At 43.3% G+C, this 288,358-nt stretch overlaps 2 protein-coding genes across 2 annotated transcripts in view; one reads left to right on the forward strand and one right to left on the reverse strand.

Moving 5' to 3' along the window:
• Positions 1 to 43,154, reverse strand: part of LOC133562843 (transmembrane protein 117-like) — a 156,829-nt gene extending 113,675 nt beyond the window's left edge. Inside the window, 2 exon segments of the mRNA XM_061916650.1 lie at positions 40,087 to 40,219; positions 43,109 to 43,154. Of these exon segments, the coding sequence (XP_061772634.1) occupies positions 40,087 to 40,219; positions 43,109 to 43,154 (179 nt within the window).
• A 59,597-nt stretch (positions 43,155 to 102,751) lies between these two features.
• On the forward strand, positions 102,752 to 227,040 carry LOC133562844 (P2X purinoceptor 3-like). Its single transcript, XM_061916651.1, has 12 exons — positions 102,752 to 102,873; positions 123,248 to 123,383; positions 123,457 to 123,528; positions 141,204 to 141,273; positions 141,382 to 141,475; positions 159,792 to 159,869; positions 166,222 to 166,363; positions 190,833 to 190,969; positions 193,002 to 193,095; positions 202,306 to 202,371; positions 221,759 to 221,836; positions 226,915 to 227,040. The coding sequence occupies exons 1-12, from the start codon at positions 102,752 to 102,754 to the stop codon at positions 227,038 to 227,040; spliced, it is 1,215 nt and encodes a 404-aa protein (XP_061772635.1).
• The last annotated feature ends 61,318 nt before the right edge of the window (positions 227,041 to 288,358 follow it).

Consider the following 288,358-nt stretch of genomic DNA (forward strand, 5'->3'; position numbering starts at 1 on the left):
TTGAATGACAATAGAAAGGCAGTCTAAGTCTAAGTATTATAGATACCCCCAAACAATGTACTCTCTAATTTTCCATCTGATTGGCAAGTGTGTAATTTGTTGTGAGTTTATGAACTGTGTTGGTTTTGTTCTCTGCACAAGGTGAAATTCAAACAAGGTCCTGTAAGAACGTGGACTTTGGTGCAACTTGCTGCGTGGCTTTCCCAACATGCTGCGAGTGTTGTTACCGGAATGCAAATGAACTGGACCGGACATGGCTCGAAGGTAAATACATGATTTAATTATACTTAAAGAAAAAACAAACAAAAGGCGAGAACAAGGCGGAGAACAAACTTGGCTAAGAAAAGAAAAACTAGCACAAAGGCAGAACTATGAACATGAAAAAAAACACTCACGGTGACGAGAACTATGGCATGGAACAAACGAACACAAGAGATCCAACATGGGCAAAGCAAGAGATGAATGATGTCATTAAAGTAATGTCGCCAGGTCGACTACCTGGCAACTACAGGCTTAAATATAGTGACATGATTAACAACAGGTGCGTGAGTTCAAATAAATGAGGCAGGTGAAACTAATGGTTGTCACGGAAACTAAAACAAACCAGGGTGCGCAAAAACAGGAACTGATGGAGTCAAAAACAAAACAGAACATAACTAAACAGAATCCAGACCACAGAACATGACTGGTTCATTTTGTGCACTTGTAAAAAGAAAAACATATAAATTTGTCTTGAATTTGAATTTTTCTTAAATAAAACACTTTATTTTTTACTAAAGAAGGGTTCGAGGAATGTGCATGTGTAACTGGTGGGGTTTGGTACCTCCAACAAGGTTAAGAACCACTGAATTAGATGAACTATCTGTGGCTGTGAAGTGAACACTTGTAAGGTTGTAAATACTGTATAGAGTAGGCTAACCCATGTGGTTCCTGTGGATGTAAACACAAGTTATAATTACTGTAGTGACTAAATAACATAGTGACTGAAACACACAAAGTCATGTGTAAATAAGGTCAATAACTAGATGAACAATCTGTGGTTGTGAAGTGAACACTACTAAGGTTGTAAATAATGTATAGAGTAGGCTAACCCATGTGGTTCCTGTGGATGTGAACACAAGTTGTAATTACTGTGGTGACGAATGAACATAGTGACTGAAACAGACAAAGCCATGTGTAAATAATGTCAATAACTAGGCTGTGAAATAACCACTAGTACGGTTGTAAATACTGTATACTGTAGAGTAGGCTAACCCTTGTGGTTCCTGTGGATGTGAACATAGTTGTAATTACTGTAGTGACTAATGACCATAGTGAATGAAACAAACTCTCAAACAACTTTAAACACTAAAACATATTTTTTAAAAATGTTAATGCAATTCTTTTGCACATTTTTGCATAGTCAAGCTTCGGGGGTGTTGATCCCCTTGTCCCCCGCACCAGGGCACCGCCGTGGACCCCCGGCTTATTTTCAGTCGTTTTCATTAAGTTCAAATCACATGTCTGAGTAGTAATCATATCTTTGACGAGCAGGCGTCAAAGATATGGTAGTTATGGTTTACTCCCGTCTGACTATGTCGTGTACACGCCTCCTCTGTCGCAGAACGCAGCAGCGGCATGATATATCGAGGGAGGAAACGTGTCACCTCTCTGCCTCTAATAATGCCACGTATTCCCAGACGCCTGAGTAAATCACCGCCGAGCGAGCGCCTTCCGCCATCGGTGTGCGCGTTAATATGTAATGAGTCATTTCGTGAGATAACGACCGAATGCGTTGGAGTGCCAGAGACAGACGGAGATGTGTTTAGTGCGTGATGTATGTATGAGTGTGTGTGTGTGTGTGTGTGTGTGTGTGTGTGTGTGTGTGTGTGTGTGTGTGTGTGTGTGTGTGTGTGTGTGTGTGTGTGTGTGTGGGAGACAAGACACTTAGCAAGACCAAGCTGGATGAATTAATCTAATATTAGACGTTTACTTCAATTAGCAGCTCCGCGATTTTATGTAACAATAAATACCAAAGTTTGACTCCAGTAAATCTTACTGACTTCACATTTTTTCACACGGTTCCTTTAATGTGCTTGTGGAGAGACGGAGCCAACGAGCCGACAGCGGGGTAGGACAAACGGCGGTCCTACTCAAGATGGCGGCGGAGCAGAGAGGAGCGACGCTGCAGCAATCAGAGTCAGGTGCGTAAAGCACACACCTGATCTCAGTCCCTGCATCTTCTCCTGCGGTTTAAAAGGGGAGAAGGAGGAGCGATGGTGGCAGAAGACGGAGGAGAAACTGCAACAACGAAAGACGACGAGAGTGACCAGACGAAAGATGAGCCCGAGAGGAAGACGCAGCCACCGGCCACCGAAAGGCGAGCCGAGACGAGCAGCAAAGGAGGGCGCACTAGAAATTGCCGCGACCGACTGGGACACAACAAGGTTTATTGAAACAATAAACGAGTGTCAAACCTGCTATCATGCGTCTTGCAGCATCTGGGTTTGCTGACGCTTTTCTTCTGCCAGTTTGGTGTATTTTGCGACGAGCACCCAGATGACCCCGACTTAAACGAGTTGAAAAACTTATTTGGGTGTTACCATTTAGTGGTCAATTGTACGGAATATGTACTGAACTGTGCAATCTACCAATAAAAGTATCAATCAATCAATCAACTCGTCTTCCTCCGCCTGCGATGGTCCTCCTCCGTTGGGCACCACTGTGACATGTCTCCAGCCGTCATCGTGTGGGTTGCATGTACCATCAATACAAGACGCATCATAGCAGGTTTGACACTCGTTTATTGTTTCAATAAACCTTGTTGTGTCCCAGTCGGTCGCGCAAATTTCAAGCGCGCCCTCCTTTGCTGCTCGCCTTTCGGTGGTCGGTGACTGCGTCTTCCTCGCGGGCTCATCTCTCATCTGGTCGCTCTCGTCGTCTGTTGCAGTTTGTCCTCCGTCTTCTGCCACGATCGCTCCTCCTTCTCCCTTTTTAAACTGCAAGAGAAGATGCAGGGATTGAGAGCAGGTGTGTGGTTTACGCACCTGACTCTGATTGCTGCAGCGTCGCTCCAAGCGCGTCCCGCCTCTCTGCTCCGCCGCACACTCTGCCCCCTTGTCGCCATCTTGAGTAGGACCGCCGTTTGTCCTACCCCGCTCCGTCTCTCCACAGTGCTCTTCAGAAACCCCACCTTTAACTTCAGGGTAAGTGGAACAACTAGAAAATCAATCAGTACATTTGAGCAAGACTGGTTGAAAAACATGCAAAATGTCTTTGCAACGGTTCAAGAATGACCAATTGTGCAATGATTATACAAGTCAAAGGGCCTGTTCTACTTAGGCTCCCTGGAGCATTTATAAAAAGAGATTGAACATGGAAAAAGATGGGGGGAAAATATATTTTTTTGTGTTAGTATGGTTTTGGTTTGAGGACAAACATGACACAAACCTTCCCAATTGTTAGAAAGCCCTCTGTTTAATAAGTTTGTTTGTATGCTTCACTGAATTGATTGATACCATTGATACCATTCATTGATACCGTGAATTGATTAACGTGGACCCCGACTTAAACAAGTTGAAAATCTTATTCGGGTGTTATCATTTAGTGGTCAATTGTACAGAATATGTACTGAACTGTGCAATCTACTAATAAAAGTATCAATCAATCAATCAATGATGAGAGTACTTGGGGAACATCATTTTGTCCTACTCATTTTGGTGGTTCTTGAACTCACCACAGTGTGCACTACGACGCAACAGTTTGTTTACATGTAAAATCTTCCTCTCCTTCTTTGTCTTATTTTGTCCACCAAACATTTTATGCTGAGCTCGAATGCACAAAGGTGCGCTTTGCAAGCTAATCAATGCTAACATGCTATTTAGGCTAGCTGTATGTACATATTGCATCATTATGACTCATTTGTAGGTATATTTGAGCGCAATTAATATTTACTTTCTTCTTCTTTGTAAATTATTTAATTTTGCATGTCTCATCCATCCATCCATCCATCATCTTCCGCTTATCCGAGGTCGGGTCGCGGGGGCAGCAGCCTAAGCAGGGAAACCCAGACTTCCCTCTCCCCAGCCACGTCGTCTAGCTCTTCCCGGGGGATCCCGAGGCGTTCCCAGGCCAGCCGGGAGACATTGTCTTCCCAACGTGTCCTGCGTCTTCCCGTGGCCTCCTACCGGTTGGACGTGCCCTAAACACTTCCCTAGGGAGGAGTTCGGGTGGCATCCTGACCAGATGCCCGAACCACCTCATCTGGCTCCTCTCTATGTGAAGGAGCAGCGGCGTTACTTTGAGTTCCTCCCGGATGGCAGAACTTCTCACCCTATCTCTAAGGGAGAGCCCCACCACACGGCGGAGGAAACTCATTTCGGCCGCTTGTACCCGTGATCTTATCCTTTCGGCCATGACCCAAAGCTCATGACCATAGGTGAAGATGGGAATGCAGATCGACCGGTAAATTGAGAGCTTTGCCTTCCGGCTCAGCCCCCTCTTCACCACAACGGATTGGTACAACGTCCGCATTACTGAAGACGCAGCACCGATCCACCTGTCGATCTCACAATCCATTCTTCCCTCACTCGTGAACAAGACTCCTAGGTACTTGAACTCCTCCACTTGGGGCAGGGTCTCCTCCCCAACCCGGAGATGCCATTCCACCCTTTTCCGGGCGAGAACCATGGACTCGGACTTGGAGGTGCTGATTCTCATTCCGGTCGCTTCACACTCGGCTGCGAACCGATCCAGCGAGAGCTGAAGATTCCTGTCAGATGAAGCCATCAGGACCACATCATCTGCAAAAAGCAGAGACCTAATCCTGCGGCTACCAAACCGGAACCCCTCAACGCCTTGACTGCGCTTAGAAATTCTGTCCATAAAAGTTATGAACAGAATCGGTGACAAAGGACAGCCTTGGCGGAGTCCAACCCTCACTGGAAATGTGTTCGACTTACTGCCGGCAATGCGGACCAAGCTCTGGCACTGATCGTACAGGGAACGGACCGCCACAATAAGACAGTCCGATACCCCATACTATCTGAGCACTCACCACAGGACTTCCCGAGGGACAGGGTCGAATGCCTTCTCCAAGTCCACAAAGCACATGTAGACTGGTTGGGCAAACTCCCATGCACCCTCAAGAACCCTGGCGAGAGTATAGAGCTGGTCCATAGTTCCACGCCCAGGATGAAAACCACACTGTTCCTCCTGAATCCGAGGTTCGACTATCCGGCGTAGCCTCCTCTCCAGTACACCTGAATAAACCTTACCGGGAAGGCTGAGGAGTGTGATCCCACGATAGTTGGAACACACCCTCCGGTCCCCCTTCTTAAAGAGAGGAACCACCACCCCGGTCTGCCAATCCAGAGGTACCGCCCCCGATGTCCACGCGATGCTGCAAAGTCTTGTCAACCAAGACAGCCCCACAGCATCCAGAGCCTTAAGGAACTCCGGGCGGATCTCGTCCACCCCTGGGGCCTTGCCACCGAGGAGCTTTTTAACTACCTCAGCGACCTCAGCCGCAGAAATAGGAGAGTCCACCACAGATTCCCCAGGCACTGCTTCCTCATAGGAAGACGTGTTGGTGGGATTGAGGAGGTCTTCGAAGTATTCCTTCCACCTATCCACAACACCCGCAGTCGAGGTCAGCAGAACACCATCCGCACCATACACGGTGTTGATAGCACACTGCTTCCCCTTCCTGAGGCGGCGGACGGTGGTCTAGAATCGCTTCGAAGCCGTCCGGAAGTCATTTTCCATGGCTTCCCCGAACTCCTCCCATGTCCGAGTTTTTGCCTCCGTGACCGCTGAAGCTGCACACCGCTTGGCCTGTCGGTACCTGTCCACTGCTTCCGGAGTCCTATGAGCCAAAAGGACCGGATAGGACTCCTTCTTCAGCTTGACGGCATCCCTCACCGCTGGTGTCCACCAAGGGGTTTTAACATGACACATAATCTGTATGTAATATTGGCTGCATTTCTTATAGTTGTTTGTGTGCCATGTTGTTCCAGACCACAGCAAACATTACCTATTTTACCTAAAATTGTAATAAATGTATTAAAATTTAATAAATTAGGACACACAAATCTACACTAGAGATGTCTGATAATGGCTTTTTTTGCCGATATCCTATATTCCGATGTTGTCCAACTCTTAATTAGCGATTCCGAAATCCACTAATACCGATATATACAGTCGTAGAATTAACACATTTGTATGCCTAATTTTGTTGTGACAGACAAGGTTTTCCAAAATAAATCAATTTAAGTTACGGAAAAAAATGCCAACATGGCACTGCCATCTTTATTATTGAAGTCAAAAAGTGCATTATTTTTTTTAACATTCCTCAAAACAGCTGCTTGGAATTTGGGACATGCTCTCCCGAAAAGAGCATGAGGTAGTTGAGGTGGACGGGGTTAATGTGTCGAGGGGTAGCGGGGGGGGGGTTATATCTCTATAACCTAAAAACAACAGCGCTGGAAGGAATACAAACCCCGTTTCCATAAGAGTTGGGAAATTGTGTTAGATGTAAATATAAACTGATTACAATGATTTTTAAATCCTTTTCAACCCATATTCAGTTGAATATGCTACAAAGACAACATATTTGATGTTCAAACTGATAAACATTTTTATTTTTGCAAATAATAATTAACTTAGAATTTGATGCCAGCATCACGTGACAAAGAAGTTGGGAAAGGTGGCAATAAATACTGATAAAGTTGAGAAATGCTCATCAAACACTTATTTGGAACATTCCACATAATTGGGAATAGGTGGGTGCCATGATTGGGTATAAAAACTGCTTCCCGAAAAATGCTCAGTCTTTCACAAGAAAGGATGGGGCGAGGTACACCCCTTTGTCCACAACTGCATGAGCAAATAGTCAAACAGTTTAAGAACAACGTTTCTCAAAGTGCAATTGCAAGAAATTTAGGGATTTCAACATCTACGGTCCATAATATCATCAAAAGATTCAGAGAATCTGGAGAAATTCCTCCACATAAGCGGCATGGCCGGAAACCAACATTGAATGACCGTGACCTTCGATCCCTCAGACGGCACTGTATTAAAAACCGACATAATTCTCTAAAGGATATCACCACATGGGCTCAGGAACACTTCAGAAAACCACTGTTTCTAAATACAGTTCGTCGCTACATCTGTAAGTGCAAGTTAAAGCTCTACTATGCAAAGCGAAAGCCATTTAAAGCCATTGATCAACAACATCCAGAAACGCCGCCGGCTTCTCTGGGCCCGAGATCATCTAAGATGGACTGATGCAAAGTGGAAAAGTGTTCTGTGGTCTGGCGAGTCCACATTTCAAATTGTTTTTGGAAATATTCGACATTGTGTTATTCGCACCAAAGGGGAAGAGAACCATCCAGACTGTTATCGACGCAAAGTTCAAAAGCCAGCATCCGTGCCAAGCCACATTCAGCAAGTGTTACAACAGCGTGGCTTCGTAAAAAAAAGAGTGCGGGTAATTTCCTGGCCCGCCTGCAGTCCAGACCTGTCTCCCGTCGAAAATGTGTGGCGCATTATGAAGCGTAAAATACGACAGCGGAGACCCTGTACTGTTGAACGACTGAAGCTCTACATAAAACAAGAATGGGAAAGAATTCCACTTTCAAAGCAAAACAATTACTTTCCTCAGTTCCCAAACGTTTATTGAGTGCTGTTAAAAGAAAAGGTGATGTAACACAGTGGTGAACATGCCCTTTCCCAACTACTTTGGCACGTGTTGCAGCCATGAAATTCTAAGTTAATTATTATTTGAAATAAAAATACAGTTTATGAGTTTAAATATCAAATATCTTGTCATTGTAGTGTATTTAACTGAATATGGGTTGAAAAGGATTTATAAATCATTGTATTTCGTTTATATTTACATCTAACACAATTTCCCAACTCATATGGAAACAGGGTTTTTTCTGACATGAAGAGGATATGAATACTTTTAGATATTTAGGGCAAATAAATAAAAAAAGTATTTTATCTTTAATTATGATCATGATTTCTGGTTATGTTAGGCCAGCAGACAAGGCACACCACTGCGATAAAACAGTAATGGAACTGTCCGAAGTCCGAAACAATAAAGTCACTTGCATAGTCCCGACAACTTCCTTCTGACATTGTGGCTTTTACAACCGCTTTGTGTCTCATTAAAGACATTAGTTCTGTGATCATGAGATTAAGATCGGAGCTTTATTTGGAGGAGCCGACATGTGACCGCAAACAACAGGCGACATGTCACATACGTCAACATGATATTTATTCAGCCCTTAAATCCATTTGTCTGTGCATTATCCCGGCTTAGCGCATGAACGGCCCACAAGGATCACGGTTAACAACGGCAAATACCATGATGGCTTCTAATCCTGTTGAGAACCTCCCACCCTCCACCTCCACATTTCCCTCCCCCGCTTTAAAGCATCCATCCAACCTTTTTCTTTTTCTTTCTTTTTTTTGTCCTGTCCAGCTACTCAGACAAATCATATAATTGATGTACAAACCCCGTTTCCATATGAGTTGGGAAATCATGTTAGATGTAAATATAAACGGAATACAATGATTTGCAAATCCTTTTCAACCCATATTCAGTTGAATGCACTACAAAGACAAAATAGTTGATGTTCAAACTCATAAACTTAATTTTAGTTTGCAAATAATAATTAACTTAGAATTTCATGGCTGCAACACGTGCCAAAGTAGTTGGGAAAGGGCATGTTCACCACTATGTTACATCACCTTTTCTTTTAACAACACTCAATAAACGTTTGGGAACTGAAGAAACTAATTGTTGAAGCTTTGAAAGTGAAATTCTTTCCCATTCTTGTTTTATGTAGCGCTTCAGTCCTTTAACAGTCCGGGGTCTGCGCTGTCGTATTTTACGCTTCATAATGCGCCACACATTGTTGATTGGGAGACAGGTCTGGACTGTAGGCGGGCCAGGAAAGTACCCGCACTGTTTTTTTACGAAGCCACGCTGTTGTAGCACTTGTCTTGCTGAAATAAGCAGGGGCGTCCATGATAATGTTGCTTGGATGACAACATATGTTGCCCCAAAACCTGTATGGACCTTTCAGCATTAATGGTGCCTTCACAGATGTGTAAGTTACCCATGCCTTGGGCACTAATACACCCCCATACCATCACAGATGCTGGCTTTTGAACTTTGCGCCTTTAACAATCCGGATGGTTATTTTCCTCTTTGTTCTGGAGGACACCACGTCCTCTGTTTCCAATTATAATTTGAAATGTGGACTCGTCAGACCACCTTTCCACTTTGCATCAGTCCATCTTACGTGAGCTCGGGCCCAGCCAAGCCGGCGGCGTTTCAGGATATTGTTGATAAATGGGTTTGGCTTTGCATAGTAGAGTTTTAACCTGCACTTACAGACGTAGCGACCAACTATAGTTACTGACAGTGGTTTTATGAAGTGTTCCTGAGCCCATGTGGTGATATCCTTTACATACTGATGTCGGTTTTGGATGCAGTACTGCCTGAGGGTTCAAAAGTCCGTAATATCATCGCTTACGTGCAGTGATTTTTTTCAGATTCTCTGAACTTTTTGATGGTTTTACAGACCATAGATGGTAAAATCCCTAAATTCCTTGCAATAGCTTGTTGAGAAATGTTGTTCTAAAATTGTTCGACAATTTGCTTACCAATTGGTGACCCTCGCCCCATCCTTGTTTGTGAATTACTTAGCATTTCATGGAAGTTGCTTTTATACCCAATCATGGCATCCAACTGTTCCCAATTAGCCTGCACACCTGCAGGATGTTCCAAATAAATGTTTGATGAGCATTCCTCAACTTTATCAGTATTTATTGACACCTTTCCCAACTTATTTGTTACGTGTTGCTGGCATCAAATTCTAAAGTTAATGATTATGTGCAACAACAAAAAATGTTGATCAGTTTGAACATAAAATATGTTGTCTTTGTAGCATATTCAACTGAATATGGGTTGAAAATTATTTGCAAATCATTGTATTCCGTTTATATTTACATCTAACACAATTTCCCAACTCATATGGAAACGGGGTTTGTAGATGCCCATATCGACTGTACAAATTCACTTTACAAAAGAGAAGTGTGGGATAATTCTGTTGTTGCCTTATTTGTATTTAACTTTATTAAATGTATTTATATTATAATTTGGTGCAGTCGGGCCAGAGAGGGAGGGGACAGAAAATTGTGGGGACAAGAGGGAGATAAAACAGACAGACAACAACAGCAAACACAACAATAACAACAACAACAATAGAACAACATCAGCAAAAATGATGGTAAAAGTGATAACAAAGAAGCAGTTAGTGAAACAAATAATAATACAGAAATGACAATACACTACAATTATTAAACTACAAATGGAGCAATACAAATACCGATAAAAATAACAATAATTACCTCTTTTGTCAACAGTATAATTGTTTCAAATGCAACAATACATATATGTAATGATAACTTGAAATACAAAGCAGATTAATGGAGGGGAAGGAAGAGAAGCTAACTATATTAACCTTGTAGATTGTTATAGTAACATTGGGTTAAGCTTAGTCAGTGTGCCATGTGTTACCCAGTTTCCCTCAGGGCAACAATGTTGCCCTGAGGGAAACTTAATTTATCACAGCATTTGGGAAGCCTGTAGTCGATTTTTATTATGTAAATGTTATATTTTCATCAACATGTGATAGCAGGGACCCTGCCATTCAAAACTAGGCTGCTACATTACTAATGATTAATGTAACTATAGCTGAAAAAATAGTACAATAGCAATAGGAGAGACTATGTCCCTGAACACCATGGAGTTCATGTAGGCTTTGTGATGTCATTATTATGCCACATGCTGACATGTACAACTCCATCCATCCGTCCATCTTCTACCGCTTATTCCCTTTGGGGTTGCGGCGGGCACTGGTGCCTATCTCAGCTACAATCGGGTAGAAAGCGGGGTACACCCCGGACAAGTCGCCACCTCATCGCAGGGCCAACACAGATAGACAGACAACAGTCACACTCACATTCACACTCTAGGGCCAATTTAGTTTTGCCAATCAACTTAGCTGAAAAAATAGTACAATAGCAATAGGAGAGACTATGTCCCTGAACACCATGGAGTTCATGTAGGCTTTGTGATGTCATTATTATGCCACATGCTGACATGTACAACTCCATCCATCCGTCCATCTTCTACCGCTTATTCCCTTTGGGGTTGTGGCGGGCGCTGGTGCCTATCTCAGCTACAATCGGGTAGAAAGCGGGGTACACCCCGGACAAGTCGCCACCTCATCGCAGGGCCAACACAGATAGACAGACAACATTCACACTCACATTCACACTCTAGGGCCAATTTAGTTTTGCCAATCAACTTATCCCCGAGCAGCTTGTTAAGACTTTATACTAGGCGGCGGCCCTTTGTTGTTAAGGCGGCCGCCTTAGCAACAAAGTGCTGTAGGAAACCCTGGTATGTGCATATGTATGTTTGTACAGTGAATGTATATGTACAGTATGTATATATGTATATATATATATATATATATATATATATATATATATATATATATATATATATATATATGTGTATTTGTATGTACAATATGTTTGACATCCAATCATTTTCTATACCTCTCATCCTGTCCAGGGTCATGCCAGGGGTTAGTCACATGCTCGTTTTTAGAGTGACAAGGAATCGATCCTATTCCAGCTGTGTGAAGGACGATGTAATCTCTGGCCAGGCTCATTTTGATCTCCAAGCGCTTGACTGTTTTTGCAGCTCCTCGATCCCAAAACAGCTGCCACCTTCCTTCCCGGCACAATCACACACTGTAGCCCAGCACCCCCTCCCTCTGAATTAGTCGTGATTAATGTGTGTGCCGTCTTAATTAAATAACACCGTCTAATTAGGGCCTGATTTTCGGCTGGTAATGACGTCGTAAAACGGGAGGAAAGGGAACGGGGCTGCCTAACGGAACGTTTGTAAGCCCATCACACTCCCCGGAGACGGTCACACTGGCCTGGTTTCACACACAAACGCAGTCCCTGCGCGGCCCAAACCAGCCGCCTCCTAATTTGACAGTCGCATTAAAATGCAAATAGCCTTTGCGTGGATTACAGCTCTGAGGGAGCCATCACGGGCATGCTTGTGCCTGGTGATATGACATGAGGCAGGTAACAGGTTGATTGCTTTTGACCCATAGGTGGCTGTTAATAATGTCGGGTAACACGTTGTTGACGCGCCGTACACAGCCTGGAGAACTGTCGGTCGGAGTAATCCATCTTATTTGACAAATCAGGAGTAAATACATAAAACGTCTTATTGTTGCTTTGCTACTCTCCTGAAAGGTGTCGTTTTAGCGCTCTTACTCTCGGATGGATCATAACCTGACAAGACAAAGTGGTTTGTCTCACAAACTCTTGAGAATGAACCGTCTGTTTGGAAAATGGCAAGGACTTCGGTCATCCATCCATCAATCTTCTTCCGCTTATCCAAGGTCGGGTCGCGGGGGCAGCGGCCTATGCAGGGAAGCCCAGCTTTCCCTCTCCCCAGCCACTTCGTCCAGCTCTTCCCGAGGAATCCCGAGGCGTTCCCAGGCCAGCCGGGAAACATAACCTTCCCAACGTGTCCTGGGTCTTCCCCGTGTCCTCCTACCGGTCGGAGGTGCCCGAAACACCTCCCTAGGAAGGCGTTCGGGTGGCATCATGACCAGATGCCCGAACCACCTCATCGGGCTCCTTTGATGTGGAGGAAGAGTGGCTTTACTTTGATCTCCTCCCGGATGACAGAGCTTCTCACCCTATCTCGAAGGGAGAGACCCGCCACCCGACGGCGGAAACTCATTTCGGCCGCTTATACCCGTGATCTTGTCCTTTCGGTCATAACCCAAAGCTCATGACCATAGGTGAGGATGAAAACGTAGATCGACCGGTAAATTGAGAACTTTGCCTTCCGGCTCAGCTCCTTCTTCACCACAACGGATCGATACAGAGTCCCCATTACTGAAGACGCAGCACCGATCCACTTGTCGATCTCTCCACTCTTCCCTCACTCTTGAACAAGACTCCTAGGTACTTCAACTCCTCCACTTGGGGCAGGATCTCCTCCCCAACCCGGAGATGGCACTCCACCCTTTTCCGGGCGAGAACCATGGACTCGGGACTTGGAGATGCTGATTCTCATCCCAGTCGCTTCACACTCGGCTACCAACCGATCCAGTGAGAGCTGAAGATCCTGGCCAGATGAAGCCATCAGGACCACATCATCTGCAAAAAGCAGAGACCTAATCCTGCAGCCACCAAACCAGATCACCTCAACGCCTTGACTGCGCCTAGAAATTCTGTCCATAAAAGTTATTAACAGAATCGGTGACAAAGGGCAGCCTTGACTTCGGTCATTTAGGAAAAAAATGAAAAAATTACTTTTGTATCTTTCAGTCCAGTTCTGATAAAACCGCTCTGACGGCAACACCCATCTTCAACTTTTAGCAGTGTTATTACTTGGTTACATGGCATCTTCTCACCCTTAGTTCACCATGGTAAGTAGCTCCAAATTTGACTTTGAAGATGCCACAGATGTTGCCTTTGTGCCATCATATCTTAGATTTTGACAGCCAGGAAAGATCGAGATGGATACTTACTAAAATTGGGAAGAAGATTTTTGTTCCTCGTCAGGATTTATATCACTGGCGGGTCGTACGTTTCCCACCTAGGCCTTCAGTGGTATCCGAATTCATCAATCAATCATCAGTCAACCAATGTTTATTTATATAGCCCTAAATCGCTACTGTCTCAAAGGGCTGCACAAGCCACAACGACATCCGTGGTTGGGCACCCACATAAGGGCAAGGAAAAACTCACAACCCAGTGGTAAGTCGATGAGAATGACTATGAAAAACCTTGGAAATGACCCCTAGAGGGTAGGGTTATTCAATGACTTCCTCTCAAAATACCATCACTTATGTCACCACATGACCATTCCTGGAGAAATATGATACAGAAACACATTTACGCACTACTGGGCACATAACCCAAATCAACAGTGTACAAAACGGGTTCTTGGCTGGCGCATTTAAAAATAATTTAAAACGCATCAGCAGTAAAACATCCTATGTGGTACTGTCCAAATCCATCCATCCATCCATTTTCTACGGCTTATCCCTTTCGGGGTCGCGAAGGTCGCCGGAGCCTGCTGCATTCAGGCAGAAGGCGGAGTACACCCTGGACAAGTCGCCACATCATCCCAGGGCCAAACTGTCAAAATAAAAATTGCAAAAAACATATCACAGTGAAAAAATGAGATATTTGAACTCACTATTCGACGCCGCATAAGCCAGTGGTACCCCTTGTCGTCGGCTGATTTGAGTGGAAATGGCGAGCATTACCCCATTTCATCCCCAGAACAGCGGGGCTAGCTTCCGGGGTTGGCCGACATTGTCTCTTAAGATGTAGTTTCTCTTTAAATATCCTTTTTGAAAATGTCTTTGCAAATACATATCTGCCACCTAATCAACGTTTTGTTCTCCTTCTCTGCTATCCCGGTCTGGCTACGGCGCAACACTTCCCGCTTCCTGCTAAATTGAAACTTGTGATTGGATACTCACTTTGAAATGACAAGTGACTATCCAATCACAGTCTCGTTAACATCATGCTACCCAGATAGGCTACTGTCAACAACTTGTGATCTGATTAGCTATCGCAACTGTCTCTCAACTCTTCACCCGTTAACGGTCCCGATGAGTATCTAATCAGAAGACGCGTAAATGTCACATTCAACGTGAGGTCAGCTTGAAGGCATTACTGACAACAACTCGTGATCTGATTGAATATCACAAATGTCTATCAACTGTATGTCCCGGATCGCTTACAGTGCACGGACATTGTTGATTCTGATGGCCTCCGGCAGATTTGGTACGACATGGTAACACAAACTACCGGAATTCTGATTGGATACAAACTAAAACTGAAAACAACAGCACTGTAATTTTAGATATTTTGGGAAAGTAAATAAAAAAATTATTCTATCTTTAATTATGATCATGACTTCTGGTTAAATTAGGCCAGCAGAGAAGGCCTTGCTGGCATACCAATGATTTATGTGTATATATATATATATATATATATATATATATGTACATGTATCTATATGTATATATATATATGTACATGTATCTATATGTATATACATGTGTATATATATGTAGATGTATATATATGTATATGTATCTATATGTATATACATGTGTATGTATATATATGTGTATATATATATATATATATATATATGTGTGTGTGTATATATATATATATATATATATATATATATATTAGGGCTTTGAATCTTTGGGTGTCCCACGATTCAATTCAATATCGATACATGGGGTCGCGATTCGATAATATATATTGATTTTTTCGATTCGATTCAACGCGATTCTCGATTCAAAAACGATATTTTTCCGATTCAAAACGATTCTGTATTCATTGAATACATAGGGTTTCAGCAGGATCTACCCCAGTCTGCTGACATGCTAGCAGAGTAGTAGATTTTTAAAAAAAAAACTTTTATTATTGTAAAGGACAATGTTTTATCAACTGACTGCAATAATGTAAATTTGTTCTAACTATTAAACGGCATAACGGAATTGCACAACATATTCGAATAGATTTCTTCCCACATTCCTAATATATATATATATATATATATATATATATATATATATATATATATTTACATACTAACACTGAATTAGAGGATGAAGTTGACACAAATATTCCACATTTGCAGGGTGTGTGTGTGTAAGGGAATGTCACAATCATGTTATTTTATTTTGTAGTTGTATTTGTAGCAGCACGGTGCCTCACAATACGAAGGTCCTGGGTTCAATCCCGGGCTGCGTGGAGTTTGCATGTACTCCCCGTGACTGCGTGGGTTCCCTCCGGGTACTCCGGCTTCCTCCCACTTCCAAAGACATGCACCTGGGGATAGGTTGATTGGCAACACTAAATTTGCCCTAGCGTGTGAATGTGAGTGTGAATGTTGTCTGTCTATCTGTGTTGGCCCTGTGATGAGGTGGCGACTTGTCCAGGGTGTACGCCGCCTTCCGCCCGAATGAAGCTGAGATAGGCTCCAGCACCCCCCGCGACCCTAAAGGGAATAAGCGGTAGAAATGGATGGATGGGTGGATGTTTACTTGTGTTGTGGGATCCACAATTGCTGGATTCTTTGTGGTAGGCAGAAGTGGATCACTGCTGTTCAGCTTTGATGCGCAATTTTATATGCGAACATTGTGAGAAATAAACTTTTATTTATCTTTTTTACAATCTTCCAGTCACTTCCCCCTTGCCTCGCTGCAGCCTATGTCTCCTCAGAGGTCGCAAATTGGTCCACTCAGTTTTATGTCTTGTGACTAAGAACGTGCCAGGAGACGAGATATTTGGAGGACAGAACATTGAAGCACTTTTTTTGTTGTTATAGATATCCGCAGTAGATCCTTATGTTTTGTTTTTAATACTAATTAGTACCATATTTTCCGGACTATAAGCCGCACCTGTATATAAGGCGCACCCGCAAAAACAAACAAACCCAAAAAAAAAAAACGCTTTACTTATATCAGCCGCACCGGGCTATAAGCCGCACACGTATATAAGACGCACCCGCAAAAAAAAAAAAAAAAAAAAAAAACGCCGTTCTTACATTAGCCATACCGGACTATAAGACGCACCCGCCCAAAAAACACACAAAAAAACACTTTCCTTAAATTAACCGCACCGGGCTATAAGCCGCACCCGTATATAAGACGCACCCGCAAAAAACAAACAAACAAACAAAAAAATACTTTACTTGTATTAGCCGCACCGGACTATAAGTCGCACCCGCATATAAGAAGCACCCGCAAAAAAAACCCAAAAAAACCAAACACGCTGTCTTTATATTAGCCGTACCGGACTATAAGATCAATCAATCAATCAATGTTTACTTATATAGCCCTAAATCACTAGTGTCTCAAAGGGCTGCACAAACCACCACGACATCCTCGGTAGGCCCACATAAGGGCAAGGAAAACTCACACCCAGTGGGACATCGGTGACAATAATGACCCAGTGGGACGTCGGTGACAATAATGACTATGAGAACCTTAGAGAGGAGGAAAGCAATGGATGTCGAGCGGGTCTAACATGATACTGTGAAAGTTCAATCCACAATGGATCCAACACAGTCGCAAGAGTCCAGTCCAAAGCGGATCCAACACAGCAGCGAGAGTTCCGTTCACAGCGGAGCCAGCAGGAAACCATCCCAAGCGGAGGCGGATCAGCAGCGCAGAGATGTCCCCAGCCGATACACAGGCAAGCAGTACATGGCCACCGGATCGGACCGGACCCCCTCCACAGGGTAGAGTGGGACATAGAAGAAAAAGAAAAGAAACAGCAGATCAACTGGTCTAAAAAGGGAGCCTATTTAAAGGCTAGAGTATACAAATGAGTTTTAAGGTGAGACTTAAATGCTTCTACTGAGGTGGCATCTCAAACTGTTACCGGGAGGGCATTCCAGAGTACTGGAGCCCGAACAGAAAACGCTCTATAGCCCGCAGACTTTTTTTGGGCTTTGGGAATCACTAACAAGCCGGAGTCCTTTGAACGCAGATTTCTTGCCGGGACATATGGTACAATACAATCGGCAAGATAGGATGGAGCTAGACCGTGTAGTATTTTATACGTAAGTAGTAAAACCTTAAAGTCACATCTTAAGTGCACAGGAAGCCAGTGCAGGTGAGCCAGTACAGGCGTAATGTGATCAAACTTTCTTGTTCTTGTCAAAAGTCTAGCAGCCGCATTTTGTACCAACTGTAATCTTTTAATGCTAGACATGGGGAGACCCGAAAATAATACGTTACAGTAGTCGAGGCGAGACGTAACAAACGCATGGATAATGATCTCAGCGTCTTTAGTGGACAGAATGGAGCGAATTTTAGCGATATTACGGAGATGAAAGAAGGCCGTTTTAGTAACGCTTTTAATGTGTGCCTCAAAGGAGAGAGTTGGGTCGAAGATAATACCCAGATTCTTTACCGTGTCGCCTTGTTTAATTGTTTGGTTGTCAAATGTTAGAGTTGTATTATTAAATAGAGTTCGGTGTCTAGCAGGACCGATAATCAGCATTTCTGTTTTTTTGGCGTTGAGTTGCAAAAAGTTAGCGGACATCCATTGTTTAATTTCATTAAGACACGCCTCCAGCTGACTACAATCCGGCGTGTTGGTCAGCTTTAGGGGCATGTAGAGTTGGGTGTCATCAGCATAACAGTGAAAGCTAACACCGTATTTGCGTATGATGTCACCTAGCGGCAGCATGTAGATGCTGAAGAGTGCAGGGCCAAGGACCGAACCCTGGGGAACTCCACACGTTACCTTAACGTAGTCCGAGGTCACATTGTTATGGGAGACACACTGCATCCTATCAGTAAGATAAGAGTTAAACCAAGACAGGGCTAAGTCTGACATACCAATTCGTGTTTTGATACGTTCTAATAAAATATTATGATCGACGGTATCGAAAGCAGCGCTAAGATCGAGGAGCAGCAACATAGATGACGCATCAGAATCCATCGTTAGCAATAGATCATTAGTCATTTTTGCGAGGGCTGTCTCCGTCGAGTGATTTGCCCTGAAACCGGATTGAAAGGTTTCACATAGATTGTTAGACGCTAAGTGTTCATTTAACTGCTCCGCAACAATTTTTTCAAGGATTTTTGAAATAAAGGGAAGGTGAGACACCGGTCGGTAGTTTACCATGAGGTCAGGATCGAGCTTAGGTCTTTTAAGAAGAGGATGAATAACTGCTTTTTTTAATGCTAGGGGAACAGTGCCCGAGGAGAGTGATAAGTTTATAATATTTAGCACTGATGGACCTAATAATCCAAAGAGCTCCTTGATCAGTTTCCCAGGAAGAGGGTCAAGTAAGCATGTTGTCTGTTTTATTCCATTTACACGTTGTAACAATTCCTCTAATGTTATTTCCTCAAAACGAGGGAAACTATTTTGGAGGGCAGTATCCGCCGTATATACCATCGTATCAGTGTTAATAGAACCCCGTTGTAGCTGGGACGCATTGTCTTTAATCTCCTTTCTAATGACTTCAATTTTCTTACTAAAGAATTGCATAAAGTCATCAGCTGAGTGGGTTGAGCTACTGGAAGGGGTCCCTTGTTGGGTTAGCGATGCTACCGTACTAAACAAAAATTTAGGATTGTTTTTATTACGGTGGATGAGATTTGAGTAATATTTAGCTTTAGCTAAGGTAAGCATGCGTTTATAAGTTATTAAACCATCACTCCATGCTTGATGGTGCACCTCAAGTTTAGTCGTGCGCCATTTGCGTTCCAGCTTTCTACATAATAATTTCTGAGCTCTAGTTTCTTCTGTAAACCACGGGGTGCGCTTTTTTGGAGCCTTTTTTAACTTTAGCGGTGCTATGTTATCAATGGTTTCGCGCAGGGTGTCGTTAAAGTTGTTAGTGAGGTTATCAATAGAGCCCACATACTTTGGGAATGGTGCCATTACCGAGGGCAGTAGGTCAGCAAGAGTTGTCGTTGTGGCCGTATTAATGTTGCGGCTGCTATAGCAGTTATTATTATCATTAGTTTGACGAACATGCGTCTCAACCTCGAATTTTATAAGGTAATGATCGGACAATACTTTCGTATACGGGAGTATCGTAACTTTGGAGACGGTGATACCCCTGACAAGCACTAGGTCTATCGTATTACCGTTGCGATGCGTGGGTTCATTTATTATTTGTGTGAGACCACAGCTATCAATTACAGTCTGGAGCGCTACGCACGGTGGGTCCGATGGGGTATTCATATGGATATTAAAGTCCCCCATTATGATTATATTATCGGCGTGTGTCACTAGATCAGCAACGAACTCTGAGAATTCATTGATAAAGTCCGAATAGGGCCCTGGGGGGCGGTAGATAACAGCCAGGTGTAGAGGCAGCGGTGTGACAGACTTCATAGTAAGCACCTCAAACGATTTATATTTATTATTTATGTTAGGACTAAGGTTAAAGTTTTCGTTGTATATTAGTGCGACCCCCCCACCCCTTTTAAGCGGACGGGCAATATGCGCATGTGTAAAGTTAGGAGGACATGCCTCATTTAGCGCAAAAAAGTCGTTTGGTTTAAGCCAGGTTTCGCTGAGACCGATGACGTTAAGATTGTTGTCTCTGATAATATCATTAACTAATAACGTTTTGGGAGACAATGATCTTATGTTTAAAAAACCTATATTATAGGTAGTGGGCTGTTTTAGGGAGTGTTTGATCAAATTATCCGTAGTAGCAATATTAATAATGTTGTGTTTACTATGCCCAGTGCATTTAGTATAGTTACGACCATATCTAGGAATTGATACGACAGGAATTTTCCGATTGTTTGTTTGTTGCTTTGATAAACTGCACGCATCATGGTTAGCCACCTCAGTAACGGGGATTTTCCGATTGTTTGTTTGTTGCTTTGATAAACTGCACGCATCATAGTTAGCCACCTCAGTAAAACACATGTCCAACTCTGAAACACTCAAAGCAGAAAAAACGTGTTCTAATTTAACTGACTCCTTACCCAGACCAGTAGTCTCGCATTTTCCATTTAAATCTGGCTGCAGGATGGAGGGAAGTGGTGTTCTGTGGGGATTAGCCTTCTGCTTTGTTTTTAGCCCCGCTCGACATCCGCGTTTCCGATCACACCGCTGGCGTCTGCTCCGTAGACGGCCCCCGCTGCTACTAGACTCCCCTGCTTCACAGGCCGCTGGATGTAGCCGCCGACGTATTCCCATGCTAGTTAGCATGTTTAGCACGCACGCGTCTATCAGTCCAAAACGGCCCGATATGTCCACATCCAGAAGTGTCTGGCGGTCGTACGTGATCACGGAGTGACCACAATGTGAGCCAGCCATAAAGTCTGTGGATGCACCGTTATATAAGACACACCCGCAAAAACCCCACCAAAAAACAAAAAACGCTGTCCACATATCAGCCGCACCAGGCTATAAGCCGCCCCCACATATAAGACGCACCCACAAAAAAAAAAAAAAAAAAAAAAGATTTACTTATATTAGCCGTACAGGACTATAAGCCGCACCCGCGAAAAAACAAATAAAAGAAAAAAACCAAAACCGCTTTTCTTATATTAGACGTACCGGGCTATAAGCCGCACCCGTATATAAGACGCACCTGCAAAAAACGCTCTCCTTATATTAGCCGTACCGGACAATAAGCCCCACCCGTTCATAAGATGCACCTGCAAAAAACAAACAAACAAACAAACAAAAAAAACGCTTTCCTTATATTAGCCGTACCGGACTATGAGCTGCACCTGTATATAAGACACACCTGCAAAAAATAAATTAAAAAAATAGTTTTCCTTATATGAGCCGTACTGGACTATGAGCCGCACCCGTATATAAGACGCACCCGCAAAAAACAAATAAACAAAAAAAAAAAAACACGCTTTCCTTATATTAGATGTACCGGACTATAATCCATACCCGTATATAAGACGCACCTGCAAAAAACGCTTTCCTTATATTAGTTGCACCGGACAATAAGCCGCACCTGTATATAAGACGCACCTGCAAAAAACAAACAAACAAAAGGAACACGCTTTCCCTATATTAGCCGCACCGGACTATAAGCCGCACCCGTATATAAGACGCACCCACAAAAAACAAAAAACGCTTTCCTTATATTAGTCGTACCGGACAATAAGCCGCACACCCGTATATAAGACACACCTGCAAAAAAAAAAAGAAGAAAAAAAATGCTTTCCTTATATGAGCCGCACCCGTATATAAGACGCACCCGCAAAAAACAAATAAACAAAAAAAAAAAAACACGCTTACCTTACATTAGACGTACCGGACCATAAGCCGCACCCGTATATAAGACGCACCCACCGAATAAAAATAAAATAAATGTTTCCACATATTAGCTGAACGTCCTTTTTGGGCGAAGTTGGGAGAGTGGCCCGTGCCAGCAATCTGAGGGTTACTGGTTCAATCCCCACCTTCTACCATCCTAATCACATCCGTTGTGTCCTTGAGCAAAACACTTCATCCTTGCTCCTGATGGGTCCGGGTTAGCGCCGTGCATGGCAGCTCCCGCCATCAGTGCGTGAATGTGTGTGTGAATGGGTGAATGTGGAAATAGAAAAGTTAGAAAAGAACCCATTCACCATTTATGTGGCCTGCTGAATTTTCGACAGAGCACACCTGTATCGACTGAAAACCACCTCTGCACCAACTGTCAGGGCCAGGCAAATTCAAGAATATTAACGAGGAAGAGCACAGGTGGCGTGCAGCCTGAGGTCACGCCAGCGTGTTCCCACGGTTACCTTGAGCGAGGCGCGAGACGTGGGCATTATGTGGATGCCAGCGCGACCCCCCCCCCCCCCCACACCCCCCCGGCCCCCTGCAGTGCGCCATCCTGGCTCTGCCAGTGATCCCCTGCCAAAAAAAAAAACAAGTCATCCTTTCCTTTCAAAGCCCTCACTGCAGCTTGTTCACGGCGTACAAATGCAGAGGAAACACCGTCTCCCGCAGCGGGGGCCGCCGGCAGCCACAAAAGGGATGTTGAACTTTTTCTTTGTGCTATGGCGGCTCAGGGAGTGGTTGGGGGAGGTGGGGGCGATGCAAATAAGGTTGGGCTGCAGATCAAAAGGACCTCCACTTCTGGTCGTCCTCCTCTCTCTGTTTCCGCCATCTTTTATTTTTCCGGTCCCTGCGCGGAATTTGTGCCACCGCGGGTGTGCGCTCATCTTCTGACGGGCAAGGCGTGAACGGAGCTCTTAGACGTCCGTGTGTAACGGAGAAGAGAATGCTAATGGTTCTTGGCAGGGCAATGGTCCCCAGCTGACATGCTGCTGGTGTGGAGAATAAAACACAGTTGCAGATGTCTTTACCACAGTACCCCCTGCTGGTGGAAGTAGAGCTTCACAACATTCCATAAGTGATGAGGGACAGTGGGTTGTGTTTGAACAGGACCGGCCCTAACCAATCTGTAGCCCTAACCCCGCTAGCACCAACACCCCCCCCCTCCCCCCTTTCTCCGTGCGCCGGTTGCGGTGGGCGGGGATGGGGGCGCGTGTATAATATAGCCAAGTGTCATGGATGCATTGGAATTCTGGGTAATTCTTATGTTGCGTTTATAATGTTCTCCAGAAATGTGTTTGGTGTGGGTTCACAGAGTGTGGCGCATATTACTACGAGTATTAAAGTTGTTTATATCACAGCCATCGGTGTAAAAGGTATGGCTGTTGACCAAGTATGCATTGCAATCTCGTATGAGAAAACAACTTGTCTTTAACACTCTTACTAATATGCGCCACACTCTGTGAACCCACACCAAACACATTTCTGAAGAACACTGGCTCTGTAACACCATTATCTTATTTATATTATAATGCCCTAATACCCTACTGTGCAATACTACCCTTCGTGTGCAATACGTCCGTCACTGATTGTTATTTATTACTTCGGTACTCCTGTCTTGCTCTGTATATTGTACAGTATTTGTATTTTTTACTTTATATTGTACAGAATTGCTTATTATTTTTATTGGATAGTAGTCTGTTTATTTCAATTGTTAGTTTTTCCTTTTTACCTCTTATGTCATTTATTTCACCCCATATTTGTTCCCACTACCGCACCTTAAATTGGAGTCTTTAATCTCGTTATATGCAAACATAATGACAATAAAGTTAATTCTATTCCATTCTATTCTATTCTATTCTATTCTATTCTATTCTATTCTAACATATAAACTCAACATAAGAATTACCCAGAATTCCAATGCATCCATGACTCTTGGCTATATTATACACCCCGCTAGCACCAACCCGTCAAGAGTGACATTTCCCCTGTCGTCATTTCCAAAATGGTGGGGGAGTTTTTATTTTTGCTTTTACTATGTGTAAACCAGGGGTCTTGTTACACAGCCATACAGATCAGACTGATGGTTGTGATATAAAACAACTTGTCTTTAACACTCTTACTAATATGCGCCACACTCTGTGAACCCACACCAAATACATTTCTGGAGAACATTGGCTCTGTAACACATTATAAACGCAACATAAGAATTACCCAGAATTCCAATGCATCCATGATCTTGGCTATATTATACACCCCACTAGCACCAACCCCCCATGGGCCAGTTGCGGTGGGCGGGGTTGGGGGCGCGTGTATAATATAGCCAAGAGTCATGGATGCATTGGAATTCTGGGTAATTCTTTCAGAATGAGAATTTTAAAGAAAAAATACAACCTTAAAAATTATTTTAGGATTTTTAAACACATATACCTTTTTACCTTTTAAATTCCTTCCTCTTATTTCCTGACAATTTAAATCAATGTTCAAGTATTTGTTTTTTTTGTAAAGAATAATAAATACATTTTAATTTAATTCTTCATTGTAACTCCTGTTTTTTCGACGAAAAATATTTGTAAACTTATTATGATTAAAAATTAAAAAAAAATATTCTGGCAAATCCAGAAAATCTGTAGAATCAAATTTAAATCTTATTTCAAAGTCTTTTGATTTTTTTTACATTTTTTGTTCTGGAAAATCTAGAAGAAATAATGATTTGTCTTTGTTAGAAATATAGCTTGGTCCAATTTGTTATATATTCTCACAAAGTGCAGATTGGATTTTAACCTATTTAAAACATGTCATAAGAATTCTAAAATTAATCTTAATCATGAAAAATTAATAATGATGTTCCATAAATTATTTTTTTAATTTTTTCAAAAAGATTCGAATTAGCCAGTTTTTTTTCTTCATTTTTTTCGGTTGAATTTTGAATTTTAAAGAGTCGAAATTGAAGATGAATTATGTTTCAAAATTTAATTTTCATTTTTTTCGTGTTTTCTCCTCTTTTAAACCGTTCAATTAAGTATTTTTTTCCATCATTTATTCTCTACAAAAATCCTTCCGTAAAAGGAAAAAAAATGTACGACGGAATTACAGATAGAAATACCCATTTATATATATATATATATTTATTAAAGGTAAATTGAGCAAGTTGGCTATTTCTGGCAATGTATTTAAGTGTGTATCAAACTGGTAGTCCTTTGAACCAAGAAGTAGCTCTTGGTTTCAAAAAGGTTGGTGACCCCTGTGCTAGAGAATGAAGAGAATTTAATAACGTCCGTAATAACATACATAGTGAAGGACGAATACTATTTGATTTCCTATCATGCAGCTCATTTTTCTTTGACACTTAAATTGTCTCCGACAATCTTGCACTTTCTGTTTTGGAAATGACATGAATGTTTGTGCAGTTGCTTAATAACTGTTTAACCTTCCTCTTGTGTTAGCTTTTTGTTACCATCTCTTATGTTAACGGGTCGGTTTTGACCCATGTCTTAAATCAGCTGTAAAATACATTAAAAACAATTATCTATCATCCAATTTGTTTCTCATCTCTTGGTTATCTCGTTAGGCTTCCTTATCCTTGAAAACATTGGTTTTAATATTTTTGGTTTGGGCCATTGGGCCTTTTTTTGTCGATTTCAATTTTAAAAAATGGTAAAACGAACCTCAAGAGAATCATAAAAATAAAAAAAAGGTTGTTGTGTTACCTACTATTACCAAGGGGTATTAGAACACATCTCTTAAATAAATGTGTTTTATTTATTTTTTAATTTTAAGAATTTTAACTATAGTAACATCTATGGTGTTACGGGTCAATTTCGACCCATATATATTTACTTCAAGAAAAAGGCTAAAAAGTATTTTTTTCAGCAACAGAAATCCAACATCAAACAAACAACAACCAACAACCAATCAAGCAAATGAAACCAAGAGAAATAGATTACTAGTTCCGAAACTAATAAAAAAACAAAATCAGAGTGGCAAAAAGTGACACTTTTAGTGTCCGTCTTTTGTTTGTTTTTGTACAGGATAACAAGGTAAAATGAGAATCCACTAAAGCTCACATGATTGGGAGAGGAGCTGGCTGTCAGTGTGTTCAGTTTTGGCTCTTATCATTGCTTTATCATCTTATTTTTATAACTGGGTCGAAACCGACCCTAACAACACCAAGGGCATAATTTCTACCACAGCATTTTATAATTTAGTGAAAAAAATTAAAATGTTTTATTTTGTTGACAAAGAGGTTCCTGACAAAGTCAAAAAGCTTTGATGCAAAAAAATAAATGTATGTGGTGTTTTTATGCATTTAAAAACTAAAACGGGTCGGTGCCGACCCTAACACAAGACGAAGGTTAATAAATACACTTTTGGTCAATTGACTTAGTTGTGATTTCCCTATCTGCATGAAAGTTTTAAAATGAGCATATATTAATGCAGTATGAAGAAGAATATTTTAATTTATACACATAAAATAATCATACTGCTGTGATTATATGCATCAAGTGTTCATTCAAGGCTAAGGCAAAATATCGTAATATATATCGTATATCGCGATATGGCCTAAAAATATCGAAATATTAAAAAAAGGCCATATCCCCCAGCCCTAATTTATATGCAAATACAGAAAGGTAAATTACACTCACAATATGTGATTTATTTTGTTAAAAGCAAATGGGACTAAAAAGTATTCAATAACAACTTTATCAAATACTTTTTGGACCCATTTATCATGTCATAATATCATTATGATAACGTTTTTATGAAAGCGAATAACTCCCTTTTTTTTCCCTTTTACTCAAATGTGCAACATAAATCAACAACGACTAGAGCTGCACATATGAATTTAATTTTTTTTAAACGTATGTATGCCTCACCTGGTGTTTAGTTCACCGCACGTCACTGCGATGAATGCACCTGCCCGTACAATTACTTGTATTACTCTGCTTATTATAATATAACTACCTAAACAAACCATACCCAGAGGTGGGTAGTAACGCGCTACATTTACTCCGTTACATCTACTTGAGTAACTTTTGGGATAAATTGTACTTCTACGAGTAGTTTTTATGCAACATACTTTTACTTTTACTTGAGTATATTTATAGAGAAGAAAAGCTACTTTTACTCCGCTCCATTTATTTACATTCAGCTCGCTATTCGCTACTTTTTTATCGATCTACTAATGTTTGTTTTGGTTTTTATTCAAAGTAGGATCTACGCATGCCTGCGTTTCACCAATCACATGCAGTCACTCGTGACGTTGGACCAATCAAACAGAGCCAGGCAGTCACTCGTAAAATCCCGACTTAAAAAAGTTGAAAAACTTATTCGGATGTTACCATTTAGTAGTCAATTGTACGGAATATGTACTATACTGTGTAATCTAATAATAAAAGTTTCAATCGATCAATCAAAAGTGTAAAGAAAAAAAGACACTTTTTATTTCAACCGGACATCCCGTCAAAAGCCTAAAGACTGATCGCACAGTTCCTGTCTTCACAATAAAAGTGCCGCACCATCGCGCCTGCGCTAACAAAATAAGAGTCTCCGAAAGCCAGCGCAAACAAGCTAGCTACGGAGTTTGCCGCCAATGTATTTCTTGTAAAGTGTATAAAAACGAATATGGAAGCTGGACAAATAAGATGCCAAAAAACAACAACTTTCATGTGGTATTAGACAGAAAAGAGGAACTTTTTTTCTCCTCCATTTGAAAATGTGGACGTCTGATTCCAATCAATGCAAGTCATTAGAATCAGGTAATACACCAACTTATATTTTTGTCTTCATGAAAGATAGGAATCTATATGTTAAACATGCATGTATATTCATTAAAACACCTTAACATGTCAACAAAAATGGCAATATAAGTAAATATAAATTATATACTGTATATATAAATGTATGTATATATATATATGTGATATGTGTGTGTGTATATATATGATATGTGTGTATGTATATGTATATATGAGGTAGATCACCTCGACTTGGTCATTTATCAAGTAAATGATTAACTTTAAAATCTTATTGGGGTGTTACCATTTAGTGGTCAATTGTACGGAATATGTACTGTACTGTGCAATCTACTAACACAAGTTTCAATCAATCAATCAATCATACAATCAATCAATCAATCAATCAATCAATGCCTACTGAGCCTATGGTGCTGTTAAGTTATTGTGGCTCAATATGCCTTATTTTTTTATTTTATTTTAATGTACTATTATTTAATATATATTATTGTTTTAGTTGCTTAAGAGATTTTCCTGGCTCTGAATTTGCTCATTGCTATTTTTGTGTTCTTGTGCATTATTTGTTGCTGTAATCAGGTTACTCATCAGTTACTCAGTACTTGAGTAGTTTTTTCACGACATACTTTTTACTTTTACTCAAGTAAATATTTTGGTGACTACTCCTTACTTTTACTTGAGTAATATATCTCTAAAGTAACAGTACTCTTACTTGAGTACAATTTCTGGCTACTCTACCCACCTCTGGCCATACCATACCAACTTTATTTATAAAGGCCTTTAAAAACAACCAGTTAAAAAACAAAGGGCCGTACTCCACAAAAAAATACAGGCAAAGGACAGACTAAAATACAACATTTAAAATAGAGGTAAAATACACACACCATGTATATACATACATATATATATATATATATATATATATATATATATATATATATATATATATATATATATATATATATATATATATATACATTATATATATATATATACATATATATATATATATATATATACACTTGTAAAAGTCAAAAGTATACATACAGCAATGTTAATATTTGCTTACATGTCCCCTTGCCAAGTTTCACTGACCACTCCTCTTGACAAAATTGGTGCAGTTCAGCTAAATTTGTTGGTTTTCTGACATGGACTTGTTTCTTCAGCATTGTCCACATGTTTTTAAGTCAGGACTTTGGGAATACCATTCTAAAACCTTAATTCTAGCCTGATTTAGCCATTCCTTTACCACTTTTGACATGTGTTTGGGGTCATTGTCCGGTTGGAACACAAAACTGCGCCCAAGACCCAACCTTCGGGCTGATGATTTTAGGTTGTCCTGAAGAATTTGGAGGTAATCCTGCTTTTTCATTGTCCCATTTACTCTCTGTAAAGCACCAGTTCCATTGGCATCGGAACAAGCACAGAGCATAATACTAAAACCACCATGCTTGAAGGTAGGTGTGGTGTTCCTGGGATTAAAAGCCTCACTTTTTCTCCTCCAAATATATTGTTGGGTATTGTGGCCAAACAGCTAAATTGTTGTCTAATTCGACAATTCATGGACAAAGATAAGACCTACTGGAGGAAAGTTCTGTGGTCAGTATTTATACTTTTGACCCAGCAGATTTGGTCACATTTTCAGTAGACCCATAATAAATGCGTAAAAGAACTAAACTTCATGAATGTTTTTTGTGACCAACAAGTATGACCAGGACTGTATATATATATATATATATATATATATATATATATATATATATATATATATATATATATATATATATATATATATACACGTACACATACGCTTTTTAGCGCCACCCTAGCGGCTCCCTGACCTCTTTCAGAAATGTGTGAAAATGAAAACGAATCTATTTTTTGTTTTAATATATTTTCTGTAGCAGGACAAATATGACACAAACCTTCCTAATCGTTAGAAATCCCACTGTTTATGTTACACATGCTTCACTGGTGAGAGTATTTGGCAAACACTGTTGTATCCTACTAATTTCAGCGATCCTTGAACTCATCGTAGTTTTACATGTACAACTTTCTCCGATGCTGCAGAAGAAAGATGTGTTTTATGCCCACTCCTTCTTTGTCTCATTTTGTCCACCAAACATTGTATGCTGTGTGTGAATGCACAAAGGTGAGCTTTGTCGATCTTAGTGATATGCTGGAGTGTTTATCTGGCATATTTGGTCAATCCATGACTGCAAGCTAATCGATGCTAACATGCTATTTAGGCTAGCTGTATGTACATATTGCATCATTATGCCTCATTTGTAGCTATATTTAAGCTCATTTAATTTAATTTGCTTATGTCCTCTGTGTATTTAACTTATACTGCATGTCTTATGACACATTATCTGTATGTAATATAGGCTGCGTTTCTGATAGTTGTTTGTGTGCCACTTTGTTCCAGACCACAGCAAACGTTACCAAGCTTGCAAGGGTTGGAATAAATCCATTAGAAGAAGACAGCATGCTGTTTCCTTTAACATGGACACACAAATCTATACCTTTGGCCATTCTCAGCCAATAATTTCCAGAAGTTATCTCATCCTGTGAGAATCCTTTACTAATGATAGAATAAAAATTAAAATACAATATTTCTGTCAACGAACATTTGCGTCAGCCTTTGCTAGTAGGCTAATATAGCTATTATAGACAATTTCATCATGTGTTGCCTTCATTACAACACTTATATAAGACTTTAATTTTTTTTTCAGCTCCAGCCATTTTTTTTTTTTTTTGTATTTTGGTCCAATATGGCTCTTTCAACATCTTGGGTTGGCGACCCCTGCTATACAGTATTGTAGTATGACATAGAAGATGTCTATCGTTCGATATAATTCCCCTATTGTTTATATCGTAATGTTAACATCTTGGCTGTGTCACGCCAAATTTCTTTCCCCCTACAAAATCTTCCCCCCGGAAGACATTTGGCGTGACAGCCCCTCTAATTCCTGAATGACCTCAATGAGGGTGGAAGGACCTTAAAGCAGCCCACACAGCTGCCTGTTTTAAAAGCATTATAATTGGCTGATTGTCATTGGTGAAAAATAACGGTGAGGAAAAAAACCTTTCAAGCTAATTTTGCAGCTATAACCCCTAAGAGTCATATAACTTGGTATTATCACGACCTCATTGGAGTCCTTCAGGCATTAGAGGGGCTGCCACGCCAAATGTCTTCCGGGCGGAAGGTTTTTGTAGGGGGGAAGAAATTTGGCGTGACAGATGCAGCTAATGTAATCTGAGAAACGCTAATGTTTTGCGGTAGCATTTTTATGTAATTTTAAAGAACTGAATGGCAAAACCTTGCAGAAGCATGGATGTCAACACTGTAGAGACATGTGGCACAATGGAAGCTAAATCAACAAAACCCTACGAGAAGTTAGTGACAGAAAAAAACAAAAACTCATTTTAAAGAAATCAGAAACCGACTGACGACAGTACTCTGCAAATGTATTGTATCACTTAGAGACACGGCATGAAGAACCGTACAGGAGGAATGTTAAAATGCGACACAATACCAACGTTAGCTCCGAACAACATAGTGATGAAAAGAAAAACACACTAAACAAGCCTGACCGGATTGTTGCTCAAAGACACCATTTATGACAAGCAGACACTGAGAAATTACTGAAGCCATCTCTAAATGTATGTGTGTAGACATGACACTAAATACCCATCCATCCATCCATCTTCTTCCACTTATCCGAGGTCGGGTCGCGGGGGCAGCAGCCTAAGCAGGAAAGCCCAAACTTCCCTGTCCCCAGCCACTTCGTTTAGCTCTTCCCGGGGGATCCCGAGGCGTTCCAAGGCCAGTCTTCCCAACGTGTCCCGCGTCTTCCCCGTGGCCTCCTACCGGTTGGACGTGCCCTAAACACCTCCCTCGGGAGGCGTTCGGGTGGCATCCTGACCAGATACCCAAGCCACCTCACCTGGCTCCTCTTGATGTGGAAGAGCAGCGGTTTTACTTTGAGTTCCTCCCGGATGACAGAGCTTCTCACCCTATCTCTAAGGGAGAGCCCCGCCACACGGCGGAGGAAACTCATTTCGGCCGCTTGTACCCGTGATCTTATCCTTTCGGTCATGACCCAAAGCTCATGACCATAGGTGAGGATGGAAACGTAGATCGACCGGTAAATTGAGAGCTTTGCCTTCCGGCCCAGCTCCTTCTTCACCACAACGGATCGGTACAACGTCCGCATTACTGAAGACGCCGCACCGATCCGCCTGTCGATCTCACGATCAACTCTTCCCCCACTCGTGAACAAGACTCCTAGGTACTTGAACTCCTCCACTTGGGGCAGGGTCTCATCCCCAACCCGGAGATGGCCCCCCACCCTTTTCCGAGAGAGAACCATGGACTCGGATTTGGAGGTGCTGATTCTCATTCCGGCCGCTTACTACCACCTCACCGTGGTAGAGGAGTTTGCGTGTCCCAATGATCCTAGGAGCTATGTTGTCCGGGGGCTTTAAGCCCCCTGGTAGGGTCTCCCAAGGCAAACTGGTCCTAGGTGAGGGACCAGACAAAGAGCAGCTCGAAGACCTCTATGAAAAGTAAAAACAAAAGACCCAGATTTCCCTTGCCCGGACGCGGGTCACCGGGGCCCCCCTCTGGAACCAGGCCCGGAGGTGGGGCACGATGGCGAGCGCCATGGGGCCAAGCCGGGCACAGCCCAAAGAGGCAACGTGGGTCCCCCCCTCCAATGGGCTCACCACCCATAGCAGGGGCCATAGAGGTCGGATGCAATGTGAGCTGGGCGGCAGCCGAAGGCAGGGCACTTGGCGGTCCGATCCTCGGTTACATAAGCTCAATGATGACACTAAATACCCAACCCAAAACTAATGCAATTGGCACATTGTGTAAATCGTAAATAAAAACAGAATACAATGATTTGCAAATGCTTTTCAACTTTAACGATCCGGATGGTTCTTTTCCTCCCGGAGGACACGACGTCCACAATTACCAAAAATAATTTGAAATGTGGACTTGTCAGACCATAGGGCACTTTTCCACTTTGAATCAGTCCATCTTAGATGAGCTCGGGCCCGGCGAAGCTGGCAGAGTTTCTGGGTGTTGTTGATAAATGGCTTTCGCTTTGCGTAGTAGAGTTTTAACTTGCACTTACAGATGTAGCGACCAACTGTAGTTACTAACAGTGGTTTTCTGAAGTAAAGTGAAGTGAATTATATTTATATAGCGCTTTTCTCTAGTGGCTCAAAGTGTTTTAAATAGTGAAACCCAATATCTAAGTTACATTTAAACCAGGGTGGGTGGCACTGGGAGCAGGTGGGTAAAGTGTCTTGCCCAAGGACACAACGGCAGTGACTAGGATGGTGGAAGCAGGGATCAAATCTGGAACCCTCAAGTTGCTGGCACACCCGCTCTATTAACCGAGCTATACCGCCTTAAGTGTTCCTGAGGCCAAGCGGTGATATCCTTTACACACTGATGTCAATTTTTGATGCAGCATTGTCTGAGGGATCGAAGGTCCGTAATATCATGGCTTACGTGCAGTGATTTCTCCAGATTCTCTGAACCTTTTGAGGATTATATGGACCGTATATGTTGAAATCCCTAAATTCCTTGCAATAGCTTGTTAAGAAATATTGTTCTTAAACTGTTGGACAATTTGCTCACGCAGTTTTCACAAAGTGGTGACCCTCGCCTTATCCTTGTTTGTGAATGACTGAGCATTTAATTGAAGCTGCTTTAATACCCAATCATGGCAACCGCATGTTCGCAATTAGTCTGTTCACCTGTGGTATGTTCCAAATAAGTCTTTGATGAGCATTCCTCAACTTTCTCAGTCTTTTGTGCCACGTGTGTCAGCTTTTTTGAAACATGTTGCAGGCATCAATTTCTAAACAAGCTAATATTTGCAAATAAATTACAGCGTTTTCCAGTTTTAACGTTAAATATCAGTCTATTCAATTGAATATAAGTTGAAAATGGTTTGCAAATCATTGTATTCTGTTTTTATTTACCATTTAAACCAGACCTGGGCTAATTAAGGCCGAGGCGTTGAGATTTTCAACCTGCTCCGCCGGACATTGCCAAATATTTTTTTTCGATCTTTAAGATGGAAAGTGTAGCTGCCATTATGATGTGCGGTGATGTTTTTCTAACGACCGTAAGTCTTGAACTATACAAAGTATTTCACTGATTGGAATCTGCACTTATGGATGATATACCACTTACTATGGTAATCTAATTAGTTACTATGGTCATCTAATTAGTTACTATGGTCCTCTAATTAGTTACTATGGTAATGTAAGTCACAGCAGCTCAGACGAGGCACCTAACAGTGTGGGTGGGGAGCGTTTCCACGGACGCGGAAGGAGATTTTCACAACAAAGTTCTAAAGCTTAGTGATGCATCTGATATATCAGATTGTAGGTGGGTGTATTTTGTACCTTTCGCGTTCCAATTTAACTGTTTGTTGCATTTTTGTTGCGTTTCACTTGATTGTAATGTATGTCGATCGAAAGGGGGGGTGTGACTTTCATATGTTGTCAATATTCAGTGTTTTATCGTTCATAGAAAAATGTAAAATTCCATTGTTTTGTAAGGCGGTCTGTCATGACGTTTTTTTAGCATTCAATCAGACATTATTGTGAGGTTTTGTATTAGTGTTCAAAAAAATAGATATACCCCAGACACATTTTTTTTCTCTAAATGTGGCCCCCGAGTCAAAATAATTGCCCAGGCCTGATTTACACAATGTGCAAACTTCACTGGTTTTAGGGGTTGTATTTGTATTGTTTGTTTGTCTTCTTTTTATGCATGAAATGTGTTTTAACAAAATATAAGGAAATAAAATACTATATTGTGATATACTGTATGTATATCGTTAGCGAAATATTAAATTACCTATATCAGTATGTGTATTTTTTTACACAATTCCACTGCACTACAACACTATTTGTCATGTTTTGTGGTCATGTTCTGTTTTGTTTTGGATTAATTGGGCACACTTGTTTGTTTTGTCACCATGCCAACCCGTCAGTTTTCCCCTGTTATGTGTTCACGACTCACGGACCTGATTTGTCTGGACTCACGCACCTGTCATCACTACATCTATTTAAGCCTGTAGTTGCCAGGCAGTCAGTCTGGCAACATCACCCTCTACCACTCTCTACGCACCCTTGCTCCATGCTGATGATCCATGCTCTTTCTCGGTCACCGTAAGTGTTTTTGTTTTTGTTGTCTATAGTTCTGCCATTGTGATAGTTTTGTTTTTTTAGCCAAGATTTTGTACCTCCACTGAGAGCGCCTTTTGTTTATACCCTTTGTTTTAGTAATATTTTTGAGTAAAGATTAAATATGGCATTACCTTCACATGGTGTCCGATCCAGTCAATTTGCACCACGGGAAAACAAACCCCACCATAGTCCAAGTCATGACACTATTATGCTGAGCCTGCTGACGTACTGCATAACAGCGTGGTACGCCAGCTGCACTGAAGCAGACAAACAGGCGATTCAGAGGATCATAAAGTCCGCACAAAAAATCATCGGCTGTCCCCTGCCCTCCCTGAAGGATTTACACAACTCCCGTTGCCTCAACAGAACAAAAAACATTACCAAGGACACGACACACCCTGGCTTCCACCTGTTCGACTTTCTACCACCAGGCAGGCGCTACAGGTGCATCAGAGCCAGAACAAACAGGCTCAGAGACAGCTTTTTTCCCCAAAGCTGTCACCATGTTGAACTCTAACTTATGATAATGATAATTCGCCCCTATACAATATCATGCCCTAACACAATACTACCCTTCGAGTGCAATACTGATTGTTATTTATTACTTCGGTACTCTTGTCTTGTTCTGTATAATGTACAGTGTTTTGTATTTCTATAGTGTGTTGTATATTGTAAAGGATTGCTTATTATTTTTATTGGATAGTAGTCTGTTTATTTCAATTGTTAGTTTTTTCCTTTATTACCTCTTGTGTTATTTATTTCACCCCATATTTGTTCCCACTACCGCACCTTAAGTTGGAGTCTTTAATCTCGTTATATGCAAATATAATGGCAATAAAGTTCATTCTATTCTATTCTATTAAAGGGGAACATTATCACCAGACCTATGTAAGCGTCAATATATACCTTGATGGTGCAGAAAAAAGACCATATACCGAACTCTAAATGGGTGAATTTTGGCGAATTAAACGCTTTTCTGTTTATTGCTCTGGAGGCGATGACGTCAGAATGTGACGTCGCCGAGGTAATACAGCCGCCATTTTCATTTTGAACACATTGTAAACATTGGGTCTCAGCTCTGTTATTTTCCGTTTTTTCGACTATTTTTTGGAACCCTGGAGACATCATGCCTCGTCGGTGTGTTGTCGGAGGGTGTAACAACACTAACAGGGAGGGATTCAAGTTGCACCACTGGCCCGAAGATGCCAAAGTATCTGCCGCCAGACCCCCATTGAATGTGCCAAACTGTCTCCACATTTAACCGGCGATGACAGATATGGCACAGAGATGTATGGATATGCATTTGCAACGATAAAGTCAACGAAATCACAAAGGTGAGTTTTGTTGATGTTGACTGCCAGCTAATCGATGCTAACATGCTATGCTAATCGATGCTAACATGCTATTTACCGGCGGTGCTAAAGCAGACATGGCACAGAGATGTATGGATAACCTGCATATGCATTTGCAACGATAAAGTAAACGAAATCACAAAGGTGAGTTTTGTTGATGTTGACTGCCAGCTAATCGATGCTAACATGCTACGCTAATCCCTGCTAACATGCTATTTACCGGCGGTGCTAAAGAAGACATGGCACAGAGATGTATGGATAACCTGCAGATGCATTTGCAACGATAAAGTCAACGAAATCACAAAGGTGAGTTTTGTTGATCTTGACTGCCAGCTAATCGATGCTAACATGCTACGCTAATCCCTGCTAACATGCTATTTACCGGCGGTGCTAAAGAAGACATGGCACAGAGATGTATGGATAACCTGCAGATGCATTTGCAACGATAAAGTCAACGAAATCACAAAGGTGAGTTTTGTTGATGTTGATTGCCAGCTAATCGATGCTAACATGCTACGCTAATCTATGCTAACATGCTATTTACCGGCGGTGCTAAAGCAGACATGGCACAAAGATGTATGGATAACCTGCAGATGCATTTGCAACTATATTACGTTTCCTTCCACCCACATTTAATGCAAAAAAAACACTTACCAATCGAAGGATTTAAGTTGCTCCAGTGTCACGAGATGCGAAAGTCCTGATCGTTTGGTCCGCACATTTTACCGGCGATGCTAACGCAGCTATTCGGCCATGCTATGGCTATGAATAGCGTCAATAGCTATTTGCTCAATAGCTTCAGTTTCTTCTTCAATACTTTCATACTCCAACCATCTGTTTCAATACATGCGTAATCTGTTGAATCGCTTAAACCGCTGAAATCCGAGTCTGAATCCGAGCTAATGTCGCTATATCTTGCTGTGTATGACGTCACAGGGAAATGGATAGTCGCATCGCAAATAGCGAAAATCAAGCACTTTAAAGCTTTTTTTAAGGATATTCCGAGACCGGTAAAATTTTGAAAAAAAATTGCAAAAATACAACAAGCAACTGGGAACTGATTTTTATTCTTTTTAACCCTTTTGAAATTGTGATAATGTTCCCCTTTAAGAATTTAGCCATCTTTGTTTCTGGTTGTAAATAAATCGGGTCACCCTCGGAGGAGGAAATTAAATGGTGGATGTCAGGGCTTTGGTGTGACCTTTGACATCCAAAACTCACTTCTCTGGTATTGTGAGCAAAAGTATTCTGTCCAACATGTGCTGCATACGTCACACAGGACGCTGGTGCAAATGTGCCAGCTTGTGAGGGGCTATCACAGGTGTAACAGATGCGTGGCAGTGGAAAAAGTCCGCTATGCCAGCACGGGGTGTGAGGTTTACCACCTATGACTCAATTGTCGTAGGTTGGAAATGTTGTGAAAGACACAGGAAAATAAATCCAATTCAATAAATAAATGCCAAATTTGCAGCATCTTAGAGAAAGAGTATTAATCATCTCTTGTGGAAAGCCACAACTCTTAAGTGTTTTTTTCCTGGAGCTCCTTCTCATAAATGAATGCTCTATAAGACAGCGTCTCAGCAGATCTGCCAGCCGGCTGCTTTCTTCTCTCGGCCAATCAGAGACAACAAACAAGATGGGTCGCAATGTCACCAGGGGCAACCAGGCCTGAGACAGATGGACTGATTATACAAAGTGATCCCCTCGGCAGTAGAAAATCTCGACCTTAGCTTCTACCTGATGATGCTCATTGTTAGCAAGTCCCTCTTGTACCTTGACCTCATCAGTTTACTTGAACAAATATCCTCTCCATGACCCTGTGCAAGGCTCGGCCCGATTCGATGGCCTTTTTTTTTCCCCGCCAGATGACGGGACATCTCGCAAATGCATAAATGGATTCCTATCAGCAGTTTGACATAAAGGTATATGGTCTATTGCGGAGGGTAATCTGAGGGTATTTAGATGGAAATGTGTTAAAGAAAAAATCAGGATCATGGAGGAAATGTGTGTGCACAAGTTAATATGTCAGCATCCACCTTCCTTTTCACAAACCCCATTTCCATATGAGTTGGGAAATTGTGTTAGATGTAAATATAAACGGAATACAACCTTTTCAACCCATATTCAGTTGAATATGCTACAAAGACAACATATTTGATGTTCAAACTGATAAACGTTTTATTTTTATTTTTTTGCAGCAATAAATGCTGATAAAGTTGAGGAATGCTCATCAAACACTTATTTGGAACATCCCACAGGTGTGCAGGCTAAATGGGAACAGGTGGGTGCCATGATTGGGTATAAAAACAGCTTCCTAAAAAAATGCTCAGTCTTTCAGAAGAAAGGATGGGGCGAGGTACACCCCTTTGTCCACAACTGCGTGAGCCAATAGTCAAACAGTTTAAGAACAATGTTTCTCAAAGTGCAATTGCAAGAAATTTGGGGATTTCCACATCTACGGTCCATTATATCATCGAAAGGTTCAGAGAATCTGGAGAAATCACTCCACGTAAGCGGCATGGCCGGAAACCAAAATTGAATGACCGTAACCTTCGATCCCTCAGACAGTACTGTATCAAAAACAGACATCAATCTCTAAAGGATATCACCACACGGAATAGCTCGGTTGGTAGAGCGGCCGTGTCAGCAACTTGAGGGTTGCAGGTTCGATCCCTGCTTCCGCCATCCTAGTCAATGCCGTTGTGTCCTTGGGCAAGACACTTTACCCACCTGCTCCCAGTGCCACCCACACTGGTTTAATTGTAACTTAGATATTGGGTTTCACTGTGTAAAGCGCTTCGAGTCACTTGAGGAAAAAGCGCTATATAAATATAATTCACTTCACTTCACATGGGCTCAGGAACACTTCAGAAAACCGCTGTCACTAAATACAGTTTGTCGCTACATCTGTAAGTGCAAGTTGAAGCTCTACAATGCAAAGCGAAAGACATTTATCAAACAACATCCAGAAACGCCGTCGGCTTCTCTGGGCCCGAGATCATCTTTCATGGACTGATGCAAAGTGGAAAAGTGTTCTGTGGTCTGACGAGTCCACATTTCAAATAGTTTGTGGAAATATTCGACATTGTGTCATTTGGATCAAAGGGGAAGCGAACCATCTAGACTGTTATCGACGTAAAGTTCAAAAGCCAGCATCTGTGATGGTATGGGGGTGTATTAGTGCCCAAGGCATGGGTAGCTTACACATCTGTGAAGGCACCATTAATTGTGAAAGGTACATACAGGTTTTGGAACGACATATGCTGCCATTTAAGTGCCGTTTCTTTAATGAATCTTATTTCAGCAAGGTACTTTCCTGGCCCGCCTGCAGTCCAGACCTGTCTCCCATCGACAATGTGTGGCGCATTATGAAGCGTAAAATACGACAGCGGAGACCCCGGACTGTTGAACGACTGAAGCTCTTCATAAAACAAGAATGGAAAAGAATTCCACTTTCAAAGCTTCAACAATTAGTTTCTTCAGTTCCCAAACGTTAATTGAGTGTTATTAAAATAAAAGGTGATGTAACACAGTGGTGAACATGCCCTTTCCCAACTACTTTGGCACGTGTTGCAGCCAAAAACATTTAATAAGTTTGAACATCAAATATCTTGTCTTTGTAGTGCATTCAACTGAATATGGGTTGAAAATGATTTGCAAATCATTGTATTCCGTTTATATTTACATCTAACACAATTTCCCAACTCATATGAAAACAGGGTTTGGATTTAAGAGCTTTGGATGATCAATCAGACCACTATCAGCCGAGACGTTTGGATCAATCAGAAAAGGGTGGAACGCTGGAAAAGATAGAGGTCTGAGAGAGTCAGAGAGAGAGACGGTCTTACTCCATGTTCCCAGCCATCAGCAGGATGAGGTTGTAGATGTTGGAGAAGATGCAGAGGGAAAGGATGGTGCTGAAGAACATGGTCATCCAGGAGCCGTGATCCTCGCGGAACATTTTCAGACGCAGGTATCGACCTGAAGGGACACACACACACACAAGAGCGCCAACAAGAGCCTGTCAAGCGGTGAACATGCGCCATCATGGAGATGAACTAAATAAATTAGCCGCTCGGATCAATAGCGCCACAGTCTGTGGGACATGTGCCCTTTGGGATCCGAATGAAGATTAAGGACCACTTTAAGGTGCTGCTTCCCCAACCCGGGAGTGATTGTCTTTCAACATTTGAGGTGTCATCATTAATCCCAGCGGGAAAAACATCCACCTCACACTTAATTCGAACCATACCAGTTCTGCTCGATTAGAGGAGGCATTCAAACACCCGTGAACTGTGGCGTTTGTATATTCATTTGTTTTGCCTTGTGCAGCTCCTGCGTAGAAGCACATTATGTATAAACACAGTATCTCTCTGGCAGAGCAGGAGATTGATTCAGATGTCAGGCCTTCTGAGCTGAATACGAATCACGCAGTACGAGGCGACAGGGGATGACGCTTGGCTTGTTGCTAGATTACACTCAATCATTTCCAGCTCCTGATTACATCTGTAATTACAGTTTTTCTAGTCAAAATGAGATGGGGGGGGGGAGGCAATAACTTGGAACGTATTACAGAGAAACAGCAGGTAAATGCGTATGAATAATTCAGTTTACTCAGTGGCTGTTAGCCATTGATCTAAACCGACTTAGCGGCAGTCCCAATGCACCCCCTCGCCCTACAAGTTAAAAAAAAAAGTTAAAAGTACCAATGATTGTCACACACACACTAAGTGTGGTGAAATTATTCTCTGCATTTGACCCATCACCCTTGATCACCCCCTGGGAGGTGAGGGGAGCAGTGGGCAGCGGCGCATAGATGGCAGCATATGTTGTTCCAAAACCTGTATGTACTTTTCAGCATTAATGGTGCCTTCACAGATGTGTAAGTTACCCATGCCCTGGGCACTAATGGCCCCCGAAACCATCACAGATACTGGCTTTTGAACTTTGAGTCGATAACAGTCTGGATGGTTTGCTTCCCCTATGGTCAAATATTTCCCAAAATAATTTGAAATGTGGACTCATCAGACCACAAAACACTTTTCCACTTTGCATCAGTCCATCTTAGAAGATTTCAGGCCCAGAGAAGCCGGCGGCGTTTCTGGATGTTGTTGATAAATGACTTTCGCTTTGCATAGTAGAGCTTTAACTTGCACTTACAGGTGTAGCGACAAACTGTATTTCGTGACAGTGGTTTTCTGAAGTGTTCCTGAGCCCATGTGGTGATATCCTTAGGGCCATTAACTTTACATAAGTTAGTAATCAGCATTATAAATGAGAGAGGCTCTACTAAAATCAGCTTTTTATGATTTTACATATGGTGTATACAAAACCCTTTTCTATTTGAGTTGGGAAATTGTGTTGGAGGTAAATAAAAACAGAATTCAATGATTTGCAAATAATTTTCAACCCATATTCAATTGAATGCACTACAAAGACCAGATATTTGATGTTCAAATAATAATTAACTAATTTCATGGCTGCAACACGTGCCAAAGTAGTTGGGAAAGAGCATGTTCACCACTGTGTTACATCACCTTTTCTTTTAACAACACTCAATAAACGTTTGGGAACCGAGGAAACTAATTGTTGAAGCTTTGAAAGTGGAATTCTATCCCATTCTCTTGTTTTATGTAGAGTTTCAGTCGTGCAACAGTCCGGGGTCTCCGCTGTCGTATTTTACACTTCATAATGCACTCTTTTTTTATGAAGCCACGCTGTTGTAACACGTGCTGAATGTGGCTTTGCATTGTCTTGTTGAAATAAGCAGGGGCGTCAATGAAAAAGACGGCACATAGATGGCAGCATATGTTGTTCCAAAACCTGTATGTACCTTTCAGCATTAATGGTGCCTTCACAGATGTGTAAGTTGCCCATGCCTTGGGCACTAATGGCCCCCGAAACCATCACAGATACTGGCTTTTGAACTTTGAGTCGATAACAGTCTGGATGGTTTGCTTCCCCTACGGTCGAATATTTCCAAAAATAATTTGAAATGTGGACTCATCAGACCACAGAACACTTTTCCACTTTGCATCAGTCCATCTTAGAAGATTTCAGGCCCAGAGAAGCCGGCGGCGTTTCTGGATGTTGTTGATAAATAGCTTTCGCTTTGCATAGTAGAGCTTTAACTTGCACTTACAGGTGTAGCGACGAACTGTATTTAGTGACAGTGGTTTTCTGAAGTGTTCCTGAGCCCATGTGGTGATATCCTTTAGAGATTGATGTCGCTTTTTGATACACTGCCGTCTGAAGAATCGAAGGTCACGGTCATTCAATGTTGGTTTCCGGCTATGTCGCTTACGTGGAGTGATTTCTCCAGACTCTCTGAACCTTTTGATGATATTATGGAGCGTAGATGTTGAAATCCCTAAATTTCTTGCAATTGCACTTTGAGAAACCTTGTTCTTAAACTCTTTGACTTTTTGCTCATGCAGTTGCGTACAAAGGGGTGAACCTCGCCCCATCCTTTCTTGTGAAAGACTGAGCATTTTTTGGGAAGCTGTTTTTATACCCAATCATGGCACCCACCTGTTCCCAACTAGCCTGCACACCTGTTGGATGTTCCAAATAAGTGTTTGATGAGCATCCCTCAATTAGTATTTATTGCCACCTTTCCCAACTTCTTTGTCACGTGTTGCTGGCATTAAATTCTAAAGTTAATGACTATTTGCAAAAAAAAAAAAAAAAATGTTTATCAGTTTGAACATCAAGTATGTTGTCATTGTAGCATATTCAACTGAATATGGGTTGAAAATGATTTGCAGATCATTTTATTTCGTTTATATTTACATCTAACAGAAATTCCCAACTCATATGGAAACGGGGTTTGTAAATACACATCTTTCAGACTCTCCACTACTTATTTACGCCAAACAAGGTCGTCTTTGTTGAGGGGCCGTGTTTTTCCACCCATTTAGGCATATATATATATATATATATATATATATATATATATATATGTATATACTATATTTTTGGGGGAGGGAGGTTGTCTTTAATTTACCAAAAGCAGGATTGCCCAACATTAGGCCTCGGCCATAAGTCTTCCTCTGTGGTACTTCAGGGCTCATCACGGTTACTTAATTGAATTCACTTGCACGGCTGAGCATAATTGCCTCCAGTACCAATGAGCCCTTGCATTGGCCGGGAGGTACGTGCACGGTGTACATCTGCAGATGTGACTTAAAAAAAAAGGAGCGCTCCAATAAGCCTGCGCCGTTTTAAGATGGCGAGCACCCCGATAAAGATGATTCATGGGTTCTGTCCAAGCCTCGGGGGTGGGGTTCAGTCCTGGCGAAGGCAGGGAGGACAAAAAGATATCTTTTTTTTCTTTCTTGGGTTTCATTAATTTTTATCACTGTTATAAGAATTGTATTTGGGGGTTAAAGTGGTTCTCAAACGGGGGTACGCGCACCCCTGGGGGTACTAGAAGGTATGCCAAGGGGTACGTGAGATTTTTTTAAATATTCTAATAATAGCAACAATTCAAAAATCCTTCATTAATACATTTATTGAATAATACTTCAACAAAATATGGATGCAAGTTCATAAACTGTGAAAAGAAATGCAACAATGCAATATTCAGTGTTGACAGCTAGATTTTTTGTGGACATGTTCCTTAAATATTGATGTTAAAGATGTATTTTTTTGTGAAGAAATGTTTAGAATGAAGTGGATGAATTCAGATGGATCTCTATTACAATCCCCAAAAAGGGGATGACAGTAGAAATCTTTATTTATAATTTAATCACTTGTTTATTTTTCAACAACTTTTTTAGTTATTTTTATATCTTTTTCCCGAATACTTCAAGAAAGACCACTACAAATTAGCAATATTTTGCACTGTTATACAATTTAATAAATCAGAAACTGATGACATAGTGCTGTATTTTACTTCTTTATCTCTTTTTTCAACCAAAAATGCTTTGCTCTGATTAGGGGGTACTTGAATTAAAAACATGTTCACTTAAAAAAGGTTGAGAACCACCTAATTTAAGTGAACATGTTTTTAATTCAAGTACCCCCTAATCAGAGCAAAGCATTTTTGATTGAAAAAAAAAGAGATAAAGAAGTAAAATAAACAAGTGATTAAATTATATATAAAGATTTCTACACATAGAAGAAATCATCAACTTAAAGTGCCCTCTTTGGGGATTGTGGTAGAGATCCATCTGGATTCATAAACTTCATTCTAAACTCTTTTTCAACAAAAAATAAAAATCTTTAACATCAATATTTATGGAACATGTCCACAAAAAATCTAGCTGTCAACACTGAATATTGCATTGTTGCATTTCTTTTCACAGTTTATGAACTTACATTCATATTTTGTTGAAGTATTATTCAATAAATATATTTATAAAGGATTTTTGAATTGTTACTATTTTTAGAATATTTTAAATAAAAATCTCATGTACCCCTTGGCATACCTTCAAGTACCCCCAGGGGTAGGCGTACCCTCATTTGAGAACCCCTGGATTAGGGGGTACTTTAATTAAAAAATGTTGACAGGGGGTACATCACTGAATAAAGGTTGAGAACCACTGTATTAGAGGACTAAAACAGAGAAATGTCTCCATCTAGTGGTGATTCAAAACCACGCACTATCTGATAGTGAGCCTAAACCTACTACTAATATCAAGTAAGGTTAGACACCCTGCTGGAAATCACACATATCCGATTTTTTTTTTTTATCAATTTCTAATTAGTTTTTAGATTTTAGATGATTGACTCACACTATGAATTAACTGAAGTTTCCTGCTGAGTCCCAAATTACAATAAGACTAATTCTAATTCCCATCTTATTCCAACATTTATTTAGTTTTTAAAGGGGAACATTATCACCAGACCTATGTAAGCGTCAATATATACCTTGATGTTGCAGAAAAAAGCCCGTATGTTTTTTTTAAACGATTTACGATCTCTAAAAGGATGAATTTGGTGATTCAAGTTGACTTACATGGAGTGTGCTAATCAGACATATCAATGGTCACGGCATGTTAATCGATGCTAACATGCTATTTAGGCCAGCTGTATGTACATATTGCATCCTTATGCCTCATTTGTAGCCATATTTGCATCCAGCCTTTCCCTCCACCCACATTTAATGCCAAACAAACACATACCAATCGATGGATTCAAGTTGCACCAGTGGTCAAAAGGTGCGAAAGTCCCTCGCACAGTTTACCGACGATAGCGATGCTACGACAGAGATGGCACAGAGATGGCAGGAATGTGTGGATATCCTGCGACACTCAATGCAGATGCATTTCCAACAATAAAGTCAACCAAATCACAAAGGTGAGTTTTGTTGATGTTATTGACTTATCAGACATATTTTCTTATGGCATGACTGCCAGTTAATTGTGAAGTGAAGTGAATTATATTTATATAGCGCTTTTCTCTAGTGACTCAAAGCGCTTTACATAGTGAAACCCAATATCTAAGTTACATTTAAACCAGTGTGGGTGGCACTGGGAGCAGGTGGGTAAAGTGTCTTGCCCAGGGACACAACGGCAGTGACTAGGATGGCGGAAGCGGGAATCGAACCTGCAACCCTCAAGTTGCTGGCACGGCCGCTCTACCAACCGAACTATGCCGCCCCATTGATGACATTAATTGATGACAACATGCTATTTAGGCTAGCTGTATGTACATATTGCATCATTATGCCTCATTTGTAGTTATATTTGCATCCAGCCTTTCCCTCTACCCACATTTAATGCCAAACAAATACATACCAATCGTTGGTTAGAAGGCGATCGCCGAATTCGTCCTTGCTTCCTCCCGTTCCGCTGTCTGTCGTGATATGGCTCAATAGTTTCAGTTTCTTCTTCAATTTCGTTGTCGCTATTTGCTTCCACGCTCCAACCATCCGTTTCAATACATGCATAATCGGTTGAATCGCTTACGGCGCTGAAATCCGAGTCTGAATCCGAGCTAATATCGCTATACTTTTCTGTGCCATCCGCCATGATTGTTTCTGTGTGGTCACGCTGTGACGTCACAGGATAATGGACGACTGGCTATAACGAAGGTTGAATCAGGCACTTTGAAGCTGTTTTTCGGGATATTGCGTGATGGGTAAAATTTTTAAAAAACTTCGAAAAATGAAATACGCTTCTGGGAACTGATTTTTATAGGTTTTTTTTCAACTTGTTTTGGTGCCCTTTCTCTGGGTATCTTAATTCCAATCTCTCGCAACAAAACAAAGCCGGCCTTGACAGCGTCTTAGCATGTAAACAGTGCTGCCCTCATCTCATTCATCATGCAATCTCTTTAGGATTCTCTTGGGGAGGTTTGCTTAATGCTGCGTCTTTTCATCGGCTCCCTGGACCTGAGCTGTTTAAAGGCCTACTGAAAGCCACTACTACCGACCACGCAGTCTGATAGTTTATATATCAATGATGAAATATTAACATTGCAACACATGCCAATACGGCCTTTTTAGTTTACTAAATTGCAATTATAAATTTCCCGTGGAGTTTCTTGATGAAAACGTCGCGAAATGATGACGTGTGCGCGTGACGTCACGGACTGTCCGGACATAGTAGCGCGGCACCATTTGCGGCTAAAAGTCGTCCCTTTTCATCGCGCAATTAAACAGTATTCTGGACATCTGTGTTGCTGAATCTTTTGCAGTTAGTTGAATTAATAACGGAGAAGTCAAAGTAGAAAGATGGAGTTGGTACACTTTAGCCTTTAGCCACACAAACACACGGTGATTCCTTGTTTAAAATTCCCGGAGGTGAAGCTTTACTATGGATCAGAGCGGTCAAGCGAACATGGTTCCCGACCACTTGTCAACCGGCAGGTTTCGGTGAAAAAATTGTGGTAAAAAGTCGCCTCTTACTGGAGATCAGCTAAGCTTGCGCCGTCCATGCAGCTGACGTCGACTTCCCTGAGACACTGGCGTCAAGACACCCGTGGATACACCCCTCCGACTATCAGGTACTATTTAATGTCACTAAAACACCAGCAACTCAAAAGAATGACAAGGGATTTCCCAGAATTATCCTAGTAAATGTGTCTAGAAACATCTGAATCCATCCCAATGGCATTGCCTTTTTTTTTTTCTTTTCTAGTTCTTCGCTATCAATATCATCATCCACGAATCTTTCATCCTCGCTCAAATTAATGGGGAAATTGTCGTTTTCTCGGTCCGAATAGCTCTTGCTGCTGGAGGCTCACATTATAAACAATGTGAGGACGTGAGGAGCCCTCACCCTTGTGACGTCATCGTCTGCTACTTCCGGTAAAGGCAAGACTTTTATCAGCCACAAAAGTTGCGAACTTTATCATCGATGTTCTCTACTAAATCCTTTCAGCAAAAATATAGAAATATCGCGAAATGATCAAGTATGACACATAGAATGGACCTGCTATCCCCGTTTAAATTAGAAAATCTCATTTCAGTAGGCCTTTAACGTGTAATATTGACGTATTTTGCTATTTCCTTTGACGACAACTACAGTTTTACGAACTTCATTATTTCTTGAAGTTGGTTTGTAAATCAAAAAGTTTGGATAGCAGAGCAAATTACTCAATGAGAAACAATGTAAAGATGAATAACGGGTACCAGTTTGGACAAAAGTCCCTATTTTAGTTAAAATATAACTTTTTGGGGGAATTTTGTGTATCGTTCACAATCACATCTTTCTCTTTTTTTTAATGATTCTAAAAATAAACACATGAAAGATGAAGCTAATGAGAGTCACCGTTGTAGCCTTCAAAGTCTCTAAAACTACTTAAAATTCTTCAACAACGTTTTATGCAAGTATATATATAATGTAGTAACAGACACCTTCATAACAATATGTAATATGTACAATATACACACTGCAACTGTATATATATATATATATATATATATATATATATATATGTGTGTGTGTGTGTGTGTGTGTGTGTTATAGCTCAACACACATATATATATATATATATATATATATATATATATGTATATGTGTTGAGCTTAAACACACACCTATATTTATATTAGGGCTGCGAATCTTTGGGTGTCCCACGATTCGGTTCAATATCGATTCTTGGGGTCGCGATTCTGTTATGTATCGATAGTTTTCGATTCAATGTGATTCTCGATTCAAAAACTATATTTTTCCAATTCAAAACAATTCTGTATTCATTCAATACGTAGGATTTCAGCAGGATCCACCCCAGTCTGCTGACATGCTAGCAGAGTAGTAGATTTAAAAAAAAAAAGCTTTTATAATTGGAAAGGACAATGTTTTATCAACTGATTGCAATAATTTAAATGTGTTTAAACTATTAAACGAACCAAAAATACGACTTATTTTATCTTTGTGAAAACATTGGACACAGTGTGTTGTCAAGCTTATGAGATGCGATGAAAGTGTTAGCTACTGTGACACCATTGTTCTTTTTTATTATTTTTATAAATGTGTAATGATAATGTCAATGAGGGATTTTTAATCACTGCTATGCTGAAATTATAACTAATATTGATACTGTTGTTGATAATATTCATTTTTGTTTCACTACTTTTGGTTTGTTCTGTGTCGTGTTTGTGTCTCCTCAATTGCTCTGTTTATTGCAGTTCTGAGTCTTGCAGGGTCAGGTTTGGTTTTGGAATTGGATTGCATTGTTATGGTATTGATGTGTATTGTTTTTTTGGATTGATTAAAAAAAATAAAAATGATTTTTTTTTAAATGAGAATGGATTCTGAATCGCACAACGTGAGAATCGCGATTCGTATTCAAATCGATTTTTTCCCACACCCGTAATATATATATATATCCATCCATTTTCTACCGCTTATTCCCCTTTGGGGTCGCGGGGGGCGCTAGAGTCCATCTCAGGTACAATTGGGTGGAAGGCGGTGTACACCCTGGACATATATATATATATATATATATATATATATATGTATATGTATATATATATATGTATATATATATATATATATATATATATATACTGTAGATAGATATAAATCGAGTTTTTAAACATTTGAATTTTTTTCAAGTTTTATGCTGTTTTCTTAAAAAAAAAAAAAATAAAATAAAAACATTTTTCATTAGCGGAAAAACACGAAATAGGCAATATTTCCAGAAGCGAGTTGCAAAGTGGAATAATTTGGATGAAGTACTTACAGCCTTTTACAGGTCAATAGTTACAGATTTTGATGCCTGATTTTTTAGAAAAACGGACACGCTCAAAAAAGTGTAATAAGTAAGTCCACCCATCTATTACCTGAATGTGTGTGTGAATGTGGAAACAGTGTCAAAGCGCTTTGAGTACATTGAAGGTAGGAAAGCGCTATACACCATTCACATACAGACCTAGCTGTAGTTGTTGTTGTAGTTGCCTCCCGTCTTTAATAGATTCATCAACACTGCCAGCCTGGCCTCTGATGACATGACTGCTTAGCGTTGCTTGCTTACAGTCTACAAGAAGCGACCCTCAGTCTGAAAATCTGCTGACAGCTGACAGAAATTGATGTGATGGTGTGCCAATATTACATTACAACACTAGTGTAACAGCAGGTCAAAAACACTGACAAACAATTGGCTGCCAACACGCACTATTACGTGATAAACTGTGTTTTTTCCCTTCATACTATTGTACATCTGTCAGTTGAATCACTATCCAACTTGAGGAAGCGAAGCATCGTCGATATCAGTTCATGTTGGTCTAGCTCCAGCCTATCTTGCCGATTGTATTGTACCATATGTCCCGGCAAGGAATCTGCGTTCAAAAGACTCCGGCTTATTAGTGATTCCTAGAGCCCAAAAAAAGTCTGCGGGCTATAGAGTGTTTTCCGTTCGGGCTCCAGTACTCTGGAATGCCCTCCCGGTAACAGTTCGAGATGCTACCTCAGTAGAAGCATTTAAGTCTCACCTTAAAACTCATCTGTATACTCTAGCCTTTTAATTAGACCAGTTGATCTGCCGCTTCTTTTCTTTTTTCTCCTATGTCCCCGCCTGCCTTGTGGAGGGGGTCGGGTCCGATGACAATGGATGAAGTATTGGCTGTCCAGAGTCGAGACCCAGGATGGACCGCTCGTCGGGACCCAGGATGGACCGCTCGCCTGTGTATCGGTTGGGGACATCTCTACGCTGCTGATCCGCCTCCTCTTGAGATGGTTTCCTGTGGACGGGACTCTCGCTGCTGTCTTGGATCCGCTTGAACTGAACTCTCGCGGCTGTGTTGGTTCCACTATGGATTGAACTTTCACAGTATCATGTTAGACCCGCTCGACATCCATTGCTTTCGGTCCCCTAGAGGGGGGGGGGGGGTTGCCCACATCTGAGGTCCTCTCCAAGGTTTCTCATAGTCAGCATTGTCACTGGCGTCCCACTGGATGTGAATTCTCCCTGCCCACTGGGTGTGAGTTTTCCTTGCCCTTTTGTGGGTTCTTCCGAGGATGTTGTAGTCGTAATGATTTGTGCAGTCCTTTGCGACATTTGTGATTTGGGGCTATATAAATAAACATTGATTGATTGATTGATTGACTGTGCGTGTGGTGCAGGTGGATTTCTATTTGTGTGCCCACACAAAGCCCTGCTCTTTGAGGATTTTGTTGCGTTAAAATGTCATTTGTGAAATGTTTGTACAAGTTTAAAATTATGCTTTATTTTGTTAACCTGTCAATGGGATCGTCCAGTGTATGTTAGCATTAAAGAGAAACTGCATTCTTTGGAATTTTGACGATTGTTCACAATCATTATGAGAGACAATAACAGGTTTGTTTTTTTTTATTAAAAAAAAAAAAAAACGCTTGAAAGATGTGGCTAATGGGTCACCGTTGTAGCCTTCAAAGCCTCTAAAACAATTTCAAAACCCTCCATTAACGTTTTATATACACACTGCAAGTGTAAACGTAATGTAGTAACAGACACCTTCATAACAATATGTAATATGTACAATATACACACTGCAAGTATATACTGTATATAATGTAGTAACAGACACCTCCAAAAAATATTTAATATGTTTTATATAGAACAGTGGTCCACAACCACCGGGCCGCAGAATAATTTTTTAACCATTTTTATAAAGAAAAAATACATAAATATATATATATATTTTTTTTTTATTAAATCAACATAAAAAACACAATAAACACTTACAATAGTGCACCAACCACAAAAACCTCCCTTTTACATGACAAAGAAAAAAATAAAAATAAAAAATGGACCGCCCCCCCCTCCCGGCCCGCAGGACAAATTATTAAGCGTTGACCGGTCCGCGGATACAAAAAGGTTGGGGGCCACTGATAAAGAAGACCTCTATGAAGAAAACAAATGAAGGACCCAGATTTCCCCCGCCCGGACGCGGGTCACCGGGGCACCCTTCTGGAGCCAGGCCCAGAGGTGGGACACGATTGCGAGTCATTTTGAGTGTGACCAATATGAGGCCAGTAAAACCAAATTTTTGTATTTGTGATTCTTTCCAAAATACCTGATTCTGCTAAAACTCACATATATTTAATATTACAGGCTTTTTTAGACCAATTTAATGTTTGGTTTTGGAGTTATGATTATAAATATTTCATATTTAGTATGACAGTTACACTGTTATATTGAATAAAAACATAACTTGTGTCTTTGCAAACCTTACAAAAGATCATTTTTCTAGTACAACTAACATAAATACATATCTCTAGGCATTATTAGCCATTTTGCATGTGTTGTTTAGAAGTTATGTTTGAATACATTTTTATTGCTTTTTTCTCCTTATCTCAGGATTCTAAGAACATTATTGTCATATTGAGTAAAAAACTACTTTTTGCATTCGCAAGATTTAAAAAAGCATATGTTTCGAGTAAAACTCCCAAAGATGCATTATTTCAGGCATTATTAGCCATTTTTCATGTGTGGTGTAGGAGTTATGTTTAAATAACTGTCATATTGAGTGTTACAGTATACAGTCATATTGAGTAAAACCTTAATTTTGTATTTGCAAAATATAGAAAAACAACTGTATCTAGTAAAACTAACATTTATTCAATATCACAGGCATTTTTAGACATTTTGCCCGTTTGGATTAGGAATTATGTTGGAATACATTTTTATTGCCTTTTTCGCATTATCTCAGGATTCTAAGAACATTATAATCATATTGAGTAAAAAACTACTTTTTGCATTTGCAAGATTTAAAAAAGCATATGCTTCGAGTAAAACTCCCAAAGATGCATTATTTCAGGCATTATTAGCCATTTTTCATGTGTGTTGTAGGAGTTATGTTTAAATAACTGTCATATTGAGTGTTACAGTATACAGTCATATTGAGATAAAACCTAAATTGTGTATTTGCAAAATATAGAAAAACAACTATACCTAGTAAAACTAACATTTATTCAATATCACAGGCATTTTTAGACATTTTGAACATTTGGATTAGGAATTATGTTGGAATACATTTTTATTGCTTTTTTCGCATTATCTCAGGATTCTAAGTACATTACTGTCAATTTGAGTAAAAAATTTAATTTTGTTTTTGCAAACCTTACCAAATTTTTCTTTTTCAGGAAAACTCTCAAAGATGCATTTCTTCAGTCATTATTAGACATTTTGCATGTGTATTTTTGGAGTTATGTTTCAAAAACTGTCATTTTGAGTGTGATCAATGTGAGGCCAGTAAAACCTAATTTTTGTATTTGTGATTCTTTCCAAAATACCTGATTCTGGTAAAACTCCCATAAATTTAATATTACAGGCTTTTTTAGACAAATTTCATGTTTGGTTTTGGACTTATGATTATAAATCTTTCATATTTAGTATGACAGTTACACTGTTATATTGAATACAAAAATAGCTGGTGTCTTTGCAAAGCTTACAAAAGATCATTTTTCTAGTACAACTAACAAAAATACATATCTCTAGGCATTATTAGCCATTTTTCATGTGCTGTTTAGAAGTTATGTTTGAATACATTTTTATTGCTTTTTTCGCATTATCTCAGGATTCTAAGAACATTATAGTCATATTGAGTAAAAAACTACTTTTTGCAATTGCAAGATTTAAAAAAGCATATGTTTCGAGTGAAACTCCCAAAGATGCATTATTTCAGGCATTATTAGCCATTTTTCATGTGTGGGGTAGGAGTTATGTTTAAATAACTGTCATATTGAGTGTTACAGTATACAGTCATATTGAGTAAAACCTCATTTTTGTATTTGCAAACCATAGAAAAACAACTGTATCTAGTAAAATTAACATGTATTCAATATCACAGGCATTTTTAGACATTTTGCATGTTTGGATTAGGAATTATGTTGGAATACATTTTTATTGCTTTTTTTGCATTATCTCAGGATTCTAAGTACATTACTGTCAAATTTAGTAAAAAAATACTTTCTGTTTTTGCAAACATTACCAAATGTTTTTTTTTCCCAGTAAAACTCTCAAAGATACATTTGTTAAGGCATTATTAGAAATTTTGCATTTGTAATTTTGGAGTTATGTTTCAAAAACTGTCATTTTGAGTGTGGCCAATATGAGGCCAGTAAAACCTAATTTTTGTATTTGTGATTCTTTCCAAAATACCTGATTCTGCTAAAACTCACATAAATGCAATATTACAGTCTTTTTTAGACAAATATCATGTTTGGTTTTGGAGTTATAAACCTTTCATATTTAGTATGACAGTTACACTGTTATCCATCCATCCATCCATTTTCTACCGCTTATTCCCTTTTTTGGGGCCCGGGGGGCTCTGGCGCCTATCTCAGCTACAATCGGGCGGAAGGCGGGGTACACCCTGGACAAGTCGCCACCTCATCACAGGGTCAACACAGATAGACAGACAACATTCACACTCATATTCACACACTAGGGCCAATTTTAGTGTTGCAAATCAACCTATCCCCAGGTGCATGTCTTTGGAAGTGGGAGGAAGCCGGAGTACCCGGAGGGAACCCACGCATTCACGGGGAGAACATGCAAACTCCATACAGAAAGATCCCGAGCCTGGACTTGAACCCAGGACTGAAGGACCTTCGTATTGTGAGGCAGACGCACTAACCCCTCTCCCACCGTGAAGCCCTACACTGTTATATTGAATAAAAAAACTAACTTGTGTCTTTGCAAACCTTACAAAAGATCATTTTTCTAGTACAACTAACAAAAATACATATCTCTAGCCATTATTAGCAATTTTTCATGTGCTGTTTAGAAATTATGTTTGAATACATTTTTATTGCTTTTTTCCCATTATCTCAGGATTCTAAGAACATTATTGTCATATTGAGTAAAAAACTAGTTTTTGCATTTGCAAGATTTAAAAAAGCATATGCTTCGAGTAAAGCTCCCAAAGATGCATTATTTCAGGCATTATTAGCCATTTTTCATGTGTGGTGTAGGAGTTATGTTTAAATAACTGTCCTATTGAGTGTTACAGTATACAGTCATATTGAGTAAAACCTAAATTTTGTATTTGCAAACCATAGAAAAACAACTGTATCTCATAAAACTAACATTTATTCAAAATCACAGGCATTTTTAGACATTTTGCACGTTTGGATTAGGAATTATGTTGGAATACGTTTTTATTGCTTTTTTCGCATTATCTCTGGATTGTAAGTACATTACTGTCAAATTTAGTAAAAAAAATACTTTCTGTATTTGCAAACCTTACCAAATGGAATAAGCGGTAGAAAATGGATGGATGGATGGATGCTGTTATACTCTAACTCAAAGTGTTATCATGTGCTCAATGTTTCCTTACCATTATTGCTAGGTGTTCGAGCCAAATACACTTTCTGTCCGTCAAATTGATGACGTCACTAAAGGGGTTGGCTCCAAGGCCAAGTGCCTGGCTATTTAGGGAGGAGTCAGGATCTTGCTCAGGTGTTGCTGAGTAGAGGCGCAACAGTTTTTGACTGTGCCAGTCTGGTATTTGTTTGCTCCCGAATATTTTCTGTTTTTGTACAAAGTGTGTTATATAAATGTGACTTTATGAAATTAAATATTTTTGTTAAACATGGACACAATTTTGGACATCAATTATTAGCCGGCTGCACACGTCTGAACTAGCTTCATTTATATTCGGCAACCAGTAGCAGTAATAGTATAGGACTTTACCACTACACAAGGTTCTCTATAACCATTGTTGGTATATTAATTATTCCTCTAGTATACATCCTCAAGTATACCTTTAAGTCATATATATATATATATATATATATATATATATATATATATATATATATATATATATATATATACATATATATATATATATATATATATATATATATACATATATATATATATATATATATATACATATATGTATATATATATAGGGCTTCACGGTAGAAGAGGGGTTAGTGCGTCTGCCTCACAATACGAAGGTCCTGCAGTCCTGGGTTCAATCCCAGGCTCGGGATCTTTCTGTGTGGAGTTTGCATGTTCTCCCCGTGAATGCGTGGGTTCCCTCCGGGTACTCCGGCTTCCTCCCACTTCCAAAGACATGCACCTGGGGATAGGTTGATGGGCAACACTAAATTGGCCCTAGTGTGTGAATGTGAGTGTGAATGTTGTCTGTCTATCTGTGTTGGCCCTGCGATGAGGTGGCGACTTGTCCAGGGTGTACCCCGCCTTTCGCCTTATTGTAGCTGAGATGGGCGCCAGCGTCCCCCGCGACCCCAAAAGGGAATAAGCAGTAGAAAAATGGATGGATGGATATATATATATATATATATATATATATATATATATATATATATATATATATATATATATGTGTGTGTGTTAGCCATTTGTGAAGTTTTGTGCTAGTGCGCTACGTTTGCTCGCATTCTGTGCATCTCCTGGGGGCTAAGCCCCCCCGCCCTTAAAAGATAGTGACGCCCCTGCTCCTCGCAAACCATACAAACGATAATTTTTCTAGTAAAATTCACAAAGATTCATTATTCCAGGCATTGTTAGACATTTTGCATGTTTGGTTTTGGAGTTATGTCTGAATACATTTTCATTGCATTTTATGCTTTATTTTAGGATTTTAAAGGCTTACTGAAATGAGATTTTCTTATTTAAACGGGGATAGCAGGTCCATTCAATGTGTCATACTTGATCATTTAGCGATATTGCCATATTTTTGCTGAAAGGATTTAGTAGAGAACATTGATGATAAAGTTCTCAACTTTTGGTCGCTGATAAAAAAGCCTTGCCTTTACCGGAAGTAGCAGACGATGTGCGTGTGACGTCACGGGTTGTAGGGCTCCTTACATCCTCACATTGTTTATAATGTGAGCCTCCAGCAGCAAGAGCTATTCGGACCGAGAAAGCGACAATTTCTCCCTTAATTTGAGCGAAGATGAAAGATTTGTGGATGAGGAAAGTTTGAGTGACGCACAAAAAAAAAAAAAAAAAAAAGGCGACGGCTCCGGGCGGCGGCAGTGTGAGCGTTTCAGATGTAATTAGACACATTAACTGGGATAATTCTGGAAGATCCCTTATCTGCTTATTGTTTCAATAGTGTTTTAGTGAGATTGTAAAGACATACCTCAAAGTCGGACGGCTGCGGTGAACACGCCAGTGTCTCTGGGAGAAGCCGAGGAGCCAAGCTCACAGCTGCCTTTTTTTGACAGCTGCTGCAGGAGGTCCCATAATCCACTGAAGTCTTCGGTAAGAGCTGACTTAATATCACAATTTTCCTTTCAAAAACCCGCTGGTTGAGGTAGAGAAAAATATTTGCTTGACCGCTCTGTGTTAAAGCTTCAAAACAAACAAAGAAACACCGGCTGTGTCTCGGTTGCCAAAGGCAGCTGCAAACCACCGCTTTCCACCAACAGCATTTTTATTTGACGTCTCCATTATTAATTGAACAAATTGCAAAAGATTCAGCAACACAGATGTCCAAATTACTGTGTAATTATGCGATGAAAAGATACGACTTTTAGCCGTGTGTGGTGCTGGGCTAATATGTCCGCTCCAACCCGAGACATCACAAATACACGTCATCATACGCGTCATCATTCCGCGACGTTTTCAAAAGAAACTCCGCGGGAATTGTAAAATGGTAATTTAGTAAACTAAAAAGGCCGTATTGGCATGTGTTGCAATGTTAATATTTCATCATTGATGTGTAAACTATCAGACTGCGTGGTCGCTAGTAGTGGCTTTCAGTAGGCCTTTAAAACCAAACATGCAAAATGGCTAATAATGCCTGGCTAAATGCAGAGATGTATTACTCAAGTAAAAGTAAGGAGTAGTCAGCCAAATATTTACTTGAGTAAAAGTAAAAAGCATGTTGTGAAAAGACTACTCAAGTACTGAGTAACTGATGAGTAACCTGTTCGTTTAATGATTACGGCAACAAATAATGCACAAAAACATAAAAATAGCAATGAGCAAATTCAGAGCCAGGGATATCTCTTAAGCAACTAAAACAATAATATATATTAAATAATAATACATTAAAATAAAAGAAATTAAGGCAAATTGAGCCAAAATTGAGCCGGTTCGGATCGGTTCGCAGCCGAGTGTGAAGCGACCAGAATGAGAATCAGCACCTCCAAGTCCGAGTCCATGGTTCTCGCCCGGAAAAGGGTGGAGTGCCATCTCCGGGTTGGGGAGGAGCCCCTGCCCCAAGTGGAGGAGTTCAAGTACCTAGGAGTCTTGTTCACGAGTGAGGGAAGAGTGGATCGTGAGATCGACAGGCGGATCGGTGCGGCGTCTTCAGTAATGCGGACTTTGTACCGATCCGTTGTGGTGAAGAAGGAGCTGAGCCGGAAGGCAAAGCTCTCAATTTACCGGTCGATCTACGTTCCCATCCTCACCTATGGTCATGAGCTTTGGGTCATGACCCGAAAGAATAAGATCACGGGTACAAGCGGCCGAAATGAGTTTCCTCCGCCGGGTGGCGGGTCTCTCCCTTAGAGATAGGGTGAGAAGCTCTGCCATCCGGGAGGAACTCAACGTAAAGCCGCTGCTCCTCCACATCGAGAGGAGCCGGATGAGGTGGTTCGGGCATCTGGTCAGGATGCCACCCGAACGCCTCCTTAGGGATGTGTTTAGGGCACGTCCAGCTGGTAGGAGGCCACGGGGAAGACCCAGGACACGTTGGGAAGACTATGTCTCCCGGCTGGCCTGGGAACGCCTCGGGATCCCCCGGGAAGAGCTAGACGAAGTGGCGGGGAGAGGGAAGTCTGGGTTTCCCTGCTTAGGCTGCTGCCCCCGCGACCCGACCTCGGATAAGCGGAAGATGATGGATGGATGGATGAGCCAAAATAACCTAACAGCACCACAGGCTCAGTAGGCATTGATTGATTGATTGATTGATTGATTGAAACTTGTATTAGTTGATTGCACAGTACAGTACATATTCCGTACAATTGATCACTAAATGGTAACACCCCAATAAGTTTGTCAACGTTAATCAATTACTTAATAAATGATCAAGTCGAGGTGATATACATGCACACACATATCATATATATATATATATATATATATATATATATATATATATATATATATATATATATATATATATATATATATATACATATATATATATACATATATATATATATATATATATATATATATATATATATATATATTAGGGGTGGGCAAGTTAATGTGTTAATTGCGAAAATATCACCTTCAGCGAAGCACACTGTTGATGCGAGCAAGCGGGGGAAGTATAGATAAAGGAGAGCAAGAGAAGCTAACAGATGCCATAGCGAAGTGGATAGTTACAGACTGTAGGTCCATTAGTGTTGTGGAAGACGCCGGCTTGAGAAACATTGTGCGTACGCAACAAGTGACATCACGTATGAGCCGCCATCAAGACGCACCATCGCACGAAGAATACACCAGTTGTATAAAAAGGAGAGGACTGTGAAAGTGACAACTTTACAACGTGCAGCTGTAGTTGCTCTCAGTGGGGACTACAATTAAGCATAATTACCTCGGAGTTACATCCATCCATCCATCATCTTCCGCTTATCTGAGGTCGGGTCGCGGGGGCAACAGCCTAAGCAGGGAAAGCCAGACTTCCCTCTCCCCAGCCACTTCGTCTAGCTCTTCCCAGGGGATCCCGAGGCGTTCCCAGGCCAGCCGGGAGACATAGTCTTCCCAACGTGTCCTGGGTCTTCCCCGTGGCCTCCTACCGGTTGGACGTGCCCTAAACACCTCCCTAGGGAGGCGTTCGGGTGGCATCCTGACCAGATGCCCGAACCACCTCATCTGGCTCCTCTCGATGTGAAGGAGCAGTGGCTTTACTTTGAGTTCCTCCCGGATGGCAGAGCTTCTCACCCTATCTCTAAGGGAGAGCCCCGCCACCCGGCGGAGGAAACTCATTTCGGCCGCTTGTACCCGTGATCTTATCCTTTCGGTCATGACCCAAAGCTCATGACCATAGGTGAGGATGGAAACGTAGATCGACCGGTAAATTGAGAGCTTTGCCTTCCGGCTCAGCTCCTTCTTCACCACAACGGATCGGTACAACTGAAGACGCCGCACCGATCCGCCTGTCGATCTCACGATCCACTCTTCCCTCCCTCGTGAACAAGACTCCAAGGTACTTGAACTCCTCCACTTGGGGCAGGGTCTCCTCCCCAACCCGGAGATGGCATTCCACCCTTTTCCGGGCGAGAGCCATGGACTCGGACTTGGAGGTGCTGATTCTCATCCCGGTCGCTTCACACTCGGCTGCGAACCGATCCAGCGAGAGCTGAAGATCCCGGTCAGATGAAACCATCAGGACCACATCATCTGCAAAAAGCAGAGACCTAATCCTGCGGTTACCAAACCGGAACCCCTCAACGCCTTGACTGCGCCTAGAAATTCTGTCCATAAAAGTTATGAACAGAATCGGTGGCGAAGGACAGCCTTGGCGGAGTCCAACCCTCACTGGAAATGTGTTTGACTTACCGCCGGCAATGCGGACCAAGCTCTGACACTGGTCATACAGGGAGCGGACCGCCACAATAACACAGTCCGATACCCCATACTCTCTGAGCACTCCCCACAGGACTTCCCGAGGGACACGGTCGAATGCCTTCTCCAAGTCCACAAAGCACATGTAGACTGGTTGGGCAAACTCCCATGCACCCTCAAGAACCCTGCCGAGAGTATGGAGCTGGTCCACAGTTCCACGACCAGGACGAAAACCACACTGTTCCTCCTGAATCCGAGGTTCGACAATCCGGCGTAGCCTCCTCGGAGTTACAGTGCATTATATTGATGAAAAGTGGATGCTGCATTCACATGCTCTGTCTACAGTTTGTATTATGAAAAGAGAGGAGAGGCATTATGCTGAAATATGCACGGGGCACGTCACTGAAGTTATACAGTGTTAAAAGTGTGTTTGCACAGAAAATGTTATGGCACTTTAACTCATAGGGCAGTACATTTAAAATTAATGGCCGTCAAGTTCTAAGAATGAACAAACTGCACCGAGTTCAGTGAGATTATCTGAAAGAAACACCATTATTAACATGGACTTTACATTCTAGTCCCCTGTAAAGGAAATCCCAGCAGTGAAATGTTTTGTGCGTCACCCTGTCTTTTCTTTCTCCCTGATAAAAGAAATTGTTTCTGCTGTTACCTCAGAAATTGCCTGTTCAGATGTTATGATTGTGGCTCAGAGATTTGTATGTAGATTATATTTATTTTCCATAACAAACAGGATAACTTAAATACCCTGACAGTGGCAATAAGCTTGAATGTTTCTATTTACATTTTTTGAGTTGATTTTCATAAAATATGCTATTTAACTGCTACTGTTTTTAACAAGTACTGATTTAAATTGTGTTTGCACAACAAATGTTTTGGCGCTTTTGTTCATGTGGGAGAATATTCCAATAAAGGTGCACTACACACTACTTTTGAATTCATTTTTGGGCTTTGCGTATACAATGCAGTTAATCATGAGTAATCGGAGAAATAGTGCGATCAACTTTTATTAAAATGTTTAATCGTTGCCCAGCCCTAATATATATATATATATAAACAGTATATAATTTATATTTATTTATTTTGCCGTTTTTGTTCACATGTTAAAGTTGTTTTAATGAATATACATGCCTGTTTAATTTATAGATTCCTTTCTTTCATGAAGACAAGAATATAAGTTGGTCTATTACATGATTCTGATGACTTGCATTGATTGGAATCAGACTGTAATGCTGATACCGTCCACGTTTCTTTTCTGTCCAATACCACATGAAAGTCGTTGGTTTTTGGGATCTTATTTGTCCAGCTTCCATATTCGTTTTTATACACTTTACAAGAAATACATTGGCGGCAAACTACGTAGCTTGCTAGCTTGTTTGCGCTGGCTTTCGGAGACCCTTATTTTGTTAGCGCAGGCGCGATGGAGCGGCACTTTTATTGTGAAGACAGGAACTGTGCGATCAGTCTTTAGGCTCTTGACAGGAAGTACGGTTGAAATAAAAAGGGTATTTTTTCCTTTACACTTTTGATTGATTCATTGAAACTTTTATTAGTAGATTGCACAGTACAGTACATATTCCGTACAATTGACCACTAAATGGTAACACCCGAATAAGTTTTTCAACTTGTTCCACGTGACACGGTCATGTGACCGCCTGGCTCTGTTTGATTGGTCCAACGTCACCAGTTATGGCATGTGATTGGTGAAACGCAGGCATGCGTAGATCCTACTTTGAAGGTCTCTTTCACAAACTAAAACAAACATTAACAGATCGATAACAATCAGTAGCGAGTAGCGAGCTGAATGTAGATAAATGGAGCGGAGTAAAAGTAGCGTTTCTTCTCTATAAATATACTCAAGTAAAAGTATGTTGCATAAAAACTACTCTTAAAAGTACAATTTATAAGTTACTCAAATAGATGTAACATAGTAAATGTAGCGTGTTACTACTCACCTCTGGAAAAGAAACTAGACAAGGTTTACTGCAACATCAAGCTGGGTTACAAAACTAAAGCAATAGCTCACCTAGGCCAGCCAGACCATTTGTCCTGGCTCCTTATCCCCTCCTATACCCCCATCAGGAAAAGTGCTCCTTTTTCATCAAAGTCAGTAAAACCTGTCCTGAAGTCTTCGAACAAGAGGACCCAAGTTAGCACGCCTCAGCGATCCTGAGTTATATCAAGCACTGCACAGACCCCATCACTGTAGAGAAGTCCATCCAAGATTATCCCAACACAAAGCCATGGATGACTGGAGAGGTGGAGCGTCTTCTCAGACAGAAGGACACCGCTTTAAGAGACGGGAAGCTGTACAACCTGAATCAAGGAATCAGGAGGTCTAAACTGGACTGTAAACAGAAGATTGAGGACATGACCAAATACAAACTCAGCCACCTCTCAGCCGAAACAGGCAAACTCTAGTTGATGGAAGAGAGGAACTCCTTCTATGCACGCTTTGAGGCGACACCATCAGCAGCAGCCGCACCATTAGTCTCAATATATCAATCAATCAATCGATGTTTATTTATTTAGCCCTAAATCACAAGTGCCTCAAAGGGCTGCACAAGCCACAACGACACCCTCGGTTCAGAGCCCACAAAAGGGCAAGGAAAAGCTCACAACCCAGTGGGACGTCAATGTGGATGACTATGAGAAACTTTGGAGAGGACCACAGATGCGGGTGACCCCTCACCCCTCCCTCTATCGGGGATCGGATGCAATGGACGTCGAGTGGGTCTATCATAATATTGTGAAAGTCCACTCTATAGTGGATCTAACATAATAGTGTGAAAGTCCAGTTCATAGTGGATCAAACATAATTGCGAGAGTCTAGTCCATGGTGGGGCCAGCCGGAGACCATCCCGAGCGGAGACGGGTCAGCAGCAGTCCCCAACCGATGCACAGGCGAGCGGTCCACCTGCGGGTCCCAACTCTGGACAGGCAGCACTTCATCCATGGCCACCAGACCTGTGCCCCTCCCTCTCTCCACAAGGGAGAGGGGGGCAGAGGAGAAAAGAAAAGAAACGGCAGATCAACTGGTCCAAAAAGGAGGTCTATTTAACGGCTAGAGTATACAAATGAGATTTACGATGGGACTTAAATGCCTCTACTGAGGTAGCATCTGTAACTGTTACCGGGAGGGCATTTCAAGTGTGACTCAAACAGAAATCTATGTTTTTCTAGATAGGATGATGGCGCCTTCCTGGTTAGGGTGAAGGCCGTCTCTCATCTGCAAGCCTGGTTTGCCCCAGAAAGAGGGCCAATTATCAATAAACGTTAGTCCCTGTTGTCTACAGAAGCTAGCCAGCCACTTGTTAAGCGAGACTAATCTGCTATATCTCTCATCATTGCGTCTCGCAGGCAGGAGGCCAGAGACAATTTGTCAATGCCTGGATATCTTTCTAGCCAGTTCACAAGTCCTGGCTATGTTTCTCTTTTTAATATCTGACTGTCTCATCCTAGTGTCATTGGAGCCAACGTGTACTATCCATCCATCCATCCATCCCATCCATTTTCTACCGAACTATGTTTACATAACTAGTGGTGCAATTAGCCTGTCGTACGTGTTTACTAGGCCTGTTGAAAGTTAGCTCCCTAAGATTACCTTCAATACCCTTAATAGTGGCTGGTGAGATCACCTACCTAGGTTCCATTCTAGAGGCTAATCTTTCCTGTGATAAAATGGCAACCAAGGTGATCAAAAAGGTCAACCAAAGAACGAGATTCCTCTACAGAATCTCCTCTCTGGTCAACAAAAGCACCTTGAGGATTCTAGCGGGAACTCTCATTCAACCCTTCTTCGATTACACTTGCACCTCCTGGTACCCCAGCACCTCCAAAACCCTCAAATCTAGACTCCAAACATCCCAGAATAAGCTAATCCGGTTACTTTTAGACCTCCACCCCAGATCACACCTCAATCCAACCCACTTCTCCAAAGTGGGCTGGCTCAGGGTGGAGGAAAGAGTAAAACAACTTGCACTGAGCCTAGTCTATAAAATCCGCTACACCTCCTTGATACCGAAGTACATGTCAAACTACTTCCTTAACGTAAATGACCGCCATAACCACAACACCAGGGGGAGCTCCACAAACCACGTTAAACCCAGATTTCGATCTAACAAAGGTCTTAACTCATTCTCTTTCTATGCCACATCAATGTGGAATGCACTCCCAACAGGTATAAAAGTAAGTGCATCTCTATATTCCTTCAAAACCGCTCTAAAACAACACCTCCAGGCAACTTCAACACTTTACTAATACCCTCCTCCATTCACATCCCATCTCCCCAGATTATAAACAACTCAAATGTACTTCTAATGTATATACTTGTTCTTATGCTATCTGAACTCCCTATGTTCTCTGCTGGCTGTACATATCCTACTGTAAGACCTACACTGTTTCAATGTCCACATTTCTCTGTTGATGCAATTGTTGATGACTGAAGTTCTGATATCAACCAAAGCTCCTCATCCCACCCCACGGATTGTAAATAATGTAAATAATTCAATGTACATACTATGATGGTTAACTTGTGTGATGACTGTATTATGTTGATAGTATATATTTTTACCATGAATTGATTAACGTGGACCCCGACTTAAACAAGTTGAAAAACTTATTCGGGTGTTACCATTTAGTGGTCAACTGTACGGAATATGTACTGTACTGTGCAATCTACTAATAAAAGTATCAATCAATCAATCAAATGGTTTGCTGAGCTCTATGTTTCGGGTGATGGAGTCCCCTGTGACTAAAGTGTGGTGCCTGGTAGACTGGGGTGTAGGACTACCTAAAGGGCTAAATGTGTTATGTGTCTCAACCGGTACACCGTTGCTTATTGGCCGTTTAGGGCTGCTATAAGCTGGGCTAGTTAGCTCGCTAAAGCTAACACTAGCAGATGTGTCCGCAACATCTAAAGTTACGAGATTACTCCGCTCTAACTGGTGGACACGGCCCTCTAGCAGAGCCAGCCTATCCATGAAGATGGTGCATGAAGCGCAGGGAGCCATACACATGGTGTTTTCTGTCACCGAGTGAAGTACCTGTTGTCTTCATGTAAGTGATCACGGTGTGCGGAAATAGATTCCTTCAGACAGGGGCCGCCTTCTCCCCGGTAGCTTTGTTAGCTTAGCAGCTAGCTAGCTGAGGGATGGGTGGTGAGACAGATATCGGGTGATTTGCAAGTTAAATAGGACTACTAAATATGTTTGGGAAGTAGTAAAGAAATCTGCAAAACAAATAATTAATCCCCTCGGAGATTAATAAAGTATTTCTCATCTCATCTCATCCCATCTCATTAAAAGCACACAGATAGAACAATACTTAGCTCTTTCGCAACAGCAAGCAGTCAGCGAGCTGTCACTCACAGCGAGTATTATTAGTCGCAGCCATGGCCACCGACCCACAGCAGCATATTCTTTAAGACCACGAAGTGAGACACACAATAAAGGCATTGAACCTGAGGAAAGCAGGGCCCTATGGAAGAGACTGATAGTGAGAGACCCATCCTACCTGAAAACCTGCACAATCATCCCGGTTCCAAAAAAGAAAAACATCAGCTGACTGAACTACAGTACTCAACCAAATCCCATGAAGCACTTCAAGAAGGCAGTCTTGCCCCACATCATCTCATTTCTCCCACCCGGATTTAGCCCTCGACCGGTTCGCTTACAGAGCTCCACGGAAGATGCCATCGCCACAGCTCTCCTCTCTGCCCTGTCTCACCTGGAGAAAGGGGTAGGGGGCTATGCTAGGCTAATCTATTAACATTGTTAATATTAGTGCTGTCCATGTTTTTTAAATCAGATAAATCTAATTTTGGAATTTGGATTAATCATGATTAATCACAGATCATTAGTCGCTTCCATAAAACCATTTCATAAAAAAATACTCTGGAATGTGAACACAAATGCAATTTTATTGTCAGTATGTCAAGAGATCTTTTTAAACTTTTTACTAAAATGCATGTCATTATTTTGCATAAACCTTGGTAACAGTTTTATCTGAAATTGTTTCAAGCTGTATTTTGGAGTAAAATTTGGCAGCAAGCACACCAATTCTTCACAATCTTTTTTGTACTGATGTACGCATTGATCCAATTACTGACCGTATAGCTGTTAAGGTAGAACAGCTTGTATAGTCATAATAATTTGCATGATGTCATAACTGGGCTTGGACATGGATTGTTTCTTCGATGCAGATGAGGATCAATACGAGCGAGGCGTGGACGTGAGTACATTGTTGTTTATTATATAATATATACAAAACAGGGAAAACAAAAACACTTGCTCAAGGGCATGAAAGACAATTTAACTATAAACTTAAACAGCACAATGGCAAGACTAAAAACATGAAACAAAAGAGTGCACTGTGGCATAAATATATAAACTTACTCGGCATGGAAATGTGGACAGGACGTGAAGGTTTGAACAGCATGGGTAGGGTGCGTGTGAGTGTGAAGATCCCAGGACGAAGACAAGAAAAGGAGTGACTTAAATAGCTGTGATGATTAGTGAAAACAGGTGAGGCTGAGAACAGGGACGTGACAGGTGAAAACTAATGAGGTTGGCATGGAAACAAACAAAACCAGGAAGTGCAAAACGTGACTGATTGTCCAAAATCAAAAACATAACATGACAAAACAAAACATGATCCATAGGTGTGACAGAGCCCCCCCGTTAAAGACAGCTCCCAGATGTCCAAAACAAAAACCAAAACAAAACTATGATCGAGAGTCATGGGAGGGCGGGAGGGGGACATGGCGGTGGATCGCCAAACCACATGTCCCCGTATCCAACGGGGCTAGGTCGGTTGGAGGCGACGCGTGGAGGACCGAGGTGGGCGACCCGGGAACGGCCATATCCGTGGCCGACCCCCTTGGCGTGGCGGACGACCACGTAGTGGCCAAAACTGTGGCCGACGAGGAGGGCGTGGCGGACGACCACGTAGTGGCCACAATTAATGGCCGACGAGGTCGGCATCTTTGGCGTGGTGGACGCCCAGGTAGTATCCACATCCGTGGCCAACAAGGAGGCGGGCGCGTCGTCATCGTGGCCGGCGTTGGCGGTCGGCGTGGACTTGGGCTTGGCGGTCGATGTGGACTAGGGCTTGGCGGTCGACGTGGACTAGGGCTTGGCGGTCGACGTGGACTAGGGCTTGGCGGTCGACGTGGACTAGGGGCTTGGCGGTCTGTATATATATATACATATATATATATATATATATATATATATATATATATATATATATATATATATATATATATATACATATATGTATATATATATAGGGCTTCACGGTAGAAGAGGGGTTAGTGCGTCTGCCTCACAATACGAAGGTCCTGCAGTCCTGGGTTCAATCCCAGGCTCGGGATCTTTCTGTGTGGAGTTTGCATGTTCTCCCCGTGAATGCGTGGGTTCCCTCCGGGTACTCCGGCTTCCTCCCACTTCCAAAGACATGCACCTGGGGATAGGTTGATGGGCAACACTAAATTGGCCCTAGTGTGTGAATGTGAGTGTGAATGTTGTCTGTCTATCTGTGTTGGCCCTGCGATGAGGTGGCGACTTGTCCAGGGTGTACCCCGCCTTTCGCCTTATTGTAGCTGAGATGGGCGCCAGCGTCCCCCGCGACCCCAAAAGGGAATAAGCAGTAGAAAAATGGATGGATGGATATATATATATATATATATATATATATATATATATATATATATATATATATATATATATATGTGTGTGTGTTAGCCATTTGTGAAGTTTTGTGCTAGTGCGCTACGTTTGCTCGCATTCTGTGCATCTCCTGGGGGCTAAGCCCCCCCGCCCTTAAAAGATAGTGACGCCCCTGCTCCTCGCAAACCATACAAACGATAATTTTTCTAGTAAAATTCACAAAGATTCATTATTCCAGGCATTGTTAGACATTTTGCATGTTTGGTTTTGGAGTTATGTCTGAATACATTTTCATTGCATTTTATGCTTTATTTTAGGATTTTAAAGGCTTACTGAAATGAGATTTTCTTATTTAAACGGGGATAGCAGGTCCATTCAATGTGTCATACTTGATCATTTAGCGATATTGCCATATTTTTGCTGAAAGGATTTAGTAGAGAACATTGATGATAAAGTTCTCAACTTTTGGTCGCTGATAAAAAAGCCTTGCCTTTACCGGAAGTAGCAGACGATGTGCGTGTGACGTCACGGGTTGTAGGGCTCCTTACATCCTCACATTGTTTATAATGTGAGCCTCCAGCAGCAAGAGCTATTCGGACCGAGAAAGCGACAATTTCTCCCTTAATTTGAGCGAAGATGAAAGATTTGTGGATGAGGAAAGTTTGAGTGACGCACAAAAAAAAAAAAAAAAAAAAGGCGACGGCTCCGGGCGGCGGCAGTGTGAGCGTTTCAGATGTAATTAGACACATTAACTGGGATAATTCTGGAAGATCCCTTATCTGCTTATTGTTTCAATAGTGTTTTAGTGAGATTGTAAAGACATACCTCAAAGTCGGACGGCTGCGGTGAACACGCCAGTGTCTCTGGGAGAAGCCGAGGAGCCAAGCTCACAGCTGCCTTTTTTTGACAGCTGCTGCAGGAGGTCCCATAATCCACTGAAGTCTTCGGTAAGAGCTGACTTAATATCACAATTTTCCTTTCAAAAACCCGCTGGTTGAGGTAGAGAAAAATATTTGCTTGACCGCTCTGTGTTAAAGCTTCAAAACAAACAAAGAAACACCGGCTGTGTCTCGGTTGCCAAAGGCAGCTGCAAACCACCGCTTTCCACCAACAGCATTTTTATTTGACGTCTCCATTATTAATTGAACAAATTGCAAAAGATTCAGCAACACAGATGTCCAAATTACTGTGTAATTATGCGATGAAAAGATACGACTTTTAGCCGTGTGTGGTGCTGGGCTAATATGTCCGCTCCAACCCGAGACATCACAAATACACGTCATCATACGCGTCATCATTCCGCGACGTTTTCAAAAGAAACTCCGCGGGAATTGTAAAATGGTAATTTAGTAAACTAAAAAGGCCGTATTGGCATGTGTTGCAATGTTAATATTTCATCATTGATGTGTAAACTATCAGACTGCGTGGTCGCTAGTAGTGGCTTTCAGTAGGCCTTTAAAACCAAACATGCAAAATGGCTAATAATGCCTGGCTAAATGCAGAGATGTATTACTCAAGTAAAAGTAAGGAGTAGTCAGCCAAATATTTACTTGAGTAAAAGTAAAAAGCATGTTGTGAAAAGACTACTCAAGTACTGAGTAACTGATGAGTAACCTGTTCGTTTAATGATTACGGCAACAAATAATGCACAAAAACATAAAAATAGCAATGAGCAAATTCAGAGCCAGGGATATCTCTTAAGCAACTAAAACAATAATATATATTAAATAATAATACATTAAAATAAAAGAAATTAAGGCAAATTGAGCCAAAATTGAGCCGGTTCGGATCGGTTCGCAGCCGAGTGTGAAGCGACCAGAATGAGAATCAGCACCTCCAAGTCCGAGTCCATGGTTCTCGCCCGGAAAAGGGTGGAGTGCCATCTCCGGGTTGGGGAGGAGCCCCTGCCCCAAGTGGAGGAGTTCAAGTACCTAGGAGTCTTGTTCACGAGTGAGGGAAGAGTGGATCGTGAGATCGACAGGCGGATCGGTGCGGCGTCTTCAGTAATGCGGACTTTGTACCGATCCGTTGTGGTGAAGAAGGAGCTGAGCCGGAAGGCAAAGCTCTCAATTTACCGGTCGATCTACGTTCCCATCCTCACCTATGGTCATGAGCTTTGGGTCATGACCCGAAAGAATAAGATCACGGGTACAAGCGGCCGAAATGAGTTTCCTCCGCCGGGTGGCGGGTCTCTCCCTTAGAGATAGGGTGAGAAGCTCTGCCATCCGGGAGGAACTCAACGTAAAGCCGCTGCTCCTCCACATCGAGAGGAGCCGGATGAGGTGGTTCGGGCATCTGGTCAGGATGCCACCCGAACGCCTCCTTAGGGATGTGTTTAGGGCACGTCCAGCTGGTAGGAGGCCACGGGGAAGACCCAGGACACGTTGGGAAGACTATGTCTCCCGGCTGGCCTGGGAACGCCTCGGGATCCCCCGGGAAGAGCTAGACGAAGTGGCGGGGAGAGGGAAGTCTGGGTTTCCCTGCTTAGGCTGCTGCCCCCGCGACCCGACCTCGGATAAGCGGAAGATGATGGATGGATGGATGAGCCAAAATAACCTAACAGCACCACAGGCTCAGTAGGCATTGATTGATTGATTGATTGATTGATTGAAACTTGTATTAGTTGATTGCACAGTACAGTACATATTCCGTACAATTGATCACTAAATGGTAACACCCCAATAAGTTTGTCAACGTTAATCAATTACTTAATAAATGATCAAGTCGAGGTGATATACATGCACACACATATCATATATATATATATATATATATATATATATATATATATATATATATATATATATATATATATATATATATATATATATATATATATATTAGGGGTGGGCAAGTTAATGTGTTAATTGCGAAAATATCACCTTCAGCGAAGCACACTGTTGATGCGAGCAAGCGGGGGAAGTATAGATAAAGGAGAGCAAGAGAAGCTAACAGATGCCATAGCGAAGTGGATAGTTACAGACTGTAGGTCCATTAGTGTTGTGGAAGACGCCGGCTTGAGAAACATTGTGCGTACGCAACAAGTGACATCACGTATGAGCCGCCATCAAGACGCACCATCGCACGAAGAATACACCAGTTGTATAAAAAGGAGAGGACTGTGAAAGTGACAACTTTACAACGTGCAGCTGTAGTTGCTCTCAGTGGGGACTACAATTAAGCATAATTACCTCGGAGTTACATCCATCCATCCATCATCTTCCGCTTATCTGAGGTCGGGTCGCGGGGGCAACAGCCTAAGCAGGGAAAGCCAGACTTCCCTCTCCCCAGCCACTTCGTCTAGCTCTTCCCAGGGGATCCCGAGGCGTTCCCAGGCCAGCCGGGAGACATAGTCTTCCCAACGTGTCCTGGGTCTTCCCCGTGGCCTCCTACCGGTTGGACGTGCCCTAAACACCTCCCTAGGGAGGCGTTCGGGTGGCATCCTGACCAGATGCCCGAACCACCTCATCTGGCTCCTCTCGATGTGAAGGAGCAGTGGCTTTACTTTGAGTTCCTCCCGGATGGCAGAGCTTCTCACCCTATCTCTAAGGGAGAGCCCCGCCACCCGGCGGAGGAAACTCATTTCGGCCGCTTGTACCCGTGATCTTATCCTTTCGGTCATGACCCAAAGCTCATGACCATAGGTGAGGATGGAAACGTAGATCGACCGGTAAATTGAGAGCTTTGCCTTCCGGCTCAGCTCCTTCTTCACCACAACGGATCGGTACAACTGAAGACGCCGCACCGATCCGCCTGTCGATCTCACGATCCACTCTTCCCTCCCTCGTGAACAAGACTCCAAGGTACTTGAACTCCTCCACTTGGGGCAGGGTCTCCTCCCCAACCCGGAGATGGCATTCCACCCTTTTCCGGGCGAGAGCCATGGACTCGGACTTGGAGGTGCTGATTCTCATCCCGGTCGCTTCACACTCGGCTGCGAACCGATCCAGCGAGAGCTGAAGATCCCGGTCAGATGAAACCATCAGGACCACATCATCTGCAAAAAGCAGAGACCTAATCCTGCGGTTACCAAACCGGAACCCCTCAACGCCTTGACTGCGCCTAGAAATTCTGTCCATAAAAGTTATGAACAGAATCGGTGGCGAAGGACAGCCTTGGCGGAGTCCAACCCTCACTGGAAATGTGTTTGACTTACCGCCGGCAATGCGGACCAAGCTCTGACACTGGTCATACAGGGAGCGGACCGCCACAATAACACAGTCCGATACCCCATACTCTCTGAGCACTCCCCACAGGACTTCCCGAGGGACACGGTCGAATGCCTTCTCCAAGTCCACAAAGCACATGTAGACTGGTTGGGCAAACTCCCATGCACCCTCAAGAACCCTGCCGAGAGTATGGAGCTGGTCCACAGTTCCACGACCAGGACGAAAACCACACTGTTCCTCCTGAATCCGAGGTTCGACAATCCGGCGTAGCCTCCTCGGAGTTACAGTGCATTATATTGATGAAAAGTGGATGCTGCATTCACATGCTCTGTCTACAGTTTGTATTATGAAAAGAGAGGAGAGGCATTATGCTGAAATATGCACGGGGCACGTCACTGAAGTTATACAGTGTTAAAAGTGTGTTTGCACAGAAAATGTTATGGCACTTTAACTCATAGGGCAGTACATTTAAAATTAATGGCCGTCAAGTTCTAAGAATGAACAAACTGCACCGAGTTCAGTGAGATTATCTGAAAGAAACACCATTATTAACATGGACTTTACATTCTAGTCCCCTGTAAAGGAAATCCCAGCAGTGAAATGTTTTGTGCGTCACCCTGTCTTTTCTTTCTCCCTGATAAAAGAAATTGTTTCTGCTGTTACCTCAGAAATTGCCTGTTCAGATGTTATGATTGTGGCTCAGAGATTTGTATGTAGATTATATTTATTTTCCATAACAAACAGGATAACTTAAATACCCTGACAGTGGCAATAAGCTTGAATGTTTCTATTTACATTTTTTGAGTTGATTTTCATAAAATATGCTATTTAACTGCTACTGTTTTTAACAAGTACTGATTTAAATTGTGTTTGCACAACAAATGTTTTGGCGCTTTTGTTCATGTGGGAGAATATTCCAATAAAGGTGCACTACACACTACTTTTGAATTCATTTTTGGGCTTTGCGTATACAATGCAGTTAATCATGAGTAATCGGAGAAATAGTGCGATCAACTTTTATTAAAATGTTTAATCGTTGCCCAGCCCTAATATATATATATATATAAACAGTATATAATTTATATTTATTTATTTTGCCGTTTTTGTTCACATGTTAAAGTTGTTTTAATGAATATACATGCCTGTTTAATTTATAGATTCCTTTCTTTCATGAAGACAAGAATATAAGTTGGTCTATTACATGATTCTGATGACTTGCATTGATTGGAATCAGACTGTAATGCTGATACCGTCCACGTTTCTTTTCTGTCCAATACCACATGAAAGTCGTTGGTTTTTGGGATCTTATTTGTCCAGCTTCCATATTCGTTTTTATACACTTTACAAGAAATACATTGGCGGCAAACTACGTAGCTTGCTAGCTTGTTTGCGCTGGCTTTCGGAGACCCTTATTTTGTTAGCGCAGGCGCGATGGAGCGGCACTTTTATTGTGAAGACAGGAACTGTGCGATCAGTCTTTAGGCTCTTGACAGGAAGTACGGTTGAAATAAAAAGGGTATTTTTTCCTTTACACTTTTGATTGATTCATTGAAACTTTTATTAGTAGATTGCACAGTACAGTACATATTCCGTACAATTGACCACTAAATGGTAACACCCGAATAAGTTTTTCAACTTGTTCCACGTGACACGGTCATGTGACCGCCTGGCTCTGTTTGATTGGTCCAACGTCACCAGTTATGGCATGTGATTGGTGAAACGCAGGCATGCGTAGATCCTACTTTGAAGGTCTCTTTCACAAACTAAAACAAACATTAACAGATCGATAACAATCAGTAGCGAGTAGCGAGCTGAATGTAGATAAATGGAGCGGAGTAAAAGTAGCGTTTCTTCTCTATAAATATACTCAAGTAAAAGTATGTTGCATAAAAACTACTCTTAAAAGTACAATTTATAAGTTACTCAAATAGATGTAACAGAGTAAATGTAGCGTGTTACTACTCACCTCTGGAAAAGAAACTAGACAAGGTTTACTGCAACATCAAGCTGGGTTACAAAACTAAAGCAATAGCTCACCTAGGCCAGCCAGACCATTTGTCCTGGCTCCTTATCCCCTCCTATACCCCCATCAGGAAAAGTGCTCCTTTTTCATCAAAGTCAGTAAAACCTGTCCTGAAGTCTTCGAACAAGAGGACCCAAGTTAGCACGCCTCAGCGATCCTGAGTTATATCAAGCACTGCACAGACCCCATCACTGTAGAGAAGTCCATCCAAGATTATCCCAACACAAAGCCATGGATGACTGGAGAGGTGGAGCGTCTTCTCAGACAGAAGGACACCGCTTTAAGAGACGGGAAGCTGTACAACCTGAATCAAGGAATCAGGAGGTCTAAACTGGACTGTAAACAGAAGATTGAGGACATGACCAAATACAAACTCAGCCACCTCTCAGCCGAAACAGGCAAACTCTAGTTGATGGAAGAGAGGAACTCCTTCTATGCACGCTTTGAGGCGACACCATCAGCAGCAGCCGCACCATTAGTCTCAATATATCAATCAATCAATCGATGTTTATTTATTTAGCCCTAAATCACAAGTGCCTCAAAGGGCTGCACAAGCCACAACGACACCCTCGGTTCAGAGCCCACAAAAGGGCAAGGAAAAGCTCACAACCCAGTGGGACGTCAATGTGGATGACTATGAGAAACTTTGGAGAGGACCACAGATGCGGGTGACCCCTCACCCCTCCCTCTATCGGGGATCGGATGCAATGGACGTCGAGTGGGTCTATCATAATATTGTGAAAGTCCACTCTATAGTGGATCTAACATAATAGTGTGAAAGTCCAGTTCATAGTGGATCAAACATAATTGCGAGAGTCTAGTCCATGGTGGGGCCAGCCGGAGACCATCCCGAGCGGAGACGGGTCAGCAGCAGTCCCCAACCGATGCACAGGCGAGCGGTCCACCTGCGGGTCCCAACTCTGGACAGGCAGCACTTCATCCATGGCCACCAGACCTGTGCCCCTCCCTCTCTCCACAAGGGAGAGGGGGGCAGAGGAGAAAAGAAAAGAAACGGCAGATCAACTGGTCCAAAAAGGAGGTCTATTTAACGGCTAGAGTATACAAATGAGATTTACGATGGGACTTAAATGCCTCTACTGAGGTAGCATCTGTAACTGTTACCGGGAGGGCATTTCAAGTGTGACTCAAACAGAAATCTATGTTTTTCTAGATAGGATGATGGCGCCTTCCTGGTTAGGGTGAAGGCCGTCTCTCATCTGCAAGCCTGGTTTGCCCCAGAAAGAGGGCCAATTATCAATAAACGTTAGTCCCTGTTGTCTACAGAAGCTAGCCAGCCACTTGTTAAGCGAGACTAATCTGCTATATCTCTCATCATTGCGTCTCGCAGGCAGGAGGCCAGAGACAATTTGTCAATGCCTGGATATCTTTCTAGCCAGTTCACAAGTCCTGGCTATGTTTCTCTTTTTAATATCTGACTGTCTCATCCTAGTGTCATTGGAGCCAACGTGTACTATCCATCCATCCATCCATCCCATCCATTTTCTACCGAACTATGTTTACATAACTAGTGGTGCAATTAGCCTGTCGTACGTGTTTACTAGGCCTGTTGAAAGTTAGCTCCCTAAGATTACCTTCAATACCCTTAATAGTGGCTGGTGAGATCACCTACCTAGGTTCCATTCTAGAGGCTAATCTTTCCTGTGATAAAATGGCAACCAAGGTGATCAAAAAGGTCAACCAAAGAACGAGATTCCTCTACAGAATCTCCTCTCTGGTCAACAAAAGCACCTTGAGGATTCTAGCGGGAACTCTCATTCAACCCTTCTTCGATTACACTTGCACCTCCTGGTACCCCAGCACCTCCAAAACCCTCAAATCTAGACTCCAAACATCCCAGAATAAGCTAATCCGGTTACTTTTAGACCTCCACCCCAGATCACACCTCAATCCAACCCACTTCTCCAAAGTGGGCTGGCTCAGGGTGGAGGAAAGAGTAAAACAACTTGCACTGAGCCTAGTCTATAAAATCCGCTACACCTCCTTGATACCGAAGTACATGTCAAACTACTTCCTTAACGTAAATGACCGCCATAACCACAACACCAGGGGGAGCTCCACAAACCACGTTAAACCCAGATTTCGATCTAACAAAGGTCTTAACTCATTCTCTTTCTATGCCACATCAATGTGGAATGCACTCCCAACAGGTATAAAAGTAAGTGCATCTCTATATTCCTTCAAAACCGCTCTAAAACAACACCTCCAGGCAACTTCAACACTTTACTAATACCCTCCTCCATTCACATCCCATCTCCCCAGATTATAAACAACTCAAATGTACTTCTAATGTATATACTTGTTCTTATGCTATCTGAACTCCCTATGTTCTCTGCTGGCTGTACATATCCTACTGTAAGACCTACACTGTTTCAATGTCCACATTTCTCTGTTGATGCAATTGTTGATGACTGAAGTTCTGATATCAACCAAAGCTCCTCATCCCACCCCACGGATTGTAAATAATGTAAATAATTCAATGTACATACTATGATGGTTAACTTGTGTGATGACTGTATTATGTTGATAGTATATATTTTTACCATGAATTGATTAACGTGGACCCCGACTTAAACAAGTTGAAAAACTTATTCGGGTGTTACCATTTAGTGGTCAACTGTACGGAATATGTACTGTACTGTGCAATCTACTAATAAAAGTATCAATCAATCAATCAAATGGTTTGCTGAGCTCTATGTTTCGGGTGATGGAGTCCCCTGTGACTAAAGTGTGGTGCCTGGTAGACTGGGGTGTAGGACTACCTAAAGGGCTAAATGTGTTATGTGTCTCAACCGGTACACCGTTGCTTATTGGCCGTTTAGGGCTGCTATAAGCTGGGCTAGTTAGCTCGCTAAAGCTAACACTAGCAGATGTGTCCGCAACATCTAAAGTTACGAGATTACTCCGCTCTAACTGGTGGACACGGCCCTCTAGCAGAGCCAGCCTATCCATGAAGATGGTGCATGAAGCGCAGGGAGCCATACACATGGTGTTTTCTGTCACCGAGTGAAGTACCTGTTGTCTTCATGTAAGTGATCACGGTGTGCGGAAATAGATTCCTTCAGACAGGGGCCGCCTTCTCCCCGGTAGCTTTGTTAGCTTAGCAGCTAGCTAGCTGAGGGATGGGTGGTGAGACAGATATCGGGTGATTTGCAAGTTAAATAGGACTACTAAATATGTTTGGGAAGTAGTAAAGAAATCTGCAAAACAAATAATTAATCCCCTCGGAGATTAATAAAGTATTTCTCATCTCATCTCATCCCATCTCATTAAAAGCACACAGATAGAACAATACTTAGCTCTTTCGCAACAGCAAGCAGTCAGCGAGCTGTCACTCACAGCGAGTATTATTAGTCGCAGCCATGGCCACCGACCCACAGCAGCATATTCTTTAAGACCACGAAGTGAGACACACAATAAAGGCATTGAACCTGAGGAAAGCAGGGCCCTATGGAAGAGACTGATAGTGAGAGACCCATCCTACCTGAAAACCTGCACAATCATCCCGGTTCCAAAAAAGAAAAACATCAGCTGACTGAACTACAGTACTCAACCAAATCCCATGAAGCACTTCAAGAAGGCAGTCTTGCCCCACATCATCTCATTTCTCCCACCCGGATTTAGCCCTCGACCGGTTCGCTTACAGAGCTCCACGGAAGATGCCATCGCCACAGCTCTCCTCTCTGCCCTGTCTCACCTGGAGAAAGGGGTAGGGGGCTATGCTAGGCTAATCTATTAACATTGTTAATATTAGTGCTGTCCATGTTTTTTAAATCAGATAAATCTAATTTTGGAATTTGGATTAATCATGATTAATCACAGATCATTAGTCGCTTCCATAAAACCATTTCATAAAAAAATACTCTGGAATGTGAACACAAATGCAATTTTATTGTCAGTATGTCAAGAGATCTTTTTAAACTTTTTACTAAAATGCATGTCATTATTTTGCATAAACCTTGGTAACAGTTTTATCTGAAATTGTTTCAAGCTGTATTTTGGAGTAAAATTTGGCAGCAAGCACACCAATTCTTCACAATCTTTTTTGTACTGATGTACGCATTGATCCAATTACTGACCGTATAGCTGTTAAGGTAGAACAGCTTGTATAGTCATAATAATTTGCATGATGTCATAACTGGGCTTGGACATGGATTGTTTCTTCGATGCAGATGAGGATCAATACGAGCGAGGCGTGGACGTGAGTACATTGTTGTTTATTATATAATATATACAAAACAGGGAAAACAAAAACACTTGCTCAAGGGCATGAAAGACAATTTAACTATAAACTTAAACAGCACAATGGCAAGACTAAAAACATGAAACAAAAGAGTGCACTGTGGCATAAATATATAAACTTACTCGGCATGGAAATGTGGACAGGACGTGAAGGTTTGAACAGCATGGGTAGGGTGCGTGTGAGTGTGAAGATCCCAGGACGAAGACAAGAAAAGGAGTGACTTAAATAGCTGTGATGATTAGTGAAAACAGGTGAGGCTGAGAACAGGGACGTGACAGGTGAAAACTAATGAGGTTGGCATGGAAACAAACAAAACCAGGAAGTGCAAAACGTGACTGATTGTCCAAAATCAAAAACATAACATGACAAAACAAAACATGATCCATAGGTGTGACAGAGCCCCCCCGTTAAAGACAGCTCCCAGATGTCCAAAACAAAAACCAAAACAAAACTATGATCGAGAGTCATGGGAGGGCGGGAGGGGGACATGGCGGTGGATCGCCAAACCACATGTCCCCGTATCCAACGGGGCTAGGTCGGTTGGAGGCGACGCGTGGAGGACCGAGGTGGGCGACCCGGGAACGGCCATATCCGTGGCCGACCCCCTTGGCGTGGCGGACGACCACGTAGTGGCCAAAACTGTGGCCGACGAGGAGGGCGTGGCGGACGACCACGTAGTGGCCACAATTAATGGCCGACGAGGTCGGCATCTTTGGCGTGGTGGACGCCCAGGTAGTATCCACATCCGTGGCCAACAAGGAGGCGGGCGCGTCGTCATCGTGGCCGGCGTTGGCGGTCGGCGTGGACTTGGGCTTGGCGGTCGATGTGGACTAGGGCTTGGCGGTCGACGTGGACTAGGGCTTGGCGGTCGACGTGGACTAGGGCTTGGCGGTCGACGTGGACTAGGGCTTGGCGGTCGACGTGGACTAGGGCTTGGCTTCGACGAGGAGCTGACACTGGCGGCACTTGGCTCCGTGGAGCTGACACTGGCGGTACTTGGCTTCGACGAGGAGCTGACACTGGCGGCACTTGGCTTCGACGAGGAGCTGACACTGGCGGCACTTGGCTTCGACGAGGAGCTGACACTGGCGGCACTTGGCTTCGACGAGGAGCTGACACTGGCGGCACTTGGCTCCGTGGAGCTGACACTGGCGGCACTTGGCTCCGTGGAGCTGACACTGGCGGCACTTGGCTTCAACGAGGAGCTGACACTGGCGGCACTTGGCTTCGACGAGGAGCTGAAACTGGCGGCACTTGGCTTCGACGAGGAGCTGACACTGGCGGCACTTGGCTTCGACAAGGAGCTGACACTGGCGGCACTTGGCTTCGACGAGAAGCTGACACTGGCGGCACTTGGCTTCGACGAGGAGCTGACACTGGCGGCACTTGGCTTCGACGAGAAGCTGACACTTGCGGCACATGGCTTCGACGTGCAGCTGACACTGGCGGCACTTGGCTCCGTGGAGCTGACACTGGCGGCACTTGGCTTCGACGAGGAGCTGACACTGGCGGCACTTGGCTCCGTGGAGCTGACACTGGCGGCACTTGGCACATGATTAATTTAAGTGTGTGCATGACTAATATAATATTTTTTGTGATTGATCACATGAGTTAAATCGTTAATTTTGGCAACTCTTACTTAGTGATTACTCTTTAAAAAGTTACATTACTCTCAGTTAAATAACTGATAACTTAATTCTAAAAGTAACTATAAGTACTTAACTAAATTTCCCAGTAGCTTGGCAGAAACTTTGCTACTTTTTAAACTAGTAGCTATATCTGTAGCTCAGCTATTTTTAGTAGCATGTAGTGGGTAGCTTAGTTACAAAGCTACAAGCTACAAAACAAGAGCGAGGAGAAAAGAAAGACAAAAGAAAGAGAGAAATGGACCAATGCTACATCAGTGTTGGTGTTAGCCATTTTCAAACTGGGGTCCCAGGCACCCCATCAAGTCATAAAAATGGGGTCCGACAGTAAATTTTTGGCGTCCCATTTTTTTATAACCGTTTTGAAAGCATCATCTGGTCAGGATGCTACCCGAACGCCTCCCGAGCTAGGTGTTTAGGGCACGTCCGACCGGTAGGAGGCCACGGGGAAGACCCAGGACACGTTGGGAAGACTATGTCTTCTGGCTGGCCTGGGATTGCCTCGGGATCCCCGGGGAAGAGCTGGACAAAGTGGTTGGGGAGAGGGAAGTCTGGGCTGTCCTGCTTAGGCTGCTGCCCCCGCGACCCGACCTCGGATAAGTGGAAGAAGATGGATGGATGGTTTTGAAAGCAAATGATAAATGTGTGCGTCATCCTGTTATAGCTCACATTCTATTTTGTGTTTTGGAAAGAGGTTGTCATAAACGTTACTTAATTCATTGAAAAAAATAATCCAAAAGAAAACATTTTTATACATATGTAAATGTATTCAGTTAAAAACCTTTATTCACTTTCTTCTTTCCTTCATGGATCTAAACTTTAACGCTGCCGGTAGTTTTTTCTATATTTTTATTGTAATATTTTCATAATGTGTTTGTTCTATTTTTGGCCAAAGTAAGACAAAAAAAAAAACGACCTGAAGTTGTCTTTATTTCTGAGTTTTAATGCAATGATTTTAATGCAAAGATTTCCCTCCATGCCCCCCCCCTGAGCTAAAATTAGTTTGACACCCCTGGACTAGTGCAACTCCAAGGTCAGGGGACAAAATATTCAGGCGAAATCAATGATGAAAATCCACGTTGATTGGTTGGTTTATTATGATGGGTCGCGATTTGTTTAAAATTAGGCAAAACCTTACGTACAGGCCAATCAGAGGCAAAATAGGGCGGGTCATCAAACCAGGAAGACAGATCACAACAGACACGCACATCCCAAATGACGACAAGGGAGTTGGGGAAGAGAAGAGGACGGATGATTTGAAAAAAAAAAAACAACAACTTAGATTTATATTGCGCTTTTCTAGACACTCAAAGCGCTCACAGAGATGTGGGATTTAAAAAAACTAAAACCTAATGGATGATGGGAAAGGGATTCTCTTCCTTAGATTTTTCTTCTAGCAATGTAGACAACGTCCTGGCAACCCACAATGCGTCGACTTGAGTTGAGTTTATACCAAAAAGTTATTTTTTGGTTTCATCTGACCACATGACATTCTCCCAATCCTCTGCTGTATCATCCATGTATCCATTTTGGTATAAACTCAACTCGTCGTGTTTGGAGGAAGAAGAATACTGAGTTGCATCCCAAGAACACCACACCTACTGTGAAGCATGGGGGTGGAAACATCATGCTTTGGGGCTTTTTTTCTGCTAAGGGGACAGGACGATTGATCCGTGTTAAGGAAAGAATGAATGGGGCCATGTATTGTGAGATTTTGAGCCAAAACCTCCTTCCATAAGTGAGAGCTTTGAATGGTTGACCAAATACTTATTTTCCACCATAATTTACAAATAAATTCTTTAAAATTCCTACAATGTGAATTCCTGGATTTGTTTTTCACATTCTGTCTCTCACAGTTGAAGTATACCTATGATGAAAATTACAGACCTCTGTCATCATTTAAAGTGGGAGAACTTGCCCAATCGGTGGCTGACTAAATACTTTTTTGCCCCACTGTATGTAATATAGTAACAGGCACATGTATAATAAGATGTAATATTAACACATTTTGATCATTTTAAGCATACATGATTCATTAATTTTAAAAATGCATCACAACCTTAAAAAATATGTATGCACGAGCAACACTTAAGACATTTAGGATAGGAAACGGATTAAATAAATAAATCAAACAATACTAACATGATCAAGTTTAAGAAGATGTTCAAACTAAACGTACGTTTACAAAGTACAGAGATGAAGAATTATGATATAGATCATAAATTTATTGAAAATTAAATGTTATCCATCTCATGTAGTTTTTAATTACAGCAAGGTGGTCTTGCTGCCGGGCCTTAGGCCTGTCGCACCTCCACCGGTGCCTGTGGTGGACTGTGCATGGCAGGGGCGTCCTCTTTCCTGAGCCAGGCCTAAGCCTGACCGCATACCAGAAAAGGTTTTGCTGCAGGGTCTTCAGCTGGGGACCACCTCTCATTGATGTTTCGCCCCTTAGCCCAGAACATCTCCCAGTGGCGGGGCAGTGAACAGGGACGTCTCCCTGACACCCCCTGCAGCAAAACCTACTTAGATGTTGCTCCCCAAGCCTTGTCACGTCGTTTCAGCCAGAGCCAGTGGCTAGCTTTCTCTGCTGCTTCTGAAAGCTCCTTGGTGGATCTGCTCAGGGTGGCTCCACGCAGTCCCAAGTCCCTGAGCAGGCGTGGTGTTGTCCTGCCCACAAAGCCTCTGGCTCCCACCTCCACCGGATACAGCCTCACACTCCATCCACCTTCTCTACACTCAGTGACCAGGTCTGCGTATTTTGCCTTCTTTCTCTCGTAAGCAGCTTCCAGTCCCTCCTCCCATGGCACTGTCAGCTCAATCAGTACTACTGACTTCACAGCTTCAGACCACAGCACCACATCTGGTCTCAAGGTGGTGCTGCATATCTGCTGTGCGAACTGTAGCTGCCTACCAAGGTCCACTTCCATCTTCCACGCTGCCCCTGGTGTTAATAATTTGGCGGGTGGTCTCTTGCTGGAATGTGTCACAGGTTCCCCCTCCCTTTGGAAGTGGATCATAACTGATTTAATTACTTATGAGAAGAACTGATGTTCTTTGGAACACACTAAAGTAAATTGAGTACAAATTTAGAAAAGGAAGTATGTGTTAGTGTTGTGTATTACAGTCCTAGTTTTGTCCCTGCTGAGTTACCGTCATGCCTCATGCTCTTGATGTCACTTCCTGTATCATACAGAGTTGTTGTTGACCTTGACAGTAGTAAACTTGAAGTTACAGAGCAACCAACGTTTCCATGTCCTTGTTATTATTGGTGTAATGCCCAACCATATATATGGGTATATAAGAATTGGCGACGAGGTGGTGCGTCCTCACATTGTGTGTTTATTGTTTACCTTGGCCGTCCATGTTTTTTCATGAGCATTAACGAGCAACCGCGGGATACAGGCGGGGGTGCTGTCTACCTGCTGGAGAGTGGATCACCAGTATGTTACAGAGCACAGCTTTATTGCAAGAGAAAGGCACATTTCCGCGGTAAAGGACACTTGGAGTAGAGGAAAAAAGACACATTTTGTTGGGACCATAACTAAAAAAAAAAAAAAAAAAGACAATAACATACACCCAATTTCTGAATATATTGGGGACAAATCCTATTAGGAAATAGTGACAATATTATGGGATCACTACTCTCCTGAGCCACTGCTAATTGCAGAGAGATTCAGATTCCATAAAAGGAACCAAGAGGAGGGTGAATCTGTCTCACAGTTCATAGCTGTATTGAAACGCTTGTCTGAACATTGTGAATTTGGACTTTCACTCAATGACACCATACGTGACGGACTGGTGTGTGGTCTACGCAGTGAGGCCATCCGAAAAACGACTGCTTACGGAGGCTGATCTAACCCTGGAAAAGACTGTGCATATAAGTACATCAATGGAGATGCCTGCCTATGAAGCACAGCAGTTAAATGCCTCGGTTCAAGTTAATAAATTGTCTTTGGAGCCACAAAACAAGGCGAATGCTGGCAATCCATGCTACTGCTGTGGGAGGCCGGGACATCAGTCATCAGAGTGTTGGTGTAAGGACTTGGACTGTAGAAACTGCGGGAAGAAAGGACACATCGAACGTGCCTGTAAAGCGAAAAAGGCTCAGACGAGCAAACAGCACACTGAGACCAAGAAAAGTGGTTTCCAACAGAACAAGAGAAAACAGGTGAATATGGTGGAACGTGACCACGATGAGCCGAGCGACTGTGACTCTGAGGATAATATCAAAGTGCATGTTTTATCTGTCAGGGACAGTGATGATGGATATTGGGTCACACCACTGTTGGAGAACCATCCTATAAGAATGGAAGTAGACACTGGTTCATGTGTATCAATGGCATCAGAAGCCGTTTACAGTGAGAAACTGCACCATCTTGTGCTACAACCAACCCGGCTGAAGTTAAGGACCTACACAGAAGAACCGGTCCCAGTGCTGGGAGTTGTGAATATGACAGTGGAACATAACGGACTGAAAAAGACTCTTCCACAGTACATCATTCAAGGAAAACGGCCAGCATTACTAGGTCGTCGGTGGCTGCAGAAGCTCAGGCTGAATTGGCAGGAAGTGTTCTTAGTTAGGGATGGGGACACAGGGCTACTACAGGAGATTCTAAAGACACATTCCCCCGTTTTTGATGGAGAACTTGGCAGCATGAAAGACATTACCGGTAAGCTGACAGTGAAATCAGGAAGCATGCCAAAGGCTTTCAAAGCTAGACCTGTTCCATATGCCATAAAACCGAAGGTGGAGGCAGAATTAGCCAGGTTAATGAAGAGTGGAGTACTGGAACCAATGAGCACAAGCGAATGGGCAACACCGATTGTTCCAGTCATGAAAAAGGATGGAACTCCACAGATCTGTGGTGACTTTAAAGTCACAATGAACCCTGTCCTACATGCTGAGAAGTATCCATTGCCCCTTATTGAGGAGCTTTTTGCAGGCCTTGCTGAAGGCCAGAAGTGTCGTAGGTACGGCCCATTGTTGCGCAGAGTTGCCACCTCAAGGATGCACTTCGACCAGACAGGCATGATTGCAGGTAAGAACTTGATTTTAATACAAAAATAAAACAACACTGGTACAAAAGGACAAAATAAAGCGTGTGCCTACGCACGGAAGCTAACGTTAAACTTAGCAGGATACAAAAAGGTCCAAAACGATGACGTGCCGAACGCACGCGAAGCTAAGACGGGACTTAGCACAAACAAAGCAGAGATAAGCAGAGAATATCAATCAATCAATCAATGTTTACTTATATAGCCCTAAATCACTAGTGTCTCAAAGGGCTGCACAAACCACTACGACATCCTCGGTACGTTACGTGTTGCATAAAGCAAACAATGAGCCGAGGAAGAACTAAGGAATCAAGTGGGCTTAAATACACAAATAATAATCAGAAACAGGTGTGTGACAGGAGCCCGTGAGGAGGAGCACATTAAGTTGCGATGGTGACTAAAACAAACGCGGAAGTGCTCAAACACAAGGATCGTCAGAGTCCAGAAACAAACATAATGAAAAAATATCAAAAGGCAAAACCATAAACGATCCGAGTCGCGGATCGTGCAAAGGAGTTTAGTAAGATAGATTTATGTCAGGCCTATCTACAAATGCATGTGGATTCAGAATCACAAGAGTTGTTGACTATAGTGACACACAAAGGCCTGTATAAGTACCGCAGGCTCCCTTTTGGAATTACCTCTGCTCCAGCACTTTTCCAAAGAGCCATGATTCTCAGTGGGATATCAGGGGTCCAGTGCTATCTCGATGATCTGCTCATCACGGGACCGGATGAGCAGTCACACTTGAGGAATCTGGACATCACACTGCAAAGATTGGAGGAATATGGCCTGAGAGTCCGGAAGGATAAGTGTGAGTTTTACGGCCTTCTGTTGAATACCTGGGGCATGTAAACGACAGCACAAAACTCCACAAGGCACCATCAAAGGTGAAAACTGTTGTAGAGGCTCCATCTTCGAAGAATGAAAGTCAGCGGAGGTCGTTCCTCGGCCTCCTAACATACTATACAAAGTTTGTGCCTAACCTTGCAAATGCATTGAAGCCTTTGTATGAACTTCTGAACAAAACTAAGAAATGGAAGTGTACGTTTAAATGTTAGACAGCTTTCAAAGAAGTGAAGACAGCGCTGTCACAATCTGAGGTCCTCACTCATTTTGACCCCACATTGCCAATTCAGCTGGCATGTGACGCCTCACCTTATGGTGTGGGGGCAGTAGTGTCACACATAATGCCAGCGGGCGATGGAAGGCCCATCGCTTTTGCATCAAGGACAATGAGTAAAGCAGAAAGCAATTACGCCCAAATTGAGCGTGAGGCACTATCTATAGTGTTTGGGATGAAGAGATTTCACCAGTACCTTTATGGCAGAAAATTCAAGCCTCTCACTTCCATTTTTGGTCCCCATACTGGCATTCCATTGCTTGCTGCCAGCCGTATGCAACGATGGGCTCTTTTACTGTCTGCCCACCAGTATGACATTAAATATAGGAAGGCAGATCAGCACGGAAATGCTGATGGGTTGTCAATACTTCCACTGCCGGTCACACACATTGAGCCAAAACAGGCTGAGATATTCTACTTCAAGGAAGCAGCTGCTACCCCAGTGACCTCAGCTCATGTGAAGGGACACACTTGCAATGACCCAATCCTGTCTGAAGTTATGGACATCATTGCTTGCGGCAGAAAAGGAGATATGACCCAAAGCTTAAAGCCATTTCTGATGAGGAGAAATGAGCTTTGAGTCCAGTCTGGATGCTTATTGTGGGGCTATCGTGTCATTATTCCTCCACCATTAAGAGAAAAAGCGCTTGATGAGCTTCACTCTGGGCACTGTGATGTAGTGCGAATGAAAGAAATGGCACGCAGCTATTTCTGGTGGCCAAGGCTGGATGCAGCTATAGAAGAAAAAGCCAAGTCATGCTCTGCCTGCCAGAAACTGAGAAACCTCCCACAGCTGTCTCCCTTCCATCCGTGGGACTGGCCTGAGGAACCATGGCAAAGAGTCTATGTTGATTTTGCTGGACCACTGGAGAACCACATGTTCTTAGTTGTAAGTGACGCTCATAGCAAATGGCCTGAGGTCGCTGTCATGAAGAGCACCTCGTCAGAGAGAACCATTGAAGAGTTGAGATCCATTTTCAGTTGTAATGGTCTGCCACAGCAGTTGGTTAGCGACAATGGTCCACAACTGGTGTCAGAGGAATTTAAGAGGTTCATGGAGGAAATTGGTATTCAGCACATCAAGTCTGCACCCTATCATGCGGCTACAAATGGGCTTGCGGAAAGATTTGTACAGGCTCTGAAGAAAGCTCTCAAGTCCTCTCCAAGCACGCAAACCTTTAATAGGCACCTCAATGCTTTCTTGTTGGCATATCGAAACCCCCCCTCATGCTAACAGTAAGGTGTCCCCTTCCTCAGCGATGTTCAAGAGACAATTCCGCACTTGACTAGATCTCCTAAAACCTCTAAAGACAAGAGAGGTTGTGCACCAGCAACAGAAGGCTCAAGTGGAAAGACGGGCAAATGCAAAATTGCGGAGCTTCATGGCAGGAGACCGGGTTCTTGCTCGGAACTACACCAACAATATATAGTGGGTGCCTGTGACCATTGTTTCCAAAACAGGTCCTGTCTCATATACTGTAAAAAACAGTGATCATCGCATCTGGAGAAAACACCTCAACCAACTGCTGCACACTTCTGGGTCTCATGATGACTCACGCCAGCCGACTTCTTTTGTTCCGGAGCTTTGTCCTTCCCTGGAGCAGCCTCAAACCCCAGACACAGCTGCTGTTCAAAGTACACCTGGATCTGCTCCTGGCACACTGGAACCTGCACAAGTACCGGCCTCTGGTTTCACTTCACCTAAACCAAAACCCACACCATCTACAGTGACCGAAGTGCCGAGAGGTCGTGTTTACCCTCAACGAGAAAGACGACCCCCAGACTGAGTGTCATTGTACTCTAGGCGCTGACCCATGTCATTGGGGCAGAATAATCCCCAGGGTTCAGTTTGGGATTGAGGTAGTCCACCCTCATTCTTTAGTTCAGGCAAGTGTTGTATTTGTTTAAAGTTATCGTATAAAAGTTTATATTTCACAAAAGAGACTGATGTGTATTTTGAAGTTGACTTTGATTTTGTTTATTTAAATTTTGTTAAGGGAACCTTAAAAGTAAAAGGAGAGGGAAGATGTGTATTAACAGTCCTAGTTTTGTCCCTGCTGAGTTACCGTCATGCCTCCTGCTCTTGATGTCACTTCCTGTATCATACAGAGTTGTTGATGACATTGACAGTAGTAAACTTGGAGCTACATAGCAACCAAAATTTCCGTGTCCTTGTTATTATTGGTGTAATGCCCAACCATATATATGGGTATATAACAGTTAGTAATTGCTATGAAGAGAAAAATGGGGGAGTATTCGATAAGCTTTGCTTCTTCCTATTAGTGGAAGACTCTTGCTTCCGGGGTCTCCGGACCACCAGGGTTGTTTTAAGTTCAACAATGTTTATTTTTTAATAAACCTGAATGCTTTACAGCAATTTGTCTCTCCTTTCCACACAGTCTTTCTGTTGCCGGCAAAGATATGTCCGTCTCTCTCTCTCGTCGCCTCCCGACTGCGGCCTTTTACAGAGCGACAGGTAAGTAGACAAACACTTTCAGCTGTGTCATCCAATCACCTGTCGCCAACCTCGAGGCCGGCCCTGCCAGACCCCGCTTCCCCGCAGGCGCACAGGCCACGCCCATCACATACCTCCACCGCCCGACTCAGGCCGGGACGCCGTCCGGCCTAGCCAACTTCCCCCCCCCTCCTGGAAGAGAGCGGGACAGGAAGTCGGCCACAGCCATCTGTGCACCCGGTCTGTAGATCACTCTGAAGTTGTAGGGTTGCAAAGCCAGATACCAACGGGTGATCCGCACGTTGGCATCTTTCATGCGGTGGAGCCACTGGAGGGGTTTGTGGTTAGAGCAGAGGCTGAATGAGCGCCACAGGAAGTAGTATCGAATGGCCCCGACCGCCCACCTGATGGCGAGGCACTCCCTCTCTAATGAGCTGTACCTGGCCTCCCTTTCAGACAGCTTACGGCTGATGTAGAGTATGGGACGGTCGATGCCCTCCACCTGCTGGGACAAAACAGCTCCCAGTCCTCTGCCCGACAAGTCAGCCTGCAGACAAAACGGGAGGGAAATATCAGGCATGTGTAGAACCGCGACCCCGAAAGGGAATAAGCGGTAGTAAATGGATGGATGGAAGGGTGTAGAACCGGCTCCTCGCAGAGGGCCTTCTTAGTCATTTCAAACAGCTGCTGGCACCGCTCCGTCCACTGGACCAGATCTGGGGCACCCTTTCGGGTGAGGTCAGTTATTGGGCTGGTCAGGTCTGCAAACCGGGGGATAAACCTCCGGTATTACCCCGCTAGACCCAAAAACTGCCTCACCTCTTTTTTCGTCTTGGGGTTTGTGCAGGCCGCAATTGCCGCCGTTTTATCTACCTGCGGCCGCACCTGCCCTCTGCACACTTCGTCGGGTTGGCGGTGAGCCCCGCCTGCCTCAGGGACTCGAGCACTGCCCCCACCCACTTCATGTGTTTTTCCCAGCCGCTACTCTGGATGATGACATCATCCAGGTAGGCGGCTGTGTATGCAGCGTGGGGTCGCAGCACCCGGTCCATGAGGCACTGGAACATGGCAGGCGCACCGAACAAGCCAAACAGAAGTGTGCCAAATTGGTACAAACCTTCCGGAGTGGAAAAGGCTGTTTTTTTCCTTGGACTCTGGTGACAAGGGAATCTGCCAGTAGCCCTTCGTCAAATACAATGTCGTGAAAAAACGAGCAGTGCCCAGCCAATCCAGGAGCTTGTCGACCCGAGGCATGGGGTACGCATCAAACCGTGATACTTCATTCACCTTGCGGTAATCCACACAGAACCGCACAGACCCATCTTTCTTCCCTATAATAACTATAGGGCTACACCACGCACTTTGGGATTATTCTATTACCCCCAATTCCAGCATGGATTTTAATTCCTCCCGAACTATTTTGCGTTTCTGTTCGGGGAGCCTGTATGGCCGAGAGCGCACCGTAACCCCCGGGCTGGTCTCGATATGATGCTGGATGAGATTCGTGCAGCCGGGCCGAGGGGAGAACACGTCAGAAAAGCGCCGCTGCAGCTTAGCAACATCCGTTTTCTGCGCTAACGTGAGCCGGTTATCATAGGGGAGAAGAGAGGGAGGGACAGAGCGTGGGATCTCTGGTCCCAACTCCTCCTCCTCTCTCACTACCATTACCATGGAGACAGGTTCCGCCTCCCTCCATGCCTTCAACAGGTTGAAATGGTAGATTTGTAGCTCCTGGAAGAGTGCAGATGGATCCGGCTAAAGTGAGCGCTGTGGCCAATTGGCTTACCCCTGACAACCGCAAAAAGGTTCAGCAATATTTGGGTTTTGCTAACTTTTACACGTGGTTTGTCAGAAGCTTCAGCGCAATAGCTGCTCCTCTCCATGCTCTCACCTTTCCCCAGGTGCGGTTCCACTGGTCTCCAGAGGCAGAGAGGGCCTTCCAGACGCTCAAGCACCGCTTCACCTCAGCGCCCATCCTCACCATTCTGGACACGGAGCGCCAGTTCGTTGTGGAGGTGCACGCTTCTAATGAAGGAGTTGGAGTGGTCTTGTCTCAACGGTCTCATCAGGACGGCAAGATGCATTCCTGTGCCTTTCTGTCGCGGCGGCTGTCCAAAGCTGAAAGAAACTATGATGTCGGCAATCGTGAGTTGCTGGCGGTAAAGCTCGCCTTTGAGGAATGGAGGCATAGGCTCGAGGTGGCCGAACACCCATTCATCGTCTGGACTGATCACAAGAATCTGGAATACATCAAGAAGGCTAAGAGACTCAATACTCGCCAGGCCAGGTGGGCGCTTTTTTGTAATCGCTTTTCCTTTTCGCTTTCTTACAGGCCGGGGTCCCGCAACGTCAAGCCAGATGCCCTTTCATGACTATTTGACCCCGAGCCTGAGGCCAAGCAACCTAAGACCATCATTCCACTGAACTGTGTGGAAGGAGCGGTAACTTGGCCAATAGAAACTGAGGTAAAGCAAGCTAACGGTGTGGCCCCACCACCTAGGGGATGTCCTGATAATCGATTGTTTGTCCCCATTGAGCTGCGTCCCCGGGTGATTCATTGGGCCCACACCTCACTGCTTTCATGTCATCCGGGAGTTAAAAGAACTGTGTTTGTGATCTCCTGGTGGTTCTGGTGGCCAGCCATGGAGACGGAGGTCCGGGAGTACGTAGATGCGTGTTCGGTCTGTCCCAGAAACAAGACTTCTTCCAGGCCTCGCATGGGACTTCTCCAGCCACTCCAGACCATGGTCAGACATTGCGATGGACTTCGTTACTGGGCTCCCGGTCTCACAAGGTAACACAACCGTTCTCACTGTGGTTGACACGTTCTCCAAGATGGTCAGATTCATCGCTTTGCCTAAATTACCATCCGCCAAGCAGATGGCGGAAACTATGATGATAAATGTGTTCAGAGTTCATGGAATTCCCCAAAGACATTGTTTTAGACCGGGGCCCCAATTTGTATCATGATTCTGGAGGGAGTTCTGCCGACTCATTGGAGCCAAGGCCAGCCTAACATCTGGATATAATCCGGAAGCCAATGGCCAGACCGAACGACTAAACCAGCAGCCTCCGGTGCTTGGTCTGCCAGAACCCCTCCACATGGAGCAAGCACCTGGTCTGGGTAGAGTATGCGCACAATTCATTGCCTACATCAGCCACCGACCTCTCTCCCTTTCATTGTACCTTAGGGTACCAGCCCCCTCTCTTTCCGGAGAATGAGTTGGAAGTGTCGGTCCCCTCCGCCCATGTCATGGTCAAACGTTGTCGCCGTATCTGGACAGCCGCCTGCCAGGTATTGAACAAACAAGGAGATCGGATTAAGCGGGCGGCAGACCGCAAGACGGCCTGCGTCCACCTACCAGCCTGGTCAAAAAGTCTGGCTATCAGCCAAAGACCTGCGCCTCAAGGTCCCATCAAAGAAGCTGGCACCACGTTTTGTAGGCCCATTCCCACTCAACAAACTCGTCGGACCTGCAGCGGTGCGGCTTCGTCTTCCCCGATCCCTCCGCGTCCATCTCACCTTCCACGTCAGTCAGATCAAACCAGCCAAAGAAAGCATCATGGTCCCAACCACCATGTCCCCTCCACCATCCGAAATGATCGAAGGCGGACCAGTCTACAAGGTTAAACGACTGTTGGCAGTACGCAACCGGGGCCGGGGCAGACAATTCCAGGTGGATTGGGAAGGATATGGACCTGAAGAGAGACAGTGGGTTCCGTCCCGCCACATTGTCGACCCCACTCTCATTAGGGACTTCTATAGACTCCACCCTAAGGTTCCTGGGCCGTCAGGAGTCGGCCTTAGACGGGGGGGGTTCTGTCACACCTGGGTGAAGTATTGTCTGGGTTTTGTCTGGTTTTATGTTGTCTTGTCATTTCCTGTTTTATTTTTCTCGTTTCAGGTAACTTGCTCTTCCTCCTGTTTCACTGGTCTGCCTCTCCTGATTGCCTGATTGTGCCCACCTGTGTCACCCTCCCTCGTGTATAAATGTCTGGTCCTCCTCTTGTCTTGTGCCAGAGTATATCGTCTCGCTACGTGCCTCCAGCCTTGTCTACAGCCTTGAATCACGTTTGCTAAGTATTGCCTTGCCTTATTTATTGACTTCTTTGTTTCCTCTGAGTAAGAGTGATTTTGTTTGCTAAAGTTTTGGTCAAGAATTTTGTGTGTTTAATTTCAGTGCTTTGCCTTCTTATTTTCGCTCCTCTTGGAGCGCTTTACTTTGTAGTTACATCAGCTTTTTATAGCGTACTTTCTGTTTAAAGTGTCTGGTCTCCTCTGCGTGAGTGATTTACCTTTTTAGAGCTAATCATAGATTGTTGTTAGGGTCCTTGGCCCATGGCAAAGGACTCCACAGGAGTCCTTTGCCATGGGCCAAGGACCCTATTGAAACTGCTGTGTTTTATTATTATTCTGCACCTACGCGCTGTAATTTGACCCCCTTAAAATGCTTCAAAACTCACCAAATTTGACACACACGTCGGTATAGCAAACCTTCCCAGCATATTAAGCAACCAATCCCCCAAAATGAAAATTGCGCTCTAGCGCTCCCTAGGAAAAAATACACACAAAACTGCATGTAACTTCTGATAGGAATGTGATAGCGACATGAAGCAAAAACTCCTATGTAGGTCTGACTTAGACCCAATTTTCATACACTCACTTCTTTCAGCAAAAATCTACAGGAAGTTGGCAAAAACCCCTTCAAAATAAAATGTTCGCAAAAAATGCAAGTTTTGCCTCTTTGCGCTGTAATTTGACCCCTTTAAAATGCTTCAAAAGTCACCAAACTTGGCGCACACATAAGGGCTGGCGAATATTGCGATCTAATGAAAAAACCAAACCCCAAAACTCAAAATTGCGCTCTAGCGCTATTTTTGAATAAAACACTGAAAAAACTGCTCCTAGGAAGAAAACACAGACAAAACTGCTTGTAACTTCCGGTAAGAATGTCGGAGAGACATGAAACAAAAACCTCTATGTAGGTCTCGCTTAGACCTACATTTCATAGATTGACAACCGCCAATAAAAATCAACAGGAAGTTTGCAATCCCCCCTTCAAAACAAAAGTTTTGTAAAAACCGGTTACCTTTCTTCAAACATTATCTCCTCTGAGGTCGTTTTTTTGTTTTGGCTTCAAACTCGCACAGGAGAGAGATTGAACCCTTCTGATTAAAAGTATAGAACAGAGTTTTGATAAGTTCTCAGGTTTTGATTTTACGCGCCTTCAAAGAACCCCTGTGCAAAGACTCCTAAAAAATTTCATTTTTGCCTCTTTGAGCTGTTATTTGACCCCCTTAAAATGCTTCTAAACTCACCAAACTTGACACACACATAAGGTCTGGCAAAAATTGCGATCTGATGAAAAAACCTAACCTCAAAACTCAAAATTGTGCTCTACCGCCCCCCTAGGAATAAAACACGGACAAACTGCTCCCAGGAAGAAAACACAGACAAAACTGCTTGTAACTTCCGGTAGGAATGTCAGACAGACATGAAACAAAAAACACTATGTAGGTCTCACTTAGACCTACATTTTAATAATTAACATACTTTAGCAAAAATCAACAGGAAGTTTGATATTTTCACTTCAATACAACAACTGCATTACTTTCACAATGCATTAAATTCTCAAAATAGTGGCTCCAAGGCGTCTTCTACCGCTTATCCGGCCGTGGGTCTCGGGGGCAGCAGCCAAAGGCGGGCCCGACCGACGCTGCTTGCAGCTTTAATTCTTTTTGTTATCATATTTGTGAGTAATTTTGCTATTGCCTTTTTCCTCCCTATGGAGTGATTTTCTGTTTCTTGTATTGTGCCTATATGTCTTTTGTTATCATAGATTCTATAGCCGCTTCGCTTTAATCACTATGTTCAAAGAGATTTAAAAAAAAAAAGTTAAATAAAGCCTGTGTTATTGTCCCCCTTCTGCACCTGAGTCCTCATTCTCGCCAAGGTTTAACAGAAAATGATTTGCAAATCATTATATTCCGTTTATATTTACATCTAACACAATTTCCCAACACAAATGGAAACGGGGTATGTAATAATAATAATAATTATAATAATAACTTAAGGCTTAAAACCCAACTGTATGCTTGTCTTGATGTCAATTTACATTGCTCAGAGATGCGCCAGACGGCAGGACCTAGTAAGATAGCTAAAGCTCTGCCGGGTTGCAGTGACAAACATTCATTGTCACTTTTATCTTCTCATATTAGTACATGTTGGATGTTTTCTTTGTTGTTGTTACCCCAAAATTACTAATCCGTGAACAGACTGACTAAAAAGATGCCTGTTTACTCGCTAAGCACTTGAGCCGGTGTGAAGTTTGCAACAGAACGGCCGAACGTGACATCATGTCCATGCTATCAAAAGATGTTTAATGTTTGATTTTAAGTGGATTGGTATTCGGTAGTTCCGAAGGAATTTGGTCAGTACCTGTGAAAGTATCGACTTCCGTACCCATCGCTACATTGAAGGTGGTATCATTGTTTGAGGTCTCTCAATGCACTATTGCTGCTGAAGTAAGACATCATATTTCTTAAAAGGTCCAGAAGGTTTTTGAACACAAAGGTCAAGTAGTAGACCCTGTTAAGAAAATTACCATCTTATACTAAAAGGTTATATATTTTGAAAATGGGTGAAGGATTTGAGACCAGATGAAGTTGATATGTTTTGGAGGCTGAATATCATCTCCTGCATGGACTGTATTTCCTGAATTGATGACATGACATATGAGAGAGCTTGAGAGGTCTGTAAATGCCACTACTCATCTTTCTCCAATTATGTAAGATTAGATCTAGAACAGCTTTGGCAGCAACTAATGTCTTTAAATTACATTTGGTCTGTGACTTAATCTCCTCCCAGATTTTATGAGCTCAAATGTCAGAATGAACGGAGGGTGTCGTTTGACTGCATGGAAATGACAAGGGGGGAAAAACATTTGATTTGTTTGATTATCTAAAAGGCAGGAGCAATTGTAGGATTCAAACATTAACATTAGGAATAAACATGTAACACTGTGTGTTATAATAAATACATCCACTGAAAAAACATGCTATTGTTGGTAGGGGTGTGACAAAAAAACTATCCATCGATTTTCTACCGCTTATTCCCTTTCGGGGTCGCGGGAGGCGCTGGCGCCTATCTCAGCTACAATCGGGCTAAACGTGGTAATATTTCCAGAAAAGCTGTCAAAAGTTTTCTGTTTATTTATTTTTTTAAATACCGGTACTCAAAAGCATATTTACCTGTTCGTGCACAAGGGATTAAAACAGCACATTTAGTGCTCAGCGTTTTATTTCACTCAAACTTGGAGCTGGAAAACAGAGCTTGCCTCCGTGTTTCTCACAGGTCTCGCCTACTCAGGTGGGCATGGCAGATGAGACAAATCTAAAGGCTGGTACACCAATAAATCTTTTCTAAATCTTAAGATAGTTTTGATCTGTTACAGACCCAACGCATAAAGACAAATAATCAGGCATTGAGCAGTTTGATCTTTATGTGTGTGGTGTGCGATGATAGTACACCACACTCATAACAATTCCGTCCCACCACTGAGCCAGGCTACAGTCCTTCAAACCCGAAATCTCACATGAACAAAGGTGGGTGGGCATATCGATGTAGATATAAATAGCTCTGCCAATCTGATACCAATATCAAAGGGGATATTGCTATCAGATTGATACTAGTGTGTCGTATATTTCTCCTTTAAAGGTTGTTTATTTGCAGAACATGTTGTCTCAAGGCCGATTGTAGCTGAGATAAGCACCAGCAACCCCCGCGACCCCAAAGGGAATAAGCGGTAGAAAATGGATGGATGGATGGATTTTCTCAAGGCAAATTCACAAAATTATTCAATGAGCCTGACATTTCAAGTCAAAAGTGTTGGTTTCAATTTCGGCAGGACTATCCTTGTGGTTCCTCTCTTTAAGAAGGGGGACCGGAGGGTGTGTTCCAACTATCGTGGGATCACACTCCTCAGCCTTCCCGGTAAGGTTTATTCAGGTGTACTGGAGAGGAGGCTACGCCGGATAGTCGAACCTCGGATTCAGGAGGAAGAGTGTGGTTTTCGTCCTGGTCGTGGAACTGTGGACCAGCTCTATACTCTCGGCAGGGTTATTGAGGGTGCATGGGAGTTTGCCCAACCAGTCTACATGTGCTTTGTGGACTTGGAGAAGGCATTCGACCGTGTCCCTCGGGAAGGCATGTGGGGAGTGCTCAGAGAGTATGGGGTATCGGACTGTCTTATTGTGGCGGTCCGCTCCCTGTACGATCAGTGTCAGAGCTTGGTCCGCATTGCCGGCAGTAAGTCGAACACATTTCCAGTGAGGGTTGGACTCCGCCAAGGCTGTCCTTTGTCACCGATTCTGTTAATAACTTTTATGGACAGAATTTCTAGGCGCAGTCAAGGCGTTGAGGGGTTCCGGTTTGGTGACCGCAGGATTAGGTCTCTGCTTTTTGCAGATGATGTGGTCCTGATGACTTCATCTGACCGGGATCTTCAGCTCTCACTGGATCAGTTTGCAGCCGAGTGTGAAGCGACCGGAAAGAGAATAAGCACCTCTAAGTCCGAGTCCATGGTTCCCGCCCGGAAAAGGTTGGAGTGCCATCTCCGGGTTGGGGAGGAGACCCTGCCCCAAGTGGAGGAGTTCAAGTACCTAGGAGTCTTGTTCACGAGTGAGGGAAGAGTGGATCGTGAGATCGACAGGCGGATCGGTGCGGAGTCTTCAGTAATGCGGACGTTGTACCGATCCGTTGTGGTGAAGAAGGAGCTGAGCCGGAAAGCAAAGCTCTCAATTTACCGGTCGATCTACGTTCCCATCCTCACCTATGGTCATGAGCTTTGGGTCATGACCGAAAGGATAAGATCACGGGTACAAGCGGCCGAAATGAGTTTCCTCCGCCGTGTGGCGGGGCTCTCCCTTAGAGATAGGGTGAGAAGCTCTGCCATCCGGGAGGAACTCAAAGTAATGCCGCTGCTCCTTCACATCGAGAGGAGCCAGATGAGGTGGTTCAGGCATCTGGTCAGGATGCCACCCGAACGCCTCCCTAGGGAGGTGTTTAGGGCACGTCCAACCAGTAGGAGGCCACAGGGAAGACCCATGACACGTTGGGAAGACTATGTCTCCCGGCTGGCCTGGGAACGCCTCGGGATCCCCCGGGAAGAGCTAGACGAAGTGGCTGGGGAAAGGGAAGTCTGGGTTTCCCTGCTTAGGCTGTTGCCCCCGCGACCCGACCTCGGATAAGCGGAAGAAGATGGATGGATGGATGGATATCCTTGTAATTACGATACTTGGTATTCGATCCATGTCAAAATTCCTGGTCTCACCCACTGCTAGCGAGCTAACAAAATAAAAAAAAAACTTCATAACAATCAAGATTGAAAACAGCAATGCGCCAAGAGATGAAGGCCCTATTACAAAACAACATTGCTCTGAAGAATATCATAGATGAGATGGATCAGAATAATGTGATTGTGACCGGGTAGTCGGGCTGGGCGATATGGCCTTTTATTAATTTCTCGATATTTTTAAGCCATGTCATGATACACAATGTATATCTCGATATTTTGCCTTAGCCTTAAATTAACACTTGATGCATATAATCACACAAGTATGATGATTCTATGTGTCTACATTAAAACATTTGACCCCGGCTCAATTGGGTCAGTGTTGGTTGCTTCAGGCGTTTTGTTGGGTGTGGCACTGGTCGGACATGTTGACATGCGGAGTTTTAAGCACTGTTTATTCTCTAGCAGGTGACTTTTCAAATTATGGTGCAAATTACACTGTTGGCATTAAAGCACTTTTTGTTTCTCTTTACGCATTAAAATCAGAAAGGACGCGCATTTCCGGAAGCCCGGACATCTTTGGGACGCTGATTTCTTTTTTTTCTTACCGACCTTGCCTTTGTGAAGCCCTTTGTGGCACTTGTGATTATTGGTTATTTTAATAAATAGTGATTGATTTATAGGTGAAAGCCGACAAAAACGGTGGGTTACTTGTTTTTTTTTTTTTTTTTTTTAGCAATTATCGCTTTCATGTTTTGTTTTGTTTGTATTTATTTGTTGGGTAAAATTACCGTCCCCGTTTATTGCGTTTTATTCATCATCTTCAAATTAATGAACCTTCCGGTACAATTTCTTGAATTTTGATTCGCCGAAAGTTGTATCAGTCACAAAGGCAGGGTCTTTGGCAGTCCGATCCTTGGCTACATGAGCTAGCTCTTGGGGCGTCACCTCACAGGGAAGGAAGGAGCCTGAGCGGTGGGTGGAGAAGCCCAGCAAGGGCTCTGGAACCAATTCTCTCGAGAAGGCTGGACTCTCTTCCACTCTAGTGTTGCATGAAGTGAGAGGCGATGGACTGGGGTGGCAATTCTTGTTGCCCCCGGCTCAAAGCCTGCACATTGGACTTCAACCCAGTAAACGAGAGGGTGGCGTGACGGGTCCTAACTGTTGTTTGTGCTTACGCACCAAACAGCAGCTCAGAGTACCCACCCTTTTTGGAATCCCTCGAGGGAATACAGTAGAGTGCTCCCTACAGTGATTCCCTAGTTCTGCTGGGTGACTTCAACGCTCATGTTGGAACGTGGAGAGCTGTGATTGGGAAGAATGGCTGCCCGGATCTGAACCCGAGTGGTGTTTTGTTATTGGACTTTTTTGATAGACACAGATTGTCACAATGTTTAATCATTAGGGTGTCCATATGTGCACTTGGCACCAGGATACCCAAGGCCGCAGTTCCATGATCGACTTTGTAGTTGTGTCATCGGATTTGCGGTCTCATGTTTTGAACACTCGGCTGAAGAGAGGGGCAGAAGTTTCTACTAATCACCACCTGGTGATGACTTGGCTCCGATGGTGGGGTGTATGCTGGACAGACCTGGCAGGCCCAACCGCAGTCTGCTGGGAACATCTTTTAAAGTATCCTGTCAGAGAGAGTTTCAATTCCCACCTTCAGAAGAACTTTGAATATGTCACAAGTGAGGCGCTGGATATTTAGTTTGAGTGGATCATTGTCCGTACCGCTATTGTCAAGACGGCCGATTGGATGTGTGGCTGCAAGGTGGTTGGTGCCTGCCGTGGTTGTAATCCTAGAACCCACTTGTGCACAACATCGGTGGAGGATGCCATCAAGCTGAAGAAAGAGTCCTATCGGGTCTTTTTTCGCTCACGGGACTCCAGAGGCAGCGAGCAGGCAAACATTCGGACAGGGGAAGAGTTTGGGAAGCCATGGCAAATAACTTACGGATGTGCCTCAGGAAGGGGAAGCAGTGCACTGTCATAACCATGTATGGTGGGGATGGTGTGTTGCTGACCTCGACTGTGGATGTTGTGGAGCAGTGGAGGGAATACATTGAAGACCCTCTCAATCTCACCAACACGTCTTCCTATGAGGAAGCAGTGCCTGGGGAATCTGTGGTGGGCTATCCTATTTCTGGCGCAGAGGTTGCTGAGGTAGTAAAATGCCCCTCGGTGGCAAGGCCCCGGGGGTGGACGAGGTCCGCTCGGAGTTCCTTAAGGCTCTGGACACTGTGGGGCTCTTGGTTGACAAGAATCTGCAACATTGCGTGGACATCGGGGGCGATACCCCTGGATTGGCAGACCGTGGTGGTGGTTCCTCTCTTTAAGAAGGGGAACCCGAGGGTGTGTTCCAACTATCGTGGGATAACACTGCTCAGTCTTCCTGGTATGGAAGGCTCAGGTGTACTGGAAAGGAGGCTACGCCGCATAGTCAAACCTCCGATTCCAGAGGAGCAGTGTGGTTTTAGTCCTGGTTGTGGAACGGTGGACCACCTCTATACTCTCGGCAGGGTCCTTGAGGGTGCATGGGAGTTTGCATAACCAGTCTACATGTGATTTGTGGACTTGAAAAAGGCATTCGATCGTGTCCCTTTGGAAGTTCTGTGGGGAGTGCTCAGAAAGTATGGGGTATCGAACTTTCTGATTGCGGTGGCTCTGTATGATCAGTGTCAGAGCTTGGTCCGCATTGCCAGCAGTAAGTTGGAACAGCTTTCAGTCAAGGTTGAACTCCCCCAGGGCTGCCCTTTGTCACCGATTCTTTTCATAACTTTTATGGACAGAATTTGTAGGCGTAGTCAGGGTGTTGAGGGGATCCGGTTTGGTGGATGCAGGATTAGGTCTCTGCTTTTTGCAGATGATGTGGTCCTGATGGCTTCAACTGGCCAGGATCTTCAGTTCACATTCGCAGCCCCAGTGTGAAGCGACTGGGATGAGAATCAGCACCTCCAAGTCCGAGTCAATGGTTCTTGCCCGGGAAAGGGTGGAGTGCCAACTCCAAATTAAGAAGGAGATGTTGCCTTAAGTGGAGGAGTTCAAGTAAATAGGAGTCTTGTTCACTAGTGAGGGAAGAGTGGATTGTGAGATCCGCAGGCAGATCGGTGAGGCGTCTTTAGTAATGAGGACGCTGTATTGATCCGTTGTGGTGCAGAAGGAGCTGAGCCGGAAGGCAAAGCTCTCAATTTACCGGTCGATCTACGTTCCCATCCTCACCTATGGTCATGACCTTTGGGTTATGGCTGAAAGGACAAGATCATGGGTACAAGCGACCGAAATGAGTTTCCTCCCCTGGGTGGCGGGTCTTTACCTTAGAGATAGGGTGAGAAGCTCTGTCATCTGGGAGGAACTCAGAGTAAAGCCGCTGCTCCTCCACATTGAGAGGAGCCAGATGAGGTGGTTCGGGTATCTGCTCAGGTTTCCACCCGAACGCCTCTCTAGGGAGGTGTTTATGGAAAGTCCGACCGGCAGGAGGCCACAGGGAAGACCTAGGACACGTTGGGAAGACTACGTCTCCCGGCTGGCCTGGGAATGCCTCGGGATCCCCCGGGAAGAGCTGGATCAAGTGGCTGGGGAGAGGGAAGTCTGGGCTTCTCTGCTTAGGCGGCTGCCCCCGCAATCCAACCTCGGATAAGCGGAAGAAAATGGATGGATGGATGGATTTAGTATGGATTTAGTTTTCGTCCTGGTTGTGGAACAGTGGATCACTTCTATACTCTCAGTAGAGTCCTTGAGGGTGCATGGGAGTTTGCCTAACCAGCCTACATGTGATTTGTGGACTTGGAAAAGGCATTCGACCGTGTCCCTTGGGAAGTTCTGTGGGGAGTGCTCATAGAGTATGGGGTATCGGACTGTCTGATTGTCGTGGCCCGCTCCCTGTATGATCAGTGTCAGAGCTTGGTCCGCTTTGCCGGCAGTATGTCGGAACTGTTTTCAGTCAGGGTTGTACTCCTTCAGGGATGCCCTTTGTCACCTATTCTGTTCATAACTTTTATGGACAGAATTTGTAGGCGCAGTCAGGGCGTCAAGGGGATTTGGTTTGGTTGGCCTCAGGATTAGGTCTTTGCTTTTTGCAGATGATGTGGTCCTGATGGCTTTATCTGGCCAGTTCCTTCACCTCTCACTGATCTTGTTCCAAGTGGAGGAGTTCAAGTATTCCGCACTTTTGTTCACGAGTGAGGCAAGAGTGGATTGTGAGATCAACAGGTGGATTGGTGCAGCGTCTTCAGTAATGCAGACTCTGTATCATTTTGTTTTGGTAAAGAAGGAGCTGAGCCGGAAGGCAAAGCTTCTTCCTGTTCTTTTTCGGACATGTTGTAATGAGAAACTGTAAATATGTGATGCAACATATTGTAATTGTATGCATGTTTAAAATCTCTAAAACCACAACCATATTTAAAGATATTTGTGTTTGTGGAAAAATTGTGGGGGAATGTAAACAATATTTTGAAATAGTGTAATAAAGCTAAAATTTCATGACCTTCTTTTGTTTCTCTGCAAATCCCTGGGAGTCCCTGTTGACCCTGGTTTGATGTGTGTGTGTGTGTGTGTGTGTGTGTGTGTGTGTTTGTGCGTGCGTGCGTGCGTGCGTGTGTGTGTGTGTCTGTGTGATGATAGTGTTTAAGGGCGGGGAGAGAAGGTGTGTGAGGATGCACTGACAGATAGATTTGCTGTCTTGTCTTCTTGATGTTTTTGATAGCATCAGACACTGAACATTTATTTTTGTTTGGGATTTTTTTTTTTGACTTCGCGGTTACATGTGTGTGTTGTCCAGAACGAAAGGAAATAATTTTTTATTTCAGGAAACAAAGCACAAAAGCTAGAAAGATTTGTGTACTCTTTTTGAAGCTTTAATATTACATATTTTTTGTGTGGCGTCTAAAATAAGTGTGTTTTTCTGCATACATTATCGACATGTGGTCATGTATTACTGACTTCTTTACTTATGAAACCACTAAGTCGGTGGTGGTGAAGAGTTGGACCATCGGCATCATCAACAGAGTCGTTCAGCTCCTCATCTTCACGTACTTCATCGGGTGAGTAACAATCCATTTTTACGATTATTAAACACGACTGCAACCCAAAAAACTATTTTCACTAAGTCCTCAAACGATTAATGCTACAAGTTGTTATTGAACCCATAAAAACTATATAACTCTCACAAAATAACCTGAAAAAACAAAACATTTGTTTTTAGGAGTCATACTTACCAGCTCCCCATTCGATAGAATATGATAATTGATATATCTTGAATTGATCTATATAGCTCTGGAGAAATCTAACTGACTAATGCAAAGTTATCTTTTCCTCTGACTTGACGATGTGTTTGTGAAGAAATGTTTTTTGATTCTATAAACTACTGACAATGATACTCCCAAATTTAGACAAAATATTGACATTTGGAGCTTTTTTTTCTTTGCATATTCATTTTCAAACAACCTAATTCTAGTGCTTATTGTAACTTAAGAGTTCACAAACCGATTATTGGTGGAACAAGCTTGATTTTGATTAACCGCTTCCATGCGTCTGTGCATGATCATTTTGCAGTTGGCTGCTGACGTATGTGATAACCATCCATCCATCCATCCATCATCTTCCGCTTATCCGAGGTCGGGTCGCGGGGGCAACAGCCTAAGCAGGGAAACCCAGACTTCCCTCTCCCCAGCCACTTGACCATAGGTGAGGATGGGAACGTAGATCGACCGGTAAATTGAGAGCTTTGCCTTACGGCTCAGCTCCTTCTTCACCACAACGGATCGGTACAACGTCCGCATTACTGAAGACGCCGCACCGATCCGCCTGTCGATCTCACGATCCACTCTTCCCTCACTCGTGAACAAGACTCCTAGGTACTTGAACTCCTCCACTTGGGGGAGGGTCTCCTCCCCAACCCGGGATGGCATTCCACCCTTTTCCGGGCGAGAACCATGGACTCGGACTTGGAGGTGCTGATTCTCATTCCGGTCGCTTCACACTCGGCTGCGAACCGATCCAGCGAGAGCTGAAGATCCCGGTCAGATGAAGCCATCAGGACCACATCATCTGCAAAAAACAGAGACCTAATCCTGCGGTCAACAAACCGGAACCCCTCAACGCCTTGACTGCGCCTAGAAATTCTGTCCATAAAAGTTATGAACAGAATCGGTGACAAAGGACAGCCTTGGCGGAGTCCAACCCTCACTGTGTAATTTTCGGATGTGATCTTGCACAGCATAGATCATAAAGTGGTACCTCAAGATATGAGCTCTATCTCAGCTAACTGTTATGGTTTAGGTTGGGAGCAACAATTAGAGTTACTAGCTCCTCAATCAGTGGCACCACTAGTTGGCAGCAGTAGGGTTGTACACTATATTGGTACTAATAAAGTCCCGCTTTACTAATGAACTAAAAACGATACTATTATGCCTCTGAAAAATACCTTTTTTTTAATCAGCATCCTGCTGTGCTGCGGTTATGTTGCTGAGCCGAGGCGCATGATGTTGAGAGTGTCAAAACACACACACAGCGTATACAAACAGAAACTTGGTGGAGATGAAGAATGGCAAAAAAAGGCAATTTTACTGGTTAATAAGGAGGGTGCATATGCAACGTAATATGGAGGTATTTGGAGTCTATTGATACATGTCACACTTTAAACACACGTGCTGCAAGCGCTGCTTAAAAACATTCGTCACCGAAGATGGCAATACATCTTCAAACTTAGTTTAACAATTAAAAAACAAGAAGTCAGATCTGTTCAAGGAATTTAAAGAGCAACAGGTCATGTCGCACAATTAGATACGTAGACACGCACACAGCTGTTTGCTTGTTGCCAATTTTTAACGGAGTCCAAACTGCCCTCGTAGCATAAAATAATGCAAGTTATTTTTTTATTTTTTTTATTGAATTTGACAGGTATTACAATGTACAATAGAACAGTCAACACATTTTCCCCCTTTTTTCCCACCCACTTCCAAGAACAGCAACCCAACCCATACCCCATACACACATAAACCCCCACACCCCCAGGTCCTACATAAGTTAAAAGGTACAGTCACAAATGGAAAATAATTAGTACATCACTTTCTTCTCAACATAGGCAGATAGTAAATATACACCAGGAATAAATATGAAAAAATAAATAAAAAGAAGCTGGTTTATGAAAGGTGAACTTTCTCATGTGTCCTGTAGCGTCTTTAATTTGGCTATGTAGTCAACCATACAGCCCCAAACAAAATAAAACTTCTCAGGTGCCCCCCTAAGATTGAACTTTATTTTTTCCAGATCTAAATACATCATAACGTCTTTAAGCCATAAGGCTTTGGGGCAGAAAGGTGACTTCCACTCCAGCAAAATTCTCATACGTGCTAATAAGGATGCAAAGGCGATACTATCCTTAAATTTTCTCTTTATTTGGGGATCTGATACCGTCCCAAAAATAGCCATTTCTGCACATGGTGTCAGATTTAAATCCAGTGCCTTAGCAAGGTGTTTGAAAATAGTTGTCCAGTAATCAAGCAAATGGGGACAAGACCAAAACATGTGCGTCATGTTAGCAGGTGACAAGTATCCGAGATATTGGGATATATTTTGGAGGGTTTGGAATTAGTGAAATAAATACGGTGGACTACCTTAAATTGTATTAAATTAAGCCTTGAACAGGATGTACTGTTGTTAATTTGGGTTAAGGCGGAATCCCAATCTCCATCATCTATGGCTCAGCCAAGCTCTTCTTCCCAATTCCCTCTGATTTTATCAAGAGATGTTTTACCAAACTGGGGGATTAAGGTGTAAATTTTGGAAATTAGGCCTTTTTGATTTGTGGGAATATCTAAAATTGAATCAGTTAGCGAATTTGGTGGAGTGTTTGATTTGACAAAATTACGAACCTGAAAGTTTATTGACTGAATTTTATTGCAAATTGCTATAATTTGTGTTTTATATCAAGCAATGTGGTCTACTTTTTTATGTCTTACCTGTGTAGCTATATTGTTGTTTTTAGTATTTACTACGGATTGTATTTGTTTGACAGCACAGACCAAGATAAATCATGAAGCATTTAATACAATACCAATAAAATGTTCTATTCCTATCAAACCTAATTCTAGACTACAGCAGGCTACGTGTAACATGTACACTTGTAAACTGTTCTTTGAGTGCAATACGAAAAGTCCAATGTGTTTAATGCGTTTCGATTTGTATTAAAATAGCCAATACTTGTTCTTTGAGTGCAATAGGAAACATACATATGTTTAATATTTCTTAAGATGTTCTGTTAAAATGACATTTTGTTGTGGTCCTGTTTATTTTAAAAAGTATCGAAACACATTTTGGTCCCAGTACCGAAATATTCGTATCGGGCCAACCCTAGTTGGAAGTCAAATAAGGCTAGGTATAGGTTATTTTATTTTTTTATTTTGTATTTAATTGTTTTAATGAATTAATTAATCAATCCAACAAAACAATACATATTAATGCAATCAAATTCCAAAACCAAACCCGACCCAGCAACATTCAGAATAGCAATAAAAAGAGCAATTGAGGACACACAAACATGACACGGTACAATCTAAAAGTAGTGAAACAAAAATTAATATTATCAATATTTGTAACAATTTCAAAATAGCAGTGATTAAAAAACGTTAATACAAAAAATAATTAAAAAAAATCAACTTTCAGGACTGTGACTTAGATTTATTTTGCTTCTTCGATGCAGAGAGGATTTGGGACGAGTAACACTTTTATATTTCGATTCTCTTATAGTTATTAATCTAGCTTTTATTTGTAATAATCATTCAACACTATTCAAAGCAAACGGTTATAAAGGTTATAATTATTCAATTTATACTATCAAAAGTCTATAGCTAACAGAAAGCTTTTGAGATTTTAGTGTGCCACATTATCTGTCGCACCCTAGCTCACCACCCAGATGTATGGTGCACTGCAATGTCTAAATAGAAATGAACTATTCCAACCTAAAAATGTTAGTCTACACTTTAAAGTTAAACGACTTAAAACTTACTTTTATTATATTCATTTTCAAAACCACCTCCACCACAGCAGACATTTTCCTCACAATCCATAAATTGTACAATTATGGCAAAAGAGGTGTTTCACAACAGTTGTTAAAAAGTAATAGATCTCTATATCTGGAAAATAAGACAAAATCACAGCCTTAAATAATAACTTGTGGGGTTCCATAAGCCTTGTTATTTGAATCTAAGTTATTAATACTTAATTTAAATGATATTTGTTCAATATCTAATAAATTAAAATGTATCACGTTTGCAGATGATACAAATGCATATTGTTCAGGAGAAGACTTGAAACCACATATTGAATATATAAAGGGAAAAATATCCAAATTCATTGCTATTCTGTATACAGTAAGACACATGCTGAATAAGAAATGTCTGCAAATGTTATATTATTATTTAATTTTTTCCATATTTAACATATTTTTTGGGGGGGGAAATGTTTATGGAACAAATATAGACCCAATGCTTAACTTTAAAACAAATTATTAGAATAATACACAAAGCGTGCTACCATGAACATACCAATCCATTATTTATAATTTCTAAAATGGTCAGATATTTAGTTTTTTTTTTTTTTTTTAAAACAATGGACATTCTGTTTCGAGTAAAGAACAACAGCCCTTCCAGCTCGTATTCTTAGCTTATTTCACATTAAGAAGATATTGATTTCTGAAATAGGTAAAGTAAGAACAACCACAAAATACAAATGCATTTCAGCTCCAGGAGCCAACAACCAACCAACCAAACAAGGCCGGATTGTAGTCAGCTGGAGGCGTGTCTTAATGAAATTAAACAATGGATGTCCGCTAACTTTTTGCAACTCAACGCCAAAAAACGGAAATGCTGATTATCGGTCCTGCTAGACACCGACCTCTATTTAATAATACAACTCTAACATTTAACAACCAAATAATTAAACAAGGCGACTCGGTAAAGAATCTGGGTATTATCTTTGACCCAACTCTCTCCTTTGAGGCACACATTAAAAGCGTTACTAAAACGGCCTTCTTTCATCTCCGTAATATCGCTAAAATTCGCTCCATTTTGTCCACTAAAGACGCTGCGATCATTATCCATGCGTTTGTTACGTCTCGCCTCGATTACTGTAACGTACTATTTTTGGGTCTCCCCATGTCTAGCATTAAAAATTACAGTTGGTACAAAATGCGGCTGCTAGACTTTTGACAATAACAAGAAAGTTTGATCACATTACGCCTGTACTGTATATACCTTTATATACATATATACATACATATATACCTATACTGTATATACCTTTATATACATATATACATACATATATACCTATACTGGCTCACCTGCACTGGCTTCCTGTGCACTTAAGATGTGACTTTAAGGTTTTACTACTTACGTATAAAATACTACACGGTCTAGCTCAATCCTATCTTGCCGATTTTATTGTACCATATGTCCCGGCAAGAAATCTGCGTTCAAAGGACTCCGGCTTATTAGTGATTCCCAAAGCCCAAAAAAAGTCTGCGGGCTATAGAGCGTTTTCATTTCGGGCTCCAGTACTCTGGAATGCCCTCCCGGTAACAGTTCGAGATTCCACCTCAGTAGAAGCATTTAAGTCTCACCTTAAAACTCATGTGTCTACTCTAGCCTTTAAACAGACTCCCTTTTTAGACCAGTTGATCTGCCGTTTCTTTTCTTTTTCTCCTATGTCCCACTCTCCCTTGTGGAGGGGGTCCGGTCCGATCGCCTGTGTATCGGCTGGGGACATCTCTGCGCTGCTGATCCGCCTCCGCTTGGAATGTTTTCCTGCTGGCTCCGCTGTGAACGGGACTCTCGCTGCTGTGTTGGATCCGCTTTGGACTGGACTCTCGCGACTGTGTTGGATCCATTATGGATTGAACTTTCACAGTATCATGTTAGACCCGCTCGACATCCATTGCTTTCCTCCTCTCCAAGATTCTCATAGTCATCATTCCTTGCCCTTATGTGGGCCTACCGAGGATGTCATAGTGGTTTGTGTTGTGGTTTGTGCAGCCCTTTGAGACACTAGTGATTTAGGGCTATATAAGTAAACATTGATTGATTGATTGAAACAAACAAACAACCAAACAAACTTGCAGTGAACCACCATTAACTGCATTCTACCTTCATTTGTCACTTTTCCTCAACTTACTTTTTCTTTACAAACCACATCCTGTATCCATATCTTCCTTATACTTTCCCACAATGTTTCTATTTCTATTCTCCTCTACTAGGAACCATTCGCGTAAGGTTAAACCTTCCTTTTTCTCTTCCTTTTTCCAAACCATTCTCTTCACCTTCCCACCTCTCCTGCTCTCTCTTTCTCACAATAAAAACTTGCATGTAATACATCCATTTTCCGGCATAGCTCGGTTGGTAGTGGCCGTGCCAGCAACTTCAGGAGTTGCAGGTTCGATTCCCGCTTGTGCCATCCTAGTCACTGCCGTTGTGTCCTTGGGCAAGACACTTTACCCACCTGCTCCCAGTGCCACCCACACTGGTTTAAATGTAACTTAGATATTGGGTGTCACTATGTAAAGCGCTTTGAGTCACTTGAGAAAAGCGCTATATAAATATAATTCACTTCACTTATTCACTATTTATCTCTTTAAAAACACATCAATCCAAAATAAATCAGTCTTATAAAACGCACCAGAGTCAATGACCATTCAAACACAGACATCTATAGAGGCAGTAATAAGTATAAGAAATATAAAAACAAGCTAATTGGTATAATATGAATAAAGCAGAATACGTCCTGGGCCAAAATTCACCTTATATTCTCTACTGCTCGCTAGTGTTACCATATCTGAGTTATTGTGCAGAAATATGGAAACAATTACAATGTGTGCCACATTCTTTGACTGTGCCACATAAGAGATCAATTAGAATAATACATAATGTTTGGTATAGAGCAGGGGTGCCCATTACGTCGATCGCGAGCTACCAGTCGACCGCGGGGGGTGTGTCAGTCGATCTCCAGCCAGGCTTTTAAAAAAAATAGACCTAAAAATTAGTGATCATCAATCTTCACCAATACGTCACTTAAATGACATTCACGGTACCGGAGGGTCTTGTGAGATGACGCTGGCTGCTGCAAGATCATTATTATGAAAATATGACCGAGCGGAAGGCGAGAAACACTTTTTATTTCAACAGACTCTCGCGCCGTACCTTCCGTCAAAACTCTAAAGGCCGACTGCACATTTTCTATCTTCACAATAAAAGCCCTGCTTCATGCTGCCTGCGCGAACTAAATACAGAGTCTCGGAAAACTGGCGTGCACAAGCGATCCCTCAGAAAGCTGGCGTGCACATCACTTGTGCACGGCAGCTTTCTGAGACTCTTATTTTGTTAGCGCAGGCAGCATGAAGCAGGGCTTTTATTGTGAAAATAGGAAATGTGCAGTAGGCCTTTAGAGTTTTGACGTGAGGGACGGCGCGAAAGTCTGTTGAAATAAAAAGTGTTTCTCGCCTTCCTCTCTGTCATTTTTTCACAATAATGAACTGGCAGCAGCCAGCGTCATCTCACAAGACCCTCGGGTGCCGTGAATGTCAATCAAGCAAGCTACGGAATTTGCCGCCAATGTTTTTCTTGTAAAGTGTATGGAAGCTGGATGAATTAGATGCCAAAAACCAACCACTTTCATGTGGTATTGTACAGAAAGGACACATTTTTTTCTCCTCCATTTGAAAATGTGGCGTTATCATCATTCTTGTCTGATTCCAATCAATGCAAGTCATCAGAATCAGGTAATACACCAACTGATATTCTTGTCTTTGTGAAAGAAAGACATCTATATGTGTTACACATGCTTTTATTATCATTAAACACATTTAACTTGTTTACAAAAATGTCTCTTTCATAAATAAATACATATAAATGATATATATAAATGAGGTAGATCGCCTCGAGTTGGTCAATTGAAAAGTAGCTCGCCTGCAGAAAAAGTGTGGGCACCCCTAGTATAGAGGGAATACCAACCCTTTATTTATTGAGTCAAAAATATTAAAGTTTGCTGATTTGGTAAAATTGCAAACAGCTAAAATGATGTACGAAGCAAATCATAACCTGCTACCAAAGAATGTACAACAATTCTTCTGAACTAAAGAGGATAAATATAACCTTAAAGGAAAATCTACCTGTACAACACCCAAACCTTTAGCATATCAGTATCTGGAAATAAATCATGGAATGGATTAAGTAAAGATGTTAAACATTGTACTGATATGATCCACCTTAAGAGGCCGCTCAAATTAATAGTGCTTCCAAAGTACAAAGAAGAAAGATTATTAGAAACACTTTCAACCCTATTGAAAAGAAGATATTCTTAATAATAATAATAATGGATTATATTTATATCGCTCTTTTTTATTATTAAATACTCAAAGCACTCACAATACTGTTGTATAACTCATTCACGGATGTAATTCTACTATAATACTATAAGAAGGTCAGTAAATTAATGTATATATTTGTAAACGCTGTGACCTGGAAAAGGGGTAGGATTGAATAAGGTTTGCTTCTTCCTACTCTTTTTCGAACATAATGTAATGTGAAATGATATGAAATTATCTGATGTATCATGTTGTATGTATGTTCAGGACCAAACCTGTGACTCAGACTCCATTATTCACACAGATGCGACTATAAATCTCAACAATATTTTGATTAAACCCGATTACACAGTTAAGTTAAAAAAATATTTTATAACTAGGGCTGGGCAACGATTAAAAATTTTAATCGAAGTTAATCGCACTATTTATCTGATTAATCGCGATTAACTGCATTGTATACGCAAAGCCCAATAATGAATTCAAAAGTAGTGTGTAGTGCACCTTTATTGGAATATTCTCCCACGTGAACAAAAGCGCCAAAACATTTGTTGTGCAAACACAATTTAAATCAGTACTTGTTAAAAAAAGTAGCAGTTAAATAGCATATTTTATGAAAATCAACTCAAAAAATGTAAATACAAACATTTAAGCTTATTGCCACTGCCAGGGTATTTAAGTTATTCTGTTTGTTATGGAAAATAAATATAATCTACATACAAATCTCTGAGCCACAATCATAACATCTGAACAGGCAATTTCTGAGGTAACAGCAGAAATATTTTTTTTATCAGGGATCTTATGTTTAAAAAACCTATATTATAGGTAGTGGGCTGTTTTAGGGAATTTTTGATCAAATTATCCGTAGTAGCAATATTAATAATGTTGTGTTTATTCTGCGTAGTGCACTTAAAATAATTATGACCATATCTAGGAATTGATATGATGGGAATTTTCCGATTGTTTGCTTGGTGCTTTGATAAACTGAAGGCATCATATACATGGTACTATATTGTGATGTTATGAGCCAGGGAATAAAAGAACTACCCTACCCAGCATGCAACAGGAGTGACGAGCATGAGCGGTAGCCCGGTATAGGTTGTGTCGCCATGACGGCATCTTGTATGTTGTAATATGCACGTTCTGAAAGCAAACGTTAAGAACTCATCCAACACTCCTCGTCTGCATTATTCATAAATAGACAGACAACACATATACTCCGCTGCTTCACAGGCCGCTGGATGTAGCCGGCAAAGTATTCCCATGCTAGCTAGCCGGTCTAGCAAGCACGCGTCATTCAGTCCAAAACAGCCCGATCTATCCACATTCAGAATTGTCTGGCGGTCGTAAGTGATCCCGGAGTGACCACGCTGTAAGCCAGCCATGAAATTTGCAGAATTGTCCGGTATTTTTGCCGAATGTTCCATCTTTAACAAGAGCCCCTCGACGCCGGGCGACGCCATCTTGTTAAGAAAAGGCGTTAACAAAATAAAAGCATGTAAACAACATACGCAAATGTGCGATAAAATAATTGTCGGCGTTAATAGATTGATGAGTTAACTCATAATTAACGCACTAATTTGCCCACCCCTATTTATAACATAACTATAATTAACTGATTATTCTTAAAATAATGAATGTCAATATATTGAAATAATAAATGTATCTTCATCATATCTAAATTAATATGTTATTAATTTATTTGTTTATATAACTATTAATTCAAAGCTACAATGTTTTCTTATCTATGATGTGTGGGCGTCTGTATCTTAACTCCCACACGGGCACTGGATCAGTACAGCCTCAAGGCTGTGCAAAACTTAATATTAAACACATAAAATTAATGAATGATGAGTCAACCTATGCTTCAATGTCCCACAATCCAAATGTATTTATTGATATTTAAATCAATCAATCAATCAATGTTTATTTATATAGCCCCAAATCACAAATGTCTCAAAGGACTGCACAAATCATTACGACTACAACATCCTCGGAAGAACCCACAAAAGGGCAAGGAAAACTCACACCCAGTGGGCAGAGAGAATTCACATCCAGTGGGACGCCAGTGACAATGCTGACTATGAGAAACCTTGGAGAGGAACTCAGATGTGGGCAACCCCCCCCCCCTCTGGGTGGCCGAAAGCAATGGATGTCGAGCGGGTCTAACATGATACTGTGAAAGTTCAATCCATAGTGGCTCCAACACAGCCGCGAGAGTTCAGTTCAAGCGGATCCAAGACAGCAGCGAGAGTCCCGTCCACAGGAAACCATCTCAAGCGGAGGCGATGTCCCCAACCGATACAAGCGAGCGGTCCATCCTGGGTCCCGACGAGCGGTCCATCCTGGGTCTCGACTCTGGACAGCCAGTACTTCATCCATGGTCATCGGACCGGACATAGGAGGGGGGGACATAGGAGAAAGAAAAGAAGCGGCAGATCAAATGTTTATTAATTCATATATCTTTTATTTTACTGTAATTAGCAAACACATACTACCAGTACACTCTATTAGACTGAGAACATCTGTCCAAACACACCTAGTACTGTCAAGCTAAAGGCTAACCTAGCCTTACTAGGCCTCAGTGAGCTAATTTTTGGTAACCTGGCTCAATGCTAAACTAATCCTATGCTAATCTAAACTATGCTATGCTATGCTAACAGTGACACACCTCTCCGGCCCACGTGTTAACGTGCAGCACGTCACCCAGCCTCGTCACATCGACACATCCCTTATCTAAATGTTAACAAACAGAGGCTCCTCTCGTATTTTCATTCACACAATGTACTTTCTCACACTTTCAACAAAAATCAATTTGGCAAGGAAAGAAGGCTAATCGTTAACCAGCTATGTCTTATCTCTCACACCACTTCTTCTTATTATTGCTTCACACAACATTTATCATTCATCTTTAGCTGGACGAAATGACTCGGGAGGGAGAAGTCCGGGCGCCTCTCCTTAGGCTGCTGCCCCCGCGACCCGACCTCCGATAAGCGGAAATTGATAAATGGATGGATAGGTCATTCACTCATATGCTTTCTGACAATAAACTTTGTCTATCTTCTCATAAACACACACATTTTGGACAATTTCCCATCTTTTACAGTTCAGCAGGGATTGGGGAAAAAAAAAAGAAACGTGAAGCTCCCTGCGCCTAAGAGGGAGGATGAGGGAGAATGAGAGCATTGGAAAATAAAACAAATCAGACCCGTTGGTACATGCGTGATTGTTATTAGAATACACATATATATTTAAATATACCAACACAAATGAAATCACTCCACATCCAACACACTTTTCAACATTCACCAATTTTCACACACATTAACAGATTACTACCCACCCAATGTCCGGACAACTATAAACAATTATGCACGAGTGCTTTTTTGTGTACTGGCCGTCTCAACACATCATCACAGGTCCCTTCTTACTCATAAAACGGCGATTAACCCGTCCAGCGGAGCAGGCCCTGTGGTACCTCCCTGACCAATCATGGCACAAAACTTTAAATCTTCCATAGAATCAATGAACATCAACGACTCTACGGTCATATGTATCGTCAGTACCAAACAGTTTCACCAAAGCTTTACTTTCTGGAGCCCGATCTCCATCTGTCTAAATGTAGCCCAATTATCAGATTGCTGTGACAAACATCAATCAATCAATCAATCAATGTTTACTTATATAGCCCTAAATCACTAGTGTCTCAAAGGGCTGCACAAACCACTACGACATCCTCGGTAGGCCCACATAAGGGCAAGGAAAACTCACACCCAGTGGGACGTCAGTGACAATGATGACTATGAGAACCTTGGAGAGGAGGAAAGCAATGGATGTCGAGCGGGTCTAACATGATACTGTGAAAGTTCAATCCATAATGGATCCAACACAGTCGCGAGAGTCCAGTCCAAAGCGGATCCAACACAGTCGCAAGAGTCCCGTTCACAGCGGAGCCAGCAGGAAAACATCCCAAGCGGAGGCGGATCAGCAGCGCAGAGATGTCCCCAGCCGATACACAGGCGAGCAGTACATGGCCACCGGATCGGACCGGACCCCCTCCACAAGGGAGAGTGGGACATAGGAGAAAAAGAAAAGAAACGGCAGATCAACTGGTCTAAAAAGGGAGTCTGTTTAAAGGCTAGAGTATACAAATGAGTTTTAAGGTGAGACTTAAATACTTCTACTGAGGTGGCATCTCGAACTTTTACCGGGAGGGCATTCCAGAGTACTGGAGCCCGAAATGAAAACGCTCTATAGCCCGCAGACTTTTTTTGGGCTTTGGGAATCACTAATAAGCCGGAGTCCTTTGAACGCAGATTTCTTGCCGGGACATATGGTACAATACAATCGGCAAGATAGGATGGAGCTAGACCGTGTAGTATTTTATACATAAGTAGTAAAACCTTAAAGTCACATCTTAAGTGCACAGGAAGCCAATGCAGGTGCGCCAGTACTTGCGTAATGTGATCAAACTTTCTTGTTCTTGTCAAAAGTCTAGCAGCCGCATTTTGTACCAACTGTAATCTTTTAATGCTAGACATGGGGAGACCCGAAAATAATACGTTACAGTAGTCGAGACGAGACGTAACAAACGCATGGATAAAATCTCAGCGTCTTTAGTGGACAGAATGGAGCGAATTTTAGCGATATTACGGAGATGAAAGAAAGCCGTTTTAGTAACGCTTTTAATGTGTGACTCAAAGGAGAGAGTAGGGTCAAAGATAATACCCAGATTCTTTACCGAGTCACCTTGCTTTATTATTTGGTTGTCAAATGTTAGAGTTGTATTATTAAATAGAGGTCGGTGTCTAGCAGGACCGGTAATCAGCATTTCCGTTTTTTTGGCGTTGAGTTGCAAAAAGTTAGCGGACATCCATTGTTTAATTTCATTAAGACACGCCTCCAGCTGACTACAATCCGGCGTGTTGGTCAGCTTTAGGGGCATGTAGAGTTGGGTGTCATCAGCATAACAGTGAAAGCTAACACCGTATTTGCGCATGATGTCACCCAGTGGTTATACATTAAGAGTGTTTTTAAAACAGTCTTCTTTCATCTCCGTAATATTGCTCAAATTCATCCCATTTTGTCCACCACCGACGGTGATATAATTTTTCATGCGTTTGTTACGTCACGTCTCGATTACCGTAGCGTATTCTTTTCGGGTCTCCCTATAAATAGCATTAATAGATCACACTTGCTACAAAATGCAGCTGCTGGACTTTTGACAAGAACAAGAAAGTTTGATCATATTACGCCTGTACTGGCTCACTTGAACTGGCTCCCTGTGCACTTAAGAAGTGACTTTAAGGTTTTACTACTTACGTATAAAATACCAAACGGTCTAGCTCCATCCTATTTTGCTGATTGTATTGTACCTTATTTCAGACATCTGCGTTCACAGAACTCTGGCTTTTTAGTGATTGCCCTGAGCCCCAAAAAAGTCTGCGGACTTCAGAGTGGTTTCTATTCAGTAGGAGCATTTAAGACCCATCTTAAAAGGGGGGTCCCTTCCAAAGTTTCTCATTGTGCCCATTTTGTTGATTTTTTTTCTTGCCCTGATGAGGGATCTGAGCCGAGGATGCCGTTGTGGCTTTTACAGCCCTTTGAGACATTTGTGATTAATGGCTGTATAAGAAAACTTCAATTGATGATTGATATGTGCATATGCATTATCCCACAAAAGTGAGGGCACTCCTCAGTCATTTTTACTTCAGTACATATTGTCAAGGGCTAATACTAGAAATTAGGTTTGTTTAAACTTAAGCGTAGTCATGTTACAGCTGATATAAAAAGTGTAACTTCTGTGCTAATGCCTGGATTTGTAATGTTTAAGTCTTTTGTCTGAATTATTTTTAATAGTTAAAGGTTGTTTTTTTTTACTTGTTGGAAGGGTAAGATATCCATCCATCCATCATCTTCCGCTTATCCGAGGTCGGGTCGCGAGGGCAGCAGCCTAAGCAGGGAAGCCCAGACTTCCCTATCTCCAGCCACTTCGTCTAGCTCTTCCCGGGGGATCCCGAGGCGTTCCCAGGCCAGCCGGGAGACATAGTCTTCCCAACGTGTCCTGGGTCTGCCCCGTGGCCTCCTACCAGCTGGACGTGCCCTAAACACCTCCCTAGGGAGGCGTTTGGGTGGCATCCTGACCAGATGCCCGAACCACCTCATCTGGCTCCTCTCGATGTGGAGGAGCAGCGGCTTTACGTTGAGCTCCTCCCGGATGGCAGAGCTTCTCAGCCTATCTCTAAGGGAGAGCCCCGCCACACGGCGGAGGAAACTCATTTCGGCCGCTTGCAGAGGTGGGTAAAGTAGCCAGAAATTGTACTCAAGTAAGAGTACTGTTACTTTAGAGATTTATTACTCAAGTAAAAGTAAGGAGTAGTCACCCAAATATTTACTTGAGTAAAAGTAAAAAGTATGTTGTGAAAAAACTACTGAAGTACTGAGTAACTGATAAGTAACCTGTTCGTTTAATGATTACGGCAACAAATAATGCACAAAAACATAAAAATAGCAATAAGCAAATTCAGAGCCAGGAATATCTCTTAAGCAACTAATACAATATTATATATTAAATAATAATACATTAAAATAAAATAAAAATTAAGGCAAATTGAGCCACAATAACTTAACAGCACTATAGGCTCAGTAGGCATTGATTGATTGATTGAAACTTGTATTAGTAGCTTGCACAGTACAGTACATATTCCCTACAATTGACCACTAAATGGTAACACCCCAATAAGTTTTTCAACATTCATCAATTACTTAATAAATGACCATGTCAGGGTGATATCTACCTCATATATACATATACATACACACATTATATATATATATATATATATATATATATATATATATATATATATATATATATATATATATATATATATATATATATACATATATACATACCTTTATATATATAGTATATAATTTATATTTATGTATTTTGCGGTTTTTGTTCACATGTTAAAGGTGTTTTAATGAATATACATGCATGTTTAACATATAGATTCCTATCTTTAATGAGGACAAGAATAAAAGTTGGTGTAATACCTGATTCTGATGACTTGTATTGATTGGAATCAGAAAGTAGTGCTGATAACGTCCTGGTTTTCAAATGGAGGAGAAAAAAAGTTCCTCCTTCCTGTCTAATACCACATGAAAGTCGTTGGTTTTTGGCATCTTATTTGTCCAGCTTCCATATTCGTTTTTATACACTTTACAAGAAATACATTGGCGGCAAACTCCGTAGCTTGCTAGTTTGTTTGCGCTGGCTTTCGGAGACTCTTATTTTGTTAGCGCAGGCGCGATGGAGCAGCACTTTTATTGTGAAGACAGGAACTGTGCGATCAGTCTTTAGGCTTTTGACGGGAAGTACGGTTGAAATAAAAAGTGTCTTTTTTCCTTTACACTTTTGATTGATTGGTTGATTGATTGAAACTTTTATTATTAGATTGCACAGTACAGTACATATTCTGTACAGTTGACCACTAAGTTGACCAATAAGTTTTTCAACATGTCGGGTTCTACGTGTGACGGTCACGTGACCACCTAGCTCTGTTTAATTGGTCCAACGTCACCAGTGACTGCATGTGATTGGTGAAACGCAAGCATGCGTAGTTCCTACTTTGAATGTGTGTCTGACAAAATCAAAACAAACAAAGCGTGCATTAACAGATCGATAAAAAAAAAAAGTACCGAGTAGCGACCTGATTGCAGATAAATGGAGCGGAGTAAAAGTAGCGTTCCTTCTCTATAAATATACTCAAGTAAAAGTAAAAGTATGTTGCATAAAAACTACTCTTAGAAGTACAATTTATCCCAAAAGTTACTCAAGTAGATGTAACGGAGTAAATGGAGCGCGTTACTACCCACCTCTGGCCGCTTGTACCCGTGATCTTATCCTTTCGGTCATGACCCAAAGCTCATGACCATAGGTGAGGATGGGAACGTAGATCGACCGGTAAATTGAGAGCTTTGCCTTCCGGCTCAGCTCCTTCTTCACCACAACGGATCGATACAACGTCCACATTACTGAAGACGCCGCACCGATCCGCCTGTCGATCTCACGATCCACGATAAGATATCATTTTAAATATTTTCCTTGCAATATTACATGGGAACTCTGTGTGGCTGAATAAAGCCTATTTTGAACAATCACCTGTGCCAAGTGGGTCAGATGCTTTTCTAATTACGGTACTTATTCTTCAGAGAAGTTCTCTATTATAATTACAGAGGAAAAAACAACAATTGATTGCAACTTTTACGTTCTCCTGCTCCAACAATCACAATAAGATATTGATTATTAGCCACCAACTCTTGTATGATTCAAATACCACATGCTAAACAGTGTGTGCTAACTATAAAATTGCATGTAATATTAGTGGCCGTCTTTTGTGTGATTTAAACTGTGTGTGCAATTGAAAAGCCTTGCGGAGAACCTTAGTAAATGAGGTGTTTGCGTGTACTACTGTCATGTGCCCTCCACATTCATGTTATGCTCTCCAATGTTGTGCAATGTTGTTAAGCTCACAGCAAAAACTATAATATGTATGCAATATAGAATAGTGATCTACAGAAAACAGAAATGTTTTTTTTTATCGTGCCCTCTCCCTTTGCATGTGGCAGACCCTCACAACAGCATGTGTATTAATGATCCAAAAACAACAAAATAAATATTGAAAACGTTTTTTTTCACAAAGTGATAAATTACAATAATATATATGACGAATAAACGGCATTAAAAAAAACACACAAGCAGACACCTAAACGCATCATTTGGATTTGTTTTAATCAGTCCCTTAAGTCATCCAGCAGCTAATATATTATAAAATTATATTGTGGGTTTTCGTGTGGTTTTCGTCCTGGTCGTGGAACTGTGGACCAGGTCTATACTCTCGGCAGGGTTCTTGAGGGTGCATGGGAGTTTGCCCAACCAGTCTACATGTGCTTTGTGGACTTGGAGAAGGTATTCAACCGTGTCCCTCGGGAAGTCCTGTGGGGAGTGCTCAGAGAGTATGGGGTACCGGACTGTCTTATTGTGGTGGTCCGCTCCCTGTACGATCAGTGTCAGAGCTTGGTCCGCATTGCCGGCAGTAAGTCGGACACGTTTCCAGTGAGGGTTGGACTCTGCCAAGGCTGTCCTTTGTCACCGATTCTGTTCATAACTTTTATGGACAGAATTTCTAGGCGCAGTCAAGGCGTTGAGGGGTTCCGGTTTGGTGACCGCAGGATTAGGTCTCTGCTTTTTGCAGATGATGTGGTCCTGATGACTTCATCTGACCGGGATCTTCAGCTCTCACTGGATCAGTTTGCAGCCGAGTGTGAAGCGACCGGAAAGAGAATCAGCACCTCTAAGTCCGAGTCCATGGTTCCCGCCCGGAAAAGGTTGGAGTGCCATCTCCGGGTTGGGGAGGAGACCCTGCCCCAAGTGGAGGAGTTCAAGTACCTAGGAGTCTTGTTCACGAGTGGGGGAAGAGTGGATCGTGAGATCGACAGGCAGATCGGTGCGGCGTCTTCAGTAATGCGGACGTTGTACCGATCCGTTGTGATGAAGAAGGAGCTGAGCCGGAAGGCAAAGCTCTCAATTTACCGGTCGATCTACGTTCCCATCCTCACCTATGGTCATGAGCTTTGGGTCATGACCGAAAGGATAAGATCACGGGTACAAGCAGCCGAAATGAGTTTCCTCCGCCGGGTGGCGGGGCTCTCCCTTAGAGATAGGGTGAGAAGCTCTGCCATCCGGGAGGAACTCAAAGTAAAGCCGCTGCTCCTCCACATCGAGAGGAGCCAGATGAGGTGGTTCGGGCATCTGGTCAGGATGCCACCCGAACGTCTCCCTAGGGATGTGTTTAGGGCACGTCCAGCTGGTAGGAGGCCACGGGGAAGACCCAGGACACGTTGGGAAGACTATGTCTTCCGGCTGGCCTGGGAACGCCTCGGGATCCCCCGGGAAGAGCTAGACGAAGTGGCTGGGGAGAGGGAAGTCTGGGTTTCCCTGCTTAGGCTGCTGCCCCCGCGACCCAACCTCGGATAAGCGGAAGATGATGGATGGATGGATGGATATTGTTGAATAGACAGTATGTCTATTATATTTTAATTCATATATGTCCAATTTGTCCATGTGCGAACTGTGACGATTTGTACTAACTTTTCAGATGTATTAAATAAAGATGCAAAACAGCACCTGCAGAAAAGTGATTAACATTGATAAATCGCATTGAGTGTGCTGAATAATTATATTTGCATTCCATGTAGTCTAGTCCCATCAGAGTAGAGACTAAGGAGTTTTGGCTAGGACCAGCTGCTACTACATTACATTGTGCATTTAAAAAACCCTGTTTCCATATAAGTTGGGAAATTGTGTTGGATGTAAATATGAACGGAATACAATGATTTGCAAATCATTTTCAACCCATATTCAGTTGAATTTGCTACGAAGACAACATATTTGATGTTAACGGTGATTAACATTTTTTCTTTTTTTGGCAAATAATCATTAACTTTAGAATTTGATGCCAGCAACACGTGACAAAGAAGTTGGGAAAGTTAGCAATAAATACTGATAAAGTTGAGGAATGCTCATCAAACACCTATTTGGAACATCACACAGGTGTGCAGGCTAATTGGGAACAGGTGGGTGCCATGATTGGGTATAAAAGCAGCTTCCATGAAATGCTCAGTCATTCACAAACAAGGATGGGGCGAGGGTCACCAATTTTTAAGCAAATTGTTGAACAGTTTCAGAACAACATTTCTCAACGAACTATTACAAGGAATTTAGGGATTTTACCATCTACGGTCCGTAAAATTATCAAAAGGTTCAGATAATCTGGATAAATCACTGCACCAAAGCGATGATATTACAGACCTTTGATCCCTCAGGCAGTACTGCATAAAAAAAAACAACATCAGTGTGTAAAGGATATCGCCACATGGGCTCAGGAACACTTCATAAAACCACTGTCAGTAACTACAGTTGGTCGCTACATCTGTAAGTGCAAGTTTAAACTCTACTATGCAAAGCGAATGCCATTTATCAACAACACTGAGGAACGCCGCCGGCTTCGCTGGGCCTGAGCTCATCTAAGATGGACTGATGCAAAGTGGAAAAGTGTTCTGTTGTCTGAGGAGTCCACATTTCAAATTATATTTGGAAACTGTGGACGTGGTGTCCTCTGGACCAAAGAGGAAAATAACCATCTGGATTGTTATAGGCGCAAAGTTCAAAAGCCAGCATCTGTGATGGTATGGGGGTGTATTAGTGGCCAAGGCATGGGTAACTTACACATCTGTGAAGGCACCATTAATGCTGAATGGTCCATACAGGTTTTGGAGCAACATATGTCGTCATCCAAGCAACGTTATCATGGACGTCACTGCTTATTTCAGCAAAAGAAATGCCAAGCCATGTGTTACAACAGTGTGGCTTCGTAGTAAAAGAGTGCGGGTACTTTCCTGGCCAGCCTGCAGTCCAGACATGTCTCCTATCGAAAATGTGTGGCGCATTATGAAGCGTAAAATACGACAACAAGACCCCGGACTGTTGAACAACTTAAGCTGTACATCAAGCAAGAATGGTAAATAATTCCACTTTAATAGCTTCAACAATTAGTTTCCTTAGTTCCCAAACGTTTATTGGGTGTTATTCAAAGAAAATGTGAGGTAACACAGTGGTGAACATGCCCTTTCCCAACTACTTTGGCACGTGTAGCAGCAATGAAATTCAAAATTAATTATCATTTGCAAAAAAAAAAAGTTTATGTGTTTGAACATCAAATATATTGTCTTTGTAGTGCATTCAACTGAATATGGGTTGAAAATGATTTGCAAATCATTGTATTCTGTTTATATTGACATCTAACACAATTTCCCAACTCATATGGAAACGGGGTTTGTAAGTACAACAAATATTTGTATACTTTGAAATTGCTGGTTTTGATTATAAATATTTAATTTTGCGTCTAACACAATATCCCAACTCATATGGAAACAGGGTTTGTATATTATACAAGATAACAGAGACAAATATTTGTTCTTTTGACTTTGTATTTCAGGTGGGTGTTTGTTTATGAGAAAGCTTACCAGGTGAGGGACACAGCAATTGAGTCTTCAGTAATGACGAAGGTGAAAGGTTTTGGAGTCTACAATGACAAAGTCATGGATGTTGCAGACTATGTCACGCCAACGCAGGTATGATCTTCTGTTGATCAATGGATACGGCATGACAGATAATACAATAATGGATGTCTATGTGTTTGTTTAGGGAGCTTCTGTCTTCTGCATCATTACAAAACTGATTACAACAGAAAATCAAGTACAAGGTCATTGTCCAGAGGTAAGAGGCTTCTGTCACTACCATTGTTGCCATTGATGAAATATAGTGTAACCTCAATGTATTAACTTAAATCAGGGGTGCCCATTACGTCCATCGCGAGCTACCAGTCGACCGCGGGGGGTGTGTCAGTCAATCTCCAGCCAGGCTTTTAAAAAAAATAGACCTAAAAATTAGTGATCATCAATCTTCACCAAGACGTCACTTAAATGACATTCACGGTACCGGCGGGTCTTGTGAGATGACGCTGGCTGCTGCAAGATCATTATTATGAAAATATGACCGAGAGGAAGGCGAGAAACACTTTTTATTTCAACAGACTCTCGCGCCGTCCCTTCCGTCAAAACTCTAAAGGCCGACTGCACATTTCCTATCTTCACAATAAAAGCCCTGCTTCATGCTGCCTGCGCTAACTAAATACAGAGTCTCGGAAAACTGGCGTGCACAAGTGATCCCTCAGAAAGCTGGCGTGCACAAGTGATGTGCACGCCAGCTTTCCGAGACTCTTATTTTGTTAGCGCAGGCAGCATGAAGAAGGGCTTTTATTGTGAAGATAGGAAATGTGCAGTCGGCCTTTAGAGTTTTGACGGAAGGGACGGCGCGAAAGTCTGTTGAAATAAAAAGTGTTTCTCGCCTTCCTCTCTGTCATTTTTTCATAATAATGAACTGGCAGCAGCCAGCGTCATCTCACAAGACCCTCGGGTGCCGTGAATGTCAATCAAGCAAGCTACGGAATTTGCTGCCAATGTTTTTTTTGTAAAGTGTATGGAAGCTGGATGAATTAGATGCCAAAAACCAACCACTTTTATGTGGTATTGTACAGAAAGGACAACTTTTTTTATCCTCCATTTGAAAATGTGGGCGTTATCATCATTACTGTCTGATTCCAATCAATGCAAGTCATCAGAATCAGGTAATACACCAATTTATATTCTTGTCTTTGTGAAAGAAAGACATCTATATGTGTTACACATGCTTGTATTATCATTAAACACATTCAACTTGTTTACAAAAATGTCTCTTTCATAAATAAATAAATATAAATGATATATATAAATGAGGTAGATCCCCTCGAGTTGGTCAATTGAAAAGTAGCTCGCCTGCAGAAAAAGTGTGGGCACCCCTGCATTAGATGGTGATTGTTATTATACTGAATTGACTAACAGACGTACGATGACACACTAACCCTAATGTTACTTTTCTAAAAGCAAAACATGTTGTAGTGTTTTTGCTAGGTTTTGTTTTTAACACTAACTTTTAACAGTGACGCTAAGTAGCAGCAAAAAACACAAACAGAAGTACATTTTGCTCTGTTGCAGTATTGCTCTCATCGACAGCGCCCGATCACAAGAAACTTTAGGTAACACTTAATGAAGTGTAACTATAAGAACGTTTGACGGACCAACGATGGCATGTGCATTTTCAAACACTTTCCATCACGCAATCAGCTACACGTTGACATACCATGCACTCGACGTGTAGTTGAGGATGGTGGTTCGATGGTTGGATCATCATTTTTTAAGTGGTTCCTTTTTTTTTGCATTTTCTGGTATTGGGCTGACTATTGTAAATTATTTTACCTTCAGCATGCTTTACAAATCCAAAATACATCCAGACTTCAGATGTTGTCAATTTACTAGGTGGGCATAATCTCAGTTTCCAGGAAGTAAGCAATGTCGCCTAAAAGGCATTAATAAATGACGGTTTTTCGATAATTAAAAAAGTCAACAGTGTTACTAACCATTCGGAATTTTATCACCGTTTATCGTATCAATACTGTTACATTCCTAATACGTATATTTATTCATACATACATACATACACGCACACATTGGTACTTACCCACTTGAATAAGTACAAAAGCTCCCACATACGTACACAAATACAGTACACACATCTGCATGCACTTTCACTGTACAAACATACCAGTGAATGTGCGGTGAACTAAACACCAGGTGAGGCACACATACTTTTTTTCTTCTTTTTTTATTTTTTACTTAAATTCATATGTGCAGCTCTAGTCATTGTTGATTTAGGTTGCACATTACAGGAAAAAAATGGGAGTTATCCGCTTTCATTAAAACGTTATCATAATGATATTATGATATGATAAATGGGTCCGAAAACTATATGATACAGTTGTTATTAAATACTTTTTGGTCCCATTTTCTTTTAACAAAATAAATCAAGTATTGTGAGTGTATTTTACCTTTCTGTATTTGTATCTGAAGCAGCAATAGCCACCTTCATGAAAACGTATTTTGCATGATCACATTCATTTTGTCTTAAAGTCCAGTTTAGAGAAGTATTTCATCTTGGATACAGTATATAATCCTCCATATTGGCAGAAACATTCATTTAATTCTATTTAATTCCAAGAAATTAAACAATATTTTTGCATCTGACAAAAAACACCCACAAACGCTGACTTACTCTAATAAAGATGCCATGTTTGTTATAAATACAGTTAAAAAGAAAAAAATGCTGGCTACCGCTGGAGAGACCTGTATCTGCTAGCTCGTGCGCCCCCACTTCTCCCAGTGTGGCGAGTCAGAGTACGGCTGAGGCATTGAACTGCCAGTTGACAATATATCGCCCCCTACCTTGAGGCAGAGGTACTTGCTGCCTCAAGACCTGCCGTTTCCATGTGGCAACAAGCATGCGCCTCCTCGCACGCACACGCCCAATACACAAAGTGTGTAGCCGTGGAGGCACTGCCTGTGTCTGCCTCACTTCTCATCTGCTGCATTGTTTTGATCAGGAAACATAGAATTTCCGTGATTTTGACCATGAAAATGATCAAAATATACAGGTACCACACCAAAATCACATAAAAAAGCATAAACCAAAAGAGAAATATTAAAATGTATTTTATTTTATTACTTTGTTTTGGAACATCTCACTGTTAAGCCACCTGGTGGCAGGTGAGGCACTTGCCTCCCCTGACAGCACATCACTGAAACATACATATACACATTCTGTCCGTACACAAGTACATATGCACACATACACACATGCATATAGTCACGTTTCATTGAACATATATCAACGTTGTTCCCTGAGGGGAAATTGGGTAAAACACGGCAGACTGACAAAGATTTTACCTATTGTTACTATAACAATTTACAAGGTCAATACAGTTCGCTTCTCTTTCTTCCCCTCCATTTATTTGGTTTATTTTGTAATTATCATTTACATATATGTGTTGCTGCATTTCAAACAATTGATGATAAAGGTAAATATTATTATTATTTATGTTCGTTGTACTTGTGCAATGACATTAAAGACCTATCCTATCCTATCCTTATTCATTATTAATAGTGTTATTTCTACCGGTATTCTTATTGCTACATTTGCAGTGCAATAATGTTCATTGTCATTTCCGTTGGATTAATATTTACTTCACTAACTGCTTTTTTGCTATCACTTTTCCTATCATATTTATATATATTGCATTTGCTGATGTTCTTCTGTTATTGTTATTGTTGTGTTGGTCTCTCTGTCTTATTCCCAAGACAAAAATAAGTGTTGTACACTTTGAACACAATACGCTATATAGTATTATATATCATCCATCCATCCATCCATCCTTCATCTTCCACTTATCCGAGGTCGGGTCGCGGGGGCAGCAGCCTAAGCAGGGAAGCCCAGACTTCCCTCTCTCCAGCCACTTCGTCTAGCTCTTCCCGGAGGATCCCGAGGCGTTCCCAGGCCAGCCGCGAGACATAGTCTTCCCAACATGTCCTGGGTCTTCCCTGTGGCCTCCTACCAGCTGGACGTGCCCTAAACACCTCCCTAGGGAGGCGTTCGGGTGGCATCCTGACCAGATGCCCGAACCACCACATCTGGCTCCTCTCGATGTGGAGGAGCAGCGGCTTTACGTTGAGCTCCTACCGGATGGCAGAGCTTCTCACCCTATCTCTAAGGGAGAGCCCCGCCACCCGGCGGAGGAAACTCATTTCGGCCGCTTGTACCCGTGATCTTATCCTTTCGGTCATGACCCAGAGCTCATGACCATAGATGAGGATGGGAACGTAGATTGACCAGTAAATTGAGAGCTTTGCCTTCCGGCTCAGCTCCTTCTTCATCACAACGGATCGATACAACGTCCGCATTACTGAAGACGCCGCACCGATCCGCCTGTCGATTTCACGATTCACTCTTCCCCCACTCGTGAACAAGACTCCTAGGTACTTGAACTCCTCCACTTGGGGCAGGGTCTCCTCCCCAACCCGGAGATGGCACTCCACCCTTTTCCGGGGCGAGAACCATGGACTCGGACTTGGAGGTGCTGATTCTCATTCCGGTCGCTTCACACTCGGCTGCGAACCGATCCAGTGAGAGCTGAAGATCCCGGCCAGATGAAGCCATCAGGACTACATCATCTGGAAAAAGCAGAGACCTAATCCCGTGGCCACCAAACGGATCCCCTCAACGCCTTGGCTGCGCCTAGAAATTCTGTCCATAAAAGTTGTACATCTGGATTGGCAGACCGGGGTGGTGGTCCCTCTCTTTAAGAAGGGGGACCGGAGGGTGTGTTCCAACTATCGTGGGATCACACTCCTCAGCCTTTCCGGTAAGGTTTATTCAGGTGTACTGGAGAGGAGGCTTCGCCTTTGATATTATATATCAAACAAACATAAGTCTAATATAGCATGGTGGTGATGGATTGACTTCCAATGTTGACAAAGCTGTAGGTAATTGCTGAATGTTTCTAACCCCACATTGCTTGTCCATTGCTTTCTATGGACTCACATTGAGCTAGCAAACTTTGAAAAATGCTCTAAGAAGTCTAAAAAACACTTAAAAATCACACAAACTGCACTGAGCACAGCAGCTAAAGACACCACTGCTCTGCTGACTGAATGAGCACCAGAGATCATTCAGCCCGCTCACAATGGATGTGCTGTTAAGCATAAAATAGCTGCACTGTCATGCTCAAAATGGGTATATGAAACATTTGTTCACTTAGACACCAATAATTCAACACCAAAGCATATCTTTATTTAGTCTGTGGTTCGTAAATTAAAATAAAAAATGTACATAAGGAGTTTGTAAATTGGGGTTCCACTGTATTATACTAAAGGTGTGATGATAAGTTCAGCTAAAGGCGAGACAATACACCAAATTAGGTTCACGGGATGAGAGGATATTACTTCCATCCATCCATCCATCTTTATCTGCTTATCAGAGGTCAGGTCGCAGGGGCAGCAACCCAAGCAGACTTCCCTCTCCCCAGCCATTTCGTCCAGCCCCTCCCGGGGGGGCCTAAGGTGTTCCCATGCCAGCTTGGAGACATAGTCTTCCCAACGTGTCCTGGGTCTTCCCCGTGGCCTCCTACCGGTCGGATGTGCCCTAAACACCACCCAAGGAGGCGTCCAGGAGGCATCCTGATCAGATGCCCGAACCACCTCATCTAGCTCCTCTCAATGTGGAGGAACAGTGGCTTTACCTTGATCTTCTCCAGAAGGACAGAGCTTCTCACTCTATCTCGAAGGGAGAGCCCCACCACCCGATGGAGGAAACTACTTTCAGCCGCTTGTACCCATGAGCTCGTTTTTACTGTCATAACCCAAAGCTCATGACCGTAGGTGAGAATGGGAACGTAGATCGACTGGTAAATTGAGAGCTTTGCTTTCAGACTCAGCTCCTTCTTCACCACGACAGACCGATGCAGATGCCCCACCAATTTTCCTGTCGATCTCACTCGCCCCTCACTCGTGAACAAAACTGCAAGGTACTTGAACTCCTCAACTTAGGGCAAGATCTCCTCTCCAACCCGGAGATTGCACTTAACCATGGACCATGGACTTGAACTTGGGGCTGCTGATTTTCATCCAAATTACTTCCCACTCAGCTGCAAACCGATCAAGGGAGAGCTGAAGATTCTGTCCAGATGAAGCCATCAGGACCACATCATCTGCAAAAAGCAGAGATGTTATCGTAGAGCCACCAAAGCGGCTCCACTGCGCCTTTCTGTGCACTCTCCACAAAACTTTTCACGTGACATGGTCGAAGGCCTTCTCCAAGTCTACAAAGCACCTGCAGACTGGTTGGGCCAACTCCCATGCACTGTCAAAGACCCTGTCGAAAGTATAGAGCAGGTGCACAGTTCCACGACCAGGACAAAAACCACACTGCTCATCCAACCACAGATTCCTCATAAAAACAGACTTCTACAACTGGCGCCCAACTAACCGGACCAAGAAAATGTCCACCACAACCCCCTTGGAGGCGCTCGAACGAGTGCTGGCCGAAGTGTCAGTGCCGAGCCAACAGCAGACCCAGCTGCTACAGACTTTGACGAACAGAGCAAACACATCAGGTATGGGAGCGACGTTGTCCATGTAGCGCATGGTGGAGACGGAGGACCCCCACGCATTCCTGGATGTTTTCGAGGCCACTGCAACCTCATGCAAGTGGCTGGAGGAAGAATGGGGCGTGAAGCCGCTGCCGCTCCTGGGGGGGGAGGGACAGCGGGCAGCGTTAAGTCTCCCGGCAGCCGCCTGAATGCAGTACCCCAACCTACGCCACGCCATCCTGGATCGGGTCGGCAGCCGCCCAGAGGACCACCGCAGACAGTTTCGAGCCATGAAACTTTGTTTGTGCTAGCGCAGCAGCTGAGGGACGCTGCAACCCGGTGGCTCCAGCCAAATGGAGAGGACCCAAAAATAGTAGAGTCCATCGTACTTGAACAGTTCATCGACGCCATCCCGCCCAGGACCTCCGCCTGGATGAGGTACAACCTGCCCACCGACGTGAAAATGGCTGTGACTTTGGCAGAGGGTTACCTGACTGTCCACCGGGAGGCGACTATGAAAACGGCCGAAAGGCCCACCCCAGCAACCCGCCGACGACTTGCGCCACTGGAAGGGACAACACCGGAGCAGCGATGTCGACCGGCCGAACCACCTGGAGTCAGCGAGCAGGTCCCCTCCTCGAACAAACAGTTCAGAAGCACACACACACATGCACCCATTCACGCACACATACACACCCAACAAAGGGGGGGGGGGGGTGACGACACACACGGGGAAATAATATCTCCTCTGCTTATGCGTTCCAGGGTACCGGCGCTGCGGAGAGAAGGCTTCCCTCCCAGATGGCGCCTCGAACACCAGGGCCGGTGTGCTGGGGGTGCAGTCAGCCCAAGCACGTGCGCCGGGAGTGCTCCTTAATGGAGGTGGGGCCGGTGATGCTGGTTGTCGGGCCCCAGCACCCTTCCCCGATCGGGGGGTGACGTATAGTGTCCCGGTAAGGGTACAAGGGAGTACATGCCGGGCGATGGTGGATTCGGCCTGCCAACAGTCCATGATTCACCAGAATCTGGTTCGACCCGGGGTGTTGAGGCAGGCTACACGGGGAAAAATCAGGTGTATAGGATAGGATAGGATAGTATAGGTCTTTATTGTCATTGCACAAGTACAACGGAACTTCGTTTTCAGCACAAACCTGTTCAAAGTTAGACAAACAAACATTTTACAGGGTTACTGAACAGGAATGCTGATGGGTCGCCATAAGGCGCCCCGTAAAAGATGGGAAAAAGGTAAACACTGGGGAACGATGAGTAAAAAAAATACAATCTAGACTAGGCTCCTAAGGGGGCCCAGTCTAGAGCAAGAAAAAAAACCTCCATAGCAAAGCACATATATATACTACAACATACATCTCGAGATATCTAGCTACAGAGGGAAGGGAGTTTGGTGTCATTATGGTAGGCCGCAGCACTCAGGTGCTGACCATCCATTCATCACCCCTATGGGATTTGCGTCGAGGGTGTTGGGTTGGGGGGGTGCATGTGTGGTGTATATTTTAGGGGATGTGTGTGTGTGTAAGCCCGTAGTGTGTCTCTGTTCCGCGGCCTTGATGTATTGTGCAGTCGCTAGTCCAAAGTCATTGACAACAGGTGTGTGTCCATGAGAGACAAGAAGGGAGTTTGTTGTGTCTTTGCCGCACCGTCCTTCAGGAAAGTCTCGAAGCCAAGGAAACAATCCAAGTTAGAATGTTTTGTATGCGGGTGAAAATAAATTTTGGATTCATGGGGATGTGCACGAGTACCCAATTGTGCCAGTGGAAATTTGGTATAGGGGTCAAAAGCATAATGTCAAGGTTGCCGCAAGCGTGCACCTTACACACCCCATAATTCTAGGAACGAATTGGCCGGGATTTAACCATCTAGTGACACAATGTGTGGGGATGCGTTCACGGACGGTGGGAGTATCCGCGCGGTTCTCAGTGGCAACGCGGCTTCATCCGGTGCTGCCGAGCAGGAACCGGTGGGGGCTTTGCGGGTGGCAACCTATGGAAGATTTTCCCCTCGAGCAGTCCCGTGATAAAACCTTGCTGGACGTCAATAAAGAAAGCTGGGAGGAGGGTCCGAGCTCCAGCAAGAATGAAATTCAGTAGGTCATGGACATGCGAGCAAAACTCCACAAGGTGGGGCATTTGTCACGCGAGAATTTGCTCCATGCCCAAGAACGTCAACAACGCACGTATAACAAGGGGACTAAACTACGCAAATTTTCACCAGGAGAAAAAGTGCTTGTATTGCTCCCAACCTCAAGTTCCAAATTACTTGCAAAGTGGCAAGGACCCTTCGAGGTCACACGGCAAGTGGGTGATGTTGATTATGAGGTTCGACGCTCAAACCGACGCGGAGACACTCAGATTTATCATCTGAACCTGTTGAAGGCATGGAGAGAAGCGGAGCCTGTCTCCATGGTGACAGCAGTGAGAGAGGAAGAGGAGCTGGGACCAGTAGTCCCGTGCTCTGGCCCGCCCCCTAGTCTTCCCTGTGACAACCAGCTCGTGTTAGCGCAGAGAGCAGATGTTGCTGAGTTGCAGTGCCGCTTTTCTGATGAGTTCTCCTCGCGGCCCGGCTGGACGAATCTCATCCAACATCATATTGAGACCAGACCGGGAGTTACGGTGCGGTCTCGGCCATATCGGCTTCCCGAACACAAACGCAAAGTAGTTCGGAAGGAATTAAAAACCATGCTTTTAATTGGGTGTAGAAGGAGAATCCCACAGCGCGTGGTGCAGCCCCATTGTTCTGGTCGGGAAGAAGGATGGGACTGCACGGTTCTGTGTGGATTACCACAGGGTGAATGAAAAGTCACGTTTTGATACATACCCAATGCCTCGGGTCGACGAGCTCCTGGATCGGCTAGGCACCGCTCGTTTTTTCACTACGCTGGATTTAACCAAGGGCTACTGGCAGATTCCCTCGTCACCAGAGTCCAAGGAAAAAAACGGCCTATTCCAATCCAATTTGTGACACTTCCGTTTGGTTTATTTGTTTCCCCTGCTACTTTCCAGCGCCTCATGGACCAGGTGCTGCAACCCCACGCTGCATACGCGGCTGCCTACCTGGATGATGTCATCATTCAAAGTAATAGCTGGGAACAACACATGCAGCGGGTGGGGGCAGTGCTCGAGTCCCTGAGGCGGGCAGTCCCTGAGGCGGGCAGGGCTCACCACCAACAAAGTGCGTGGTTGGCCGGAGGAAAGTACAGTATCTGGGGTACCACTTGGGAGGGGGGAAAGTGCGGCCCCTAGTAGACAGAGGTGAGGCAGTGTTTGGGACTTGCGGGCTATTACCGTCGATTCATTCCCCAATGTGTGGACCTGACTAACCCACCCGAAAGGGTGCTCCTGGTCTGGTCCAGTGGACGTAGCAGTGCCAGCGGGGGTTTGAGAAGGTAAAAACAGCACTCTGCGAGGAGCCGGTACTGCACATGCCTAACTTTAACATCCCTTTCTGTCTGCAGGCGGACGCGTCGGGCCGGAGAGGGGGGGCGGTGCTGTCCCAGCGGGTGGAGGGCGTCGACCACCCCGTGTTTTACATCAGCCAGAAACTCTCGGACCGGGAGGCAAGGTACAGCACGGTGGAGAGGGCGTGACTTGCCATTTGGTGGGGGGTCGGGGCCCTCTGCTACTACCTGTTGGGGCGTCCCTTCAGTCTCTGCTCAGACCACAAACTGCTCCAATGGCTCCACCGCATGAAGGATGCCAATGCGCGGATCACCCGGTGGTACCTTGCATTACAGCCCTACAACTTCCGGGTGGTCCACAGGCCGGGAACGCAGATGGCCATGGCCGACTTCCTCTACTCCCTTCCACCCCCACTATGGTGGGGGGTGGTGGGGAGTAGGCGCGGCCGGACGGCTGCCCGGCCTGAGTCTGACGGTGGAGGCATGTGGAATGGTCCACGCGTTCCCTGCGGGCTGGGTGTGTGCATGGGCCGGCCATGAAGCAGCTGACAGGTGAGTGGATATCTCAGCTGGAACGAGTTATCTAATCACCTGTTCCTTTACTAGCAGCGCCCGAGACCATGTGGAGAGGAGATAGTGGGAGCAGGAGAGACACCTAGAAGCTGAAAAGCAACAAAGAGCGGGACAGAAGGGACAAGATTGCTGAAAAGCAAAAAAATAAACTTTGAAGACGACAACAATTAATGGTGCTTTCACAGATGTGTAAGTAACCCATGCCTTTGGCACTAATACACCCCCATACCATCACAGATGCTGGCTGTTGAACTTTGCAGCTATTACAATCCGGCTTGTTCTTTTCCTTTTTGTTCAGGAGGACACGACGTACATAGTTTCCAAAAACAATTGGAAAGGTGGACTTGTCAGACCACAGCACACTTTTCCACTTTTAATCAGTCCATTTTAGATGAGCTCGGGCCCAGCGAAGCAACAACACCCAGAAACGCTGTGTATTGTTGATAATTAGTTTTCGCTTTGCATAGAACAGTTTTAACTTGGACTTACAGATGTAGCAACAAACTGTAGTTACTCACAGTGGTTTTATGAAGTGTTCCTGAGCCCATGTGCTGATATCTTTTGCGCACTGATTTTGGATGCAGTACCGCCTGAGGGATCAAAAGTCACGGGCATCCAATGTTATGTGCAGTGATTTCTCCAGATTCTCTGAACCTTTTGATGATATTACGGACAATAGATGGTGAAATCCCCAAATAGCTCTAGCTCGTTGAGAAATTTTGTTTTTAAACTTTTGGACAATTTGCTCAAGCATTTGTTCACAAAGTGATGACCCTCACCCCATACTTGTTTGTGAATGACTGAGAATTTCATGGAAGCTGCTTTTATACCCAATCGTGGGACCCACCTGTTCCCAATTAACCTGTTCACCTGTGAGAGGTGACGAGCTGGGGTAGCAATTTTTGTTGCCAGGCTCAAAGCTTGCACGTTGGAGTTCCACCCAGTGGACGAGAGGGTAGCGTCCCTCCGCCTTCAGGTGGGGGAACAGGTCCTGACTGTTGCTTGTGCTTATGCAAAAAAAAAAGCAGTTCAGAATACCCACCCTTTTTGGATCCACTCGAGGGTGTACTGGAAAATGCTCCACCGGGTGATTCCCGTGTCCTACTTGGGGACTTCAACGCTCATGTTGGCAACAACGGTGAAACCCCGAGAGGCGTGATTGGGAAGAATGGCTGCCCGGATCTGAACCCGAGTGGTGTTTTGTTATTGGACTTTTGTGCTCATCACAGATTGTCCATAACATATACCATGTTCAAACATAAGGGTGTCAATATGTGCACTTGGCACCAGGACACCCTAGGCCGCAGTTCCATGATTGACTTTGTATTTGTATCATCGGATTTGTGGCCTCATGTTTTAGACACCCAAGTGAAGGGGAGGGGGTGCTTTCAACCGATCACCACCTGGTGGTGAGTTGGCTGCGATGGAGAGACCTGGCAGTCCCAAACGCATTGTGAGGGTCTGCTGGGAATGTCTGGCAGAGTCTCCTGTCAGAGAAAGTTTCAATTCCCACCTCCGGAAGAACTTTGAACATGTCACAAGGGAGGTGCTAGACATTGAGTCAGAGTGGACCATGTTCCGCACCTCTATTGTCGAGGCGGCTGGTTGGAGCTGTGGCCGCAAAGGGTGTTGGTGCCTGTCATGGCGGTAATCCCCCAATCCATTGGTGGACACTGGCGGTGAGGGATGCTGTCAAGCTGAAGAAGGAGTCCTATCGGAATATTTTGGCTCATAGGACTCCGAAGGAAGCAGACAGTTACCAGGCCGAGCTGTGTGCGGCTTCAGCGTCGAGGAGGCAAAAACTCGGACATGTGAGGAGTTCGGGGAAGCCTTGGAAAACAACTTCAGGACGGCTTCAAAGCCATTCTGGGCCACCATTCGCCGCCTCAGGAAAGGTGAGGATTGTGTTCTGCTACGTCTCGACTGCGGTTGTTGTAGATCGGTATAGGGAATACTTTGAAGACCTCCTCAATCCCACCAACACGTCTCCCTATGAGGAAGCAGTGCCTGGGAGATTTGTGGCTGGCTCTACTATTTCTGGAGCTGAGGTTGCTGAGGTAGTTTAAAAGCTCCTCGGTGGCAAAGACCCGGGGGTGAATGAGGTATGACAAGAATCTGCATCATCGCATGGATATCGGGGGCGGTACCTCTGGATGAGCAGACCGTAGTGGTGGTTCCTCTCTTTTAGAAGGGTAATCGGAGGGTGTGTTCCAACTATCGTGGGATCACACTCCTCAGCCTTCCTGGTAAAGTCTTTTCAGGTGTACTGGAGAGGAGGCTATGCCGGTTAGTCGAACCTCGTACTAAGGAGGAACAGTGTGGTTTTTGTCCTGGTTGTGGAACTGTGGACCAGCTCTATACTCGTGGCAGGGTCCTTGAGGGTGCATGGGAGTTTGCTCAACCAGTCTACATGTGCTTTGTGGACTTGGAGAAGGCATTCAAACGTGTCCCTCGGAAAGTCCTGTGGGGTGCGTTTAGAGAGTATGGGGTACCGGACTGTCTTATTGTGGCGGTCCTCTCTCTGAATGATCAGTGTCAGAACTTGGTCCACATTGCCGGCAGTAAGTCGGACACGTTCCCAGTGAGGGTTGAACTCCACCAAGGCTGCCCTTTGTCACCGATTCTGTTCATAACTTTTATAGACAGTCAAGGCGTTGAGGGGATCCGGTTTGGTGGCTGCAGGATTCGGTGTCTGCTTTTTGCAGATGATGTGGCCCTGATGGCTTCATCCTGCCAGGATCTTCAGCTCTCACTGGATTAGTTCGCAGCCGAGTGTGAAGCGTCTGGGATGAGAATCAGTACCTCTAAGTCCGAGTCCATGGTTTTCGCCCAGAAAAGGGTGGAGTGCCATCTCTGGGTTGGGGAGGAGACTCTTTCCAAAGTGGAGGAGTTCAAGTAATTTGGAGTGTTGTTCACAAGTGAGGGAAAAGTGGATCGTGAGATCGACAGATCGATCCATTGTGGTGAAAATGGAGCTTTGGCTTATGACCGAAAGGACAAAATCACGGGTACAAGCGGCCGAAATGAGTTTCCTACGGCGGGTGGTGGGGCTCTCCCTTAGAGATAGGGTGAGAAGCTCTGCCATCCGGGGTGAAGCTTAAAGTAAAGTCGCTGCTCCTCCACATCGAGAGGAGCCATATGAGGTGGTTCGGGCATCTGGTCAGGATGCCACCCGAACGCCTATCTGTCCGACCGGTAGGAGGCCACAGGGAAGACCAGGACACGTTGGGAAGACTATTTCTTTTCTCCCGGTTGGCCTGGGAACTCCTTGGGATCCCCGGTAAGAGCTGGACAAAGTGGCTGGGGAAAGGAAAGTCTGGGCTTCCCTGCTTTGACTGCTGCCCCCGCGAACCGACTTTGGATAAGCGATTGTGCCTGTTTTTTTAAACATATTGCAGACATCAAATTCCAAATGAGCTAATATTTGCTAAAAAATAAAGTTTCCGAGTTCGAATGTTTAGCATATTGTCTTTGCAGTCTATTCAATTGAGTATAGGTTGAACATCAGTTTAATCTGCTTTTATTTACAATTTACAGAACATGCTTTCTTCACTGGTTTTGGGTTTTGTACATCCCTACTCCTGACGGATGGATTCTTACCCAGACTCATACTCTCCCTGTCACACGTCAATTTCATAATGGGATAATCTGGAGTAAAGTTGGAACAGATCACTGCCACTCGGACATTTTAACATTGTCCACCTGTTAAACCCTGTCTATATTTTAAAGTGTCAATGCAGTTAATTAATGCTTGACATCAGTATTAGAAAGGTACTTCCTGTTTTTTGGAGGTGGTACAGGGACCAAAAAATGGCTGTCCTCATCATACACGGCATTTGGTTAGGATGTGAATGCAAAGCCATTTTATTAGAGTCATATACTTTATCCATCCATCCATCCATCCATCCATCCATCATCTTCCGCTTATCCGAGGTCGGGTCGCGGGGGCAACAGCCTAAGCAGGGAAACCCAGACTTCCCTCTCCCCAGCCACTTCGTCTAGCTCTTCCAGGCCAGCCGGGAGACATAGTCTTCCCAACGTGTCCTGGGTCTTCCCCGTGGCTTCCTACCGGTTGGACGTGCCCTAAACACCTCCCTACGGAGGCGTTCGGGTGGCATCCTGACCAGATGCCCGAACCACCTCATCTGGCTCCTCTCGATGTGGAGGAGCAGCGGCTTTACTTTGAGCTCCTCCCGGATGGCAGAGCTTCTCACCCTATCTCTAAGGGAGAGCCCCGCCACACGGCGGAGGAAACTCATTTCGGCCGCTCGTACCCGTGATCTTATCCTTTCGGTCATGACCCAAAGCTCATGACCATAGGTGAGGATGGGAACGTAGATCGACCGGTAAATTGAGAGCTTTGACTCCTCTCTGAGCTGCAACCTTATCGTGGTAGAGGAGTTTGCGTGTCCCAATGATCCTAGGAGCTATGTTGTCCGGGGGCATAAACCCCCCTGGTAGGGTCTCCCAAGGCAAACAGGTTCTAGGTGAGGGATCAGACAAAGAGCAGCTCGAAGACCTTTATGAAGATGAAAAACCATGGACCCAGATTTCCCTCGCCCGGACGCGGGTCACCGGGGCCCCCCTCTGGAGCCAGGCCCGGAGGTGGGGCACGATGGCAAGCGCCTGGTGGCCGGGCCTGTTCCCATGGGGCCCGGCCGGGCACAGCCCGAAGAGGCAACGTGGGTCACCCCTCCAATGGGCTCACCACCCATAGCAGGGGCCATAGAGGTCGGGTGCATTGTGAGCTGGGCGACAGCCGAAGGCAGGGCACTTGGCGGTCCGATCCTCGGCTACAGAAGCTAGCTCTTGGGACGTGGAACGTCACGTCACTGGGGGGAAAGGAGCCTGAGCTAGTGCGCGAAGTCGAGAAATTCCGGCTGGATATAGTTGGACTCACTTCGACGCACAGCAAGGGCTCTGGAATCACTTCTCTTGAGAGGGATTGGACCCTCTTCCACTCTGGCGTTGCCGGCAGTGAGAGGCGACGGGCTGGGGTGGCAATTCTTGTTTCCCCCCGGCTCAAAGCCTGTACGTTGGAGTTCAACCCGGTGGACGAAAGGGTAGCCTCCCTCCGCCTTCGGGTGGGGGGACGGGTCCTGACTGTTGTTTGTGCTTATGCACCAAACAGCAGTTCAGAGTACCCACCCTTTTTGGGAACACTCGAGGGAGTACTGGAAAGTGCTCTCCCGGGTGATTCCCTTGTCCTACTGGGGGACTTCAACGCTCACGTTGGCAACGACAGTGAAACCTGGAGAGGCGTGATTGGGAAGAATGGCCGCCCGGATCTGAACCCGAGTGGTGTTTTGTTATTGGACTTTTGTGCTCGTCACAGTTTGTCGATAACAAACACCATGTTCAAACATAAGGGTGTCCATATGTGCACTTGGCACCAGGATACCCTAGGCCGCAGTTCCATGATCGACTTTGTAGTTGTGTCATCGGATTTGCGGCCTCATGTTTTGGACACTCGGGTGAAGAGAGGGGCGGAGCTTTCTACCGATCACCACCTGGTGGTGAGTTGGCTGCGATGGTGGGGGAGGATGCCGGACAGACCTGGGAGGCCCAAACGCATTGTGAGGGTCTGCTGGGAACGTCTGGCAGAGTCTCCTGTCAGACAAAGTTTCAATTCCCACCTCCGGAAGAACTTTGAACATGTCACGAGGGAGGTGCTGGACATTGAGTCCGAGTGGACCATGTTCCGCACCTCTATTGTCGAGGCGGCAGATCGGAGCTGTGGCCGCAAGGTAGTTGGTGCCTGTCGGGGCGGCAATCCTAAAACCCCTTGGTGGACACCAGCGGTGAGGGATGCCGTCAAGCTGAAGAAGGAGTCCTATCGGGTCCTTTTGGCTCATAGGACTCCGGAGGCAGTGGACAGGTACCGACAGGCCAAGCGGTGTGCAGCTTCAGCGGTCGCGGAGGCAAAAACTCGGACATGGGAAGAGTTCGGGGAAGCCATGGAAAACGACTTCCGGACGGCTTCGAAGCGATTCTGGACCACCGTCCGCCGCCTCAGGAATGGGAAGCAGTGCACTATCAACACCGTGTATGGTGCGGATGGTGTTCTGCTGACCTCGACTGCGGATGTTGTGGATAGGTGGAAGGAATACTTCGAAGACCTCCTCAATCCCACCAACACGTCTTCCTATGAGGAAGCAGTGCCTGGGGAATCTGTGGTGGACTCTCCTATTTCTGGGGCTGAGGTCGCCGAGGTAGTTAAAAAGCTCCTCGGTGGCAAGGCCCCAGGGGTGGACGAGATCCGCCCGGAGTTCCTTAAGGCTCTGGATGCTGTGGGGCTGTCTTGGTTGACAAGACTTTGCAGCATCGCGTGGACATCGGGGGCGGTACCTCTGGATTGGCAGACCGGGGTGGTGGTTCCTCTCTTTAAGAAGGGGGACCGGAGGGTGTGTTCCAACTATCGTGGGATCACACTCCTCAGCCTTCCCGGTAAGGTTTATTCAGGTGTACTGGAGAGGAGGCTACGTCGGATAGTCGAACCTCGGATTCAGGAGGAGCAGTGTGGTTTTCGTCCTGGTCGTGGAACTGTGGACCAGCTCTATACTCTCGGCAGGGTTCTTGAGGGTGCATGGGAGTTTGCCCAACCAGTCTACATGTGCTTTGTGGACTTGGAGAAGGCATTCGACCGTGTCCCTCGGGAAGTCCTGTGGGGAGTGCTCGGAGAGTATGGGGTATCGGACTGTCTTATTGTGGCGGTCCGTTCCCTGTACGATCAGTGCCAGAGCTTGGTTCGCATTGCCGGCAGTAAGTCGAACACATTTCCAGTGAGGGTTGGACTCCGCCAAGGCTGTCCTTTGTCACCGATTCTGTTCATAACTTTTATGGACAGAATTTCTAGGCGCAGTCAAGGCGTTGAGGGGTTCCGGTTTGGTAACCGCAGGATTAGGTCTCTGCTTTTTGCAGATGATGTGGTCCTGATGGCTTCATCTGACCGGGATCTTCAGCTCTCGCTGGATCGGTTCGCAGCCGAGTGTGAAGCGACCGGAATGAGAATCAGCACCTCCAAATCCGAGTCCATGGTTCTCGCCCAGAAAAGGGTGGAGTGCCATCTCCGGGTTGGGGAGGAGACCCTGCCCCAAGTGGAGGAGTTCAAGTACCTAGGAGTCTTGTCATATACTTTACTGTCTGTTAAACTTTGCAAAGTCATATTTTATTCTAATAAACCTTAAATAAATATGGTGGTAAGAGTGTGACTGTGTTGATATATTAAAGATAAAATGTTTAACCAGGTTATAGAATTTTTATGTGACCCTACTTAATGATTAACAATCACATGGACCACTTTGCTGCATTTTAGTCATTTTCTGACGTTAATCGCACACTTTTTATGAATAATTCAACTTTATTGACTTTGTGAAATTGTTTGCTTTATAGAGTGAGAAGAAATATATTTGTACTCACGACAACAACTGCACACGACTTGTTAACAAACCGGGAAGTTATGGTGAGGATATGTTTATTAGCAATATAATTGTGTTACATAAAACAATTCCTTTTATATTAAATTGTAGAAAATTAATTGTGGTACTGTTTTGAAATTGTTTCTTCTCAGGAATACTTACAGGGAGATGTGTTGCTTTCAACACATCAATCAACACATGTGAAATTAAAGGATGGTGTCCTGCTGAGATTGATACCATCAACAGGTATGTTTGAGGTACATAACTACTCATGCATACAATTTATGTCAGAAGGCTGTCGTGAGTCCGCTCATATTTTAGACCAGGGGTGCCCACACTTTTTCTGCAGGCGAGCTACTTTTCAATTGACCAACTCGAGGGGATCTACCTCATTAATATATATCATTTATATGTATTTATTTACAAAAGAGACATTTTTGTAAACAAGTTAAATGTGTTTAATGATAATACAAGCATGTGTAACACATATAGATGTCTTTCTTTCACAAAGACAAGAATATAAGTTGGTGTATTACCTGATTCTGATGACTTGCATTGATTGGAATCAGACAGTAATGATGATAACGCCCACATTTTCAAATGGAGGAGAAAAAAAGTTGTCCTTTCTGTACAATACCACACGAAAGTGGTTGGTTTTTGGCATCTAATTCATCCAGCTTCCATACACTTTACAAGAAAAACATTGGCGGCAAATTCCGTAGCTTGCTTGATTGACATTCACGGCACCCGAGGGTCTTGTGAGATGACTCTGGCTGCTGCCAGTTCATTATTATGAAAAAATGACAGAGAGGAAGGCGAGAAACACTTTTTATTTCAACAGACTTTCGCGCCGTCCCTTCCGTCAAAACTCTAAAGGCCGACTGCACATTTCCTATCTTCACAATAAAAGCCCTGCTTCATGCTGCCTGCGCTAACAAAATAAGAGTCTCGGAAAGCTGGGGTGCACAAGTGATGTGCACGCCAGCTTTCTGAGGGATCGCTTGTGCACGCCAGTTTTCTGAGACTCTGTATTTAGTTAGCGCAGGCAGCATGAAGCAGGGCTTTTATTGTGAAGATAGGAAATGTGCAGTCGGCCTTTAGAGTTTTGACGGAAGGTACGGCGCGAGAGTCTGTTGAAATAAAAAGTGTTTCTTGCCTTCCTCTCGGTCATATTTTCATAATAATGATCTTGCAGCAGCCACCGTCATCTCACAAGACCCTCCGGTACCGTGAATGTCATTTAAGTGACGTCTTGGTGAAGATTGATCATCACTAATTTTTAGGTCTATTTTTTTTTAAAGCCTGGCTGGAGATCGACTGACACACCCCCCGCGGTCGACTGGTAGACAAATTACAAATTACTTGAATTTTAGGGTATTTGCACTGGCTCCTTGTTCCAGGACACATATAGCATTCCGTCCATCAATTACAGCGGAGGTGTCCAAACTGCCAGCTTCCTCAATCTGGCCGGCAGGACGTTTTCAAATACTTTTTTAAAACATTAAAGTTATGACACTGTATCATCCTCTTTAGGCAAACATGAAAAATAACAAACAAATAAAACAACCTTTTTTATTAGAGGCAGGAATCTTTGGGGCACCTCATGATTCGATCTGATTCCAATTTTTGGGGCGACGATTTGGTTCAGAATCGATTTTCAATTCAGATTTTCGCAATGTAATATTTCGTATGATAATTACAATAAAACCTTTTCAAAACAGGTTTAAGGTTACAAAACCTCCTTTTGGTTGCTGATGTATGACGTATACGTGAAGCGAGTAAGCATGGAGATGGCTTAAAAATGACATCTTAAAAATGAATACATTTTATATATATATATATATCTACATATATATATATATATATATATATATATATGTATGTATGAATGTATGTATATATTTTTATGTGTATGTATGTATATCAATCAATCAATGTTTACTTATATAGCCCTAAATCACTAGTGTCTCAAAGGGCTGCACAAACCACTACGACATCCTCGGTAGGCCCACATAAGGGCAAGGAAAACTCACACCCAGTGGGACGTCGGTGACAATGATGACTATGAGAACCTTGGAGAGGAGGAAAGCAATGGATGTCGAGCGGGTCTAACATGATACTGTGAAAGTTCAATCCATAATGGAGCCAACACAGTATACGGGAATATCGTAACTTTGGAAACGGTGATACCCCTGACAAGCACTAGGTCTATCGTATTACCGTTGCGATGCGTGGGTTCATTTATTATTTGTGTGAGAACACAGCTATCAATTATAGTCTGGAGCGCTACGCACGGTGGGTCCGATGGGGTATTCATATGGATATTAAAGTCCCCCATTATGATTATATTATCGGCGTGTGTCACTAGATCAGCAACGGACTCTGAGAATTCATTGATAAAGTCCGAGTAGGGCCCTGGGGGGCGGTAGATAACAGCCAGGTGTAGAGGCAGCGGTGTGACAGACCTCGTAGTAAGCACCTCAAACGATTTATATTTATTATTTATGTTAGGACTAAGGTTAAATTTTTCGTTGTATATTAGTGCGACCCCCCCACCCCTTTTAAGAGGACGGGCAATATGCGCATGTGTAAAGTTAGGAGGACATGCCTCGTTTAGCGCAAAAAAGTCGTTTGGTTTAAGCCAGGTTTTGCTGAGACCGATGACGTTAAGATTGTTGTCTCTGATGATATCATTAACTAACAACGTTTTGGGAGACAATAATCTTATGTTTAAAAAACCTATATTATAGGTAGTGGGCTGTTTTAGGGAATTTTTGATCAAATTATCCGTAGTAGCAATATTAATAATGTTTTGTTTATTATGCCCAATGCATTTAGTATAATTACGACCATATCTAGGAATTGATACGACGGGATTTTTCCGATTGTTTGTTTGTTGCTTTGATAAACTGCACGCATCATAGTTAGCCACCTCAGTAAAACACATGTCCAACTCTGAAACACTCAAAGCAGAAAAAACTTGTTCTAATTTAACTGACTCCTTACCCAGACCAGTAGTCTTGCATCTTCCATTTAAATCTGGCTTCAGGATGGAGGGAAGTATATGATCAAAAGTTTACATACACTTGTAAAGAACATAAGGTCATGCCTGTCTTGAGTTTTCAATACTTTCTACAACTCATATTTGTCACAAAAAACATTCATGAAGTTCGGTTCTTTTATGAATTTACTATGGGTCTACTGAAAATGTGACCAAATCTGCTGGGTCAAAAGTATACATACAGCAATGTTAATATTTGGTTGCATGTCACTTGGCAAGTTTCACTGCAATAAGGCACTTTTGGTAGCCATCCACAAGCTTCTGACAAGCTTCTGCTTGAATGTTTGACCACTCCTCTTGACAAAATTGGTGCAGTTCAGCTAAATGTGTTAATTTTCTGACATGGACTTGTTTCTTCAGCATTGTCCACACGTTTAAGTCAGGAATTTGGGAAGGCCATTCTAAAACCTTAATTCTAGCCAGATTTAGCCATTCCTTTACCACTTTTGACGGAAGGTTCTATGGTCAGATGAAACACAAATTGTGCTGTTTGGCCACAATACCTAGCAATATGTTTGGAAGAGAAGGTGCGGCCTTTAACTCCAGCGGTATGCTTTAAATGGGACAATTAAAAAGAAGGATAACCTGCAAATTCTTCAGGACAACTTAAAATCATCAGCCCGAAGTTAGGTCTTGGTGCAGTTGGGTGTTCCAACAGTACAATGACCACAAACACACGTCAACACATTTAGCTGAACTGCACCAATTTTGTCAAGAAGAGTGGTCAAAAATTCAGTCGGAAGCTTGCTAGAAGCTTGTGGAGGGCTACAAAAAGCCCCTTATTGCAGTAAAACGTGCCAAAGGACATGTAACCAATTATTAACATTGCTCCATGTATGCTTTTGACTCAGCAGATTTGGTCACATTTTTAGTAGACCCGTAACAACAAAACCTCATGAATGGTTTTTGTGACCAACAAGTATGTGCTCCAATCACTCTATCACAAAAAAATAAGAGTTGTAGAAAGTATTGGAAACTCAAGCCAGCCATGGCATTATGGCATGTGAAGTGAATTATATTTATATAGCGCTTTTTCTCTAGTGACTCAAAGCGCTTTACATAGTGAAACCCAATATCTAAGTTACATTTAAACCAGTGTGGGTGGCACTGGGAGCAGGTGGGTAAAGTGTCTTGCCCAAGGACACAACGGCAGTGACTAGGATGGCGGAAGCGGGAATCGAACCTGCAACCCTCAAGTTGCTGGCACGGCCACTCTACCAACCGAGCTAAACCGCCCCTGTAAGTGTATGTACATTTAAATGTAAGTAAACTTTTGATCTTGACTGTGTGTGTGTATATATATATATATATATGTATATTATATATACATATATATATATATATATATATATATATATCCATCCATCCATTTTCTACCGCTTATTCCCTTTTGGGGTCGCGGGGGGCGCTGGCGCCTATCTCAGCTACAATCAGGTGGAAGGCGGGGTACACCCTGGACAAGTCGCCACCTCATCGCAGGGCCAACACAGATAAACAGACAACATTCACACTCACATTCACACACTAGGGCCAATTTTAGTGTTTCCAATCAACATACCCCAGGTGCATGTCTTTGGAAGTGGGAGGAAGCCGGAGTACCCGGAGGGAACCCACGCGTTCAAGGGGAGGACATCCAAACTCCACACAGAAAGATCCCGAGCCTGGATTTGAACCCTGGACTGCAGGACCTTCGTATTTTGAGGCAGACGCACTAACCTGTCTGCCACCGTGAAACCTATATATATATATATATATATATATATATATATATATATATATATATATATATATATATATATATATATATATATATATATATATATATATATATATATATATATATATATATATATATATATATATATGGGTCTGTACAGCCACAACAGACGCTGCATGACCAACTAAATCATATCCAAGGGGCACCAATCCATTGCCTTCCGAGACTTACGAATGTGCCAACAATATATATGTGTATATATACAAACACTGTTTCCATATGAGTTGGGAAATTGTGTTAGATGTAAATATAAACGGAATACTGTGATTTGCAAATCAATTGAATGCACTACAAAGACAAGATATTTAATGTTCAAACTCATAAACTTTTTTTTTTTAGCAAATAATAATTAACCTACAATTTCATGGCTGCAACGCGGGCCAAAGTAGTTGGGAAAGGGCATGTTCACCACTGTGTTATATCCCATTTTCTTTTAACAACACTCAATAAATGTTTGGGAACTGGGGAAACTAATTGTTGAAGCTTTCAATGTGGAGTTCTTTACCATTCTTGCTTGATGTACAGCTTAAGTTGTTCAACAGTCCGGGGTCTTGTTGTCGTATTTTACGCTTCATAATGCGCCACACATTTTAAATGGGAGACATGTCTGGACTGAAGGTGGGCCAGGAAAGTACCTGCACTCTTTTACTACGAAGCCACGCTAGTGTAACACGTGGCAGAGGCGTCCATGATAACGTTGCTTGGATGACAACATATGTTGCTCCAAGACCTGTATGTACCTTTCAGCATTAATGGTGCCTTCACAGATGTGTAAGTTACCCATGCCTTGGGCACTAACACACCCCCATACCATCACAGATGCTGGCTTTTGAACTTTGCGCCTATAACAATCCGGATGGTTATTTTCCTCTTTGTTCCGGAGGACACCACGTCCACAGTTTCCAAACATAATTTGAAATGTGGACTCGTCAGACCACAGAACACTTTTCCACTTTGCATCAGTCGATGTTAGATGATCTCGGGCCCAGCGAAGCCAGCAGCGTTCCTGCGTGTTGTTGATAAATGGCTTTCGCTTTGCATAGTAGAGTTTTAACTTGCACTTACAGATGTAGCGACCAACTGTAGTTACTGAGTGTGGTTTTATGAAGTGTTTCTGATCCAATGTGGTGATATCCTTTACACACTGATGTCGGTTTTTGATGCAGTGCCGCCTGAGGGATCAAAGGTGTGTAATATCATGTCTTACGTGCAGTGATTTCCCCAGATTATCTGAACCTTTTGATGATTTTACGGGCCGTAGATGGTAAAATCCCTAAATTATTTGCAATAGTTAGTTTGAAAAATGTTTTTCTAAAACTGTTCAACAGTTGTTTGTGAAATATTTAGCATTTCATGGAAGCTGTTTTATACCCAATCATGGCACCCACCTGTTCCAAATTAGCCTGCACACCTGTGGGATGTTCCAAATAGGTGTGTGATGAGCATTCCTCAACTTTATTAGTATTTATTGCCACCTTTCCCAACTTCTTTTTCACGTGTTGCTGGCATCAAATTCAAAGAGTTAATGATCATTTGCAAAAAAATACTCCGAAGACCTCCTCAATCCCACCAACACATCTTCCTATGAGCAAGCGGTGCCTGGGATTCAGAGAATCTGTAGAAATCACTCCACGTAAGCGGCATGTCCGGAAACCAACTTTGAATGACCGTGACCTTTCATACCTGCACTGTATCAAAAACCGACATCAATCTCTAAAGGATATCACCACATGGGCTCAGAAACACTTCAGAAAACCATTGTCACTAAATACAGCTCGTCGCTACATCTGTAAGTGCAAGTTAAAGCTCTACTATGCAAAGCAAAAGACATTTATCAACAACATCCCGAAACGCCGCCGGCTTCTCTGGGCCCGAGATCATCTAAGATGGACTGATGCAAAGTGGAAAAGTGTTCTGTGGTCTGACGAGTCCACATTTCAAATTGTTTTTGGAAATATTCCACATCGTGTAAGGGGAAGCGAACCATCCAGACTGTTATCGACGCAAATTTTAAAAGCCGACATCTCTGATTGTCTGGGGTGCATTAATGCCCAAGGCATGGGTAACTTACACATCTGTGAAGGCACCATTAATGCTGAAAGGTACATACAGGTTTTGGAACAACATATGCTGCCATCTAAAAGCCATACTTTTCATGAACGCCCATGCTTATTTCAGCAAGACAATGCCATGCCACATTCAGCACGTGTTACAACAGCGTGGCTTCGTAAAAAAAGAGTGCGTGTACTTTCCTAGCCTACCTGCAGTCCAGACCTGTCTCACATCGAAAATATGTGGCGCATTATGAAGCGTAAAATACGAAAGCGGAGAGCCCAGTCTGTTGAATGACTGAAGCTCTACATAAAACAAGAATGGGAAAGAATTACACTTTCAAAGTGTAATTAGTTTCTTCAGTTCCCAAACATTTATTGAGTGTTGTTAAAAGAAAAGGTGATGTGACACAGTGGTGAACATGCCCTTTCCCAACTACTTTGGCACGTGTTGCAGCCATGAAATTCTAAGTTAATTATTATTTGCAAGAAAATAAAATAAAGTTTATGAGTTTGAACATCAAATATCTTGTCTTTGTAGTGCATTCAACTGAATATGGGTTGAAAAGGATTTGCAAATCATTGTATTCTGTTTATATTTACATCTAACACAATTTCCCAACTCATATGGAAACGGGGTTTGTATTTAAAGGCTGGAGTATACAAGTGAATTTTAAGATGGGACTAAATGCTTCTACTGAGGTAGCATCTCTAACTGTTATCTAGAGGGCATTCCAGAGTACTGGAGCCCAAAGAGAAAACGCGCTATAGCCCGCAGACCTTTTTTGGGCTCTGGGAATCCCTAATAAGCCAGAGTTCTTTGAACAGAGATTTCTTGCTGAGACATTTGGTACAAAACAATCAGCAATATAGGATGGAGCTAGACCGTGTCGTACTTTATACATAAGTAGTAGAGATGCGCGGATAGGCAATTATATCATCCGCAACCGCGTCACCAAAGTCGTCATCCACCCGCCGTCCACCCGAACCAACATTTTATCAGAACCGCAACCGCCCGCCACCCGCCAGCTGAAATACATCAGAGGCCAGCCACCTTTACCACTCACAGAGCTATTTAAACCCGTTTCACAGAGTAATGAAGACAATTGTACCCGCTAACGCCTCGCGAATATCCAATTGGCGTGCATCCTGATGACAAGGATATGGGCATGCTGTGAAGCCAGTGCCTTAGACACCTTCAACAACATGTACAAACCGATTGTTAGTCTGGCAACATGTTGTGTGCAGCTTCCGCAATCACACGTACAAGATTGAAAGGCATACTGGGTGATACAGAGTACACTGATGGTTGTGATATAAACAACTTTAACACTTACTAATATGCGCCACGCTGTGAAGCCACACCAAACAACATTGACAAACACATTTCGGGAGAACATCCTCACAGTAACACAACATAAACGCAACACAACAAATACCCAGAATCCTTTGGATCCGTGACATTTCCTGAATATATTTTACGTCCCCGCGCCCCCAACCCCGCCCACCTTACCGACGCACAGGGGCTGGTGGGGGGTGGCAGGGTTTGCTGCTAAGCGGGGTGTATAAAATAGTCAGGATTTGTCATGGATGCAAAGGATTCTGGGTATTTGTTGTGTTGCGTTTATGTTGTGTTACTGGGAGGATGTTCTCCCGAAATGTGTTTGTCAATCTTGTTTGGTGTGGCTTCACAGCGTGGCGCATATTACTAAGAATGTTAAAATTGTTTATATCACAACCATTAGTGTACTCTGTGTCACCCAGTATGCCTTGCAGTCGTGTGCGTGTTGCTGCGGAAGCCACGCACAACATGTTGCTGGACTGACAAGCAGAAATCGTACATGCTGTAGAAGGCGACAAAGTCAATGGCTTCATAGCACGCCCTAATACTTATTATCTGGGTGACTGCCGGCAGTCATTCTAGAGAATATTAGCGTCTCCTATTGTCTTCTCCGCTTTGTGATACGGGTCTTAAATGGCTCTTTGAATGGCAAAGGATACCGATCTCAGAACCATGTATATCAAATATTTCCGTATGGTTCAACTGCCACCCACCCGAATGTAATTAAAATCTATTTTTTCGTCATGTCACCCGCCCGACCCGCGGTTTATCTGCGCATCTCTAATAAGTAGTAACACCTTAAAGTCACATCTTAAGTGCACAGGGAGCCAGTGCACTTTTTATTTGTATTCTTTTATTTTTTTCTCAAGACGGCGCCACTGTACTGGCTGCTGTTGGTACGAGCTCTGTGCTCTTGTGTCATCCTTTTGTGTTTCCCTCTTGTTTTCAAATGTTTTGTTTTTGTTTTGTTTTCTTATTTTTTTGCCTTTTGGTTGGGGACCCTCTGGGACTCTGTGACAAGTGGTGGCACTTTTCTGACTTCTGCAGTGCTTTTTTGTGAACTTCTGGATCTGCCTCCCGGGAGCCTTTTGGCCATGGAGACCAGCTGCTGGGTCTTTGCCACACTAAAGTCCGTTTGTAGAGACTGGAGGAGATGCGGATGAAGAGACAGTGCTGTGGAGCTGGACAAGTGGGACATCGGGAAATTGAGTTGTCCAATTAATGTACAAAAATCTGATGTAAGATCAATATACTCATTTTATTACGTGTAAGTGTATGCCAGCAACATATGTAGTTGGCAATAAAACTATTGAAACCCTTCAGTTTATATCACAAACGTGAGAGTATTTCATCTTCGTCTGCTATTGTTTGCTGCTCAAAAGCACACAGATATTTATATCTATTTATATCTGTGTGCTTTTAATTGTTTTACAGCTTTCGTTATTCCTTCTCCAACACATTTAGTCATTTTATCAAACTTACAAAGCACCCACTCTCTTTTGCCGCCCCACTTTAAGCTAGCTAGCTCCTCAGCTAGCAAAGTTAACTTAGTCCCGGTCTGAAGCTGCTGCGGTGTATAGGTGTGTGTAATGATGACTCTTACTTGGGTTCTTCGGGGACCACAGGAACTGGCACCACACTCGAGGCAGCGTTTACAATTGTTTTATTTATTTACACATAAAGTCTCTTTGGCTTTTCAGCCCAGCGTTTACAATGGTTTTGATTCTCTTCACACAAAGTCTATTCGGCTTTTCAGCCGCTCTCCCTCAGGCGGTGTCACTACGGTGTTCTCCCTCTACACATGGTCTCCCACGCTGCTAATAAAGGAACAGGTGATTGATAACTCGTTCCAGCTGAGATTATCCACTCCCCTGTCAGCTGCTTCATGGCCGGCCCCTGCACACACCCCGCTCGCAGGGAACGCGTGGACCACGCTCCTCCCCACATGCCTCCACCGCCAGATTCACTGTGCCCACTCCCCCCCTCTCTCCCAAAGCTGGGCGAGAGAGGAAGTCGGCCACGGCCAATTGCGTGCCCGGTCTGTGCACCATCCGGAAGTTGTAGAGTTGTAATACAGTACCACCGGGTGATCCGCGCATTGGCATCCTTCATGCGGTGGAGCCACTGGAGCGGTTTGTGGTCCGAGCAGAGACTGAAGGCATGCCCCAACAGGTAGTAGCGGAGGGCCCCGACCGCCCACCGGATGGCAAGGCACTCCCTCTCCACCATGCTGTACCTTCCCTCCCGGTCCAAGAGTTTCTGGCTGAAGTAAAGCACAGGGCGGTCGACGCCTTCCACCCGCTGGGATAGCACCGCCCCCACCCCCGGCCCGACGCGTCCGCCTGCAGACAGAAAAGGATGTTAAAGTTCGGCATATGCAGTACCGACTCCTCACAGAGTGCTGATTTTACCTTCTCAAACACCCACTGGCACTGCTCCGTCCACTGGACCAGTTCTGGAGCACCCTTTCGGGTGGGCCGGTCCAGTCCGCAAACCGGGGAATGAACCTACGGTACCAGCCCGCCAGTCCCAAAAACTGCCTCACCTCTTTTTTTGTCTTAGGGGGTCGACAGACCGCCATGGCCGCTGTTTTGTCCCACATGTCCCCCTCCCACAAGTGGTACCCCAGATACTGTACCTCCTTCCGGCCAACTGCGCACTTGGGCGGGTTGGCCGTGAGCCCCGCCCACCTCAGGGACTCAAGCACCGCCCCCACCCTCTGCATGTGCTGTTCCCAGCTGCTACTGTGGATGATGACATCATCCAGGTAGGCAGCCACGTATGCAGCGTGGGGTCGCAGCACTCGGTCCATGAGTCGCTGGAACGTGGCAGGCGCACCGAACAAGCCGAACGGAAGTGTCACGAATTGGTACAAACCTTCCGGAGTGGAAAAGGCCGTTTTTTCTCAGGACTCTGGTGACAAGGGAATCTGCCAGTAGCCCTTGGTCAAATCCAGTGTTGTTAAAAAATGAGCAGTGCCCAGCCGATCTAGGAGCTCGTCGACCAAAATGTGAAATTTCATTCACCCTGCGGTAATCCACACAGAAACGCAGTCCCATCCTTCTTCCCTACCAAAACGATGGGGCTGCACCACGCGCAGTGGGATTATTCTATTATACCCAACCCAAGCATGGTTTTTAATTCCTCCCTAACTACTTTGCGCTTGTGTTCGGGAAGCCGATACTGCCGACACCACACCGTAACCCCCGGGCTGGTCTCAATATGATGTCGGGTGAGATCCGTGCGACTGGGGCCGCGTGGAGAACACATCAGAGTAGCGCCGCTGTAACTCAGCAACCTCAGCTCTCTGTGCCAATATGAGCTGGTTGTCACAGGAAAGCTGAAGGGTCAGGCCAGAGCGCGGGACCTCTGGCCCCAACTCCTCCTCCCTCACTACTGTCACCATGGAAACAAGCGCCGCCTCTTTCCACGCCTTCAGCAGGTTCAGATGGTAAATCTGAGTGTCTCCGCGTCGGTCCGAGCGCCGGACCTCATAATCGACATCACCCACTTGCCATGTGACCACAAAGGGTCCCTGCCACTTTGCAAGTAATTTGGAGCTTGAGGTTGAAAGCAATACAAGCACTTTTTCTCCAGGTGCGAATTTGCGTAATTGGGCCCCCTGTTATACGTGCGCTGTTGACGCTCTTGGGCACGGAGCATATTTTCGCGTGACAAGTGCCCCACCATGTGGAGTTTTTGTCCAGGTCCATGATGTACTAAATTTCATTTTTGCTGGAGCTCGGACCCTCCTGCCAGCTTTCCTTAATGACGTCCAACACTCGGCGAGGCCTCAGGCCGTACAATAACTCGAATGGTGCAAAACCAAGGGAGGCCTGGGGTACCTCCCTTATCGCAAACATTAGGGGTTCTAACCATTTATCCCAATTCTGTTTGTCCTTGTGCAAAAATTTACGGATCATTGTTTTCAGCGTTTTATTGCATCTCTCCACCAGCCCATCTGTTTGCGGATGATATACACTGGTGCGGATGGCCTTAATTCCCAATAACCCGTGAAATTCCTTTATTATGCATGACATAGAGGACGTGCATTGGTCAGTCAGAATCTCTTTCGGGATTCCAACTCGGGAGATGACCTGAAACAGCACTTGAGCCATACTCTTGGCAGAGATAGAGCACAAGGGCACTGCTTCGGGATAACGCATTGCATAATCCACCAGGACTAACACAAAGCGGTATCCCCAGGTGCTCGGGTAAAATGGTCCGATAAGGTCCATCCCAATTCTTTCGAACAGGACCTCCATGTGTAGTAATGGGTGCCAGGGTGCATTCGGAGTGGCCGCTGGGTTCACCAGCTGGCAGTCCGGGCAGGCAGCGCACCAACGGCGCACGTCTTCCCGGAGGCCTAACCAATAGAATCGGACCATGACCCGACTAAGTGTCTTATCATATTCTAAATGGCCAGACATGGGATTTAAAATGTGGGTGTATAATCTATCCCGAATAATTGAAAAATCGGGGAATACCAGCGCTTTCCCCGGGCGCACCGTCTGACCGTCAATATAATCCACCTGGTCCCAGGCCACACGCAAGGTTTCATCACGGGACTGCTCGGGGGGGAAAATCCTCCGTAGGTTGCCACCGGGGGGCATCATGAGACCCCTGCTGTAAAGGCAGGGGTCTCATGATGCGAAGCCCCCACCGGTTCCCACTCGGCGCTCCCGGATGAAACCGCGTCACCGCAGAGAACTGCGCGGATACTCCCCTCGCCTACTGTCCGTGAACGCACCCCCACACAATTATGTCACCAAATGGTTAAATCCCGGCCAATTCGTCCCTAGAATTACGTGGTGCGTAAATTGCGCGCTTACGGAAACCTTGACTGTATGCTTTTGTTCTTTACATAGAATTTACACTGGCACAATAGGATACTCGTGTACATCCCCATTAATACACCTAACCCCATTAATACACCTCATTTTTATCCGTGTTGCATGCCTCAACGCCCCGGGTCGAACCGGGTTTTGGTGGATCATAGACTGTCTGCAGCCCGAATCCACCATCGCCCGGTATGTACCTCCTTGTACCCTTACCGGGATACGGTACGTCTCCCCCAGATCGGGGGCGAGTGCTGGAGGTCCGACAACCCGCATCAGCTGCCCCACCTCCCACATGGAGCACTCCTGGGGCACGTGCCCGGGCTGTCCGCGCCTCCAGCACACCGGCCCTGGTGTTTGAGGTGCCCTCTGCGAGGGAAGCCCCCTCTCCGCAGCGCTGGGACCCTGGAATACACAGGAAGACAACCATTATCCCCCCCTGTTGTGTATGTCTGTGTGTGTGTGTGTGTGTGCGTTACTCTGTTTGATGTCCGTGTGGGAAACCTGCTTGTTGGCCCCAGGTAGTTCGGTCGTGTGCGTTTGCTACTCCAGGGATGTCCTGTTCCCCGCTCCCCATAGCAGGGCGAGCCATCGATGGTGTGCTGGGGTGGGCTTTTCCGCTGTCATTGTGGCTGCCTCCCGCTGGACCGCCAGGTGCTCTTCCGCCAGTTTCACCGCTGTTTTCACATCCGGTGGACTGTGGTACCGTACCCATGTGGAGGTCCTCGCCGGGATGGACTCGATGAATTGCTCCAACACGACAGCTTCCAGCATCATTGGGTCCAGTACATTGGGTTGGAGCCACCGGGTTGCTGCATCCATCAGCCGATGTGAGAACATGAAGGGACGGTCCTCTGCCCCAGCTTCATGGCACGTAATTTTCGGCGGTGTTCTTCGGGGCTGCTGCCGACTCGGTCCAGGATGGCGTGACGTAGATTGGCGTTTTGCGTGCCGGTTGACGCCAGGAGACTCACCGCCGCCCGCTGCGCCTCCCCCACCAGGATCGGCAGCAGCTTCGCGCCCCATTCCTCCTCCGGCCACATGCACAACGTTGCTGTGGCCTCCAAGACGTCCAGGATTTTCTTTGGGTCCTCCCCCTCCACCATGCTCTTCATGGAGGACGACCCTCCCGCTGCCTCTGCTCTGTTCATTAGTACTTGCAGCACTTGGGTCTGCTGCCGGCTCGCCGCTGAGACCTCAGCCAGAGCTTGGCCCAGCTTCTCCAGAGGGGTTGGTGCCGACATCCTTTCTGTCATCCATTTTTGTTGGGCGCCACTATAATGATGACTCTTACTTGGGTTCTTCGGGGACCACAGGAACTGGCACCACACTTGAGACAGGGTTTACAATTGTTTTAAATATTTACACATAAAGTCTCTTTGGCTTTTTCAGGCCAGCGTTTACAATGGTTTTGATTCCCTTCACACAAAGTCTATTCGGCTTTTCAGCCTCTCTCCCTCAGGCGGTGTCGCTTCTGTGTCCTCCCTCTAACTCATGGTCACCCACGCTGCTAATAAAGGAACAAGTGATTAGATAACTCGTTCCAGCTGAGATTATCCACTCACCTGTCAGCTGCTTCATGGCCGGCCCCTGCACACACCCCGCCCGCAGGGAACTCGTGGACCATGCCCCTTCCCACAGTGGGACTTACACATACTCTTAATATTCAATGAATTATAGTTTATACTTCATATTGTATAGTATTTATGGTTTGATAGGGGGGAGTTGTTCAGTTTATTTGCTATAGCTATATTAGTGGCAACCAACCCTTGCCACCAATAGCAATTGGAACCCTGCTGCTCTCTTGGACGCTTCCTGTTTGGGCTTGGATGACCACATTAAGCATCACATAATTGCTCTGGATCTACCTCTGGACCTCGATGTTCTCACTTCACTGGCGGTTTGAATTGACAAGCGTACCAGCGAGCTAGAGGAGGTCCGGAGCCTGCAGCGGATCCAAGCAGGCCTTGCTGCAGGTATCCAGACTTTTACTAATGGTTCTGTCTCCCACTCACGTCCAGCCATCGTTGGACCTTCTTCCGTGCAACTTGGTTGCAGCCGACTCACGCCCTCCAAGAGACAACGTTGCCAGCGTTCACACCTCTGCCTATACTGTGGGCAATCGGACCACTTCATTTCCTGATGTCTCACTTTTCCAACCAACTGCCAATCTTGAGCACGTATCTCCAGCAGTTACTCTATAGTATTTATTGAGTGTGAGGTCCTCGAACAGAACACCACCTCGTCACTTGCATCTGTCATTATCCGTTATTCCTCCAGATCGCTAGCCAATGGGAAAAAAAAATCATTCTATGCCTGGGCCCCTGGAGAGGGGGTCCAGAGTGAGGCCATGGAAGAAAAAAAAAATATTTTCCATAGCACACAAAAACTTGTGTAAGAGGGAAGGGAAACATCAAACATCAAAGAACAAAAAGGACATTAAAGACACTAAAAGAGCAGAGCTGATGCAACCAGCCACTTCCTAACACAGCCACAAAAGTAAAACAACAACAAAAAAACTAAAAAAAAAAAAAAAACACTGTTGTGTCCTCTGTGGCGTTCCACGCCATCGTCTGCTGGGGTTGGGGGAGCATGGCAAGAGACAGGAGCAGACCCAACGAAGCAACTAAGAGAGTCGACTCCACCCTCGGCCGCCCACCAACTCTAGGCCAGTGTCCAGTCCGCATGGATGAGCGAAGATGCGTCTAAGGACACCAATGTGTCCGATACCTGCTCATACCGGCTTATTAGGGTTTCCTAGAGCACAAAAAAAGTCTGCGGGCTATAGAGCGCTTTCTGTTTAGGCTCCAGTATTCTGGAATGCCCTCTCGATAACAGTTAGAGATGCCACCACAGTAAAAGCATTTCAGTCCCATCTTAAAACTCATTTGTATACTTTAGCCTTTAAATACAAACCCGTTTCCATATGAGTTGGGAAATTGTGTTAGATGTAAATATAAACGGAATACAATGATTTGCAAATCCTTTTCAACCCATATTTAATTAAATATGCTACAAAGACAAGATATCTGATGTTCAAACTCATAAATTGTATTTTTTTTTTTGCAAATAATAATTAACTTAGAATTTCATGGCTGCAATACGTGCCAAAATAGATGGGAAAGGACATGTTTACCACTGTGTTACATCACCTTTTCTTTTAACAACACTCAATAAACGTTTGGGAAATGAGGAAACTAATTGTTGAAGCTTTGAAAGTGGAATTTTTTCCCGTTCTTGTTTTATGCACTCTTTTTTTTTTTACAAAGCCACGCTGTTGTAATACGCAGGGGCGTCCATGATAACGTTGCTTGGATGACAACATATGTTGTTCCAAAACCTGTATGGACCTTTCAGCATTAATGGTGCCTTCACAGATGTGTAAGTTACCCATGCCTTGGGCACTAATACACCCCCATACCATCACAGATGCTGGCTTTTGAACTTTGCGCCTATAACAATCCTAATAGTTATTTTCCTCTTTCTTCTGGAGGACACCACGTCTTCTGTTTCCAAATATAATTTGAAATGTGGACTCGTCAGACCACAGAACACCTTTCTACTTTGCATCAGTCCATCTTAGGTTAGCTCAGGCCCAGCTAAGCCGGCGGCCATTCAGGATATTGTTGATAAATGGGTTTGACTTTGCATAGTAGAGTTTTAACTTGCACCTACAGATGTAGCGACCAACTGTAGTTACTGACAGTGGTTTTATGAAGTGTTCCTAAGCCCATGTGGTGATATCCTTTCCACACTGATGTCGGTTTTTGATGGAGTTCCGCCAGAGGGATCAAAAGTCCGTAATATCATCGCTTTTGTGCAGTAATTTCTCCACATTCTCTGAACTTTTTGAGGATTTTACAGACCGTAGATGGTAAAATCCCTAAATTCCTTGCTATAGCTCGTTGAGTAATGTTGTTCTATATCTGTTTGACAATTTGCTTACAAAGTGGTGACCCTCACCTCATTCTTGTTTGTGAATTACTTAGCATTTCATGGGAGCTGCTTTGATACCCAATCATGGCACACACCTGTTCCCAATTAGCCTGCACACCTGTGGGATGATCCATATAAGTGTTTGATTAGCATTCCTCAACTTTATCAGTATTTATTGCCACCTTTCCCAACTTCTTTGTCAGGTGTTGCTGGTATCAAATTCCAAAGTTAATGATTATTTGACATTCACGGTACCGGAGGGTCTTGTGAGATGACGCTGGCTGCTGCAAGATCATTATTATGAAAATATGACCGAGAGGAAGGCGAGAAAAACTTTTTATTTCAACAGACTCTCGCGCCGTACCTTCCGTCAAAACTCTAAAGGCCGACTGCACATTTCCTATCTTCACAATAAAAGTCCTGCTTCAGGCTGCCTGCGCTAACTAAATACAGAGTCTCGGAAAACTGGCGTGCACAAGCGATCCCTCAGAAAGCTGCCGTGCACATCACTTGTGCACGCCAGCTTTCCGAGACTCTTATTTTGTTAGCGCAGGCAGCTTGAAGCAGGGCTTTTATTGTGAAGATAGGAAATGTGCATTCGGCCTTTAGAGTTTTGACGGAAGGGACGGCGCGAAAGTCTGTTGAAATAAAAAGTGTTTCACGCCTTCCTCTCTGTCATTTTTTCATAATAATGAACTGGCAGCAGCCAGCGTCATCTCACAAGACCCTCGGGTGCCGTGAATGTCAATCAAGCAAGCTACGGAATTTGCCGCCAATGTTTTTCTTGTAAAGTGTATGGAAGCTGGATGAATTAGATGCCAAAAACCAACTACTTTCATGTGGTATTGTACAGAAAGGACAACTTTTTTTCTCCTCCATTTGAAAATGTGGGCGTTATCATCATTACTGTCTGATTCCAATCAATGCAAGTAATCAGAATCAGGTAATACACCAACTTATATTCTTGTCTTTGTGAAAGAAAGACATCTATATGTGTTACACATGCTTGTATTATCATTAAACACATTTAACTTGTTTACAAAAATGTATCTTTCATAAATAAATAAATAAATATAAATGATATATATAAATGAGGTAGATCCCCTCAAGTTGGTCAATTGAAAAGTAGCTCGCCTGCAGAAAAAGTGTGGGCACCCCTGCCCTATAAGGTTGTCAAGGAGTGTGAATTACCAACGTACACAAGGCCCAGCCACACTGTCTGGCCTCTGTTAAATACGCCTGAACTACTTTACCTATCCACATCAAAACAATGAACAAGAAAAGTGAATCCCAATGTTGCAATGTTTCCTTTGACTTGATTCATTTTGCAATTCAGTTACCAGTCGGGGCAATTTATTAAAACAAAAAACATCTACCAACTCTGATTTAGCCATCATCGTTCACTTCAAAGTTGTGCAAAAAACTTGATGTGGTCACGAACGTCACATCTCTACCACCTGCAATTATGTACACACCAGTAGTACATGCACCTTTCACGCAAAAATCAGTTGACTCTTTATACGCTTTGACTTACTCTATGTTTCTCTCTTTTTTTAGTACACCGATGTTGGAAGTTGAGAATTTTACCATTTTTATTAAAAACAGCATCCGATTTCCAACCTTCAACTACACCAAGTAAGTGTGAGTACAGTAACTGTGATCAAATGCAACATGAATATTGGCTAGCGATGGGATTCATGGCTGTTTGAAGGGAGCCGCCGTCTCTTGAGGAGCCGTTCCTTTAAAGAGCTATTCAAAAGACTGACTCCATCCATCCATTTTCTACCGCTTGTCCCCCTCGGGATCGCGGGGGGTGCTAAAGCCCATCCCAGCTGCACTCGGGCGGAAGGAAGGTGGAGTACACCGTGGGCAAGTCGCCACCTCGTCGCAGGGCCAACGCAGATGGGGATAGGTTAATTGGCAGCACTAAATTGGCCATTGTGTGTGGATGTGAGTGTGAATGTTGTCTGTCTCCATCCATCCATCAATTATTCGTTTTATATAGTGGGAGAGGGTTTAGTGCAGGGGTGCCCACACTTTTTCTGCAGGCAAGCTACTTTTCAATTGACCAACTCGAGGGGATCTACCTCATTTATATATATCATTTATATTTATTTATTTATGAAAGAGACATTTCTGTAAACAAGTTAAATGTGTTTAATGATAATACAAGCATGTGTAACACATATAGATGTCTTTCTTTCACAAAGACAAGAATATAAGTTGGTGTATTACCTGATTCTGATGACTTGCATTGATTGGAATCAGACAGTAATGATGATAACGCCCACATTTTCAAATGGAGGAGAAAAAAAGTTGTCCTTTCTGTACAATACCACATGAAAGTGGTTCGTTTTTGGCATCTAATTCATCCAGCTTCCATACACTTTACAAGAAAAACATTGGCAGCAAATTCCGTAGCTTGCTTGATTGACATTCACGGCACCCGAGGGTCTTGTGAGATGACGCTGGCTGCTGCCAGTTCATTATTATGAAAAAATGACGGAGAGGAAGGCGAGAAACACTTTTTATTTCAACAGACTTTCGCGCCGTCCCTTCCGTCAAAACTCTAAAGGCCGACAGCACATTTCCTATCTTCACAATAAAAGCCCTGTTTCATGCTGCCTGCGCTAACTAAATAAGAGTCTCGAAAGCTGGCGTGCACAAGTGATGTGCACGCCAGCTTTCTGAGGGATCGCTTGTGCACGCCAGTTTTCCGAGACTCTGTATTTAGTTAGGCAGCATGAAGCAGGGCTTTTATTGTGAAGATAGGAAATGTGCAGTCGGCCTTTAGAGTTTTGACGGAAGGTACGGCGCGAGAGTCTGTTGAAATAAAAAGCCTTCCTCTCGGTCATATTTTCATAATAATGATCTTGCAGCAGCCAGCGTCATCTCACAAGACCTTCCGGTACCGTGAATGTCATTTAAGTGACGTCTTGGTGAAGATTGATGATCACTAATTTTTAGGTCTATTTTTTTTAAAAGCCTGGCTGGAGATCGACTGACACACCCCCCGCGGTCGACTGGTAGCTCGCAATCGACGTAATGGGCACCCCTGGTTTTGTGCGTCTGCCTCACATTACGAAAGTCCTGAGTAGTCAGGGTTCAATCCCAGGCTCGGGATCTGTCTGTGTGGAGTTTGCATGTTCTCCCCGTGAAGGCGTGGGTTCCCTCCGGGTAGTCCGGCTCCCTCCCACCTCCAAAGACATGCACCTGGGGATAAGTTGATTTGCAACACTAAAATTGGCCCTAGTGTGTGAATGTGAGTGTGAATGTTGTCCGTCTATCTGTGTTGGCCCTGCGATGAGGTGGCGACTTGTCCAGGGTGCACGCCGCCTTCCACCCAATTGTTGCTGAGATAGGCACCAGCGCCCCCCACGACCCCAAAGGGAATAAGCGGTAGAAAATGGATGGATGTTTGGATATACAATTTTTACTAAGTATATTGTTTTCACCAAGGAAACAATAACTTGCGGCAGTAATAACTTAAAAGAAAATGTAAACATTACATCAATATAAACACTATCGGTGAAAATTATTGTGAAATATTAATAACGGCCTAATTTGGCTTTTGTTTCCATTGTGAACATTCCCCAAGACGGTGCCATTTCCCTATTCTGTCACTATGTCCGATGTTATACATTTTGTTTATTTTCCAATTGTGAATTTCTCTTTCTAATTCTGAATACAGGCTCCAAATTTCAGGCGCTTATTAAACTGTCTGAGCGCATTATACTTTTCACAAGAATAGAACCTTATAAGTCAGATTGTCATTGCTCCTTGAATAAATAATGCAAATAAAGCTTTTGATTCTGATTGTCATTTGGGATCTGAGAGGGCAGCGTGAATAATTTGCATAGAAACGACTCTCAAATAAATGCATTACAACTGTGAATCACTTCTCATTTTTCATTTGAAAGATCTGTTCAAAAGACCCAACTCATTCCTATTCCTGGACTTCACATCTCTAATAATGGCTTGAGAACGTTTTTTAGCACTTTAACTTCTCTGTATTTTGTGATAATATGACAAAAAACACATTTTATTGAGTTCACGTTCAATGTGTTTTCTTTATTTTCATGATTATTTACATTGTAGATTGACTATGAATGAACACTTGTGAAGTTATGTACAAATAACTGAAAACGTGTTTTATATTCTAGTGTCTTCAAAATAGCCACCCTTTGCTGTGATTAATGATGATTAACACACTGTTGACATTCTCTCGATGAGCTTCAAGAGGTAGTCACCTGAAATGGTTTTCACTTCACAGGTGTCATAGTTTTGATGCCTTCAGTGACAATCTATAAGGTAAATAGTCTTGAAAATAAAGAAAACACATTGAAATGAAAAAGTGTGTCCAAACGTTTGGCCTGTATTGTGTTTTTGTTTGTGTATGTATATATATATATATATATTAGGGGTGAGCAAATTAATGCGATAATTACGCGTTAACTCATCAATCTATTAACGCCGACAATTATTTTATCGCACATTTGCATATGATGTTTACATGCTTTTATTTTGTTAACGCCTTTTCTTAACAAGATGGCGTCGCCCGGCGTCGAGGGGCTCTTGGTAAAGATGGAACATTTGGCAAAAATAGCGGACAATTCTGCAAATTTCATGGCTGGCTTACAACGTGGTCACTCCGGGATCACTTACGACCGCCAGACAATTCTGAATGTGGATAGATCGGGCCGTTTTGGACTGAATGACGCGTGCTTGCTAGACCGGCTAGCTAGCATGGGAATACTTTGCCGGCTACATCCAGCGGCTTGTGAAGCAGCGGAGTATATGTGTTGTCTGTCTATTTATGAATAATGCAGACGAGGAGTGTTGGCTGAGTTCTTAACGTTTGCTTTCAGAGCGTGCATATCACAACATACAAGATGCCGTCATGGCGACACAACCTATACCGGGCTACCGCGCATGCTCGTCACTCCTGTTGCATACTGGGTAGGGTAGTTCTTTTTTTCCCTGGCTCATAACATCACAAATAGTACCATGTATATGCGTTCAGTTTATCAAAGCACCAAGCAAACAATCGCAAAATTCCCATCATATCAATTCCTAGATATGGTCGTAATTACTTTAAGTGCACTACGCAGAATAAACACAACATTATTAATATTGCTACTACGGTTAATTTGATCAAAAATTCCCTAAAACAGCCCACTACCTATAATATAGGTTTTTTAAACATAAGATCCCTGATAAAAAAAATGTTTCTGCTGTTGACTCAGAAATTGCCTGTTCAGATGTTATGAATGTGGCTCAGAGATTTGTATGTAGATTATATTTATTTTCCATAACAAACAGGATAACTTAAATACTCTGGCAGTGGCAATAAGCTTAAATGTTTGTATTTACATTTTTTGAGTTGATTTTCATAAAATATGCTATTTAACTGCTACTGTTTAACAAGGACTGATTTAAATTGTGTTTGCACAACAAATGTTTTGGCGCTTTAGTTCATGTGGGAGAATATTCCAATAAAGGTGCACTACACACTACTTTTGAATTCATTATTGGGCTTTGCGTATACAATGCAGTTAATCGCGATTAATCGGAGAAATAGTGCGATTAACTTCGATTAAAATTTTTAATCGTTGCCCGGCCCTAATATATATATATATATATATATATATATATATATATATATATATATATATATATATATATATAGATAGGCACCAGCGCCCCCCGCGACCCCTAAAGGGAATAAGCGGTAGAAAATGGATGGATGGATATAGGTATTTGCTTATGTTTATGATTAACTGTGTGGGTTCCCTTCCCTGTGGGTACTCCGGCTTCTTCCCACCCCCAAAGACATGCACCTGGGGATAGGTTGATTGGAAACATTAAATAGGCCCTAGTTTGTGAATCTGAGTGTGAATGTTGTCAGTCTATCTGTGTTGGCCCTGCAATGAGGTGGAGACATGTCCAGGGTGTACGCCGCCTTCCACCCGAATGCAGATTGGATAATTTCCAGCCACGGCACCAAATATAGCCTATTAGTATAATAAAAGAGCAGATCCATATTATCTTGAGAGCAATTTGTAAGATAAAAGGCAGTTGAAAAGATAAAAGCCGTTAAAACAGTTCAAAGTCTAATGCTGGTTAAAAGCCAGTGAGTAAAAATGGGTTTTAAAAATGGTCTTAAAAGTAGCCAAAAAAGGGGCCTGTTTCACATGGAGAGGGAGATTTTTCCAGGGTTTGGGACCTCCAATAGAAAAGATCCTTGCCCCTCTGAGCTTGCGCTTTGATTTTGGTACCTCCAGGAGCAGCTGATCAGCTGACCTGAGGGACAGGGTGGGGTCATAGAGGTGGAGCAGCTCAGAGAGGTAAGGCGGGGCAAGACCATGTAAGGATCTAGCACTTAGAAATAGTGGTGCATGATCGTTTTTATGATTAATCACACAAGTTCACGTGTTAAATTTGACATCCCATATAAATGTCCCTCCTTGCGGTGTTTGCGTTTGTTATGACATTTCTCGATCCCCGTACCACAGGGGTGCCCATTACGTCGATCGCGAGCTACCAGTCGACCGCGGGGGGTGTGTCAGTCGATCTCCAGCCAGGCTTTTAAAAAAAATAGACCTAAAAATTAGTGATCATCAATCTTCACCAAGACGTCACTTAAATGACATTCACGGTACCGGAGGGTCTTGTGAGATGACGCTGGCTGCTGCAAGATCATTATTATGAAAATATGACCGAGAGGAAGGCGAGAAACACTTTTTATTTCAACAGACTCTCGCGCCGTACCTTCCGTCAAAACTCTAAAGGCCGACTGCACATTTCCTATCTTCACAATAAAAGCCCTGCTTCATGCTGCCTGCGCTAACTAAATACAGAGTCTCGGAAAACTGGCGTGCACAAGCGATCCCCCAGAAAGCTGGCGTGCACATCACTTGTGCACGACAGCTTTCTGAGACTCTTATTTTGTTGGCGCAGGCAGCATGAAGCAGGGCTTTTATTGTGAAGATAGGAAATGTGCAGTCGGCCTTTAGAGTTTTCACGGAAGGGACGGCGCGAAAGTCTGTTGAAATAAAAAGTGTTTCTCGCCTTCCTCTCTGTCATCTTTTCATAATAATGAACTGGCAGCAGCCAGCGTCATCTAACAAGACCCTCGGGTGCCGTGAATGTCAATCAAGCAAGCTACGGAATTTGCCGCCAATGTTTTTCTTGTAAAGTGTATGGAAGCTGGATGAATTAGATGCCAAAAAAAACCCACTTTCATGTGGTATTGTACAGAAAGGACAACTTTTTTTCTCCTCCATTTGAAAATGTGGGCGTTATCATCATTACTGTCTGATTCCAATCAATGCAAGTCATCAGAATCAGGTAATACACCAACTTATATTCTTGTCTTTGTGAAAGAAAGACATCTATATGTGTTACACATGCTTGTATTATCATTAAACACATTTAACTTGTTTACAAAAATGTCTCTTTCATAAATAAATAAATATAAATGATATATATAAATGAGGTAGATCCCCTCGAGTTAGTCAATTGAAAAGTAGCTCGCCTGCAGAAAAAGTGTGGGCACTCCTGCCGTACCACCATTTTTGTTTTGATGACGCCACAGACTTAAGGTTTAGCGTCCTCGATGTTAAAAGTGCTAAAATTCATATAAAGTATGCCGTTCTTAAATTGAATGTTTTCCTTTTCCTTAGGTCTGTAAATAGTTTGATTCCCTTTTAAAATGATCTTGGATCGATACTTATCTTTGGGAGGGCAAACTTGCCAAGCACAGATTGATATACTTGAAAACTAGGAAAATAAATCGATCTATAGATTTTGTGTGTGTGTGTGTGTGTGTGTGCGTGTGTGCAAATAAACAAAATGAAAAGTGTACAGCGAAAAATATGTAACCATGATTTGTTATGACTTTTAAAAGGTGTAAAAGTTCCAGGGGTGTGAATAGTTTTTCAAGCCACCGTACATGACATACTGTTTGATGCGTGTTTGTGTGCAGAGGGAATTTCCTCCCCACCATCACTGACAAATATATCAAGAAGTGCAACTTTGACAAGGTCAATAACACGTATTGCCCAATCTTCAGAGTGGGAGATGTGGTCCGTTATGCTCATCAGAACTTCACCAAACTGGCAGACAAGGTAAAGTTTTGTTTTTCATTTTTCAAAACGCAGACATTGCATGAAAGGTGGCATGTATATAATGTACCCACTTTACTGGTTTTGGGTTTTGTATTTAAAAGCAAAAAACCTCGTCTAAACAGTCAATCCGTAACACATGTTTTTTTGTCTTTTTTTTCTTTTGGGTGCCAAATTTGCGGTAACGTGCTTTAAACAGAGCGTAAAAGAATACAAAGCTCCGTGTTGTACATACCTGGCACTTGTTGTTTACCCTTCAAAATAAAAATGAATAAAATACATCGGATGTAGTTTACAGTTACTTATATCCAGGTACTTTTAAAAATGTTTAACTCATAAATCCATAAACGAAACATGCTTTTAGTTTTTTATAACACATAAAATGTGTTCCTTAAGGCTCTGGATGCTGTGGGGCTGTCTTGGTTGACAAGACTCTGCAGCATCGCGTGGACATCGGGGGCGGTACCTCAGGATTGGCAGACCGGGGTGGTGGTTCCTCTCTTTAAGAAGGGGGACCGGAGGGTGTGTTCCAACTATCGTGGGATCACACTCCTCAGCCTTCCCGGTAAGGTTTATTCAGGTGTACTGGAGAGGAGGCTACGCCGGATAGTCGAACCTCGGATTCAGGAGGAACAGTGTGGTTTTCGTCCTGGTCGTGGAACTGTGGATCAGCTCTATACTCTCGGCAGGGTTCTTGAGTGTGCATGGTAGTTTGCCCAACCAGTCTACATGTGATTTGTGGACTTGGAGAAGGCATTCGACCGTGTCCCTCGGGAAGTCCTGTGGGGAGTGGTCAGAGAGTATGGGGTATCGGACTGTCTTATTGTGGCGGTCCGCTCCCTGTATGATCAGTGCCAGAGCTTGGTCCGCATTGCCGGCAGTAAGTCGAACACATTTCCAGTGAGAGTTGGACTCCGCCAAGGCTGTCCTTTGTCACCGATTCTGTTCATAACTTTTATGGACAGAATTTCTAGGCGCAGTCAAGGCGTTGAGGGGTTCCGGTTTGGTGACCGCAGGATTAGGTATCTGCTTTTTGCAGATGATGTGGTCCTGATGGCTTCATCTGACCGGGATCTTCAGCTCTCACTGGATCGGTTTGCATTCGAGTGTGAAGCGACCGGAATGAGAATCAGGACCTCCAAGTCCGAGTCCATGGTTCTCGCCCGGAAAAGGGTGGAATGCCGTCTCTGGGTTGGGGAGGAGACCCTACCCCAAGTGGAGGAGTTTAAGTACCTAGGAGTCTTGTTCACGAGTGAGGGAAGAGTGGATCGTGAGATCGACAGGCGGTACGGCGTCTTCAGTAATGCGGACGTTGTACCGATCCGTTGTGGTGAAGAAGGAGCTGAGCCGGAAGGCAAAGCTCTCAATTTACCGGTCGATCTACGTTCCCATCCTCACCTATGGTCATGAGCTTTGGGTCATGACCGGAAGGATAAGATCACGGGTACAAGCGGCCGAAATGAGTTTCCTCCGCCGTGTGGCGGGGCTCTCCCTTAGAGATAGGGTGAGAAGCTCTGCCATCCGGGAGGAACTCAAAGTAAAGCCGCTGCTCCTTCACGTCGAGAGGAGCCAGATAAGGTGGTTCGGGCATCTGGTCAGGATGCCACCCGAACGCCTCCCTAGGGAGGTGTTTAGGGCACGTCCAACCGGTAGGAGGCCACGGGTAAGACCCAGGACACGTTGGGAAGACTATGTCTCCCGGCTGGCATGGGAACGCCTCGGGATCCCCCGGGAAGAGCTAGACGAAGTGGCTGGGGAAAGGGAAGTCTGGGTATCCCTACTTAGGCTGTTGCCCCCGAGACCCGACCTCGGATAAGCGGAAGAAGATGGATGGATGGATGGATAAAATGTATGTATTCATTTTAATTGTTTTTTTAAGTATAACTCGTATTATGAATTATGACTTCACTTAAAACTTGTGTCCTGATATTTTACCCTGGTTTCACTGTCAAACAAATATTTAGGATCATGTTGAGATGGATGAGAGTAATAATGCGTTTTAGCTAAGGCAAAAGCGTTATTAAACTTTTACTTCATGCCAGATGAAATACCTCTAGTTTAGTTGCAAGCCATTTGCTTTCCAGCTTTCTATGGCTGCTTAAGAGTTTTTTTTTTTTTTCATGAGCCAGAAGATACTTCGTTTAGGGGCCTTTTTTAGGTGCTATACTATAAATGGCGTTGCGCAAGGCATAATTAAAGATGTCGGTTAGACTACCGCTACAGCTCGCATATTGCAATTGGGAAATTCCATTCCCATTCCCATTACTGAGGGCTGTAAGCCAGAGAGACTTGTAGTTGCAGCAGCATGTATGTTTTTTTTTAAAGAATTGGCTATTTTCAGAACATTTTTTTTGTCTTCTATCATCATGAACAGTTGTCTCCAACCACTGCCCTAGTGAAACATTTGCTACCGGCCTGCACAGAAACATTTATGGTGCCATCCCATAGCAAAAATGCGCTTGCTCATCTGTTGCTTGATCTCATATCTTGAGAACATTATGATCTTCTAATATCTGTCTAATTATGTGATCACTTGTTTCTCTTGTATTGCTCCTAAGGGACCCTTAGGAGCAATAAATGAGCTAAAAAGAGACAAGACATCCCTGAGACAAAGGAAGTTGAGTTGAGACAACCATTTGAGCAATATTTGAGAAGTGGGATACACTGAGGAGAGCTCATATATGTATACCACTGATCTCAATTATGTCTCATTTATTTTGAAGGAGAATTAAAGAGAAATAAATGAGATGTATGAGCAACAAAAGAAATCTTATGTATGTCTCTTTTATGTCTTTATTATTTATCTTAAATGTCTTAACAAAGCCATCATATCTCAAATTTGAGAGTAATAAGAACAAATTGAGAGTGCAATTTAAATATTCATTGACTTAATTAAAAATAACACTAAAAAAATACTCAGATATTGAAAGGTGTATCATTTTATTTGGCTATACAAAATACAAAATATAAAATATAAAAATAGATTAAATACAACAATTTAAATGTAGTTAATTAGTGCAAACATATTGTACATATTGTCATTCACAATAATTAAAATATACAAAACATTATACAAAAAAAAACAAATACAAAAATAAATGAGTTTAACCCTAAGTACTCACTTTGTTGTTGTAAAAAAGTCAGGTGTAGTTTTATTACTCCTTGTTGAGCAAACTATGTACAGTAGTTAAAAAAAAAACACCTGACTTCATCTCAGTATGAGGGTGAGTAAACGACAAAATTTCCATTTTTCAAATACTCCAAGCAAAAACTGAAATACATGTGTAAAATTGTAACTGTGCTGTTTCAAACTGGTTTACATACAAAACATAATCACACATTGAAAACCAGGGATACTTAACATTTTTTACCTCGGGTCCCGACCAACTTTTCCACTACAGAGGGTCTGGGGCTTACTCAAATACAAACACTGAATTAGTCATCTTACACTAAAGTGTATTACAACTGAGTACCGTTGCGGCCCATATGGACGGACCACAGCTAAGAAACAGATATTTATTGGCGGCCCCCAAGGGGTACTTGCAACCAAACAGTGGGCCACAACCCTATGATTAAGAAACACTGTTGTAAACAATATAACAGCCTCTTGTGATAACAATATAACATTTGGCACATAAATGATTATTGAAACATTTTGAAATTGGTTACAAAAGGTACTGATATACCGGATTATGTAAGCCAGGGGTGCCCACACTTTTTCTGCAGGCGAGCTACTTTTCAATTGACCAACTCGAGGGGATCTACCTCATTTATATATATCATTTATATTTATTTATTTATGAAAGAGACATTTTTGGAAACAAGTTAAATGTGTTTAATGATAATACAAGCATGTGTAACACATATAGATGTCTTTCTTTCACAAAGACAAGAATATAAGTTGGTGTATTACCTGATTCTGATGACTTGCATTGATTGGAATCAGACAGTAATGATGATAACGCCCACATTTTCAAATGGAGGAGAAAAAAAGTTGTCCTTTCTTTACAATACCACATGAAAGTGGTTGATTTTTGGCATCTAATTCATCCAGCTTCCATACACTTTACAAGAAAAACATTGGCGGCAAATTCCGTAGCTTGCTTGATTGACATTCACGGCACCCGAGGGTCTTGTGAGATGACGCTGGCTGCTGCCAGTTCATTATTATGAAAAAATGACAGAGAGGAAGGCGAAAAACACTTTTTATTTCAACAGACTTTCGCGCCGTCCCTTCCGTCAAAACTCTAAAGGCCGACAGCACATTTCCTATCTTCACAATAAAAGCCCTGCTTCATGCTGCCTGCGCCAACAAAATAAGAGTCTCAGAAAGCTGGCGTGCACAAGTGATGTGCACGCCAGCTTTCTGAGGGATCGCTTGTGCACGCCAGTTTTCCGAGACTCTGTATTTAGTTAGCGCAGGCAGCATGAAGCAGGGCTTTTATTATGAAGATAGGAAATGTGCAGGCGGCCTTTAGAGTTTTGACAGAAGGTACGGCGCGAGAGTCTGTTGAAATAAAAAGTGTTTCTCGCCTTCCTCTCGGTCATATTTTCATAATAATGATCTTGCAGCAGCCAGCGTCATCTCACAAGACCCTCCGGTACCGTGAATGTCATTTAAGTGACGTCTTGGTGAAAATTGATGATCACTAATTCTTAGGTCTATTTTTTTTAAAAGCCTGGCTGGAGATCGACTGACACACCCCCCGCGGTCGACTGGTAGCTCGCGATCGACGTAATGGGCACCCCTGATGTAAGCAGTAACATACTGTGTCATTTCCAGTTGTATTATTTTTTTATTTGGAAACAGCTGTGAAGGTATATTAGCCGCTAGCATGTCACTGAGGTAGCATCAGTGCCAAATTTGCGGGACACAGCACAGCTCAATATGCATTGTCAGGGTATAACGTGGTACTAAAAGCTACATCATAGGGCAATTTTATACAATATATACTGTGTGACATGTTTACAAAGGAAACATCCTACCCCAGGATGAACTTGGCAGGTACAAGGGCCTACTTTAAACCTGCTCTGGCCCGACATTTGTTTACCAAAGCTTTCTTGAGCTTGTCCCAAGCAGGACATACGCTGTAAGGCAAGAACATAAAAATCAGGCATTTTTAAATTTTGTCACATCCGAGTTTCTACAAGTATCAAACTAATGCAATGCAATGATAATGATAATGCAAATCTAATTTAATGCTTTTTAATGCCATTTTTTTGGTACTTAAAAAAATGAATCGCCTATAGTCAAAAGCTTACAATTATTTGTATACACACAGTTGTATACAAATAATGCATGTGCTAAGCATGTGTTTGGAAAATGAATTATCGATTTAAACATTTTAGAAAAATACAGAACGATATTTGTAAAATGGCCAATAAGATGCATTAAAAAAAGCTAAGTTAATTAAAGATACTGTATTTTACGCCTTTTCTGTTTAAAATGTTTACAGTAAATAGCAAGCTATGTATTAAGTGTCCGGCAGCTGAAGGACTTGGATTAATTTATTGCAGGAATGTCAAAGACTAAAAGAGTTGTGGTCTGCTGTAAAAATTGCCTTGTTTGTCCAGCGTAGTTCACTTAAGGTGCCTGCGTCACGACAGTTGCTGATGTTAGCCAAATTAGCTCATATGTGTTGAAGTGGAGCTGATTGAAATAAACGGGTCGTGTATGAAAAAAAGCTCAGCTTCCCTGTTATCCTCACAAGGTGTCACAGTTAAGGACTACACGCCTACAGTGACCAGAGAATGGAAAAGTTTAGGCCTCGAGGGCAGTTTCATTTTGTCGTATTAAGGCAATGCTTTTGTTGCGTTCCCACCTTACAATACCTCTGGTATGCAGTTCGACAGCTGTAGCTAAATAAAAAAAACCACAGACAGACGTAGCAATTTCGATGACTGTAACGTTCTTAAATTAATTTTCATTTACCGTTTGACATATTGATTATCAGCCATTTCCTAAAATTGTATTACATTGTGTCCTTGGGCAAGACACTTCACCCTTGCTCCTGAGGGGGCCTGGTTAGCGCCTTGCATGGCAGCTCCCGCCATCAGTGTGTGAATGTGTGTGTGAATGGGTGAATGTGGAAAAACTGTCAAAGCGCTATGGGCTCCTTAAAAAGGGGTAGAAAAGCGCTATACAAGTACAACCATTTACCATTCTTAAGGAACTCAATATTCGGCGCCACTATGAATCTCAGCATGATGAAAAATACAACAGCTTGCACGGAGAACTGATGAAAACAGAAGGTAAATTAAATGCTGGTGGGTCTGAGGAAACAGCAATCTTTTTTGAACCAGAGCCGAGAGGTCAGTTATGCTGCGGTGAAAGCCAGCTACGTATTTGATTTTCATCATTTTTTTTAAAGTATGGACTGATTGATTTCTTCTTTACCATAACACATTCATGTGCCAAATGGGCCCTTGTTTGTGAATTTTAACATGCAGGTTTTTCTTTGCTGCAAGATAGTGTAACATAGGAGGCATGCAGTCATGGTATTCCCCTATTGGAAACCTCTGCCAGTAAAGTAGTATCCTTGGATGACATATTGGGTAAAGTTGTTTTCCTTGAATTCACATCCATGCCTGGCATTGTGTTTGCAGTTAATTTTCCCAAACACAATTTTAAATAATTAAGAACTGAACTGGCCTAAGAAGCAACAAATCAAATCTTTGATCATTGTTAAAAATGTTCTGAAAATACACACTGATGTGATGTTGCCGTGGATGCTGTAAAAGTCTGTAAATATGTACTGTATATGGAGTTTCATTGTTGTTTATGTTTTTGCATTGTGTGTAATATTTCAGTGGCCAATACATCAAATTTACTTGTTAAATAAAACCACTGTCTTTTTTAATGAATACGTAGGCCTACTATGCTACTGTATTTCAATATTAGTCCTTATGATGATGGTTGGAGAGCCAAATGTCTTCTGAAGTTGTACTTTGTTAAAAGAGTTTGCGAACCACTGCGGTAGAAAGTTCACAAATGTTAAAAGGTCTTAAAAAGTGTCTTGTGATCATATCAGTATTGTTTGGGTTCAGTTTACTGTACATGGCGTGTGTATAAGAAATCAACAAATTAAGTAGAACATTATGTAAATAAACCATTTAGATTACAGACCATATTTCCAAATTGCCTGAATTAATTATTTTCTCCAAATGTTGGCATGAGATAAACTGTAATATGATTGAGGTATAATTAAATTGTGCCAATTAAAATGCATTTTTGAAATACATTTTTCTAAGACAAAAAACAAGTCTGTGAGTGGGTGACATCCAGGTTGCCCCACCGCCATCATCGTCTATCTACTGCCACTGGTAAAGTTACTAAACAAGTCAGACCTTTGTACACCTAAAAGACGTTTTTACAATTCTCAACGTATTCATGACAAAGCCAGGAACAAAACAAATATTTGTGTCGGGGGTGCCTTTGAAAGATGGAGACGAATGAAGGGAAAGAAATATTTTTTTCATCAGACGCCAAACTTGCTCATTTTCTCCTTGATAGGTAAGTAAGGCACTTCCATCCATCCATCCATCATCTTCCGCTTATCCGAGGTCGGGTCGCGGGGGCAGCAGCCTAAGCAGGGAAGCCCAGACTTCCCTATCTCCAGCCACTTCGTCTAGCTCTTCCCGGGGGATCCCAAGGCGTTCCCAGGCCAACCGGGAGACATAGTCTTCCCAACGTGTCCTGGGTCTTCCCCGTGGCCTCCCACCAGCTGGACGTGCCCTAAACACATCCCTAGGGAGGCGTTCGGGTGGCATCCTGACCAGATGCCCGAACCACTTCATCTGGCTCCTCTCGATGTGGAGGAGCAGCGGCTTTACGTTGAGCTCCTCCCGGATGGCAGAGCTTCTCACCCTATCTCTAAGGGAGAGTCCCGCCACCCGGCGGAGGAAACTCATTTCGGCCGCTTGTACCCGTGATCTTATCCTTTCGGTCATGACCATAGTTGAGGATGGGAACGTAGATCGACCGGTAAATTGAGAGCTTTGCCTTCCGGCTCAGCTCCTTCTTCACCACAACGGATCGATACAACGTCCGCATTACTGAAGACGCCGCACCGATCCGCCTGTCGATCTCACGATCCACTCTTCCCCCACTCGTGAACAAGACTCCTAGGTACTTGAACTCCTCCACTTGGGGCAGGGTCTCCTCCCCAACCCGGAGATGGCACTTCACCCTTTTCCGGGCGAGAACCATGGACTCGGACTTGGAGGTGCTGATTCTCATTCCGGTCGCTTCACACTCGGCTGAGAACCGATCCAGTGAGAGCTGAAGATCCCGGCCAGATGAAGCCATCAGGACTACATCATCTGCAAAAAGCAGAGACCTAATCCCGTGGCCACCAAACCGGAACCCCTCAACGCCTTGGCTGCGCCTAGAAATTCTGTCCATAAAAGTTATGAACAGAATCGGTGACAAAGGACAGCCTTGGCGGAGTCCAACCCTCACTGGAAACGTGTCCGACTTACTGCCAGCAATGCGGACCAAGCTCTGACACAGATCATACAGGGAGCGGACTGCCACAATAAGACAGTCCGATACCCCATACTCTCTGAGCACTCCCCACAGGACTTCCCGAGGGACACGGTCAAATGCCTTCTCCAAGTCCACAAAGCACATGTAGACTGGTTGGGCAAACTCCCATGCACCCTCAAGAACCCTGCCGAGAGTATAGAGCTGGTCCACAGTTCCACGACCAGGACGAAAACCACACTGTTCCTCCTGAATCCGAGGTTCGACTATCCGGCGAAGCCTCCTCTCAAGTACACCTGAATAAACCTTACCGGGAAGGCTGAGGAGTGTGATCCCACGATAGTTGGAACACACCCTCCGGTCCCCCTTCTTAAAGAGAGGGACCACCACCCCGGTCTGCCAATCCAGAGGTACCGCCCCCGATGTCCACGCGATGCTGCAGAGTCTTGTCAACCAAGACAGCCCCACAGCATCCAGAGCCTTAAGGAACTCCGGGCGGATCTCATCCACCCCCGGGGCCTTGCCGCCGAGGAGCTTTTTAACTACCTCAGCGACCTCAGCCCCAGAAATAGGAGAGTCCACTACAGATTCCCCAGGCACCGCTTCCTCAAAGAAAGACGTGTTGGTGGGATTGAGGAGGTCTTCGAAGTATTCCCTCCACCGATCCACAACATCCGCAGTCGAAGTCAGCAGAACACCATCCGCACCATACACGGTGTTGATAGTGCACTGCTTCCCCTTCCTGAGGCGCCGTATGGTGGTCCAGAATCGCTTCGAAGCCGTCCGGAAGTCGTTTTCCATGGCTTCCCCGAACTCTTCCCATGTCCGAGTTTTTGCCTCCGCGACCGCTAAAGCTGCACACCGCTTGGCCCGTTTTCTTATTACTTGTAACAAATGGAAATGGACATTTTGTATGTAAACTATATTGTCCAATAGAGTCTATGATCAAAGCTAGTATGTTCGTGCAACCAATGCTTAGCATGCTCGCCAGGTCAATGACACATCGACATATAGGGGACCGGGGGAAATATATGCCCGTTAGTCTGTTTGTCGATGTGTAATCCAACTGACAGGCAAAAGTATATTTTCAACAAATAAAACCTACGTTGATACGGGTAGTGTCACTGCCTATTTCGTTCTCAATATGCAGATAGGCTGAGGAAAGGGGGTTCCAACATTAGCACGGCTAATTGCGGTTTCTGGTACTGTATGTGCATCAGACACATGAGGTGGTATTTGCTTGGCACAATATAATGCATTACATGTAATAATGTTGTACTTTGTGTATTGACATGGTAGTATGCTATATAATTTATGCGTAACGTGGTTTTTGCGTATTTGTGTATGATGCCCTTTTGATGTGCGTACATGGAAGAGATTGCAGTGTGTCAGGCTGGATGCAACATGGCGTTTGCTGAACGAAATGTGGAAGTAATTTACTGTTGGCCTTGGCTTGCCATCAAAGCAGGCCTATGCGATATATAATATGTTATATATTATTTTATGTAATTATTTCAATGGTGGTCCGTGGGGTCAAACTAGACATTTTAGCAGTAGACATTTTAGTAGGGTAATGCCAACAATCTGTCCCGACTCCCGACTAAAATATTGCTGTGTATCTTTACAAATACATTTACATGAATGAATGAATGATCTTTATTTTCATTGTGCATGTACAGGTACAGGTCCAATGAAATTTAGGTAGGCAGTGTTTTTCTTGGGGACTGGGATGGTGGTGGAGGTTTTCAGGCAGGATGGGACGGTGGCCTGGGACAGCGATCGGTTGAAGATGTCGGTGAGGACACCAGCCACCTGATCAGCGCAGTCTCTCAGCACCCGTCCGGAGACGCCGTCCGGTCCCGCAGCCTTCCTCGGGTTCACTACTCTCAGTGTGCGTCTGACCCCATGCTCCGTCACTGAAAGGCTGAGGCTGCTGTGGTTTACCGAATGAGGTGTGGCTGTTGGGTGAGGTGTTACTACTGAGTGAGGTGTGACTGCTTCCGATGGTTACCTCAAAGCGGGCGTAGAAGGAGTTCAGCTCCTCTGCCAGCCGGGGGTCTCCCCTGCCGGCCGGGAGGTTACTGGGCCTGTAGTTGGTCATGTGCTGGACCCCCTGCCATACCCTCATGGAGTCGTTGCTTTTGAAACAGTCCTCAATCGTTGTTTTGTAGTTCTCCTTAGCCTCCCTGATACCACGCTTCAGGCTGGCTCTGGCAAGGCTGTAGAGCTCCCCGTCGCCAGATCTGAATGCGGTGTCCCTCTCCCTCAGCAGCCTTTGCACCTCTCTCGTCATCCACGGCTTTGTGTTGGGATAGACTCGGACGCGCTTTTCTACAGTAACAGAGTCTGCGCAGTGTTTAATGTAACCCAGTGTATTGCTCCAGGTCCTCGTCTTCAAAGACCTCCCACGCAGTGGTGTCAAAGCAGTCTTGCAGCTTTTCAGTGGCACCTTCAGGCCAGTTGTTTATGGTCTTTGTTGTGGTGGGAGCACTTATCCGGGGGGGGGGGGGGTGTATGCTGGGATGAGTAGCAGGGATACGTGGTCTGACTGGCCTATGTGTGCTGATGGTTTAGCTCTGTAGCCCAGCTTAATATTGGAGTAAATCTTGTCCAGTGTGTTTTTGCCTCTCATGGCACATTTTACATGCTGGTGTAGTTTGGGGAGCACTACCTTCAGGTTAGCATGATTAAAGTCTCCTGCTTTGTTGCTGGTTGATTGTATCATGCAGCTAACTTAGCGCCGTGCTAGCGTTAGCATCTGGTGCTATGTGCACTGCGGTTAGCAACACGGCATTGTATTCCCTCGGCAGGTAAAAGGGCCAACATTTAATAGTCAGATATTCCAGATTAGGGGAACAGTGACTACTCACAATGCTTGTGTGTGTTCCTCACATTTGGCTAATCGACAGTAGTAGTTAAATTGCTTAGTAAACCATCTTCCAAGAAGTATAAACAAGATAAACCTACAGCGTAAGATTCGCCAATGGCCAATTGAAGTTCTTTGGAGTAGGATTTGGATTAAAAGGCGTATCTGGTAAACTCAGACAGGCAGAGTGGGAGGGGTCCACAGAATTTTGACTGTGATTGCAGTATCATTTCTGGCCACTGTTATGTCCTCAGTTTCACCTATATGCTTATTTAGGTGTCTTAATTTAATAATAATCAGGCAACACGTTTTAACTCAATGCCTCGGATCACTCCCGTTTATTAACAATCTCGAGAGTTCAACTCTCCCCCGCTCTCGTGACGTCACACACTGAACACAGGCTACGGTGGCTCGAACATGACAAAACAGTACACGACATCCCTCCTTTCCTTAGAAATAAACTTCAGGTTATTTTCAATTGTCAACTATAAACATTAGGGAGTATTCAAAACATTTCTTATTAAACACATACTCAAATATTCTGTATGTCTTCTCTGTATTCTCAACCATGCATCAATTCACTAGTAACACACATTTTCAGTCAACAAATATATCATACTGTAAACTTACTTTGACCTTACTTTGAAGTTGTTAATTTCACATTACAACATCACACAATATTGTCACTAAACTTGACTCAAACATTTATCCCTTTTCTTTTTTTTTAAATGTTACTACTACATAACCAGACCGTAACAAGATAAAAGTCTATGTCATCACATAGTCTGCCAGCTTCTGTGGCAACCGTATCTTCCTCGAAGGCCTTTGTGTGTCTTGGGTGTCATGGCTGGTGATACTCTGTTCTGGGCGTTGAGCAGGTTGTGTCTCTCTGTTTATTGTGCAGTCCTCAACGTCCTGGGATGCATCCATTCTGGTGGGTGTATCATGAGAGTTGTTGTATCGTTTCACAAATGTTGTATTCCTTGTGTATCTGGCTCCCGTTAGAGACTCAACAACTACTTGGTTTCCTGATTTGCTCACCACCTTATGTGGCGTTGTGTGGAAAGGTGTGGTAAGTTTATCAGTCTTTTCTTGTCTCACCAGGACAGTGTCACCAACATTGACGTCTGAATATCTGGCTCCACGGCGTTCGTCTGCATAGATCTTGGATTGTCCTTTTTGTTCTGCGTCTCTGTCTCTGGCCTCCAAGGTCAGCGTGTCCTTCTGCTGTGATGCTTGGCAACTTCCCTCTCATTTTTTGGTTGAAAAGCAACTAAGCGGGGCTCTTCCCCGTGGTTGTGTGATCGATGCTCCGGTATACTGTGACATATTTTCTGAGTCCTCGCTTCCAATCAAGTCCATCTGAAACAGCGATGCGAATCCTCTTCATCAGCGAAGCATTTTGACGTTCCACCTCACCGTTTGCTTGCGCCCATCGTGGTGTCGTTTTTAAGTGCTTAATGCCGTTGGTGTCACAGTACTCACTGAATTCCTCTGATTTAAACTGAGGGCCCTGATCTGACCTCAATGTGATGGGCAGTCCATGTCGACCGAAAATCGTCTCAAGACCATCTATCACCTTTGATGTAGTTGTGGATTTTAACACGTCATATTCATAATAACGGCTGTAGTAATCAACTACAACTACAATTGATTCACCTGTCGGTAGAGGTCCGAGTAGGTCGATTGCAACATCTTGCCAAGGCCCCTCCGGTAACTGTGTGGGTCTCAAAGGTTCTGCTGCATCTGGGCGAGCAACAATTTGGCAACCATGGCATGATTTACAATGTCTCTCCGCTGCTTTGTCCATAGCTGGCCACCAGACTTTGCTCCTGAGGTGCTGTTTGGTACCGACGACTCCCAAGTGTCCTTCATGAGCTAGTGAGAGAGCGCGTGCCCGCAGTGCTTGTGGTAGCACGATACGCGTCCCGCGTAGAACCAGTTGTCCTATCACACATAACTCACTAGCAACAAGAGCATATGCTGTGCACTTTTCAAAGTGTCCACTAGCGATGGCTTTACGCACCTCACTCAGCTCTTCATCATGGGCAGACGCTTCCTCAACCTCACGGGTTGTCAGTGCGCTGGGTGTCGCGCTCACTGCCACAAATCTCACATATTCATCGGATCCGTGTGCATGTTTCTGTTTCAGTATGCTGTTTCCTAGTAGACGTGATAATGGGTCTGCTATGTTCTTTTTCCCCGAGATATGTATTACTTTAAAATCATAGGGCTCTAGCCTTAGAACCCATCGCTCTATACGAGCACATGGTTTTGAACGTGGATTATAGATAGATTCTAAAGGTTTATGGTCTGTAACCAAATCAAACTGTCTACCATATATGTATGGGTGTAACCTCTCACAGGCCCATACAAGAGCTAGGGCCTCTTTTTCTGTCTGAGAATACCTACGTTCGCAATCAGTTAGACCTCGACTGACGTAACATATGGGAATATTCTCTCCCTTCTGGCTCTGTATTAACACTGCTCCTAGCCCCACTGGACTAGCATCTGCGATGATCTTGGTTGGTGCGTCTTTGTTAAAGTAGGCAAGTGTCCCTGCTTTGGCTAAGCCCTCTTTCAGCGCCTCAAACGCTTTTTTCTGTTCGGGACCAAATTCAAAAGTAGTGTCTTGTCTTGTCAGACGTCGCAGTGGCTCTGACAATGTTGCAAATTGTGGAATAAATCTGCTGCTGTAACTCACAAGTCCAAGGAAGCTTCTCACTTCTGATGCATTTTCCGTCTCTCTTGCCTCGCTCACAGCTCTCACTCTCTCCTCTGTTGGACCGATTCCCTTTTCAGACAGCAGGATTCCCATGAAGATCAGCCGATCCATGTTGAACTGACACTTGTCAGAATTCAACGTTAGTCCACATTCCTCCAGTCTTCTCAAAACTGCATGTAGTCGCTCGTTGTGCGTTACTTCATCCTTCGCGTGAACTATGACATCATCCGAGATGTTCTCCACCCCTTCTATACCAGCAAGTGCGGCAGCGATTTCATGTTGGTACTGTTCGCTGGCTGAAGACACGCCGAAAATAAGTCTTTTGTATCTGTAGACTCATTGTGGATGGCAAATGTGGTAATACCACGTGATTCTGGGGTCAATTCGAGTTGGTGGTAGCCCTACTTTAAATCCAGTTTGCTGAACACCACTGATCCATTCATCCCCTGTAGCAGTTCATCCACTGTTGGAATAGGGTATCTCTCTCTGATGATTGCAAGATTTGCCTGTCGCATATCTGGACACAGTCTGATTTCAGAGTTTGCCTTGGGTACGATGACCACTGGGTTTACCCATGGTGTTGGTCCATCGACCGGTTCTATGATGTCTAGATCTAAGAGTTCTTTCATTTCAGCCTCCACAGGTAAGTTAAAGGGTATACGCCTGAGTGGCCGTGCTACTGGTGTCACCTCTGGGTCTATGTGTAGTTTTATCTGTTTTGTTTTCAGCTTTCCTACCCCCTAAAATACAATCGGATATTGGTGCTGAAGGGACTGTTTCGGGTCTGTGACTGCTGATATGTTGGCCCCTATTTTCAGTATACCTAGTTTCATGGCTAATTCTTTTCCAAGTAGAGGTGCCCCATTGCCTCTGATTACTATGAACTCTGCTTGTTCACTGCGCTCTCCTATTTTTACTTGGCATGTGAACGCCCCTTTAATAGGTAAAGGTTGGTTAGATGAGTAAGAGAATAGTTTTCTCTCTGATTTTGGAATATAAGAGTGACATTTTATTTTCTCTGCTTTTAATCCCTGCCATGTCTTTTCATCTATCACATTACATGTAGCCCCGGAATCAATAAGCATCTTCAAGCTAACTCCTCCCACATTCATGTTAAGCCTCTCTGACCTGTTAGTGTCATTTCGCATAAAAGCATAATCATGTTACTCTATCTCTATGTTATGCACTTTTTATTTTCCCGTTGCACCTTTTGTTTTGCATTGTTTGGCAAAATGGTCTTTACCGTTACATTTGCGGCATGTTTGACCGCTTGCGGGACATTTAGGATCCCTCCCAAAGTGATCAGCATGTCCGCACCGGTAGCAAGTTTTATCTGTTCTGCGTGTCTGTCTCTGACTTCCAGATCAGCGTGTCCTGCTGCTGTGATGCTTGGCAACTTCCCTCTCATTTTTCGGTTGAAAAGCAACTCAGCGACTCTACATATGGCACCTTTAAAGGCCTACTGAAAGCCACTACTACCAACCACGCAGTCTGATAGTTTATATATCAATGATGAAATATTAACATCGCAACACATGCCAATGCGGCCTTTTTTAGTTTACTAAATTGCAATTTTAAATTTCCCGCAAAGTGTCCTGTTGAAAACGTTGCGGTATGATGACGCGTGCGTTTGACATCTCTGGTTGTAGCGGACATTATTTTCCAGTCCGATCAAAACTATAAGTAGTCTGCTTTAATCACATAATCACACAGTATTCTGGACATCTGTGTTGCTGAATCTTTTGCAATTTGTTCAATTAATAATGGAAAAGTCAAAGTAGAAAGACGGAGGTGGGAAGCTTTTAGCCTTTAGCCACACAAACACAGCCGGTGTTCCCTTGTTTAAAATTCCCGAAGGTGAAGCTTTACTATAGAAAAGAGCGGTCAAGCGAACATGGATCCCGGTTGACCACATGTCAACCGGCAGGTTTCGGTGAGAAAATTGTGGTAGTAAGTTGGCTCTTACCGTAGTTATGAGCGGAGCTTGCGTCCTCCTGCAGCTGCTGCGGACTATTACCTCCTCCCACCGGAGACACTGGCGGTCACCACACTCGTGGCCACACCCCTCCGACTTTCAGGTACTTTATAATCTCGCTAAAACACTTGTAACACAATAAGCAGATAAGGGATTTTCCAGAATTGTCCCAGTAAATGTGTCTAATAAAATCCGAATCGCTCTCACTGCCCTCGCCTTTTTTTTCTTTCTTTTTGTTCTAGTCCTTCACTCTCAATATCCTCATCCACGAATCTTTCATCCTCGCTCAAATTAATGGGGAAATTGTCGCTTTCTCGGTCCGAATCGCTGTAGCTGCTGGTAGCTATGATTGTAAACAATGTCAGGATGTGAGGAGCTCCACAGCCGGTGACGTCACGCGCACATCGTCTGCTACTTCCGGTAAAGGTAAGGCTTTTTTATTAGCGACCAAAAGTTGCGAACTTTATCGCCGATGTTCTCTACTAAATCCTTTCAGCAAAAATATGGCAATATCGCGAAATGATCAAGTATGACACAGAACGGACCTGCTATCCCCGTTTAAATAAGAAAATCTAATTTCAGTAGGCCTTTAAGTAATTCATAAAATACTGCATTTTCTCCGACTTAAACTTAGCCTGTCCTGTTAAACACACCAATACCTTGTTTATACAAACCCTGTTTCCATATGAGTTGGGAAATTGTGTTAGATGTAAATATATACAAGGATTTGCAAATCCTTTTCAACCCATATTCAATTGAATGCACAACAAAGACAAGATATTTGATGTTCAAACTCATAAACCTTGGTTTTTTTGCAAATAATAATTAACTTAGAATTTCATGGCTTCAACACGTGCCAAAGTAGTTGGGAAATGACATGTTCACCACTGTATTAAATCACCTTTTCTTTTAACAACACTCAATAAACGTTTGGGAACTGAGGAAACTAATTGTTGAAGTTTTGAAAGTGGAATTCTTTCCCATTTTTGTTTTATGTCGAGCTTCAGTCGTTCAACAGTGCGGGGTCTCCGCTGTTGTACTTTACGCTTCATAATGCGCCACACATTTACGATGGGGTAGACAGGTCTGGGCTACAGGCGGGCCAGGAAAGTACCCGCACCCTTTTTTTACAAAGCCATGCTATTGTAACACTTGTCTTGCTGAAATAAGCAGGGGCGTCCATGATAACGTTGCTTGGATGACAACATATGTTGCTCCAAAACCTGTATGGACCTTTCAGCATTAATGCTGCCTTCACAGATGTGTAAATTACCCATGCCTTGGGCACTAATAGACCCCCATACCATCACCGATGCTGGCTTTTGAACTTTGCGCCTTGAACAATCCGAATGGTTATTTTCCTCTTTGTTCTGGAAGACACCACGTCCTCTGTTTCCAAATATAATTTGAAATGTGGACTTGTCAGACCACAGAACACCTTTCCACTTTGCATCAGTCCATCTTAGGTTAGCTCAGGCCCAGCCAAGCCGGCAGCGTTTCAGGATATTGTTGATGAATGGCTTTGGCTTTGTAAAGTAGAGTTTTAACGTGCACTTACAGATGTAGCGACCAACTGTGGTTACTGACAGTGCTTTTATGAAGTGTTCCTGAGCTCATGTGGTGATATCCTTTACGTACTGATGTCGGTTTTTGATGCAGTACAGCCTGAGGGATCAAAAGTCTGTAATACCATCGCTTACGTGCAGTGATTTTCTCCAGCTTCTCTGAACTTTTTGATGATTTTACGGACCGTAGATGGTAAAATCGCTAAATTCCTTGCAATAGCTCATTGAGAAAAGTTGGTCTAAAACTGTTCGACAATTTGCTTACAAAGTGGCGACTTTGTAAGCATCCTTGTTTGTGAATTACTTAGCATTTCATGGAAGCTGCTTTTATACCCAATAATGGCACCCAACTGTTCCCAATTAGCCTGCACACCTGTGGGATGTTCCATATAAGTATTTGATGAGCATTCCTCAACTTTATTAGTATTTATTGCCACCTTTCCCAACTTCTTTGTCAGGTGTTGCTGGCATCAAATTTTAAAGTTATTTTTTTTTGCAAAAAAAAAAAAAACGTTTATCAGTTTGAACATCAAATATGTTGTCTTTGTAGCATATTTAACTGAATATAGGTTGAAAATGATTTGCAAATCATTGTATTCCGTTTGTATTTACATCTAACACAATTTCCCAACTCATATGGAAACGGGGTTTGTAGATCTGTAGTTTTTAACCTTGGTTTGATCGAACCCTAGGGGTTCAGTGAGTCGGCCTCAGGGGTTCGGCGGAGGTCAAAACACACCCGACTCATCGTGTAAATACAAACTTCTCCCTATCCGCGTTTTACGGATACGGCAACAGCTGACTGATTTGCAGGTGTGATATTTGTTGTGAGGTATTGCACCTAGTTGGTTTTGTTGTTTGAACAAGGTGATGTTCACGCATGGTTCATTTTGTGCACCAGTAAAAAAAAACATGGTAACACTTAAGTATAGGGAACATATTCACCATTCATTAGTTGCTTATTTACATGCAAATTAGTAACATATTGGCTCCTAACTAGTCATTATTAAGTACTTTTTAATGCCTTATTCGGCATGTCCTTATTATAACTCTAACCCTCTAACCCTGACCCTAACCCTAACCATCCATCCATCCATCCATCATCTTCCGCTTATCCGAGGTCGGGTCGCGGGGGCAACAGCCTAAGCAGGGAAACCCAGACTTCCCTCTCCCCAGCCACTTCGTCTAGCTCTTCCCGGGGGATCCCGAGGCGTTCCCAGGCCAGCCGGGAGACATAGTCTTCCCAACGTGTCCTGGGTCTTCCCCGTGGCCTCCTACCGGTTGGACATGCCCTAAACACCTCCCTAGGGAAGCGTTCGGGTGGCATCCTGACCAGATGCCCGAACCACCTTATCTGGCTCCTCTCGACGTGAAGGAGCAGCGGCTTTACTTTGATCTCCTCCCGGATGGCAGAGCTTCTCACCCTATCTCTAAGGGAGAGACCCGCCACACAGCGGAGGAAACTCATTTCGGCCGCTTGTACCCGTGATCTTATCCTTTCGGTCATGACCCAAAGCTCATGACCATAGGTGAGGATGGGAACGTAGATCGACTGGTAAATTGAGAGCTTTGCCTTCCGGCTCAGCTCCTTCTTCACCACAACGGATCGGTACAACGTCCGCATTACTGAAGACGCCGCACCGATCCGCCTGTCGATCTCACGATCCACTCTTCCCCCACTCGTGAACAAGACTCCTAGGTACTTGAACTCCTCCACTTGGGGCAGGGTCTCCTCCCCAACCCGGAGATGGCATTCCACCCTTTTCCGGGCGAGAACCATGGACTCGGACTAGGAGGTGCTGATTCTATCGCCGGATAGTCAAACCTCGAACCCTAACCAAATAACTCTAAATTAAGTCTTTATTACTTAGAATATGTTCCCCTAGTGTCCAAATAACTCTAAATTAAGTCTGTTACTTAGAATATGTTCCCCATACTGCGATGAGGTGGGGACTTGTCCAAGGTGTACGCCGCCTTCCACCCAATTGTAGCTGAGATAGGCATCAGTGCCCCCCGCGAGCCCAAAGGGAAACTGTAAGCGGTAGAAAATCGATGGATGTTCCCCATACTAAAGTGTTACCAAAAACATAAAAACTTTGTCTTAAATTTGAAAAAAATAAAATAAAATAAAGAAAATCACAAAAGAAGGGTTCAATGAGTGCGCATATAAAACTAGTGGGGTTCGGTACCTCCAACTGGGCTAAGAACCACTGTTATAGATATATATTACAACTCCTGATAGGAAGTCACCATTTGTTACATTACATGCACATTAATGAACATTTCCATCTGCAGTTCCCAGCATGGTTCTCTCCCGGAAAAGGGTGGAGTGCCATCTCCGGGTTGGGGAGGAGACCCTGCCCCAAGTGGAGGAGTTCAAGTACCTAGGAGTCTTGTTCACGAGTGAGGGAAGAGTGGATCGTGAGATCGACAGGCGGATCGGTGTGGCGTCTTCAGTAATGCGGACGTTGTACCGATCTGTTGTGGTGAAGAAGGAGCTGAGCCGGAAGGCAAAGCTCTCAATTTACCGGTCGATCTACGCTCCCATCCTCACCTATGGTCATGAGCTTTGGGTCATGACCGAAAGGATAAGATCACGGGTACAAGCGGCCGAAATGAGTTTCCTCCGCCGTGTGGCGGGGCTCTCCCTTAGAGATAGGGTGAGAAGCTCTGCCATCCGGGAGGAACTCAAAGTAAAGCCGCTGCTCCTCCCCATCGAGAGGAGCCAGATGAGGTGGTTCGGGCATCTGGTCAGGATGCCACCCGAACGCCTCCCTAGGGAGGTGTTTAGGGCACGTCCAACCGGTAGGAGGCCACAGGGAAGACCCAGGACACAATGGGAAGACTACGTCTCCCGGCTGGCCTGGGAACGCCTCGGGATCCCCCGGGAAAAGCTACACGAAGTGGCTGGGGAGAGGGAAGTCTGGGTTTCCCTGCTTAGGCTGCTGCACCTGCGACCCGACCTCGGATAAGCGGAAGAAGATGGATGAATGGATAATTAACTTAGAATTTCATGGCTGCAACATGTGTCACACCTATGGATCTTGTTTTGTCATGTTTTTGTTTTTGGACTCTTGTTTCCCGTTTTACACTTCCTGGTTTTGTTTTTCCATAGTAACCCATTAGTTTCCACCTGGTCTCCAAGTCACGCCCAGCCCTCCGTCCCACACCTGTTTCTAATCATCATAGCTGCTATTTATATCATTCTGTTTCTGTCCTCGTCCTGGGAACTTTGCTATTTGTATTCTGCTTCATGCCTTCACGCACCCTCAATTACCTTGCAATCCATGCCCCTTGTACCTGTCACAGTAAGTTTTTGTTGTTGTAACATTGGCATTGTCTTGCTGAAATAAGCAGGGGGCGTCCATGAAAAAGATGGCGCTTAAATGGCAACATATGTTGTTCCAAAACCTGTATGTGCCTTTCAGCTTTAATGGTGCCTTCACAGATGTGTAAGTTACCCATGCCTTGGGCACTAATGCACCCCCATACCATCACAGATGCTGGCTTTTGAACTTTGCGTCGATAACAGTCTGAATGGTTCACTTCCCCTTTGCTCTGGACGACACGATTTCGAATATTTCCAAAAACAATTTGAAATGTGGACTCGTCAGACCACAGAACACTTTTCCATTTTGCATCAGTCCATTTTAGATGATCTCAGGCCCAGAGAAACTGGCGGCATTTCTGGATCATGTTGATGAATGGCTTTCGCTTTGCATAGTAGAGCTTTAACTTGCACTTACAGATGTAGCGACGAACTGTATTTAGTAACAGTGGTTTTCTGAAGTGTTCCTGAGCCCATGTGGTGATATCCTTTAGAGATTGATGTCGGTTTTGGATACAGTGCCTTTTTAGGTGATCGAAGGTCACAGTCATTCAATGTTGGTTTCCGGCCATGCCGCTTATGTGGAGTGATTTTTCCAAATTCTCTGAACCTTTTGATGATATTATGGAGTGTAGATGTACAAATCCCTAAATTTCTCACAATTGCACTTTGAGAAACGTTGTTCTTAAATTGTTTGACTATTTGCTCACGCAGTTGTGGACAAAGGGGTGTACCTCGCCCCATCCTTTCTTGTGAAAGACTGAGCATTTTTTGAGAAGCTGTTTTTATACCCAATCATGGCACCCACCTGTTCTCAATTAGCCTGCACACCTGTGGGGTGTTCCAAATAATTGTTTGATGAGCATTCCTTAACTTTATCAGTATTTATTGCCACCTTTCCCAACTTATTTGTCACATGTTGTTGGCATAAAATTCTAAAGTTAATGAACATGTACAAAAAAAAAATGTTTATCAATCTGAAAAACAAAAATCTTTGTAGCATATTCAACTGAATATGGGTTGAAAATGATTTGCAAATTATTGTATTCCGTTTATATTTACATTTAACACAATTTCCCAACTCATATGGAAACGGGGTTTGTATTACATTTAAGTATCGCTGCGGCCTATATGGACCATGGCTGAAAAACAGATCTATTACAATGTTGGGGGCGCTCGCAGTTAAGAAATAGTTAAGAAACACTGGTTTATACGCCCAGGGCTCCCACCACTTAAGCCTTATAGTAAATTGATTTTTAATGCTCATTTTTTGGTTGTTTTTTTCTGTCATGGTTGAGGACCCCTGCTCTAGGAAGTCTTGAAATAACAACCTTGGCAGGTTGCTTGCAGCTTCAGAAGACAATCCAGATTATAATGTTTATGTTTGAGCGAGCTAAAACAAATGAACATTTGTCATTCTAAGTATCTATTTCTGGTCTTCAAATTCATCATGCAGGGCGGATGATGTTTTGTATATTTTCCTGTTGGATATCTAGTCCTAAACCACAAAAATGTGAGTGTCCCCGCAGTCCAATATTTTTTGTCAGCTTTAGGGTACCTTTATGAGCTGCCAGCACCTTTAAAATGTGTCAATGCACCAGAGCAATGTTTATTCCAGTCAGCAGATGTCCTGCTGTATTCCCGAATAGGCAGACATCTTTAACGTCCTCAACTGAAATGGTCACCAGTCCGCTATTCCCCAATGCAACACTGCACTGACAAAACAGGCAGGTTTTTCCGATCCTGTGTTTGTGTAAATTTTGTTGAGAGGCAAGATATTGTTAAGATTTTTTGAGATCAGTGCAAAAAGATGCTAAACAAGACAGGACAAGACAAAGAGACCAGCAGTGCATATATGGGCAGGGGAGGTGGTGCAACCGCCTTTCCTAGCACCAAGAAAGAAATTGTACTAAACCCAAACAAAATATTGTTGTCTTTTAATAACTCAATTGCAATAAAATTATTGATTGATTGTTTGATTTTTGGTAATACTGGATCAGCTACTATGTGTTTTGGCATTGCTTTTTATTTTTATACTGATGGTCTGCAATTGTATACGCCTGTCGTCAAATATAAGCAAACCTACTTATATAAGCAATCTACTTATAAACAAAACCCTTGTTACTTAAAACATCAAAAACAGTAATGATTATTATGAGACATGTTCAAATTAAAAACAGCAAAAACCTTAGGACAGGGGTGCCCACACTTTTTCTGCAGGCGAGCTACTTTTCAATTGACCAACTCGAGGGTATCTACCTCATTTATATATATCATTTATATTTATTTATTTATGAAAGAGACATTTTTGTAAACAAGTTAAATGTGTTTAATGATAATACACGCATGTGTAACACATACAGATGTCTTTCTTTCACGAAGACAAGAATATAAGTTGGTGTATTACCTGATTCTGATGACTTGCATTGATTGGAATCAGACAGTAATGATGATAACGCCCACATTTTCAAATGGAGGAGAAAAAAAGTTGTCCTTTCTGTACAATACCACATGAAAGTGGTTTGTTTTTGGCATCTAATTCATCCAGCTTCCATACACTTTACAAGAAAAACTTTGGCGGCAAATTCCGTAGCTTGCTTGATTGACATTCACGGCACCCGAGGGTCTTGTGAGATGACGCTGGCTGCTGCCAGTTCATTATTATGAAAAAATGACGGAGAGGAAGGCGAGAAACACTTTTTATTTCAACAGACTTTCGCGCCGTCCCTTCCGTCAAAACTCTAAAGGCCGACAGCCCTGCTTCATTCTGCCTGCGCTAACAAAATAAGAGCATCAAACTCCGTAGCTTGCTAGCTTGTGCACGCTAGCTTTCTGAGACTCTTATTTTGTTAGCACAGGCAGGATGAAACAGGTCTTTTATGGTGAAGACAGGAACTGTGCAGTCGGTCTTTAGAGTTTTGACAGTAGGTACGGAGTCTCTAGAAATAAAATGTGTCTCTCTGCGTCCGCCCTGTTAGTGATTTTTTTCTTAAATATGACCTTGCAGCAGCCGGCGTCATCTCACAAGATCCTCGGGTGCCGAGAATGTCAAACAACTGACGAAAGTGAAGTCTTGGTATGATTGATGATTGCTAATTTTTATGTCTATTTTTTAATGCCTGGCTTGAGATCGACTGACACACCCTCTGAGATCGACCAGTCGATCGCGATCGACGTAATGCCCACCCCTGACCTATCCCAATAATTGTTTATTTGAATTACAGTGCAATATTTGTCTTAGCTTTGGCTTGAGCGATGTGAAATGACCACGCGGAAACGCAACACATCCTGACCAAGTTTTTGGCCAAACAACACATGCCCCTGTTTTCAGCACATGAATGCCCATAATGTTAAAAAACATACTTAAAGTATAAAAATGGTTTGATTTATAATAATAATCCTACTTAGAAATGTGTTTACCACTGTTATGTTCGGTACCAATTAACAGTGATAAATGAGGGGCAACTGTGAATCCACTTTTTATTCTATCCACCTCAGTTCACATTCTCGATTTTTTTTCCTTGTTAGGGAGGCGTGATTGGAATAAAGATTGGCTGGATGTGTGATCTGGACAAATCAGATGATCAGTGTAACCCTTCGTACTCATTCACCAGACTGGATGCAATGTCACAGAAGAATGCTGTCTCCCCAGGTTACAATTTCAGGTAAATTCTGTATCTCCAAGGTTGTAAAGCTTGAAATTTGGATTTAAATTTGACATGTTATTTTTATGTTTGATATTGGTTCTATATTTTGAAATATTTTTAACATTATGAATTGGTCACACACAAATGACATTCGTGGCACGCCCCTATAGTTATGGTCAAGAAATGATTTTAAAGACATGCTCACGTCAGACCCCGCTGCAGAAAAAACATTTGGGGGCATAACATTTTTTCAGGGGGTCCCCTGCCAAAAATGGATTCCCGCCACGTTAAAGCTACACTCCTGGGGCTTCATCTGGCCACAACTGATTATTACGTGGGAGACAAACTCTGTGTGGTTTAAGGATATGCATTTGAAATTTTTTAAGCTTTTAACGTGTCCAAAAAATTAAAAAGTAGGCCATTTCTTTTCGTCACAACATAACAATGGAAAAATTATCAAATACTGCACTCGTATACAATTAAGATATGAATATGACTTTAGGCAAATAATCTGTAGAATATGCTTAGAAAAATCTTGCGATATAGCGGAGCCTCGATATTTGAAATGTGATGTGGCAAGAAACGTCAGTAGAGGAAAATGTTTGCCAACAATTGATCAATGGTTAAAGGGGAACATTATCACCAGACCTATGTAAGCGTCAATATATACCTTGATGGTGCAAAAAAAGACCATATATATTTTTAACCGATTTCCGAACTCTAAATGGGTGAATTTTGGCGAATTAAACGCCTTTCTGTTTATCGCTCTGGAGGCGATGACGTCAGAATGTGACGTCGCCGTGGTAATACAGCCGCCATTTTCATTTTCAACACATTGTAAACATTGGGTCTCAGCTCTGTTATTTTCCGTTTTTTCGACTATTTTTTGGAACCTTGGAGACATCATGCCTCGTCGGTGTGTTGTCGGAGGGTGTAACAACACTAACAGGGAGGGTTTCAAGTTGCACCACTGGCCCGAAGATGCCAAAGTGTCTGCCGCCAGACCCCCATTGAATGTGCCAGAGTGTCTACACATTTTACCGGCGTTGACAGACATGGCACACAGAGATGTATGGATAACCTGCAGATGCATTTGCAACGATAAAGTAGACAAAATCACAAAGGTGAGTTTTGTTGATGTTGACTTATGTGCTAATCAGACATATTTGGTCGCGGCGTGACTGCCAGCTAATCGATGCTACCATGCTCTGCTAATCGATGCTAACATGCTATTTACCGGCGGTGCTAAAGCAGACATGGCACAGAGATGTATGGATAACCTGCAAATGCATTTGCAACGATAAAGTCAACGAAATCACAAAGGTGAGTTTTGTTGATGTTGACTGCCAGCTAATCGATGCTAACATGCTACGCTAATTGATGCTAACATGCTATTTACCGGCAGTGCTAAAGCAGACATGGCACAGAGATGTATGGATAACCTGCAGATGCATTTGCAACTATATTACGTTTCCTTCCACCCACATTTAATGCGAAAAAAACACTTACCAATCGACGGATTTAAGTTGCTCCGCTGTCACAAGATGCGAAATTCCTGATCGTTTGGTCCGCACATTTTACCGGCAATGCTAACGCAGCTATTCGGCCATGTTATGGCTATGAATAGCGTCAAGCTATTCGCTCAATAGCTTCAGTTTCTTCTTCAATACTTTCATACTCCAACCATCCGTTTCAATACATGCGTAATCTGTTGAATCGCTTAAGCCGCTGAAATCCGAGTCTGAATCCGAGCTAACGTCGCTATATCTTGCTGCGGTATTCGCAATTGTTTGTTTACATTGGCAGCACTGTATGACGTCACAGGGAAATGGATAGTCGCATCGCAAATAGCAAAAATCAAGCACTTTAAAGCTTTTTTTAGGGATATTCAGAGACCGGTAAAATTCCGAAAAAAACTTCAAAAATACAACAAGCCACTGAGAACTGATTTTTATTGTTTTTAACCCTTTTGAAATTGTGATAATATTCCCCTTTAAACAGTTACACTATGAAATGTCCACATTTTTGACATAGTTGTCTTTTATTGTAGGTTTGCCAAGTATTATAAGATGGAAAATGGAACTGACTATCGCACACTGGTCAAAGCCTATGCCATAAGGTTTGATGTGCTTGTCAATGGAAATGTAAGTAGACATTTTGAGGGTCTGTTATCTGCCAAGTACTTAGCTGATGTTACTTTGGGTGAAATAGTTATTTTATCCCCTGCTGATTTGGTAAATTAACACCCTAAGAAAGATACAAACAATTAATTGTTTTTGTGGTAGCTTTATTGTTTCAAAGAGTGGCAGAAAAAAAAATACAATAAATGGATTTTATGAAGTCATTAATATTTAATTGATTTAAATAAGTATTTGTATTCAATACAAAATGTGACTTAGTACTTGGTAGATAAATCCTTGTTGTCTAGTAAAAATATCATGTTTCTTGGAGTTTGTCACCAGGGTTGCACACATGCGAGGCCGTAACTACCATTGAGGACACCAAGATCATGTCCACTGTATTTTTTAAGTGACAAAAAGAAGATGATATGACTGACTGAAAATATATTTATGTAGGACATCGTGTGCCATGCGGTAGATCATCCTTTCTCAATATACAATCTTTGGTCAGGCACAGCCTGCTACACCTCCAGACAACGTCTACTTTTACTTTAAACATTATCCTAATCCAAAATGTGCTGTCAACATAACATTAACCTTTAAAGCAAATGTAAATTATCGAATGACTAGGCACTTCATATGAAATTTTACCCCCAATGTATTCCTCGCAACATCATGTCCTGTTACTGATCAGAATATGAGGACAGCTACTTTTACTGACTACATAAACCAATTGCTTAGACTCCTCAAAGACTCTAACACATGAAATACTCAAAAGGAACTCCACAAGTGGGTAAAAGTGGAGAATCATTGAGTACTTACAAACTCTGCAAAAATCAGAAGCCGTCAGAGTATTACTGATTATACCCACAAGAAACATTCCTTGGTATTTATGACCTTTCAAAAATGCAAAATGATGGGGTTCCACTCAGACCCATTGTAGCATTAACTCTGTGACATACAATATTGTTAAGTATGTGGCTCCAGCACCCCCTGCGACCCCGAAAGGGACAAGCGGTAGGCAAAGGATGGATGGATGGATGTGGCCAACATTTATCACCTTTGGTTGACAAATTTCCACATCATGTCCAAAACTCAATTGACTTTGTAGAGAAAATCCGAGATCTAAAACTGTACAAAAAGGAAACTATATATTTTCATTTGATGCCACCCCCATCCGCACTCCCTGTTTACCAGGATGCAGTCTTGTAATCAATCAATCAATCAATGTTTACTTATATAGCCCTAAATCACTAGTGTCTCAAAGGGCTGCACAAACCACTACGACATCCTCGGTAGGCCCACATAAGGGCAAGGAAAACTCACACCCAGTGGGACGTCCGTGACAATGATGACTATGAGAACCTTGGAGAGGAGGAAAGCAATGGATGTCGAGCGGGTCTAACATGATACTGTGAAAGTTCAATCCATAATGGATCCAACACAGTCGCAAGAGTCCAGTCCAAAGCGGATCCAACACAGCAGCGAGAGTCCCGTTCACAGCGGAGCCAGCAGGAAAACATCCCAAGCGGAGGCGGATCAGCAGCGCAGAGATGTCCCCAGCCGATACACAGGCAAGCAGTACATGGCCACCGGATCGGACCGGACCCCCTCCACAAGGGAGAGTGGGACATAGGAGAAAAAGAAAAGAAACGCCAGTCTTGTAAGGGATCACACATTACAGGATAGATCCACACTAAACCCAGAAAAGATTTGCCTTTTGCTGGAACGTTGCCTTAACACTCCATACTCTGAATTTATGGGAACGTTTTACCGACATAAACATGGTTGTGGCATGGGATAACCTGTATCTCCAACTGTAGCAAACCTTTACATGGAAGAGCTCTGAGTTATTTTAAGGGAACAGCACCAAGTCATTGGTACAGACATGTGGATGACCTATGGGTAAAAATCAGAAACCAAAAAGACCAAGCCTCAGTTGACAAAAACATGAAGTTCACACGTGAGGATGTCAAACACAATAAGTTGCCTTTTTTGGACTGTGATGTCCACATTGGAGAAAATAGGCCTCCATGTCGGGGTTTGCTGAAAACCCACACACACCGATTATTACATACTTTTTGACTTACACCACCACCACAAACTGGGCATTATCAGAACTATACACCACATAGTTGATAATGCTCCCTCCAGAGAAAGAGTATAGGCATTTGAGGGAAGCCCTCCAAACCCATGGTCACCCCAGCTGGTTGTTTGCAATTAGTGCATCCAGTTCCAGAATTAACAAGAACAGAGTAGATGAAGAGGAAAAAGGTGACAGACACAAAAATATTGTTATTCCATAAGTATCAGGTCTATCTGAGAAACTCAGAATTATCAACCAACACAACATTCCAGTACACTTCAAACCAGGCAACACCCTGAGACAGAGACTAGTGGATCCTAAAGACGGTCACCCCACACCCACAAAAACCATCTGGTGTATGCTACCTAGTGTAAATAACTGAGTCAACATATTGGGGGAATACAACAACCACTAAGCCGTCGCATGGCACTGTATAGATGGCTAAACTCTTCAGCTGTCTACCTGCACCTCAGGGACATCACTCCTTTGAGAACAAAATGTACAGTTTCTGGAAAGGAAGGATGGATTGTACAAAAGTGGAGTGAGAGAAGCCATCTATGTCAAGGTTGAAAAACTATCCCTTAACAGAGCAGGTGGTCTGCGACGCCACCTGTCTCCTAAATACAACACTGTCCTTTCAAACATTATTAAACAAATCTGCAACTTATCCTCCAACAAATAACAGGAGTTAGAAACATTCTGGTCACAGAAGGTGACCAAAATGCCATTTCTTTACAACTGAATGAAATGCCAACTTGGGTGGTTCCGACTATTTTGGACTGGTAAGAGTCGATCCACAGCATTTGTTCTGCCACGCATTACCTCAATGCTAATGAGAGGAAATTACACTTCAACGACTCTTGTTGGTTTTGACAGTAGTATTGTCTTTTTTGCATCAAGCAGTTATTTTTCTCTCTTTGATAGGGCAAAACGATCCCTGCCCGGACACCCCCTCCTAGTTCTTGGAGTATATATATATATATATACATATATTTAGGATTTTGGCACCAGCCGATAGACTACATGCAAACAATCAAAGTCTTAGACTAGATCTGACCACTCATAGTCTATGAGCATGAACTGATGAAGCCTACGCAGATAAGATGCAAAACATCTTTAAAGACAAACCAAAAAGTCCAGTTGCAATCGATTGAATGCCTTGAGATTACAATGACCTGAATGAATGAGAACATTCATAGACAGGACAGCTTTCCCTTGCACGCATCAGTAATACTCGCATAATGCTGTGCAACACAGTTGAGATGAACCCAAGGATGCAGACAGATGGTGAGTAAACCATTCTTTTACTTAGGTAGTATACTCAAAAAAACACTCCTCACAGGAGGTAACAAGAGGCGAGGGTGCAAAAAGGAGAAAACAAAATGTGCACCGTGGAAAAAACAAAAATACTATATAGAAAAATTAACTAAATTTGGGTCAGAGTTGCTAGACGTGCTACCTACAAAAACAACACCACGCTAGATCGCACTGGGAATGACCAAGATAGCAACAAGCAAAAATACTAGAAGCGTGGAAGTCATCAGGCGTGGGGCGCCGAGGAATGGAATTGGTGAGTCCCATCCAGCTGCCAAGGTGCTGCTTAAGTAGAGCCAAGGATATTGGAAGTAGCAGTGTATGTCTCAAAAGTCCACCCAAAAGGGAAACAAATGGAACTCTATGGAAAAGGAGAAATGCAGTAAGAATACAACACCAAAAGAGGGAAACTGAGAATACTAACCACTATGTGGCAGCAGAAGGTGACAAATACTTTGGAATATGAGGCAAAATGTCTTGAGTTCAAACCAGTGTTGGAGTTGAAATGATCCATCCATCCATCCATCCATCATCTTCCGCTTATCCAAGGTCGGGTCGCGGGGGCAGCAGCCTAAGCAGGGAAGCCCAGACTTCCCTCTCTCCAGCCACTTCGTCTAGCTCTTCCCGGGGGATCCCGAGGCGTTCCCAGGCCAGCCGGAAGACATAGTCTTCCCAACGTGTCCTGGGTCTTCCCCGTGGCCTCCTACCATCTGGACGTGCCCTAAACACCTCCCTAGATGCCCGAACCACCTCATCTGGCTCCTCTCGATGTGAAGGAGCAGCGGCTTTACGTTGAGCTCCTCCTGGATGGCAGAGCTTCTCACCCTATCTCTAAGGGAGAGACGCGCCACCCGGCGGAGGAAACTCATTTCGGCCGCTTGAACCCGTGATCTTATCCTTTCGGTCATGACCCAAAGCTCATGACCATAGGTGAGGATGGGAACGTAGATCGACCGGTAAATTGAGAGCTTTGCCTTCCGGCTCAGCTCCTTCTTCACCACAACGGATCGATACAACGTCCGCATTACTGAAGACGCCGCACCGATCCGCCTGTCGATCTCACGATCCTCTCTTCCCTCACTCGTGAACAAGACTCCTAGGTACTTGAACTCCTCCACTTGGGGCAGGGTCTCCTCCCCAACCCGGAGATGACACTCCACCCTTTTCCGGGCGAGAACCATGGACTCGGACTTGGAGGTGCTGATATGTCTTTAATTTATGTTCTATTGGTGTTAAAATAGTTTGATACGCGAAACGTCAGCATATTAATTAAAACGGGGTTGTGCATTGTGTTGCTCAAGGTAATATTATTAATATGGTGAAGGGATACCCATTATTTCCGCCTTTCAACTCTTCTTTTGGACCACCAATTTTTGACCTCGGTATTTGTCAAATCCTGGTTATGGCCCTTCACATGTGGCCATAACAAGGGGGCTAAACAAGGGGATGGGTCGAATGCAGAGGACAAATTTCACACCTATTGTGTGTGTGACTGTGGTGGAATGGTCCGAAGCTTACACTGCAAGTGGTTTTAGTACAAAAGTTTTATTTACCCATTTATCAAAAAGTACAGGTTGGATTTAATTGCCATATGCAGACAGACATCGTCCTCCAGAGAATCCAGAATCAAACTGAAACATGCAAATCATCTATCTAATGTTGGTCCACTGGCTTTTTTATATGATTCCCTCATGTGGATCTCCTAGTCATAACAACAGTCATCACATTTCTTAAACTAGTTGGCGTGACCACAAATTCAACTTTCCATTTTATTTGCTTTCCCAGTGATTCAGAACAGGCTTTTAGATAGACTTTATTTTTCAGACAATAAATATGGTATGAAAGTCAGAAATTCCACTACATGACAATAATTGGTACTTTAACTTAAGGCTTGGCGATATATCGAATATACTCGATATATCGAATATACTCTATATATCGCAGGTTTTTCTCTGTGCGATATAGAAGATGACTTTGTGGTGATACAGTCATCAGTGATTCGAAAGGTAATAGAGTAGGTGTCAGTTTGGGCTGGTGTCGATCTTCAAACTGCATCTTTTTACATTTAAAACCCAGGGGGAAATGGCGAGACTGAACATTCTCGGTGATGGCGGGTTCAGCTGATGGCACTAGTGACAGTGCAATGCCCCAGCTTGCCCAAGGGTGGCAGCATTGAGTTGACCAAGGGCGGATTTTGGCAGCATGAACAACGAGGACAACGTTCTCACGCAGTTGCTTTTAGCTGCAGGCATTACACTGCAGGCTTTTCTCACTCTCTTTCAATCATCAATCAATGTTTATTTATATAGCCCCAAATCACAAATGTCTCAAAGGACTGCACAAATCTTGACGACTACAACATCCTCGGAAGAACCCACAAAAGGGCAAGGAAAACTCACACCCAGTGGGCAGGGAGAATTCACATCCAGTGGGACGCCAGTGACAATGCTGACTATGAGAAACCTTGGAGAGGACCTCAGATGTGGGCAACCCCCCCCTCTAGGGGACCGAAAGCAATGGATGTCGAGCGGGTCTAACATGATACTGTGAAAGTTCAATCCATAGTGGCTCCAACACAGCTGCGAGAGTTCAGTTCAAGCGGATCCAAGACAGCAGCGAGAGTCCCGTCCACAGGAGACCATCTCAAGCGGAGGCGGATCAGCAGCATATAGATGTCCCCAACTGATACAGGCGAGCGGTCCATCCTGGGTCTCGACTCTGGACAGCCAGTACTTCATCCATGGTCATCGGACCGGACCCCCTCCACAAGGGAGGGGGGGGGACATAGGGGAAAGAAAAGAAGCGGCAGATCAACTGGTCTAAAAAGGAGGTCTATTTAAAGGCTAGAGTATACAGATGAGATTTAAGGTGAGACTTAAATGCTTCTACTGAGGTAGCATCTCGAACTGTTACCGGGAGGGCATTCCAGAGTACTGGAGCCCGAACGGAAAACGCTCTATAGCCCGCAGACTTTTTTTGGGCTCTAGGAATCACTAATAAGCCGGAGTCTTTTGAACGCAGATTTCTTGCCGGGAAATATGGTACAATACAATCGGCAAGATAGGCTGGAGCTAGACTGTGTAGTATTTTATACGTAATTAGTAAAACCTAAAAAGTCACATCTTAAGTGCACAGGAAGCCAGTGCAGGTGAGCCAGTACAGGCGTAATATGATCAAACTTTCTTGTTCTTGTCAAAAGTCTAGCAGCCGCATTTTGTACCAACTGTAATCTTCTAATGCTAGACATTGGGAGACCCGAAAATAATACGTTACAGTAGTCGAGACGAGACGTAACAAACGCATGGATAATGATCTCGGCGTCTTTAGTGGACGAAATGGAGCGAATTTTTGCGATATTACGGAGATGAAAGAAGGCCGTTTTAGTAACGCTTTTAATGTGTGACTCAAAGGAGAGAGTTGGGTCAAAGATAATACCCAGATTTTTTTCTTGTCTCTCCTTCTTACAGAGACATAAAACAAGCTCACTTTCTGACATACGTCACGTACTGTTGCGCGTGCAACATCACACACTCTCACGCAGCAGAGAGGGAGTGGCATGGGTAACGGTAGCTGTGATGCTAGCGGTAATACGAGAGAAAGAAGGAGTGAATCTGGTAAAAAATGAAGAAAGAATGGATTTCCAAGAAAAACAGTAGGGGCTGCTTCGTCTGACGGCAAGATGTCAACAGACAACCGTAATATGTCAAGTGTGCGGCAAAAGCGTTGCCACAAAAAGTAGCAGCACTGCTAATTTGTAGCATGACTTGAAAAGTCACCCGCTAGAGAATTTAGAGTGCTTGAAACTCTGCATGTCAACATCTCTGTTCGGTGCCAAACCAACAAAATGCCCAAGCCACCATGTCCACATCAACACCGTATGAAATAAATAGTCAACAACAGAAGGAGATAACGTCCACAGTAACTTACCACATAGCGCAGGACTTACACTATTTGATTTCCTACCATAAAGCTATTTTTTTATTTGACAGTAATTGTAATTATATTGTGCTACATCATGCACAAAAGTGCACTTAATTTGTTTTAAACTATGGTAGTGGCGTTCTGTACAAAAAGTGGACTTTATGTGTTGTTTTGATATGTCATCTTAGTGACATCATGCACTCAAGTGCACTAATAACTTGTTTTAAAATGTCTCAGACAATCTTGCACTTTCTGTTTTGAAATGACATGAATGTTTGTGCCACTGCTTAATAAATATAGTTTTGGTAAATTGACTTAGTTGTGATTTCCCTCTGTATGAACGTTTAAAATGAGCATATATTAATGCAGTATGAACAAGAATGTTTTAATGTAGACACATAGAATCATCATACTGCTGTGATTATGTGCATCAAGTGTTCATTCAAGGCTAAGGCAAAATATAAAGATACATATTGTGTATCGTGACATGGCCTGAAAATAGAAATATTAATAAAAGGCCATATCACCCAGCCTTACTTTAACTTAAACATTGTCAGAGGTAGACTGTACTTTATCAGCAGGAATTGTTTGAGAGTGTCCTATTTTTTAGTTATACTTCATATATATATATATATATATAATTTATTTTTTGTCCCGGCAAGAAATTTGCGTTCAAAAGACTCCGGCTTATTAGTGATTCCTAGAGCCCAAAAAAAGTCTGCGGGCTATAGAGCGTTTTCCGTTCGGGCTCCAGTACTCTGGAATGCCCTCCCGGTAACAGTTTGAGATGCTACCTCAGTAGAAGCATTTAAGTCTCACCTTAAAACTCATCTGTATACTCTAGCCTTTAAATAGACCTCATTTTTAGACCAGTTGATCTGCCGCTTCTTTTGTTTCTCCTATGCCCCCCCCTCCCTTGTGGAGTGGGTCCGGTCCGATAACCATGGATGAAGTACTACTGGCTGTCCAGGGTCGAGAGCCAGAATGGACTGCTCGTCGGGACCCAGGATGGACCGCTCGCCTGTATCGGTTGGGGACATCTCTACGCTGCTGATCCGCCTCCGCTTGAGATGGTCTCCTGTGGACGGGACTCTCGCTGCTGTCTTGGATCCGCTTTGAACTGAACTCTCGCGGCTGTGTTGGAGCCACTATGGATTGAACTTCCACAGTATCATGTTAGACCCGCTCGACATCCATTGCTTTCGGTCCCCTAGAGAGGGGGCGGGGGGGGGGGGGGGGGGTTGCCCACATCTGAGGTCCTCTCCAAGGTTTTTCATAGTCAGCATTGTCACTGGCGTCCCATTGGATGTGAATTCTCCCTGCCCACTGGGTGTGAGTTTTCCTTGCCCTTTTGTGGGTTCTTCCGAGGATGTTGTAGTCGTAATGATTTTTGCAGTCCTTTGAGACATTTGTGATTTGGGGCTATATAAATAAACATTGATTGATTGATTGAATTATTTTTTGTTGGATAAAGCTTGATATTATGCGTGTTAACCTCATGGGTCCTCCCTGTTCAAACTATCCGAGGGCTTGAACAGTTTCTGAAGATTAAAAAATAGGAGCCCAAGAAACAAGCCAAAAAACAATATATTGTAAATTGAAGTTCTGGAACGTATCGGCACATCAATAAGAAAGCCAATATCGCACATCACAAAAAATAACCTATCCATCCATCCATTTTTCTACCGCTTATTCCCTTTTGGGGTTGGAGGGGGGGCTGGCGCCTATCTCAGCTACAATCGGGCGGAAGGCGGGGGTCATGTTTAATACACCAGGCATTTATAAAAGGGGCAGTCAAGCCCTTACTGTATTCAAGTGTTTTTACTGTTGGTCCCATGACAATTATTTTTGAAATTTCGGTCAGGTCTAGAGTCCAAAGCCCTAAGTGAGAACAGCATTTTTCTTCATTTCAGGCAGGAAAGTTCAACATGATTCCCACACTTATCAACATGGTGGCAGCTTTTACATCAATCGGAGTGGTAAGTGAAATCTGCATATGAGTGTGTGTGCATGAATGTGTGTAACATAGTGGAAATTAGGTCATTTTCTACCAGTCAACAGAGGACTCATGTCATTCTGTATAAACCTAATGTTTTTTTTTTTTTTTTTTTCTTTCAAAGCAAAACAACAAATACGATGAAATCTTATACATCATACTGAAGATGCAATTGCATTAAGGTTAATTGAAATGACATTGTCTTTGATGGTTTTGATCGTTTATATCAGGGGTAGGGAACCTATGGCTCTCGAGCCAGATGTGGCTCTTTTGATGACTGCATCTGGCTCTCAGATAAATCTTAGCTGACGTTGCTTAAGACGTTCAGTAATTGATAATTCCACTGGTAATAATTCCACAGTGTTAAAAACAACTTTCTAAATATAAAACATTCTCATGCATTTTAATCCATCCATCCGTTTCTACCGCACCTGTTCAAGAAGTCGCATTAATGGTCAAAAGTATTTTATTTATTATTGGTTACTTTCAGAATAACAATGTTATTAAAAATAATAAGAAATGCACACATTTAGTTTTTGTAATCTGGGGAAGTCCAAATGAAAGAAGAGGCATAGAATTATCTTGTCAAGGGTACAGGTCTACGGCTTTCTCCTCAGTGAGCTAAATTGAATCCAGTCTCGGTTTAATTCCTTGCTTCTTGTCTGTTTAATAGATGTCAATAGTGTTTGAACCTGACAGTTGATTTCAGTGTTAAACATATTATACGGCTTTCATTTGGAAATACATTTTAAAATATCTGGCTTTCGTGGCTCTCTCAGCCAAAAAGGTTCCCGACCGCTGGTTTATATTGATATACAAACCCCGTTTCCATATGAGTTGGGAAATTGTGTTAAATGTACATATAAACGAAATACAATTATTTGCAAATCATTTTCAACCCAAATTCAGTTGAATATGCTACAAAGACAACATGTTTGATGTTCAAACTGATAAATATATATTTATTTTTTTTGCAAATAATCATTAACTTAAGAATTTGATGCCAGCAACACGTGACAAGAAGTTGGGAAATGTGGCAATAAATACTGATAAAGTTCAGGAATGCTCATCAAATACTTATTTGGAACATCCCACAGGTGTGCAGGCTAATTGGGAACAGGTGGGTGCCATGATTGGGTATAAAAACAGCTTCCCCAAAAAATGCTCAGTCTTTTACAAGAAAGGATTGGGCGAGGTACACCTCTTTGTCAACAACTTTGTGAGCAAATAGTCAAACAGTTTAAAAACAACGTTTCTCAAAGTGCAATTGCAAGAAATTTAGTTATTTCAAAATCTACGGTCCATAATGTCATTAAAAGGTTCAGAGAACCTGGAGAAATCACTCCACGTAAGCGGCATGGCCGGAAACCAACATTGAATGACAGAGACCTTCGAACCCTCGGACGGCACTGTATCCAAAACCGACATCAATCTCTAAAGGATATCACCACATGGGCTCAGGAACAGTTCAGAACACCACTGTCACTAAATACAGTTGGTCGCTACATCTGTAAGTGCAAATTAAAGCTCTACTATGCAAAACGAAAGCCATTTATCAACAACATCCAGAAACGCCACCGGCTTCTGTGGGCCCGAGATCATCTAAGATGGACTGATGCAAAGTGGAAAAGTGTTCTGTGGTCTGAAGAGTTCACATTTGAAATTGTTTTTGGAAATTTTTGACATTGTGTCATCCGGACCAAAGGGGAAGCGAACCATCCAGACTTTTATCGACGCAAGGTTCAAAAGCCAGCATCTGTGATGGTATGGGGGTGCATTAGTGCCCAAGGCATAGGTAACCTACACATCTATGAAGGCACCATTAATGCTGAAAGGTACATACAGGTTTTGGAACAACATATGCTGCCATCCAAGCGCCATCTTTTTCATGGACGCCCCTGCTTATTTCAGCAAGACAATGCCAAGCCACATTCAGCATGTGTTACAACAGTGTGGCTTCATATAAAAAGAGTGCGGGTACTTTCCTGGCCCGCCTGCAGTCCAGACCTGTCTCCCATGTGTGGCGCAATATGAAGCGCAACATACTACAGCGGAGATCCCGGACTGTTGAACGACTAGAGCTCTACATAAAACAAAAATGGGAAAGAATTCCACTTGCAAAGCTTCAACAATTAGTTTCCTCAGTTCCCAAACATTTATTGAGTGTTGTTAAAAGAAAAGGTGATGTAACACAGTGGTGAACATGCCCTTTCCCAATTACTTTGGCAAGTGTTGCAGCCATAAAATTCTAAGTTAATAATTATTTGCAAAAAAATATATATGTTTATGAGTTTGAACATCAAATATCTTGTCTTTGTAGTGCATTCAATTGAATACGCGTTGAAAAGGATTTGCAAATCATGGTAATCCGTTTGTATTGACATCCAACACAATTTCCCAACTCCTATGGAAACGGGGTTTGTAAGTACAACAAATATTTTTATACTTTGAAATTGCTGGTTTTGATTATAAATATTTAAATTTGCCGTCATGTCAGTCTGTATAAACTAAGTAAGGTAGGTTTTAGCTCCAAGAAACTAATTAATTAATTAAACACTAATTAGGTCAAATAAAGGGTACGCAAACTCCCACTGCAGTTTAGGGAGGGCCACTATTTTATGTGTGGCCATTGCTCTAGGGCAGGGGTGCCCATTACGTCGATCGCGAGCTACCAGTCGACCGCGGGGGGTGTGTCAGTCGATCTCCAGCCAGGCTTTTAAAAAAAATAGACCTAAATATTGGTGATCATCAATCTTCACCAAGACGTCACTTAAATGACATTCACGGTACCGGAGGGTCTTGTGAGATGACGCTGGCTGCTGCAAGATCATTATTATGAAAATATGACCGAGAGGAAGGCGAGAAACACTTTTTATTTCAACAGACTCTCGCGCCGTACTTTCCGTCAAAACTCTAAAGGCCGACTGCACATTTCCTATCTTCACAATAAAAGCCCTGCTTCATGCTGCCTGCGCTAACTAAATACAGAGTCTCGGAAAACTGGCGTGCACAAGCGATCCCTCAGAAAGCTGGCGTGCACATCACTTGTGCACGCCAGCTTTCCGAGACTCTTATTTTGTTAGCGCAGGCAGCATGAAGCAGGGCTTTTATTGTGAAGATAGGAAATGTGCAGTCGGCCTTTAGAGTTTTGACGGAAGGGACGGCGCGAAAGTCTGTTGAAATAAAAAGTGTTTCTCGCCTTCCTCTCCGTCATTTTTTCATAATAATGAACTGGCAGCAGCCAGCGTCATCTCACAAGACCCTCGGGTGCCGTGAATGTCAATCAAGCAAGCTACGGAATTTGCCGCCAATGTTTTTCTTGTAAAGTGTATGGAAACTGGATGAATTAGATGCCAAAAACCAACCACTTTCATGTGGTATTGTACAGAAAGGACAACTTTTTTTCTCCTCCATTTGAAAATGTAGGCGTTATCATCATTACTGTCTGATTCCAATCAATGCAACTCATCAGAATCAGGTAATAAACCTACTTATATTCTTGTCTTCGTGAAAGAAAGACATCTATATGTGTTACACATGCTTGTATTATCATTAAACACATTTAACTTGTTTACAAAAAAGTCTCTTTCATAAATAAATAAATATAAATGATATATATAAATGAGGTAGATCCCCTCGAGTTGGTCAATTGAAAAGTAGCTCGCCTGCAGAAAAAGTGTGGGCACCCCTGGACTAGGGTGCAAGTCCCCTCTTGGCGATTTCCTTGAAAATGAATAATAAGGGTGGGGGTGAGAAGCGCTGCAGAGCAGGGACGGTGTAGGAGGTGTTTTGCAGTGGCTCTGCTGGAATGTGACATTTTATATATATTTTAAGAGCCCTTTTTAATAACTTCAATCGCATCTTACATAGTAGTAGTATCAATCAATCAATCAATCAATGTTTATTTATATAGCCCCAAATCACAAATGTCTCAAAGGACTGCACAAATCATTACGACTACAACATCCTCGGAAGAACCCACAAAAGGGCAAGGAAAACTCACACCCAGTGGGCAGGGAGAATTCACATCCAGTGGGACGCCAGTGACAATGCTGACTATGGGAAACCTTGGAGAGGACCTCAGATGTGGGCAACCCCCCCCCCCTCTAGGGGACCGAAAGCAATAGATGTCGAGCGGGTCTAACATGATACTGTGAAAGTTCAATCCATAGTGGCTCCAACACAGCCGCGAGAGTTCAGTTCAAGCGGATCCAAGACAGCAGCGAGAGTCCCGTCCACAGGAGACCATGTCAAGCGGAGGCGGATCAGCAGCGTAGAGATGTCCCCAACCGATACAGGCGAGCGGTCCATCCTGGGTCCCGACGAGCGGTCCATCCTGGGTCTCGACTCTGGACAGCCAGTACTTCATCCATGGTCATCGGACCGGACCCCCTCCACAAGGGAGGGGGGGACATAGGAGAAAGAGAAGAAGCGGCAGATCAACTGGTCTAAAAAGGAGGTCTATTTAAAGGCTAGAGTATACAGATGAGTTTTAAGGTGAGACTTAAATGCTTCTACTGAGGTAGCATCTCGAACTGTTACCGGGAGGGCATTCCAGAGTACTGGAGCCCGAACGGAAAACGCTCTATGGCCCGCAGACTTTTTTTGGGCTCTAGGAATCACTAATAAGCCGGAGTCTTTTGAACGCAGATTTCTTGCCGGGACATATGGTACAATACAATCGGCAAGATAGGCTGGAGCTAGACCGTGTAGTATTTTATACGTAAGTAGTAAAACCTTAAAGTATAAACAGTACACAAGCCTCTGGCCTCTCCAGAGCCCGATTAAACCAGAAAGATCTGTTGCTGATTTAACTCTGCTGCTGAACATGAAGAAGATGACGGTTGAAATGCGCAGTGACATTTTCAGTAAACTTAAGTCCATAGTCTCAGGCATAACTAGAAGAGAAATAACCGCTGCTTTGAAGCCATTGGATAACAAACTTTCGTCCCATGGCGAGGTGACTGCAGCATTCCGCTGATGCTCACAATGGCAAACTAACCGACCAACATGCTAATGTTAGCAAGCTAACTACTACTGTGGATTTCCTATCAAAGAAATGTGAGGACTAGGTAAGTCGCTCAAGGTGGAACAACTTTACTCCGACCGTAGCTCGTAAACGGGCCATCTTTGCTCCAGTAAAGAAGAGGCTCCATTCCTGCCCCAACATGAAGTTTGGTCTTCCCTACCCAACACCGCTATGGATCACTCTACTAAATGGCCAGACCCACAAAAGTTTGAAAACTCAATACAGGCAGTAGACTTTGTGGACGAAAACATTGAAGAATCATTAGAGGGAAAATACAAGTTGACTTTATATGCCTATTTATTTTATCCATTAAACCATCCATCCATCCATCATCTTCCGCTTATCCGAGGTCGGGTCGCGGGGGCAGCAGCCTAAGCAGGGAAGCCCAGACTTCCCTATCTCCAGCCACTTCGTCTAGCTCTTCCCGGGGGATCCCGAGGCGTTCCCAGGCCAGCCGGGAGACATAGTCTTTCCAACGTGTCCTGGGTCTTCCCCGTGTCCTCCTACCAGCTGGACGTGCCCTAAACACATCCCTAGGGAGGCGTTCGGGTGGCATCCTGACCAGATGCCCGAACCACCTCATCTGGCTCCTCTCGATGTGGAGGAGCAGCGGCTTTACGTTGACCTCCTCCCGGATGGCAGAGCTTCTCACCCTATCTCTAAGGGAGAGCCCCGCCACCCGGCGGAGGAAACTCATTTCGGCCGCTTGTACCCGTGATCTTATCCTTTCGGTCATGACCCAAAGCTCATGACCATAGGTGAGGATGGGAACGTAGAGCGACCGGTAAATTGAGAGCTTTGCCTTCCGGCTCAGCTCCTTCTTCACCACAACGGATCGATACAACGTCCGCATTACTGAAGACGCCGCACCGATCCGCCTGTCGATCTCACGATCCACTCTTCCCCCACTCGTGAACAAGACTCCTAGGTACTTGAACTCCTCCACTTGGGGCAGGGTCTCCTCCCCAACCCGGAGATGGCACTCCACCCTTTTCCGGGCGAGAACCATGGACTCGGACTTGGAGGTGCTGATTCTCATTCCGGTCGCTTCACACTCGGCTGCGAACCGATCCAGTGAGAGCTGAAGATCCCGGCCAGATGAAGCCATCAGGACTACATCATCTGCAAAAAGCAGAGACCTAATCCCGTGGCCACCAAACCGGAACCCCTCAACGCCTTGACTGCGCCTAGAAATTCTGTCCATAAAAGTTATGAACAGAATCGGTGACAAAGGACAGCCTTGGCGGAGTCCAACCTTCACTGGGAACGTGTCCGACTTACTGCCAGCAATGCGGACCAAGCTCTGACACTGATCATACAGGGAGCGGACTGCCACAATAAGACATTCCGATACCCCATACTCTCTGAGCACTCCCCACAGGACTTCCCGAGGGACACGGTCGAATGCCTTCTCCAAGTCCACAAAGCACATGTAGACTGGTTGGGCAAACTCCCATGCACCCTCAAGAACCCTGCCGAGAGTATAGAGCTGGTCCACAGTTCCACGACCAGGACGAAAACCACACTGTTCCTCCTGAATCAGAGGTTCGACTATCCGGCGAAGCCTCCTCTCCAGTACACCTGAATAAACCTTACCGGGAAGGCTTAGGAGTGTGATCCCACGATAGTTGGAACACACCCTCCGGTCCCCCTTCTTAAAGAGAGGGACCACCACCCCGGTCTGCCAATCCAGAGGTACCGCCCCCGATGTCCACGCGATGCTGCAGAGTCTTGTCAACCAAGACAGCCCCACAGCATCCAGAGCCTTAAGGAACTCCGGGCGGATCTCATCCACCCCCGGGGCCTTGCCGCCGAGGAGCTTTTTAACTACCTCAGCGACCTCAGCCCCAGAAATAGGAGAGTCCACTACAGATTCCCCAGGCACCGCTTCCTCAAAGAAAGACGTGTTGGTGGGATTGAGGAGGTCTTCGAAGTATTCCCTCCACTGATCCACAACATCCGCAGTCGAAGTCAGCAGAACACCATCCGCACCATACACGGTGTTGATAGTGCACTGCTTCCCCTTCCTGAGGCGCCGTATGGTGGTCCAGAATCGCTTCGAAGCCGTCCGGAAGTCGTTTTCCATGGCTTCCCCGAACTCTTCCCATGTCCGAGTTTTTGCCTCCGCGACCGCTAAAGCTGCACACCGCTTGGCCCATCGGTACCCGTCCACTGCCTCCGGAGTCCTATGAGCCAAAAGAACCCGATAGGACTCCTTCTTCAGCTTGACGGCATCCCTCACTGCTGGTGTCCACCAACGGGTTCTGGGATTACCGCCACGACAGGCACCAACAACCTTGCGGCCACAGCTCCAATCAGCCGCCTCGACAATAGAGGTTCGGAACATGGTCCACTCGGACTCAATGTCCCGCACCTCCCTCGTGACATGTTCAAAGTTCTCCCGGAGGTGTGAATTGAAACTCTCTCTGACAGGAGACTCTGCCAGACGTTCCCAGCAGACCCTCACAATGCGCTTGGGCCTGCCAGGTCTGTCCGGCATCCTCCCCCACCATCGCAGCCAACTCACCACCAGGTGGTGATCGGTAGAAAGCTCCGCCCCTCTCTTCACCCGAGTGTCCAAAACATAAGGCCGCAAATCCGATGACACAACTACAAAGTCGATCATGGAACTGCGGCCTAGGGTGTCCTGGTGCCAAGTGCACATATGGACACCCTTATGTTTGAACATGGTGTTTGTTATCGACAAACTGTGACGAGCACAAAAGTCCAATAACAAAACACCACTCGGGTTTAGATCCGGGCGACCATTCTTCCCAATCACGCCTCTCCAGGTTTCACTGTCGTTGCCAACATGAGCGTTGAAGTCTCCCAGTAGGACAAGGGAATCACCCGGAGGAGCACTTTCCAGTACTCCCTCGAGTGTACCCAAAAAGGGTGGGTATTCTGAACTGCTGTTTGGTGCGTAAGGAACAGGCCCGACCACCAGGCGCTCGCCATCGTGCCCCAATTCCGGGCCTGGCTCCAGAGCGGGGCCCCGGTGACCCACGTCCGGGCGAGGGAAATCTGGGTTCATTTCGTTGTAATTCCATAGAAGTCTTTGAGCTGCTCTTTGTCTGATCACTCACCTAGGACCTGTTTGTCTTGGGAGACCCTACCAGGGGGCATGAAAACCCCCAGACAACATAGCTCCTAGGATCATTGGGACACGCAAACTCCTCTACCACGGTAAGGTAGCAGCTCAGAGAGGAGCCATTAAACCATATCCAATTATATTTACAATCTGCAATGTACTATATGTGAAAATACTGCCTGAACATCACAAAATGCCACAAATATAGTCTTTGATTGAAACTTTGATTGATTGGAACTCTTATTAGTAGATAGCACAGTACAGTACATATTCCGTACAATTGACCACTAAATGTAACACCCGAATAAGATTTTCAACTTTTTCAAGTCGGGGTCCACGTTAATCAATTCTGACATTCTGAATATTCCACTCTTCAGCAATTTTCATAGATTGTACGTCACTGTAGTAATGCTTTTGTACTCTGACCATGGGGTCATTAACCGAGAGGTTGGACGACTTTAACATCAACCAAGATGGCAAAAAAGACACAAAAGGATACTAGTTGCGGCAACTTCTTTTTAACTCATTGAATTAAGGATTGCAATTGAATTTTCATCCAAAAAGAATTATGTGAGCGTCCCGTTAGTCGGCATTCTAGCAGGAGTGGAAATTGTACAGTAAGTGTGTTTTTTTATAATGGTTAGTTTGTATGCTTATAACCCAAAAACGCTGCTGAGGCTATAGTGTAACAATAAAGCTGCATCCGTTTAGCACTCGGCTTCTAAAACCCTTTGGTCATCCTCTTTGTGTTCGGGCTGAAAAAAATAAGGTTCTGGATCATAATTTTTACCAAAGTAAGTGTTGTGGAGCAGCACGGTGGAGAGGGGTTAATGCGCCTGCCTTACAATACGGAGGTCCTGGGTTGACGACATTGTCGTGTTTGGAAAAACAAAGCAGGAACACGACAGCTCGACCGCACCAGAGAGAGAGGCATATGCCTGAATCCAGATAAATGCCGCATTTGTGTTTTTGAGGTGAGCTACTTTGGCCATAAGCTCACAGCCAACTGTTTGAGACCGGACCCACTTAAGGTGAGAGCCATCAGAGACATGCCACCGCCAACAAGTGAGGCATAGCTCGAAACCGTGCTAGGCATGGTCGACTACCTCGCGAGATTTGGACCCAACCTAGCTGAGGTGTGTGCACCACTCAGACTACTGCCAACACAGGACAAAGAGTTCAGAAGATGAAATAAATCATCACAGCTTACTTTGATCCTAAAAAAGAAGTGATACTACAAGTGGATGCGTCGAAAAACGGCCTGGGTGCAACCATCATGCAGGAAGGAAGACCTGTAGCATATGCATCCAAGCTGCTCACCAGAACAGAGCAAAATTACGCCCAAATCGAGATGAAGCTGTATACAGTCCTGTATGGGTGTAAGAGGTTTCATGAGTACCTCTATGGGCGAAACATAACTGTGGAATCAGACCACAAACCACTTGAGACCATTCTCCGCAAACCCTTAGCCCCTGCTCCACCCCGTTTACAGTGCATGATGCTTGCATTGCAAAAATACAGCATAACTCTCACCCACAGACCAGGCAAAGAGATCCCTATAGCCGACACACTGTTGAGAAAATCCATGGATGAAGAGGACGAGTCTCTATCTGACGCTATGGAGACACAAGTGCATACTGTCATTAGCACAGCCCCAGTGAGTACTGACAGGCTGGATCATCAAAATGGAGACAGCTCAGGACGAGCAGCTCTCCAAGCTAAAGCATGTCATCCGGTCAGGCTGGCCAAAGACACAAAAACGATGTCACCCACTCGTCAGCGATTACTGGATCCACCGTGACAAGATCACAGAAGCCGATGGGATCCTCCTAAAGGGTGAGAAAATAATCATTCCACACAACTTCAGGCCACACAAGCTAAAATGCATCCACACAGGACATTTAGGAGTTGAGAAGAGCACACACAGGGCAAGAGACATGATGTTTTGGCCTGGCATGGGTCAACAGATTGAGGAAACAGTCCAAAGATGTGACATATGCCAAACACATCGTAGTGCAGACACCATAGAACCCATGCTCTCACATGACAACCCAGAGACACCATGGGAGACTGTAGCAACAAATCTATTCACATGGAACTCTGAGAAGTACATCATAATCTGTGACTACCTCAGCAGATACTTTGAAATTGAGCGCCTGCATAACATCACCACAGCCGCTGTCATTCACAAGATCAGAAACAGAATCAGAAGAGTTTTTATTGCCATTGTTTGAGAAGCTGGCGTGCACAAGTGATGTGCACGCCAGCTTTCTGAGGGATCGCTTGTGCACGCCAGTTTTCCGAGACTCTGTATTTAGTTAGCGCAGGCAGCATGAAGCAGGGCTTTTATTGTGAAGATAGGAAATGTGCAGTCGGCCTTTAGAGTTTTGACGGAAAGTACGGCGCGAGAGTCTGTTGAAATAAAAAGTGTTTCTCGCCTTCCTCTCGGTCATATTTTAATAATAATGATATTGCAGCAGCCAGCGTCATCTCACAAGACCCTCCGGTACCGTGAATGTCATTTAAGTGACGTCTTGGTGAAGATTGATGATCACTAATTTTTAGGTCTATTTTTTTTCAAAGCCTGGCTGGAGATCGACTGACACACCCCCCGCGGTCGACTGGTAGCTCGCGATCGACGTAATGGGCACCCTTGGTCTAACTGATCTTTTTTGTAACACTGTTAAATGAATGAAGTGCACATTAGTAGTTATTTCCCCATATTTCTGCACAATAACTCAGATATAGTAACACTAGCGAACAGTAGAGAATATAGAGTTATTTAAGTCCAAAACGTATTTTGCTTTGTTCATTATCTCATATAAAATGTTGTTCATTTTATATATGAGATGTCCTGTTAATATTGTCATCTATTATTACACACAAAAATATAGGTTTTTTACCCTTTCAATGTCTACTCGGTCTATTTGTGTTTGTGTATGATGCTCTTTTGATGTGCGAACATGGAAGAGAATGCAGTGCGTCAGGTTGGATGCTACATGGAGTAATGTATGGAACTCAGTACCTGAGGAGGTTAAGCTAGTCACAATTTACAAAGCTTTTACAAAAAAAATGGAAAATGTGGCCTACAGCTGCCAGCACTAAAAGATGAGCCTGTTTTGGTGCTAAGATAAATTTGTGAATGTCGTGATGTTATATTATATTTTTATCATATTGTATATGGATTGTGTGCTTTTTTCTTTTTCTCTCTCTTTTCTTTTTCTTTGAAATTGGAATTTTACAACCGGTACTTTTTTTACATCATGGCCAGGGGGACTTTTTTAACCATGTGTAGTCATGTGTTTTATGAAATTGCATTGTCCCCTGTGAAAAAAAAAAATCTAATCTGAACGAAATGTGGCGGTAATTTTACTGTTGGCCTTGGCTTGCCATCAATGTAGGCCTATGCGAAATATTATATATTATAATATAACATTTATTTGATGGTGGTCTATGCGCTCAAACATTTTAGCAGGGTAATGCCAACAATCTGTCCCAACTCCCGACCAAAATATTGCTGCGTAAATTTACAAACATCTGTAAAATGTGGCATAATTACTTAGTGAACCATCTTGCAAGAAGAATAAACAAGAGAAACCTACAGTGTACATCTTGTTGATTGCCATTTGAAGTTCCTTAGAGTCGGATTTGGATTGGGCTCCGTATCTGGCAACCTCAGTCAGGGAGAGTGGGGTACTGTGATTGCAGTACCATTTCTGGCCACATTACTACATATGGCACCTTTTAATTGCAAATATTACATCCATCCATCCATTTTCTACCGCTTGTCCCTTTTGGAGGTTGCTGGAGCCATTTAGGGGAATACATTCAGTTATTTTAAATTATACTCCACATAATATTTACATTTACATTTACATTTACATTTAAAAGTACAACCATTTACAATTTTTTTTTAAATAATCAACTGCTATATTGTAGAGCTGAGGGATTATTTAAAATTAATCCGAAAACTCGGCTGGACTTTTAGAGGAGACGTTTCTATTAACAATTACATCAAAACATTTTTAAGAATAATAGGTTAGTCGCACTCGCAATGTTGCTGTATTTAGAAAGACAAAGAAGACTTCTGCCTTTCTGAAACATCAGGATTTTTTTGACAGGACATCCAACTACAGAACATTATCATCCTGTGAACAAAGCTGATTGTTGACTGCCATATAACATTTTATTAAAAAAACGTATCAAATAAAGAAATCATATAATAAAACTTTCATAATTCGTAGCATCCATCCATCTTCTTCCGCTTATCCGAAGTTGGGTCGCAGGGGCAGCAGCCTAAGCAGGGAAGCCCGGACTTCCCTCTCCCCAGCCACTTTGTTCCCAGGCCAGCGGGGAGACATAGTCTTCCCAACGTGTCCTGGATCTTCCCCGTGGCCTCCTACCGGTTGGATGTGCCCTAAACACCTCCCTAGGGAGGCGTTCAGGTGGCATCCTGACCAGATTTCCGAGCCACCTCATCTGGCTCCTCTCAATGTAGAGGAGCAGCGGCTTTACTTTGAGCTCCTCCCGGATGGCAGAGCTTCTCACCCTATCTCTAAGGGAGAACCCCGCCACCCGGCGGAGGAAACTCATTTCGCCCGCTTGTACCCGTGATGTTATCCTTTCGGTCATGACCCAAAGCTCATGACCATAGGTGAGGATGGGAACGTAGATCGACCGGTAAATTGAGAGCTTTGCCTTCCGGCTCAGCTCCTTCTTCACCACAACTGATCGGTACAACGTCCGCATTACTGAAGACGCCGCACCGATCCGCCTGTTGATGTCACTATTCACTCTTCCCCCACTCGTGAACAAGACTCCTAGGTACTTGAACTCCTCCACTTGGGGCAGGGTCTCCTCCCCAACCCGGAGATGGCACTCCACCCTGTTCCGGGCAAGAACCATGGACTCGGACTTGGAGGTGCAGATTCTCATTCCGGTCGCTTCACACTCAGCTGCGAACTGATCCAGTGAGAGCTGAAGATCCCGGCCAGATGAAGCCATCAGGACCACATCATCTGCAAAAAGCAGAGACCTAATCCCGCGGCCACCAAACCGGAACCCCTCAACGCCTTGACTCCGCCTAGAAATTCTGTCCATAAAAGTTATGAACAGAATCGGTGACAAAGGACAGCCTTGGCTAGTCCAACTCTCACTGGAAACGTGTCCGACTTACTGCCAACAATGCGGACCAAGTTCTGACAATGCTCATACAGGTAGCTGACCGCCACAATAAGACAGTCCGATACCCCATACTCTCTGAGCCCTCCCCACAGGATTTCCCGAGGGGCACGGTCGAATGCCTTCTCCAAGTCCACAAAGCACATGTAGACGGGTTGGGGAAACTCCCATGCACCCTCAAGAACCCTGCCGAGAGTATAGCGCTGGTCCACAGTTCCACGACCAGGACGAAAACAACACCATTCCTCCTGAATCCGAGGTCCGACTCTCCGGCGTAGCCTCCTCTTCAGTACACCTGAATAAACCTTACCGAGAAGGCTGAAGAGTGTGATTCCAGGATAGTTTGAACACACCTTCCGGTCCCCCTTCTTAAAGAGAGGGACCGCTACCCCGGTCTGCCAATCCAGAGGTACCGCCCCCGATGTCCACGCGATACTGCAGAGTCTTGTCAACCAAGACAGCCCCACAGCATCCAGAGCCTTAAGGAACTCCGGGCGGATCTCATGCACCCCCGGGGCCTTTCCGCCGGAGAGCTTTTTAACTACCTCAGCAACCTCAGCCCCAGAAATAAGAGAGCCCACCACAGATTCTCCAGGCACCGCTTCCTCATAAGAATACTTTTTGGTGGGATTGAGGAGGTCTTCGAAGTATTCCTTCCACTGATCCACAACATCCGCAGTCGAAGTCGGCAGAAAACCATCCGCACCATACACGGTGTTGACAGTGCACTGCCTCCCCCTCCTGAGGCGGCGTATGGTGGTTCAGAATCGCTTCGAAGCCGTCCGGAAGTCGTTTTCCATGGCTTCCCCGAACTCCTCCCATGTCCGAGTTTTTGCCTCCGCGACCATTAAAGCTGCACACCGCTTGGCCCGTCGGTACCCATCCGCTGCCTCCAGAGTCCTAGGAGCCAAAAGAACCCGGTAGGACTCCTTCTTCAGCTTGACGGCATCCCTCGCTGCTGGTGTCCACCAACGGGTTCTGGGATTACCGCCACGACAGGCACCAACGACCTTGCGGTCACAGCTCCAATCAGCCGCTTCGACAATAGAGGTACACTCGGACTCAATGTCCTGCACCTCCCTTGTGATTTGTTCAAAGTTCTTCCGGAGGTGGGAATTGAAACTCTCTCTGACAGGAGACTCTGCCAGACGTTTCCAGCAGACCCTCACAATGCGCTTGGGCCTGCCAGGTCTGTCCGACATCCTCCCCCACCATCGCAGCCAACTCACCACCAGGTGGTGATCGGTAGAAAGCTCCGCCCCTCTCTTCACCCGAGTGTCCAAAACATGAGTCCGCAAATCCGATGACACAACTACAAAGTCGATCATGGAACTGCGGCCTAGGGTGTCCTGGTGCCAAGTGCACATATGGACACCCTTATGTTTGAACATGGTGTTTGTTATGGACAATCCGTGACGAGCACAAAAGTCCAATAACAAAACACCACTCGGGTTTAGATCCGGGCGGCCGTTCTTCCCAATCACGTCTCTCCAGGTTTCACTGTCGTTGCCAACATGAGCGTTGAAGTCCCCAAGTAGGAAAAGGGAATCACCCGGGGGAGCAATTTTTAGTACTCCCTCGAGTGTACCCAAAAAGGGTGGGTACTCTGAACACTTGTTTGGTGCGTAAGCACAAACAACAGTCAGGACCCGTCCCCCCACCCGAAGGCGGAGGGAAGCTACCCTCTCGTCCACTGGATTGAACTCTAACGTGCAGGCTTTGAGTAGGGGGGCAACGAAAATTGCCACCCCAGCCCGTCGCCTCTCACTGCCGGCAACGCCAGAGTGGAAGAGAGTCCAGTCCCTCTCGAGAGAACTGGTTCCAGAGCCCTTGCTGTGCGTCGAGGTGAGTCCGACTATATCCAACCGGAACTTCTCTACCTCGCGCACTAGCTCAGGCTCCTTCCCCCCCAATGAGGTGACGTTCCACATCCCAAGAGCTAGCTTATGTAGCTGAGGATCGGACCACCAAGTGCCCTGCCTTCAGCTGCCGCCCAGCTCACATCACACACCAACCTCTATGGTCCCTGCTATGGGTGGTGAGCCCATTGGAGGGATGACCCACGTTGCCTCTTCGGCCCCCATGGTGACAGGCCCGGCCACCAGGCTCTTGCCATCGTGCCCCAACTCCGGGCCTGGCTACAGAACGGGGCCCCGGTGACCCGCGTCCCCGCGAGGGAAATCTGAGTCCATTATGTTGTAATTCCATAGAAGTCTTTGAGCTGCACTTTGTCTGATATCTCACCTAGGACCTGTTTGTAGGGGTGTAACGGTACACAAAAATTTCGGTTCGGTACCTACCTCGGTTTAGAAGTCACGGTGCGTTTAATTTTTGGTACAGTAAGAAAACAATAAAATATTCATTTTTGGGTTATTTTTTTTACCAAATTTGTAAACAATGGCTTTATCCTTTTAACATCTGGAACACTATAATAATTCTGCCCACGTTAATCCACATTTAACTGCCTCAAGTTGTTGCTTTGATTAAATAAAATGACAAAAACTTTCTTCTACATATAAAAAGTGCAACATTAAACAGTTTCAAGTCAACTCATCATGCTTAATTTATTACAGCATTTGGGAAGCTTATAGTTGACTTTTATTATGTAAATGTTATATTTTTGTCAACATGTGATAGCAGGGACCCTGCCATTCAAAACTAGGCTGCTACATTACTAATGATTACTGTAACTATAGCTGAAAAAATAGTACAATGGCAATAGGAGAGACTATTCATCCCTGTACACAATGGACTACATGTTAGTTCATGTGAAATAACAGACAGACAGGGCTCTGCTGCCCCTAACACACGCACACACACACACGCACACACACACACGCACACACACACGCACACACACACACTCACACACACGCACGCACACACACACACACACACACACACACACACACACACAGCAAAATGAGCTAACGTAATGCTAAAAGCTAACTAGCCTTCACCTCAAGCCAGAACTGTAAGCGAGCTGAGCTGCAGTTTAAGTTTCTAGAAGGTCAACGGGCTCATAGTGATGTTTGTAATAGTTGTGACTAGGAAGTGTTTTTTATAATTGTTAAACACATATCTGCTCGACGCTGAAGCATTGACATGCGTTCTGAATACGCAGTGCTGATTGGCTGTTCCATCGCTCTGAATATGCACTGCTGATTGGCTTTGTATGTAACTAATCAGATGGTTGTGTGGGCGGGACAATGCTGGGTGCTCACAGCTCAGACAGAGGCAGAAAGCAGAGCAGCTTGTTAAGACTTTAGTTTACAAACTCGTTCGATACACCTTTGTACCAAACCGAAACCCCCGTACCGAAACGGTTCAACACAAATACACGTACCGTTACACGACTACCTGTTTGTCTTGGGAGACCCTACCCGGGGGCATGAAAGCCCCCGGACAACATAGCTCCTAGGATAATTGGGACATGCAAACTCCTCTACCACGGTAAGGTGGCAGCTCAGAGAGGAGATTCATTGCATAACTATTAAAAATGTTTTCTAACTTTAAAATCATTTTACATGCTTTGTAAATAATCATGGTCCTTCTGTTAAGAATAACAATCATTTAATATATAATAATAACTTCAATATTCAATTAATAGTAAAGGTATCCTTACGGCCTCTTAGTGCTGAAAGATATACTGCATAATATGTAAAACCAATTTTGCAAGTACAAAGTTGATCAGAGTGCTTTACGAACTAGATAAGTAGTCGAAAATTAACATAAGTAGTCCACTATATTATGTCTAAAATACATGATTTCTCTCTGAGCAGGAGATAAATCTGCCTAAAGCAACACACGTAGGCCTACTTAGGATCAGAGATGGGTAGAGTAGCCAGAAATTGTACTCAAGTAAGAGTACTGTTACTTTAGAGATATATTACTCAAGTAAAAGTAAGGAGTAGTCACCCAAATATTTACTTGAGTAAAGGTAAAAAGTATGTTGTGAAAAAACTACTCAAGTACTGAGTAACTGATGAGTAACCTGTTCGTTTAATGATTACGGCAACAAATAATGCACAAAAACATAAAAATAGCAATGAGCAAATTCAGAGCCAGGAATATCTCTTAATCATTTAAAACAATATTATAAATTAAATAATAATACATTATAATAAAAAAAAAATTAAGGCAAATTGAGCCACAATAACTTAACAGCACCATAGGCTCAGTAGGCATTCATTGATTGATTGATTGATTGATTGAAACTTGTATTAGTAGATTGCACAGTACAGTACATATTCCGTACAATTGACCACTAAATGGTAACACCCCAATACATTTTTCATCGTTAATCAATTACTTAATAAATGACCAAGTCGAGGTGATCTACCTCATATATACATATACATATACATATACACATATCATATATATATATATATATATATATATACATACACACACTCACATATATATATATATGTATATATATATATACACATACCTTTATATATACAGTATATAATTTATATTTTGCCATTTTTGTTCACATGTTAAAGGTGTTTTAATGAATATACATGCATGTTTAACATATAGATTCCTATCTTTAATGAAGACAAGAATATAAATTGGTGTATTACCTGATTCTGATGACTTGCATTGATTGAAATCAGACAGTATAGTGCTGATAACGTCCCGGTTTTCAAATGGAGGAGAAAATAAGTTTCTCTTTTCTGTCTAATACCACATGAAAGTCGTTGGTTTTTGGCATCTTATTCGTCCAGCTTCCATATTTGTTTTTATACACTTTACAAGAAATACATTGGCGGCAAACTCCGTAGCTTGCTAGTTTGCGCTGGCTTTCCGAGACTCTTATTTTGTTAGCGGAGGCGCGATGGAGCGGCACTTTTATTGTGAAGACAGGAACTGTGCGATCGGTCTTTAGGCTTGTGACGGGAAGTACGGTTGAAATAAAAAGTGTCTTTTTTCCTTTACACTTTTTATTGATTGGTTGATTGATTGAAACTTTTATTATTAGATTGCACAGTACAGTACATATTCCGTACAGTTGACCACTAAATGGTAACACCCCAATAAGTTTTTCAACATGTCGGGTTCTACGTGTGACGGTCACGTGACCACCTGGCTCTGTTTGATTGGTCCAACGTCAGCAGTGACTGCATTTGATTGGTGAAACGCAGGCATGCGTAGTTCCTACTTTGAATGCGTGTCTGACAAAATCAAAACAAACAAAGCCTGCATTAACAGATCGATAAAAAAAAAAAAGTAGCGAGTAACCAGCTGATTGCAGATAAATGGAGCGTAGTAAAAGTAGCGTTTCTTCTCTATAAATATACTCAAGTAAAAGTAAAAGTATGTTACATAAAAACTACTCTTAGAAGTACAATTTATCCCAAAAGTTACTCAAGTAGATGTAACGGAGTAAATGTAGCGCGTTACTACCCACCTCTGCTTAGGATGAATATAAAAAACAACTTTTGCTTCATAATTTCACATTTTGAAGCTTTTTTAAAACTTGATTTTGAGCCCCTCAGTCCTTCCGTCTTCTTCGACGGTGTTTTACCTGTTTCCGGCTGTTGTAAGCCTTGCCCTCAAGCACCCACTGTCATTAGTTTAAAACCGTAAAACAAAGAAGCAAAACTGGAACAAAAAAATAAACAAAACCGATAAAAGGAGAAGCGGATCAGGAAAAAACAAAAGTTGAACATAACCTTTGAAACACACAAAGACAATAGAAAAGTGTACAAAAATATGAATATATATGCATGTCATGATTCCAAAAAATATCCACCAAAAATATTGTATTTTTTAAATGTTTATATTCATATGTTGCAGAAACTTGCTTTAGTGCCATCAAAACTTTTTTTTTTTGTACAATGTGGTAATTGTTTTTTCGGTACCAACTTTTACTGGCAGTGCTCTTGCTCCATATGTGTGTGCATGTGTCTGTGTGTGTGTGTGTGTCTGTGTGTGTGTGTGCTCAGCGGGGATGGATGACATCTGTTGATCCAAGAATTAAGGCTCCTGTTCATCTAGAGGCCTGTATTTATATCACCCTGTTCCTCATCATTACTAAAACAAGTTATTATCATATAGGGTACTGTCCTGTGCGACATCATACTGCTCAACTTCCTGAAGGGAGCAGATATGTACAAGGCCAAGAAATTTGAAGAGGTAAGTTAATCTATAAAAGACACATATCAGGAAACCGTGGATTCGAAAATTGTTTAATTGATGTTAAGAACAAACAAAAATAACAAGATACTTGGTAGAATACTTATCTGTTCTGTTAAAGCTTATACAGGTGCTGGTCATATTATTAGAATATCATGAAAAAGTTGATTTATTTCATTAATTATATTTAGAAAGTCAAATTTGTAGAATGTATACATTCATTCGTAACAGACTGATACATTTCAAGTGTTTTTTTTGGCCAAATAAGAGATGATTATAGCTGACAACCAATGAAAACCCTAAATTCAACATCTCAGAAAATTAGAATATGGTGAAAAGGTCACATATTGAAGACACCTGGTGCCACACTCTAATTAGCTAACTAACTCAAAACACCTGGAAAAGCCTTTAAATGGTCTCTCGTTTTGATTCTGTATGACACACAATCATGGGGAAGACTGCTGACTTGACAACTGTCCAAAAGATGACCATTGATACTTTAAAGAAGGAGGGCAAGACACAAAAGGTCATTGCCAAAGAGGTTGGATGTTCCCAGAGCTCTGTGTCCAAGCACATTAATAGAGAGGCGAAGGGAAGACAAAGATGTGGTAGAAAAAAGTGTACAAGCAAGAGGGATAACCGCGCCCTGGAGAGGATTGTCAAACAAAACCGATTCAAAAATGTTGGGGAGATCCACAAAGAGTGGACTGCAGCTGGAGTCAGTGCTTCAAGAACCACCATGCACCGACGTATGCAAGATATGGGCTTCAGCTGTCTCATTCCTTGTGTAAAGCCACTCTTGAATAAGAGACAACGTCAAAAGCGTCTCGCCTGGGCTCAAGACAAAAAGGACTGGACTGCTGCTGAGTGGTCCAAAGTTATGTTTTCAGATGAAAGTAAATTTTGCATCTCCTTTGGAAATCAAGGTCCCAGAGTCTGGAGGAAGACAGGAGATGCACAGAATCCACGTTGCCTGAAGTCCAGTGTCAAATTTCCACAATCGGTAATGGTCTGGGGTGCCATGTCATTTGCTGGTGTTGGTCCACTGTGTTTCCTGAGGTCTAGGGTCAATGCAGCAGTCTACCAGGAAGTTTTAGAACACTTTATGCTGCCTGCCGCGGACCAATTTTATGGAGGTGAAGATTTCATTTTCCAACATGACTTGGCACCTGCACACAATGCCAAATCTACCAGTTCCTGGTTTAAGGACCACGGTATCCCTGTTCTTGATTGGCCTGCAAACTCATAGAAAACCTATGGGGTATTGTGAAGCGAAAGATGCGAGATGCCAGACCCAACAATGCTGAAGAGCTGAAGGCCACTATTAAAGCAACCTGGGCTCTCATAACACCTGAGGGGTGCAACAGACTGGTGGACTCCATGCCACGCCGTATTGCTGCAGCAACTCAGGCAAAAGGAGCTGCAACTAAGTATTGATTGCCGTACATGCTGAAACTTTCCTCTTTCATACTTTTCAGTTGGCCCACATTTCTAAAAAATATTTTTTGCTACTAGTCGTAACTAATATTCTAATTTTCTGAGATACTGAATTTGGGATTTTCAGTAATTGTCAGTACTAATCATCAAAATTTTAAGAAATAAACATTTCAAATATATCACTATGTGTGTAATGAATTCATATAATATGTAAGTTTCACGTTCTGAATATAATTACTGAAATAAATCAACTTTTTCAAGATATTCTAATAATATGAACAGCACCTGTAAAGACACTCAGTGGCCTAGTGGTTAGAGTGTCCGCCCTGGGATCAGTAGGTTGTGAGTTCAAACCCCAGTCGAGTCATACCAAAGACTATACAAAAATGGGACCCGTTGCCTCCCTGCTTGGCACTCAGCATCAAGGGTTGAAATTGCGAGTTAAATCACCATAAATGATTCCCGGGCGCGGCACCGCTGCCGCCCACTGCTCCACTCACCCCCCAGGGGGTGATCAAGGGGTTGGGTCGAATGCAGAGGACACATTTCACCACACCTAGTGTGTGTGTGATAATTATTGGTACTGTAACTTAAATTGCCATTAGTAGAACTATTCAGTCCCTCTAAAATGTTACAGGCTTTTTTTTGTGATTGTTCGCAGCAGCTTTTTTTTAAAAAGCTGCAATGTTCAATGGCATATTCTTTTAATCAGCATTACATTCCCTTGTAATTTTATGAATTTTAAATCAGTTTTAAGTGTACTTTGTAACCCTAACCCCAAAAATAATATGATTTCAAGAAATCTAACAAATACGCTGCATTTTCAACTTCAGTTAAACAATTTGAACATTGACAGCAATTTATCAGCCCCCCCCTGATCTTGTGGAACTTTTAGAGATGCCTGAATTTGCAGAGATTGTTACCAAAAATTACGCTTCATAATGCGCCACACATTTTCGATGGGAGACAGCTCTAGGCTGCAGGCGGGCCAGGAAAGTACCCACACTCTTTTTACGACACCACGCTGTTGTAACACGTGCTGAATGTGGCTTGGCATTGTCTTGCTGAAATAAGCAGGGGCGTCCATGAAAAAGACGGCGCTTAGAAGGCAGCATATGTTGCTCCAAAACCTGTATGTACCTTTCAGCATTAATGGTGCCCATACCTTGGTCACTAATGTACCCCCATACCATCACAGATGCTAGCTTTTGAACTTTGCATCAATAACAGTCTGGATGGTTCGCTTCCCCTTTGGTCCGGATGACACGATGTTGAATATTTCCAAAAATGTGGACTCGTCAGACCACAGAACACTTTTCCACTTTGCATCAGTTCGTCTTAGATGATCTCGGGCCCAGAGAAGCCGGCGGCGTTTCTGGATTATGTTGATAAATGGTGTTCGCTTTGCATAGTAGAGCTTTAACCTGCACTTACAGATGTGGCAAAGAACTGTATTTAGTGACGGTGGTTTTCTGAAGTGTTCCTGAGCCCATGTGGCGATATCCTTTAGAGATTGATGTCAGTTTTTGATACAGTGCCGTCTGAGGGATCAATGTTGGTTTCCGGCCATGCCGCTTACGTGGAGGAATTTCTCCATATTCTCTGAACCTTTTGATGATATTATGGACCGTAGATGTTGAAATCCCTAAATTTCTTGCAATTGCACTTTGAGAAATGTTGTTCTTAAACTGTTTGACTATTTGCTCCAAAGTTTTGGACAAAGGGGTCAACCTCCCCCCATCCTTTCTTGTGAAAGACTGAACATTTTTTTGGAAGCTGTTTTTATACCCAATCATGGCACCCACCTTTTCCCAATTAGCCTGCACACCTGTGGGGTGTTCCAAATAAGTGTTTGATGAGCATTCCTCAACTTTATCAGTGTTTATTGCCACGTTTTCCAACTTTTTTGTCACGTGTTGCTGGCATCAAATTCTAAAGTTAATGATTATTTGCAAAAAAAAATGTTTATCAGTTTGAACATCAAATATGTTGTCTTTGTAGCATAATCAACTGAATATGGCTCTAAAGTATTTGCAAATCATTGTATTCCATTTATATTTACATTTAACACAATTCCCCAACTCATATGGATACGAGGTTTGTAATATACTTTTTTTTTAAACAAAAAAATATTTTGGGACGCTAAAAATATCGATATCATAATAGTAGTATCGACTAAATATGCTCTTGTACTTGGTATCATTACAGTGGATGTCAGATGTAGATCCACCCATGGCGTTTGTTTACATTGTGACGTGGGTGAGCTATCAATCAATCAATCAGTCAATGTTTACTTATATAGCCCTAAATATCTAGTGTCTCAAAGGGCTGCACAAACCACAACACAAACCACTACGACATCCTCGGTAGGCCCACATAAGGGCAAGGAAAACTCTCACCCTGTGGGACGTCGGTGACAATGATGACTATGAGAACCTTGGAGAGGAGGAAAGCAATGGATGTCGAGCGGGTCTAACATGATACTGTGAAAGTTCAATCCATAATGGATCAAACACAGTCGCAAGAGTCCAGTCCAAAGCGGATCCAACACAGCAGCGAGAGTCCCGTTCACAGCGGAGCCAGCAGGAAAACATCCCAAGCGGAGGCGGATCCACAGCGCAGAGATGTCCCCAGCCGAAACACAGGCGAGCAGTACATGGCCACCGGATCGGACCGGACCCCCTCCACAAGGGAGAGTGGGACATAGGAGAAAAAGAAAAGAAACGGCAGATCAACTGGTCTAAAAAGGGAGTCTATTTAAAGCTACAATGTGTAGTGAAGCATGTTAGCTATTCCTTGTCATGCAGGGATGATACGTGTTAGAAACGTACTTTATTTATCATCAAGGAGGTGAGAATTTGTGATTTAGAAATAGCTACAAGATTGCCGACTGCGGATGGACTTTAGCCGCTAGCTAGCTAGCCATGTCTTAAAGCACCTCTTACTGGCGTCCATTCTCCCTTTTTTGTCTACACACTGTGTCTGCCTGTAAGTACTCTGTGATTGTGCGTTGCTCGTAAAACCAGCAAAGACACAACGTGATGACTACAAGGGTGCGGGGGGTGGGGGACCGGTACTTTTTAAATACCAAATATGATTCATTAGTATCGCGGTACTATCTTTGTACCAGTATACTGTACAACCCTAGTCCTTATAAAATACAAAGGCTTACCAAATCAGAAATCCCTTCTACAGAGTATAACATGTGAACTCCATACAAAGGTGTATGTGTGATTCAACAGTGATTCAAACCCCTGGTTTCTTGACTTTAAACCACTAGGCCACCGAGCACTATTGGTATTTTTATCATTTCACTGGACTCTTGCGACTGTGTTGGATCCATTATGGATTGAACTTTCACAGTATCATGTTAGACCCGCTCGACATCCATTGCTTTCCTCCTCTCCAAGGTTCTCATAGTCATCATTGTCACCGACGTCCCACTGGGTGTGAGTTTTCCTTGCCCTTATGTGGGCCTACCGAGGATGTCGTAGTGGTTTGTGCAGCCTTTTGAGACACTAGTGATTTAGGGCTATATAAATAAACATTGATTGATTGATTGATAAAACTCAATGTCCTTTAAATGATAGATTAGTGTAAAATGTTACAGATTTTATCTAACCTTCTCTTTTATATTCCAGGTGTTGGACAATTCCGTGGATTCTCTAAACAGGCTTTATCGCTCCCAGCTATCGCTTCAAAACAATGTGACTATGGTGAATTCCAGTGACTGGGGAGCATATTCCATTGACTATTATAGTGGGTAGGGTTAAGAGTTAGAAAGAGTAGGAGAATCTATGGCTCTTCTCAAAATCCATCCATCGGTTTTCTATTGCTTATTCCCTTTGGGGTCGCATGGGGGCGCTGATGCCTATCTCAGCTACAACCGGGCGGAAGGCGGAGTACACCCTGGACAAGTCGCCACCTCATCGCACGGCCTCTTCTCAAAATATTATGTGACGATGTATTTAAAGAAAACAAATGCATGGTGATATTTAGGCTCAGTTTTTGAGTCATCATTAAAGACTTAGTTGTGTATTAATTGCGTCGAAAAAATATTTATAAATACCACAATGCACCCTTGTGTGTGTGACATAAATCAACACACGCACCTGAGCAATGGCTCCCCTGTCTTCTTTCACGGTTATAGTATCACCCGATACGTATTTAACAGATACGTACACAATTACATATGTACTGTACATATGCTTTTCAAATGTATCTTTACATGTATTTATACAAACTCCGGTTCCATATGAGTTGGGGAAATTGTGTTAGATGTAAATATAAACGGAATACAATGATTTGCAAATCCTTTTCAACCCATATTCAATTGAATGCACTACAAAGACAAGATATTTGATGTTCAAACTCATAACTCATTTTTTTTTTTACAAATAATAATGAACTTAGTATTTCATTGGTGCAACACGTGCTGAAGTAGTTGGGAAAGGGCATGTTCACCACTGTGTTACATCACCTTTTCTTTTAACAACACTCAATAAACGTTTGGGAACTGAGGAAACCAATTGTTGAAGCTTTGAAAGTAGAATTCTTTCCCATTCTTGTTTTATGTAGAGCTTCAGTCGTTCAACCGTCCGGGGTCGCCGCTGTCGTATTTTATGCTTCATAATGCGCCACACATCTTCCATGGGAGACAGGTCTGGACTGCAGGTGGGCCAGTCTAGTACCCACACTCTTTTACTACGAAGCCACGCTGTTGTAACATGTGGTTTGGCTTTGTTTTGCTGAAATAAGCAGGGGCGTTCATGATAACGTCTCTTGGATGACAACATATGTTGCTCCAAAACCTGTATGGACCATTCATCAGTAATGTTGCCTTCACAGATGTGTAAGTTACCCATGCCTTGGGCACTAATACACCCCCATACCATCACAGATGCTGGCTTTTGAACTTTGCGCCTATAACAATCCGGATGGTTATTTTCCTCTTTGTTCCGGAGGACACCACGTCCACCGTTTTCAAATACAATTTGAAATGTGGACTCGTCAGACCACAGAACACTTTTCCACTTTGCATCAGTCCATCTTAGATGAACTCGGGTTTTGCTTTGCATAGCAGAGTTTTAACTTGCACTTACAGATGTAGCGACCAACTGTAGAGTGGTTTTATGAAGTGTTCCTGAGCCCATGTAGTGATATCCTTTACACACAGATGTTGGTTTTTGATGCAGTACCGCCTGAGGGATCAAAGGTCCGTAATATCATCGCTTACGTGCAGTGATTTCTCCAGATTCTCGGAACCTTTTGACAATTTTACAGACCATGGATGGTAAAATCCCTAAATTCCTTGCAATAGCTTGTTGAGAAATGTTGTTCTAAAACTGTTCCACAATTGGCTTAAAAAGGGGTGACCCTCGCCCCATCCTTGTTTGTGAATTACTTAGCATTTCATGGAAGCTGCTTTTATACCCAATCATGGCACCCACCTGTTCCCAATTAGTCTGCACACCTCTGGGATGTTCCAAATAAGTGTTTGATGAGCATTTCTCAACTTTGTCAGTGTTTATTGCCACCTTTCCCAACTTCTTTGTCACGTGTTGCTGGCATCAAATTCTGAAGTTAATGATTATTTGCAAAAAAAAAAAAATGTTTATCAGTTTGAACATCAAACATGTTGTTTTTGTAGCATATTCAACTGAATATGGGTTGAAAACGAGGGGGTAGTCGGTGAACAGGCAAGGGGTCTAGGATTGGAGCGAGGCAGCGTAGTCATTGTCTGATCAGGGGGTCGAGGATTAAGGAAGGCAGTCAGGAATCCGGATGGATGTCGGGAGGCGAAACACGATCAGGGAAGTCACTGCGGAAGACACGGAGAGAGAGCAAAGAGAAGGCGAGCAAACCACAAGGGAGGGAATGCCAGACATGATGCTTACTGGGAAGATGAGCGACGTTCCGGCAAAGGTTCCACGGGTCTATATGCCGCTCCCTCTAATCAAGACCAGGTCCGCTGATCAGTGATTGTCTGCAGGCTTGTTGCTGTGTGGGCTTGTTGAAGCTCAGTGTCTGAGAAGTGTTCAAAATTATTTTTAAATATCCAAACAAAATATAATTCTAAAAAGAAAGTTTCCAAGCTTGTTAAAACAAATGGAAAGGTATTGGCTACACACACCACTTTGTTGAAAGAAATAGAAAATTACTTTAAATATATTTTTTCAAATCCGGTAATCCCTCCTGAAACAACAAATTTTTTTCCAGAAAACGTTGAAAGAAAATGTAATTTAGAAGAAAGTCATTCATGTGAAGGCCTCTTAAGGGAAGAAGAACTCGTGGAACTGCTAACTCCTTTCATCCAGGGAAAACCCCAGGATTCGATGGAATACCTGTTGAGGTGTATCAAGTATTTTATGAAGACGTTTAGAAACCATTGCTTTGTACTTTTAATTTCTCATATCAAACAGTTTTTTTCTTTTTTTCTTTGTTATTGAAACAGGAAATAAATGGTCAGTATAAAGACCCAATTTATCTGAAAAATTGGAGACCAATAACACGATCCTGGAAAAATGTTTGGCTACACGACTTAAGTGTGTTTTGTCAAATTTTATCCACCAAGATCAGTCAGGTTTCCTACAAGGAATAAACATAGGAAACAATATTAGACAGTTATTAAAGATCATAGAAAATTATTATATGGAAAATAAAATAGGGTAAATGTTTGTAACATGGAGAAGGCATTTGACAAAATTAGCTTGGATTTTATTTGTTAAAGCTTAGTTTTTTTTAATTTTGGCAACTCCATATATATAATAAAACAGACTGAAGAATTATCAATAATGGATACATCTCTGGGACAATACCACTTTTAAGAGGTCGAAAACAAGGGTGCCCTTTGTCTCCATACGTATTTATTATTGTTATGGAAATATTGGTGATTAAAGTTAGATTGAATAAAAATATTGAAGGGCTCAGTAATAATAATATTGAAAGTAAAATAACAATGTATGCAGACCATATAAGCTTTTTTATAAGCCCCAATCCTCTTTGTTTGCAAAACCTTCTAAATCTTTTGGACATCTTTTCACAGCAATCTGGGCCTAAGCTTGATTATGATAAATTTAAAATATTAAGGATCAGAAATTTAAAGGGAACGTCCTCTCGAATGGAATACAAAGTGCCTGTTTTGTGGACAGATGGACCAGTTAACATACTTGGTGTCATTGTCCCAGAGAATCTGGAAGACCTAGGCACAGTAAATTACGATAATCAACTAAAAAAGCTGGATAAAATTCTGCAATTTTGGAAAGGGAAATCCTTAACCTTGTATGGTAAATTATCCATTGTCAATTATTTAATTATTCCTCGATTTATTTATTTATTTTTTTCATTACCAGCTCCTTCACAAAACTTTTTTAAGGGTTTATTAGGGGAGTGTCTTCGATTAGGTGTGGGACGGCAAGCCAGTAAAGATAAAAAGAAAGGTTTTTGTACAATGAATATGAATATGGGGGTCTGAAACTTCTTAACCTTGAAGCTATGTGTCTGTCTTTAAAAGCAACAATTGTTCCAAAGATGTATCTAAACACTAAGCGGTACACAAGTGTCCTGTTGGACAAAAAAACCAGGTACTGTATCATTAGAAAATATATCCGTTTATACAAGTGTGGCCCTCCCATTGTCCTTATGTAGAGAGTTTGTTGGGAAACATGATGTGGTTCATAAAGGGAACAATCTACTAGTTGTTGTAATGCAGTAGTTTTTCCAATAGATGGCACTGTAGTACTGTTGATTCATTTCATTCCACTGTGTATATGCATTTTCAATATTACCTGTGTGTGCATGCCAGTTAATAAAAACTCTGCCAAAGAAACAGGTTTTGGGCCCAGATTGTCGATAAAAAGCTGTGGTGCACGGACTTTGGTGAAGATAAACGGTATTGTGGGAACTGACAATGGAGGATAAGCTGTTTATTGACAGACTGAGCGGACCAGAGAACTGGGCAACAGGCAAGTTTTAGATGGAACACTTGCTAAAGGCTAAAGGACTATGGGGCATGCTAATGGAGATGGAGACGCTAGCCGCAAGATGCTAACGCAGCAGCACAGGCTGAATTCACAAGACGGAGAGAGAAAAGGTTCTCTATGTTAGTGCTAAATGTAAGTACACCCCATTTGTACCTGATAACAAGCTGTCAATCTCCCAAAGAGGCGTGGATCATGCTGACCGCCCATTTTGAGAGGGATACTTTGGCTAATAAAACTGTTCCTGATGAAAAGATATTTCAGATGTGAAATGAAGGAAGGAGAGAGGCTTTAACTGATCATTTAAAACAAATGAAGGAGTTAACTGATCAACTATCAGCAAATGGATCTGTAATTGAAGAGTAAGACCTAATTGTAACACAGTTGGGTAGCTTGCCACCAAGTTATGCTACAATTGTCACTGCACTAGAAACAAAGATTGACAATCTAACACTGAAGTGTGTTCAGCAAGCATTAATAAATGAAGAGCAAAAGTGAGTGAATGCTAATGATTCCAACGTTGCTATGTCAGGTGGTGCATCAGCTATGCTGTCACAATTTCGGGGAAATGTGCAGAATAGCTCCAAGACAGTGGGAGCAGCAGACAAAAGCACGTGGAGATGTTACAAATGTGGTAGAGAAGGCCATATCAAGCGCGAATGTACAACATTGAAAAAATAAACCACGAAAGAAGATCCACACGGCTAAGCACATGATTTGTGAGGATGAAGAAGATTCCTCTGAAATTGCCTTTATGATCAGGGATGCAAACAGTGACAGACCACAACAGGCTGACTGGTTAATTGATTCTGGAGCATCAAAACACATGACGTGTGATAAAGAAATTATTCAAGAATACCAGCAGTTTACAAAATCACAGTCTGTGAAACTGGGTGACGGCAGGGTGGTTGACGCCCTAGGAATTTGTAATGTCAATCTGAAAATGACTTTCAAATTAAATGATGTAAAAAAAATGTTACAATGTATGATGTGCTGTATGTTCCAAAGCTGTCTGGGAACGTATTCTTAGTGGGAGCTGCTACCAAGAAAGGGAATACAGTGCAGTTCAGAAAGTGTGGTTGCTACATACGTGGAAAAGTGGAATATTTTCAGGGAATGGGATCACAAAGAACTGATAGACTATATCAGCTGGATATTGAAGGAAGTGAAACTGTATGTCACAGTGCTTCTGTAGCGGCCAGCTTGTGGCACCAGCGCCTTGGTCACACTACCAGGCCTAAGGAACTCAAAGATCTGGTAAACAGAGTGAACTTTTCTGCAGAAAAAGAGATTTCCTTCCGTGAAGGATGTGTGGTAGGCAAGTTGGCTAAGAAGCTATTGAAGTCGATTGAAGAATCCGTTCAAAACGCAAGATGCAGCTGATTCACAGTGATGTCTTTGGTCCCATGCAGACTGAATCTATAGGTGGAGCAAAAATATTTTTGTGACTTTTGTTGATGATTACACAAAATGCTGCAAGGTATACTTCTTGAAACAGAAAAATTAGGTGCTAAGCAAATTCAAGGAATTTGAGAGAATATTCTCAAATGAGTCTGGTCTAAGCGTCACCAGGCTGAGGACAGATAATGGTGGTGAGTACACATTTAAGGAGTTTCAAAAATATTTGAAGTCTCAAGGCATCCACCATGAAATGACTGTAGCTCACTCACCACAGCAAAATGGTGTTGCAGTAAGAAAAAACAGGACATTAGTTGAAGCAGTTAGAAGCATGCTGTCACATGCAAAGTTGTCAAATATGTTCTGGGCAGAGGCTGTTGCCACCACAGCTTACATACAGAACAGGTTGCCCACAGCTGTTCTGAAGGAAGAGACACCCTATGAGAAATGGTGTGGAAATAAACCTGACATGGGTCACATGAAGGTGTTTGGCTGTATTGCTTATGCACATATCCCAGATGAGGAAAGAAGGAAACTGGACAAAACAGCTGTGAAGCTTCGCTTTGTGGGATATGCAAACAATGCCAAGGGATATCGCCTGTATGATGAAGAGAAGAGGAGGATTCTAATCCGCCGTGATGTCATCTTCGGTTAATCAAACTTCAGCTGGAAGCAGGAAAGGAAAGTACTCTGTTCAGCGAACGAGATAATCATACCAACAGATGAGAATGAAACACAACATGATGAAGTCACAGTTGACAGCACTGTCAGAACAAGTGTCAGAATCAGAAATGCTCCAAGGACATTTGGATATGATGAGTTTGTCGATATAGTGACTGTTGATCACTGTCAGTCAATCTCCAGCCAGGCTTTTAAAATGTGTCATGTGACAGAGCTAATCACACTGAAATAAGCATTGGTGAGTCCTAATGCAAAAGAATGGCGGCTGACTTGCAATATGAGTAACTGCTGGAAAATGAGACGTGGGACTTGGTGGATTTACCAAGAGAAAGAAAGGCAGTAGGATCGAGATGGGTGTTTAGAGTCAAGCATCATAGTGATGGAAGAGTGGAGAGATACAAGTGCAGGCTCGTTGCCAAGGGCTACTCACAGTTGTATGGTGCTGACTATGATGAAACATTTTCACATGTGGTACGTTTCAGCTCTATTTGTATATTATTGTCCTTTGCCATTCAACACAATTTACATGTACACCAGATGGATGTTGTAACTGCATTCCTTAATGGGCACCTGGAAGAAGAAATCTACATTGAGCAGCCAGAGGCCTACATCAAACAAGGGCAGGAACACCTGATATGCAAACTAAAAAAAATCAATATATGGACTGAAGCAGTCTCCTCGCTGCTGGAGCAAGGCTTTCACAGAGTTCATAATGGAAATCGGATTCAAGCAGAGCACATTAGAACCCTTGTGTGTTCGTGAGATCAAAAAAAGAGTTTGAGATACTAGCAGTTTACGTCGATGGTTTTGATTCTGATAACAGTCAACTGAGAGCATGAACAAGCTCAAAGTTGCTTTTCAAGGAGCGCTACAAGATGAAAGACATGGGAGAACTGTCCTATATCCTGGGCATTTCTGTGATGCAAGATAAGGAGAAGAACCGTGTAATTCTTCATCAGAAGCATTACATTGAAGACATACTTCAGAAATATGGAATGGATCATGCAAATCCTGTGGCAACTCCTGCAGATGCCAATGTCAAATTCAGAAGCGATGGTGTCAGTAAGCCAGTAGACCAGCATACCTATCAGTCAATGGTGAGAAGTCTACTGTATGCTGCAATGGGCACACAACCAGACATAGCTCTAGCTGTGAGTGCTGTGTCAAAGTTCAATGCAAACCCAGATGCAGCACATCGGACCGCTGTGAAGAGGATACTTCGATACTGGAAAGGGACAGTGAACTTTGCTCTAAAGTATGAGCAGACAGACTCTGGAGCTTTGATTGGATTCTCAGATGCTGACTGGGCTGCAGATCAGGATGACCAACGCTCAACAACAGGCAACGTTTTTCTGCTGTGTGGAGGAGCAGTGAGCTGGCTCAGCAAGAAACAAGCAGCAGTTGCTCTTTCAACAGCAGAAGCGGAGGACATCGCACTCAGTCAAGCTACTCAAGAAGGAATTTGGCTGAAAAAGATTACTGAGTGATCTCGGAGTGAAAACTATGTCCACAGTGATCCTGGGAGACAACCAGGGAGCCATCGCAATCGCGAAGAATCCTGTGAATCACTCCTGGACCAAACACATAGATCAGGGGTGCCCATTACGTCGATCGAGAGCTACCAGTCGACCGCGGGGGGTGTGTCAGTCAATCTCCAGCCAGGCTTTTAAAAAAAATAGACCTAAAAATTAGTGATCATCAATCTTCACCAAGACGTCACTTAAATGACATTCACGGTACCGGAGGGTCTTGTGAGATGACGCCGGCTGCTGCAAGATCATTATTATTAAAAATGACCGAGAGGAAGGCGAGAAACACTTTTTATTTCAGCAGACTCTCGCGCCGTCCCTTCCGTCACAACTCTAAAGGCCAACTGCACATTTCCTATCTTCACAATAAAAGCCCTGCTTCATGCTGCCTGCACTAACTAAATACAGAGTCTCGGAAAACTGGCGTGCACAAGCGATCCCTCAGAAAGCTGGCGTGCACAAGCGATCCCTCAGAAAGCTGGCGTGCACATCACTTGTGCACGCCAGCTTTCCGAGACTCTTATTTTGTTAGCGCAGGCAGCATGAAGCAGGGCTTTTATTGTGAAGATAGGAAATGTGCAGTCGGCCTTTAGAGTTTTGACAGAAGGGACGGCGCGAAAGTCTGTTGAAATAAAAAGTATTTCTCGCCTTCTTCTCTGTCATTTTTTCATAATAATGAACTGGCAGCAGCCAGCGTCATCTCACAAGACCCTCGGGTGCCGTGAATGTCAATCAAGCAAGCTACGGAATTTGCCGCCAATGTTTTTCTTGCAAAGTGTATGGAAGCTGGATGAATTAGATGCCAAAAACCAACCACTTTCATGTGGTATTGTACAGAAATGACAACTTTTTTTCTCCTCCATTTGAAAATGTGGGCGTTATCATCATTACTGTCTGATTCCAATCAATGCAAGTCATCAGAATCAGGTAATACACCAACTTATATTCTTCTCTTCGTGAAAGAAAGACATCTGTATGTGTTACACATGCTTGTATTATCATTAAACACATTTACCTTGTTTACAAAAAATGTCTCTTTCATAAATAAATAAATACAAATGATATATATAAATGAGGTAGATCCCCTCGAGTTGGTCCATTGAAAAGTAGCTCGCCTGCAGAAAAAGTGTGGGCACCCCTGACATAGACATTCGCTATCACTACATCGGTGAATGTGTGCAGAATGGACAAATAAAACTGCAATATTGTCCAACAAGTGACATTAAAGCAGATATCTTTACCAAACCACTGCCTAGACAGAAGTTTGAATATTTCAGGGGGGAGATTGGACTTTTTCCTATTTAGATAAAGTGGTTAGTGTGTGAATGTGAGTGTGAATGTTGTCTGTCTATCTGTGTTGGCCCTGCGATGAGGTGGCGACTTGTCCAGAGTTTACCCCGCCTTCCGCCCAATTGTAGCTGAGATAGGCGCCAGCGCCCCACGCGACCCCAAAAGGGAGTAAGCGGTAGAAAATGGATGGACGAATGGGTTAGTTGTCCTTTACAGGTGTACGCCTAACACTGCCTGATCAAAAAAAGTCTTAAAGGAAACAATTGGTTTTTTTTTTTGTTGTTGTTGTTTGACATATTATTTTGAAAGGAGAGCACGGCTCTGTAATATTATTTAAAGGGAATTGATGTGATTGAAAAACTAAGTGGTAGTGTTGTAATGCAGTAGTTTTTCCAATAGATGGCAGTGTTGCACTGTTGATTCATTTCATTCCACTTTGTATATACACTTGCTATATTAACTGTGTTTGCATGCTATTTAATAATAACAACTCTGCCAAAGAACACTCATGGTGGTGTTTTAAATTGGATGTGCCAGAAAAAACATGACATTTTGCAGCAGATTATATGGACGAACTCTATTATTGTTATAGATGAAAAGCCTTTATTTTTAGAAAAATATGTCTGAAAGAGGAATCATTTTTGTCAATGACATTATCAATGAGAACGGTAAGATTATGGATTATGATCAATTTAAAACTATGTATGGTCATGCTTGTTCATGCTTTTCATTTAATCGACTAACTGGAGTAAGTAGGGAAACATGGAAACAAATAATTAATAATGGAACTACTAAATTATTGGTTTGTAAACCTCCAATAACAAATTCTAGTTGGCAAAAGGGAAGTAAAATAAATAGAAAAATATATAATTTTTATTTGATGAATAAATCTCTGAAGGCTGCCCCATATAACACATATGGAAAATGGGAGGACTTTTTTGCCTGCAGGTTGTCGTGAGTCGAGTTTGAGTTTGAGTTTATTTTCAAACATGCAAGCATACAACATGATACATCACAATTTCCAGTTTCTCTTTTCAACATGTTCGAAAAGGAGTAGGAAGAAGCAGAGCTTAATTAATCCTACCGCTTTTCTTTTACATAACAGTTGCTAAAACTTTTGTTCACTTCCTGTTCTCAATGTATTTGCAATATACTTCATAAGTAATCACAATAAAAATAAATAAATACATAATTGTTGAAGTAAGTTTTATTCCATACGATGAAGTAAGATTATTTTGAGAATGAAAGAATGAATGGGTGACTAAAATCAGAATGTTTATCATGGTTCTTCTTTTTTGTACTTTGTAAATACTTCCAGTTTGAAGAGTTTCTTGAAGTGGATCGTATTAGTACATTGTTTGATTGCTTTGCTTAATCCATTCCATCATTTAATTCCACATACTGATACACTTAAGGTCTTAAGTGTTGTACGTGTGTACAAATGTTTTAAAATACATTTTTCTCTAAGATTATATTTGTCCTCTTTTGTTGAGAGGAATTGTTCTATATTCTTGGGAAGCAGGTTATAGTTTGCTTTGTGTATAATTTTAGCTGTTTGCAATTTCACTATGTCGTAGAATTTCAGTATCTTTGATTCAATAAATAAAAGGTTTGTATGTTCTCTATGTCCAACATTATGTATTATTCTAACTGATCTTTTTTGTAACACTGTTAGTGAATGAAGTGTACTTTTGTAATTATTTCCCCATATTTCTACACAGTAACTCAGATATGGTAACACTAGTAAGCAGTAGAGAATATAAAGTGATTTTTGGTCTTGAACAGTGGTTCTCAAATGGGGGTACGCGTACCCCTGGGGGTACTTGAAGGTAGGCCAAGGGGTACGTGAGATTTTTAAAAAAGTATTCTAAAAATAGCAACAATTCAAAAATCCTTTATAAATATATTTATTGAATAATACAACGTGAGATTTATTAAAAATATTCTAAAAAATAGCAGCAATCCTTTATAAATATATTTATTGAATTATATTCCAACATAATGTAAGTTCATAAACTGTGAAAAGAAATGCAACAATGCAATATTCAGTGTTGACAGCTAGATTTTTTGTGGACATGTTCCATAGATATTGATGTTAAAGATTTTTTTTTTTTTTGAGAAAAAATGTTTAGAATGAAGTTCATGAATCCAGATGGATCTCTATTACAATCCCCTAAGAGGACACTTTAAGTTGATGATTACTTCTATGTGTACAAATCCTTATTTATAATTGAATCACTTGTTTATTTTTTAACAAGTTTTTAGTTACTTTTATAAAAAAATTTCCAAATAGTTCAAGAAAGACCACTACAAATGAGCAATATTTTGCACTGTTGTACAATTTAATAAATTAGAAACTGATGACATAGTGCTGTATTTGACTTCTTTATCTCTTTTTGTCAACCAAAAAGGCTTTGCTCTGATTAGGGGGTACTTGAATTTAAACAAATGTTCACAGGGGGTACATCACTGAAAAAAGGTTGAGAACCACTGGTCTAGAACATATTTGGTTTTATTAATTATTGATTTGTTTCTTGCTACTTTATGTTGTATATTTTTTACATGAAATTTCCAGTTCAATTTATCATCAATCATTATACCTAGATATTTGGTTTCATTTACTCTTTCAATTTCTATTCCGTCTATTTGTTTTTGTGTTGGACTTTCTCTTCTACTGTTACCAAATAGCATTATTTTAGTTTTACTGAGATTCAATGATAGTCTGTTTTTGTCAAACCATTTTTTTAATTTGTTAATTTCTTCTGTTATTATTTGTATTATCCTCTGTGTGTTCTCTCCTGAACAAAACGCTGTTGTATCATCCGCAAATAATACTAACTTTAAATCTCTTGTAACTTTACAAATGTCATTTATATAGAGATTGAATAGTTTAGGTCCTAGTATTTATCCCTGAGATACACCACAGGATATATTTAGCATTGTAGAAGTGTGTTTGCCTAGCTTCACGTATTGTTTCCTGGTCCCTCTGATGCCATATTGTTCTAGTTTTTTGATTAAAATATTGTGATTAATTGTGTCAAATGCTTTAGTTAGATCCATAAACACTGCTGCCGCACCTTTTTTTACTATCTATTGCATTGGTGGGATGCAATATTCATTTTAATCTAAAAAACTATTATCCTTGTGCAAAATCGTTATTTTCCAATTAAAATTACTTAGAACTTCTTACCCACGGGAAAAATTTTAAAAATATGCAATATGACACAGTCACATAATTGTCGATTTTGTTGTCAGGAGTCTGAATCCACCCTGCATTTGTTTTGTTATATTGAGTCTTCCTTTTGGGCGGAAGTTGAAAAAAGGTGTTTTAGGATTGTTTTGTTTATGAAGCTTGATGTGGTTTCTGTTATTTTAGGAGAATTCATTGAAAGTCAGGATTTAGTCAATTTAATTATAGTACTCGGTATAAGGTTTATTTTTAAGGTCAACAACAGATATTCACTTAGTATTACTTTCTTTAAAACATTCATTCAGTATTTTTAAACTTTAGATAGCTATATGGTTGAAACCGATAATGATGCCAAAAAACATTTTTAAAAAAAAGATGGGAAGTCCTCAAATGCTTATATTGAAAATGTAAATTTGTTTATAGATTATATGCAATCTGTTGTTGTGTTTCCTAATTTGAATGTACATAAATGACGGTGTGTGTTGCTGTGCCTGACCTGGACATAATCAGGACTGTACATAAATGCTTGTTTTAAAATGTAAATTTGTTTATAGATTATATGCATTCTATTGTTGTGTTCCCTAATTTCAAGTGAACATAAATTAAGGCGTGTGTCATAATCTGGACTGGACCTGGTTTTAAAAACCTGTTAAACAATCTAATTTCATTGACAATCCTGGTCTGGTGAAGATAATTTCCTCTATTTATAAAAATTAATACATAAATAAAAATTAAAATAAAATAAAAAAAATAAAAAAATATTGGGCTTCATGGTGGAAGAAGGGTTAGTGCGTCTGCCTCACAATACAAAGCTCCTGCAGTCCTGGGTTCAAATCCAGGCTCGGGATCTTTCTGTGTGGAGTTTGCATGTTCTCCCCGTGAATGCGTGGGTTCCCTCCGGGTACTCCGGCTTTCTCCCACCTCAAAAGACATGCACCTGGGGATAGGTTGATTGGCAACACTAAATTGGCCCTAGTGTGTGAATGTGAGTGTGAATGTTGTCTGTCTATCTGTGTTGGCCCTGCGATGAGGTGGCGACTTGTCCAGGGTGTACCCTGCCTTCCGCCCGATTGTAGCTGAGATAGGCGCCAGCGCCCCCCGCGACCCCGAAAGGGAATAAGTGGTAGAAAATGGATGGATGGATGGATGGATGGATAAAAAATATTTTCTTGAACAAAAAAGAAACTAAAATAAAATAAAAACAGTTCCATCGAAACTAGTAATTAATGAAATGTAGGTTATTTTTTTCTTTTTTTTTGTCATGAAAAATGGAGTTTTTTTGGGTTGGTGCACTAATTGTAAGTGTATCTTGTGTTTTTTATGCTGATTTAATTGAAAAAATAGATAAATAAATAAATAAAAAATGATTCTGCGGCTTGGTACCAATAGAACCCGGTGGTTGGGGACCACTGCTAGGCATCTACTCAACAGTAAGTAGGCCTAAACTCCATTCATCCATCCATCCATCCATGCATCCATCTTCTTCCGCTTATCTGAGGTTGGGTCGAAGGGGCAGCAGCCTAAGCAGAGAAGCCCAGACTTCCCTCTCCCCAGCCACTTCGTTCAGCCGGGAGACATAGTCTTCCCAACGTGTCCTGGGACTTGCCCGTGGCCTCCTACCAGTTGAACTTGAACGTGCCCTAAACACCTCCCTAGGGAGGCGTTCGGGTGGCATCCTGACCAGATACCCGAACCACCTCATCTGGCTCCTCTGGATGTGGAGGAGCAGCGGCTTTACTTTGAGTTCCTCTCGGATGACAAAGCTTCTCACTCTATCTCTAAGGCCTAAACTAATATTTCCAAATGACTTATACAGTACAGACAGTATAGAAGAAACAAGACTGCTTACTCAATCATTAACTTTGTTGTACCCATAGGCAAGTTTGCCTGCCATTCTAGAATACAACTACAAACACCGTTAACATATGAGTTGGGAAATTGTGTTAAATGTAAATATAAACGGAATACAATGATTTGCAAATCATTTTCAACCCATATTCAGTTGAATATGCTACAAAGACAACATATTTGATGTTAAAACTGACAAACTTTTTTTTTGTTGGAAATAATCTTTTAGTTTAGAATTTGATGCCAGCAACACGTGCCAAAAAAGTTGGGAAAGGTGGCAATACATACTGATGAAGTTGAAGAATGCTCATCAAACACTTATTTGGAACATCCCACAGGTGTGCAGGCTATTGGGAAAAGGTGGGTGCCATGATTGGGTATAAAAACAGCTTCTCCAAAAATGCTCAGTCTTTCACAAGAAAGGATGGGGCGAGGTACACCCCTTTGTACGCAACTGTGTGAGCAAATAGTCAAACTGTTTAAGAACAACGTTTCTCAAAGTGTATTTGCAAGAAATTTAGGGATTTCAACATCTACGGTCCATAATATCATCAAAAGGTTTAGAGAATCTGGAGAAATCACTCCACGTAAGCGGCATGGCCGGAAACCAACATTGAATGACCGTGACCTTCGATCCCTCAGACGGCACTGTATCAAAAACCGACATCAATCTCTAAAGGATATCACCACATGTGCTCAGGAACACTTCAGAAAACCACTGTCACTAAATACAGTTTGTTGCTACATCTGTAAGTGCAAATTAAAGCTCTACTATGCAAAGCAAAAGCCATTTATCAACAACATCCAGAAACGCCGCCGGCTTCTCTGGGCCCGAGAACCTCTATGATGGACTGATGCAAAGTGAAAAAGTGTTCTGTGGTCTGACTAGTCCAAATTTAAAAATTATTTTTGGAAATATTCGACATTGTGTCATCCGGACAAAAGAGGAAGCGAACCATCCAGACTGTTATCGAAGCAAAGTTCAAAAGCCTGCAGTCCAGATCTGTCTCCCATCGAAAATGTGTGGCACATTATGAAGCGTTAAATACGACAACTGAGACCCTGGACTGTTGAACGACTGAAGCTTTACATAAAACAAGAATGGGAAAGAATTCCACTTTCAAAGCTTCAACAATTGGTTTCCTCAGTTCCCAAACGTTTATTGAGTGCTGTTAAAAGAAAAGGTGAAGTAACACAGTTGTGAACATGCCCTTTCCTAACTACTTCAGCACGTGTTGCAGCCATGAAATTCTAAGTTAATTGTTATTTGTAAAAAAAAAATAAAGTTTATGAGTTTAAACATCAATTATCTTGTCTTTGTTGTGCATTCAATTGAATATGGGTTGAAAAAGATTTGCAAATCATTGTATTCCGTTTATATTTACATCTAACACAATTTCCCAACTCATATGTAAAAAGGGTTTGTAGTTTGTTTCTTCATGTGACAATTTTAGTCATATATTAGTCAACATTTAAAAAATAAGAAATGATTAATTTCAGCTAAAATAATGACACACAAGAAGGTTAGTGTGAAATGTCCTTATTGAAATATTATTGGAATGCAGGTCTTGTGAAATTAGTTTTTGAGATGCTATGCAATAATAAATAATGCAAGTGCTTTCAAGACAACTTCAAAGATGCATTGTCTGTTACACATTATATTTTAGTCAACAACATTTACTCTAATTTAGTGGACTAAAATGTTAAAAAATGTAATCGACTGTAGCTAGACCAAACTAATTTAATGTACATGACTAAAATGTGACAAAAACTAAAAAACATTTTTGTCAAAAGTCTATGACTAAAACTAAATTAAAAAAATGCAGAAAACCTACCCACCCCTGCTTAGAAGTATGCTCGCAATTCCACTGTTACCATGTTAATGTTATCATGCTAATATTTTTTTTGCTCGCATTTTAGATAACTTTGTATTTTTTTGATCAAATGAACATGGAATCTGTTACCTGCTGCCATCTCTGAAGTATGTTATTTGTTCCCCTATTAGCATGCTAACTTTGTGTATGAGCATTTTTGCTAATTGTATACATTTCGAGCTAATAATCGTGGATTCTCTTTGTTGGATTTACCAACATTTAGAATGTCAAGATTCATACTACATTTCAGTACAAATTCTGTTCTTCACCTTTAACACCTTTTTTAACTTTTAAACTATATAAACCATGTGTTTCAAACTGTGGCCGGCTGGCCAAATTTGGCCCGCCGTGTAATTTAATTTGGCCCTTGAGGCAATATCAATTTTAGCATTAGAGCTGGCTCGCCGGTGTTATACAGCGTCGGTGCCGCTGTAACGCCGCATTCACCGCTAATACTCATACTTGCCAACCCTCCTAAGTTTCCCGGTAGACTCACGAAGTTCAGTGACCCACCCGAAAATCTCTCGGGGCAACCATTCTACCGAATTTCTACCGATTTCCACCCGGACAACTATATTGGGGGCGTGCATTTAAGGTACTGCCTTTAGCGTTCTCTACAACCTGTCGTAACGTCTGCTTTTCCTCCATACTAACAGCGTGTCACATAATATTTGTGGCTTTTACACACACACAGACAGACACACACACACACACAAGTGAATGCAAGGCATACTTGGTCATTAGCCATACAGGTCACGCTGAGAGTGGCCGTATAAACAACTTTCGCACTGTTACAAATATGCGCCACACTGTGAACCCACACCAGACAAGAATGACAGACACATTTCAGGTGAACATCTGCACTTTAACAAAACAGAACAAATACCCAGAATCCCTTGCAGCACTAACTCTTCCGGGAAACTTCCTGCAAACTAAGCAATAATTAACGTTTTATTCATGCATTTTCTCTTGCTACGTCAAGGCTTGAATGTTTGGTTCATTCATTATTGTTATTTTATTTTCAAATGTATTATTAGCCTGTGGAAACATTTTAATATTTACCTCTGAAGATTGCAAATAGAAAAAAATGCATTATATTTTTATCAAAATGTTATTTGATATGCCATTGATATTTTTTTTACTTATTATTATTATTATTTGAAACTGGATTTTGCATGTCACTAAAGTTATATAAGCCAATGCTTGTTCAATATTTAATACAAAACTTGTTTGGGTCCCTATCAAAAGGTTAATTTGTTCAACCTTGGCTTTGTTCCGTTTAAAATTTTGGCCCACTCTGTATTTGAGTTTGACACCCCTGATTTAAACCTTCAATCAATTTCTACATTCCACTAACGCTGTCTACAGCTTTGTTTGCCGTTCTTTGTGTATTTATATTGTAACGGGAGACAACATCGCTTTTGTGCACTGAAATTTCTTCTTGTTTATATGCTCTCCAAGGCAGTTTGTCGAGTTTGGGTACGTCAGGGAATGATGTAAAGTTAAAGCTGGGGTCATTTCCTGAGTTAGCTTCCTGTGTTACAAAGTCCACAAAAACATTGAATGGTGGGAAGGGGACTGTGAAAAGTCTCCAACCTGGATCCTCCACTTTGTCACGGACACAACACACTTTGTCAGTGGTTACACTTTCTTTTTAATGTTTCTTACTTTATACAACACAGTCACTTTGTTCACCACTCTTTTTGGCTTTTCAGCTCACTCTGAACATACACAATTGTCTTTTCCTTCCACTCCTCCGTGCGTCCGTCAGTCCCTCCCTCTTGCCGTCTCCCTCTCATGATCTCCAGGCCTGCTGATAAAGGATCAGGTGATTAGATAACTCGTCCCGGCTGAGGTATCTGCTCACCTGATTGCTGCTTCGTGACCGGCTCCTGCGTATGCCCCGCCCGCAGGGAACGCGTAGGACACGGCCCTCTCCACATGCCTCCACCGCCCGATTCAGGCCGGGCAGCCGTCCAGCCGCGTCCACCCCCCCACCCCCACCGTGGAGGGCCGAGAGAGAAAGTCGGCCACGGCCATCTGAGCACCCGGCCTGTAAACCACCCGGACGTTGTAAGGCTGTAGTGTCAGGTACCACCGGGTGATCCTCGCGTTGATATCCCTCATGCGGTGGAGCCACTGGAGAGGTTTGTGGTCCGAGTAGAGGCTGAAGGCGCGCCCCAGCAGGTAGTAGCGGAGGGCCCCCACCGCCTACCGGATGGCGAGGCACTCCCTCTCCACCGTGCTGTACCTCGCCTCCCGGTCCGACAATTTACGGCTGAGATATAACACGGGGCGGTCGACGCCCTCCACCTGCTGAGACAGTACCGCCCCCAGCCCCCAACCCGACGCGTCAGCCTGTAAACAAAATGGGATCTTAAAGTCAGGCATGCGCAGTACCGGCTCCTCACAGAGTGCTTTATTTACCTGCTCAAATCCCCGCTGGCACTGCTCCGTCCACTGGACCAGTTCTGGAGCACCCTTTCGGGTGAGGTCAGTCAATGGGCCGGTCCAGTCCGCGAATCAAGGAATGAACCGGTGGTAGTAACCCGCCAGCCCCAGGAACTGCCTCACCTCCTTCGCTGCTGTTTTTTCCACCTGCGGTCGCACCTGCCACCCCCCCAAGTGGTACCCCAGATACTGTACCTCCCTCCGGCCAACCGCGCATTTCGCCGCGCAGTGAGCCCCGCCCGGCTCAGGGACTCGAGCACAGCCCCCACCCGCTGCATGTGCTGTTCCCAGCTGCCACTCTGGATGATGACTTCATCCAAGTAGGCAGCCGCGTATGCAGCGTGGGGCCGCAGCACCCGGTCGATGAGACGCTGGAACGTGGCAGGCGCACCGAACAAGCCGAACGGATGGGTCATGAATTGATATAATCCGTCCGGAGTGGAGAAGGCCGTTTTTTGCCGGGACTGTGGAGACAAGGGAATCTGCCAGTAGCCCTTGGTTAAATCCAGTGTGGTAAAAAATTTAGCAGTGCCCAACCGATCTAGGAGCTCGTCGACCCGGGGCATTGGGTATGCGTCACAACGTGACTGATCATTCACCCTGCGGTAATCCACACAGAAACGCACGGTCCCATCGTTCTTCCCTACCAAAACAATGGGACTACACAATGCGCTGTGAGATTCTTCTGTCACCCCCATTTCAAGCATAGTTTTTAATTCCCCACGCACAATTTTGCTCTTGTGTTCGGGAAGCCTATATGGCCGAGACCGCACCGTAATCTCCGGGCTAGTCTCAATGTGGTGTTGGATGAGATTCATGCAGCCGGGCCTCGATGAAAACACATCAGCATAGCGCCACTGTAACTCAGCTACCTCCGCTCGCTGGGCCAATGTGAGCTGGTCATCACAGAAAAGCGGAGGAATTGGTCCAGAGCGCGGGACCTATGGTCCCAACTCTTCTTCCTCCTTTACTACTGTTGCCATGGAAACAGGCTCCGCCTGCCTCCATGCCTTCAGCAGGTTAATGTGGTACAGCTGTGTGTCCCCCCGACGGCACGAGCGCCAAACCTCATAATCCACATCACTCACTTGCTGCGTGACCTCAAAGGGTCCTTGCCACTTTGCATGTAATTTAGAGCTTGAAGTTGGAAGCAATGCAAGCACTTTTTCTCCCGGCGTGAATTTACGCAGTTGAGTTCCCTTGTTGTACGTGCGGCGCTGATGCTCTTGAGCACGGAGCAAATTCTCGCGTGACAAGCGCCCCACCTGGTTGAGTTTTGCTTGCATGTCAAGAACATACTGTATTTCATTTTTGCTGGAGCTTGGATCCGCCTCCCAGCTTTCTTTAATGATGTCCAAAACTCCGCGAGGCCTCCGGCCGTACAACAATTCAAACGGTGCAAAACCAAGCGAGGTCTGAGGTACCTCCCGCATCGCAAACATTAGGGGCTCCAACCATTTATCCCAATTTTGTTTGTCCTCGTGCATAAACTTAAGGATCATTGTTTTCAGCGTTTTATTCAATCTCTCCACCAGCCCGTCCGTTTGCGGATGATACACGCTGGTGCGGATCGCTTTTATCCCCAATAACCCCATTCAGTTCTTTAATTGTGTGCGACATAAAGGACGTGCCCTGGTCAGTCAAAATCTCTTTCGGGATTCCAACTTGGGAAATTACCTGAAACAGTGCTTGCGCAACACATTTGGCGGAAATAGAGCGCAAAGGCACTGCCTCGGGATACCGCGTTGCGTAATCCACTAGGACTAAAACAAAGCGATATCCCCGTGTACTCGGGTGAAATTGTCCGATGAGGTACATGCCAATTCTTTCGAATGGAACCTCCATGAGCGGCAATTGGCGTAACGGTGCCTGTGGGGTGGCCGCTGGATTCACCAGCTGGCAGTCCGGACAAGCGGCTCACCACCGGCGCACATCCGCCCGGAGGCCTGGCCAATAGAATCGGACCATGACCCGATTAAGTGTTTTATCATATCCTAAATGTCCAGACATGGGATTAAAATGTGCCGCCTGGAAAACCATTTCCCGGCGGCATTTTGGCACCAACAACTGGGTGTATTCCTCCCCGGTTTGCGTGTCACGGGCCACTTGGTACAGTCTATCCCTAATCACTGAAAAATGTGGGAATACCCGCACTTTCCCCGGGCGCACCAGCTGACCGTCAATAAAGTCGACCTGGTCCCAGGCCTCGCGCAAAGTTTCATCACGGGACTGCTCGAGGGGGAAGTCCTCCGTAGGTGGCCATCGGGGAGCCGGGGGAGCCTCCCGCGAAGCCCTCGCCGGTTCCTGCTCGCCACTCCTGGATGAAACCGCGTCGCCGCTAAGAACAGCGCGGATACTCCCCTCACCTACTGTCCGTGAACGCACCCCCACACATTGTGTCAATAATACATTAAACCTCGGCTAATTCGTGCCTAGAATTACGGGGGGCGTGAGTTGCGCGCTTACGGCAACTTGAACTCTATGCTTTTGGTTGCCATATATAATTTCCACTGGAACAATTGGATTTTCATGCACATCCCCATGGATACACCTAATTCTCACACGTGTTGCCTGCCTCAAAACCCCGGGCCAAACCAAGTTCTGGTGGATCAGGGACTGCTTACAGCCCGAATCCACCATCGCCCGGTGTGTACTCCCTTGTATCCTTACCGGGACGTAGTACGTCTCCCCTGGATCGGGGGCGGGTGCTGGAGGCCCGGCAACCCGCATCACCTGCCCCACCTCCATCACGGAGCACTCTCTTCGCAGGTGACCGGGCTGTCCGCACACCCAACACACCGGCCCTGGCATTTGAGGTGCCCTCTGCGAGGGAAGCCCCCTTTCGGCAGTGCTGGCATCCTGAAACCTGCAAATGGCATTTGGGTTATACCCCGTATTGTGCCCCCCCTTTTCGTGTGTATGTGTGTGTGTGTGTGTGTGTGTGTTGATTTTTCAACGCCCGGGTGGGAAACCTGGTCTTCATGACCGGGAGTCTTGGTCCTTTCCGTCCCCCCCCATCGGAGGGCGAGTCGGCGGCGGGTCGCTGAGGTGGGTCCTGCGGCCGTCTTCGGGGTCGTTTCCCGCTGCACCGCCAGGTGTTCGCCCGCCAATTTGACTGCCGCTTTCATCTCCGGAGGGCTGTGGTACCTCGCCCACGCTGAGGTCCTGGCCGGGATGCCGTCCAAAAACTGCTCCAGGATTATGGCCTCCAACATGTTCTGATCTTGCCCGTTGGGCTGGAGCCACCGGGTCGCCGCATCTCTTAGCCGGTAGGCGAATACAAATGGCCGGTCATCTGCCTCCAGCCTCATCGCCCGGAATTTTCGGCGGTGGTCTTCGTGGCTTCTTGGGCTCTGTCCAAATTGCATGTCTGAAGTTGACATATTGCAAGCGGGCCGCTGCCGGCAGACCCAGCCCCGCCCGCTGTGCCTCCCCCACCAGGAGCGGCAGCAGTTTTGCTCCCTATTCCTCTTCCGGCCATTTGTTTGCCACTGCTGTCACCTCGAAGACGTCCAGGAATGTTTGCGGTTCCTCTCCTTCTCCCATGCGCTTCATGGTCAAACCCCTTCCTCCTGTCTCCACACTGTCCATTAACAATTTGAGCATTTGTGTCTGCTGCTGGCTCGCTGCTGACACCTGTGTCAGCACTTGACCAAGTGCCTCGAGGGGGGTTGGTGCCGACATTTGTTGTGCGTTCTTCCTACTTGTTGGGTGCCACTGTGGAAAGTCTCCGACCTGGATCCTCTACTTTGTCACGGACACAACACACTTTGTTCAGTGGTTACACTTTCTTTTTAATGTTTCTTACTTTATACAACACAGTCACTTTGTTCACCACTCTTTTTGGCTTTTCAGCTCACTCTGAACATACACAATTGTCTTTTCCTTCCACTCCTCCGTGCGTCCGTCAGTCTCTCCCTCCTGCCGTCTCCCTCTCATGATCTCCAGGCCTGCTGATAAAGGATCAGGTGATTAGATAACTCGTCCCAGCTGAGGTATCTGCTCACCTGATTGCTGCTTCGTGACCGGCTCCTGCGCATGCCCCGCCCGCAGGGAACGCGTCAGAAACGCCCCTCTCCACAGGGACACGTTGTGTGCATTTGTAGTCAGCTCCTACTGCGATCCACCTTTGTTGCAAATTGAAGGGAAATGTTTGCACAATTGGGTTTAATCCTCTTGCGGTATCCAAAAACGCAAGACCAGGAAGGTCTCCTTCAGCTTTAGCACTCTGCATTTCCATGAGCAGGTCACTAAACTTCCTTAGTTTTGTGTAGTGTTTGGATGTGATTTTGGGGAACATAGCAATTATTTTGAAGAATCACTTCAGCTGAGCCATAAAATTTCTCAAGCCTGTCCCACATCATATTGAGACCCTTGGTTGGGTTGTTAATGTGTATGGCTCTAATTTGTTCTACGTGTTCAGAGGATTCTTTTCCAAGCCACTTTAACGTCAAGTCTATCTCCTCACTTGTTGTTAAATCTAATCCATTTGTTGCATTTTTAAAGGAGCGTTTCCAAGCTCTGAAATTTTGAGGCTTGTCGTTAAATTGCAGTAGTCCTGTTGCTACTATTTCCCGGCGAGTTAAAGTATCTAATGAAGTCACTCACATTAGGGTTTTTAGGCTCTTGGCATGGAAGTTGGATGCTTATACCTGATCTGACCAACTTGCACTGTAATTGTTATGGATGTGAGGAGAGGAGGAAATGCCTGGGGGGGTTTTGGAAGTTTCTAAGATCATTAGGAGGGCCAAAGGGAATTTGTTGAGAGTCATTTTGTTTTGTTGGCTGAAGTAATTGATTGCTAGTGAGCTTTGACTTGCTCTGAGGAGCATTTTCACATTGTGATGGCTGTGTAACAACATATTTTCCCTGTTTAACAAATTCAGCTTGGCCGAGGACATATTGCTTCGTACGTTCAGATGTGACAAAAGAACAAGGATTGCTGCGTGCTTCTACCTGTGTGACTAAAGTTGCTTCTAAAGCCTCTGCTTCAGCAATAGCAGATGCAACATATTTTTCATGTAGAAGAAATTCAATAGATGCTTCTATTTTAGCTTTTTCTACTTTTAAGTCCATTTCTTTTGCTGCAAAACCGAGTTGGGCTTTGGCTGCCTCAGCTTTCGCTCGTGCCCTAGCTGCTACAGAACCTGTGGAGGAGTTCGTCGAAGCCTCAGACCGGGTCTTTATGGATGACGCCTTGCTGCACATGGCGGGGTAGACTAAATGATGACTACTGAATCACTGCTGTATGCCGTTTGCGTTGTAGCGTTGTGGCGTAGTAGTGGTCAGCTTCACTATAGCGTGCGACGACTGCGTTACCTCTGTCTGCTTGGATGGCGCCGTTTCACTGTGCCGTTAGGAGTGCATGTCTGATGCAAGGGCTGTTTAACACCTTTCTTATGCCACGACTCTGAAGACCGATGAGCGTTGTCAGCAGGTTTATTGACATTCAAAAGGGTGAAACTAAAAAGACAAACAATATAGTCAACATGTACATATATTATGCAAATGTATTCATATATATGCTGTAATGTTACCTTACAAGGCATGAGAAGGTAAACAAAGGTAAATTGCGCAGTGGGAGAGTAGGCGTGCGGAACCCGAGGGTCCCTGGTTCAATCCCCACTGAGTACCAACCTCGTCACGTCCGTTCTGTCCTGAGCAAGACACTTCACCCTTGCTCCTGATGGGTGCTGGTTAGCGCCTTGCATGGCAGCTCCCTCCATCAGTGTGTGAATGTGTGTGTGTGAATGGGTAAATGTGAAAGTAATGTCAAAGCGCTTTGAGTACCTTGAAGGTAGAAAAGCGCTATACAAGTGCAACCCCTAAATTTGTACAACAACGCCATTTTAGATGACGTCGCAAATTATTGCTAATGAGCACGACAAAGATATACATCACATATCATAAATTTAGCTCCAAATATTTTAAACAAAAAACAAGTTTCAAAGTTCAATTTATGATACAAGTCATGCCTGTGAATCAATTTTTGTGTTGGATCACGTTTGGTTTGGTTTTTGGACTCTTGCTTCATGTTTTGCATTTCCTGGTTTTGTTTGTTTCCATGCCAACCCATTAGTTTCCACCTGGTCCTCCTCAGCCTCTCACACCTGTTTCTAATTACCACAGCAGTATTTAAGTAATTTGTTTTCTTTTCCTCGACCTGGCTACTTTAACTATTACCTACTGGACTGTGTTGAACCCTCATGGCCACGCACCTACCTTTCCTTGCTGGACCCTCATGCTTTGCCATGCTGTTTGTTGTTTGACCACGCCACGTAAGACTTCTTTGTATTTATGCCTCAGTGCTAGTTTTTGGTTTGCCTTGTGCCTTTAATAGTATCTTCTGTTTGTTTTGTAGATAGTCCTGCCTTTGTGCTGTTTTTTGTTTAAAGTTTTAGTATAGATCATTATTATTAAAAATGACCGAGAGGAAGGCGAGAAACACTTTTTATTTCAACAGACTCTCGCGGCGTACCTTCCGTCAAAACTCTAAAGGCCGACTGCACATTTCCTATCTTCACAATAAAAGCCCTGCTTCATGCTGCCTGCGCCAACTAAATAAAGAGTCTCGGAAAACTGGTGTGCACAAGCGATCCCTCAGAAAGCTGGCGTGCACATCACTTGTGCACGCCAGCTTTCGGAGACTCTTATTTTGTTAGCCCAGGCAGCATGAAGCAGGGCTTTAATTGTGAAGATAGGAAATGTGCAGTCGGCCTTTAGAGTTTTGACGGAAGGGACGGCGCGAAAATCTGTTGAAATAAAAAGTGTTTCTCGCCTTCCTCTCTGTCATTTTTTCATAATAATGAACTGGCAGCAGCCAGCGTCATCTCACAAGACCCTCGGGTGCCGTGAATGTTAATCAAGCAAGCTACGGAATTTGCCGCCAATGTTTTTCTTGTAAAGTGTATGGAAGCTGGATGAATTAGATGCCAAAAACCAACCACTTTCATGTGGTATTGTACAGAAAGGACAACTTTTTTTCTCCTCCATTTGAAAATGTGGGCGTTATCATCATTAATGTCTGATTCCAATCAATGCAAGTCATCAGAATCAGGTAATACACCAACTTATATTGTTGTCTTTGTGAAAGAAAGACATCTATATGTGTTACACATGCTTGTATTATCATTAAACACATTTAACTTGTTTACAAAAATGTCTCTTTCATAAATAAATAAATATAAATGATATATACAAATGAGGTAGATCCCCTCGAGTTGGTCAATTGAAAAGTAGCTCGCCTGCAGAAAAAGTGTGGGCACCCCTGTTGTAGTGTCTCACTAAATAAACAGTTGTGTGTTTGGTCCAGCTGGCCGGGGACGTTTTTTTCGATTTATATTTGGTAAGCACATTATTCTTGTCGACGTAGCTTGGCTCCAAGTTCCACAATAGCAGCATCAAGTCATGCCGGTCCTGACTCTCTCGGCTTCCATCTGCTTTAACGTTTTACCCTTCCTTCGTGCTCGCTCCTATAACCAGCAGTTCATCCTTCGTATATTCAGATTCAAAAAGTTAAGGTTGTGAATCCTCATTTTTCCAAGAAAGTTGTCTTTGTCTTCCATTACCAAGTCTGCCATCATTATGATACACTCGCATTTGTTTCCGGAAGAATTCATCAACAGGTCAGCTGCATCATTCCTCAAAGGTTCTGTATTCTCCATTCATTTACACTGAGAATCTTAAAACATATTCTTTTATGTTACGCTTCTGGCTAAGCAGGTGTATGTGTGTTATGAAACGATGATAATTTGTTTATCATGAGTGCGGTATAAGCAGCAAATACACATAGCTCACTTATGGTCTGTCGATATCACTTTGACTCGCCTTCTGACAGTGTCAGAAATAAAAGGTCTCTCTTTACTGTTCTCATATTGCGACGTGGAACAAATCCACACATTTTTGTTTTGACACCGCTCGAGAGAATTTTGTGTGCGTGCGGGCTCACATATATGAGGGGCCGTTAGGGACATTATTCAGAATTACCTCTTACATACACTACTGAAATGCTCTCACATAAACAACTGAAATGTTTTTCTCTCACACACACTACTGAAATGCTCTTACATACGCTACTGAAATGCTCTCACATACACTACTGAAATGCTCTTACATAAAAAAACTAAAATGCTCTCACATAAACAACTAAAATGCTCTCACATAAACAAGTAAAATGCTCTCACATAAACAAGTAAAATGCTCTCACATAAACAAGTAAAATGCTCTCACATAAACAAGTACAATGCTCTCACATAAACAACCAAAATGCTCTCACATAAACAACTAAAATGTTTTTCTCTCACACACACCACTGAAACACTCTTATACACACTACTGAAACACTCTTATACACATTAATGAAATGCTCTCACATAAACAACTGAAATGTTTTTCTCTCACACACACCACTGAAACACTGTTATACACACTACTGAAATGCACTTACATATGCTACTGAAATTCTCTCACATACACTACTGAAATGCTCTTACATAAACAACTAAAATGCTCTCACATAAACAAGTAAAATGCTCTCACATAAACAACTAAAATGCTCTCACATAAACAAGTAAAATGCTCTCACATAAACAAGTAAAATGCTCTCACATAAACAACTAAAATGCTCTCACATAAACAAGTAAAATGCTCTCACATAAACAACTAAAATGCTCTCACATAAACAAGTAAAATGCTCTCACATAAACAAGTAAAATGCTCTCACATAAACAAGTACAATGCTCTCACATAAACAACTAAAATGCTCTCACATAAACAACTAAAATGTTTTACTCTCACGCACACACACACCACTTGCGTGTGAGAGACAACAATTTTAGTAGTACGTGTGCAAAGATTTCAGTTATATGTATAAGAGCAGCTTACTAGTATGTGTGAAAGCATCTTACCAGTGTATGTGAGAGGATTTTACTAGAGTGTATGAGTGACACTGCATTCCGGTTTTTTTGTTGTTTTTTTTTTAAAGCCAAGTTGTTTGTGGAAAAAATGTCTGCCGAACTACCAACAAGTAGCTTCACAGAGGCACAGTCCGCAGCATTATCGAGCGCATCTTCTACCACATGGACATCGGGTCAAGAGGAGGAAAAGGTAATTAGACATTATTTATTTCTAAATGATTGTTGAATCCCACGGAATGTAAGGCAACATAGCATTGTAGCCATTATGCAGTTAGCCTTGTGTGCCTCCACAACAAACAAGTTAGCAACTAATGTTTCTGCGGCTCCTAGGAGTCTGACATCAATTGCAAACCTGCAGTTTGTCTCGGAGGAAACGTAAAAAGTACACCGTCAAATCAGCTAATAATGTTTGCAGAGTTGTTGCTATGGTAACATGTCGAAATGTGAGTCACGTCGTGGTATATCAGTAGCTGATCGAATAGTAATAATAATAGATTACATTTATTTAGCGCTTTTCTTTGGACTAGATAAGGGGTCCCCAAATACGGCCCGTGGGCCGACGTCCAACATCCGGCCCGCTGAAATAATTATTTTTTTATGTAATTATTTTAAATCTGTCTCTTCTAATCCATTTTTTGATGTCCCCTAGCCGATCGAGCAAATCATATTGTCTAAAAATGCATTTTCCCGTATGACTTATATTTTCTTAGCTGTTTTCATGTGATCTGATTGTTACATTCTTATTTCAGAGTCACCACGCATGACCATTTCAACAAGGACGGAATACACAACCTCTGGATGCATGGAACTTCTCTGCACACAAATATATTGTTGGGAATATTCAATAAATTTTACATAAATACATTTAACATCTTTATTTTTTGCTCAAAAAAGTTTCCTTATGACTTATTATTCATATACTTTTCAATGTTTCCTGTAGTCAGACAGTAGACATCGTTTGTCTAAAATTATAGTTTAAGTTAATGTGTTAATATTTACACCTAGCCCCTAACAACCATCCATTTTCTACCGCTTATTCCCTTTGGGGTCGCGGGGGGCGCTGGTGCCTATCTCAGCTACAATCGGGCAGAAGGCGTTGTACACCCTGGACAAGTCGCCACCTAATCGCAAAGCCAACACAGATAGACAGACAACATTCACACTCACATTCACACCCTAGGGCCAATTTAGTGTTGCCAATCAACCTATCCCCAGGTGCATGTCTTTGGAGGTGGGAGGAAGCCGGAGTACCCGCAGGGAACCCACGCATTCACGGGGAGGACATGCAAACTCCACTCAGAAAGATCACGAGCCTGGGATTGAACCCCAGACTACTCAGGACCTTCGTATTGTGAGGCAGACGCACTAACCCCTCTGCACCGTGAAGCCCAGCTCCTAACATAAATACAATAATCATAACATAAAAAAATGTGCAGCACAAACGTTTGGGACAAGTATAGGGAGATTTTGACAAAGTGTGTGTGGTGGTGGGGGGCTGGATGCCATCACTAGTCGGAACATATATTTTAAAATAACTTATAAACCTCAATGTTAGAAACAAATGTTTACAGCAAAAACATTTTGCAGTGTAATTTTGATATTTGCAATAATAAAGTGAGCAACTTCATACAGGTTTGTGTAACAGGTTCTTTTTTACAAAATGTTCAAACAAAACCTTAATTCGCAGAATACACTGCACAAGTGAAGATAACATTTTAACAAATCATATAATTCCCAGGTTCACTGCATAATGTGCAGAATTAAAGTGAAAATGTCTACTCTATCCCATAGTTGCCATCATTTTCAAGTGGGTTCACTTGTTGAATAATGTTCATTGTCGTTTCATTAATGTTAACATCTATGTGTGAAATTGCGTTATTATTTGTTATTTTTTTATGTGAGAGCATTTCAGTAGTGTATGTAAGAGCATTTCAGTAGTGTTTGTAAGAGCATTTCAGTCGTGTATTTAAGAGCATTTTAGTTGTTTATGTGAGAGCAATTCAGTACTGTATGTAAGAGCATTTCAGTAGTGTATGTAAAAGCATTTTAGTTGTTTATGTGAGAGCAATTCAGTAGTGTATGTAGGAGCATTTCAGTAGTGTATGTAAGAGCATTTTAGTAGTGTATGTAAGAGCATTTTAGTTGTTTATGTGAGGGCATTTCAGTAGTATATGTAAGAGCATTTCAGTAGTGTATGTAAGAGCATTTCAGTAGTGTGTATAAGAGTGTTTCAGTGGTGTGTGTGAGAGACAAACATTTCAGTTGTTTATGTGAAAGCATTTCAGTAGTGTATGTGAGAGCATTTCAGTAGTGTGAATAAGAGTGTTTCAGTGGTGTGTGTGAGAGAAAAACATTTCAGTTGTTTATGTGAAAGCATTTCAGTAGTATATGTGAGAGCATTTCAGTAGTGTGTATAAGAGTGTTTCAGTGGTGTGTGTGAGAGAAAAACATTTCAGTTGTTTATGTGAGAGCATTTCAGTAGTGTATGTAAGAGGTAATTCTGAATAATGTCCCCAACGGCCCCTCATACACATAGGTTCACTCTGACAGCGGAGGGACAGCGATTAGGTAAGATGTATCGTGTCTCTTTTTCAGTGGATTTCTCTGCTACTGCCGACAATTTTATCATGTCTACCCCAGCTCTCTGCATGCACAGAATGGGCGGCCCAAGCCTGACACTTCATTCAACCAAAAGTAGTGGTGTGCCGTCAGGGCCAGCAAGGCCTTCTCTGCCGGCCTAACATAAACATTTATTTTTATTTTCCCTAAATATCTAAAAGTATTCATATTCTCTTGATGTCATATAATGCTCCTTCCAATGATGTTGTTTTAATGTTAGAGTTTTTATCCAATCAGAATTCAGCTTGCTTAAGTTGCAATGCTGGCAAAATCTGCCCGGGGCCTTTATAATGAACAATAAAGGTGTCTGTGCACTGTAAGTAAATGGACACATACAGTTGATAGATAATTGTGATAGTCAATCAGATCACATGTTGGTGTCAGTAAGGCCTTCTAGCTAGCCTCACGTTGAACGTGACATTTACGCGTCCTGTGATTGGATACTCGCCGGGACCATTAGCGGATGTATTTGAGAACAAATTCAGTTGCGATAGCCAATCAGATCACGAGTTGTTGACAGTATCCTATCTAGGTAGCCTGATGTTAACAAGACTGATTGGATACTCACTTGTCATTCCAAAGTGGGTAGCCATTAACAAGTTTCAATTTAGCAGGAAGCAGGTAGTGTTGACCCACAAAGAAGGACACCAAAACATTGATTAGGTGGCAGGTATATATTTGCAAGACCATTTTCAAGAAGGACATTTAAAGAGAAACTACATCTTGTGAGATGATGTCGGCGATGAAATGGGGAAATGGCTGCCATTTCCACTTGAATTAACCGAGGACAAAGGATTATACAGCATCGATTGGGTGCTATGTAATTGTGGGTTAAATCACCATAAATGATTCACGGGCGCGGCACGCTGCTGCCCACTGCTCCCCTCACTTCCCAGGGGGTGATCAAGGGGATGGGTCGAATACAGAAGACACATTTCACCACACCTAGTGTGTGTGTGAGACAATTATTGCTACTTTAACTTTAACTTATCAATTGTGAGTTAAAATATTTCATTTTTTAAATTTTTCACATTTAATATGTTGATTTGCTATTTTAATTTTGACAGCACCACATAAGATATGTTTTAATGGCTAATGCAGGTTTATTGATTTTTAAATGCGCCAGGAAATAACCCGTTTTGTGCACTGTTGAGGTCATTCAATGCCGAGTAGTGCGTACATGTGTTTCTGTATAGTATTTCTCTAGAAATGGTCATGTGGTGACATAAATTATGGTATTTTGAGAGATAATCATTGAAGTCGGACATCACTGAAGGTCTACGTGGGAGATGCACCTGACCAAAGTGTATTAACGTGTGAAGGATTTGAATATTTTTTAAAGCTAACTACACATTTTGTTAGCATACACACACTCCCTAACTCTTCCGAGCTACATTATACATCCCCGCTAGCACCAAATCCCCTCCCACCCCCTGTCCCCTCCGTGCGTCGGTTGAGGTGGGCGGGGTTGGGGGGGGGCGGGGTTTGGTGCAACCGGGGGTGTATAATGTAGCCTGTAATAGTTAGGGATGCATGGGATTCTGGGTATTTGTTGTGTTGTGTTTATGTTGTGTTACAATGCGGATGTTCTCCCGAAATGTGTTTGTCATTTTTGTTTGGTGTGGGTTCACAGTGTGGCGCATATTATTAAGAGTGTTAAAGTTGTTTATGTCACAACTCTCAGTGTAACCTGTACAGCTGTTGACCAAGTATGTCTTGCAGTCACTTTCGTTTATCAACAGAGGCTGCATACTACATGTGACCAGCTGGCACGTAGCAGTGTGTAAAAGCGGGCGCGACGACAAGTTTTATAGGGTTGTATAGGCATTTCCATCAGGGCACGCCCTCAATATTATCGACTAGGTGAAAATCGGAGAATGTTGGCCCCGGGTGATTGCTGTGAGAAGCATTAAACTCTGGATAATCGGGGGTGCCCGCAATTATGCAGCTGAGCCACATTAGAGTGATCAAAGAGCCGTATGCGGCTCTGGAGCCGCAAGTTGTCGCCCCCTGATTTAAAGGCTAGTGTATACAAATTAGTTTTAAGATGGGACTTAAAAGCTTCTACTGAGGTAGCATCTCTAACTGCTACCGGTAGGGCATTCCAGAGTACTAGAGCCCGAATAGTAAACGCTCTATAGCCCACAGACTTTTTTGGGCTTTGGGAATCACTGATAACCCGGAGTTCTTAGAATGCAGATTTCTTGCGAGGTTGTATGGTACGATACAATCTGTTTGATTTTGATTAAGTTTTGCCAATACTTTTTCCCACCTAGATGTATTTTTGTTATATTAAATAAGTAAGCATCTTGATAGCAAAACAGCTTATGTGTTTCAGTTTGGGGAAAATAGATACAATTAGACTTGATGCAGCTCTAAGAATCAGACAACAGGCTCACTCACCAGAAAAGAAAGAAAGAAAATAAGAATCTGCTAAGCACTGCTTGTTACTAGGACCACACTCTGATTACACACCTAAATAGGAAATATCTGACATGTATGCTGATTTGAAAACAACAGACACATTTTCTCAGAATATATTTTTAGTCGTTTGTTTCCAACAGTGCCTCTGTGACTTAGAGTCTACAATGAACTTCATCGCACAAGTTGTGGATGGAAGTTGTGGAACCAAATCCTGATTCAACAATCTGCAAGATAACAAGTCCAATGTCATCCACCGTGCCAATGTATTCAGTTCTAGCTCCACCAAGTGATGAAAAGGATCCATCACATGAATTTTGTTCTGACTGCTGGGGTTCCACTTCCACAAGTGCATTGACACTTGTGTTTGGATGGGTGCTGGCAAGTACCCTATGAGTGATGAGTGACAAGGGGGACAACATGAGTGGGACAGTAGTGTGTGCAGGTCATAACAGCACTCTGTATGCTTAGACAAGTTGTCCCACTTCTTCTGAAAACTGAAGATTATGTCTGCTGACGAGGTTTTCATGGTGAAGACAATCATATTGAGAGCAGGGGCGTCGCCAGACATATTTCACTGGGGCACGTGCCCCACTGTTGATCTCCAGTGCCCCAGTAAAAATGTCACCAATAAAAAAAAAAACGCTTCAGAGTTTTAAGTCTACATAACATAGGCAACAGCGCAAATACTACTTAGTATGGTAATTGATTGCTACTGTATTCACTCCACGAAACAGTGAGCACATGGCTACTTAATATGGTAATTTATTCACGTGTGGATCGAGACTTCGGTTGAGAGAGAGAGAGGGGGATGCGTATCACTGCGTGAGGTAGGTGACGTTAGCCAACAACAATTTGTTAATTACATTATTTTGATTTTGATTTGACTCAAACTGTAACTCTTAGATGGATATCAGAAAGTTATTCACCCGCAGCAATGAAGAAGAAGCGAGGAATGAGAGATGTAAGTGAAGTCCTAGCTAGCTAGGCAACATCATTGTCTTAAGTTGATGCTAAGTTAGCTAACGTTCTTCCTTGTATGAAGACAAACATATTCATTTGCTGTACGAGCTGTCGGGGGAATTTCCAATCAACATGAAACATAATGTTGGTTATTGTCTGCTGGTTCTGCATCGATGATGATTTGGAGTAAGCATGTGTTAGTTGAGTGCTTTTCAAATGGTTTATCTTCAGGAAGAAAAACATTTTTCCATATCATCAAGTCGTGAGACAAATTTTTAAATCATTCAAGTTTATTTCACAGAAAAATAGCACAGTAGACTTGTCTTGTTAATCGGTGTGACTTTGACTAAAATAATCTTGTTTTGTTAGCAGAAAAATGGCTACAGCTAAAGCATCTGGTTTTGTTTCCAGAAAAAATAGTAACATTTCTGTATTTGTTTTCAGAAAGATTGCTAAAAATATTGGGTTTTGTTGCCCCATTTAGATTTTTAAAAATATATTTCCATGTCTGTCCTGAGTCCTCCTCCAACTTGTTAGTCTCTTTGCCTTTTGCTAAAATACTCACTAGAAAAAAGGCTGAAATAATCTGGTTTTGTTGCCACAATTTGATTTTCTCCCTACACTTTTTTTTTTCATGCACACATCTGACTGCGACTCACTGAAAATGACACACAATCCACTTTTATGTCACAAGCCAGCAGTTGGGAACCACTGGTCAACTGTATAACAGTTACTGTAATATTTCCATGTCTGTCCAGAGTGATTGACCACTTTGCAAAAATGAAAAGGAGACGTTACCGTTTACTTCTCAGAAAATGATTCCCTGAACAGACACACAAGAGTTGTTCATTTATTCTACTACTGTGGCTTTATTGTTTTGTGTATATTTTACAGTTTTGTGTATCTGAAATATGATTAGCCACATTGCCATAAATGGAAATTAAATAATATAAAAGAACCCAGAGATATAGGGGTGCTTTATTTTTTGCTTTACTTTTGTAGATGTTAAATTTGCAGATGATTACTGCAATATATATTTCAAAAAGATTCATTGCTCTTCCTTTTTGCTTTTACCAGTAGCAGTTTAGAAGTCTGGAGTAAAAAAGTGCACAAGTAGGTCAAATGCATTAGTTAATTTCAGGTGGTTAATCAAAGATCCATACAACATCATCTGATATGATTTCATAGTTTAAAGCACTTTTTATGTATTTTTTATGATAAATAAGTGCTAAAGATGTTTTTGCTTGCGCGCTTTGCACGCTCACATGAATTATTTGTGCCCCAGGTGTGCCCCAGTACAGTATTAGGTCTAGTGACGCCCCTGATTGAGAGCAACCAAAGTGGAATGGGGCTGCCTCAGAGATGGCTGTGCCACATGCTTGATGCGAGCACAAACTGTGTACCAAAATTCATAGTGTGGCAAAAGACAAAAGGCTTTCCATGTGACAAAAGAGAGACTGAGACAACAATATGAAGCTGACTTGAACAACTCATCTGACGCCAAGGATGGAACAGAAATTGATCGTTTCTCACACACACACACACACACAAGCACGCACGCACGCACGGGCACACACACACACACCTACGCAAACATGCACACACACACAATGCATGCATCTTGATGCAGTGCACTACAGATCACACAAATGTCGATATTGACAATTCCTCTTGGTTCAAATTGTAATTGTTGTTCACAGCACTTTGGTAGTGTGAAATGAGGAATTGAAGGATTTGAATATTCGGTTCGCAGCCGAGTGTGAAGCGACCGGAATGAGAATCAGAACCTCCAAGTTCGAGTCCATGGTTCTCGCCCAGAAAAGGGTGGAGTGCCATCTCCGGGTTGGGGAGGAGACCCTGCCCCAAGTGGAGGAGTTCAAGTACCTAGGAGTCTTGTTCACGAGTGAGGGAAGAGTGGATCGTGAGATGGACAGGCGGATCGGTGCGGCGTCTTCAGTAATGCGGACGTTGTACCGATCCGTTGTGGTGAAGAAGGAGCTGAGCCGGAAGGCAAAGCTCTCAATTTACCGGTCGATCTACGTTCCCATCCTCACCTATGGTCATGAGCTTTGGGTCATGACCGAAAGGATAAGATCACGGGTACAAGCGGCCCAAATGAGTTTCCTCCGCCGTGTGGCGGGTCTCTCCCTTAGAGATAGGGTGAGAAGCTCTGCCATCCGGGAGGAACTCAAAGTAAAGCCGCTGCTCCTTCACATCGAGAGGAGCCAGATGAGGTGGTTCGGGCATCTGGTCAAGATGCCACCCGAACGCCTCCCTAGGGAGGTGTTTAGGGCACCTCCAACCGGTAGGGGGCCACGGGGAAGACCCAGGACACGTTGGGAAGACTATGTCTCCCGGCTGGCCTGGGAACGCCTCGTGATCCCCTGGGAAGAGCTAGACGAAGTGGCTAGGGAGAGGGAAGTCTGGGTTTCCCTGCTTAGGCTGTTGCCCCCGCGACCCGACCTCGGGTAAGCGGAAGATGATGGATGGATGGATGGAATATTTTTAAATCTGACTACACACTTTTTTAGCATACACATACATCTAATACAATGAGTATATTGATCTTACCATCATATTTCTGCATCAGTAGGTATCACTGTAAAGTATTTACGAGCGGCAATATCAGTCTGCAGAGGAACAGTAACCATGTAACCCGGAGTCAGAAGGTACAAAGACAACCCAATCCTCCTTTTGGGAAATAATATATCAGTCCTTGGAAAGTAAGAGAAGACAGACATTTTGGAAAGAGCCAGAATATGTCTCCCTTTCCGTGGTTGTAGCCATGAGGGAATTGTATTTCATTGCTTAAAAGAATCACACTGTAAAATAAAATCTGAAAATTGACAATGACTTGGTGAGCTTAATTAGAGACTAAACAAACAAAGGAAAAAAAGTACTCCTCTCTTCACGTGCCACTTCATATTCTCGGTAACGTTGCAATGATGGTGACAATAATGAATTAGATTACTTGTAACTGAAAAAAATAACACATTATACTCCATCAATCCATCCATTTTCTGCCGCTTATTCCCGTTCGGGGTCGCGGGGGGGCGCTGGCGCATTATACTCTAACACTGTTATTACCAACACTGCTCACGGCACAACCCGTCATTGCGTGATGAGGACAGAGTGCTTTCACCTCAGAGTCCTCAAGACACAGGACAAGCCTAGCCTTGCTAGATTTGTCGCTAGTAGCTGTTTACCAAAAATAAGGCATACTTTCTGTTGGTGGCTGCAGTTCCACTGACTAGCCTCTTGCTCATAGGGCGGATGCTGTCGATTTCAACGGGAGGCTGGCATGGTGGTAAACGTAGAGTATTGCTTTAAGTTTGGCACAACGCTCGAAACATTAACACTGTGTACTGATAGTTGTTGCTTAGTGTGGAGTCTTTGTTAAGTTTATGGCTGTGGATGTTGAAGGAGTCTAGGATGTGCTTCAGAAATTACACAAAATTACAATTACAATGTACACTTTGCTTATGAAAATCAGGTGCAGTGACCAGGAAAATAAATAACTTACCGCATTTTTTGAACTATAAGGCGCACTTAAAAGCCTGTCATTTTCTCAAAAATTGACAGTGCGCCTTATAACCCGATTTGCCTAATGTATGGAATAATTCTGGTTGTGCTTACCAACCTCGAAGCAATTTTATTTGGAACATGATGTGATGATTAGTGTGACCAGATGATGGCAGTCACACATAAGAGATATGTGTAGACAGTAACATGACGCCAGTGAACAACACCAAAACGTTAAATGTTCCATAACAAATAAAGAACGGCACTCAAAAATCTGTCAAAATGTTTTAGCATGACTTTAGTATGACAAAATGGCACCCACTAGCAGAAATATTATCTGGCGTTTTGTTTCACAATATTATGCAAAACCAACTTTTCTTACCTTCTGGTAACTGTTGATAAATGATAAATAAATGGGTTGTACTTGTATAGCGCTTTTCTACCTTCAAGGTACTCAAAGCGCTTTGACACTACTTCCACATTTACCCATTCACACACTGATGGAGGGAGCTGCCATGCAAGGCGCCAACCAGCACCCATCAGGAGCAAGGGTGAAGTGTCTTGCTCAGGACACAACGGACGTGACGAGGTTGGTACTAGGTGGGAATTGAACCAGGGACGCTCGGGTTGCGCACGGCCACTCTCTCACTGCGCCACGCCATCCTTGATCTGTATTTGAGATCTGCATAAGTCCTGAAAATTTGCACACCTCCGCCACTGTAGTCTGTGCCGATAGCGTTGTCGATAAGCTTCTTATTTTTCACCATCTTCTTGTAATAGGGGCATTCATTCTCTGCTGTTGCCATTTGTTATATAAAGTAGTGTAAAGTGCATACTTATATCTCGCTATGGAAACACTAAATAACTACCAGTGTAGTGGGTTTACAGAATTCACCCAGGAAATTTTAGTTATTAGAGAGTTCTGTTCGGAGGGTTTTTCACAGGACACATTTTCGGCATTGTTGCACTAGTGAGCAATTAAAGTAAAGTCTGAATGTCATTAAAACAGTTAGCTCAATTTTTTGACACTTCTTCCACCCCCGTCCTTGCACACTACACTACTACAACAAAGATGATGGGAAGAAGATGCTGTCGAAGGTGAGCCACGTAGATACACAATGGCGCATCCTGAAGTGACTGGCAGAAAGCGACTCAAAAATGGTCTGTAAAACATAATCAATGCAACATTTTGACCAAAGAACCACCATTACATGTTGTGTGGACCACAAGTAAATGTTTTAAATTTAGAAAAAAATCATTATATGACGCCTTTAATGCGCCTTGTAATGCGGTGCGCCATTTGTATGAAAAATTACCTGAATAGACCCGCTCATCGGCAGTGCGCCTTATAATCCGGTACACCCTAAGGGCCAGAAAATACGATACCTGGAGCAGGTGCTGCGACATCGCTGGGCTTAGCTGCCTCTGGTATCAGAAATGTCTGCTAACCATCTTGACTCCAAGATGGCGGCGCCCGGACGGGCTGCGTCCTCGAGGAGCTCTTGCTAAAGATGGAACATTTGGCAGAAATACCGGACAAATCAACAAACTTTATGGCTGGCTCACATCGTGGTCCCTCCGTGATCACGTACGACCGCCAGACACTTTTGGATGTGGACATATCGGGCCGTTTTGGATTGATAGACGCGTGCGTGCTAAACATGCAAACTAGCATGGGAATACGTTGGCGGCTACATCCAGCGGCCTGTGAAGCAGGGGAGTCTAGTAGCAGCGGGGGCCGTCTACGGAGCAGACGCCAGCGGTGTGATCGGAAACGCGGATGCCGAGCGGGGCTAAAAACAAAGCAGAAGGCTAATCCCCACAGAACACCACTTCCCTCCATCTTGAAGACGGATTTAAATGGAAAATGCGAGACTACTGGTCTGGGTAAGGAGTCAGTTAAATTAGAACAAGTTTTTTCTGCTTTGAGTGTTTCAGAGTTGGACATGTGTTCTACTGAGGTGGCTAACTATGATGCGTGCAGTTTATCAAAGCAACAAACAAACAATCGGAAAATTCCCGTTACTGAGGTGGCTAACTATGATGCGTGCAGTTTATCAAAGCAACAAACAAACAATCGGAAAATTCCCGTTACTGAGGTGGCTAACTATGATGCGTGCAGTTTATCAAAGCAACAATCAAACAATCGGAAAATTCCTGTCGTATCAATTCCTAGATATGGTCGTAACTATATTAAATGCACTGGGCATAATAAACACAACATTATTAATATTGCTACTACGGATAATTTGATCAAAAACTCCCTAAAACAGCCCACTACCTATAATATAGGTTTTTTAAACATAAGATCATTGTCTCCTAAAACGTAGTTAGTTAATGATATTATCAGAGACAACAATCTTAACGTCATCGGTCTCAGCGAAACCTGGCTTAAACCAAACGACTTTTTTGCGCTAAATGAGGCATGTCCTCCTAACTTTACACATGCGCATATTGCCCGTCCGCTTAAAATGGGTGGGGGGGGGGGTCGCACTAATATACAACGAAAACTTTAACCATAGTCTTAACATAAATAATAAATATAAATCGTTTGAGGTGCTTACTATGAGGTCTGTCACACCGCTGCCTCTACACTTGGCTGTTATCTACCGCCCCCCAGGGCCCTATTCGGACTTTATCAATGAATTCTCAGAGTTCGTTGCTGATCTAGTGACACACGCCGATAATATAATCATAATGGGGGACTTTAATATCCATATGAATACCCCATCGGACCCACCGTGCGTAGCGCTCGAGACTGTAATTGATAGCTGTGGTCTCACACAAATAATAAATGAACCCACGCATCGCAACGGTAATACGATAGACCTAGTGCTTGTCAGGGGTATCACCGTTTCCAAAGTTACGATACTCCCGTATACTAAAGTATTGTCCGATCATTACCTTATAAAATTCGAGGTTCAGACGCATGTTCGTCAAACTAATAATGATAATAACTGCTATAGCAGCCGCAACATTAATACAGCCACAACGACAACTCTTGCTGACCTACTGCCCTCGGTAATGGCACCATTCCCAAAGTATGTGGGCTCTATTGATAACCTCACTAACAACTTTAACGACACCCTGCGCGAAACCATTGATAACATAGCACCGCTAAAGTTAAAAAAGGCTCCAAAAAAGCGCACCCCGTGGTTTACAGAAGAAACTACAGCTCAGAAATTATTATGTAGAAAGCTGGAACGCAAATGGCGCATGACTAAACTTGAGGTGCACCATCAAGCATGGAGTGATGGTTTAATAACTTATAAACGCATGCTTAACTTAGCTAAAGCTAAACATTGCTCAAATCTCATCCACCGTAATAAAAACGATCCTAAATTTTTGTTTAGTACGGTAGCATCGCTAACCCAACAAAGGACCCCTTCCAGTAGCTCAACCCACTTAGCTGATGACTTTATGCAATTCTTTAGTAAGAAAATTGAAGTCATTAGAAAGGAGATTAAAGACAATGCGTCCCAGCTACAACGGGGTTCTATTAACACTGACACGATTGTATATACGGCGGATACTGCCCTCCAAAATAGTTTCTCTCGTTTTGAGGAAATAACATTAGAGGAATTGTTACAACGTGTAAATGGAATAAAACAGACAACATGTTTACTTGACCCTCTTCCTGGGAAACTGATCAAGGAGCTCTTTGTATTATTAGGTCCATCAGTGCTAAATATTATAAACTTATCACTCTCCTCGGGCACTGTTCCCCTAGCATTCAAAAAAGCGGTTATTCATCCTCTTCTTAAAAGACCTAACCTCGATCCTGACCTTTATTTCAAAAATCCTTGAAAAAATTGTTGCGGAGCAGTTAAATGAACACTTAGCGTCTAAAAATCTATGTGAAACCTTTCAATCCGGTTTCAGGGAAAATCACTCCACGGAGACAGCCCTCGCAAAAATGACTAATGATCTATTGCTAACGATGGATTCTGATGCGTCATCTATGTTGCTGCTCCTCGATCTTAGCGCTGCTTTCGATACCGTCGATCATAATATTTTATTAGAACGTATCAGAACACGAATTGGTATGTCAGACTTAGCCCTGTCTTGGTTTAACTCGTAGCTTACTGATAGGATGCAGTGTGTCTCCCATAACAATGTGACTTCGGACTACGTTAAGGTAACGTGTGGAGTTCCCCAGGGTTCGGTCCTTGGCCCTGCACTCTTCAGCATCTACATGCTGCCGCTAGGTGACATCATACGCAAATACGGTATTAGCTTTCACTGTTATGCTGATGACACCCAACTCTACATGCCCCTAAAGCTGACCAACACGCCGGATTGTAGTCAGTTGGAGGCGTGTCTTAATGAAATTAAACAATGGATGTCCGCTAACTTTTTGCAACTCAACGCCAAAAAAACGGAATTGCTGATTATCGGTCCTGCTAGACACCGAACTCTATTTAATAATACAACTCTAACATTTGACAACCAAACAATTAAACAAGGCGACACGGTAAAGAATCTGGGTATTATCTTCGACCCAACTCTCTCCTTTGAGGCACACATTAAAAGCGTTACTAAAACGGCCTTCTCTCATCTCCTTAATATCGCTAAAATTCGCTCCATTTTGTCCACTAAAGACGCCGAGATCATTATCCATGCGTTTGTTACGTCTCGCCTCGACTACTGTAACGTATTATTTTCGGGTCTCCCCATGTCTAGCATTAAAAGATTACAGTTGGTACAAAATGCGGCTGCTAGACTTTTGACAAGAACAAGAAAGTTTGATCACATTACGCCTGTACTGGCTCACCTGCACTGGCTTCCTGTGCACTTAAGATGTGACTTTAAGGTTTTACTACTTACGTATAAAATACTACACGGTCTAGCTCCATCCTATCTTGCCGATTGTATTGTACCATATGTCCCGGCAAGAAATCTGCGTTCAAAGGACTCCAGCTTATTAGTGATTCCCAAAGCCCAAAAAAAGTCTGCGGGCTATAGAGCGTTTTCCGTTCGGGCTCCAGTACTCTGGAATACCCTCCCGGTAACAGTTCGCGATGCCACCTCAGTAGAAGCATTTAAGTCTCACCTTAAAACTCATTTGTATACTCTAGCCTTTAAATAGACTCCCTTTTTAGACCAGTTGATCTGCCGTTTCTTTTCTTTTTCTTCTATGTCCCACTCTCCCTTGTGGAGGGGGTCCGGTCCGATCCAGTGGCCATGTACTGCTCGCCTGTGTATTGGCTGGGGACATCTCTGCGCTGCTGATCCGCCTCCGCTTGGGATGGTCTCCTGCTGGCTCCGCTGTGAACGGGACTCTCGCTGCTGTGTTGGATCCGCTTTGGACTGGACTCTCGCGACTGTGTTGGATCCATTGTGGATTGCACTTTCACAGTATCATGTTAGACCCGCTCGACATCCATTGCTTTCCTCCTCTCTAAGGTTCTCATAGTCATCATTGTCACCGACGTCCCACTGGGTCATTATTGTCACCGATGTCCCACTGGGTGTGAGTTTTCCTTTCCTTGCCCTTATGTGGGCCTACCGAGGATGTCGTGGTGGTCTGTGCAGCCCTTTGAGACACTAGTGATTTAGGGCTATATAAGTAAACATTGATTGATTGATTGAACGTGGAATAAGGCAATGGTCTTTTTAGCCCAGCACTTTAGTACATGTACTTAACAATGACAGTTGGTTAATTATGTATCACTCCCTCTGTTCTCACTGCCCATTTGGCTAAAATGGAATGCTGTTGTCATTAAGTTCCTTTTTTTTCTCTATCAATTTGTTGTCGGGCAGACTGGCTTATACATGCACATGTATCTTCCGTTGTTGCCATTTCTAATAAAAAGTAGGATATAGTTCTAACTTATATTTGTCAGTAGACTCGATATGGTAGGGATAAAAACTACAACATGGCTGGCGGGGAGAAGACGCAGTTAAACAGAGGCACGTGAATAAAACTGGCCATAAATTGGCGCACACTGAAGAGCCGATCAGAACGTGCCTTTGCAAAATGTTGACTATCCATCCATCCATCCATCCTCTTCCGCTTATCCGAGGTCGGTTCGCGGGCGCAGCAGCCTAAGCAGGGAAGCCCAGACTCTCCTCTCCCCACCCACTTCGTCCAGCATTTCCCGGGGAATCCTGAGGCGTTCCCAGGCCAGCCGAGAGACATAGTCTTCCTAACGTGTCCTGGATCTTACCCGTGGCCTCCTACCGGTCGGACGTGCCCGAAAAAACTCCCTAGGGAGGCGTTTGTGTGGCATCCTGATCAGATGCCTGGACCATCTCATCTGGCTCCTCTCGATGTGGAAGAGCAGCGGCTTTACTTGGAGCTCCTCCCGGATGGCAGAACTTCTCACCCTATCTTTAAGGGAGAGCCGCGCCACCCGGCGGAGGAAACTAATTTCAGCCGCTTGTACCCGTGATCTTGTCCTTTCGGTCATAACCCAAAGCTCATGACCGTAGGTGAGGATGGGAACCTAGTTCAACCAGTAAATTGAGACCTTTGCCTTCTGGCTAAGCTCCTTCTTCACCCCAACGGATCGATACAGCGTCCGCTGTTAGGTTCTGATCAAGGAATTGACCCCAGGATGCAGAGACAGGAGGCGAGGTTGAATTACAAAAATAAAAACATTTTAATGAGTCCAAAAGGTTCAACTAAAGGCGATGGGGCAGACGTGCACACCGTGGAAAGACTAACAAAAGTAGGACCCTCAGTGGTTGGCAGGGGAGATGGCCAGGACGTACTGAGCAAAGGCAAAAATAGATCCAACGCAAAATCCTCTTTACCTCAGATGAGCAAGGGAGCAAAAAACAAGAGGTGACGAATAATAAGAATAAGGAGAGACAACGTACAAGGCAGGATGAAGCGAATCAGGCAGGTGCAGGTGGGAGGTGCAGGAGACAATAACCGGCAGGGAACAGCTGGCGGTGACGAACTTAAATACTACCGGGTAGCGGTTTGTTGCAGGTGTGCCTCGCTGGGGACTAATTGACAGAAGGAAAAAACTGACACAAAAAACAAAGAGAAGACAGGGAAATGACAAAACCACAACAGTACCCCCCTAACCTCCACCCCCACCCTTTATGGACGCCACTTGGCGGTTTACCTGGCTTCTCCGGCAAACGGTCATAAAATGCAGTTAAAAGTGAATGGTCTAGAATAAGAGAGCGCGGTACCCAGGATCGGTTCTCGGGCTGTAACCCTCCCAGTCGACCAGATACTAGAGACCCCGGCTCCTTCTCCTCACGTCGAGAATGGCCTTGACTGTAAATGCCTGGTGTCCATCGATAAGTCTGAGAGGAGGAGGACGCACCTCTGGAGGACTCAAGGGACTGGAGGACATAGGCTTGAGTAGGGAGACGTGGAAAGATGGATGGATCTTGAGAGAGTCCGGAAGGTGTAGTCAAACCACTGAGGGGTTGATGACTCGCTCAATAGTGTAAGGTCCAATAAAGCATGGTTGCAGTTTCTTGGATACCACCTGGAGAGGTAGATCGCGAGATGACAATCAAACCTTCTGTCCGCGCCTGTAATCTGGAGCTGTGCTACGATGGCGGTTAGCGAGGTGCTATTTGCGCTCCGAGGTGCGTGATAGTGCAGACCGGGTATTCTGCCAGGCTTGTCGTGCACGGTGCAGGTGAGCAGTCACAGATGGGACGGCGACTCCTGATTCCAAGGAGGGAAAGGCAGGAGGTTGGTATCCGTAGGCGGAGTGAAAAGGAGACATGCCTGTAGCAGAGCTTATGAGTGTATTGTCAGCATATTCTATCCAAGGCAGACCAAGCGCCCTGGACGCAGGCTGCTGGTGGCACACGCAGCGGATGGCAGCTTCCAGGTCTTGATTGGTGCGCTCAGTCTGTTCATTAGTCTGCAGGTGGTAACCAGAAGAGAGGCTCGGTGATGCGCCCAACGACTATCAGAAGGCCTTCCAAACTGCAGAAAAAAATGTGTGGACCTCTGTCCGAGACCACATCCACCGGGATTCCATGTAGCCGGAATATGTGGTGAACCAGCAATTCTGCAGTCTCAAGTGCCGAGGGCAACTTGGGAAGAAGGTTGAAATGGGCCATCTTTGAGAAGTGGTCCACAAAAGTTAAAATGACGGTGTTGCCCTAAGATGGTGGAAGTCCTGTGACGAAATCCAAGGTAACATGGGACCACGGGTGGGAAGGGATGGGAAGTGGCCGCAGAAGACCCACAGGTGCCCGATGAGATGCTTTATTGCGAGCACAGGTGGAACAGGCAGATACGAACTCCGTAACATCAGCTCTAAAAGTTGGCCACCAGAAACGCTGGGATAGGAGGAAGGCCATACGGGTAATAAATGGGTGGCAGGCAACTTTGGAGCTGTGGGCCCAGTTCAGGACCTCCGGACGGAGCTCTGGGATCACGAACAAGCACCCCTGAGGACAGTTCTTGGGAGAGGGAACGTTCTTGAGTCCTTCTGTCACGCGCCCCCGATCTCCCACTATAGCGCTCCTAGCACTTGTGATGAGGGGGATGATGGTCTCGGTCGTTACCTCTTCCTCGGGGCAGGCGTACATCCTAGATAAGGCGTCTGGTTTACCATTCTGGGAGCCAGGGCGGAAGGGCATGGTAAAGTTGAATCGGGCAAGAAATAGTGCCCACCTAGCTTGTCTTGGGTTGAGCCGTTGGGCAGTGCGAATGTAGGCCAGATTTTTGTGGTCCGTGAACACCACAAATGGGGTCTCCAAGCCCTCCAGACAGTGCCTCCATTCTTGTAGTGCTAAGACAACGGTGAGTAGCTCTGTATTGCCAATGTCGTAGTTGCGTTCCGCTGGAGTCAGGCAACGTGAGAAGAAGACACAGGGGTGCAGCCTCCGGTCGTAGGTGGAGCGCTGGGAGAGAACAGCTCCTACGCCGGAGTCGGACGTGTCAACCTCGACAAAAAATTGAGAGGAAACGTTAGGATGGACAAGAACTGGTGCAGACGTAAACAGCAACTTAAGTTTATCAAATGATGTCTGTGTCTCAGAAGTCCACAAAAAGGTGAGCTTAGTCAAAGTGAGTTTGGTTAATGGTTCAGCTACCTGACTAAAATTACGGATAAAACGACGATAAAAATTAGCAAAACCAAAAAACCTTTTGAGGTGTTTTCTAGAAGTGGGTGTGGGCCAATCAACCACCGACTTGATTTTAGCAGGATTGCTCGGAGTTGACCCCTCTCCACAATAAAACCCAGGAATGGAACAGACTCTGAGTGAAACCCGCATTTCTCGGCTTTGACGTAAAGGCGATTCTCGAGAAGGCGTTGAAGAACCAAGCGCACATGCTGGACGTGTAGTTTGGGAGTGGGAGAGAATATGACGACATCGTCCAAGTAAACGACCAGAAAACGGTCAAGCCTGTCGCGTAAGACATCATTAATGAGGTTTTGAAAAACTGCCGGCGCGTTGGTGAGGCCAAAAGGCATGACCAGATATTTGAAGTGACTGAGTGGAGTGTTAACCGCGGTTTTCCATTCATCTCCTTGCTTTATTCTGATTAAATGATATGCGTTGTGGAGGTCCAGTTTGGTGAAGTATCTAGCGGTATGTAGTGGGTTGAAAGCGGAGTTGAGCAGCGGGACAGGATACTTTTTTTAACAGTAATAATATTGAGTGCACGGTAATCGATGCAGGGACGAAGTGTCTTATCCTTCTTCTCCACAAAGAAAAAAAACGGCGACTAGAGGAGAGTGGGAGGGACGGATGAGGCCAAATGCGAGTGAAGTGGTAATATATTCCTCTAGTGCATCTTTCTCATGTTTAGAAATGTTATAAAGACGCGATGAAGGGAATGTGGCACCAGGGAGCAGATTAATGCAGCAATCATAGGGGCGGTGTGAAGGTAAAGACAACGCGCGATACTTGCTAAAGACCTGTTTAAGGTCGTGGTAAGCAGCTGGCACGACTGACAAATCAATGACCTCCTAGGTTACGACGCGTGTGGGACCTGTGCAAGAGCATGTGCACCGCAGACAGTGTGTATGACACAAAAAAAAAACAGTTTATGATAGTAGTCTTGGCTCAGTCAATATGGGGGTTATGTTTAGCTAGCCAGGTAAGCCCGAGCACAACGGGAGCCGAACGAGAGGGAATGACGAGAAAATTGTTTGACTTAAAATGGTTTCCTAATAATTTAAGCGATAACGGCTGAGTCTGATGGGTGACGCTCGCCAGGTGGCCTCTGTCGAGGGATCGGATTACTCTAAGTCTGAGTAATCCAACAACGGGTATAAGAAAATGTTTAACAACGGACTCATCGATAAAATTGTCATCAGAACCAGAGTCAAACATAGCCCTAATATCCAAATGTTGGTTCTTGTCCCAGATAAGCATGCCCGAGAGTTGGAGCCTAGATAAAGTCTGACCTGTAGGTGGTAGTAGAGGAGCGGGATCGGTAGCTGGAGGGCGTGGAGCAGGGGTGCAGCAAGGAGGTGGAGGTAAAGAGCAATGAGGAGGTTACGCTTGAGTGCGGAAAGGAGGGGAAACTTGAGAATGATGAGGAAAGTGGGTGACGCAATGCTCCGCTTCTCCGCAATATAAACAAAGCTGGATTCGAAGGCGATGATCCCTCTCAGCTTCTGTGAGGCGATATCCCCCCAAGCTGTATGGGTTCGTCCTCCCGTGATATCGGCCATGCATCGACAATGTGTATCTGTCCAGACGTTGCTTGTTGAGCTCCATGGCCACTCCCACTGTACGTTGAGGTGCGGATTCCTTGGCGTCGGAATCTCTCGCTCTCCCAATCAACGAGGCGATTTTAAACCTCCACCGCCACAGCGACGAGTTCATCGAGGCTGTCGGGGGTCTCGAGCAGAATCATCTGCTTCCGGATGCGATCGGCCAAGCCGAGAGAGAAGACGTCCGGCAATGCGGAAGTGGGCCAACAGCTCTCAGCAGCCAGCCTTCTGAATTCGATGGCAAAGTCCGTGACGCTGCGCTGTCCTTGCTGTAGGCGTAGTAATGATCGTGCTGCCTCACGTCCTGGCATCTCGCGTAGAAAAATGCTCCTCATGGCCTTGGAAAAAGCGGCGTACGAGGCGCAAACAGAAGATTGACGTACCCATTCTGCGTTTGCCCAGGCCGATGCTCGGCCACTCAAGTGGGACATAACAAACGCCATGCGGGCTCTTTCAGAGTAAAAGGAAGTGGGTAAAAGTTCAAAATGAATCTCACACTGAGTGAGGAAGGGAAGCATGTCACCTGACTCGCCTGAGAATCGCTCGGGCTTGGATAGAGGTGGACAAGCTCCAGCAGGGGTGTCGTCAGGCAACGGAACATCTGCGGGGCGAGGAGGTTGCCGCTGGACCTCTGGGTCTGCGGTAGGAGGGGTCATCGCCTGTAGAGCGGTAAGTACACTTCCCAGTTGTCCTTCCAGAGCATCAAGACGAGCGTCTTGGCGTTCCGCCATGGTGTTGACACATGCGCCAAGAACGCTAAAATGTTCCTCTTGTTGTCCAAGCCTCTTGGCCTGTTGTAGCAGTGCCACCCTCTGCGGAGTCCATGATTGGGCCGGTTATTTTGTTAGGTTCTGATCAAGAAATTGACCCCAGGATGCAGAGACGGGAGGCGAGGTTGAATTACAAAAATAGAACAATTTTAATGAGTCCAAAAGGTTTAACTAAAGGCGATGGGGCAGACGTGCACACCATGGAAAGACTAACAAAAGTAGGACACTCAGTGGTCGGCAGGGGAGATGGCCAGGACGTACTGAGCAAAGGCAAAAAGGGATTAAACGCAAAATCCTCATTACGTCAGACGGGCTAGGGCGCAAAAAACAAGAGGTGAGGAATAATAGGAATATGGAGAGACAAGGGCAGCCTTGGCAGAGTCCAACCTTCACTGGAAACGTGTCCTACTTACTGCCGGCAATGCGGACCAAGCTCTAAAACTGATCGTACAGGGAGCGGACCGCCACAATCTGACAGGCCGACACCCCATACTCTCTGAGCACTCCCCACAGGACTTCCCGAGGGACACGGTCGAATGCCTTCTCCAAGTCCACAAAGCACATGTAGACTGGTTGAGCAAACTCCCATGCACCCTCAAGAACCCTGCCAAGAGTATAAAGCTGGTCCACAGTTCCACGATCAGGACGAAAACCACACTGTTCCTCCTGAATATGAGATTCGACCAACCGGTGTAGCCTCCTCTCCAGTACACCTGAATAGACCTTACTTGGAAGGATGAGGAGTGTTATCACAGGATAGTTGGAACACACCCTCCGGTTCCCCTTCTTAAAGCGAGGAACCACCACCCCGGTATGTCAATCCACGCGATGCTGCAGAGTCTTGTCAACCAAAACAGCCTCACAGCATCCAGGGCCTAAAGGAACTCCGGGCGGGTCTCATCCACCACCGAGGCCTTTCCACCGAGGAGCTTTTTAACTACCTCGGCAATCTCAGCCCCAGAAATCAGAGAGCCCATCACAGATTCCCTAGGCACAGCTTCCTCATAGGAAGACGTGTTGGTAGGATTGAGGAGGTCTTCGAAGTATTCCCTCCACCGATCCACAACATCCGCAGTCGAAGTCAGCAAAACACCATCCTCACCATACACGGTGTTGACAGTGCACTGCTTCCCCTTCCTGAGGCGGCAGATGGTGGTCCAGAATCGCTTCGAAGACGTCCGGAAGTCGTTTTCCATGGCTTCCCCGAACTCCTCCCATGTCCGAGTTTTTGCCTCCGCGTCCGCTGAAGCCGCACACCGCTTGGCTTGTCTGTACCTATTCGCTGCCTCCGGAGTCCTATGAGCCAAAAGAACTCGATAGGACTCTTTCTTCAGCTTGACAGCATCCCTCACTGCCGGTGTCCACCAACAGGTTCTAGGATTACCACCACAACAGGCACCAACTACCTTGCGGCCACAGCTCCAATCAACCGCCTCGACAATAGAGATGCGGAACATGGTCCAATCGGACAGAATGTCCCGCACCTCCCTTGTGACGTGTTTAAAGTTCTTCCGGAGGTGGGAATCGAAACTCTCTCTGACAGGAGACTCTGCCAGACGTTCCCAGCAGACCCTCACAATGCGTTTGGGCCTGCCATGAAACAAGAATTGCCACCCCAGCCCGTCGCCTCTCACTGCCCGCAACGCCAGAGTGGAAGAGAGTCCAGCCCCTCTCAAGAGAACTGGTTCCAGAGCCCTTGCCGTGCATCGAAGTGAGTCCGACTTTATCTAGCCGGAACTTCTCCACTTCGCGCACTAGCTCAGGCTCCTTCCCCTCCAGTGAGGTGACGTTCCACGTCCCAGGAGCCTCTCGGCCATCAGGCGCTCGCCATCGTGCCCCACCTCCGGGCCTGGCTCCAGAGGGGAGGGGGCCCGATGACCCGCGTCCGGGCAAGGGAAATTTGGGTCCTTGATTTGTCTTCTTCATAAAGGTCTTTGAGCTGCTCTTTGTCTGATCCCTCACCTAGGACATGTTTGTCTTGGAAGACCCTGCCAAGGGGCATAGGGGCATAAATCCCCTGGACGACATAGCTCCTAGGCTCATTGGGACACGCAAACTCCTCTACCACGATAAGAGGGCAGCTCAGAGACGAGAAAAAAAAATGTCGACTAAAGAACCTCCATTACATGTTACACAAGGAAGTTGAATAAATGTAAAAAAAAAAAAAAACATATTATAATTGGACCACTTTAATACTAAATGTGTGCAACTCAGTCACATCTTGATTTCGTAATTTCAGGTCCATTGGGATTGTGAAGGTAACATTCTAATATGTAATTGTCTAACTGCTGCTGGATCAAACCATCATACATTTTCCTGCAACTCCTTGGAATGACTCTGAGCACAGTAAACGTTTTCTCTGTATGGATTTCCTCATAGTTGTTTTCATGTCATTTGGAAACATTTCATAGTTACTTGGCATCAGATTCAGTGCTGTAGATTTTACACATTCATTTATGGCTGGCCAGCCAACAGAGGCACTAAATTTCCACTAATGATGATCCAATGGTCTTTAATTTTCCATTTAGGAGGAGAGGAAATGTCAGGGCCGATGGAAAGGTTAATGTAACTTTCACCGACTAATAAACATGGTTTGATCAGAGAACAATGCAATTAAGAGCTTCATTTTATTGGCTGCTCTCTTACCCACAAAGATTGTGACCTACCAATTACCTTTGAAGTTTCTGTTAATAGTTGCAGTTAATATAACCGTTGGAAACAGAATGGTTGCTGCACACAAAAAAATGTAATCATTTCATTTAGCCTAGAAATAACACAACTCAAAAGTTCAACCCATTACAACCTGGTAATACATTTTGCGATAATGGTCTGATTGTCTGAGTGTGTGAATGTTGTCTGTCTATCTGGGTTGGCCCTGTGATGAGGTGGTTACTTGTCCAAGATGGACCCTGCCTTAGACATTTCTAATACAAAGCTATTTAGGGCCTGGAAATGGCGAGAAAGGCACAAAAAGACGCTTGGTCCTGCCCCTTCACCCCTTTGCTTTTAATTTAAATGAGATTATATGAACATCCTAGCAATCGGCTAGGACAGTGGACATTGCACAGTACTTAGTATTTTATAATGTCTGTTGGCTATCAAAGTAAGTAAGCAGTAATCAGTGATTAAATAAAGCAAACATTTTTACAATTAATTTGCTGCATATGCTTAAAATAATTAAAATATGTAAATATAAAATTTTATCATATGCGATTAGGTGGCGACTTGTCCAGGGTGTAGCCCGCCTTCCGCCCGATTGTCGCTGAGATAGGCACCAGCGCCCCCCGTGACCCCAAAGGGAATAAGCAGTAGAAGATGGATGGATGGATAAATGTTGTCATAAATGTCCCCGCTACTACATTACATATACTGTATAACAGGGGTGCCCATTACGTCGATCGCGAGCTACCAGTCGACCGCGGGGGGTGTGTCAGTCGATCTCCAGCCAGGCGTTTAAAAAAAATAGACCTAAAAATTTGTGATCATCAATCTTCACCAAGACGTCACTTAAATGACATTCACGGTACCGGAGGGTCTTGTGAGATGACGCTGGCTGCTGCAAGATCATTATTATGAAAATATGACCGAGAGGAAGGCGAGAAACACTTTTTATTTCAACAGTCTCTCGCGCCGTACCTTCCGTCAAAATTCTAAAGGCCGACTGCACATTTAACCTCGATCCTGACCTCATGGTAAACTACCGACCGGTGTCTCACCTTCCCTTTATTTCAAAAATCCTTGAAAAAATTGTTGCAGAGCAGCTAAATGAACACTTAGCGTTTAACAATCTATGTGAAACCTTTCAATACAGTTTCAGGGCAAATCACTCGACTGAGACAGCCCTCGCAAAATTGACTAATGATCTATTGCTAACGATGGACTGTGATGCGTCATCTATGTTGCTGCTCCTCGATCTTAGCGCTGCTTTCGATACCGTCGATCATAATATTTTATTAGAACGTATCAAAACACGAATTGGTATGTCAGACTTAGCCCTGTCTTGGTTTAACTCTTATCTTACTGATAGGATGCAGTGTGTCTCCCATAAGAATGTGACCTCGGACTACGTTAAGGTAACGTGTGGAGTTCCCCAGGGTTCGGTTCTTGGCCCTGCACTCTTCAGCATCTACATGCTGCCGCTAGGTGACATCATACACAAATACGGTATTAGCTTTCACTGTTATGCTGATGACACCCAACTCTACATGCCCCTAAAGCTGACCAACACGCCGGATTGTAGTCAGCTGGAGGCGTGTCTTAATGAAATTAAACAATGGATGTCCGCTAACTTTTTGCAACTCAACGCCAAAAAAACGGAAATGCTGATTATCGGTCCTGCTAGACACCGAACTCTATTTAATAATACAACTCTAACATTTGACAACCAAACAATTAAACAAGGCGACACGGTAAAGAATCTGGGTATTATCTTCCACCCAACTCTCTCCTTTGAGGCACATATTAAAAGCGTTACTAAAACGGCCTTCTTTCATCTCCGTAATATCGCTAAAATTCGCTCCATTCTGTCCACTAAAGACGCTGAGATCATTATCCATGCGTTTGTTACGTCTCGCCTCGACTACTGCAACGTATTATTTTCGGGTCTCCCCATGTCTAGCATTAAAAGATTACAGTTGGTACAAAATGCGGCTGCTAGACTTTTGACAAGAACAAGAAAGTTTGATCATATTACGCCTGTACTGTATATACCTTTATATACATATATACATACATATATACCTATACTGGCTCACCTGCACTGGCTTCCTGTGCACTTAAGATGTGACTTTAAGGTTTTACTACTTACGTATAAAATACTACACGGTCTAGCTCCATCCTATCTTGCCGATTGTATTGTACCATATTTCCTGGCAAGAAATCTGCGTTCAAAAGACTCCGGCTTATTAGTGATTCCTAGAGCCCAAAAAAAGTATGCGGGCTATAGAGCGTTTTCCGTTCGGGCTCCAGTATTCTGGAATGCCCCCCCCGGTAACAGTTCGAGATGCTACCTCAGTAGAAGCATTTAAGTCTCACCTTACAACTCATCTGTATACTCTAGCCTTTAAATAGACCTCCTTTTTAGACCAGTTGATCTGCCGCTTCTTTTCTTTCTCCTATGTCCCCCCCTCCCTTGTGGAGGGGGTCCGGTCCGATGACCATGGATGAAGTACTGGCTGTCCAGAGTCGAGACCCAGGATGGACCGCTCGTCGGGACCCAGGATGGACCGCTCGCCTGTGTATCGGTTGGGGACATCTCTACGCTGCTGATCCGCCTCCGCTTGAGATGGTTTCCTGTGGACGGGACTCTCGCTGCTGTCTTGGATCCGCTTGAACTGAACTCTCGCGGCTGTTTTGGAGCCACTATGGATTGAACTTTCACAGTATCATGTTAGACCCGCTCGACATCCATTGCTTTCGGTCCCCTAGAGGGGGGGGGGGTTGCCCACATCTGAGGTCCTCTCCAAGGTTTCTCATAGTCAGCATTGTCACTGGCGTCCCACTGGATGTGAATTCTCCCTGCCCACTGGGTGTGAGTTTTCCTTGCCCTTTTGTGGGTTCTTCCGAGGATGTTGTAGTCGTAAAGATTTGTGCAGTCCTTTGAGACATTTGTGATTTGGTGCGATATAAATAAACATTGATTGATTGATTGATTGATTGATTCTGTAGTAGTTAAAATTGTGTATGTGTTAGTAACACCATTGTTATGTAACAGCATCCATGTTTCTCCTTTACTCGTTATATCAATGGTTCCTTATGTTGGCTGTTTTCTATGGACAACTTGGACGGTGGCTCCTTACAGTGCATGCATTGTTCTAGTGAGTATCGAGGCAGATTACAACGTGAGAACTATTGTAACAGCGTGAGACAAATCAGCATGAACTAAAGCATATCTTACAATATACGTCGCAGATTTCTTTCGACTACATAACTACATAAAAAGATCACATTTTAATAAGCTACTGAATTTGGCATCATAGACTTCAAAGTCAAAATAGCCTAAAATGCGGTGGAAAAATCCTATTTCTTTGGAATATTTTATGGGTCAAAATGTTGCGATCCGTTACACGGATTTTCACATATTGTTTATTGTTCCGTTGTCTCATTCTCCATCTGACCAGCTTACTTCCTGTTTAGTCAGTCACCTTGGTTACACATTGATTTCACCTGCTCCTCGTTTTCTACACACACCTGGTTCTCCTTGATTACTCCCTATATAAGCCTTCCTCTTTTCTTTGTTCAGTCTGGGTTCATAATTTGTCTTTGAGCAACAGTATCGACTGACTTCACATATATATAATTTCGCTAGCTTTTCACGCTAAGCCTTTGTTTTATTCCAGCTCTCACGCTGATGAATTGTTTTTCCTTTTTGTGTGCCTTCTTGCCAGTCTTAGTTTTTCTGTTTTCTATTCCTAGCTTTTATGCTAGCGCCCTTGGTTTATTTTGTCTGTTAGCTCCAGTATTTTTGTTCGTAGCCTGTTTTTGTTAAGTTTAATAAATCATTTAAACTTAACATTGCTGTGTTCTTGTCGACACATCCACTGAGGGAGAAACCCAGCATTACTATGCCAATCAGTCTTTACACAAAAGTTAAGAAAGTTGTTTAAGCATTTGTAAAGTTATTAGATCAATGCATTGCATGTATTTAAAAAAATAATAATTTCCATTTACACAGTAATGATGGACCAAATGTGTCACTTATAAAAGTTCACACAATTCAGAATGTGTGGGACAATTACGTGAGAGGTAGAAAAAAGAAATTAACCATCTTAAATAGCTTCTGAGCTGAAGTGTGAACACCGCCCACCCCTCCCACACACACAGGCAACCATGTGTGATGTGTGTGAATTGCTGACTTCATAAAGCCAGGCTCCGCTCATCCTTAATTTAATTGCTAGAGAAAAGGTTAGTGCTACAAAGCAATTACCAAATGTGATTTCTTAGCAGCTATTAATTGTTTGTTGTGGGAATGTGTGTGTGTGTGTGTGTGTGTGTGTGTGTTTGTGTGTGTGTGTGTGTGTGTGTGTGCATGAGTGCGTGTGTGCGTATGTGTGTACCAAAAGAGGGGGGCAGGGAAGTTGTGAAAGCATTTGTGTTTATCTGTGTTTCGGTACCATATTCAGACAATAAAATATCCTTTAATTTTTCAGTATATTTATATATTCATCCATCCATCCATCCATTTTATATATATAACCCCCGTTTCCATATGAGTTGGGAAATTGTGTTAGATGTAAATATAAACTAGATACAATGATTTGCAAATCATTTTCAACCCATATTCAGTTGAATATGCTACAAACCAACATATTTGATGTTAAAACTGATAGACATTTTTTTTTTTTTAAATGATCATTAACTTTAGAATTTGATGGCAGCAACACGTGACAAAGAAGTCAGGAAAGGCGGCCATGAATACTGATAAAGTTGAGGAATGCTCATCAAACACTTATTTGGAACATCCCACAGGTGTACAGGCTAATTGCCATGATAGGGTATAAAAGCAGCTTCCATGAAATGCTAAGTAATTCACAAACAAGGATGGGGCGAGGGTCACCACTTTGTAAGCAAATTGTCGAACAGTTTTACAACAACATTTCTCAACGAGTTATTGCAAGGATTTAGGGATTTTACCATCTATGGTCCGTAAAATCATCAAAAGGTTCAGAGAATTTGGAGAAATCACTGCACGTAAGCGATAATATTACGGACCTTTGATCCCTCAGGCGGTACTGCATCAAAAACCGACATCAGTGTGTGAAGGATATCACCACATGGGCTCAGAAACACTTCATAAAACCACTGTCAGTAACTACAGTTGGTCGCTACATCTGTAAGTGCTAGATAAAACTCTATGCAAAGCAAAAGCCATTTATGAACAACACCGAGGAACGCCGCTGGCTTCACTGGCCCCGAGCTGATCTAATATGGACTGATGCAAAGTGGAAAAGTGTTCTGTGGTCGGACGAGTCCACATTTCAATTTATATTTGGAAACTGTGGACGTGGTGTCCTCCAGAACAAAGAGGAAAATAACCATCCGGATTTGTATAGGTGCAAAGTTCAAAAGCCAGCATCTGTGATGGTATGGGGGTGTATTAGTGCCCAAGGCATGGGTAACTTACACATCTGTGAAGGCACCATTATTGCTGAATGGTCCATACAAGTTTTTCGAGCAGCATATGTTGTCATCCAAGCAACGTTATCATGGATGCCCCTGCTTATTTCAGCAAAACAATGCCAAGCCACAACAGCGTGGCTTCGTAGTAAAAGAGTGTGGGTACTTTCCTGGCCCGCCTGCAGTTCAGCCCTGTCTCCCATCAAAAATGTGTGGCGCATTATGAAGCGTAAAATACGACAACAAGACCCTGAACTGTTGAACAACTTAAGCTGTACATCAAGCAAGAATGGTAAAGAATTCCAATTTCAGACCTTCAACAATTAGTTTCTTCAGTTCCCAAAGGTTTATTGAGTGTTGTTAAAAGAAAATGTGATGTAACACTGTGGTGAACATGCCCTTTCCCAACTACTTTGGCACGTCCTGCAGTCATGAGATTCTAAGTTAATTATTATTTGCAAAACATATTTGAACATCAAATATCCTGTCTTTGTAGTACATTCAATTGATTGTGGGTTGAAAATCATTGTATTCCGTTTATATTTACATCTAAGACAATTTCCCAACTCATATGAAAACAGGGTTTGTATATGTATAAAGTACAAACTGTACAATGTATATATATATATATATATATATATATATATATATATATATATATATATATATATATATATATATATATATATATATGTGTACATATATACATGTGTATATATATATGTATATATATACATGTATATATATATATATATATATATATGTACATATATATATATACATATGTATATATATATACATATATACACATTTATATATATATATAAATATGTGTGTGTGTGTTACAGTACAGATAAGAACGAAATACTGTTGCATTAGCTCATGGTAGTGCAGGATAAAAAAGGAATAAAGTGCAGATATAAATAAATAGATTACTGTACAGATAAATATATTGCACTTTTGCATATGCATCCACGTTTATGGATGTATGTTATATTGTCTTTATATTCAATCAATCAATCAATGTTTATTTATATAGCCCCAAATCACAAATGTCTCAAAGGACTGCACAAATCATTACAACTACAACATCCTCGGAAGAACCCACAAAAGGGCAAGGAAAACTCACACCCAGTGGGCAGGGAGAATTCACATCCAGTGGGACGCCAGTGACAATGCTGACTATGAGAAACCTTGGAGAGGACCTCAGATGTGGGCAACCCCCCCCCCCCTCTAGGGGACCGAAAGCAATGGATGTCGAGCGGGTCTAACATGATACTGTGAAAGTTCAATCCATAGTGGCTCCAAAACAGCCGCGAGAGTTCAGTTCAAGCGGATCCAAGACAGCAGCGAGAGTCCCGTCCACAGGAAACCATCTCAAGCGGAGGCGGATCAGCAGCGTAGAGATGTCCCCAACCGATACACAGGCGAGCGGTCCATCCTGGGTCCCGACGAGCGGTCCATCCTGGGTCTCGACTCTGGACAGCCAGTACTTCATCCATGGTCATCGGACCGGACCCCCTCCACAAGGGAGGGGGGGACATAGGAGAAAGAAAAGAAGCGGCAGATCAACTGGTCTAAAAAGGAGGTCTATTTAAAGGCTAGAGTATACAGATGAGTTGTAAGGTGAGACTTAAATGCTTCTACTGAGGTAGCATCTCGAACTGTTACCGGGGGGGGCATTCCAGAATACTGGAGCCCGAACGGAAAACGCTCTATAGCCCGCATACTTTTTTTGGGCTCTAGGAATCACTAATAAGCCGGAGTCTTTTGAACGCAGATTTCTTGCCAGGAAATATGGTACAATACAATCGGCAAGATAGGATGGAGCTAGACCGTGTAGTATTTTATACGTAAGTAGTAAAACCTTAAAGTCACATCTTAAGTGCACAGGAAGCCAGTGCAGGTGAGCCAGTATAGGTATATATGTATGTATATATGTATATAAAGGTATATACAGTACAGGCGTAATATGATCAAACTTTCTTGTTCTTGTCAAAAGTCTAGCAGCCGCATTTTGTACCAACTGTAATCTTTTAATGCTAGACATGGGGAGACCCGAAAATAATACGTTGCAGTAGTCGAGGCGAGACGTAACAAACGCATGGATAATGATCTCAGCGTCTTTAGTGGACAGAATGGAGCGAATTTTAGCGATATTACGGAGATGAAAGAAGGCCGTTTTAGTAACGCTTTTAATATGTGCCTCAAAGGAGAGAGTTGGGTGGAAGATAATACCCAGATTCTTTACCGTGTCGCCTTGTTTAATTGTTTGGTTGTCAAATGTTAGAGTTGTATTATTAAATAGAGTTCGGTGTCTAGCAGGACCGATAATCAGCATTTCCGTTTTTTTGGCGTTGAGTTGCAAAAAGTTAGCGGACATCCATTGTTTAATTTCATTAAGACACGCCTCCAGCTGACTACAATCCGGCGTGTTGGTCAGCTTTAGGGGCATGTAGAGTTGGGTGTCATCAGCATAACAGTGAAAGCTAATACCGTATTTGTGTATGATGTCACCTAGCGGCAGCATGTAGATGCTGAAGAGTGCAGGGCCAAGAACCGAACCCTGGGGAACTCCACACGTTACCTTAACGTAGTCCGAGGTCACATTCTTATGGGAGACACACTGCATCCTATCAGTAAGATAAGAGTTAAACCAAGACAGGGCTAAGTCTGACATACCAATTCGTGTTTTGATACGTTCTAATAAAATATTATGATCGACGGTATCGAAAGCAGCGCTAAGATCGAGGAGCAGCAACATAGATGACGCATCACAGTCCATCGTTAGCAATAGATCATTAGTCAATTTTGCGAGGGCTGTCTCAGTCGAGTGATTTGCCCTGAAACTGTATTGAAAGGTTTCACATAGATTGTTAAACGCTAAGTGTTCATTTAGCTGCTCTGCAACAATTTTTTCAAGGATTTTTGAAATAAAGGGAAGGTGAGACACCGGTCGGTAGTTTACCATGAGGTCAGGATCGAGGTTAAATGTGCAGTCGGCCTTTAGAATTTTGACGGAAGGTACGGCGCGAGAGACTGTTGAAATAAAAAGTGTTTCTCGCCTTCCTCTCGGTCATATTTTCATAATAATGGTGAGACTTAAATGCTTCTACTGAGGTAGCATCTCGAACTGTTACCGGGAGGGCATTCCAGAGTACTGGAGCCCGAACGGAAAACGCTCTATAGCCCGCATACTTTTTTTGGGCTCTAGGAATCACTAATAAGCCGGAGTCTTTTGAACGCAGATTTCTTGCCGGGACATATGGTACAATACAATCGGCAAGATAGGCTGGAGCTAGACCGTGTAGTATTTTATACGTAAGTAGTAAAACCTTAAAGTCACATCTTAAGTGCACAGGAAGCCAGTGCAGGTGAGCCAGTATAGGTATATATGTATGTATATATGTATATAAAGGTATATACAGTACAGGCGTAATGTGATCAAACTTTCTTGTTCTTGTCAAAAGTCTAGCAGCCGCATTTTGTACCAACTATAATCTTTTAATGCTAGACATGGGGAGACCCGAAAATAATACGTTACAGTAATCGAGACGAGACGTAACAAACGCATGGATAATGATCTCGGCGTCTTTATTGGACAAAATGGAGCGAATTTTAGCGATATTACGGAGATGAAAGAAGGCCGTTTTAGTAACGCTTTTAATGTGTGACTCAAAGAAGAGAGTTGGGTCGAAGATAATACCCAGATTTTTTACAGAGTCACCTTGTTTTATTACTTGGTTGTCAAATGTTAAAGTTGTATTATTAAATAGAGGTCGGTGTCTAGCAGGACCGATAATCAACATTTCCGTTTTTTTGGCGTTAAGTTGCAAAAAATTAGCGGACATCCATTGTTTAATTTCATTAAGACACGCTTCCAACTGACTACAGTCCGGCGTGTTGGTCAGCTTTAGGGGCATGTAGAGTTGGGTGTCATCAGCATAGCAGTGAAAGCTATTTGCGTATGACGTCACCCAGCGGCAGCATGTAGATGTTGAAGAGTGCAGGGGCCAAGGACCGAACCCTGGAGAACTCCACACGTTACCTTAACATAGTCCGAGGTCATACTGTTATGGGAGACACACTGCACCCTGTCAGTAAGATAAGAGTTAAACTAAGACAGGGCTGAGTCTGACCTACCAATTCGTGTTTTGATACGCTCTAATAAAATATTATGATCGACGGTATCGAAAGCAGCGCTAAGATCGAGGAGCAGCAACATAGATGACGCATCACAGTCCATCGTTAGCAATAGATCATTAGTCAATTTTGCGAGGGCTGTCTCAGTCGAGTGATTTGCCCTGAAACTGTATTGAAAGGTTTCACATAGATTGTTAAACGCTAAGTGTTCATTTAGCTGCTCTGCAACAATTTTTTCGAGGATTTTCGAAATAAAGGGAAAGTGAGACACCGGTCGGTAGTTTACCATGAGGTCAGGATCGAGGTTAGGTCTTTTAAGGAGAGGATGAATAACCACTTTTTTGAATGCTAGGGGAACAGTGCCCGAGGAAAGTGATAAGTTTATAATATTTAGCACTGATGGACCTAATAATACAAAAAGCTCCTTGATAAGTTTCCCAGGAAGTGGGTCAAGTAAACATGTTGTTTGTTTTATTCCATTTACACGTTGTAACAATTCTTCTAACGTTATTTCATCAAAACGAGAGAAACTATTTTGGATATTTGCAGTATCCGCCGTATATACAGTCGTATCTGTGTTACTATAACCCAGTTGTAGCTGGGACGCATTGTCTTTAATCTCCTTTCTAATAAGTTAAATTTTCTTATCAAAGAACTTCATAAAGTCACCAGCCGAATGGGTGGAGCTACTGGAAGGAGTCCCTTGTTGGGTTAGCGAT

This window comes from Nerophis ophidion, linkage group LG12 (assembly GCF_033978795.1).
Source record: "Nerophis ophidion isolate RoL-2023_Sa linkage group LG12, RoL_Noph_v1.0, whole genome shotgun sequence".
NCBI lineage: Eukaryota > Metazoa > Chordata > Actinopteri > Syngnathiformes > Syngnathidae > Nerophis > Nerophis ophidion.

Coding starts and splice junctions, on each gene's coding strand:
- LOC133562844 (XM_061916651.1), top strand. CDS start 102,752: ATGTGGTCATGTATTACTGACTTCTTTACTTATGAAACCACTAAGTCG. Junction 193,096..202,305: donor ATGTGCTTGTCAATGGAAAT/GTAAGTAGACAT, acceptor TCTTCATTTCAG/GCAGGAAAGTTCAACATGAT. Junction 221,837..226,914: donor AGGCCAAGAAATTTGAAGAG/GTAAGTTAATCT, acceptor TTTATATTCCAG/GTGTTGGACAATTCCGTGGA.